This window comes from Narcine bancroftii, chromosome 4 (assembly GCF_036971445.1).
Source record: "Narcine bancroftii isolate sNarBan1 chromosome 4, sNarBan1.hap1, whole genome shotgun sequence".
Taxonomy (NCBI): domain Eukaryota; kingdom Metazoa; phylum Chordata; class Chondrichthyes; order Torpediniformes; family Narcinidae; genus Narcine; species Narcine bancroftii.
Window position 1 is genome coordinate 204382979 of NC_091472.1, and position 288358 is coordinate 204671336.

The 288358-nt window shown below is 43.4% G+C and overlaps 5 protein-coding genes and 1 pseudogene across 8 annotated transcripts; 4 read left to right on the top strand and 2 right to left on the bottom strand.

Annotated features, from left to right (window-relative positions):
- The first annotated feature begins 1833 nt into the window (after positions 1-1833).
- Positions 1834-150126, top strand: septin5a (septin 5a). 2 transcript variants are annotated; one of them, XM_069933709.1, is made up of 11 exons: positions 1834-1958; positions 114751-114847; positions 123191-123277; positions 131087-131210; positions 136126-136260; positions 142296-142413; positions 144483-144584; positions 145849-145945; positions 148103-148238; positions 149135-149237; positions 149744-150126. In XM_069933709.1, exons 2-11 carry the CDS (start codon positions 114838-114840, stop codon positions 149798-149800), a joined length of 969 nt encoding a protein of 322 aa, XP_069789810.1. In that variant the 5' UTR covers positions 1834-1958; positions 114751-114837; the 3' UTR covers positions 149801-150126. The 2 variants fall into 2 exon arrangements, with proteins under 2 accessions (XP_069789810.1, XP_069789809.1); XM_069933708.1 differs by lacking the exon at positions 1834-1958 and adding an exon at positions 103967-104527.
- On the top strand, positions 52096-52830 carry LOC138762427 (amyloid-beta A4 precursor protein-binding family A member 1 pseudogene; annotated as a pseudogene).
- A 3634-nt stretch (positions 150127-153760) lies between the features above and the next one.
- Positions 153761-179137, top strand: gp1bb (glycoprotein Ib platelet subunit beta). 3 transcript variants are annotated; one of them, XM_069933712.1, is made up of 3 exons: positions 153761-153964; positions 165160-165587; positions 176983-179137. In XM_069933712.1, coding segments are annotated over exons 1-3 (618 nt in total). In that variant the 5' UTR covers positions 153761-153775; the 3' UTR covers positions 176984-179137. The 3 variants fall into 3 exon arrangements, with proteins under 3 accessions (XP_069789813.1, XP_069789812.1, XP_069789814.1); XM_069933711.1 differs by lacking the exon at positions 176983-179137 and having other exon boundaries at positions 165160-166677; XM_069933713.1 differs by lacking the exons at positions 153761-153964; positions 176983-179137 and adding an exon at positions 164337-164435 and having other exon boundaries at positions 165160-166677.
- A 5071-nt stretch (positions 179138-184208) lies between these two features.
- Positions 184209-186398, bottom strand: LOC138761493 (immunoglobulin lambda-1 light chain-like). Its single transcript, XM_069933714.1, has 3 exons — positions 186265-186398; positions 185804-186133; positions 184209-184758 (listed from the first exon to the last, which is right to left on the bottom strand). The coding sequence occupies exons 1-3, from the start codon at positions 186311-186313 to the stop codon at positions 184436-184438; spliced, it is 702 nt and encodes a 233-aa protein (XP_069789815.1). The 5' UTR covers positions 186314-186398; the 3' UTR covers positions 184209-184435.
- Positions 186399-191868: 5470 nt separating this feature from the next.
- LOC138761491 (uncharacterized) lies at positions 191869-200314 on the top strand. Its single transcript, XM_069933710.1, has 2 exons — positions 191869-195551; positions 196098-200314. Exon 2 carries the CDS (start codon positions 197580-197582, stop codon positions 198861-198863), a length of 1284 nt encoding a protein of 427 aa, XP_069789811.1. The 5' UTR covers positions 191869-195551; positions 196098-197579; the 3' UTR covers positions 198864-200314.
- A 28472-nt stretch (positions 200315-228786) lies between these two features.
- LOC138761494 (immunoglobulin lambda-1 light chain-like) lies at positions 228787-233251 on the bottom strand. Its single transcript, XM_069933716.1, has 3 exons — positions 233147-233251; positions 232718-233065; positions 228787-229320 (listed from the first exon to the last, which is right to left on the bottom strand). Exons 1-3 carry the CDS (start codon positions 233193-233195, stop codon positions 228998-229000), a joined length of 720 nt encoding a protein of 239 aa, XP_069789817.1. The 5' UTR covers positions 233196-233251; the 3' UTR covers positions 228787-228997.
- Positions 233252-288358: the final 55107 nt, after the last annotated feature.

Below are 288358 nucleotides of genomic sequence, written 5' to 3' on the forward strand. Positions count from 1 at the left end.
CCCCTCCTCCCCACCCCCCCCCTCCTCCCCACCCCCCCCTCCTCCCCACCCCCCCTCCTCCCCACCCCCCCCTCCTCCCCACCCCCCCCCTCCTCCCCACCATTTAGTTCAGGCACCTGCTCACATCTTGTTCAGGGATCACGCCCTTTCTGTGTCTATCCGGGTTCTCTCCCCATGCAAAAGCGCTGCTGGTTTCCAACCCCTTCTCATGGCAGCAGATGGACATTTTGCCCCATTTTCTCCATCTTAGATTCTGGGTTTTAAAATCGCTGAGTCAAAGGTGGCGACGAAATCTGGACCTTACACAAATGGGAAAAGAAGAATCTGGACCGAGCTCTGGTGGGAACAAAGATTAAGATCAGAAAACCAGGAAGCCAATAACTAATGTGAACGAAAGACCATCTCAGCCTTAATAATTTGGTCATGAAATAGAGGTCACATTTTTTTTTACAAAAGGAGAGAATAAAGATTTGAATGGTTTTAAGTGACGAATAACCCATCTTAAAAGCGGCAACGCATTCAGAAAGCCGTTTGAAATCGGTTTTAGACTGAGCAGAGTTAACGCCTCTAGTTTTCTCTATCTGATTGGCATTCGGAGAGGTTTTCCTCGCTGTAACCACGAGTAGATTTACCTCTGGTGTTTTTTTAGTGTGTATCTGATTTCTGGGCTCAGTTGGACACTTCCTCAGTTTTTTTTGGATTGGAGAATGTAAACATTTGAATGGATCCCAGTCCATAAAAGTAAACAGGTCCCCTCCCCTGGCTCGCCTGGGTTGATCGTGGATGCTGCCGGAACGGCAAACTAGGCACCGGGGTCCAGCCTCTTTTTCTCCACCCTCCCCTCCTCCTCGGGGCTCCAGGCCCCTCCCCACCCTTCTCTTCGGGGTTCCCCCCCCATCGGGGCTCCCATCTCCCCCCACCCCACCCATCGGGTCTCCCATCTCCCCCCACCCCACCCATCGGGTCTCCCATCTTCCTCCACCCCCATCGGGGCTCCCATCTTCCTCCCCCCCCCCCATCGGGTCTCCCATCTTCCTCCACCCCCATCGGGGCTCCCATCTTCCTCCACCCCCATCGGGGCTCCCATCTTCTACCCCCCCCCATCGGGGCTCCCATCTTCTCCCCCCCCATCGGGGCTCCCATCTTCTCCCCCCCCCATCGGGGCTCCCATCTTCTACCCCCCCCCATCGGGGCTCCCATCTTCTCCCCCCCCCATCGGGGCTCCCATCTTCTACCCCCCCCATCGGGTCTCCCATCTTCCTCCACCCCCATCGGGGCTCCCATCTTCCTCCCCCGCCCCCCTCCATCGGGGCTCCCATCTTCCTCCCCCCCCCCCATCGGGGCTCCTCCATCTTCCCTCCCCCCCAACCCATCGGGGCTCCCATCTTCCCTTCCCCCTCCATCTTCCCTTCACCCCCCCCCCATCTTCCCTTCCCCCCCCCCCCATCGGGCTCCCATCTCCCTCCCCAATCGGGGCTCCCGGCTCCCGGCTCCCCTCCACTCCCTTCTAATTGCCGCGCTGCCCCCGTGATCCGCTCCTTGTTTATCCCCTTGGTTCATTCCCAGCCCGATCGCGCAGCCGATTGGTCCGTGGCGCCCCGTTCCGCCTCTCCGATTGGGCCTCCTCTTCTCCGACTACCACTGCACCTTGATTGACGCCGCTCGGTGCGCCGATTGGCTCCCAGGTGCCGCTCCGCGCCGGCGATTGGCCGTGCGAGGGGGAGGGAACGCGGCGGTCGTCAGCTTGCGGCGGATTGGCTGTCCCCACCGCCGGCCCGCCGGTGATTCGCGCCCTCCTCCCGGCGGCCCGCCCGCCATTGGCTGTCCGCTGCGCTGGGTACCAGTTTCACCGTGTCAGTAGTAATCCTGCCTCTCTCGGTGAAATCCGGCGTCGGAGGGATTTAAATCCGCCACCATGGTCAGCAACGTCAGATTTAAAAGCCGAACGTTGAAATCGGGTAAGTTCCATTTAATTCCCGCAACGACAACGAAAATAATAGCCCGGCGGTCTCTTCTGTTGCCGAATGAGCCTTTCCATTCACTGCCTCCCTCCTCCTCCTTTCTCTGCCCGCTGCCGATGGGCGTCGCTGGGATATTGAAACCTTCAACGACCGGCGCCGCTCTCCTCCCGATGCGCTCGCTGCGGCTATCCAGTGGAGAAGGAGGTGAGTCTCAGACTGCCCGAACCGGCCCCCTCTCTCCGCCTCACCCTCGCCTTCTAGTCCCCTTTCGAGGGGAAGCCGGGATCCTTGGCATAGCCGTCATCGCCGCCCCCCCACCTCTCCCCCCACCTCTCCTCCCCCCTCCTCCTCTCCTCCCCCCACCTCTCTTTCTCCCTCCCCCCCCCCCCCCGGTCCGTTTTAAAGAAAATCTTTATGCAGAGATTTGCAAACCAAATGATTGCAGCCCCGAATGGGAAATGCCCACCTCTGCTGGGGCGAGCTGTGCGATGCCAGAAATCTGGCCGCAGTCCCTTCGGAATTAATCCTGCAGCGAGAGGGGATATTGTTCTGCGAATGGGGCTTCACTACTACCGCGGGCAGAAAGCATATTCGGGGTCGATGTCGCGCTCGCTCTCTCTTCACTCCGCCCCAATAATGAGCCCACGGACACTGCCTGTCTTCCTCATCCACTCTTTCAGGTCCACCTTTTTAATTCTTGATACTTTGCATGGGCTTCACCCACCAATGGGACGTGGGCGAGGGGAGGCTGAACGTGAACGGGGAGGGAAACCCCGGCACCTCCTCTCTTTTTTTTTGTCGACGGGAACTGGAGGTGGCAGATTGAACGGAGGTTTTTTGGGGGTCCCCTGTCGGTCGACGGAATGGCTGGGGACAGGTCATTGCCATGCGGACGTAGCAAGCGGGTCACAGTCCGTCAGGACGAGGGCTGGCAGGTTCAACAGGACGGGGAGAAATCCGAGGGTGGGCTGGGGTGGGGGCACTGCAGCCACGACTTGAATGGAAGCCAGTGGCCCAAGTGCTGATCCGTGAGGTAAGTATTACTGGGGTCGGTTGCTCGGTATGGACAGGCCCTCCCATGACTCTGATTGCATTGCTTTTGTTCAACAAAAGGTGGGGGCGGGGGTAAGAAACGTGTGAATAAGACAAAACGCTAGAACCGTATTTAAAACGTTATCAGATGAATGTCAGTGATGCTCCAGAAGGATTCATAAGGTGCATTTTGAAATAATTTAGCAGAGAGAGCAATAACAGGGATCTCCCAGCAATCCCAGTGGCCACCTATTTCAAATCCCCGCCCTATTCCCACTGCCAATGTGTCTGCCCATGGTCTCATGCACTGCCACGCTAAGACCACATTGGAGGAACGGCGACTTGTATTCCGTCGATCGCACCTTCCAACCAGTTGGCATTAACATCAACTTCTCCGGTTGACATTAGCACCCCACCATCTATCCCTCCGACTCCTCTAACTCTCTCGCTCTCTTTCCTTTTCTCATTTCTCTAGATCTGCACTTATCCCCCTTATCAGTGAACACCTCTCCTCTTCTGCCCTATCTATGTTCTCACGTTGTTGTCTTTTGGCCTGTGCCTCCTTTATCCTTCTCCCCAGCCTTTTAATTCAGGTGCCTGCTTGCTTTTCACTTGTATCTTGAAGAAGGGCTCAACCCTGAAACGTTGGTTGTATATCCTTACCTCCTATGGACACTGCCAGTTGTGTTCCTCCAGCGTTGCTACAGGTGTTCTGTGATTAGTAAGGGATTGCTTAAGGTGGGATGTGGGTGGGAAGAAAATTTTTGAGAACCACTGTTTTCATTGTCCCTCATTGACTCGTTATGTGCACGGTTTCAGAACTCCAAAGGAAATGGGCCAATGACAATTTTTCTCCAGCAAAATATTTCAGTAACAATTGGGTCTCGAGCAGTGATTTTAAGCAATCCCTTACTAATCACAGAGCACCTATGGCAGAGGAATTACTTAAAGTGGGATGTGAATGGAAAGGGAAAACTTTGAAAACCACCGATTTAATACATGGTTAAAAATTTGTCAGCAATATCTATATCTTCAGGAAGGGAAGTAGAACTTTTCTGGTGAACCAGAGGCCTGCTCGATTAATGCTTATTTAACCATAGGGCATGAGATTGCTGATGTGGCTAACATTTATTGGCCTTGAAATTGCCCCTGAACTGTGTAGAATAATTGCCATTTTGAAGTTAATCTGAACTCACAAACAGGCCAGAATAGAGAAGGATGACAACTTCCCCCACCCCACCACCATCTTAAAGATGTTTTGAGGACAAAATGTGTTTTACAAATAATCCCAGTTTAACTTCCTCGGCAGTTTTGATAGATTTGAAGTTGTGTCTGCAAATCTCTCGCCCAAGTCTGCAGATATTGATGCAGAAGCTTTTTATGTGATTTTAGTTGAGAAGTCAAAGTAAGAGGGTGTGATATCACACCTCTTCAATGCTGGCTGAATTGGTGATATGAAAAACAATGAAATAAAAAGTATTAATAAATTAGAAATTGTCTGGTTTATTTCTTCATCTGTAGAGGGTAGCACAGTTAGTGTAGGGTTCGAACAACACTATTACAGCGCCAACTACCGGGGTTCAAATCTGGCGCGGGCTGTGAGGAGTTTGTATGTTGTCCCCGTGTCCGCATGGGTTTTCCCCGCGGGCTCTGGTTTCCTCCCACCCTTCAGAGACCTACGTGGTTTGGAGGTATTTGGACAGCATAGGCTTGTGGGCCGGAAGGGTCTGTTACCACTGTAGAGCTCGTCGAAAGAATCAACGACTTGTTGATCTAAACCAAGGCTTTTATTAGCAAAAGACAGGAGCTCTTCACAGGTGGCCGACCAGTCCGGAATGATCCGACCTGGCTAGGGACACAACCTTTAAGGCCCAGACAGTAGGCGTGGCTAAGCTCTCAGCCAATCGCTGTAAGCACAGTCTAGATACTGTAACTAAATACACTATACACATTGGTGATAGATCTGTACTATCACAACCACAAGATATAGGAGCTGAAGTAGGCTCATCGGCCCATTGAGTCTGCTCCACCATTCTCATCCACTCAGCCCCACTCCCCGGCCTTCTCCCTGTAACCCTTGATGTCCTGACTAATCAAACACCTGTCAATCTCTGCCTTAAATGCACCCATCGGCCTCCCTTCCACAGTCGCCTGTGGCAACAGGTTCCACAGACTCATGACCCTCTGACTAAAGACATTTTTCCACATTTCTGTTTCAAATCAACGTCCTTTTATCCTGAAATTATGTCCTTTTGTCCTCTAATCCTCTACCATCGGAAACATCCTTGCCACATCTATTCTGTCCAGGTCTTTCACCATTCAAATTTCTCTGAGGTCCCCCCTCATCCTTCTTACTCCAACAAGTACAGTCCAAGAGCTGACAATTGATCCTCATATACTAACTCTTTCATTCCTGGTATCATTCTAATAATCCTTCTCTGAACCCTCTCCAACGCCAGCACATCTTTTCCCAAATATGGCACCCAAAACAGTACGCAGCATTTCAAGTATGACCATATAACCATTTACATCACAGAAACAGGCCAGTTTGGCCCTACATGCCGAAGATCTCCTCCCACCTCGTCCCACTGACCCGCATTTGGCCCATAACCCTCCATACCTCTCCTATCCATATACCTATGCAACCTTTCCTTGAATGTTAACTTCGATCTCACTTCTACCACCACTGCTGGAAGTTCATTCCATATCCACACCACCCTCTGCATGAAGAAATTCCCCCTCATGTTTTCCCTAAACTTTTCCCCTTTTACTCTCAATCCATGTCCTCTTGTTTGAATCTCCCCCACTTCTCAGTGGAAAAAGCCATAGAACCATAACCATATAACCATTTACAGAGCGGAAACAGGCCATGTTGGCCTTTTGAGTCCGCACCGGTTCACTGATTTTATGCGCCCTCTTCAGGCATTGGTCCCAGTAGATCTTCATTCAATAACGATGGGTGAATTCAATGCAGGTGGAATCAGATAATAGCAAAACTATGAGCAAACAGATTGGCTGTCTGTGTACCAAAAATAGTAAAACTTGACGAAACTGGATTTATTAAGAAAAGACGAACAATGGACAATATCTGTAAGTTCATTAACTTAATCGTTTAAAGTCTTTATCATCAGCAGTCTCCACCATCAATATCCTGGGGTCATCAATGACTAGAAGCTCGACTAGACCCACAGTAACACATAGTTACTAAAATCCAAAGCACTCATCTCCTGATTTCTCAAGCATTTTAACATCACCTACAGGTGTAAGACCATGATGGAATTCTTTCCACTCATCTGGATGAATGCAGTTTCAACTGCACTCAAGAAACTCAGTCTCCAGGACAAGGCAATCCATTTGACTGGCACTCTATCCCTTGCTTTAAACTTTCATTCCCTCTTCCTCTGGCATGCCTAGGTTGCAGAATGTACCATCTATTAAGTTCACTACAGTTGTGAGCCAAGGTTAGTCCAATACTACCATCCAAATGCATGGGCTCTTCAACAAAGGACAAAAATCAGTGAGTGCATGTCCATCAATATCAAGCTTCCCTCATACACCATCTTGATCCGATCCATATTGACTCTAACTGTCCCCATTATAATTTTGAATACCTCTATCAAATCACCCCTCAACCTTCTATGCTCCAGGGAATAAAGTCCCAGCCTATTCAACCTTTCCCTGTAACTCAAACCCTGAAACCCCGGTCACATTCTTGTAAACCTCTTCTGCACACTCTCTATACTGTTTATATCTTTCCTGTAATTTGGCCACCAAAACTGCAATATGTCTAAATATGCTGTATGTCTAAATTTAAATGTAAATATCCAACATTGATTTCAATAGCATTCATCTTTGGAGGGTTAACAGGGAAAATTATATATGTGAATTTCCAAAAGAAAACTGAAAGAAAGCAGATAATAGATTAATAAGATCAAAACACATGGAGACTGTCGGCATAGCAGAATGAATGTTTTGTTGCCTTCAAAACAGTAAGGAGAGAATATGGAAAAATTGTCAAAGGAGAATCAGAATTTATTGTCATGAATAAGTCGTAACATTTGTTGCTTTGCAGAAACATCACAGAGAAAATATTAATATAAACCACCTTACAAATAAATATAAATAGCACATGAAAAGTCAAAGTGAGGCAGTGTCTTTGGTTCATTGATGGTTCAGGAATCTAATGGCAGCAGGGAAGAAACTGTCCTTGTGCCGCTGAGTGCTCATCTTTAGGCTCCTGTTCCGTTTTCCCTGATGGTAGCAGAGTGAAGAGGGCGTGGCCTGGGTGGTGGAGTCTTTGAGGATAGAGGCTGATTTTTTAGAAAATCTGTGTAGACATCCTCGACAGAGTGAAATCTGGTGCCCGTGATGTTGCAGGCCCAGTTACCAACCCTCTGGAGATTTTTCTTGACCTGAGAGTTGACACCTCCGTACCAGGCAGTGATGCAACCAGCCAGAATGCTCTTCATGGTCCACCTGTAGGAAAGATCATTATAGAACCACAGTCAATTATGAATTAAGTTTTAAAAAAAAAACCTTGGATCAAAAACACAATTTGGTGTGGGTACAAATTGAAATGGGTAAAATAGGAGAGAATAATTCCGAACATATTTTGTATAAATGGCATGAAGAACTGTTGAAAGGGAATTTTCCAATACACCAATTTTGAAACATATACTTAAAAGTATCCATGTAGAAAGTGGAATGAAGAATTACCAAATAGCCAAAATGCTATTAAAGCAAAATCCCATAATTTCTTTTACAGATAATAATTCATTTTTTTTTAATATTTGGTATAACTGTGGAATAAAAAGGATAAAGGATTGTTTTTTGGGTTCTCTTTTTTTTACTTTTGACCAATTGAATGACAAGTATAATATACCATATAATACCAGTTTTCCCTATTATCAACTGAAATCATATTTAACAAGAAAGTTAGGATTGAATTTTAGATTACCTGAACAAAATCAATTTGAATATTTAATAACTGAAACGTTTATTAAAAGATTTATTACTAATATGTACATAAAATTGCCGGAGACTATGCAGAAAAAATATTTATTAAAATCTAAACTGAGATGGGAAAGAGATTTAAATATACAAATCCAGGAAGAAGTAGGGTCAAAACAATAATATGAAAGTGTAACCAACACAATTAATGTCGGATATCAAATGGTACAATTTAATTTTTTTACATCAATTATATTTTATTCCACATAAATTACATGGACTTAATTCAAATGGCTCTGATCAATGTTTTAGATGTAATAAAGAGGTAGGAACCTTTTTTCATGCAGTTTGGCAATTTGAAAAAGCAGAAAAACTTTGGGAAGATACGAATATTTTACTAGGACAAATTATGAAGATATAAGATCCGAAAGACCCAAAAATATTTTTGTTGGGGGATATTCATGATTTGAAGTTAGATATTTTTCGGAAGGAGTTTTTAAGTAGCAGTAGCAAAGAAATGTATGGAGGTAACATGGAAATTAGACAATGATGTGGAGTTGAATAGAATGCAAATGGAATTATAAAATTGTAACAGTTAGAGAACATAGCATATAATTTACAGAATCAACCAGAAAAAAATTTATAAGATTTAGAAACATTATATTGGTAAGAGTTCATCTACGGCGTCCACAACTCACCCTAGTAAATTTAGAGGTTTAAGATTATACTTGTAAATTTGAAATTTCATTAATCACTGAATGATATACAAAAAATTCAGGTCAGCTTTTTTTTCCTAAGGGAGGGGGGGAGAAAATATAAAATTCTTTTTGCATCATTTTATTACTTTGTATGGTTATGGATAATTTTGTCATTGATAAAATTAAACAAAAACACAATTGGGAATGTTGCAAAATCTGGATGGACTTCCTTCAAAAAAGACAGAAATGAATGATGAGGAGAATCACATCAGTAATTACAAGAATCCAGCTTTTCCATTGTTCAAAATGAAGATTCATTTTGATCCCCTCACAGTTCACTTTTCCAAACAATTTCATTTTATCAACGAATCTAGTAAAATGTCCATCCTGCCATTTCATCCAATGTCATTCATGAAATTGGGATTCTTGTAGCAACCCTTAATGTTCTGACCGGAAAAAAGATCCATGAATTCCCTCTCTGTTTTCTCTCCTCTGACCAACCGATTATCTATGCTTTTTTTTTGAGAATCATGAACATGTCACAAAATTCATTGTTTTGCATCACTGTCACAGTACAAACATTTCCATAATCCACATTTCAAAATAAATTAAAATAGAGCACAAAAAGCAAAAAAGACCAAGTGGGATAATGTCTTTGGTTCATTGATCATTCAGGAATCTGGTCGCAGCGGGGAAGAAACTGTCCTTGTACCGCTGAAAGCTCGTCTTCAGGCTCCTGTACCTTTTCCCCAATTGTAGCAGAGTGAAGAGGGCATGGCCTGGGTGGTGGGGTCTTTGAGGATAGAGGCTGCTTTTTTAAGACACCACCTTTTCTAGATGTCTTTGATGGAGTGAAGCCTGGTGCCTGTGATGCCACAGGCTGAGTTAACAAGCCTCGAGAGATTTATCTTGTCTTGGGCATAGGCACCTCCATATCAGGCAGTGATGCAACCAGCCAGAATACTCTCCAAAGTACACCTGTAGAAGTTTTGAGAGTCTTCCATACTGAAGCTCCTCATAATGTATATCCGCTGCGAGCCTTCTTTGTAATTGCATCGACTTGGAGGCTCCAGGACAGATCCTCAGAGATGTTGACACCCAGGAATTTGAAGTTCTTGACCCTCTCCACTACTGAGCCCTCGAAGAGGACTGGGTCGTGTTCCCCTGACTTCCTCCTGAAGTCCCCAATCAATCTCATTGGTTTAGCTAACGCTGCTGTGACACCATTCAATGAGCTGATCTATCTCCCTCCTGTTCGCTTCCTCATTGTTGTCTGTGATTCTGCCAACAACTGTCATCGGCATACTTGCAGATAGCATTGGAATTGTGCCTAGCCACACAGTGATGGGTGTAGAGTGAGTACAGCAGTTGGCTAAGCATGCATCCTTGGGGTGTGTCTGTATTGATCGTCAGGGTGGAGGAGATGCTGTTTCCAATTCATATTGACTCTGGTTTTCCAATGAAGTCAAGTTGCGGGGGTGGGGGGGGGGGAGTGCAGAGTCCTAGTATTTGGAGCTTGTTGAGCAGCACTGAGGGAACGATGGTGTTGAATGCTGAACTGTAGGCTATGAAGAGCAGCTGGATGAGCCAGAGCTGAGCGGAGAGCAAATAGAGAGGGTGCAGAGAAGATTTACTAAAATGTTGCCTGGATTGCAGTATCTCGAATACGGAGAAGATTGAGTAGACTGGGACTCTATTCATTGGAGCGTAGAAGGTTGAGAGGGGATTTGATAGAGGTATATAAAATTATGAGGGGGATAGATAATGTAGATGTGAATAGGCTCTTTCCCCTGAGGGTAGGTGAGATTGGAACAAGGGGTCATAAGTTAAGGGTTGGGGGACAAAGTTAGGAAGTAACATGAGGGGGAGCTTCTTCACTCAGAGAGTGGTGGCTGAGTGGAATGATCTTCCAGAAGAGGTGGTTGCAGCAGGGTCAATTTTGTCATTTAAGTGAAGGTTAGATGAGTGCATGGATGTGAGGGGGTTGGAGGGTTATGGACAGAGAGCAGGTAGGTGGGACTAGTGGAGTTTCGGTGCAGACTAGAGGGGCCGAGATGGCCTGTTTCCGTACTGTAATTATTATATGGTTATTGTTATATGATATTGCATTTGCTGTGAAGTGATTGTGATTGTGAGTGAATTGAAGTGGGTCCAGATCTTTACTTGGGAACGAGTTCATTCTGGACATGACCAACATCTAAAAGTATTTAATCAGATGTGAGTGATACTGGGCGATAGCATTTGAGGCAGCTCACACTATTCTAGGGCACCAGGATGATTGAAACTGCATTCTCTACATCTTCTATCTTCACAGCATATTATATCCTCAATTAAACCTGATTTTCTTTGTCAAATGTGTGTTTCTTTCTCAAAGTGTTAGATTTGAATGATTTTAACTAGGGCATGGATTGCAAAGGGTTAAGCAGAGTGTTGATTTGTGCAAGAAGTTAATTGGCAGGGACCAATAAAAGGAGGGGTAGCTGAAGGAGTGGCCCTGTGTGTAAGTGGCTCACTGAAGGAGAGGGACCCTGAAGCTTTGGCTTGTGATGCTTCGGCGAGCAAAGGCTAAGGAGGGATACTTGCGCTACTGGGGGGTGGTCGCTGTCAGAATGGTCTCGGCGAGAGCAGGGAAGAGGCAAAACTTATAAAAGGTGTTACAGGTAAATTTATTGAGTAATATCAGACAATAGCATTGGCAGTATGCATCTAGGGTTAGTGTTGTGCTTGGAGTGCCAGATGTGGGGACCCTGGGAGACCACCAACCTCCCACAGGACTACATCTGCACCAGGTACGTTGAGAGGTGGCTCCTTATGGACCTAGAGCTGCAGCTTGATGACCTTTGGTTCATTGGGGAAAGTGAGGAGGTGATTGATGGCACCCGTAGAGAGTGACAGTCCCCCTCAGATATTGGTTTGTTGCTTTAGATACTGTTGGAGAGGTTGACCTGACAGTGGAAGACCACAGCAAACGGGATCCTGGCACTGCATCCGCTGCCATAGTCATGAGAGAAAGGGAGAATGCAGTGGTCATAGGGAATTCCATGGCGAGAACAGACAAGAGATTCTGTGAGCATGATCGGGTGTGTTGTCTCTCTGGTGCTGTGTACAGGATGCCTCCGATCGGGCCCAGAGGGGAGAGGGCAAGCAGCGAGAGGTCTTGGTACAGTTGAATGCGTGGCTAAGAGAATGGTGCAGGGGACCATTGGGATCTATTTTTGGGGAGGTATGACCTATACAAAAAGGATGGGATACATCTGAACTCAAAAGGTCCCAATATCCTGGTGGGGATGTTTAATATAGCTGTTGAGGAGTGTTTAAAGTAAATTGGCAGGGGGAAGGAAACTAGGGTGTTGGGTCGAGAAAGAGGAATAAAAGTCAAAGATATTGTGTAGCAAAGATGACAAAAAGGACGGGTAAGTTAAAAAGACGGGATAATTTGCTGTAAAATAGAAATACAGTGAAATCGGTAACAGATACTGGTCTAAAGGAACTGTATTTAAATACATGGAGCATTAGGAATAAAGTAGATGACCTTGTTGTACAGCTACAGATTGAAAGATATGACATTGTGGTCATATGATGGATGTGATTAAGAGCTGAATGTCCAAGGGTATTCAATGTATAGAAATGATAGGCAGGTAGGTAGACTACCAGCGGGCATAGAGAACTCAAAACAGTCAACCAGTTTACCTACCTCGGCTGCACCATTTCATCTGATGCAAGGATCGACAACGAGATAGACAACAGACTCGCCAAGGCAAATAGCGCCTTTGGAAGACTACACAAAAGAGTCTGGAAAAACAACCAACTGAAAAACCTCACAAAGATTAGCGTATACAGAGCCGTTGTCATACCCACACTCCTGTTCGGCTCTGAATCATGGGTCCTCTACCGGCATCACCTACGGCTCCTAAAATGCTTCCATCAGCACTGTCTCCGCTCCATCCTCAACATTCATTGGAATGACTTCATCACCAACATCGAAGTAGTCGAGCTGGCAGAGTCCGCAAGCATCGAATCCACGCTGCTGAAGACCCAACTGCGCTGGTGGGTCACGTCTCCAGGAGGACCATCGCCTTCCCAAGATCGTGTTATATGGCGAGCTCTCCACTGGCCACCGAGACAGAGGTGCACCAAAGAAGAGGTACAAGGACTGCTTAAAGAAATCTCTTGATGGGAGGAGTCACGTGATGGAGTAGTGGCTGGACGGTGAACTCCAGCCTTCTCCAGAGAAGTCGGAAAAAAGAAAGGAAAACACAAAGGCACAAAAATAATAATTAAAGTAAAGTGAGTATAAAGGTGGAAAGAAGATGGCGACGAAAAAAGAAAAATCGAAACCAACGGTAAGAAGAGAGGAAGAGAAGACAACGGAAGAAGAAGGAGAAGGCCTTACCTGTTCGAAGAGGCCCGCAGTGGAGAGAGAAACCCGCTCCCTCAGGTCGGTAGAAAGAGGACTACAAAAATGGCTCGCTGAGCCGAGTAAAAGTGCGCAACCGCGCATGCGCGACTCCTCGCGCATGTGCGATGCGCATGCAAAAAAACACACCGACGGGAGGGGTGACCAGCTGGGGAGTCGATCTCCACAGCCGGTAATGACAGCTGCAGAACACCTGCAGCAAGAGGAGAACATAGAAGACAACGAAAACAAGAAAGAAGAGAAGAAAAGGACAACAAAGAAACAACAGATGGCCAACCCAGAGGAAGAAGAAGAGGAAGAGGAAGAGTACAGTGAGAATGAAGAAGGGAAAAGCAAGACAAAGGATATACTTTCTCTTATTAAAGAATACACGGAGTCATTTAAAGAATGGCAAGCGCAAGAATTTAATGATTTAAGAAGAATAAACAATACAGAAGAGAAAATGAATAAAATAGATATGACCTTATCAGAAATGGGAAAAAGAATGGACAAGGTGGAAGAACGAGAAGCAGCAGTAGAAATGGAGGTAGAGGACTTAAAAAAGAAATTAGAGGAATCTAATAAAAAAGTTAAGGAGACACAAGAACTGTTAGCTCAGAAAATAGACATAATGGAAAATTATAACAGAAGAAATAACATAAAGATAGTGGGCCTTAAGGAAGATGAAGAAGGCAAGAATATGAGAGAGTTTATAAAAGATTGGATCCCTAGGATCCTAGGATGTCCAGAACTACAGCAAAAATGGAAATAGAAAGGGCACATAGAGCATTGGCCTTTAAACCACAACCACAACAAAAGCCAAGATCTATTTAAGTAAAATTCTTAAGATATACTACAAGAGAAAAGGTACTGGAGAAAACAATGGAAAAAGTAAGAGAGGGCAACAAGCTACTGGAGTACAAAGGGCAAAAAATCTTCATTTATCCAGATATAAGTTTTGAACTCCTGAAGAAGAGAAAGGAGCTCAAAACAGCAAAGGCGATTTTATGGAAGAAAGGGTATAAATTTATACTAAAGCATCCAGCGGTATTGAAAATATTTATTCCAGGACAGCAAAACAGACTATTCTCGGATCCAGAGGAAGCACAAAAATTTGCAGAACAATTACAAAATAGACTGAGAGATGAAGACGTGTAACGAGAGTACAAAAGACTGCGAACTAAAAAGACACATAAGTTTTGAACTCCTGAAGAAGAGGAAGGAGTTCAATACATCGAAAACGATCTTATGGAAAAAAACTATTCTCGGATCCAGAAGAAGCAAGGAAATTTGCAGAACAACTACAAAACAAACAGAGAGATGAAGACATGTAATAAGAGTAAAAATGACCACGATTTATATGTATGTGGGTAAAGAGGTATATGTGTGTATATGTATAATGTGCATACATGAATGTATCCGTATTTAGAGGAAAATATAGATAGTATAGACAAGAATTAATAAGGGAAGGAAATGGAATAGAGGGAATAAGGAGGGAATTAAAAGAGTGACCTTTGTTACATATGAAAAGTGAAATCTTTTCTTGGGGGGCTGGGGGGGAGGAGTTACGGTCACTGCAAAATCAGCTGACGCTTGCGAGTGAATTCGCAAATCCAAATGGAGAGGGGAGATGTGGTTGTCCGACAAAGGAAAAAGGACAACTCAGGAGGGGAAGGGGGGATTGGGGCTAAAGAAGTTTTAAATAGGAGAATAAGGAAAATGTTTGATGTTTTAGGAATGTTGTCTTATAAAGGGTTCAAAACAAGAAAACAGAAATGGATAAGAAGGAAAGGTAATGATGGAGAAACGGAAAGGGAAGATAAACAAAGTATGAAATGGCTACGCTGAACTATATGACTTTAAATATTAATGGAATACATAACCAAATTAAAAGGAAGAAACTGCTAAATTTACTGAAAAAAGAAAAAATTGATATAGCATTTGTGCAAGAAACACATTTAACTGAATTGGAGCACAAGAAATTAAAGACACGTAACAGCAGCATCGTATAATTCAAAAGCAAGAGGAGTAGCTATATTAATTAGTAAAAATGTGCCATTTAAAATAGAAGAGGAAATAATAGATCCAGCAGGGAGATATGTAATGATAAAATGTCAGATATATTCGGAGTTTTGGAATCTACTCAATGTATATTCACCTAACGAAGAAGATCAAAAGTTTATGCAAGATATCTTTTTGAAGATAGCAGATACCCAGGGGAATATATTAATAGGAGGGGATTTCAACCTGAATTTGGATTCAAATATGGACAAAACTGGGAAAAAAATTAACAGAAAGAACAAAGTAACCAAATTTATAATTAAATCGATGGAAGAAATGCAACTTTTGGATATATGGAGGAAACAACACCCAAAGGAAAAGGAATATTCATATTACTCGGCTAGACATAAAACATACTCAAGAATAGACCTATTTTTGTTATCAGCTCGTATGCAAGATAGAGTAAAAAAAAACAGAATATAAAGCTAGAATACTATCGGACCATTCACCCTTAATATTGACAGTAAAGTTAGAGGACATCCCTCCAAGAATGTATAGATGGAGATTAAACCCCATGTTACTTAAAAGGCAGGATTTTAGAGAATTTATTGAAAAACAAATTAAAATGTATTTTGAAATAAATACGAAATCAGTGAAAGATAAGTTTATACTATGGGATGCAATGAAAGCATTCATTAGAGGGCAAATAATAAGTTATGTAACCAAGATGAAGAAGGACTATAATCAGGAAACAGAGCAGTTGGAAAGGGAAATAGTAAATATAGAAAAAGAATTAGCAATGAAGGAAGATACAACTAAAAGAAGAGAATTGGCGGATTAAAAAATAAAATATGAAACACTACAAACATATAAGGTGGAGAAGAATATAATGAAGACAAAACAGAAATATTATGAACTGGGTGAAAAAACACACAAAATCCTAGCATGGCAGCTTAAAACAGAACAAGCTAAGAAAATGGTATTGGCATCAAGGAAAAAAGACAAACAAATTACATATAATCCAAAAGAAATTAAGGAAAACTTTAGAGAATTCTATGAACAATTATACCGAACTGAAAACGAAGGGAAAGAAGGGAAAATAGATGAATTTCTAACTAAAATTGAACTACCAAAACTACAAATAGAGGAACAAAATAAATTAACAGAGCCATTTGGAATAGTAGAAATACAAGAGATAATAAAAAAATTACCAAATAATAAGACACCAGGAGAGGATGGATTCGCAATAGAATTCTATAAAACATTTAAAGACTTATTAATTCCGCCCCTCCTGGAAGTAATCAACCAGATTGATAAAACACAAAGCTTACCAGATTCATGTAAAACAGCAATAATTACAGTAATACTAAAGCAAGGGAAAGATCCACTCACACCAGCGTCATATAGACCAATATCTTTACTTAACACAGATTATAAGATAATAGCTAAACTATTAGCAAACAGATTAGCAGAGTATGTACCGAAAATGGTAAGTCTAGACCAAACTGGATTTATCAAAAAAAGACGCACAACAGACAATATTTGTAAATTTATTAACTTAATTCATGCAGTAGAAGGGAATAAAGCACCAACAGTAGCAGTTGCTTTAGACACAGAGAAGGCCTTTGACAGAGTAGAATGGAATTATTTGTTCAATGTATTGCAAAAATTCAGTTTACTGGAGAAGTATATTAATTGGATTAAAGCATTATATAAGGGACCATTAGCGAAAGTGACAGTAAATGGACATGTATCAAAGCAATTTAACTTAAGCAGGTCAACACGGCAGGGATGCCCACTATCACCTTTATTGTTTGCGTTAGCTATAGAACCACTAGCAGAATTGATAAGAACAGAAAATAATATAAAAGGGATAAAAATAAAAGACAAGGAATATAAAATCAGTTTATTTGCGGATGATGTTATAGTATACTTAACAGAACCAGAACTATCAATAAAAGAATTATATAAGAAATTGAAGGAATATGGAGAAGTGTCGGGTTACAAGATCAACGTAAATAAAAGTGAAGCAATGCCTATGAATAATGCGGATTTCTCAAAATTTAAGAAGGAATCACCATTTAGATGGCAAATGCAAGCAATAAGATACCTAGGTGTACAAATAAACAAAAATCTCGGCCAACTATATAAACTCAATTATTATCTACTAATGAAAAAATTACAGGACGATTTAGAGGATTAGAAAGATTTACCACGAACACTGATAGGAAGGATAAACTGTATTAAAATGAACATTTTTCCAAGGATATTATACTTATTTCAGGCATTGCCAATACAACTGACAGAGAAATTCTTCAAGGAGTTAAAGAAAATAATAAGGAAATTTTTATGGAAAGGGGGGAAACCGAGGATAGCACTAGATAAATTAACAGAATGGTATAAACAAGGAGGCTTACAACTGCCAAACTTTAAAAATTATTATAGAGCCGCACAATTAAGATACCTATCAGATTTTTATCAAACAAGGGAAAAGCCAGATTGGACTAGATTAGAATTAGATAAAATAGGGGAAAAGATACCTGAACACATATTATATAAATGGGATGAAAAATTGGTACAACATAGAAGTTCTCCAGTATTACATCATCTACTCAATATTTGGAAGAAGATTCATGTAGAAAGAAATAAAACAAATTATCAATTACCAAAACTAATATTGACGCAAAACAAGTTACTCCCTTTTACAATAGATAACCTTTCCTTTAGAGAATGGGAGAAAAAAGGGATTAAAAGAATAGAAAATTGTTTTTCAGGAAATAGATTCTTATCCTTTGAACAAATGAAAGATAAATACAATATAACTCAAGATACAGTGCTGGCATATTACCAATTGAGATCCTACTTGAAGGATAAATTAGGAAGCAGTTTGAGTTTGCCAGAGGGAAGTAACTTTGAATATGTGATTACAGATGCAATGATAATCAAAAGATTTATAACAAATATGTATATTAAACTGCAAGAAAAGGAGAATGAGGAAACAAATGGTAAAACTAAACAAAAATGGGAACAAGATTTAAATATAAAGATAAAAAAGGAAACATGGGAGAAGTTATGCTCTGGAACGATGAGAAATACAATAAATATGAGGTTACGTATGATACAATATAACTGGATACACAGGCTATACATTACACCTCAAAAGTTAAATAAATGGGACCAACACTATCTGATAGATGTTTTCGATGTAAAAAAGAAATGGGAACAACAATTCATGCAATCTGGACATGTGAGAAAGTAGAAAAATTTTGGGAAGATCTAAATCAGATATAAAATAACAGAAAACAATATACCAAAGAATCCAGAGATCTTCCTCCTAAGTAACATAAAAAACAAAGAATTTGGAATTGATTTGGAGGATGCACAAAAAAGATTTGTTAAGATAGCTCTAGCCGTAGCAAAAAAATGTATTATGTCAACCTGGAAATTGGAAGATAATTTGAAAATACAACAATGGTATATAGAAATGAATAAATGTATTCCATTAGAAAAAATAACATATAGTTTAAGAAATAATATTGAAATATTCGAACAAATATGGGAGCCTTACGTTAAACATAATAGCGAAAACCTACCGGGGACAATCACTACCTAAGTTAACGGAAGGAAAAGGAAATGAAAAGAATGGACTCAGTGGAATTTCTGGTGTATTTTTATTGAATGACAACATTGTCTGACTGGTTTAATGTATCCTAGATTTTATACCTTAAATGGACAGGAGGGGGGAGGTAGGGAGGGTGGGATGGGAGGAGGGAGTGGGGGGGAGAAAATGGCACTGTATATGTGTGAAAAGAAAAAAGTGTGTATCATGGTTAATGTGATTTATGGTGTGAAAAATAAAAAATTTAAAAAAAAAGAAATCTCTTGGTGCCTGCCACATTCACCACCGCCAGTGGGCTGATATCGCCTCCAACCATGCATCTTGGCGCCTCACAATTCAACGGGCAGCAACCTCCTTTGAAGAAGACCGCAGAGCCCACCTCACTGACAAAAGACAAAGGAGGAAAAACCCAACACCCAACCCCAACCAACCAATTTTCCCTTGCAACAGCTGCAACCGTGCCTGCCTGTCCTGCATCGGACTTGTCAGTCACCAACGAGCCTGCAGCAGGCGTGGAGCTACCCCTCCATAAATCTTTGTCCGCGAAGCCAAGCCAAAGAGAAGAGGTAGAGGGGTGTGGAGTGGCCCTGATGGTCTACAATGATGTTAAATCGCTAGGGTCAAAGGTGCAGAATCCTTATGTGTTGAGGTAAGAAATGGGAAGGGTGAAAGGGCCCTATTGGCAGTTATATACAGGCCCCCAAACAGCAGCTGGGAAGTGGACCACAAGTTACAGCTGGAATTAGTAAAAATGTGTAGGAAGGAAAATAATGATGGGGGATTTTAACATGAAAGGGGTTTGGGGAAGTCAGGAAAGTTCTGGATCTCAGGAGAGAGAGTTTGTAGAATGACCACGGGATGGCTTTGTGGAGCAGCTTGTCGATGAGCCCACCAGGGGATCAGTGGGCTTAGACTGGGTAATGTGTAATGAGCTGGAGGTGATGAGGGAACTCTTGTTGGAACCCTTGGGGAGTAGTGATCACAACATAATTGAGTTCAGTTTCAAATTTGAAAAGGAAAAGCTGACATCAGGCATGTTGATATTTCAGTGGGACAAAGGGAATTACAGTGGGACAAGAGAGGAATGGGCGCAGGTTGACTGGAAAAATCAGCTCAATGGGGGGATGGCAGAGCAGAATTGGTGGATATTTCTATCAGAAATAAGGAAAGTGAAGGAGAGAAATATTCCAAGAAAAAAGGAAATGATCAATGAAAAATGGCACAAACATGGGAAACAAGAGAGGTTATGGCTAAAATAAAAGCAAAAGGGAGGGCAGACAAGGAAGCAAAAATTAATAGAAGAACGGGGGACATGGAAAATTCTAAAAACGTAGAGAGAGAGAGAGAAAGAGAGAGACAAAGTCATAAGGAAAGAAAAGACTGATCATGAAACGAGGTTCAATAACATACAAAAGGAAGAGTAGGAAAGAGACGGGTAGATATAGGGCTGATTGAAAATGATGCTGGAGAAATTTTAATGAGGAACAGAAATGGCAGAGGAACTAAATGGATATTTTGCGTCAGTCTTCACTGAGGAAGATAACAGCCATATACCTGATAGTCAAAGGTCTCAGGGAATAGAATTAAGTACAGACAGGATTACTAGAGAGATAGAGCTTAATAAGATGAATGTAGATACGTCTCCCAGACTGGATGAGGTGCACCCATGGGTTTTGAAGGAGATGGCTTTTGAAATCATTTTCCAGAAATCAATAAACTCTGGCATGGTTCCGGAGGACTGGAAGGTTGCAAATGTAGTTCCTCTGTTTAAGAAAGGAGGGAGGAGAAAAAGAAATTGTAGGCCTATTAGTCTAATGTCAATTATTGGAGTCAATCCTCAAGGACGAGGTTATTTTATACCTTGAGGTGCTTGGCATGACAGGTCCAAGCCAGCATGGGTTCATGAAGGGAAGATCCTGCCTGACCAAACTATTGGGATTTTTTAGGAAATCTCAGATAGGATGGACAAGGGAGAGGCTGTGGATGTTGTGCATTTGGATTTTCAAAAGGCCTTCAATAAGGTGCCGCATAAGAGGCTGGTTAATAAGATGAGAGCCCATGGAATTACCAGAAATATATTAGATTAGGGGGAGCATTGGCTGACAGGCAGGAAGCAAAGGGTGGGAATAAAGTGATTCTATTCTGGTGGGTGAGTTGCTGGTTACTAGTGGTGTCTGCAGGGTCGGTGTTGGGGCTGCTTTTTTTACAATGTATATTGATGGTTTAGGTTATGGAGTGAATGGTTTTGTGGCTACGTTTGTAGATGACACCAAGATGGATGGTGGAGTAGGAAGTGTTGAAGAAACCAAAAGGTTACAGAGAGACTTGGACAGTTTAGGAGAGTGGGTGAAGAAATGGCAGATGAGATACATTGTTGAGAAATGTACGGGTGTACATTTTGGAAGAGGAAATAAACAGGCAGATTATTATTTAGTTGGCAGAGATGATTCAAAATTCGGAAGTGCAAGGGGACTTGGGGGTCCTCGTGCAGGATACCTTAAAGAAGTGGTTTTCAAACTCCTCCCCTACACTTGTATGCCACCTGAAGCCATAAGTACTCTGTTCTTTGCTGGGGCCTTCTTTCTGTGAGGGGCCACTGGACAAAGTGGTGACTTCTCCTTACTTTGTCTCCTTACGGTAGACAAAGTTAAAGCATTCCATGTACGTTACATTCTAAACGTAGTATTACGTGACAATAATTGAACCGTTACCTTTTTGTATAACTGACAACATGGACTAGTGAGATGAATCAACAAAAGCAGATTCACAAAAGGAAGACTCCAGGTACTAGGACAAGCAACATTAAACGCAGGAAAACTTTGTGGATGGTAGCTAGTTACACAAGAATTCCTTTATTAATTCATAGGATGTTGACATGAAGAGCAGAGTCAAACTTCAAATACCATTTAAATTCCATTTTCCTTATAAAATCACTTTATTGAGCCACTGTGGCCACTCTGGGGAAGGTACCTCCACAGTTCTGTGGCATAGAATGTTCCAGAACATTGACCCAAATGACAATGGATTTCAGAATCGGGGTGGAGCACTTGCAGGAGTAGATTTGGTAGGAGTTTGCAGAAGGTTTAGAAATGGGCGCAGTGTAGTTTGGACATGGTACACACTGTGGGTTACGGTGTTGGGGTGACAGAGGAAGGGAACGTCTCGGGTCCAGGTGCACATTCTGGATGATGTTAAATTTCATCAGTGCATAATCGGTGCATTGGAGAGTAAGGAGGTGATTCACTTGAGTTAATTCTCAGCTTCTGACCTGCTCTTGTAGCCATAGTATTTATGTGGCTGTTCAAGTACATCTCTCTACAATGGTGGGGAACTCGGGCCAGCCCTCCAAATGTCATTGGATGGTATCTGGCCCCTCTCTTGTCAGCAATGGTTATTGACTGACACATTCCCGACCAAGGACTCGGGCGTGAAGTGTTGACCGCCTTTTGCTTCCTGTGGATGCTGCATACAGCTCTTTTGTGTATGGGGCGTGTTCTTGACATGAGCCACTTGTCAGCCCACATATGAATGCTCCCAGTGTTTAAGCACCTTGGTAAACTGGAAGTTATGAATGAAACTGAACGTCACAAGATCAAGAGGCTGAATCCTAGGATGAAGCAACTTGCAATGTTGGGTGGGCAGAGTATTTTCCAGAGGGCAATGGTGTCTTGGTCTGAGAGCTTGATCTTCAACTGCTGCCACCATCTGTCTTTGTGCTAGATTTAACAATGGAGTTTCCTCATGATTCCCATTCATTGTAATTTTACTAAAATTCCCCTGTTGCCACTGTCAATCAAATGCCACTTTGTTCACATTAGGACCAAGGCTGTAATGAGTTCTAAAAACCCTCCGAAATGCTGGAGGAACTCAGCTGGTCTTTCAGTGCCTATAGGAATCCAAGATGCATTGGCAACAGTTTGGACCTGACCCCCTTCTTCAAGAAATAAGCAGAATGAGTCAAGAGCAGGAATTCTCAGAATAGAGACGGTCCTGGCTGGGGGAGGAATCCAAACCAACACAAGGGGATAGGTGAGAATTGTCTGTGTGAAAGGAGACAGGGGGGAAAGGGGGAGAGACAGAGACAGAGATGGGGAAGAAGGGAGGGGGGGTTGTTTTAATGAAAGTCGGAGTTTTAATGCCATCTGTTGGGAGTGTGCCAAGACTAAAGACTAGGTGTTGCTCCTCCAATTTGCAGGAGGTCTCAGTCTGGCATTGCATGAGACCATGAACAGGCATGCCAGCAAGGGAATGGGTCGGGGAAGTGAAGTCGGTGGCCGCTGGGAGACCCCTGCTATTGCGGTGGACGGCAACGAAGTGCTCATCAAAATGAGGTTCCAAGCTGAGTGATCCAGATGAAATTGATTTCACCATCGAAGAAACCTTCTGTTACTTAGATAGTAGGTTGATAGATGTGGTTGATACCTGAGCAATGTTTCAAATGCTTGGGTAGGTGCCAGTATTGTAACGATCCTGGAAGAGTTTGGCTCGAGAAATGTGTAGCTCTGGGACACATCAGCATGGGGTTACAGTCTTTGATCTCTCCAGCTGTTCTTTGATGTTACATCATGCGAATCTGATTCAGCTGAGTAAAATTTTCGATGGTGTTTGGTTGGGATGGACAATTCCCTGGCCTGGGATAGACCATTCGCAGACATTTGAAATGATTAAGGCCCAATTTGTGGAGCTGAGGATGGATCTGCCAACCACCATTATATGATGGGCCATTGTCACATTGAACTCAAAGGCAGCAAACCAGAAAAAGACTCTTATTTTTTGGTTTGAATATTTCTACACCATATCAATTTGGTATCGTCCTTTAAGATGGCCACTGAATATTTAAAGAAGTATCTAAAAATAATTATTGTACCCAGAGGAGGAGCAGAATGATATTCCACCCAAGTGATTTAATAGTGTATGTATAATGAATGCATTTTTAAAATAAATAAGAAAGAGCTTTGCCAAATATCTGTTCCCCATGAAGGATGAAGCAATATATCAGTTCTTTCAGGCCACAATATGTAAACAGATTCTTTCTAAAAATTGAATGATCATGAACAACATTCGTGACCTGATAGCAAGCAGTAGAGGGGAGCAAACTAGCCTTGCTTTATTTCACCTTGCATGTTGTTGAAAAAGAGATTTTGTAAAAGTCAGACAAGGAAGCACTCTCTTAATTACATGGAACTGTATGGACACTGAGGTTGAAGTAAAAACACACAAAGCTGGAGAAACTCGGCAGGTCAAACAGTGTCCTTTATATCACAAAGGTAAAAACGAATGCCTGGGGGTCGAAAGGGGGTTGATAAATGCTTGGGGGGGGGGCGCGGTCGATTGAACAAATCTGGTGGCTATGGAAAATGCCAGAAGGTGTCCGAGCAAAATGGTGGGTTGGGGAGAGTAGTGGTTGTCAAAGGCAGGAGGTGATAGGGAGGGAGGGAGGGAGGGAGGGGACAGTAGCAATCAAGAGGAGAAAGGATGGTTAGGTGAAGGAGGGATGGTTAGGTGAAAGAGGGATGAGAACCGGGAAGGTGGGGGGGAGGGGAGGGGAGGAGGAAGAAGAGAGCAGGTTAGCAAAAACCAGAAAAGTTGATGTTTGTGCCGTGTGGCTGGAGAGTGTCCAGACAGAAAATGAGGCCTTGTTCCTCTGATTTGCAGGAGGTCTGGGTGGGACAGTGTGCAAGGCCATGGACAGACGTGGGAGTGTGACGGACTGAAATGGATGGCTACTGGGAGGTCTCTGTTATTGTGGTGGGAGGAATGAAGGTGCTCAGTGAAGTGATCTCCCAGTCTGCGCCCGTGTCTCCCATGTAGAGAAGGCCATAGAGGGAGCACTGGATGCAGTAAATCAATCTTGCAGATACACAAGTGAAGTGTTGCTTTACTTGAAAGGACTGTTTGGAGCCCCAGACTATGGTGAGGGAGGAGCTGTGGGTGTAAGTGTTGCACCTCCTCCGACCATGGGGTGGGGGGTGGGGGGTTTGTGATTGGTGGGGAGGGATGATTCAAATTTGAATTCACATGTACCAAGATTCCATAATAGTAGTTGGTTTGCAGCCGAGCAGATAAACATCCCGAACACAGTTCAACTAGGAAGACAGTACAAAAGTTCAGTTAGTATAGCAAAGGCAATGTAATTTCACGTGTGAGGTTTGATACTGGCAGGAAAGAAATTGCTCTAGAATAAACAAATAAATCTTAAAGCATTTAAGAGAGCTCGAAGGTGAAGACCTTGGCAAGTAGGATTAAGGAGAACTTAATCTCCTTAGATCTCCTTAAATCTTTAATGCTTTGACTGCTTTTCCAAGGCAATGGGAGTTGAAGATGGATTTGGGTGGCACGGTGGGCCTAGCGGTTCATGCACCACCGTTGCAGCGCTAGCGACCAGGAGCAGGGTTCAAATCCCATGCTGTCTGTAGTTTCCTCCAACCATTCGAAACGTACTGGGGATGTAGGTTAATTGGGGGTAAATTGGGCAGCACGGACTCGTGTGCTGAAATGGCTCATTACCATGCTGAATGTTTAAAATTAAAGTTTAAAAAAAAATGAATGAATGGAGGGGACAGTGGGGGTCTTGTGATAGCCTGGGTCTCTGCAGTCTCTTGTGGTCTTGGATGGAACAGTTCCTGCCTGTGATAGTACAGATCTATCACCAATGTATATAGTGTATATAGTTACAGTATCTAGACTGTGCTTACAGCGATTGGCTGAGAGCTAAGCCACGCCTACTGTCTGGGCCTTAAAGGGTTATGTCCCTAGCCAGGTCGGATCATTCCTGACTGGTCGGCCACCTGTGAAGAGCTCCTGTCTTTTGCTAATAAAAGCCTTGGTTTGGATCAACAAGTCTTTGATTCTTACGATGAGCTCTACACTGCACAAGCAGTGATGGACCCCAACAGGAGGGGCAGCACGGTTGGCTTAGCAGTAGGCATATTGCCTTGACAGCACCAGCAATCAGGACTGAGATTTGAATCCTGCGCTGTCTGTAAGGAGTTTCCATGCTCTCTCTGTGTCTGTGTGGGTTTTCCTCCAGCTTCCTCCCACCTTTTGAAGTGTGTAGGTTGTATGTCTAAATTAAATTAAAACTAAATTGGATGTGGCAGGATTGATTCTCTAGTCATTGACACCTGTCCACTGCCTGGAGCCTTTCCTGGTTAGCATGGTGCTGTGCATATTTTCTCCAGGTTGTCATTTTCCTTTTGGGTATATGTCATGTTCTTCTTCTCTAGGTCAGTTTGCCTACCTTGCTACTGAGTGTACAGTTGGGGATGGGTCAAGCCATGACATTACAGTTTGTGCTAGAACATTCCTTTGCAGTGAATGGCCCATCTTCCATATGTTGGGTGGTTCCACTTTGGCAGAATGACCATGCATCATCAAAAATACTGAGCTTAAAGGAGGAAATTAAGCAGTGATCACGGTGAACAAAGTGAAACACAGATGTCTGCGGACACAGCAAATGCTGGAGGAACTCGGCCGATCTCGCAGCATCCATAGGCAGCGGAGATGAGCAACCTAAAGCATTTAAGAGAGCTCGTAGGGAAAGACCTTGGCAAGTAGGATTAAGGAGAACCACAAGGTGTCTATGTAATGAGATGAAGGTGGGGCAGCTTAAACATAGAGGAGGCAACAAATGCTTGGGGGTCAAAAGGGGGTTGATAAACACTAGGGGGGGGTCGATTGAACCTTTGGGGTCAAAAACAAGGGCGTACCTATGGAAAATAGCACCTACGACAGGGGTGGCCAGCCTCTCATGAGAGCTGGCCATGTTGGCTGCCATATTGCGTTTGGCTTAGGGCTTTTTAATAAGATGAGAGCAAACGGGAGGACGAGGAAGGGTGGGCGGAGCGGAGAAGAAAGGAGTGTTCTTTGTATGTCAGGGAGGTGGGGGTGGGTGGCAGCTCTGGCCAGTGGGGGGAGGGGGGAGATTCCATGCCTGGAGGCTGATGAAGGAACATGAAGGGGTGAATGGTCTAAAATGTTTGGGCAGTGGGGGGTGGGGTGGGGTGGGGCCTGCTGTAAATGATCCCTGGTGGAATCTGGAGGGGATTGATGGGAATGCAGGGAGAATAAAATGGGTTTGTATAAACAGGTGCCTGATAGTAGGGCCCTTTCAAACTGCTATGAAAAATGTGGTTAACTGGGCAATTTGCTCAGTTTGTGCCCCAGTACGCGCCGGTTAGAAAGAGTCTGACCCGGTCAACCCTGTTGGAATCCAACCAGGAACCCATTTAAACTTACCCAGGTCACATCCACAGGCAATTTGAAAATAGCTGACCCGCTTATTCCGGGGTCGGCCGCGCTTATGTGGGTGCGTCACTGGGCAGCCATCATCCAGACATCCGGTGGTGCTTCCAATGAGTAAGTGACACATCATTGTGGTAGTGAGATTCCACCTTAAAGTGATACCCCCAGCACCTTTGCCCCAGTAATTGCACCCGAGTCCCAGAGGGGTGACCCAGGTGCTGCAGTTTAAAAGGGGCCAGTGAGTGTGGTCATCATGTGACTAATGGGCCCATGTCTGTGTTCTGTGATGTATGTTTTTCCACAACCTTGGTCACTTGTAAGGAACATTGTTGAATGCAGAGAGCAAGAGAAATAAGAAAACTAATGATAAATGAGTGAAACACGAAAGTCCGCAGATGCTGTGATTGTAGTAAAAACACACCAAAATACTGGAGAAACTCAGCCGGTCTTTCAACGTCCATAGGAGACAAAGACCTACTGCCAGTGTTTCAGGGTGTGGACAAATGTTGGCAGGCGTCTGAACAAAATGGTGGGAGGGAGGAGCACAGTCCCAAAGGCAGGAGGTAACAGGTGGAAAGGGAGGGAGAGAAAACCAGCAAGCAGGGAGAGGGGGCATGGCTCTGTGAATAGAGTGGTGGGGGGGTGGAGGGCCAAGGGAAAGAGTGACAACAAATTGCATCTTCTCAAAGCAGTGGGGACATCAAGAGGGAAATGAACACCATTACTGGTGATTGTGCTGGGGATATTTAATTGTGAAAGTGGAGGTTGTAAATTGCAGGGCTGACTGAATATGCTCCTTGGCATCAACATGGAGTGCACAAAAAAGCAATTATTATCAAGCAGACTTTGTAAAAGAAAGCTGAATAACTAGTTCCTTAGCAAAAGGATCAAAGATACATTTAAGCGAAGATGATAAATCTCGTATTGAAATGTTATGGCACCCATCTCTTCAAGGCTAATGCAGGTGCAACCCACGCTAATGTCTGATTGGTTCCAGGCATAGAAACAGTCAGTGGCAGGTCTCTAAAGGCATGAGTTTGAACTCCGAGAAGGTCACAGTGAAGTGCTGTTCAACTCTAATGCAGGGAAGCTGCGATGAGCACTGGCTCGTGCTGATGGATCAGCAAGACGAAATTTCATGCAATGTGAAATGCCAGGATTGTTCATGGTCACAGAATCACCAGTCACACCTATGCCTGCATCTCTGGTGTTCCTCAGAGATTTGTGCTTGGACCCTTCCTATTTCCCCGCTCACGTGCTGTCTCGTGGCAGGTTCATCCAAAAACATAGTGGCGTTCCCACCTTGCATGTAGTTAACACCAAACGCCACCACATGGCCGTTACTCGACTGTCCCGCTCTCTCTAAATTAGTGATTCTCGACCTTTATCTTTCCACTCACATCCCACTTTAAGTAATCTGTGTGCCATCTGTGCTCTGTGATTAGTGAGGGTATGTAGGTGGGAAGGGAAGGATGAGAATCGCTGCTCTAGACCTGATTGTTACTGAAATATTTTGCTGGAGAAAAGTTGTCATTGCCCCATTTCCTTTGGAGTAATGAAACCGTGCACATAACGAGTCAATGAGGGACGATTAAAACAGTGGCTTTCAAACTTTTTCTTTCCAGTTCCATCCCACCTTAAAAAATCCCTTACTAATCACAGAGCACCGATAGCTTACTTAAAGTGGGATGTGAGAAGGGAAAAAAAAGGTTAAGAACCACTGCTCTAAATTGTCAGATTTTCTTCATCATCCAGTTTGGTTGGAGTAGAAATTTCCTCCACTAAACATCAAACCTCCCATACCTGAACCACGGACGTCATGTCTCTCCCTCACAATTGGCAGATGGGATCGGACCTCTTGGGATCAGTGTTTCTGGCCTTCTATCTGCCTGTCTCTGAGACCAGCCTCTCCATCTCTGCAGCTTCCCCCATTCATCAGCTTTGGAAGCCATCGTCCCTACTTCTATTGGAGTTGGCGATCCCTGCCATGCCTCTTTCCCACTGCCTCCAAGCTCACTGTTCAACAAAATACTGCCACCAACTTTCCATCTTGCATCATCCCTTTTGCTGCTTGACTTGCAAATGCCTCAACTTTAAAATTCATTGCCTTAAAATCCTTTCAAGGTTTTGCTCTTTCACCCTCTGTGATCCCCAGCAATAAAACACAAAAGTCTGTAGACACCGTGGTAGAAGTAAAAACACAAAACTGGAGAAACCCAGCAGGACAAACTGTGTCCTTTATGTAGCAAAAGTTAAGATACTTAACCGACGTTTCGGGCTTCAGCCCTTCATCAAGGTATGAGAAAATGCCGGCAGGCATCTGACTTTAAAAGAAAAGGTGTGGGAGGAGGAGCACGGTCCCAAAGACAAGAGGTAATAGGTGGAGAAGGGAGGGAGGGCACAGCAGTGAACAGGTGGAGGAGGGATGACCAGATGAATAGAGGGGGAAGGGGAGGTGAATAGAAGGGGAAGGGGAGGTGAATAGAGGGGGAAGGGGAGGTGAATAGAGGGGGAAGGGGAGGTGAATAGAGGGGGAAGGGGAGGTGAATAGAAGGGGAAGGGGAGGTGAATAGAGGGGGAAGGGGAGGTGAATAGAGGTGGAGGGGGGAGGTGGAGAGGGGGGAGAGGGAGGGAGGTGGAGAGGGGGGGAGGTGGAGGGGGGAGGTGGAGAGGGGGGGAGATGGAGGGGGGAGGTGGAGAGGGGGGGAGGTGGAGAGGGGGGGAGGTGGAGAGGGGGGGAGGTGGAGAGGGGGAGGAGGTGGAGAGGGGGAGGAGGTGGAGAGAGGGGAGGTGGAGAGGGGGGAAGGGGAGGTGGAGAGGGGGGAAGGGGAGGTGGAGGGGGGAAGGGGAGGTGGAGAGGGGGGAAGGGGTGATGGAGAGGGGGAAGGGGAGTTGGAGAGGGGGGAAGGGGAGTTGGAGAGGGGGGAAGGGGAGGTGGAGAGGGGGGAAGGGGAGGTGGAGAGGGGGAAGGGGAGGTGGAGAGGGGGGATGGGGAGGTGGAGAGGGGGGAAGGGGAGGTGGAGAGGGGGGGAAGGGGAGGTGGAGAGGGGGGAAGGGGAGGTGGAGAGGGGGGAAGGGGAGGTGGAGAGGGGGAAGGGGAGGTGGAGAGGGGGGATGGGGAGGTGGAGTGGGGGGAAGGGGAGGTGGAGACGGGGGGAAGGGGAGGTGGAGAGGGGGGAAGGGGAGGTGGAGAGGGGGGAAGGGGAGGTGGAGAGGGGGAAGGGGAGGTGGAGAGGGGGAAGGGGAGGTGGAGAGGGGGGAAGGGGAGGTGGAGAGGGGGGGAAGGGGAGGTGGAGAGGGGGGAAGGGGAGGTGGAGAGGGGGGAAGGGGAGGTGGAGAGGGGGAAGGGGAGGTGGAGAGGGGGGAAGGGGAGAGGGGGGAAGGGGAGAGGGGTGGGAGGGGAGAGGGGTGGGGGGTAGAGGGGTGGGAGGTGGAGGGGGAGGGGGGGAAGGGGAAGGGGAGAGGGGTGGGAGGTGGAGGGGGAGAGGGGTGGGAGGTGGAGGGGGAGAGGGGTGGGAGGTGGAGTGAAGGGGAAGGGGGGTGGAGTGAGGGGGAAGGGGGGTGGAGTGAGGGAGAAGAGGGTGGAGTGAGGGGGAAGGGGGTGGAGTGAGGTGGAGAGGGGGGAAGGGGGTGGAGTGAGGGGGAAGGGGGGGAAGGAGAGCAGATTAGCAGAAACCAGTTAGTGCCATCCAGCTGAAGAGTGGCAGATGGAAAATCAGGTATTGTTCCTTCAATCTACGGGAGGTCTCGGTGGGTGAGTACGTGGGGCCAAGGGCAGACATGTGAGAATGGGAATGGGATGGAGAACTGAAACGATTGGCCACTGGGAGATCCCTGGCCCTGATGTGGACAGAGCGAAGGGGTTCAGCAAAGTGATCTCCCAGTCTCTCCGGTCGAATCTCCTCCAAGGCAGCCGAAATCCTCAATGTTCAGGTTTCTTGTACTCAATTTCACCAGCCTTTTGCAACCTCTAAGATTTTCCTCTGAAATCTCTCTGCCATGTAACTTCATTCCTCAGTCAAACCTATCCCTTCAGCAAAGTCCTTGGTCCTGTACGTTAACTGTTGAAGCAGTGATTGGTGCATTTTATTGGTTTGATAACCCTCCTGGGCACCTGCCTTGTGACGAGCTACTGGGTTGAGTGATGAATCCTGTTAGGTTTGATTAATGGTCAAGCAGTGTTATTTGATTCATTTTGGGTTTTGGAAGCCATACAATTTCCTCCATCCCCCAGCTTTTATTTGTCTTTTTTCCCTTATCTGATTTAATTAAATGAGACAAGAAGAGATTATTGCTGTTGCACAATAGATCTGACTGCTGGAAGAAACTATTCTGTTTTGTGCTGAAGGTGCCCATCTCTATACAACGTAGGAGATCATTGAGCTCATCAAATCAATTCCATTCCTTTCTAATTTTCCATGTAGCTTGTACTTCCCACATTCCCACCAGCCTCTGCAGAGCCCGTCTCTTAAGCACAGGCTAGGGGCAACTTCCGCTGAGCGATTAACTTGCCGACCTGCACATTTCTGGGACGCGGGAGGGAACTGGAGCATCTGGGCAGAGAGAGGACTTACAATCTCCACCCAGCCAGCACCGGAGGTTGGTGGAACAAGGCTCGGTGTTACCATCCTGGGCGGAGTCCTCGGAAATGGTGGCTGCTGAGATGACACTGCCTCTCCTGGTGCAGGATGGTTGAGATGAGCAGATGTTGGTCTCATTTCTACTTGTCCTCATGAATGTTAATTGTGCCCGGGGTCATCCAGTGCAAGAAAACCACCTTACCAGTTGCCCAACTAGTGGATCACCTGTCTCAGTTCCCATGTCCTGGGTTCAGACCTGACCTTAGCCACTGCCCCTGGAGTGTTTGCACGCTCTCTACTGTGGCCTTCAATTTCCTTCTGCATCCAAAAAGAGGCACTGTTTGGTGGGTTATGCAAAGCCTGTAAATTCCTCTTTGAACATGGGTGGGTGGGTGGGAGAAATGAATTGGATTGATGGGAATGTAGGGAGCATAGGATGAGATCAATGTAAATGGGTGCTTGATGGTTGACGGTCTGTATGAGCCAAAGGGCCTGTGTCCATGACTAGTTCAGATGTATAAATATCAGCTTATTCGCATCAACATTGGAGTATTGTTCACCACAGTGTGTCCGTATAGATCAGTGGTTTTCAAACTTTTTCTTGCCACTCACTTCCCACTTTAAGTATCCCCGAGGCCATCGACGCTCCGTGATCAGTAAGGGATTTCTTAAGGTGGGATGTGGGTGGCAAGAAAAAGTTTGAAAACCCCTGTTTTAATTGTCCCTAATTGACCCGTTATGTGCCCAGTTTCATAACTCCAAAGGAAATGGGCCAATGACAATTTTTCTCCAGCTAAATATTTCAGTAACAATTGGGTCAAGAGCAGTGGTTCCCAACCTTCCCTTCCCATCCACATCCCACCTTAAGCAATCCCTTACTAATCACAGAGCACTGATGGCACAGGGATTACTTAAAGTGGGATGTGAGTGCGAAGAGAAAGGTTGAGAACCACTGATGTAGAGAGCATCAGTATTGACTTAAATAGCTGAGCCTGTTTTGCTGCCTGTCACAAGCAGTCCCCAGTGTAACTGTAGTTTAGTCAAGTGACATCAAAGCTTTGCCACCCATTTTCTCCAGTGTACCCATTTTGCTTTGTGGTATTTTTCTCTCCGAGTCTTTAATCAGATAAGAGACATGGTGTCAAAATGAAGGACGATTAAGTTATTTTTGGTTGAAATGGATTTGGACTGAATTCCATTTACTTTCTAAATGAGATTGAAGATTACTTATCAGAAGTGGGTAATGGAAACTGAATCATTTCAGGCCATTCTAAGAGAATGATATTTAAAAATTGAGAAAATCTGAGACCAAGAATAAAAACCAACATTCCTTGATATTAGCAGGTGGCTTCAAAAATCGTATGTTGATGCTCACTGTATTAATTCCTGAAAAGGATTTTCAATGTTAAATTGCATCCTCAGCCAAAACATTAATTTTCCGTTATCTATTCCTTAAGGAACAGCAGAAAGTATCTCGCAGAACAATGGCAACCAATTTGAAATTTTGAGTCATTTAGCTATGAGCTTGCGTGATTTAAACACGAAAAGCTCTTTGTCCAATTGGTTCTCGGGTAAAAGCTCAGGTGGTGTTTACAAACTGAAAGAAGAAAATAGACAATTAACCTTCTGGATTACAAATCAGGGGACAATTCAACTGTCGTAATCTTCTTGGCTAACCTACCTTCTCCTTGACTTATCTCTATGATGGCCCACTCTTTCCATTGGGAGTCTTGGCGTCTATTTTTATTCTTTCGATTCAAGATCTTCAGGATTTCTTTTATTGTCATGTAATAATATAGAAGATGTAACATTACACAACATTCCCCTTTTGGCCTTTGTAAGGCAGAGTCACCATTAAGCATTACAGAGAGAGAACGGGAAGCAAAAGAGAGGCCCTTCAATTTCTAATTTACAGAGTTGACAGTTTCGCCTACCGGCGCTCCCACGGCCGCACACGTGCCAGTTCTATTGGCAACCCGAGCTTCAGATCCAAATCTCCGAGGTGATCAGGAAGCCTTAGGCACCCAGGGGGCCCTCAGGAGCCCTTCCTGCCCTCAGTGCCCTCTTGAATGACTGAGGAATGCTGAGGTTAGCGTAATCCACCCTTCCTGTTGCCCGACTTAAGTCAGCAAAACAAAATTGGTAATCTTTTCGTTTGGTTTGATCGCTGGTTGTGGGCTACACTGGACGAATTGTGCTTATTTTGAAAACTAGCATGGGTCTGAGCATGTAACAAAACTTGCATGAATATTCTCTCCAGGTGGGCTGAAAGGTGGCAGATGGAGTTTAATGTAGATAAGTGTGAGGTGCTTCATTTTGGGAGAAATAACCAAAATAGGACGTATGCAGTGAAGGGGAGGGCATTAAGAAATGTTGAGGAACAGAGAGATCTTGGAATAATGTTTCAGTATTCCTTGGTGGATTCCCATGTAGATAAGCTGGTGAAGAAGACTTTGGGTATGCTGGCCTTTATAAATCATAGCATCAAATATAAGAGCTGGGAGTGATGTTGAGACTGTTTAAGGCATTGGTGAGGCCAAGTTTGGAATATTGTGTGCAGTTCTGCTCTCCAAATTATAGGAAGGATATAAATAAGATTGAGAGGGTGCAAAGAAGGTTTACGAAAATGTTGCCTGGATTGCAGTATCTTGAATACGGAGAAAGATTGAATAGATGGGTCTTTATTCATTGGAGAAGATTGAGAGGGGATTTGATAGAGGTATTTAAAATTATGAAGGGAATCTTTCCCCTGAGGGTAAGGGAGATTGGAACAAGGGGTCATAAGTTAAGGGTTGGGGGCAAAACTTTAGGAGTAATATAAGAGGATGCTTCTTCACTCAGAGAGTGGTGGCTGAATGGAATGATCTTCCGGAAGAGGTAGTTGCGGCAGGGCCAATTCTGTCATTTAAGAGGAGGTTAGATGAGTACCTGGATGTGAGGGGGTTGGAAGGTTATGGGCAGGGAGCAGGTAGGTGGAACTATTGGAGTTTCACATAAATTGGTGAGGACTAGAAGGGCCGATTATGGCCTGTTTCTGTACAGTAAAATGTTATATGGTTATTCCATCAATGCCTCCTGGATTCCATCTCTCTAAAGCAAGAGCAGTTGGTTTATCTAAATACGTGCAGTCTGATTGGAGATAACAAACTCGCATCAGACAAGATTTTACACAATTTGACAGTAAGACTTGGAACATCTTAGAGAATGTAAAATGAAACAATACCTGTAACTTCAGACCACCCTGTAGATACTGCTTGAATCCTGTAGTGCATGTTATTCCACAACCTTTTGGTTGATTAAAATTTAATGGAAGAGTTTGTTGCAGTTTGACTATGAAGTGAGATTTTGTTTTGGAGCTGTACTCAACCTGTAAATTAGAAATTATGTGCTTATATAATCATTCAGTTTTGCGTGAACCCTGTTGTAATGTTTGCTTTATTACTCATTCCTTGTGTGTCCCACAAGATCAATACCTTGTGAGTCAACCAAATTTGCCCTATTCTGTTGCCAGTGAGTTAATCTTTTGGTTTGGTTAAGGTGAATGTTCAGATAACTTTATAAAATTTTTAATTATTAAAAAAACTCACTAGGAACAGAATACCTCAATTGATCAACCAAATCCATCACTCGATATAATATGATCCTGTCTGAACAAATCTCTATTGAAATCACCTTTGAATGCACCACTACGCAGCGTGGCAAGAGACTACTGAGCTGCCACTATTGCAGCTGCTCCCATCCTTTTTTTTGGCGCAGCTCCCATCAGACTCTGTTCACAGTTTACAGGCCCACTTCCCTGTAAGGTGTCCTCCTTTTGGAATGGCCACACTACTTGAAGTAGTCGTTTAGGTGGTTTCTACTGTACTTCTCGCCTATTGACTCCATAAAAAAAATGTATGATTTCAGTCCATGGACAGCCACCCCTCCCCCCCCCACCCCGCTTAAATGTGCTGTGGCTGCACAATTTTACGAAAATGTTCCATATAAGTGGTGATACACAGAAGCTGGTGGGTAGTGGAAAAAGCTGCCAGTGGATATGGTAGAGCAGGGTATAATTCTTTCTTTGGCTTGGCTTCGCGGACGAAGATTTATGGAGGGGTATGTCCACGTCTGCTGCAGGCTTGTTGGTGACTGACAAGTCCGATGCGGGACAGGCAGGCACGGTTGCAGCAGTTGCAAGTGAAAATTGGTTGGTTGGGGTTGGGTGTTGGGTTTTTCCTCCTTTGTCTTTTGTCAGTGAGGTGGGTTCTGCGGTCTTCTTCAAAGGAGGTTGTGCTCGCCTAACTGTGAGGCGTCAAGATGCACGGTTGGAGGCGATATCAGCCCACTGGTGGTGGTGAATGTGGCAGGCACCAAGAGATTTCTTGAAGCAGACCTTGTACAATGTTTAAAAAGACATTTTCTACTGTAGGCACTGTGGCTAGGAGGGTTTAGGACAGTGGTTCTCAACCTTTTTCTTTCCACACACACCCCACTTTCAGTAATCCCTGTGCCATCAGTGGTCTGTATTAGTAAGGGATTACTTAAGGTGGGTGGAAAGAAAAAGTTTGAAAACCCCTGTTTTCATCCTCCCTAATTGACTCGTTATGTGCACGGTTTCATGTCTCCAAAGGAAATTACAATTTTTCTCCAGCCAATTATTTCAGTAACATTTGGGTCTAGAGCAGTGATTCTCAACCTTCCCTTCCCACCCACATCCCACCTTAACCAGTCCCTTACTAATCACAGAGCACCGATGGCAGAGGGATTACTTAAAGTGGGATGTGAATGGAAAGGAAAAGGTTGAGAATCACTGGTCTAGACCAGATTGTTACTGAAATATTTGGCTGGAGAAAAATTGTCATTGGCCCATTCCCTTTGGAGTTATGAAACCATGCACATAACGAGTTAATTAGGTACGATTAAAACAGTGGATTTTCCCAGCCACATCCCACCTTAAGCAATCCCTTACTAATCACAGGGCACCTATGGTGTAGGGAATACTTAAAGTGGGATGTGAGTGGAAAGAAAAAGGTTGAGAACCACTGGTCTAGACCAGATTGTTACTGAAATATTTGGCTGGAGAAAAATTGTCATTGGCCCATTCCCTTTGGAGTTATGAAACCATGCACATAATGAGTTAATTAGGTACGATTAAAACAGTGGATTTTCCCAGCCACATCCCACCTTAAGCAATCCCTTACTAATCACAGGGCACCTATGGTGTAGGGAATACTTAAAGTGGGATGTGAGTGGAAAGAAAAAGGTGGGGAACCATTGGTTTAGGGAGAATGTGTGCCATACGCAAGCAAATAGACTAACTCAGGATGGTGCCTTGGTTGGCATGGACCAGTGGCATAACTCACTGGCTCTATCATTTTCCATGTGGTTCCTGAACTACATGGATGCTGAGCAAGTGAGTACAGTGTAACTCCAATATATGGGCACCATCCCTGCAGAAATTTGGTAGTACTGGACCAACAGTTCCTCCGGGCTTTGGACATTTGTCTTATGAACACCCTAACTCCTTTTATTTCACTTTTTAACAAATTATACAGTAGCCTCTAATGCATTTCCCAGTGAATCTGGATGCCTGGATTTGCTCTCTCTTAAACCTCCATTCAGTGTCCAGACTAATGGGGGAATTCAGATATTGAACCATCAGGATTTCAGAATGATTGGAACCCGATGATCAGAATCTGAGTGTAATTATTCTGCTGGAGACAACATTGGTTTCCTTTCTGCCGATTCTGTTGCAACCTGTGTGCCTGATGGAATTACCAGGAGGATGGTAAAGGGGCTTCTTCGTAATGAGCATTTTGTGCCAATTAGAAAAGCAAGCAGTAGAAAGGTTCCATGATTGTCACGTGATGCTACATTTAGAATGTAATGTGCTTTGACTTCTGTCTACTACGAGGCAGACAGAGCATCGCCTCTTTGCCCAGCACCCCTCACAGAAACCCACAGCACCTGGTGTTCTTTGGGCTGTCTCCCCTCCAAGTACTGACCAGGCCCGAGCCTGCTTAGCTTCCTCGCAATTAGACAATCCCAGGTGTATTCAGGCTATTGGGTGCTGTAGGGCAAGGTTGAAGAGCAGGAATTATTATAAACAAGATGGTAGAGTAGAAAGTGATCTATTAGAGGCCAAGAATGGCAATGAATTGCATATTGGGATGGTGTCTGCAATACCTCTGATGGATTGAGATTGCATCACTGAATACCATTGACTCTGAAGTCTCCAGCTCTGCAAGGTTGCTTAGCAACACCGCTTTCATCAGCAAGTTACCTGGATATTCAGATTTGGCAACTGGACCAGAAAAGATCATTGATAATCACAGGAGTACAGTTCCTCCCTTCTCATTATCTCTAGTCCCTCATGGCGTTCAAGCCCTCAAAGAGGAGCGGACTTTTGCTCCTTTAACCCAGTGCCCATTTCTCTTGTGAACGCGGAACCAGTCTGTCGGGTCAGTAGCAGAGCACCGAGCACCGTCACGCTGAGCACTGGTGCACCTCAGAGCTGTGTGCTCGGCCCACTCCTGTTCACACTACTGACCCATGCCAGGTCCAGCTCCAACGGTGTCATCGAGTTTGCAGATGACACAATAGCCGTTGGCCTCATCACCAACAAGGATGTCGCACTACAGCGAAGAGGTGGAGAATCTCCTGAAATGGTGCGAGAGTAACAACCTGAGTCTCGACGTGGACAAGATGAAGATGATCATGGACTTCAGGAGAACCAGGAATGACCACCCTCTACTACACATCAACCACTCAGGGGTGGAGAGAGTGGAGAGCACCATGTCCCTTGGAGTTCACTTAACTAGTGACCTATCGTGGACACTCAACATCTCCTCAATTGTCTGGAAGGCGCAACAGCAACTGCACTTCCTGAGAAGACTGAAGCGGGGCAGGCAACCGGCCACCATTATGTCAATCTTCTATAGGAGCTCCATGGAGAGTGTCCTGGCTGGCTGCATCACAGTATGGGTTCTTCCCCTCCCTCCCCCTCACCTGGGGATAATTGTCTGAAGAGGACTTGCAAAATTGAGGACCCCTTCTACCCTGCACACAGCATCTTTCAGCTGCTCCCGTTGGGGAAAGAGATACAGGAGGATCAGAGCCAGCACCACCAGGCTGAGGACCAGCTTCTTCCTAGCGAGAATGCTGAACGACCCAAGGAACTACTCACACAAACCAGCTGAGACTCTCATATGTACAAAGCAATGTTTATTTATTTATTTGTTTGTACATATGAATACTTCAGGGGCCATGTGGTGGAGCTTTATCCTATTCTCTGTTATCAGCCCACTTAGTCAGCCCCAGCCATCCTACACCAACTCATCTGACATGAATGCCATTTCATTCTCCCCAAATTCTCATTAACCCCAAATTATTCCACCTACCTTCCCATCCTTTGATGTGGGCGAGCTACAAGGGTCACAGAGGGAATGTGGCCAGTCCACCCGGGCAGCACCAGGGGGGTCAGGATTGAACCAAGGTTGCTGAAACTGTGAGGCTGAACCATGGGGCAGCCCATTCTCACTTGAGAATGTCCACTTGGCCATCAAGGTCATAGGGCCATAGGAGTGGCAGAGAGGATCACTGAAGTGAGTGTGCTAGATCATAGCGCAGCACATTTAGTTCAATGCCTTTACAGTGCCGGCGAATGGGACCATCCCACGCCATCTGCAAGGAGTTTGTACATTCTCCCTGTGACTGTGTGGGTTTCCTCTGGGGGCTCCCGTTTCCTCCCACCATTTGAAATGTACTGAAGGTTGTAGGTCATTTGGATGTAATTGGGTGGCATGGGCTCGTGGGGCAAAAGGTCCTGTTACCGTGCTGTAAGTAAAATTTAATTTTAAAATATGTTGGCTTGGAACATTTAACATGTTGTTTTATATATGTGATGGACAGAGGGTAGGGGGCATGTGCAATGAATGTTCCAGGCCTGAGCCCATAGTTAAGATATGAGCGACAAAGGGCAGTTGCCTCAACAGAAAGGTGGGAGGGAGGGGGTGGAGTGGGCAGGCGGAGGGGGTGGGCAGGTAAGACGTCATCTGTGATCACAGGTGGGAGGGTAGGAGTGGGAAAAGAAACAGCCAAGGTGAGGGGGAGGGGTTAGCTCACTGGGCAGAAGGAAGGGGCCTGCGGGCCACACGGGGTGACACCATCGGAGGGGGTGAGACCGAAATGACTGACTATAAAATGTTTGTGCAGTGTTTCAGCAGAAATTTATTACATTTTATAAAAATATCCCTTTAGTTAGCGATAACAACCAAAACATTTTCCATCAGCCCAGCTTCCATGTATCAATATTCCTACAAGGCTAAAACTCGAAGCTCATTTCTTTTTTGAACCTTCCACTGCGCTCCAGTCAGAGCTGTCATTATTCCCCAATGACAACGACGCTTCGGATCACGTGGTTTTGTCTGCAGGCGCTACCAGCACACGCTGTTGTTTTCGTTGCTGCCGGTGTTCTTATAGTCGCTGCTTTTGTCAAATGTTCCGGTGTTTTAGCTACAATATTGTAGTCATTAGTATTTGTGAACTATCAGTAACTTTTTTTGAGAATGAAGTAGTATGATATTGTAATTTAAAGGTGTAATTTTAATTTTGCTGCTTGTTTATCTCACTATTATTGCCATTACATTCCAATATTTGCGGGAATTACGATTTACCAATAACATTAGTACAAAAAACATTACTCAGGATTCTGTACGATCTGGTACAGGAGGATGTCCATAGGGGAGGGGGAAGAAAACACCACGAGTTACCGCACTGGGTGACACCAACCCTAGTGACCAGTGACATTGGAACCCATCTCTCTGGGGGTGGTGGGGGGGTGGGGTGGGGTTAAGAGGCCGCCTTGTGCACTGGCTGCTGTGTGGGGAGTGGGAATCAAAGACTTGGGACGGGAGATGGCACCGTCAAAAAAGCTGGAAATCTGTAAACAAAGTTGCAGAAAGAGAGTTTCTGATCGGTGGCCTTTCACAAAAATTAAGAGGGTGTAGGTTTTAAGTCGAGTGACCAGAGGTGAAAACAAATACAGGTGGGCGGGGATGCAAAGAGAGAGAGAAAATCGGTGATGGAAGCGGCAAAAGGGAGTGAAGTGGCTGGAGGAGGATGCCTAGTTCATGGACTCAAGCTTCCTCCTGGCTTTATTCTCACTGAAGCCTCCAGTGAACATCCCCTCCTCCCCTCTCCTCAGTATGTTCTCCTGCAGTGGTGCCGGCTGCTGTCGGCGTCACCGTTCGATGCCAAGGATATCCTGTTGGATTTGGAAGTGACTGCGAGGAGCCAAGTGAGCGCTGCATCTGGACGCGCCTGCAGCTGCCCGCTCGTTCAGCTTCTGCTTGGCCCACTTCTTGTTGCCTTGGTCCCGAAACCTTGTCGCTCGGGAAGGCCAAGCCTCTGCTGCAACGTGGGGCAGCCCTGCCGACGGCGCTGAATGGGCAATCACGCTATGCTTTCCCCCAGATTGAATCATGCCGCTGGCGAGACGCTGCGGGCTCCTCGACTGTTCCTGGAGCCCGGGTCACACGGGGCGGGGTGCGGCGCCTCGCAGTTGCTGATGCTCCGTGTTCTGCTCCATACCGAGAGGGTCTCCTTCCACCATGACCACTTTAATTTCAAGAATAAACTTAGTTCACAATAACAAACAGATACAAGAGGAAATAATACAAAATCAAAATCAAGATTCCTCTTTACTGTCAAGTAATAATATAAAAAATGTAATATTACATGGAATTTCCTTTTCCCTACCATAGGCAAACCAGGGTCATCATTAGCTTTGCCTGCCACCCTTACAGTACCGCGAGAAGGAAGCAAAAGGAAACCCCTTCACACTGGCTAACCTGTAAATTAGTCCTTCAGTGAACCGGTTAAAGAAGGCATTTTTGCCGTTCACATCGGACCACTGTTAACCAGTTCTCCGCGTCCTTTCACACTCACCACCAGGCATCCCGGGGAGAGGGGCGCACATCCTCCACCGGGGATGTCCGACTGACACACCCGCTAATTATGATCTTTATTTAAACAAAATGAACTATGTCTGATGATAAGATAATTAAGCATTATGCACAGTGTGAGCCCTTCAGCCCCTGTTGTGCCAACCCTTTATAAAATTATAAAAGACCGTGGGAAAGTGGTATAAAACACGCAGCTGCACAATTTATAAAGATCATGGGAAAGTCGGGGATGAAATACATGCATCGAGCGATGGCGGGCCTGCCCTCCCAGAATTCTGTGTGGCAGAGAAAGGGCTGTATCCACAGCACTCATGGAGGGGGTTTCTCTGCCGCACGGAATTCTGGGAGGGCAGGTCCGCCATTGCTTGATGTGTGTATTTCATCCCCGACTTTCCCCACAGTCTTTATAAATTTGCGGCTGCGCTTTTGTTGTGCCGCTACCACATTCGCACAGTCCTTTATAAATTGTTTTACGCTGTGCTCTACATAAAGCTTTATTACGTTGTAATTATACTGTTTTGTTTAAATACAAGATCATAAAACATTGATCAGGATTTAGCAAATTGAATACAAAGTTTAATGCTTCATTTTAATCTTTTGTTTCCTGCACTCGTGCTAAAATGTCATCAACGCGTCACTGAATGTCCCTTTCACACTGGGCTAACAGGCACGCAGGTGTCTGACGACCCCGGGGACAATTCACCCTACTTAGACAGTCCATCCCTGGCGTGATTTGATCCCTGTGTGGCAATTAAGGGAACGTCCACACTGGAACTTTAACCTGTATATTGACCGTTAATTACTAGGACGAGGTGCCATTGTGAAAGGGGCTAGAGTCATTGAATGTCCGTGTATTTGCCTCCAGCTGTCCCGCAGCCGTACAGACTCCTGATCGATCCATTGGTAACCCGAGCTCCAGATCCAAACCTCCAACACGCTTCATTCCTAAGGCCCTTCTTGCCCTCGGCACCCTCTTGAATCCCTGCTCCGGTAACTGGTAAATGGTTCCCGTGAGCTCTCTGCACGTGTGGGTCCTTCGATCGCAAGGAACCCTCAACCTGCAGCCGCTGAGACCCTCGCTGGTCCGCCGCCGCGGCGGTCACCGTCCTGTTGGATAATTGCCAAGGATTCTCCTTCTTGACGGGACCTTGGGGGGGGGGGGGGGGGTTCTTCCCATATCTGGTGCCCAGTGTCTGCAACTCCTTGACGTCAGCTATCCAGCACGGGACTGCTATCTTGGGCTCAGACCCCGCGGTTTCAGGACACTGTTGGCTTCTTTAACAGGGTGTTGAAAGCCTGCACGTTATTGTCGGCATTCGGATGGGTGGTGGGGCACTACGGAGCTCCCCTCTAAGCTGGGTCCTCACCAGTGGCAGGGCTGCCATTGTTTCTACTTGTTTGTTATTGTGCATGTATTAACCATTCAGTAACTCCCTTGCTTCTTAAGTAGACCCCTTGGATTTCCTTACCCTCTCCAACCCACCGGTATCAGCCCCTCAGTGCCAGGTAGCGGAAGGATCTGACACCGTGGTCCTTCCCCATGAGGCCCTCGTGTTGGCTGTGCTGAGGCTCTCTGTACTCCTGCAGCCTGGAATGTGCCATTCCCTCTCAAGCACCTCGGTGCTTCGGAAGACCAACAGGTGTCGGGCAGACCACAGGGCGTCTATCATTGTTGATGATCTTCCAGCAGCTCTGGGCAAAAAAAAACGCACCGAAATGCTAGAGGAACTTGGCCGGTCTTTTCAGCGTCCATAGGAGACAGAGATATGTTGCCGACGTTTTGGGCTTCAAGGAATAAGCAGAGTGAGACAGAAGCAGGAAATCTCCGAATTCAGACAATGCTGGTTGGGGGAGGAATCCAGACCAACCAAAGCCGTTAATTGGATACATAAGGGACGAGGTAAGAATGTGTCATGTTTGTGTGAAAGGGGATGGGAAAAAAGGAGAAACAGAGCTGGGGGAAGAATTGAGGGTGGTTTTAACAAAAGTCAGTGAAGTCGATATTAATGCCATTCAGTGGGAAGATGAGGTGCTGTCCCTCCCATTTGCGGACAGTGCGTTAGACCATGGACAGACATGTCAGCAAGGGAATGGGATGGGGAATGGAAATGGGTGGTCACTGGAAGATCCACGTAATGGGATGGGGGTCTGAAATGGGGGGGTCACTGGGAGATCCACGTAATAGGATGGGGAATAGAAATGAGGGGTCACTGGGAGATCCACATAATGGGATGGGCAATTGAAATGGGGGGTCACTGGGATATCCACTAATGGGATGCGGAATTGAAATGGGTGGTCACTGGGAGATCCGCATAATGGGATGAGGGATTGAAATGATTCATCACTGGGAGATCCACATAGTAGGATGGGGAATTGAAAGGGGTGGTCACTGAGAGATCTGCATAATATGATGGGGAATTGAAATGGGTTGTCACTGGGAGGTCCACATAATGGGATGGGGAATTGAAATGGGAGATCCATGTAGGGGGATGGGAAATTGAAATTTGGGGTCACTGGGAGATCCATGTAGGGGGATGTGGAATTGAAATGGGGGTCACTGGGAGATCTACGTAGGGGGATGGGGAATTGAAATGGGGGGGTCAATGGGAGATACATATAGGGTGATGGGGAATTGAAATGGGGGGGGGTCAGTGGGAGATCTATGCTATTGGTCTGGATTCCACCCCCAGCCCAGCATTGTCTGAATTCTGGAACTTTCTGAGATTTCTTGGTTCTGGCTCCTTTTGCCTATTCTTTGAAGGGCTCAGGCCTGAAATGTCAGCGACATGCATTGGGGGTGATACTTCTGTCATACAGGATGGATCTGATTGGGAGAGCACCTCTCACTGCCAGCCAGGCCAAGTCCTGGTGGTTGTTAGTAAGTTTTAGTGATGAGGCTTTCCTGCGGAATACCTGGACAGTCTGCACAGGGAACTATTCCATTAAGTTGTTGTCTCTCAGTATCTGCAGGATGTTCCATCCTTCACAATGCCTGGGACAGGTAGAATCTCAGCACATAGTGGAGCTCAGTTCCAGGCACAGCCTGATATGACTGGACACGAAGGTGGTCCCTGGAATGAGGGCCACATTGGGTATGCCCTTGCCCCCATCGCCAAGCGGCTTGTATGTAACCACCTGCTGGACCTGTTCCACTCTGGGTATCTCGGTGAACCAGAAGGCAGCTTGGGTGATTGCCAGGACGGAGGCATAGGTGTATGGGGTCTCCTTTTGGTTGAGGAAGCAAAGTGGTTGATTTGCCTGAATTTTACATGGGGCTCCCATTGTCCTCGGGCTGCCTCACATCTCGCCTCTGGGCCCAGGACCAGGCCCAGACCCAGGCCTCCTCTGCGAACCGGCCTGCTGAATGTGCTGAGTGGGGTGGGGTGTTGCTGATACGCGGCACCCCTGACCCTTTTCATCTGCTTCCAGCCCACCTGTCGTGGATTGCAGGCCCACCACGCTATCCATGCACGTTGAACGGTGGGCCCAACCCGAACAGGAAGGTACAGGTGGTCACAGCGAACTGGCGTATGGGAGGTGGGCATCTGGCTCCTGGGCTCAGCCTTGATGAGGTTTTGCAGGTGGGTCATGTCAAGTAAAGCACTGCAGCTGCTGCTGTTCACGCTAGCACTTGCGCATTAGCCAAGCTAAACATTTGCCCCTCACCATTTGCGGTGAGGGCCTCAGTACTCCAAACCATCATGTGTGCACTACCAGCACTTGCACACGTACAAAGGAATAAAGCCCAGCCAGCCAACAGACCGTGGGACGGGTCGCCAATGACTAAAGCTCCGGCTGAATCATTCAGGTCTCCAACTCCTTGGCTTTGCCTGAATTTGGGGCTCGTACGCCTATGGGCAGAGGCAAAGGGGATGGACCACTCCTCTGCTGAGTTCAGCACTATTGAGAGCACCTCACACCTGATGACTGGATTCTTTCCAGTTGCTGAACGGGTGCGCCCAATTTCTCGTGGACCTTCGCTCTCCGCACCAACCAATTACACGGCTCAGCCCTTCTGAACCAGAGCACCTTCAGTTAGTTGGATCTAATTGTAAAGGGACAGTGGACCTACTATCACCATTTGTACCTGTACACCAATATTGAGTGCATGTCTAATTGCCTGTTGGCTTGTGTACACCTCCTCCCCTAGCCTTTTCAGGTGACTGCCTGCTTTTTGCTCATACCTTCACGCAGGGCTGAGTCCAAAAACGTTGGTTACCTGTATATTTCTTTACCTCCTATGGATGCTGCAAGACCAGCTGAATTAAAATTAGACGGCACGGTAACAGGCCATTTCACCCCACGAGTCCATGCTGCCCAATTGCACCCCATTAACCTACACCCCTGGTACGTTTTGAATGGTGGGAGGAAACTGGAGACCCTGGGGAAAACCCACACGGACACGGGGAGATCGTACAGAGTCCTTACAGAGAGTGAAGGATTAGAATTCCCGTCCCCCTGTGCTGCCCCAAGCATTTGTGCTTTTACTACAATCACAGCATCCGCAGACTTTCGTGTTTCACCCCAATATTATTTTATTCTCCCATAATCCACCTCTCTGCCCTTGGTTTCTATCACAATTTGGACAATGGGGGGGGGGGTGGGAATTCACACAGTGACAGGGGGAACATGTAAACCACGCATAATCAACACTCCATGCTGGTATTCACTGCAGCTTTATTAGCAGAGCCCCTGCGTTGACCGTGTTCAACTCCTCAACCAAGGTGAGAAAGAAGATCAGTAAGTCTGCTCTGACCATCAATCACCCATTTACATTAACCTGACATCATTCTTATTATTTGTTCATTCTCTCTCATCTATCCCCAGATTCCATAACTCACCTGCACACCTGGGTAGTTCTTGGGGCATGCTGGGTACACCCACGTGGTCACCGAGAGAGCACACCAACTCCACACAGATGGCACTGGAGGTCAGGATTGAATGCACACTGGCTCTGCTGTCATTGAATGCCTTTCAGTTCTGTTCACTGACGGGATTGATCCTATGCTTCTCCAGAGCTTCCAAGCCCTTGCAAAAAAAAAAGAGCAGGCTGGCCTGTTGGCCGACTGCGACCGTCCATCAAATTGTGTCACTGCCTGTGCAACTCCCTAAGGTTGTGAAAGGCACCAGTAAATGGATCTGTGACATGAAACTAATGGGTCAGCAAGACACAAGAGCAAACCAATCAGGATAGATTTCAATGGGATGGAATTGAAAAGCTGGAGCTTTGGTGAGATCTAATTGGTGATCCTGGCCATGACTTGTTTTAAAAAACGGAGAAAAGCATTTACAAAAGACTTACAAGAAATGTGAGTTTGTAACGATCAGCAATGGGTAGGTCTTTTAACTGGAAAAGGGTGATATAATTTAGGGCAGTGGTTCTCCACCTTTCCCTTCCCACTCACATCCCACTTGAAGTAATCCCTCTGCCATCAGGGCTCTGTGATTAGTAAGGGATTACTTCAGGTGGGATGTGGGTGGGAAGGCAAGGTTGAGAACCACTGCTCAAGACCCAAATGTTACTGAAATATTTTGCTTGAGAAAAGTTGTCATGGCCCACTTCCTTTGGAGTTATGAAGCTGTGCACATAACGAGTCAATTAGGGATGATTAAAATTGGTTTTCAAACTTTTTTTTCCCACCCACATCCCTTACTAATCACAGAGCACCGATGGCGGAGGGATTACTGAAAGTGGGATGTGAGTGGAAAAAAAAATGGTTGAGAACCACCGATATTGGGCTTTAAATGGTGAAGAACTTTGATCGATCAGACTCTATTTCCAGTTGCGGGGGAAGTGAGCCGCAGTTACCATTGATATGAAACAGGAGAAAATTCTTTGGTGTGAGAGAGGGGCTCGTGCGTAGACCCTCAGCTGCCGATTTTAACAGATCAGCATTGGTGAATTTAATGGGGAGAGAAATCAAAAATCAAAAACTGATTCTTCCACGAGACGGGGTGGGTGAACACTAGGACAGAATATAAACTAGTTGGACTGGATGGCCTATTCTGCCTTCATCATTTCAAACCATTGTCACGGTTTCCATTTTCCATTGGATCGCCTCTTCTGGATTTTGCATCAATTCCGAGATAGAAAAAAGGTTTAATAATCCTGGTGTTTAGCCCAATATACCCCGGCGATATACCTAAAGATCGGCTGAGTTGCTCCAGCATTTCAGTGAGCAATACAGGGAGGTAGCTTGATTTAATTAAAGGTAATGTGGGTGGGGTTGGGGGGGGGGGTGGGGTGTTGGTCGCCCTATCTCTGTCCAAAGTATTTGGCTCTCTGACTGGAGAATTGTGTGCACACAGGTAAAGCCAGGCAGTTTCTTGGTTTCCAAATGGACTGAGTCACCCAGCAGTGAAACGAGGAGGAACCTGGCTTGCAGCAATGCAACATGGGTGAGGCTTGGGGCACACCAAAGGGTAAAGTGTGGTTCAGGACCTCTGCGGAGGAGTCCATGTCTAAAGAGAGAGTGTTTGACACAAACTGCGTGCTGAAAGCAGGAGGTGACTGCTTGAAGCTGCTGACAAACCTGTTTCACCCGAGAGGAGGGTGCGGAGAAGATTGTGTTGGAGTTCCTTGCTTTGGGGCCTATTTAATAATGTGCCTAAAACAATTGGTTCATGCTGTGTGGAAACAAGAAAGTCTGCAGACGCTGTGATTGTAGTTAATACACAAACGTGCTGGAAAAGCCCAGCAGGTCCCGCAGCACCTGCCTGCTTTTGACTCATACCTTGACGAAAGGCTCTGGCTCAAAATGCTGGACATAAATCTTTACCTCCTATGGACGCTGTGAGACCTGTTGAGTTCCTCCAGCAGTTTTGTCTGTCAGTTCAATTTGGTTTTTTTTCTGTTAAAATTTCATCTGATTTTGCTGTTGGAAATTACTTTGGGATTTCATCACTGCAAATACTATCTGCTTAATGATCAGTGTATGAGGTAGCTGGTAATGAGTTAATTGCCGTACACATTGAACAATGATTTATACACCAAAATTCTTCCTTGCTCCAACTGAACAGGTACTTGCTGTCGTGTTGGGAAGAGTATCTGGTTTGGTGGGTTCACTGAGAGATGACTCTGGACATGAGAGTTACCATCACATGTGACTTTTATTAACACATAGGAAACAAACAGGGGAGAGTGTTAAACGGTACTTGATCACTATTTCACTTAAGCAACAACATTCATCTTGGACTTTGGCTGGACTCTGGCAACAGTAAACCTGCTCACATGCTATAAACAGGGACTCTTACATGCACACCCAGTTCCCTGTACCAGCAGGGTGTGGCTCCCTGCAAGTATTGATTTATCGCAATACTACGCACACCTTGCCCGCGATGCTTCCAGCAATGTCCACAGTAGCGACCTGATGTGGAGCGATGTCCGGGGCTTGGATACGAGTCAGAGAGAGAGAATGTGCTGTGCTTTGATGCTAAATATAGTGTGCTTCTAGCCAATAATGACCCTAGGTGATTTTAAATGAGCCAGGTGATGTGACTTCTGAATAAGTTTCAAATGGGGAGGATACGTGACCATCCACACACATTAGAGTGGGTGTGGGTTTTCCCCTGGCCAGATTCCCCCCCCCCCACAAAACTCTTTCCACAGCACGTAAATGGCAGAGGTTGGGGTCCCATCTATGCTGGCACGGTTCACCCCAACATGCAGCTGTTGGTACGAAAAATGAGGGGTTGTGTCTCCAGCCCTTGTCTCCGCCCTACAGTCCTGGGTGGGTGCTCCCTGCTGGATGTACTCTAGCCCTACCAGGGGGGTGATGGTGTCCCGCATGGTCTTCCCATTAGCCAATGCCATAGGGGGCAGGACCACTTGCCTCAAATCAGTGTGCGCGGTAGTGACCAGGTATCCCATGATCGTGTTGGTCACTCTGGTGTTCTCTAAAAAGTTTCAATTGCGGGCTCCCTTGTAAATGCCATGTGCCCACTCCCTAATGACCCTGTGTGATAGTACAGATTCTATCACCAATGTGTATATGTACATATGTACAGATGGCAGTGTAGGATGACTGTGATTGGCTGAGTGTGTAGCCAGACCTAATGACAGGTCTTAAAGAATTGCTTCTAGCCAGACCAGGTCATTCTGGACTGGTCGACCTACTTGTGATATGCTCCAGTCTTTTAGTTAATAAAAGCCTTGGTTTGGATCAACAAGTCTTTGGTTCTTTTGACCCTCATTACACCCTGGTGCCCTCACTGACTGTGCTCCACTTTGGCCAGCCCTGTAAATCCCATTCAAAATGGGTAGGGTACCGGACCCTCACAGCATTCACTACCCGATCTCACAAGGTATTGCCATCTCAAACCCCTTCCTGCAGTGTCCGTAGGGCATGGTTGACACACTGCTGGTCAGACAGGCTCCCCAGAGTGCTCGCTTTTGGTGAGAGAGGCTCACAATTAGAGCCATGAGGCCAGATGCTCGCCCAGCTGCTGGCGGGTTACTGCTCATCCATTTGGGTCAGCTCCTTGGGTGAGAAATCCTGCGTCTCCGTCGTCTCGGCACATCCCCCTGCGCCTCATCATCCTCACCCCCTCACCTCTGAGGCGGACTTGAGACTGCCTGGTGACGGGCTGAGCAGGCAAGGGTTTGGGTACTCCCTCGTTGGGAGTCTGGGACAGTGTGACTATGGGTCGAGTCTACAGGCACGTAAAGGGGAGAGCTTGTGTGATGGGACCCAGGCTCCTTGTCCACTCCTTCCTCATCACAGCTCATCCATACATCCCCATCCCCAGACATGCATTCAGCTTGACGCTGCTCCGGACCTGGGCTCAGGTTTTGAGCAGGTCTGGCTGCCAGCCAGACTAGCGGGCTGCCTGCGCCTGCTGCATTTACATCAGCCTTCAGAGATCTCAGTACATCTGGCCTCGAGGCCCTTCTGGGGAGCCTGTACAGCAACGCTGCTGGAGGATCTTTATCTCCTTGTCCTTTTCGTCACACATGTACTGTATCTGGCCGGTAATCCTGATCTGGCATCTCAGGAAGGATGCAAACAGCCAGACAGCACCCCTTTGACTCCCTTAGCCGTGGGGAATCCCAACTTCTTAAGGAGGGAGACCACATGGTGTCCCATTTTCTCCCCACTGGTTAGAACAGTGCACTGGTTTACCGTGGTTTAACTGGCCAAGCTCCCAAATCCCTTCCTCTCATCGGTCCAGCCAGGAATCCTTGGTGCCTGCACTGGCTGTCTTGCCCCTGTTCCAGAACAACCCTCCCCATGTCTGCGTCCAGCCAAGACCCTCGAGACCCTGCCCGCGGTGCCAATTGTTGACACCTGTTGTTAAGGGCCAAAATGGGGTTACTTACTTTGTTAGGCAGCAGTCTGTGGGCTGTGCCTGGCTGCATTGGTTCTTGTGCGCACGCGCTAGTGTTCAGTTGATTCACGCATGGTGGGTTTCGCGTAGCGGGGCTGGATGACGCATAAGTGTAGGGCGTGTTTTAAGGCAGTTAATGTGGACGACGAGGGTGAGTGGGGTTCAAATCTTTTTTGTTGACCGTTTATACATGGAATGCTTCTACAGACCTTATCGTTTCCTAGAGCGTTAAAGAAGGTCATTCCAATAGTCGTTCCAATTACGGCAATGATAATAATGCTACTTTATTACAGAGTGCTACAAGTCTTTTGTGTCTTAATGAATAAACAATTTAAAAGCTGATCTGCATTTTGTGGAGAAATAAATTGAAACGCATGACAAAGAAGACCCTGCCTAGCCTCCAAGTGGATAGTAGTCACTACATTTCAGTCAACAAAAAAATATTGTTGGAGCAGAAAATGCAAAATTATCCCTCTTTGGTTTTACTAAGTAATACTGAATTCAATATGGGGGCCATCTTGTAAATTCTGACTCTCCGTCGTCTTGGCACATCTCCTTGCACCCTCCTCATCCTCACCCGATCCTCTCTGTGGCGGTACGAGTATCGGCCCAAAGCTTCTAATCCTAGACAAGAAGGACCTATAGGCATATTGGTGGAGCCATTTCTTGAAAGCCGGTGATATTATTGATGGATGATGCAGTGGAATCTCGCTTGCCTACAACAGCACATCACAGCCATCAGAAGTGGTGGACTTGCGTCTGTGTACTTCTGTGTATTTGTGGCAACTTTGGATCTGCTGCCGCCTGCCCATCGGGGCCTGTTGATTTGACTTGTGTCGTGCGTGCCTGCTGCTCGAGTTTGATGGACGATAGCATGCGGACTCGTAAAATGCCTGCCGTTGGCGGCAATGTAACGAAGACCAAAGCCTTCTCACTGGGAAGCAAGCGGGCAGAAGAAGAGGAGGTGGCTTTGGCTGATGGGAATGAAGACTCTGTGAAAGCACCACTGAGGACATTGACTGGATTTAAAGTCGACGACTTGGGAAAGGCCGGTGGCGAGTCACAAAATGACGGCAAAGAGAATGAAAATGCCAAGGATGTGCAATTCAAACATGTTTGTGAACAAAATCGAGAGGCCAAGAAGAAATTTTCCTTTCCTACATTTGAGGAAGCACTGGGACCCCGTGAGTCAGAGGATCCCCTCAATGGAATAATATTTGCAGCAAGTTGCCTTGGATCAGCCCAGTTATTCTCTAATGAAAATCCAGCGACCAATACATGAATGTTACAAGCACAGGACAGTGGAGTGAATAAAGACACCTGAAGGAGAGTCACAACCAATGACTGTAGTAGGTCTGCTTGTTTCAATGCAACAAATTGAAGTACTGAAAGCAGAAGTGCAGGAAGCCCTGCTGGATCACCGCCTGCAGACCAGTTGATACATTGCAGGCGTTGGAACTACAATAGTTTTCGTGGCATGGCGAGGACCACCACATAAGGCCCCAGACCAAGAGATGGGGAACACTGTGGCAGGAAAGCGACATTGAGTTCTACAATGGAGATCTTGTACGTTTTTCCAAAATGGAGAACTAGGTCCATATTGAAAAGGTGGAAGGCGAGATCCTTGGCCTTGTGATAGTGAAATCAGGCTCTATCCTTCCCACTGTAGTGATCATGGTGGGCCTGCAGAACGGTCAGGAGAGTTGAACATTGGGGAACAGATTATATCTGAATTACACCAAGTTAGTTGGCCTGCCACTCGCTACTTGTCAGGGCATAATTTAGGGCTTAAAACATCAATGCAAAACTCATTATTTTGCGCTGTCCTCTAGTCACCATCAATTGACCAGACATAAAACTTCAGCTAGAATTTAGCATTCAGGATGGCATCTTCTATAGCCTCATGAGAGGTGGAATTCGAGTTGGATGCAGAATCATCAAAATAAATGGGCCAAGTGTTGTAGCAATTCCACGAGAAGATTGAGGGAAGACTATCAAATGTCACTGGTGAGATTCACATGAAGATTATGCCAGTTGCAACGTACATATTCCTGAACAAGTCCCCTTTTGTCTAGTTAGTATCAAGAATGGGGCTGGTTTTCTGAACAGACCCATCCACAAAATTTACCTTTTTACAGGAGATTGAGGAAGTTTGACAAGTACACACTGACTTTATTTGATTGTAGTCAATGTGCTGGTAACCTCTGGCCTAAAGAAAAAAGAGAGAAGATCTTTATAGTATTTGAATGTTACATCTTTGATTATTATTTATAATTGATTGTATAATGGTGTAATTATTATTGGAGACATTATATCTCATTATAATAATTAGTATTAGGGGTTGGTATTGTAAGGGCCAAAAGGGGATTACTTGTTAAGCAGTGCCAGGGTCCGTGAGCTATGTGCAGCAATGTTGATTCTTGTGCGCATGCACTAGTGTTTGGTTGATGGATGCACGGAGGGTTTGCGTACTGGGGCTGGCTGATGCTGGGGCGTACGCTGTAATAAAACAAACAGCAGAAACAACAGCACCAAATAAGCATACAACAGTTTCCTTATTCAGCCTTGATAATGCTAGCAAGAGTGAGGGGTACCAAGAAAGAATTCAGTGACCTGTTCTCTACACTGAGCCCCTCTCAAAGCATACAGTGTGTTCATTCCACTTATATACATCTTTTTGGCAGGGGTCTGCGTGAGACCCCACAAGTTTCACACGTCTGGTGATTTTGTGTTCACAATAACAGGTCTCCCTGTGGTGTCTGCAAACAGCTGGGAAAGGCATCAGAGTGTCTTCATGCTTACTTTACCTTTGCTTACATTCTAGTGGTATTACTTACCATCTCACTACAGTGCAGAGAAGGTCACGTTGGTTACATTCCCACCATGTTACAAGTCCACTTTATTCTCCGATCCACTCATGAACCTTTTGTTAAACTTATTTTTTTCACATTCCCTCCTTTTATCACTCCACGATAACTTATTTGGTTGTTATTCTCCAGCCCACTCCCTGTTCGTAACTAATTATATGACCTGTAATTGGCAGACCCCAGCAAAACATTTAACTTGGATTTCGAGCTTGGTTTATCACGTCTTGCTGAAACAACACTTCTACATTTTTATCCGCTGCCCAGGATGTGCGTCCAAGTCCAGCTCAGGCTAACATTGTCAATGGCTTTGTTGTTCTGGGCTTGTGTATGAAACAGTTAGAGCAACTTAAATCCTAAACGGCATGAACCTGCAACAGAAAGCCTTCTCTCATTCAGCAAAGCTAGCAAGGTCACTGGAAGAGCATTTGGTTCCTGACAGGAATGAAGAAAATATCACTTTCGACTGACATTCAAGAAGAACTCTTATCATTTGCTTTGCCTGCGTTCATTGTAGATCACGTACTGAAAAGATCTGATTCAGCATTGCTGATTTCACATTAGGTGCAACTTTGGAAAATACCGCTGATGAATATTTTTGTTCTTCGTTTTGGGGATCTTGACACCACTGGCAAGAACGGCATTTATAGCCCATCCCTTCGTGTCCTTGAGAATGACATGATAATCTGCTGCCTTGAATTTCTGAATTGTTCTGAGTGAAAAAAATCCCATTGTGCTAAAAGGGAGGTCCAGAATTAAGTACCACAATCAATGATCATTTTGTGGCGGTACGCCATTAGGCAGGCGAACCAGCCCCGCTTATCATGCATATGGCGGGGCAGCCAGCCAAAATGGCGCCATTGGTGGTTTCCTTCTGATCTCGGCACTGGGCTCAGAAGCCTGCGCTTGGCGACCCACGTGATGCCCCGGTGACGTCGGGGCCCCCCAGCATAGTTCTCGGCCAGGTCCGGGCTGGGAGTATAAGACCAGCCAGGCAGTCTGCAATAAATCAGTTTTGTTCACTGAACTCAACCTGTCTGGTTGTGCGATCCTTCAGCTAGCAGAGTAGCCGCCACTACAATTTTGCATTTTATCAACTTACTTCCACACGAAGCTCCTGCTCCCAATTCCAGAACCATTCTCCCCTTTCCCAGCTATTTGAGGTAGATCAATAATAACAAGACAGCACTTTTAGCTGTGTACGCGAGGCAATTCGATAAAATCCATCAGCGTACAGTTAAACCAATGGTTCGCAACTGTTTTCTTTCCACTCACATCCCACTTTAAGTAATCCCTGTGCCATCAGTGCTCTGTGATTAGGTGGGATGTGAATGGGAAGGGAAAGTTGAGAATCACTGCTCTAGACCCAATTGTTACTGAAATATTTTGATGGAGAAAAATTGTCATTGGGCCATTTCCTTTGGAGTTATGAAACCGTGCACCAATGGCACAGAGATTACTTAAAATGGGATGTGAATGGAAAGAAAAAGGTTGAGAACCATTGACTTAAATGGTCCTGTACCGGAGGTCACTTAATTGCTTTACCAGGATTATTTTTCTGACAGGTAATATATTCCTGCGCCTTTCTTTGAGCCTCTTTTCTCAGATTAGGGCACCACCACGTTTGAAATGCCACTCCTACTATTCGCTCCTACCATTCCCTCCTTACCCAAATGTGTCATTGCATGCATATAATTGCAGTACAGGTCAAAATGCATCAGGTACACAAACGTGTCCAGCAGGGGAGGTCCATAGTTCGGTTTCTGGATCTCTGGCGCACCCGCACTGTTTCCAAATGAGCAGGGGTGCCTCCCTCCCCCCCCCAGAAGTTTTGCTACCTCCCCCAAATCAGGCAAGACCGTTCTATTGACGAACAGTTTATCGCTTCCTGAATAAACGGTGAAGGGAGCATTTCTACCAGCAGCTTTTTGCCCTTGCATCTGCGTAAGCACTCCCAAAAGATACAGACGTAGGCCTCGCATTCTACATTTGCAAGGTGGGACAGATGGGAGAGAGACGTCAGCAGGTTGGCAACAAAAGTAGCGTTTCTAACAGGTGACCCCGAGGATGTCAAAAACTGCCAATGTTCCCTTGGCTCCAAAATCATGTGCTACCCCGTGAGTCTGTATAAATATTAATCGACATTCCCTTCTAGTAAGGGGAAAGAATTCAGATTTCTGCGCAGACAGTGGATGGTGGAAGGCAGCTGCCTCTATTCATCTGTATTTTGGACAATGGCATAACCCGAATCTGTATCACCAACAGACCAAGTCATAGCTCCGTCAATAGGATTGTCTTTTAAATCTTTTCACACTAAGATTATGCTGCAAACAGTAATGATCTGGTTCTTCATCTGGTGGCGGGGTTAAAGAGGCTGCCGGGCTCACAGTCATGCAGCTGTGAAAGGTTCGCTGAGACGTGCTCGTGGCCTTAGAATGGCATGTGTGATCTGTTTTTTGGCACCACCAGCCGACTCACTTCTCCTTCCCAGAAAAGCTGACCAGTGTCTTCTGGTGGCACTGGTTCAGGTATATGCATCCCTGCTTCATAATCAAAACGAATCTTCTCTGCCTGCTGGTGAGGCTATTTCAGTACTGCGTCTCCTTGCCCAATTGCTGCACGGTAAAATATAGTGTCCTTGACATTGTACTGTCAGCAATTAAATTAAAATCTTCCTCAAATTGGGCGAACGTCTGATATTGATAGCCTTCTTTCTCCGACATTTGGAAGTCCATTGGCTTTTTGATGTGCTCCAAATCATCTGGTCCCTCTTTTAATGGCACCGCCTCACCAGAGATGTTTCCTGTGCCTTTCTCCTGGACCTGTTCTACATCTTCTGGAGGAGGGTATGGAAGGGGGTCAGCTGCCAAATGCTGCATCTTGAGCTCCCTGCACTTTAGCTTTTCCCTTTTCCGAACTAACTCGGCGAGGAGCCGTTGCTCTTTCTAAATCATGCTGTGGCTGCTACCAGGATTTCAGCTCCTCTTTCAGAGCACAGTTTTTCTCCTCTGATTCTTGTTGTTCTGTGTTTCTTTTTTTTTTTGCTGTACATGTTAGTACCTGAGACTGCAAGTGTAAACACTGAAGGAGTGGAACACCATTTCTGTTTTTTTTGAGAATTTTATTTAATATTTCATACCTGCAGTAACTACAATTATTACAATACTACAGATATCAAAAAAGAACAAATTGATTACATGCATGATGGTTTTCAGCATGCCCCAAAAACCCTCCCTCCCAACCAACCTCCCCCTCAAAAAAACAATATACTAACTGAAAAAATGACAAGTTTATAGGTATAAGAAGAAAAAAAAAGAGAAAGAAAATAAACCTTTGGATTGCAGAGAGAGATGTCATGCAGTACAACTCATCAGTTCTAACATAGGCAGACAGAGGAGAATTCTGCAGGATTAGAGGGGTAAGAAAGATATCATCACTACAAATTTAATCCATAATTTAAGTGTACAGGTGTCAAATTTGTAAAAACACAGAGTATTTATTTCCTAAATTATAAGTGATTTTTTTTCCCCAAAGGAATACAACATTGCCGCCTTGGCAATGTTAAAGATGTATCGATTTCCAAGTAATTGCAGTACATTTTCTTGCTACCACTAATGCTAATTTAACAAATTGGAACACCATTTCCTGACCGTCACTTTAATATCTAGTAGTTGTGTGTGTGTGTGTGTTTTATTCCTGTAACATTTTCCCATGCTCTTTTATAAATTGTGCATATTTGTTTTATTCCCGGAACATTTTCCCACATTCTTCTACAAATTGTGTGTTAATAAAAGCTACGTGATTGCAAACCCTTGTGTCCAGACCCACCAAATCGGATTCACACAGGCGGTGTTGACATTCGCACACTATGTGCCCAGTAAAGACCCCTGCACTGCTCGCTGTGTATCTAAGAATATTTTCTGGACCCAACATCATGACATTATCTTCCCTTGCCGTTTTGACCTGGCTACACGGTTCTCGCATTTTAGTCTGGTCCCACATCAATATGCTCCACATCTGATATGACCTAACTTGGCGGATCGAAGCCAGGTAAGTCTAGGACCCTCCCCCCCCCATCCACTTTCGATGCTTTCACACAGCGCTCAAAAGGCAGATAATACCTGGCTTTCAAGTGCTGTGTATAAAGGGTAAGAGAGAATTGGAGGAGCAAATGTGTAGAGAGATAGCAAACCGATGTAAGAAACAGAAAGTTGTGATAGAAGAAGATTTTAGCTTTCCACATATTGATTGAGAATCCCATACTGCAAAAGGGCTGGATGGCTTGGAGTTTGTCAAATGTGTTCAGATGGGAAGTTTGTGTGGGATCAAGAATGAAGGGAGCGGTAGGGAATGGGTGGCCTGCATCAGGAGAAGTATGGGAAAGGCTTGCATTGCACTTACAAATGAGAGAACAAGTTTAATCAATCGCATCAAATAATCATGCAAAGACAGAAAAGGTTTGTAGAAAAGACTCAAAGTAATGGAAAACTGAAATAAAGGCAGAAAATGTTGGACGTACACAGCAGAACAGGTGGTAACTGTAGTGGTGAAGGGGAACATCGTTCCCTGCCCAATGATCCTTTTGGAGCATTGCAGGAAATCTTGACCACTTTGCCCTGGGAACCACCACTGCTGGACGTTCCTGCTGCTGGGAAACACCCCTCCTCCCACCAACTCCCCTGCTCCCCACCCTCTCAGTAGGTCTCTTCTTCATTGTCATCTTCATGTCCGTCCTTACATGTCATAAAACCACTGGATCTTGTTCTCTCCACCTGAGGGTTTGATTCTGTACCCTCCAACTGCTGGAAGCAGGACTCCACCCCATGCCATCTCCCAGCCAGGGGAATCCTGGCCCCAAATAAGGTCTTAATCATGTGTATCCCTCTGCATTCCCTCTCCCCATCTTGAGCCACAGGCCCCAGCACAGCATAGCAACTAGATTTCAGATTTATTGTCAGAGTATATACATACAAACCTGAGATTCCTTTTCCTGCGGGCAGAATTACCACTTATTGGTAGTGCAAAAACTGTACATAACGTAGACATGTAAACAAATAAACAAATGTAAACAAACAGACTGTGTAACACAGAGAGGGAAAAAAAATCATTGATGTGCACAAGTCAAGAGTCTTAAATGAATGAGTCCCTGATTGAATTTGTTGTTGAGGAGTTTGATGGGGGAAGGGGAGCAGCTGTTCCTGAACCTGGTAGTACGAGTCTTGTGGCACCAATACCTCTCTTCCGATGGCAGCAGCGATCTTGAACAGATCTTTAATAATTGCTGCATCGTTCCATGTAGATGTTCTCAATGATGGGGAGGATTTTGCCTGTGATGTCCTGGGCTGTGTCCACTACCTTTTACAAGGCTTTACCCTCAGGGGTATTAGTGCCCCCATACCAGACCATGATGCAACCGGTCAGCACGGTTTACACCACACCTCTGTAGAAATGTGTCAGGGTTTCTGGTGTCTTACCAAACCTCTGCAAACTCCCAAGGAAGTAGAAGTGCTGACGTGCCTTCTTCACGATGCCATGGGTGTGTTAGGTCCAGGAAATATCCTCCGATATAGTGACTCCCAAGAACCTAAATGTGCTCTTATCCCTCTGGCTTTCCTTTCCTGAAGTCAACAATCAGCTCCTTAGTTTTGGTGACATTGAGTGCGAGGTTGTTGTTGGTGCACCATTTAGCCAAGTGTTCAATCCCCATCCTTTCTTCAACCTACTACCGTGGTATCGTCAGTAAATTTGTAGATGGCAGTGTTGTACTGAGCCACACAGCCATAGGTGTAAACACAGTAACAGCACACCAGAAATCCATGGTTTCTTAACCACAGTCCTTTTTCCAACCCTGTCCTGCTCACAGGCCGAATCAGTGTATCTTAGCTCCAGACACTCAATCCAGCCTCTAGCTGGCCACAGGATCAAATGTTTTTAAGGAAGCAAATGTTTAACGGCAGCTTGTGGCGAGATGGTCACTGGGGACCCACTGCAGCACTCCACTATCAAACCCTTTCGGGAATGTCACCAGGGTCGGCGCCAGAGTGACTGTTAGCAGGTTAGGGGGGTGTGGGGGCGCACTCTTTTGTTGTAAAACTCATTCAGTGACAGGGGGAGGGGGGAGAGTGCTGGTGGTAGCCTACCTGCTGGACGGATGTGAATCTCCTCTGAACGTCTGATGTAAAAGTGCTGCCTTTATTGCTTAGAGAGTCATTAACATGTGTCACGCTGGACGCTAGTGACACTTGACACATGCTAATGATGTGGACGGGTCTGACGGCGAGTCACGGAGGGGCCATACCTGCAAATGATCCCCCACCCCTTGGCGCTGACCATGAAGGTCACAGCAGGACACAGCATAGAAACAGGCCCTTCAGCCCTCTGTATCTGTGCTGGCCCAACCACCACGGGCAATAATCTTATATTAATCCTTCTTCATTGTCAATTGGAGTTCCAGGTCCAAACCTCTGACATAATCAGTTTCCTGAGGCCCTTCAGAGTGCCTCTTGCCCTCAGCCCCCTCTCAAACCCCGGTTCTGCTACCTGGCTCCCGTGTACCCGTCTCCAACAGCCTGCAATCCGTGAGGGTTCCCCGGCCACCGCAAGTTGCCCGCAGCCTTTGTGGATCACTCAACTCCTCACTGGTTTGCTTCTGTGGTCACCATGTATTCATTCTACCATGTATATATATGTTGAGATTGCAAGCCTGATATTGTGATAACAAGAATGCATTGTCTGTGTGGAGGAGTCAATTTGATGCAAGAATGATCCGGTCTTTGGTTGGACTGGTTTGATCAGTGTCGATTGTTGTGTTAACCTAATGAATGTGTGCATATTTAATGGTTTTAATGGGCATGGATTTCATGTTTCGGTTTCATGGGAGTGTATGTGTGTAGGGAGCGTCTGGGTGGATTTAGTTGTTGTGGATGTGGACAGTTTTTTAAAGGGCTTGGATGACTGGTTTATGGAAAGCGACAATTTAGACATATGGCATGGTAACAGGCAGGGGTGCAGGAGCTCACAGGAGCACCGCTCCAGCATCTCAGGGGGGGGTGCAGGAGCTCACAGGAGCACCGCTCCAGCATCTCAGGGGGCAGCTCTAAAATCTTGGCGGGTTGTTCCAGGCACCTTGGGGGGGGGGCCGCTCCAGGCACCTCATGGGGGCTGGTCCAGCACCTCAGGGGGGCTGTTTCAGGCACCTCGGGAGAGGGGACTGCTCCAGGCACCTCAGGGGGCTGCTCTGGCACCTCCTTGTTGCCATTTTTGGTGAGCTCCTGCAATCTAAAATATTAGCACTGCACCCCTGGTAACAGCCATGTTGGACCACAAGCCCATGCTGCCCAATTTACACCCCATTAACCTTCAGCTCTGATACGTTTTGAATGGTGGGAAGAAACCGGAGCCCCCAGGGAAAACCCACGCAGGCACGGGGAAAACATGCAAACTCCTGACAGACAATGTGAGATTTGAACCTGGTGCTGTAAAGATGTTGCGCTAACTACCTCGCCCACTGTGGCACCCCATTTAAATCAGCTACAGGGTACGGTAGATGCCAGGTAAGTTTATTTGCCGGTTACTTGAGATTGCATGTTGTGAGATGGCGAACTAACCACTAGGAGGGGGCAATTTTAAACTTCCACATTTTTTATCTACTGTATTTAATTTCTACAATTTCTTTATTGCCATTTGCTTGAGTCTGCCGATTGCTTGCATTCCGGAAAATGGGGATTTTATGGCATTTCTGGAATTGGTGATGATAGAAAGCTAGATGGCAGTGTGAGCGATCATCCTGGTCGCAGTGTACGTTCCAGCCCAGGGGAATGTCAGGCTGCCACTGAAGGGGATGAGCGCTGTGATTAGCAGCCATGAGGCAGCACATCCTGATTCTTTCCAGATCGTTGTAGGAGACCAATCAGGCCAAGTTTCTGAAAAACTACCATCAACATGTCGCATGCGAGACCAGGGGAGCCAACACACTCAACCACTGCTCCACCACCATGATGAACGCCTACCGAGCCATACTGTGACTGCACTTTGGCAAGTCTAATCAACTGGTTATGCTTCTACTCTCGGCGTGCAGGCAGAGACTGACGACCACAGCACCAGTAGTGAAGACGGTCAAAATATGGTCAAGGGGGGGTGAGGGAAGTAAGAAATAGGAGCAGGAGTCAGCCATTTGGCCCATCAAGCCTGCTCCGCCATTCAATAAGATCACGGCTGATCTGATCATTGACTCAATTCCACCCACCTGCTTTTTCCCCATATCCCTTAATTCCTTTTTTATGTAAAAATCTATCTCACTGAACCTTAAATATGTTTAATGAAGTTGCCCCAACCACTTTCCTGGGCAGAGATTCACTCCTCTCTGGGAAAAATAGGTTTTCCTCATCTCCATTTTAAATCTACTCCCCTGAATTTTGAGGCTGTGTCCCCTAGTTCTGGTCTCAAGTACAATTTTCCCGCCTCAATCTTCTTTCTCCTTTTCATAATTTTATGTTTCTATAAGATCTCCTCTCATTCTTCTGAATTTGAGTGAATGTAATCCCAGACGATTTAGACTCTCCTCATAGGTCAACCCCCTCATCTCCGGGATCAACCTGGTGAACCTCCTCTGGACTGCCTCCAAGGCCAGTATATCCTTCCTCGTCAAGAGACCAGAACTGCACACAGTTTTCCAAGTGCGGCCTCACCAGGGCCTTGTACAGTTGCAGTATGACCTCCCTGCTCTTGAATTCAATTCCTCTAGAGATGAAGGCCAACATTCCATTTACTTTCTTAATAACCTGTTTTACCTGCGACCCAACTTTTTGTGATTCATACACAACCCTCCCAAGTCCTTCTGCACTACAACAAGCTGCAGTATTTCACCATTTAAATAATAATCTGCTCTTCTATTTTCCCTACCAAAGTGGATGACCTCACATTGTACTCCATATGCCAGACCTTTGCCCACTTACCTAACTTAACTATATCCCTCTGCAGCCTCTCCACATCCTCTGTACAGTTTGCTTTTCCACTCAATTTAGTATCATCTGCAAACTTGGCAACATGACACTCTGTCCCCTCTTTCAGTGGACTGGACCCTATTCAAGAACTCTTCCTTAGACTTGAATGAATGTGCAGCAGGTGTCACCGACTTCATCGAGACCTGCACGGACGTGTGTGTTCCCAAGCGCACATCCCAGGTATTCTCCAACCCGAAGACTTGGAAGAATCAGAATATTCACAACCTGCCAAGGGTGAGCTCAAAGGCATTTAAGGCCGCAGATCCAGATCTCAACAAGAAGTTCCGGTACGACCTGTGGAAGGCCATCTCTAAGCAAAGTGGCAATTCCGGAAGAAGCTAGAGACAGAGGCAGATGCACGCCAGATATGAAGCCTACGAAGCAAGGGCGAACACCATAGATGTCACCAAGATGCCTCATTACCCAATGGGTTGAACACCTTCTATGTCCACTTTGAGAAGGAGAGTTCAATGAGAATCCCTGCAAAGGCTGAGGACCCTGAGCTATCTGTCTCTAAGGCTAACGACAGTACATCATTTCAAGAGAATGAACCCTCACAAGGTATCGGAAGACCTGTACTACAAATCTGTGCCACCCGACTAGCTGGAGTGTTTTCGGACTTTTCCAACCTCATTGCTACAGTCAGAGGTTCCCACCTGCTACAAAAGGGGATAATCTTACCCAGTGCCCAAGAAAAGTAGGCCTGAGCTTCTCCATCAACTATCGCCCAGTAGCACTAACCTCTACTGAGAGGCTGGTCACGTCCAGAATTAACACGTCCCTAAGTAAGGGATTGGACCTACTGCCGTTCACCTATTGTTACGATTGCTCCATAGCAGACGCAATATTGCTGGCTCTCTAGTCAGCTCTGGATCATGTCGAAAACAGCTGCTCTTCATAGTCTACAGCTTGGCCTTAAACACCATTATTCCCTCAGTGCTCGTCAACAAGCTCCAAACTCTGGACTTCTGTACCCCCCTCTGCGACTGGATCCTTGACTTCCTCATCGGAAGAACCATAGTCAGTACCAATTGGAATCAACGTCTCCTCCTCACTGATTATCAACGCAAGGATGTGTGCTTAGCCCATTGCTCTGCTCACTCTACGCCCGTGACTGTGTGGGCACGCACATTTCCAATGCTATTGACAAATTGGTGGATGACACCACAGTTCTTGGCAGAATCACAGATGGCAATGAGGAAGCGAACAGGGAGGGAGATAGATCAGCACGTTGAGTGGTGTCACATCAATAACCTTGCACTCAACGTCAGCAAAACCAAGGTGATGATTGTGAACTTCAGCAGGAAGTCAGGGGAACACAACCCAGACATCATTGAGGGCTCAGTATGGAGAGGGCCAAGATCCTCAAATTCCTGGGTGTCAACATCTCCGAGGATCTGTCCTGGAGCCTCCATGTTGATGCAATCACAAAGAAGACTCGCCAGCCGCTATACATTGTGAGCTGTCTGAGGAAGTTCGGTACGTCAACAAAGACTCTCAAAAACTTCTACAGGTGTACCGTGGAGAGCATTCTGGCTGATTGCTTCACTGTCTGGCATGGAGGCACAAAATCTCAGGACAAAAATAAACTTCAGAGGGTTGTGAATTCGGCCTACGACATCACAGGTACCAGACTTCATTCCATCAAGGAACATCTACATGAGGCCATGACGTAAAAAACCAGCTTCTATCCTCAAGGACCCCCACCACCCAGCCCATGCCCTCTTCACTCTGCTACCATCAGGGGAAAGGGTACAGGTGCCTATAGACGAGCACTCAGTGGCACAATCTGCCACCAGATTCCTGAATGATCAATGAACCATAGACCTGACTTTTGACTTTTTGTGCACTATTTTTATTTATTTTTGTAAGGTGGTTTATAGAAATGTTTGCACTGTGACACTGCCACAAACAATTAATTTCGTGACTTGTTCTCGACAATAAATTCTGAGCTACAAGGAGAACAGAGTAGATAAATAGCCAGACAGGGCAGGGTGTCCCATGTGCCCTTTTCTGCACATAGAAGTATAGTCCCACCTGTATTCACTGGCATAGATTCACTTATTTGACATAGGAGGAATGTTTGTTGGCTCTTGGAGTACTGAAGGACATGGGAGGACCTCATTGAGGCATTTCAAATGCTGTAAGGCTGGAAAGAGTAGATGTGGCAAGGATGTTTCCCATGGAAGGGAATTCTAGGACAAGAGGGCATAACTTCAGGATCAAAGGGTATCAATTTAACACAGAGATGCGGAAATATTTCTTTAGCAAGAGTGTGGTGGAAGTAAGGCCGTCAAGCGTATTTAAAAAAATTTTTTTTTGTTTTTCACATTATGAACCATACTGACCAAAATACATACAGACATTTTTCTCTTGAATATATAGTGTCATTTTCTCCCCTTTTTCCCCCTCCCTTCCCTCCCTCCCTCACCCCCTTCCCCATTTATTTGAAGTTCAATCTATAAGATACATTAAACCCGTTAAACAATATTGTCACTTAATAAAAATAAACAAGAAATTTTACTGAGTCAGTTCTTTTCGTTATCTTCTTCTTCTGTCATTTTAGGTGGTGGAAGTCCATGGTAGGATTTCTCTATTGTATTTCATGTATGGTTCCCATATTTGTTTGAATATTGTGATGTTATTTCTATGTTAAATACGCCGTCAAGCGTATTTAAGGCAGAGATTGGCAGGTACTTGATGAGTCGGGGCATCAAGGGTTACGGGGAGAAGGCTGGGGAGCGGGGCTGAGTGGGAGAATGGATCAACCCCTGATTAGAATGGTGGAGCAGACTCGATGGGCCGATGGGGGCTCTTCTATCTTGTGAACTGAGTAAAATAATTCTTCAAACTTTGGGCAAGAAGGCGAGAACCTCCAGCTGGGATATATAAGGGGTTGGCGCTGTGAATTGTAGTGATAATCTTTTGCATCCAAAGCATTTATTGCTCTGGTTTGGAAATAGGGGCCTAAAGATTGTATCATCCAGTTCTTTTATCATCAGGAGTTGCATATGACAACTGTTGATTTTATTAGCCATCATCTTTGAGTGAAATTCCAGCAGAAGCATTATTGAAGCAGACACTTCTGTGTGGGGGGTCCGTGCTGGTTTGCTGGCCATCTCCCAATGTCTGACACAGAACCAAAGATCTGCTTATTAAAGCAATATCCATTTCTGTCCCTCCCAATGTAAACTGAAGGTCAAATCTCCACCATGTCTAGAGCAGCCATTCTCAACCTTCTTTTTGGCTGTGGCCCCCAAAGTTTATGGGAGCAGAGGGGTTGGTTGGCGTGAGGGAAAAGGGGTGGGCTGCTGTGGGGCAGAGAGGAGAGGGGTCAGCTGCCGCAGGTTGTGGAGAGCGTGATTGGTGGTGGGAGGGAGAATGACAGCTGGTGGGGGAAGACTAGTTTGCGTGATGCACCACTTACCGCGTCATCGCGTGGATGGGATCTCCCTTAAATCGCCGGGATGGCGATTTATTGGGGCTATACCCCCCTCAGCTTAAAATGTGCTGGAGGCCCCTTTACCTCACTAATTGCACCTGGGCCCCAGGAGGGCTACCTGGTGCTGCAGCTTAAAAGCACCTAGTGGGGATGTCACACTTCTTCAAAGAGGATTTGAGCATGAACCTCTTCCCCAGTGATTCTTGTGATCTCGTCCAACGACAGAGCTCAGGTGTCCATCTCGAGAGCCATTTATCCCCCCAAAATAAACTTTATTCACAATAAATTATTTACAAAACAAGACAACTGTTCAAATTCTTTTCTCATCCTGATGCCTTTCCCTCAATGTGCATCATTGCATATGTTCTCTCTTTAGCACTGTGTTACTTGGTGTTACTCCCCTGTCTGTGGTTTGTGGGACTTCTCCTCAGTCTCAGCCCTGGGAGGGCTCTGGATGCTGGCTGTGCCAAGTCTCAGTGCATCCCTCAGCACGTCCTACTGCAGCCTGGAATGTGCCAGTCAGCAGAATTCCCTCCCCGACATCTCCGTGCGCTGGGAGACCAACGGGATGCCTGTCCCTGCGTGCGTCCTCGGTAACGGCCGGTGAATCAGAGTCCCCTGCCACACTGCTGCTGGAGATGAGCCACACACTTAGCAAACACATTTGTTTTAAAGAACTGGGTGGCCCTGCTTGAGATGGTGAGATAAATTAATTCAACACCTTTCAAAAAGATATTGGATCACTGTTTAAAAAAATAATTCTAGGCCCTTGGGCTGACTCTTTTAATGAGGGGCCAGAACAAGATTGGCCAAAAGGCCTCCTTGCTTCTGTGCTGTACAATTCCATACCATCACAGGTGAGGCCTGGTGACTTGGCAGTCCCCGGAGTGGCAGTGTCTGGGATGAATGCCCATCTCCAAATATTAGTGCAGCCAGTGGTCATCCCAGCCCATGCACTCAGCTGATCAGCAGCAGGGGAAACTTGTTTGCTCGAAGAAGGCCTGTCTGCTCGTGAGCTCAGTCATTGCGGTGTCCTCTGGCGCCAGGGACCAGTGCACTTGCAAGGGGTTGTGCCTGCATGGAATCACTGCCAGACTACTAATGGACGCTTGAACAAATAGGCTCACAGGAACTTTTAAGTCCAGCTTTCAAAGGGAAGGAAGCAAAGAGCTTTGTTTGCAGCAGGGAATGTATTGATTTGTCAACAGAGGAAAACTGAAGGGAAAGAGACTAACACTGATCATGAAAACACGTTTAAACCATTCAAAATGCACCGGGGGCGGGGGGGTGGGGGGGTGTATTTAATGGGGTGTAAATTGGGTGGCATGGACATGTGGGCTGAAATATCCTGTTACCATACCTTATAAATTTAAAAAGCTGATGGGTTGGAGTCGTCAAACTCCGCTTCCTGGTGGTGCTAGTGTCTCATCAGGTGAAAACAGTGAGGGTAATTAATCCTTTATTCAACACTCTACTCTCACTATTGCATCTCCTGGCAGAGAAGGTGTCTTTCTCCGTGTGCAGCTGGGTTCTGCGTTTCTACAAATGTTGGAGGGCGCGCCCGTCTGTGGGTGTTGTGCCTGCCATGTGCTTGTAGGGCAGCAGGCTTGTGGGAGGTGATGGGGTCTGAGGACTGGGGTGTTTTCTGGGGATGGGGTGACAACAGGCCCTTTCAAGCTGCCATGTAAAAACGGGGTTAACCGGGGAAATTTGCCCGCTTCGCTCCCCAGTTACACCGCAATTAGAAAGGGTCTGACCAGGTCAACCTTGTCGGAACTCAACTGGGTGTCTGACTGACCTCAGTCTGTTAAACTTACCTAGATTGCATCCAAAGCCGATTAGAACAGGAAAATGGCCGACCTACTTATTCCGGTGACGTCTGCGCTTGTGTGTGTGTGTCACCGGGCAGCCAGCATCCGAACATCTGGCAGTACTTCCGGTGAGTACGTGACGCATCATTGCGGGGGCAGGATCCCCCTTACATCGCCGGGTTGGCATTGTAATGGGTTGATAACCCTGGAATTTAAAAGGAACTTCCAGCACCTTTGCCCCCGTAATCGCACCCAGGTCCCAGGAGGGTGACCCAGGTGGTGCAGTTTAAAAGGGACTAATGTATGCATGGTAGTGATGTGGTGGGCCTGGGAATACGAGGTTGGTGGGCAACACGTGGTGTGAGGGGTGATGCAGAACAGGATTAAAGGGGTGTGTTGATGCAGAACGTGGGGGTGTGGTGCAGTGTGGGAAAGGTGATGGGGTAAAATGGTAGGTCAGGGTGGTGAGAGGTGCGGACGGTGGACAAAGCTTGTGGGGTTTGGCGGTGTGGTTGGGGAGGTGGCAGAGTGGGGCTCACGACGAGAGTGGCGAGGTGAAACGACGCGTTGTGCGGGTGTCTGCAGGATTCACTGTGAAGGCGAGAGGGCAGCGTGTGTGTGTGTATTTATCACTCACGCACCGTTTCACGAGATTTCCCACCACTTCCCTGTGGTGCGACTCATCGTGATTGGTAATGACTGCCCTCAACTACGACTACAGATTACGCTCAGGGTAATGTCTGGAAATCAGAATCTTTATGCTACGTGCAAACAGGCCCTTTGGCCCAGCGAGTCCATTCAAACCTCCTTTTCTCCCCACTCCCCTACAAACTAAGGCCAGTTAACCAAGCTATCAGCATTTCCTTGAGATGTGTATTACATGGTGCTGAAGAAAGTAGACCTATGCTCTGTAAAGAAGAATGTATTGATCTTGAGGGGCAGGATAGAGTAGACATTGCAATGTTTCCACTTGTAGGAATGGTATTCGTTACAAGATTAAGGGACGGTCATTTAAGATGGAACTTATTGCAGGACACAGAATGGTGTGTGCACTTGTATGTTAATTTTTCTTGGTGTATGAATGTAGAGCTTGTCGAAAGAATCAAAGACTTGTTGATCCAAACCAAGGCTTTTATTAGCAAAAGACAGGAGCTCTTCACAGGTGGCCGACCAGTCCGGAATGATCCGACATGGCTAGGGACACAACCCTTTAAGGCCCAGACAGTAGGCGTGGCTTAGCTCTCAGCCAATTGCTGTAAGCACAGTCTAGATACTGTAACTATATACACTATATACATTGGTGATAGATCTGTACTATCACAATGAGTTTCTGTCTGTGTGTTCATGATTGTGTATCTGATTGTATGCCTGCCTGTGTACGTGCCTCTGTTTGCGTGTACCTGTATAGAGGTACACACACATGCGTGTGCATTTGAGTGCCTGTACATGTGCTTTTCCTTGTTCAGTTCAGCTGACTGTAAGTTTAGTCTCGTGTACGAGTATTAAGTTGCTCGTGCACGAGGATTAAGCAATTCATTCTTGGTAAAATTGCACCGCTTATGAAATTCGATGGAAGATTTCCTGTTGTAATCCATGTTAATCCTGACCTACTTGCAAATTCTGTCTAGTCACAGAATGTCATTATTTGCATATTGTGTGTTCCTACATACCTCAACCTAATATAGAATTCGAAGCTCTGCACAGTTTTCATAAAAAATAAGAGGAGGAGTTGGCCATCCGGCCCGTTGAGCTTGCTCTGCCATTCAATGGCTGACCTGATCAAGGGGTCATCACCTACCTGCCTTTTTCCCTTAATTCTCTTATGATGCAAACTTATCCCACCTTGTCTTAAATATATTTACTGAGGGGGCCTCCACTGCTTCAATGAGCAGCAAATTCCACAGATTCACCACCCTCTGGCAAAAGCAGTTCCTCCTCATCTCCATCCTAAATCTACGACCGTGAATCTTGAGGCCTTGTCCCCTAGATCTAGTCTCCCCCACCAATGGAAACTACTTACCTACTTATTTGTGCCTTTCATAATTTTATTTTAACTCTTCTAAATTCCACTGAGTACAGTCCCAAACAGCTCAATCTCTCCCAATAGGCCAACCCCCTCATCTCTGGAATCAACCTGGTGAACCTCCTCTGCACCGCCTCCAAAGCCAGTCCATCCTTCCTCAAGTTTGGGTGACACGGTTGGCGTAGGAATTAGTGCACTGCCTTTACATCGAGCGGGACCAGGGTTCATATCCCATGCGGTCTGTAAGCAGTTTGTGCATTCTCTCTCTGTGTGGGTGGGTCTTCCCTGGGGACTCCGGTTTCCTCCCACCATTCGAAATATACTGGGGGTTGTAGGCTGGTGGGGTGTAAATTGGGTGGCACGGGCTCATGGGCTGAAATGGCCTGATACCGCGCTGCATGTCTAAATTTAAAAATCTAAGTAAGGAGACCAGAACTGCATGCAGTACTCCAGATGTGGCCCCACCAGCACCTTGCAGCATAACTTGCCTGCTCTCAAATTCAATCCCTCCAGCAGTGAAGGCCAACATTCCATCTGCCTTCCTGATATTCTGCTGCACCTGCAAACCAACCTTTTGTGATTCATGCACAAGCCCTCCCAAGCCCTTCTGCACGGCAGCACGCTGTAATTGCTTGCCATTTAAATAATAATCTGATTTTCCATTTTTCCTTCCAAAGTGGATAACATCACATTGACCAACATTGTGCCCTCTCACTTAACCTATCTGTATCTCTCTGCAGACTCTCCATATCCTCAGCAGAATTTGCTTTTCCACATAATTTAGTATCATTATCAAACTTAGATATACTTCAGCCTGTCCCCTCTTCCAGACCGTTCATTGAGAAATGTCTCAGTCTAAAAACAACATGTTCTTCCTTTTCCTGTTATTTAGAGAAAAGATGGGACCACTTAGGACACTGATCAAATACCTTCCAAAGATCGCAGGCAGGGCTGGCATTACCACCAGGCGAACTAGGCAGCTGCCTAGGATGCAGATCTCGGAGGGGCCCAGTCAGGGTGGCCAGATGTCCGGTGTGTAACCAGACCAGGTGCCCAGGGTGAGGGCCTCAGGAATGGCTAGCGTTAGCGCCCTCCTCCACATGCAGCTGAGCTGCCCGAGGGATGGACTGACGAGCTGGTGGAGTGCCCAGAAACCATCGGCGCCCGGCTCCTGCAGTACGGTGCGCATCGAACGTCCTATCAGGTATTATACATGATGTCAGTATCTCCCTCACCCCCAGCCCAGTCAACACCCCTCTCTTATTCTCTCTCTCTCTCTCTCTCTCTCTCTCTCTCTCTCTCATGGGCAGCTCTTTCTCTATCACTTGGCTAAGCAGTTACTGAAATACTGATTTAAAGCCTTCCTCTATTCTTCACTAACAGAGGCACCAATCAGAAAAAGTCTGGCTTCTCAGGGAAAGTCATGGCATGGGTGAGAAGGGAAAGCCATGTCAACCAGTGAAGGTGCTTAGCATTGTTCCGTGTTCTCTGGAAGGTCCACCTTGTGGCTGAGGCAAAGGAAAGAACTGCTGGAGGAGCTCACTGGGTCAGACTGCATCCGCGGAGGTCAACATTTAGAGTCAAGATGCTGCTCTGAGTTTCTCTATACTAGGGGCGGCCAGACCTTTTTGAGGTTGTGGGCCACAGACAGAAAAATATGAAGGAGTCACGGACCAAACAATATTAAGCCCAGCCGTTTTCAACCAGTTACACTGTGAGGAAACTGGCATTTTTGCCATCGAAAGTTCATTTTTTCCCAAAATAACTACAGACACCACTGAACAGTTTAACCATTAGCATTACGGTAGTTTATTGATGTGCTCACATTTTACAGTCAGCATTTCTGTATCCACTGCACTTCACGCTTTGGACTCTGGCTATTTTTAACCTCATGATTTATACTCTGGATTGGGTCCATGGGTAAACCTTCACAGTGCAAATCCCAGTACAAACCAGCTGAGAGTTGGGTATAAAACTGGTCGCGGAAAACTGGGGCACAGGGTGCTTGTTGGTAGTCCTGGAAAACCAGGAGATGGAGTTCAAAGGGTTGAATTTGATTTAAATGGAAACAATAAAAGTCTCATTCAAAAGGGGTGGAAAATAAATGACTGGATGCAAAGTAAGAACAGGAGAAAAGATCAAGAAAGGGACAAAGCCGTCTCCAACATCCTCCACAGCTCTCAGTGTATACAGATCTTGGCCCAAGTATCCACCTGAATGATTATGATGCAATGTGTAAATCTGTAGATAGACTATTAAAGATGGGCTGTTAAAGTTAACAGATTCCTTGCAAATCAAACAAACACACTTTCCCATGACTTCTGTGAAAATGTATTCATTTTCCCCCTGTGTCTGAAATTTTCGGTACTCCCTTGCCATTTTCCGACTTTTCGTTTCTGCCGTGTTTAATCAACTGAAGTAAATGTTTATCTTTTAACTGAGGTAAACATTTTCACCAATGAGTCAGTCTAGTAGTTGTTCAAAATGGCAGCAACCTCTAGTGTTGAAACTAAGAAGTACAATGTACATTCAGTCCAATTTACTATTGGAGACGATGCTCTCATGGTCCAAAATTAGCCTGGAGGCTGCAGTTTGGTCATCCCTGCTCTATACTCTAAAGATTTCACTTTCCAACCTTTGTAATCTTATCCTTTGGCTGGATGTTGGAGAATATAAAAACAGTGTTTTGTGGGGAGATGGTATGGGTTGGTACTCAAAATGGTGCTCTGTGTGCGCGCACACGCATGTGTGTGTGTGTGTGTGTGTGTGTGTGTAATTGTATGTGTGTGTTTTGTGTTGGAGTGAGTGTGTGTGTAATTGTGTGTATGTATTTTGTGTTGGAGTGTGTATGTATTTTGTGTTGTAGTGTGTGTGTGTTTTATGTTGGAGTGTGTGTGCTTTGTGTTGGAGTGTGTATGTGTTTTGTGTTAGAGTGTGTGTGTGTAATTGTGTGTGTGTTTTGTGTTGGAGTTTGTGTGTGTATGTGTTTTGTGTTGGAGTGTGTGTGTGTTTTGTGTTGGTGTGTGTGTTATTGTGTGTGTTATTGTGTGTGTGTGTGTAATTGTGTGTGTGTTTGTAAATGTTTTGTATTGGAGTGCATGTGTGTGAGATTATTTGTGTTCTGAGTGTGCTGCATGAGTGTGTGTCTGTGTGTGTATGTTTATGGAACATACTCAACCCTCCCGACCCTGTAACTCTCTATTTTCCTTCCATCCATGTGTCTAAGAGTCTCTTAAATGCCCCTAATGTTACAGCACCATCCCCAGCAAGTCATTCCAAGTACACACAACTCTGTGTAAAAACTTACCTCTCATGTCTCCCCTAAACTTTCTTCCCTTCATTTTGTACATATGTCCTCTGGTGTTTGCTATTCCTGCCCTGGAAAGCAGGTGTTGGCTGTCCGCCATATCTATGTCTCTTGTTATGTCTTTGTGTTACTTGGGAGGCTTTTAAAATAACTTAGAGATGCAAGATTCAAATAACAAAAGAGACTTTACTTACTGCTGCCTTCCACTATCTCAGGAAATTACTCACACATACACACACATACCCCCAGTGGTGCACTATTTATTACAGCGAGAAGGGTGTATTCTTATGCGGTTACAAAATAGTTCACATCCCTCCTTCTCATGATGAATAAAAATTTAGTGTTCTTTATCACTTTCTTTCCAGTGCAACATGTATCTGAACTGTACACTAGTTTATTTACACAACTATTTTTAAATAGTTCTTATCGATATTGCACTGGTGGCAGTATGTTGCTTCGCCATCTTGTGGATTTGGTTACAACCGTTGGGCTCTGTGTTGCTGGTCCACGTGGAGGTGATGTAGCTTGTTGTGCTTCACCTGACAACTGCTGAGTGGATGTTTCCGTATTGGTGGTTGTGGTCTCTTCACTTGATACCTCGCTTGATATTGGTGTTGTAGGTTTTGCTGGTGTTAAAGCTTTCTGCTTCATCACATCTGGTGTTGGCCGGATGTGAATTCTGTTCCTCCTCAGCTGATTTCCAGAGTCTGTCTCAACATGTATGATCTTGGTGTCTCAGCTTCTCTGATGGTCCATGTTTTCAACTTTGGCTCTTGAATATGCATATGCTGCCCTCTGAAGAATTCTGGCAATGTTTGTGCATGTTTGTTGTAATGCTGGAGTCCTTCTTCTTGTGTGTCAGCCAGTCTTCTTCTGGTTTCTTCCTGGTCTTCTGGAGGGTGTATTTTGCTTGGCAGAGTTGTTTTATATCTCCTGCCATTTAGAAGTTCTGCCGGAGACGTCATGTCAGCCCTTAAAGGTGTTGTTCTTAATGATAGAAGAGCTAGGTCTGGGTCTTCTTTTGTTTCATGACACTGAACTAATGTGTTTCACATTTTGCATTTGTCTTTCAATGAACTCCTGACCTTTGGGGTGGTATCGAGATGATGTAGTGATAACAAACCCATACTCTGCAGCCAGTTTTCTGAATTTTTGTAACGTGAACTGTGTTCCATTGTCACATATTACTTGCTCGGGTATTCCTTGTTCAGCAAGGAGTGCTCTCATTTCTGATCCTTTCAGGTCTTTCACTCTTTTTGATGAATAGAAACTTAAAGTAGTAACAGTCTACTATTAAATACCATTCTTGATTCTTGGGATTTCATTTGTGTCCTTGTGGCTTCGAAGGCTCTGGCTGTGTCTATATCTTTGTCCAGCTTCAAGCTATCCTTTCCTATAAGAGACTTTTCCACTTTGGGATAGGCATTGCCCCATATTAGTTGATCAACTAATCTTTCCTCCATATCCTTAAATCTGCATTTTGCAGCAACAATATTTAGACACATGAGGAAGTCATCATCAGTCTCTTGCGATAAGCCTTGAAATTCATAGTGTTTAATTCTATGATTAGAACTGGGTTCAAGGTCAGAAGCAAACTTTGCAAATATCTGCTTTCTCCACTTCTGTAAACTGCCAGCTATTAAATGTCAAGGCCTCGCTCCCCTGTCCAGAGAAGTATATAACTGACCTTCTCCTCTGCTGTTGCATTTTTTAAATAACTTCTGCTGAAACTTTTTAAATGATTCAACAATGTCTTCAGCCTCCCCGTCCATCACAGGGTGAACTGCTGTTGCCCTAGCCATTTTTTTTGCAATGTTTTTTGTCTTCTTACCCTTTGTATTTCAATGACTTACAATCAATTGCATGGCTTTATTCTTGTTCTCTGCCACCATGTTATATCTCTGTGTTACTGGGGAAGCCTCTTAAATAACTTAGAGATGCAAGATTCAAATAAGGGAAGAGACTTTACTTACTGATGCCTTCCACCATCTCAGGAAACTGCTCACACATATACATAAACATACGCCCCACAGTGGTGCTGGAATGAGAAGAGTGTATTCTTGCGTGGCTACAAAATAGTTCACATTATCCTGATTATATAACCCCTCTCATCGTTTTGTAGACCTCTATTAAGTTTCTTCTCATCTTCCTATGCTCCAAAGAGAAAAGTCCCAGCTCTATCCTTGCCTCATAAAACTTGTTTCCCAATCCAGGCAACATCCTGGTAAATCTCATCTGCCCCCTCTCCATAGTTTTCATATCCTTCCTATAATGAGGTGACCAGAACTAAACACAATACTCCAAGCGTGGTCTCACCAGAGATTTGTAGAGTTGCAACATGACCTCTCTGCTATTGAACTCCATCCCACTATTAATGAAGCCCAGCATCCCATAGGCCTTCTTAACTATTCTATCAACCTGCGCGGTGACCTTGAGGGGTGTATGTACTCAGGCTTCAATTTGTCCTTCCAAAATGTATCACCTCATACTTATCCAGATTGAACACCATCTGCCATTTTTCTGCCCAACTCCGTATCCTGTCTAAATTCTTTTGTAATCTACAACAACCTTCAGCACCATCCACAACTCCTCTAACCTTTGTGTCATACACAAACCTACTGACCCCTCTGTCCGCCTCTTCATCCAGGTCATTTATAAAGATCACAAAGAGAAGGGGGTCCCAGAACAGATCCACTAGTCAGCAACCTACAGGCAGATACTTCCCTTCCACTACTACTCTCTGTTTTCTTCCTGCAAGCCAATTTTTTATCCACGTGTGTGTGTGTGTGTGTGTGTGTGTGTGTGTGTGTGTGTGTGTGTGTGTGTGTGTGTGTGTGTGTGTGTGTGTATGATTGTGTGAGTGTGTGAGTGTGTGTGGGTTTTGTGTATATATCTGTGTGTGTGTGTGTGTGTGATTGTGTGAGTGTGTGTGGGTTTTGTGTATATATCTGTGTGTGTGTATGTGTGTAAGTCTGTGCGAGAGTGTGTGTGTATGTATGTTTGTCTTTGTGTGTGTTTATGTGTGTGTTTGTCTTTGTCTATGTGTGTATCTGTGTGTGCTTGTGTTTTGTGTATGTGTTTGTGTGTGAGTGAACGTGTGCATGTTTGTTTTGTATATGTTTGTGTGTGTGTATTTATGTGTGTGTGTGTGTGTGTGTGTGTGTGTGTGTGTGTGTGTGTGTGTGTGTGTGTGTGTGTGTGTGAAGAAGAGAGAGAGAGAGAGATCTCAGATCAGAATGTGAATGTTGCATCTGTATTGCCCAGTTGACTGAGGATCATCACTCCTCCAGAAGACTGAAGGAAGCATTCCTGCCAGTTTTTTCTATGTGTTTTGTGGGGTTCTGGCTCTCTGACACTCAGACCTCCCTCTGACGTGGATCACATTGCACAGGATTTCCACGGCCCCTGGACTGAACTGCAGAGCTCTTCCTCCCTTTCCTGTGGTCAGTCTGCTCTCCTACATGGCAGCCATGGTGTTGGCTGCTGTTGTTCAGCTGCTGCAGGGGGAGCTGGTGTCCCTCTGCTGCACAGTGTTGACAGCTGCGCAAATTTGTACACGTCCACAGATCCCATTGGCATGTTTGTTATACGGTCCATGTCTGTCAATGGCCTCGTGCATTGCCAGGCAGAGAGCTCCCACCAATTGGAGGAAAATGAATTTAAAAACTACAATCCCATTTAAAGCCTGTTTTGGGCAATTTCACCATTTCTTTGATGGAGACTTGGTTGCCACTAATGCTCAACCCAATGACACTGTAATGGACCAGAAATAAGTTCAATCTAATTTCTGGCAAACATCTCTTGTGCAAACCCCACTTCCCCCACACCCCAACCGCACCGTTAACAGTGAACTTTTATATCCCTCGAGCCTGGCCGCAGCTTGTTTTGCACCTTCTCTGGTGAAAATAACTGTCACGTAAAGGCGTGGCCTAATTACAATTATTTAATGACTCCTTGGAATAAATTTTGGTGATGTCACCTGGTGCTGTTTCACTCTGGGAACCCATAATGCCTTCACATCAATGTCAATGGTTTCCATAGATTAAACCTTCATCTTTCCTGACAGACGCAATGGAACAATTGAATGACATTTCCATTTCAAAAAGTGGTGATTTTTTTTGCTTGAGGTTTCTGGGTGAATCTGGTATATTAGGTGGAATATGTCAGTCTAACCTGGGCTATCTAAATATTTGGCTGCAAAATTCCTTTCTTAGTCTTGATGTTGATGAGACTGCATTCACCCTTGAAGGTTTTATTTTGTGGGATCAAGACTTATTTTGAGTTGGACACAACTCCTTTGCAGTGCTGCGGGAGTCGGAGGGCCTGGTTGTCAGATCTGCCTTTATAACCATATCCTTGTCAACCCTATCAGTTGGACCAAGAGAAATAGGGGAAGAAGAGCTGAGGAATCCTTGTGGCCAATATTTGGCCCCAACCAAGGAACTGAACAGTGAAAGGAGCTGCTGCTGCCCTCATAGCTCGAGTGACCCGGGTTTGGTCCTGACCCCGGGTGCTGTCGGTGTGGAGTTCCCTGTGACCGGGTGGGCTTTCTCCAATATCCCGTGGGTTGGTAGGTCAATGGACCGCTGTAAATTGACCCAAATGTGCGGGTGAGTGATAGGGTGCTGTGTGGAACTGATAATTGATGTGGGTCTGGGTGACCAGAGGCCCGTTCCCCTGCTGAGTGACTCCACAACACACTGCAAACAATCTGCTCACCACCGGATTACTGTCTGAACAGAGAAATACATCAGAAGTCTCTCTTTTAAAACTTTCCCCTCTCACAGTAAACCTATACACCCGCTATTTTTTGACTCCCCAACCTGGGGAAAAAGACTGTGACCATTCACCTTATCAATGCCCCACGTCACAGACACTCAACATAGCAAGAACAGCTTCTTCCCCTCCACCATCAGATTTCTCAATGATCAATGGACTCTTTCTCGCTTTTTCTCGTTTTTTTTGCACCAGTTATTTAGTTTTTAAAAATCTTGTATTTACAGAATTGTGCTTTTTATTTTGCTCCTTTCTCTGCACGAGGCTGTTGCCTCGAGACGACAAATTTCGTGGCACGTGTTCATGACCAGAAACCTGATTTTGATTCCGAGTTTCTATGAATAAGATAGAAGCAGAAAAGTAAATGAAACTAGAACTAGGGGACATAGCCTAAGGATTTAAAGGACAAGACATGCAGTATAGAGGGAGGAAGTGAATCTGTGGAATCCCCTCCTCAAAGAAGTGCTAGAGAGACTGTCGTGAAATTTATCTAAGATACCATTTAGATAGATTTATGAATAATTGAGGAATTATTGCCAATTCTGGGGAAAAGTCAAGTTAAGTTATTGTCATCTGATTGTACAAGTACAACCTGATGAAACAGCGTTCTCTGGTCCACAGTGCAAAACATGCAGACAGCCCATACAGGACACACAGGCAGCCCATACAGGACAAGTATTAAATCTACACAGGCTTGGGGTGAAAAGGACAGGGTTTAAGAACTGACATAGTGTCAGAGAAATGGTAGTGAAGACGACCAAATGAATTGAAAATGTGGCAGAAGTTCTAGCCTGGGCAGTGTGGATGGGGCAGTGACTTAGGTGTCTACACCGAGACACAGCAAGCACTGGAGATAACAAGATAATGGTCCTGTGGATTGACCTCTGATCCATTTCTCTGCAACAACCGTACCCACACTGTGATGCAGCCAGCCAGGACACTCTCAATAGAGCTCCTGAAGAAGGTTGATACAGTGGTGGCCAGTAGCTTTGCCCACTTTAGTTTCCTCAGGAAATGTAGTCGCTGTTGTGCCTTCCTGCAAGTGAGGAGATGTTGAGTGTCCATGATAGGTCACTGGTTAAGTGAACTCCAAGAAACTTGGTGCTCTCCGCTCTCTCTGAACTAGTGGAGGGAGGTCATTCCTGGTCCTCCTGAAGTCCAAGGTCATCTTCTTCGTTTTGACAACATCAAGACTCAGGTCGTTTCTCTCACACCATTTCACACTGGTGTGACTCATCATTGTTGCTGATGAGGCCAACGGCTGTTGTGTCATCTGCAAACTACAACACCATTGGAGCTGGACCTGGTGATGCAGTCGTGAGTCAGTAGTGTGAACAGGAGCAGGCCGAGCACACAGCCCTGAGGTGTGCAAATGCTTGGTGTGATTGCGCTTGACGTTCTGTTACCAACCTGGACAGACTGTGGTCTGCCCGTTAGCAAGTCCAGGATCCCAGTTACAGAGAGGGGTGTTGAGTCCCAGTGACGACAACTTCTCCCCCAGCTTCTCAGGAATGATCGTACTCAAGGCAATGAATAGCAGCTGTTCTCAGTGATTAATACGATCAGAGGTTTAAGGCGGTTTAAGTGGAGCTGAGCCCGTGGGTCTTTTTGGTGGAGCAGGACTGAAGCACTGAATGATGCACAACTCCGCCAATTTTCTGCGTTGCTTCATTTGTTTACATTTTATTTTTACTCTGGTTGTTCTAAAGAATAAATTTGATGAATTTATTCTTCTGAAAATGTTTTAATGGATGGTAGGCATTTTTGAGTTCAGAGGCCTTCCAGATGGCTTGAAGGACATTTATTTGAATTATTATCTTCCAAGCAAAACATCTTCCTGTCTATCCCTCTGTCATTAAGATAGGGATAATAAGCCCCGTCTCTCTGAGAATCTGGCGGTAGGCCCACTAAAGTGCAGAGTACAATTGTCCTTGTGCTGCGTCTCAATCCAGAAATCCACTCTCCTCCCAGTGCTCTCCCCAGAGGACCATCTCCCAGAAGGTGGTGATGGCACCACCTGGTGGCCAGGGACACCCACTGAAGCTGCTGAATCCGTTCATGAGCCAGCAAAGGCAACATGATAAACATCCCCCTGCCTTGGACGCTCTCTAACCCATTACACCACCCAAGAGGTTACCATACCATAGCTCTAGAATAACGTTATTATTAGGAATATGACTAAGTGCTGCAGGTCCTGCTGTCTGCCCTGATTCAGTGACATTAGTAAGGCTACATCTGTGGTGGGTGGTGGTCCGTGGATTGCTCGCTAATACACAGGTAATTTGAAGATTACTAAATTCAGAACCAGATTTTATCATCATGAACGTGGCACAAAATCCATTGTTTTGCGGTCGCGTCACAGGTATAAATAAATGACATCAAAAAAAATTAGTGCAAAGAAGATAAAGTGAGGCAGTGCCTTTGGTTCATTGTCCATTTACCGATGCAGAGGGTGATGTTGGCCTCATGTACCTCCTTCCTGATGGTAGCAGTGGGAAGGGGGTGGTCACTGAGGACAAAGGCTGCTTCCTTAAGACGCCACCTCTTGTGGACATCCTCGGTGGAGTGAAGTCTGGTGCCCCAGGCGTGCAGGGCTAATTTTTTTTTTCAAGGTGCAGGAGCTCACCAAAAATGGACAAGGAGGTCTCGCGAGACCTGACCTTGGTGGCCGCCAAGGTGTTTGTGTATTTGGGATCGTTGTATAATTTAATAATATGACAAGGTATCGCACTCACTAATTATAAAATGTAATCATCAACAAGTAAAGAATAGTATTTTACCAATTTAAAACTAATGACCTACTTACCAAATGTCACCAATGAGAAGTTTCACAATCACTTCCACAAAGGAATATGTTTTCGGGGTCTGAATCAACTCTTCAGATCTGTGGTACCACAGCAATGAAGTAAGTAGCAGTCGCCTCAGGATTCCACTGAACTAGAAGAGTCCGTGTAGTTTAACAAACAGAAGTGCTGATGCATGGTTTATGAGAAGTCTTGAGCGGTCTGTTGTTATTCTCAAGTCAGTGTGACTGAAGCCCTTCTCACACTCAGCAGAACTAATAGGAATGGCTTGTGAACAGCTCGGGCATAAATCTTGTGGGGTGTGGTGTCCACGGACTCCACATAATCTCGGAAGGCATTTATTACAGAGGAAGAAGGAAGCTTAAACCTCTTACAGAGAGAAGGCATTGCAGCTTCTCCATCATTAGGCAGCATTTCCAGCAGGGCAGCAGCCTTCATCAAGGACTCACATTTCATTTCGCAGGGACTCAAACATACTTGGAGGTTCAGAAGTTTGAGAAGCTCTCAAGGATGTTGTGGACATACAAATTATTGATAAGACGTGTAAGGAAATGTAGATAATTAATTGTTGCTTGTAAAGGTAATTTCCCCAAACTTCCCCTTTTCAATGGGCCTCTTCAGTTTCTATTTTGCAAATTCGTTGTATTTGGCCTATTTTGCAAATTCATTCTTCTAGATGAGAGGCACATATTCAGCAAGTTCCTTTTGATTTAGAGGTAAACAGAATGCAATTTGTCCACAAATGATGGAACGTGATTAATTCTCTCACCGAAACACCGACCGCAAGTTTTAATCTGTGGTTAAGACAGTGCCACGCTATCGCATCATGGTAACTGTAGCAACACCAGATTTGACACCAAGCATCACGCTCGGTTCCCATCACTAGCAAATGCTCTAAGGGTCTGTTTCAAGTAAGAGTCATCAAACCCATGGTAAATGAGACAATTCAATCAATGCTTAGCAATAGTTGCAACTTTCTGATCTGGCAGCTCAATTAGATCTAAAAATATTACACGGGCATCACCTTCATTCTCACGTTCACATTTCAAATAAACTATTAGGGCCATCTTAATGCTTAGGCTTGTTGTTTCATCAATGAGTATAGAAATGTTGCCATTTATCTGCTTGATAGGCTGGGGTAGCGACAGCTTCCGCAATTGAAAGCGAGCCACCAGTCGGGTGAGTTTCAGTTTCAACCGCCTTTATTCGAATGCCTGTGCGTGCTTTTAAGGGCCGGCACAACCACCATCCCGCGTCGGCGTTGACATCACCAAGCTGCCAAAAAGTGCGTTCTGTGGCCGAGGCCACAACGCAATCCCGAGACCCAATGGTGTCTTCTTAACGTGGCCGGTTCGCCTGCACCGCCACACTGGCAAAATTTTTTTCCATATTAAATGGCTATGTGATTAATTATCTCTGTGGCACTAGTGCGGGAATGCAGTCCAATTCCAATGTCAAGAGCATTTTTGTTTGGAAGTTCCAATAAGCCAAAGTGATTGGAGCATCCTCTAAATAATACACAGAATGAAACATTAAACAAGTTGGCTTTAGATGGTGTGTAATATTCCAAGGGCATCTTCACCAGCTGTATTTTTAACATGTAGAGCAACAGTGTGAGCTTTTGATAGTTTGTGAACAACATCTTATTTTCCTGAGAGACTTAAGCGTATACTTCCATCAGCTCTATAAGAGGACACTTGGTACATCTGCCATTCTATTGGATGCCCTCAAACCCTTCGAAGTGAAAAGTATCTGATTGCTTATGTTTGCACATACTTTACACCAGTGGTTCTCAACCTTTTTCTTTCCACCCACATCCCACTTTAAGTATTCCCTATGCCATCGGTGCTCTGTGATTAGTAAGGGATTGCTTAAGGTGGGATATGGGTGGGAAGGAAATGTTTGAAAACCACTGTTTTAATCAACCCTAATTGACTTGTCATGTGCACAGTTTCATAGCTCCAAAGGAAATGGGCCAATGACAATTTTTCTCCAGCAAAATATTTCAGTAACAATTGGGTCTAAAGCAGTGGTTCTCAACCTTCCCTTCCCACCTTAAGCAATCCCTTACTAATCATAGAGCACCAATGGCATAGGGAATACTTAAAGTGGGATGTGACTGGAAAGAAAAGGGTTGAGAACCACGGCCTTACACCCAAGTTTATCATCCTTGAAGTCTAACCAGGGATACGTTTCTTTCTCATTTCTTCTGTCCAAACAGCTTTGCAGGGATAGAAGCCTGACTTCGAAGCACCATTACTTTCAGAGCTACATTTAGACCTGGTTAAAGAATTTGGACTAGAGGCAAGCGAGACACAGCTGTTGTCACTTTTACCATTCTCACTATCAGTATCTCTCTTGTTACACTCCTCAGCTTCTTTACAGAAGAAAGAAATTAACATTCTTTGCTGAGAAGCTGTAGCGTTGTTAATGAGAAAAAAAAACCTCTGTATTAGCAAGTAATCCATGGACGAACATCCACCACAGATGTAGCCTTACTAATATCACTGAATCAGGGCAGACAGCAGGCCCCACAGCATTTAGTCGTGTTCTTAAGCTGTATAAAAATCTACAAAAATTAAGCAAATAAATTTTTTGCACTAAATCGGAACCAAGTAATCGTGTGGAAAAAGAACGTCCAATGAACTATTGCTGTCCTGGCCCCAGCTCTTAAATTTGGTGTCTCACTTGCTCTAATTCATTTTACTGTCTTTTATTTTTTTGTTGTTTTCCTCTCGAGTTTCTTCTGTGACAAGCCCAGAGGATCCCAAAACCCAGCAGCAATAGAAATTCACTAAGACAAATCGTTACTTAAACACAAGTTGCTTTTCATTATCTTTAAACATTTAAACAGGATCAGACTTTAACTTATTGTTATTAACCTAACTTAACCCCCTTCTAATTCTAAGCGCACGTGTATTTAATGTGTATGTAAGTTCAGAAAAGCCTTTGTTTCACAGTCCAATCTCACTTCTTACTCCTCCAAGTTCACCGGCATCAGGCAATTCTTATACTGTGCACAGAATTTAACATTCATGAAGTTCACCAGGCTTTGATGCTTGAAAGGTAAATGGTTACCACTCAGGAAGGTTCTTGTTGATTTTCAGAGGGAGATTTGTTGCTCGTTGGACACGCACAACTGATTCCTTTCTGATCAGCCACTTCAGTGTCTTGCCAAAGAAACTTGCCTCATCAGGGTTTTCCAGATGATAACCTCTTTTTTTCAGGTCACCACAGAGTTCCTTTTTGTTTCACTTATTTCAGGTGAAACGTTAGGCAGCCAGTCCTCACCTCTTGTGTGGACCACAAGGGCTTTGACCAGTCTGAACTAAGCAAAATGGGGTTTTTCCACAAGCTTGCCAGCTTGTCCTGTTCCAGTCCCAGCTCCTGCTGCTGAAATGTAGAAATTAATTCTCTCTCTCTCTCTCTCTCTCTCTCTCTCTCTCTCTCTCTCTCTCTCTCTCTCCTCTCAGAGACAACCACGACCCTCTTAGAACAGCCAACTGCACTCAGACAGACTGCGACTCCGGACCTAATCTTCCAAGTCAGTTCATCTGTTGCTTTCCAAAACAATGATCTGTTACTCCACAGCATTTCCAATTAACACTTACTTGTGAGGTCCTTATTGGCATTCTTCAAAGTTTTTGCAAAGGCACTTGAAGCCTTTGCTGTCTGGCTTGAGCCAAGCTCTTGCATTTTAAATGAGGTCTGTTTGGAAGTGTTTGTATGTCTGTGTGACTGACAGTAAAAACCCCACAATCTATCTCCTCCTAAAGCATATCTACACATAATATAAAATATAACATAGCCTGTCACACTCCCCTGCTTCCGATCATATGCTTTCATCGGCCAAAGTCTTTCCTTTTGTCCTTCTTTCTTTTCCACCAAATTTTCACCTCCAACGTCCTTCTTTTTGAGAAATTCTCTGGATCCCATTGTCCAGAGGGTGGATCTTTGCTGCCACTTTGTCCCCTTTGGAAATATCATTTCACTGCTGGTCATTTGAGACTCAGAGGAGCTGCAATTCATGTGAAGACATGGCGCCAAACTCCCCGTAGAACGTGACTGTAGTCGATGAAGAGCAGACGTAATTTTAATTTGCTGTTTTCAGTGTGATCAGGAGCTAAGTTGAGAGCCAGTGATATTGCTGTGGAGCAATTGTAACAATAGGCGAATTGCAATGGATCCAGTGCTTTACTTAAGTACATGTTAATTCTGGCCATGACCAAGCTCTCAAAGCATTTCATCAGTGTTGGCGCCAGAATGAATGTTAGAGGGGGGCATTAGCATGTTAGAGGGGGGCATTAGTGTGTTGGGGGGACCGTGCAATGGGGGCGGCTGCTGTTATCATCATCCACCCCCCCAATATAGGTGCCGAGAGCCCTGCCTTTACGGCATCAAGCATCATTAACCACTAGTGATGCTTGGCGCATGCTAATGACACAGCCTGGGGCGAGTGGAAAGTTGCGAGGGTTCGTCAAGCTAGACGCTGGTGATTCTTGATGCATGCTAGTGACGCAGGAGGGGGTGGGGCCGGGTCTGATGGCGAGCGATGGTCATGAGCATATTGGTGGGGGGGAATTACGGTAGGTGTTAGTGCTACTGGGCGATAGTCAGTGAGGCAACTCACTCTGCTCTTTCTGGGCACCGGGAATGATCGATGGCCTTTTGAAGCAAGGGAGAAGTTCCAACTGTAGCAGTGGGAGGTTAAAAATGTTCCTGAACCCTCCGACCTGTTGGTCCTTTCAGGACCTTTCCACGTACACCCATCAGGGCCTGACGCCTTGCGTGGAAAAGCCCTCTTGAATTATGTTCTGATGTCAGCCTCAGAGACAGATACCATAGGGTAATCATTACCCTGCCTTAGATCTTTACCTGCTGCACCACCCAAGGAATTTTACACCATAGCTTCTGATATGATATTATTTCTGCTGAGTAGTTTGAAAGATTTTTGTTTTGGCAATATCAGCTCCAGCTTGTAAAGACTACTACAGTAAATTCAGAACCAGAATAAGAATTTTATTCTCATTAACATGTCATGAAATTTGTTGTTTTGCAACAGCGTGACAGGTGCTCTAAATTATTTTTAAAAGAAATAAATAAATTAGTGGAAAGAAGAGAAAGTTAGGTTGTGCCCATGGTTCATTCTCCATTCAGACATCTGATGATGGAGGGGAAGAAGCTATCCTTGTGTCGCTGAGTTCTCGTCTTTAGGCTCCTGTACCTTTTCCCCCGATGGTAGCAGAGTGAAGAGGGCATGGCCTGGGTGGTGGTGGGTCCTTGAGGATAGAGGCTGCTTTCTTAAGACACCACCACTTGTAGACGTCCTGCATGGAGTGAAGACTGGTGCCCATGGTGCTGCTGGCCTAGTTCACAACCCTCTGTAGTCTTTTCCTGTCCTGAGCCTTGACACCTCCATACCAGACAGTGATGCAACCGGTCAGAATGCTCTCCATGGTCCACCTGTAGAAATTTGCAAGAGCCTTTGGTATCATCCCCAATCTACTCAAACTCCTCATGAAGTATAATTGCTGGCGAGCCTTCTGCGTGATTGCATTCCATATAGTTGAAAAGATTTTGCTTTATGGAGATGCATAAAGCAAGTGACCACATTGTTTAGGAACAACAACATTTCTCTGCGTAGAGTCACCAGGTGACAGTTCTTTAAGACTCCAGAAACATGACCTTTGGGCTCCTAAGTCTTCTCCTCCTTCCAAAAGGCGATGTGGTCCATTACAGCGCCAGTGACCGTGGTTCAAATCCGCCGGTCTCTGTGAGGAGTTTGTGCATTCTCCCCGTGGGTTTCCTCCTGGTGCTCCGGTGTTCTCTCACCCTTCCCCCCCCCCAAAAGATACCTGGGCGCAGAGGTGTGATTGGGTGACACGGCTCGTGGCTGCTGTATCTGTTAAATTAAATTAAAATTACTTGGTCTCTGTGAATTACCCCTAGAGTGTCAAATCTGGGGGTGGGGTGGGGGTGAGTAATCAGAATGTGGGAAGAATAAACAGTCGGATTAATGTGGTCATTGGTTAGCATGTCCTCAATGGGCTGAAGGGCCTGTTTCCACGTCATATCTCCCTGTGACTCCATGACTCTAAAGCAGCTTGAGATACTTGTAAGATACTATGGTAACCATGCATTTATTATTGTTTTCTTCCTTGTTACATTTCACACTGGGATGGAGCGTTTCAGTTAAGACTGGTTGGGCTAAGTTTGTTTCCCTTGCAGTAGAGGAGTCATATGGGAAACATGTTGGACCGAGACAAAATTACCAGTGGGTAGTGAGAAATCTTCCTCAACAACAGAGGTGCCTATATCCAGAGGTCATTGATTTAAGGTGAAGAGCAAAAGGTTTGGAGTAAATCTGAGGGCAATCCTTGATGGATTCCTGAGCGCAGTTGCAATCTTGGGCACGCTGCTTTGAAGGTGGCGGGGGGGAGGGTGCAGTACTTGTCACGGTCGTATACTTACCTCCATCGGGAGGAGGAGAGGGAGAGCATCAGGATCACCCCGTGTGGCGGTGAACCAATGGAGGAGTTTAGCTGGGTGGTGTTTGGGGAGTTGAAGAATACAATGTTGTGTCCAGTGAATGATAAAACAAAGTCGACCACGGTGTGCTGAAAGAAATGGGTGAGTGAATTCTTTATTTGTTTGTAAGCTGTGGTCAGTCAGTGCCATTACAAGTGGTGACCCCATGAGTGCACAGTATTTTCTCATTTAAAATGGATAGTGATGAAAATAAACCCCTTACAGGAGCGATTGGGGAGATCAAACTGAAGATTCCTCCCCTTTTTATTAATAATGCACCAACATGATTCACGATCCTCGTAGCGCATTTCTCTGCCCTCATTGTGATGACTCAGAAGATGAAATATGGTTTACTGATGGAGCGTATTCCAGAACAGATTGCCTGTGAAGTGGAGGATGTCTGAGTGGATGCGGATGGTAATCTCCCATACGACAGGCTTGGCGGCTACTCTGCGGTGCACTCAGCCATCTAGGGAGACTCGTATTGGCCTATCACTGGCTGGTGACAGCCCAAGCGAGAGGCCACTGTCACAGATCTGGAGGTGGTGGCACAGACTAGCTGGGGAAGATCCTGTCAAAGGAGAATTTTGGAAACAGAGGTTCCATCAATGTTTATCTCATCATGTTCAAGAGCATTTGGTGAGTGTCTTTCGAATGTCCTCCCTCGATCAGTTAGCGGATCATGCCGACCTCATTCTGCCCATGACGGTCCCAACATGAGTGACCTCTGGCCAAATGTTTGAAGAGGAGAATTATTCATGGCTGAAAGAACACGCAACATATTGGAATGTCTGCGTCCCTCAGTGGTTGGAGGGAACCACTGAAATCTCTGCACCGGAATCGACAAGGCTGGTAAAGCTGACCCGGTTTCAATTGACTGGTTGAAGCCGGTGTATATCGACAGTCCACGTTCTGCACCAGAGCCAGAGTCAGGGGTTGAGTCGCACTGCAGCCAACCAGACCGTGCGTTGTCTGCCTTGCACTGTCGTACGAGGTTGGGCTGAACCATCGGCCCTCCGGATCGTGACATGGTGGGACAGCTCCAATCAGTCACCTCCTTGCATGGCTCGGGTGGGAGGGGGCTGACGTGATCAGCACTTACCTTGGTTAGAGGGAGGAGGGGAGGGAGAGCGTCAGGATCACCCCATGTGGCGGTGAGCCAATGAGAAGGTCAGAGGAATTTGGCTTGGTGGGGTTTGGGGAATTGAAAGTGCAGTATTGTGTCTAGTGAATGATAACAGAAAGCCAACTTCATGGTGTGCTGGAAGAAACACATGTGTGTTCTTTGATTGTAAGCTGTGGTGAACCAGTGCCGTTACAATCTCTTATGAACAAAGGGGTGAGCACTGAACTGCCAAGGCACAGAGGGTGATAAAAACACAGGGACTCAGCTGGGCTCGTCGGAGATAAAGATAGGCTCCCGACAATTCGGGCCTCAAGGTGTGAATGAGAAAAGGGACAGATGTCTGTCTTCAAGGGCTGGAGGGAAAGGGAAGAATGGGAGGGAGAGGAGTCCAGACCATCAGACAAAAGGTGCTAATCAGAGAGGTGAGAACTGATTTTGGCTCTGTGAGAAAGGAAACTGGGTCAGAATGGGCAGAGTGGGCTGAAGGGCTTCTTTATGGTACTTTCTCACTGAGTATCTCTGCCTTTCCTTTGGCCTTCTGGTTCTCTGCATTCCTTTTCCTTTGTTTCTTTTTTGTCTTTTCCCCCTGTTCCTGCCATAGCCTCCTCCTTTCTCAGTCTTTTCTCTTCCTCCTTATTCTTTTTCTCTCTGGTCCTTCTTGAGCTCACCAGCTGGTGACGTTCTCTTTGTCTCCAACCTTGTACAATATCAGAGTTTGGCAGCGGCTTCATCTCATTCTGAAATGAATGCCACGGGGGCCCTACACCAACATGCTGGACAGCCTGTATTTATAGTAACAGGATGCCTGTCAAAGCTTCCCAGTTGCAGCAAGTCTGGGACCAGAGCCCAGCCTGGGAGGTGGACTTTCTCTGGTGTAGCTAGACTGGTGGGAGAAGACGTCACCAGAGCTGAGAGGCTGGAAGTTTCACGCTGCTCTATGAATGAACAATTAGCTCCTTTATCATAAAGTTTTCAGTTCAAACTTGTTGTTTTGCTCAGGGTGTTAGCTTCTGAGTGCAGGTTCGATGTGGGAATATGAGCTCTAATGATCTGAGAGAACCAGGGTGAACTTAAAGGAACAACTGCAGCTGCTGGGAATTTGAAATGAAAACAGAAGATCCTGGAGATACCCAGAAGGACAGGCAGCATCTGCAGAAAAATAAATAGTGCACGTTTCGGTTCCAGAACCCTTTGAAGTTACGTTTCCTGCTTTTGTCTGATCGGTGAGGCCATCGACTTTCAAGGTGATGGCCAGAGATGACTTCTCTCTAAATGCCCCACTAAGCAGTGTGACCTGTGTTGAATGTGACTAATTTGATGGATCGCGTTCAAGAGCCTTGTTGCAGCTATACAAGACCTTGGTTACATCCCACTTATGTTCATTCCTGGCCGCCTCGAGTCTTTTCCGTGTCTCTAAACTGAATTATGCTCACACCTAGTTCCAATTTCCAGCCTTTTCCCCATATCCCTCGATACTCTCACTAATGAGATACTTGTCCATTTCCTGTTTAAATACTCCCCATGATCTGGCCTCCACCACTTTGTGCGGCAGTGAGTTCCACAGATCCATACCCTCTGACTAAAGAAGTTCTTCTTCCTCCTCTCTGTTTTAATTGGATAACTTCTAATTTTAATACTGTAACCCCTTGTCCTTGATTCACCCACCAAAGGAAACATCTTATCTACATTCACTTTGTCAAAACCTTTCAATATTCGAAATGTCTCTATGAGATCCCCCCCTCACTCCAATGAATACAACCCAAGAGCTGTCAAACGGCCCCCATACGCCAGCCCCTGTATTGCAGGAATCATCCTGGTAAATCTCCTCTGCACCCTCTCCAACAACATCATATCCTTTCTAAGATAGGGGGCCCAAAACTGTACACATTTCTCCAAATGGGGTCTCCCCAGGGCCCCATAGAGCCTCCTCGACATCTCTTTACTCTTATACACTATTCCTCTTGAAATGAATGCCAGCATAGCATTCGGCTTCTTCACTACCGATCCCACCTAGATTTTAGGTTTCCCTGCAAGAGGACACCCAGGTCCCTTTGCACCTCTGAGGTTTGAATTTTCTCCCCATCCAGATAGTCCTCTGCCCGTTGGTTTCCACTGTCAAAATGTAGAACCGAACACTTCTCAATGTTGTATCTCATCTGCCATATTTTTGCCCAGTCCCTTAATCTGTCTATGTCCTTCTGCAACTTTTCGGTTTCTATAACAGTTCCTGCTCCGCCACCTATCTTAGTGTCATCTGCAAATTTGGCCACAAAACCATTCACTCCACAATCCAAATCGTTAATATAAATTACAAGGATGGGGCCTGGATTGGAGAGCATACCTCATGAGGATAGGTTGGGTGGACTTGGCCATTTTCTCCTTGGAGCGACAGAGGGTGAGGGGGTGGCCTGATGGAGGTGTACAAGATGATGAGAGGCATTGACCCTATGGATGGCCAGAGGCTCTTTTCCCCAGGGCTGAAGTGGCTAACACGAGGGGCCATAGATTTAAGGTGTTTGGGAGTAAGTATGGGGGGCCGGTGGGGGGGGGGGGGCGGAATGTGAGAGCCAAGTTTTTCACACAGAGAGCAGAGGGAATGATGCACTGCTGGCAATGCTGATGGAGGCAGGTACAAGAGGATAAGAGGCTATTAGGTGTGTGGAACTGAGATAAATGGAGGGTGACGCAGTAGGAAAATTCCAGACAGTTGTTCGAGTAGGTTATTAGGTCGGCTCATCCCTGTGGACCTGTAGCAGGCTGTCTATACACTGTGTTCACACATGTTGCTGCTGTTGTTCTTCTTTTCCTCCTTCTCTTTCTCTTATATGTTTTATTCTTTATCTTTGGACGGAGGGGGGAATTGTTTCCACTCTGGTTCTGTGGCAGCTGCGGAGGTGAGTGTGAGAACCCCAGATCAGGGCCAAGTTCCAGGACTTGTTTCGAGCAAGTCCAACCTGATGAAACAGCGTTCTCTGGTCACCGGGGCAAAACACACAGACACACAAACAGACATAACGCGCATCCAGGCAAACAATGCACGTGCAGTAGTCGAAGGTACAAATACATAAATATTGTTCCATGGATATGAGAGTCTCGGACGGTCAGTGTGAGCAGTTCCTTTGGTCGTTCAGTGTTCTCGCTGCCCGTGGGAAGAAGCTGTTCCCCAGCCTGGTGGTGCTGGCTCTGATCCTCCTGTATCTCTTCCCCGAAGGGAGCAGCTGAAAAATGCTGTGTGCGGGGTGGAAGGGGTCCTCAATGATTTTGCGTACCCTCTTCAGACAACAATCCAGGTAGATCACATCAATGGGGGTGGTGGGGAGAGACTCCAGTGAGTGATATTCTCTGCAAACAAAAGTTACATGAAAAATACTCCAGCCATTCACATCAGGGACGGACACAAAATGCTGGTCTTCCTCACACTGACCCGAGGGAGAGGATAAAAAGAGCCTCTGACGTCTAATTCATCGTTCCACATTTGGGCTACAGCAAAGCTCAGTTCGGCCCCAGTAATAGTGGCCTCTGTCCTTTGCCATCTTAAACCTGGTTGAATTATTTTTATATTTTATCAAATAATCCAAATTTCTTTCGCAAATATGTTGTCTGTGATCTTCGCTGGGTAACTCTCCAATGCAAAATGTGCCTGAAGCAAGGTGGGGGTCTCATACTGTGAGTGCAACTGTTCATTAATTTTCAAGCTAATGCATTTCTTTTCAGAGAAATGTTTTGGCAGTTTGAGAGTGATTCCAGATACTTGGAGGGGCCTGCCTCAAAAACAACCCATCCATCTTTGTGGAAATGCCGTAAAACTAAGGTGTAGCCATCACATCAAACAATCAACAACCTTAACAGCTCTGGAGACTCAAGATTCCTTTTCCAAGTGCCCTGTCCAGTCTAGTTTAGAATTTTGGAAATACAGTAAAACGGACAGACTGCTATCAGCTCCACGCAGGCTTTGAACGGCTCATTGAAGGAGCCGACCGTAGTTTTATTTTAAATCCCACGACCCAGGATGGCGACGTCTCTGACTGCAGCAGCCATGAGGGGTCGCAGACTCCAGGGAAGCAGAGGACTGGAGCAGGTCAAAAGGAAACGGGATGCCACCCTCCACCCCTGTCTGAGAAGGAGAAGCAGAGGAGAGGACCCACAGGGTAGTGACCACAGCAGCGGACCAGTGAGGGGGGCTCTGTGGCTGAAAGACCCACGCATATGGCGGGCTGCTGCTGACTCGAGCCATGGAACTCACAGGGGCTGCAGGCTGCTGGAAACTGCGGTCAGGGGAATTGTGCTGGGCTGCGGACTGCTGGAGACTGGCTTGAATCTGGCTGAAGGGGGTTTGGAACCAGGTGCCAAAGGCAAAGGCACTGAAGGATCGGATCTGGAACTCAGGTTGCCAATGGCTTGGACAGTGTAGCTGCGGAGACTGTTGTGGTGAATCCATGAACACTCGGTGACTCTGGGGGGAATTCTCCTTTGCTTCTCTTTCTCTGACTGTAAGAGGGGCTTCATGCAATTTCTGCTGATGGTGAATCTGTCTGCCTTACAGCAGGTGAAAGGCAGATTCATGTAATATGACCCTGTGTTATTACAAAGACAATTAACTGAATCTTGAAAACCACTGATATCTGTAATTCAAGCAAATGGCAAAAAAAATGAAGGCAAATAAATTTAAAAAATGAATAAAATATTAAGTGAAAATATGTAAGTTTAAAATTATAAAAATAAATGTTTTCTGAAGTAACACATAAACCTTAGGTGAGGATGGGAGCAAATATCCAGCCAGCAGAGCGCCTTGATCGGGCTTTGCTCATAGCAGCTATTTGAATAAAGTTGTGTGAAACAGTAATGGCGTCACCCAGGATGAAGAGCTGGTTGATGCCGCTCGCCATTGGGGCGACTCTCTTAAAGTGTCTCCTATCCCTGCTTATTAAGAGTCGTCCCAGTCAGAAGCTCCATCTGTAAACTTGGGGGGGGGGGGGTTAATTATCTATAATGTTATTGTTTGTCGTTTGGGCAGCTCATTGGAGGGGGAGGAATCTGCAGATGTAGCAACAGTTAAAATTTTCATAGAATGTGACTGAAAATAAAGTAAAAAGTTTCAAGGTTTATATATTCATGGAAGTGAAGTTCAGTGGAAGTACAGTGTAGTATTTTTGTCTTTTAAACTGTTTATTCTTTTTTTAAAATTTTTTATTTTTCACATTATAAACCATATTGACTAAGATGCATACAGACATCTTTCTTCTTAAATATATACAGTGTCGTTTTCTCCCCCTTTTTCACCCCTCCCTTCCCTCCCTCCCTCACTCCCTTTCCCATTTATTTAAAGTTCAATCTATAAGATACATTAAACCCGTTAAACAATGTTGTCACTTAATAAAAATAAACAAGAAATTTTACTGAGTCAGTTCTTTTCATTATCTTCTCCTTCTGTCATTTTAGGTGGTGGAAGTCCACGGTAGGATTTCTCTATTGTGTTTCATGTACGGCTCCCATATTTGTTCAAATATTGTAATATTATTTCTTAAATTATATGTTATTTTTTCTAATGGAATACACTTATTCATTTCTATATACCATTGTTGTATTCTCAAGTTATCTTCTAATTTCCAGGTTGACATAATACATTTTTTTGCTACAGCTAGGGCTATCATAGCAAATCTTTTTTGTGCTCCATCCAAATCGAGTCCAAATTCTTTGTTTTTTATATTACTTAGGAGGAAGATCTCTGGGTTTTTTGGTATATTGCTTTTTGTGATTTTATTTAATATCTGGTTTAGATCTTCCCAAAATTTTTTCACTTTCTCACATGTCCAAATTGCATGAATTGTTGTTCCCATTTCCTTTTTACAGTGAAAACATCCGTCTGATACAGTTGGGTCCCATTTATTTAACTTTTGAGGTGTGATATATAAGCTGTGTATCCAGTTATATTGTATCATACGTAACCTCGTGTTTATTGTATTTCTCATAGTTCCGGAGCATAGCTTCTCCCATGTTTCATTCTTTATCTTTATGTTTAGATCTTGTTCCCATTTTTGTTTAGTTTTACCATTAGTTTCCTCGTTCTCCTTTTCTTGCAGTTTGATGTACATGTTTGTTACAAATTTTTTGATTATCATTGTGTCTATAATCACATATTCAATATTGCTTTCTTCTGGTAACCTCAGACTGTTTCCCAATTTGTCCTTCAAGTAGGTTTTCAGTTGGTAGTATGCAAACATTGTATCATGAGTTATATTATATTTATCCTTCATTTGTTCAAAGGATAATAATTTATTTCCCGAAAAACAATTTTCTATTCTTTTGATCCCTTTTCTCTCCCATTCTCTAAAGGAAAGGTTATCTATTGTAAAAGAGATTAGCTGATTTTGTGTCATTATTAGTTTTGGTAGTTGGTAATTTGTTTTATTCCTTTCTACATGAATCTTCTTCCAAATGTTGAGCAGATGATGCAATACCGGTGAATTCCTACATTGTACCAATTTTTCATCCCATTTATATAGTATATGTTCAGGTATCTTCTCCCCTATTTTATCTAGTTCTAATCTGGTCCAATCTGGTTTTTCCCTTGTTTGATAAAAATCTGATAGGTATCTTAATTGTGTGGCTCTATAATAATTTTTAAAGTTTGGAAGTTGTCAGCCTCCTTGTTTGTACCATTCTGTTAATTTATCTAGTGCTATCCTTGGTTTCCCCCCTTTCCATAAAAATTTCCTTATTATTTTCTTTAACTCCTTGAAGAATTTCTCTGTTAGGCGTATTGGTAATGACTGAAATAGGTATTGTATCCTTGGGAAAATGTTCATTTTAATACAGTTTATCCTTCCTATTAGTGTTAGTGGTAAGTCTTTCCAATGCTCTAAGTCGTCTTGTAATTTTTTCATTAATGGATGGTAATTGAGTTTATATAGATGGCCGAGGTTTTTATTTATTTGTATACCTAGGTATCACACTGCCTTTGTTTGCCATCTAAATGGCGATTCTTTCTTAAACTTTGAGAAATCGCATTATTCATTGGCATTGCTTCACTTTTATTTGCGTTGATCTTGTACCCCGACACTTCTCCATATTCTTTCAATTTCCTATGTAATTCTTTTATTGATATTTCTGGTTATGTTAAGTATATTATAACGTCATCTGCAAATAGACTGATTTTATATTCCTTCTCTTTTATTTTTATCCCTTTTATTTTATTTTCTGTTCTTATCAGTTCTGCTAGTGGTTCTATAGCTAACGCAAACAGTGAGGGAGATAGTGGACATCCCTGCCTTGTTGATCTGCTTAAGTTAAATTGTTTTGATATATATCCATTTACTGTCACTTTCGCCAATGGCCCCTTATGTAATGCTTTAATCCAATTAATATATTTCTCTGGTAAGCTGAATTTTTGTAGTACTTTGAATAAATAATTCCATTCTACTCTGTCAAAGGCCTTCTTTGCGTCTAAAGCAACCGCTACTGTTGGAGTTTTATTTCCTTGTACTGCATGAATTAAGTTAATAAATTTACAGATATTGTCTGTTGTTCATCTTTTTTTAATAAATCCAGTTTGGTCTAGATTTACTATTTTTGGTACATAGTCGGTTAACCTGTTTGCTAATAGTTTAGCTATTATCTTATAATCTGTGTTAAGTAAAGATATTGGTCTATATGACGCTGGTGCAAGTGGGTCTTTCCCTGTCTTTGGTATTACTGTAATTATTGCTGTTTTGCATGAATCTGGTATGCTTTGTGCTTTATCAATCTGGTTAATTACTTCCAGAAGGGGAGGGATTAGTAAGTCTTTAAATGTTTTATAGAATTCTATTGGGAATCCATCCTCTCCTGGTGTTTCATTGTTCGGTAGTTTTTTTTATTATCTCCTGTAATTCTTCTATTTCAAATGGTTTTATTAATTTATTTTGCTCCTCTGTTTGTAATTTCAGTAGTTCAATTTTAGTTAGAAATTCATCTATTTTGTCTTCTTTCCCTTCGTTTTCAGTTTGATATAGTTGCTCGTAGAATTCCCTGAAGTTTTCATTGATCTCTGTTGGATTATATGTAATTTGCTTGTCCTTTTTCCTTAATGCCAATACTATTCTCTAGTTTGTTCTGTCTTAAGTTGCCACGCTAGAATTTTGTGCGTTTTTTCTCCTAGTTCATAATATTTCTGTTTTGTCTTCATTATGTTCTTCTCCACCTTATATGTTTGTAGTGTTTCATATTTTATTTTTTTTATCTGCCAATTCTCTTCTTTTAGTTGTATCTTCCTTTATTGCTAATTCTTTTTCTATATTTGTTATTTCCCTTTCCAACTGTTCTGTTTCCCGATTGTAGTCCTTCTTCATCTTAGTTACATAACTTATTATTTGCCCTCTGATGAACACTTTCATTGCATCCCATAGTATAAACTTATCTTTCACTGATTCCGTATTTATTTCAAAGTACATTTTAATTTGTCGTTCAATGAATTCTCTAAAATCCTGTCTTTTAAGTAGCATGGAGTTTAATCTCCATCTATACATTCTTGATGGGATGTCCTCTAGCTCTATTGCCAATAATAGGGGTGAGTGGTCTGATAATAGTCTAGCTTTATATTCCGTTTTCCCATCGCTCCCTTGAATGTGGGCTGATAACAGGAATAGGTCTGTTCATGTTTCATTCTTTATCTTTATGTTTAGATCTTGTTCCCATTTTTTGTGTTTAGATCTTGTTCCCATTTTTGTTTAGTTTTACCATTAGTTTCCTCGTTCTCCATTTCTTGCAGTTTGATGTACATGTTTGTTACAAATTTTTTGATTATCATTGCGTCTGTAATCACATATTCAAAATTGCTTCCTTCTGGTAACCTCAGACTGTTTCCCAATTGAGGTGTGAAACATCACACCTCAAAACATATTCATGTTTTTTGTCTGCCCGAATAATATGAATATTCCTTTTCCTTTGGGTGTTGTTTCCTCCATATATCCAAAAGTTGCATTTCTTGCATCGATTTAATTATAAATTTGGTTACTTTGTTCTTTCTGTTAGTTTTTTTTCCAGTTTTATCCATGTTTAAATCCAAATTAAGGTTAAAATCCCCTCCTATTAGTATGTTCCCTTGCGTGTCTGCTATCTTCAAAAATATATCTTGCATAAATTTTTGATCTTCTTCATTAGGTAAATATACATTGAGTAAATTCCAAAATTCTGAATATATCTGACATTTTATCATTACGTATCTCCCTGCTGGATCTATTATTTCCTCTTCTATTTTGATTGGTACATTTTTATTGATTAATATAGCTACTCCTCTGGCTTTTGAATTATATGATGCTGCTGTTACATGTCCTATCCAATCTCTCTTTAATTTCTTGTGTTCCACTTTAGTTAAGTGTGTTTCTTGTACGAATTTTTTCTTTTTTCAGTAAATTTAACAGTTTCTTCCTTTTGATTTGGTTATGTATTCCATTAATATTTAAAGTCATATAGTTCAACATAGCCATTTCATATTTTGTTTATCTTTCCTTTCCGTTTCATCATTACCACCTTCCCTTCTTATCCATTTCTGCTTTCTTTTTTTGAACACATTATAAGTAAACATTTCTAAAACATTAAATATTTCCACTATTCTCATATCTAAAATTCCTTTAACTCCAATAGCCCCTCCCCTTCCTGAGTTGCCCTTTGTCCCTTGTCGGGCAACCACATCTCCCCTCTCCATTTGGATTTGTGAATTCACTTGCAAGCGTCAACTGATTTCGCAGTGACTGTAATTCTTCCCCACCCAGTCCCCCCCATAAAAGATTTTAATCTTCATATATAACAAAGGTCACTCTCTTAATTCCCTCCTTACTTCCTTTCTTCCCTTTCTTTCCCTTCTTAGATACATACACACATATACATACATATATATATATATATATATATATATACCTACATACACACATACATATAGTCTGCTGTCATTTTTGTTCTTGTTACATCTCTTCATCTCTCTGTCTGTTTTGTAGTTGTTCTGCAAATTTTCGTGCTTCTTCCAGATCCAAGAATAGTCTGTTTTGCTGTCCCAGAATAACTATTTAAAGTACTGCTGGGTATTTTAACATAAATTTATAACCTTTTTTCCATAGTGTCGTTTTTGCTGCATTAAACTCCTTCCTCTTCTTCAGGAGTTCAAAACTTATATTACAGTGGTTTTTTTGTCTTCTCTTATTTTCTTCATTGCCTTCTCCAATATATTTTCTCTTGTTGTATATCTTAGGAATTTTACTAGAATGGATCTTGGTTTTTGTTGTGGTTGTGGTTTAGGGGCTAATGTTCTGTGTGCCCTTTCTATTTCCATTTCTTCCTGTAATTCTGGTCTTCCTAGAACCCTGGGGATCCATTCTTTTATAAATTATTTCATATTTTTGCCTTCTTCATCTTCCTTAAGGCCCACTATCTTTATATTGTTTCTTCTATTATAATTTTCCATTATACTTTTTTTTAATCAGATTCTTCTAATTTCTTTTTTAAGTCATCTACTTCCATTTCTATGGCTGTTTCTCGTTCTTCCACCTTGTCTACTCTTTTTCCTATTTCTGTCATGATCATCTCTAATCTATTCACTTTTTCTTCTGTACTTTTTACTCTTCTTTTTATTTCACTGAATTCTTGTGACTGCCATTCTTTTACTGATTCCATATATTCTTTAAAAAGATATATATCCATGTACTTGCCCTTCCCTTCATCTTCCATTTCTGTGTTCTTCCTCCTCTTTTTCTGAGTCCACTCCAGGATCTGTGCCCTTTACCTCTGTCTCTTCTGGTTTTCCTGCTGGGTTGTTTGTTTTATTTTATTGGGTATTTTTGGTCTTCTTATTTTTATTAGAAGTGTCTTGATGTTGGTCTTCTTCCTCTGGGTTGGTCATCTGTTGTTTCTTTGATTTCTTATTTTTACTCTCTTCTTTCTTGCTCTCATTATTTTCTGTTTTCCCCTTGCTGTTGTGTTGTAGTTGTCAGTTTCAGCTGTGGAGATCGACTCCTCAGCTGGTCCCCCCTCCTGTCAGTGTTATTTTTGTCTTGCGCATTGCGCATGCGCGAGGAGTCGCGCATGCGTGTTTGCGCACTTTTGTTTTGCTCCATGAGCCATTTTTGTAGTCCCGAGTTTGGGGCTTCAACTGACCTCAGGGAGCGGGCTTCTCTCTCCACGGCGGGCCTCCTTGTACAGGTAAGGCCTTCACCTTCTTCTTCCGACGTCTTTCCTTCTTCTTTTCTTCCCGTTGTTTTTGGCTTTTCTTTCTTCGCTGCCATTTTCTCCACACTTTTACTTTCACTTTGTTTTGGTTTTTATGTTTGTGCCTTTGGTTTTTCTCTATCTTTTTTTAACTTTTCTGGAGAGGGCTGGAGTTCCCCGACCAGCTACTACTCCATCACGTGACTCCTCTAAGCTGTTTATTCTTAATGCAGGTATATTATTTAGGCATTGTAAGTGTAAGTCTCAAGCTACGTGAAAACACACTTATCCAGCATCTACCAATCCCCGTAGGTGCCGGATACCAGGGGTTTTATTGGAATAGTCATTATTTGTTACACAGGGAGGAAATGTGTAGAAGGAGGATACTGCTTGATATCTCCATAATTCCTTAACCCCATCCACGCATTTATACATCGAGTATTGATTATTTCAACGATCACCTGGTCTGTTTCTCATTCTTGTCTTCAACCTTTGCTCACTCCCAACTCTCCTACCATATCCAAAGGTCTACTGAGCTCTGACCCCCCCCCCCCTTGCCTCTGAGCTTCATTCTAAGATCCAGCGACCTGTTGGGAGAATGAGTGGGTTCGAGTGGTATTGGGTGCACATGGGTGCCTGATGGTTAGGGAAGACTTGGTGGATCAAAGGCACTATTTCTGTACGAAAGTTCCCTCTGACTCGTAGAATCATGTAGCAGCACACTACAGAGACCGGACCTTTGGCTCATCCAGTCCATGCCGAACTATTAGTTCCCTCCATACCCCTCGCATCCACTTCCCTATTTCAAAATGTCAAAATCAAGCCTGCATTCACAACTTCAGTTGAAGACTCGGTCCACACTCTCACCACCCTCTGCATGAAGTTCAGATTCAGATTTCCGATTTATTGTCAGAGTACATACATGGCATCACATACCACCCTGAGATTCTTTTTCCTGCTGGCGCGGTAGAATTACCACTAATTGGTAGTGCAAAAAAACTGTACACAGCATAAACATGTAAACAAACAAAGAACTGTAAACAGTAAAGCACAAAATTCTGTGGTTGAAGTACAAACACAAAATGCTGGAGAAGGTCAGTAGGTCCAACAGTGTCCTTCATGTAGCAAAAGGCTTGAGCCCTTCATCAAAGTGAGAGAAAATGCCGGTGAGCATCAGATTAAAAGAGTGGGAGGGGGAAGGGGGGGTGGTGGCAGGACAGGAGACGATAGGTGGAGAAGGGAGGGAGGGGACAGCAGCACTGAGGGGGAGGGGGGAGTTTGACGGAAACAGGTAGAGAGAAAGGCAATATGGCTATGGAATCAAGTCTAGGTGAGTACGTGGATGTAGAGCTTGAGGTGGACAGATGAGGAGCAGTGTGAAAGAATCCCACAGAAATCCCTTAAGAGAGCAAAGGAGAACTTCTTCAAGGCAGGCATCCCTCGAAGAGCTTTCTCAGAGCTGTTGTAGTGGTCAGAAGTAAAACACAAAATTCTGTGGTCACCGTGGGTGAAGTAAAAACACAAAATGCTGGAGAAACCCGGCAGATAGCGAATGTCAACAAACTGTGCAATACATAGAGAACAAAAAGAAAATCAATAAAGTGCACAGGTCTGAGTCCTTAAATGTGTCCCTGATTCAAGTCAAGTCACGTTTATTTCTCATTCATACAATAACCATTGCAGAGTACCATGAAAATGAGATAGCATTTCTCCAGACTGGTTATTTACATGGCTAAATTACATCAGAAACTTTTTATAAATAACATATCACATAAATATCATGTAACACATGCCAGCCCTGTGTACCCTTGGAGTTCAGAAGCCTCATTGCTTGGGGTAGAAAACTGTCTTGCAATCTGGTCGTGAGGGCCCGAACGCTACGGTACCTCTTCCCGGATGGCAGGAGGGAGAAGAGATTGCGGAGTGATGTGTGGAGTCCTTCACAATGTTTATGGCTTTCTGCAAACAACGGCCATTATAAATGTCCATCATGGCAGGGAGAGAGACCCCAATAATCCCCTCAGCAGTCTTCACTGTCCGCCACAGGGACTTGCGTTCTGGGGATGCTGCCGTTCCCGAACCAGGCAGTGATGCAGTTACATAGCGTGCTCGAACAAGAAACAGTTTGTGTGTCCGTCTGTGAGGCCACCATTTTGTTCATGGGCTCGGAGGGGTTCCTATTGCCCAGGCCTTGTATATTCAGGATGCGGACGGTGCTCTTGTGCTAGCTGAGTTCCAGGGAATTAAGGAGGAAATGCCAGAATTGTTCTCCTTGGGAGGATTTTCCACAAAGGACCTTGTTTTTGCTGTGGTAGCAGCATCCAGGGCGCTGATGACATGCCAGAACTTGGTGTCCTCCAAGACAATGCCTCTGATCTGGAACTGTGACTCGGCCAGTTGAAACCAATTCCTGGGCTGATTTGCCCAGTAGCGCTGCAAGTGCATGCCCACAGCATTGGTCACAGCTGTTGCGACTGTAGCAGTAGCAGCGCCCTGCATTAAGTTGCATTCGAGGTGGGTTCCAAAGATGTTGGAACCATCGGGGTCACTCCTGTGGCGTCTGCTAATGGCAGAGCAGCTGAAATGAGAGACATCCCCACAGCACGAGGTGAATCAGTAAATGAACTTTATTTGAATCTCTTGTGCTGCCTTTAGGGGATGACCCATTTCCTGTCTGGGGTGCGCTAGTCTATAGGAGTGACATCAGCACGTTGCGGAGTCACTGCCTGCCCAACAATGTGCAACCAGGAAATGGTGACATCTCTCAGGCAATGTGTGTCACCAATCGTGGGCTTCTCCTGAGAAGGGATGGGGGGGGGCCCAAGCTGTCTTGTACCAAGTGACTTGGGTGGCGATTCGGCCTGTCTAACCCCATGGTCACTTGGCCTGCTATATTAACATTTATTTTTTTTGCCATGTCTGAACTACCTGTTTTAATATGGGGCTATTCATTTCTCTTGGTATTAATTTAGTGACCCACTGATATATAGCTCTCCTGCTATCTTTTCTCCCACTGTGTGTTGTCCAATTTGTGCCCAGGAAGGGGATAGACACTTCCCTCGTAGAGTGAAGCGATAAACCTTGACTGGGCCATCCAATAGTATTTTTTGAAGTCTGGTAATTTCAGACCTCCCAGTTTGTAACCCTGTCAAATTTTCCATGGGGATCCCAGCCACCTGACCATTCCACAAGTACTTAAAGAAGCTCAGGGGAATGGGATGGGCAAGGACTGAAATAAATATTTTAGTCTTGGCATCACTTTCATTTTAACACAATTAACCCTCCCCACCAAAGTTACGGGCAGGGTTTTCCATCTATCCAAATCATCCTCAATCTTGCAGAGCAAAGGGAGATAAACGAGTTTATGTAAATTACTCAAATCTTTATCTACTTATATTGAATGCCCTTCTGCAGCCATTTAAATTGGCTCCCTTGTTGGTTCTGTCTATAATCTCCCTTTGTCAAGAGCATGATTTCAGTCTTATCCACATTTATCTTGTACCCAGAGATCTTGCCATGATATTCCAGTGTGGTCCTCAGCCTGGCCAATGATCCCTCCAGGTTGGTCAAATGTATTAGCACATCATCAGTAAATAAATGGAGTTTGTGCTCCTTCTAGCCCACCTTGAACCCTTTTATTTCTGCATCCCATCAGATGGCTTCTGCCAGCGGTTCAATAGCTAATATAAACAACACTGGGGACAATGGACCTACCCAGTGGGAACTCCGGAAACATCTGCCAGCATCTATCAGCTGCTCCCATCAGGAAAGACACACAGGGGTATCAGAGCCAAGAATCACCAGGCTTCCCCTCACGGGCAGTGAGAATGCTGGACGACTGAATGAACCGCTCACACGATCCCTCCGAGGCTCTGCTATCGACATGTGCTGGATGTATATCATTTGTCTGATTGGGTGTGATGTCTGGGTGTGTGTCTGCGTGTTTTTGCATCGAGAATGCTGTTTCGTCGGGTTGCACTTGTACAATGGGATGATAATAAACTTGAACTGTAACCTCCCTGCCCCTCCCCCCCCCCCACTGAAATGAGTACAATTTATTCCCACGAACTCATTCCTAATTACCTCATCACTAGTGGTCCCTAAGTTGTCAACAATACCTGTCATTCAAACAATGTCATTCATCTGCGGTAAAGCATGCGGAGTGCCCTGGATATCGATTAATAGGAAGGTATCTTTCCTTTGTTGCCTCCAGTGAAGGGATATTCTTTCATGCTTCGCGTAAATGGATGAAAATTGGAATGACTCCCTCCTCCCTTCCCCACCCCCTCCATCCTGTGGCAATATTGAAGTGGAAGGGGGCAGTGAAAAGATTAATACACTTGAGGTTGCTTGGTGCTTGAAGAAGCTGGGTTAACTCTGTGTCAAGCTCGGCTGAACGATTGGGTTAAAGCCCCTGCCCCGGGACTACGGGCAGATGAGAAGGGTCGGGAGTGGGGGAGGGATTGCTTCTCTCACAAGCTTTCTCTTGGAGCGACCGTTCTGTTCACGACTCGATCGGATGAAGTTGTGATAATGGAGAGTCTTAATCTTTGCGCCCTGAGTTTTCTGATTTCGGACTGGCCGAGGCACGTTTCCAAACCCTTGGTGTTCAGATTTAAGGAAGTCTGTTTGGATAAAGTCTGTGGCTGTCACCCCACCCCCGCTCCTGATGAAGCACATAGCAGGAAATTCCAGGTCTCTTTTTCCTTAGTCCAGCCTTCACCCTGCTGCAGTTCACTTACGATTAGCACAGGGGTGCTTCAGCAGGGTAATGTGGGGGAGGGGGAGGTCACTCTGGGAGCCAGGAGAAATCTGAAGCCCGTCATGGATGCCATCATCATCCAGAAGCGACTGGTGGAGCGACTCCTCTCTCCCCGGGCAAGATGGGAACGGTGCCACCGGGCACAGCTGCAGGTACTGTGATAGAAGGGGGCTGGTCCGCTGGCAGCTCAGGGGCAGCGCCAAAGAAAGGGAAGGTGCTCACAGAGGGGTTGGGAGTGGCTGTGGAAAGGCTCCACTTGTGCTCTCTCCCCGAATAATCTCAGTGACTCACCCAGTGGGAATGAGCCACATTTGCTTTTGCTTGACGACATATCTTATTGATTACGGAACATGTTTATTTAATGCTAGCCGCTGTTACTGAGAATCCTAGTGTATCCTGATTCAGTGACACTGGGTGTTGGTACTGAGAATCCCAGTGGGTCCTGAGTCAGTGACACTGGGTGTTGGTACTGAGAATCCCAGTGGGCCCTGAATCAGTGACACTGGGTGTTGGTACTGAGAATCCCAGTGGGCCCTGAATCAGTGACACTGGCTGTTGGTACTGAGAATCCCAGTGGGCCCTGAATCAGTGACACTGGGTGTTGGTACTGAGAATCCCGGTGGGTCCTGAGTCAATGACACTGGGTGTTGGAACTGAGAATCCCAGTGGGCCCTGAATCAGTGACACTGGGTGCTGGAACTGAGAATCCCAGTGGGCCCTGAATCAGTGACACTGGGTGTTGGTACTGAGAATCCCAGTGGGCCCTGAATCAGTGACACTGGCTGTTGGTACTGAGAATCCCAGTGGGACCTGAATCAGTGACACTGGGTGTTGGTACTGAGAATCCCAGTGGACCCTGAATCAGTGATACTGGGTGTCATCATTTAGTGACACCGTGTTTTCACATTTGATCCTGTGAGCCTTTTCCTTCAGTGGATCTGGACGGCCTTACTGAGGGATTGCTGCAACACCAACCTGTGGCTTTTCGTCTCATTCCAGAGTGCTTGTGTGCACTTGTGCCTGCTTCTTGAAACTATTGGTACTGAGAATCCCACTATTGCTTCAATTGTACCATCTGGAATACAGGACAATGTTTGTGTCTGTCTAAGTGTTTTCCCTTCCCTCGAAATGCTCACCCACAAACAATGAGGGCTTCACCCCAAACCTTGCTTATGTATCTTCATCTCACACTGCATGATGTGCTGAGTTTCTCCAGCACTTTAGTGTAAACCACCAACCAACATCAAGGCAGTTCGGCTGATGAGAAATTGCAGATTCCTGCGAAAAGCTTTCCATTGCAATTTATCTTTTGCTCTGCATCCACATCAGCTGCAGGATTGAATCTGAGTGGTGTGTGGATTCACTAGTGAGCCGCCACTGTTCACTACCATCCTCAGATTGGCGGCCCCCTTGATGGACCCGGCTGTAAGCTGCGGAATCCTCTCATTCTATACGGCTAGTGCTCTGCCCCTCCCTTTCCATAAGATGCTCATTTTACTGCTGGTACACATGCTGCAACACAGACCCAGTGAACCAGCTTTAACCTTGACATTGGCTTCCCTCTGTGCAGGCTTTAAACATTCTCCCTGTCACTACACATGGTTTCCCGACGTTCTCTGGTTTCCATAAGACATAGGAGCAGACATCGGTCATTCAGCCCCGTCATTTAACCATGGGCTGAACCCTTTTTCCACTCAGCCCCACTCCCCGGCCTTCTCCCCATAACCTTTGATACCCTGGCTAATCAATAACCTATAGATCTCTGCCTTAAATACACCTGGTCTCTACAACCACCTGTGGTGACAAATTCCACAGATTTACCACCCTCTGGCTAATGAAATCCCTTCGTAACTCTCTACTAAGTGGATACCCTTTGTTACAGAGTCCAGAGGACCCCAAAAACCAGCAGCAATAGATATTCACCACAACACAGGGTTACTTAAACAAAAGTAGTTTTTAATTATATTTGAACAAGAAAACAGAATTAAACTTTTAACTTATTACTTAACCTACTTACTTAACCTACCTAACCTATTTAATCCCCCCTCTAATACTAAGCGCAGGTGTGTGTAATGTGTATATAAGTTTAGAAAAGTTCTTTGTATCACAGTCCAATCTCACTGGTTGCAGGCATTTCTTGTACTGTGCACAGAAGTTAGCATTAACAAAGTTCACCAGGCTTTGGTGCTTAACGGGCAAATGGTTACCACTCAAGAGGGTTCTTGCTGATTTTCAGAGGGAAATTCGTTTTCCAGGACATCCACAACTGATTCCTTCTCAATTAGTCTTGCTGACAAAACCTGCCCCCTTCAGGGTTCTCCAGATGATCCTCTTTCTTTCAGGTCACCTTTCAAACAACTCATCTTCTCCTTTCACCAGGCAGTCGTCTAAAAGTTTGCCAGCTTGTCCCTCTGGAACCGATTTCTCTGTCTCTCCTTCTGTCTCAGCTCCCTCCCTCTCTGAGAGCAACACTGTTCTCCCTCTGCCTGCAAAGATCACGTGTTCTCCCAGGCAGCTCGCTGCTGTATGTTCCTACTTTGTTGCTTTCTGCAAAATAGCACTCTGCAAAAGTCCTCCAAAAATTCTGTGTTTTGAAATGTTTGTGTGCAACCTGCTCTAACAATTCCTCCCAACCTCTAAATACCCTGTCACGCTATGACAAGTGGATGAGGAGCTCATTCTCATTTTTGGAATAACCATGGAAGGAGAGTACGCTCACTCGAGCTTTGAATTTATCTTTATAATTCATCATAATTATTATTAATTAATGGTGTCGCACATCCTCCTGGCAAACCGGCCCCGCTTGTATTGCCATGTGGCGGGGCAGCCATAGGGCAATAGCGTCATCAGAGGTTTCATTCCTGAAGTTGTGCCCTCTTGTCCTCGACTCTCCCAGCATGAGAAACAACTTTTCTACATCTACTCTGTCCACGCCTTTCAACACTTGAAATGTTTCAATGAGATGCTCCCTTATTCTCCTAAATCCTGACGAGTACAGGTCAAGAGCTGGCAAACACTCCTCATATGATGACCCTTTCATTCCTGCAATCATCCTTATGAACCTTGTCTGAACCGTCAGCACTTATTTTCTTAAATGAGGAGCCCAAAACTGCTCTCAATACTCCAAGTGAAATCTCACCAGTGATTTATAAAGCCTCAACATCACATCCCTGCTCTTATATTTTATTCCTCTCACACCCCAAAGACGTGGTAGGTCAATTGGCCACTCGTGTAGGTAAATGGGGTGAGTTGATAGTAGAATAAACAATGGTCAGTGCTGATTAATGGGTCTGAATGGCTGTTTCTATCTTTATGAGTTTATGACCTCATAATCTACCCCTTTGGCCTAATTTTTGATAATTTACACTAATCTGCAACTCATGACATCTTGCATGGTGATACAGATTTCAGATTTATTGTCGGAGTACATACATGACATGACATACAACCCTAAGATTCCTTTTTCCTGCGGGTCAGGCACTTATTAGTCGTGCAAAAAAAACTACACAATGTACACATGTAAACAAATGTAAACAACTGACTGTGCAATACAGGGAGAAGAAAAAAAAAATCAATCAATGAAGTGCCCAAGTAAGAGTCCTTGAATGAGTCCCTGATTGAGTTTGTTGTTAAGGAGTCTGGTGGTGTGAGTCTTGTGGTGCCGAGACCTCTCTCCCGATGGCATGAGCAAGAACAGACCGTGTGCTTGGTGGTGTAGATCCTTGGCGATGGCTGCTGTTGTCTGACAGCAGCGCTCCCTGTAGATGTTCTCGATGGTGGGGAGGGGTTTGCCTGTGATGCCCTGGGATGTGTCTACTGGCAGGGCTTAACGCTCAGGAGTATTCGTGTCCCCATACCAGACCAAGATGCAGCCAGTCAGCACACTTTCCACTACGATTCTTTAGAAATTTGCAAGGTTTTCTGGTGTCATACCAAACCTCCGCACACTCCTGAGGAAGTAGAAGCACTGAGGGGCTTTCTTCACGATACCATTAGTGTGTTGGATGCAGGAAAGATCCTCTGACATTGTGACTCCCAAGAACTTAAATGTGCTCTCTCTCTCCACCTCTGATCCCCCAATGATCACTGGATTGTACCCCCCTGGCTTTCCCTTCCTGGTCCTTCAGTAATGTACTTCATTAGCGTCAGCTGTTGCAAAAAGTGTGGAGAAAGAAAGATTAGATCCAATTGGAACAGAAGACATCTGATGAGAAAGGATGGTTTGGCAGCAACACCATGATGAGGCTCAGACCAGTGGCTGCACATCTTGGCAGAGCATGACATGGACTCTAGCCCACCTGGAAACAATCAGTGCTGCCCCCTCCACTAGCATCAACTCCCAAGAATTTTGGAGCAAATTTCCAGTATCCATGGCTACAGAACACATTTGTTCTGGTGTAGGGTACACCCTACACCAGATTGATGGGAGTTGATTCAACTGTAACTTTTAAAGGCTTGCCGTTTGCCATGGATACTGCCTGACCTGCTGGGTTTCCTCCAGCATTTTGTATGAGACTGCTGAACGTACTCATGAGAATTTTGCAGGTCTCTGAAAATAGGAAATGCTTTTGTGCAGAAAAGGGCAGCCATTCTCAATGGTGGCCCTACAGCTCCCCCTGGAGGGGGGGAGGGGGCACATTTAAGTAAAAGCTTTGTTCTCTTTTCACCTTGTGTAACATAAATATTTTTGTCACCCTTGGACAAGGCATAGTGTCCATTTAGCCTCCCAATCGAGGTCACATGAAGCCACAGATTGCAGATGGTGGATGATTTTTACAAGCAGATTCTACAGATTGGAATTTAAAACTAAAAGCGCTGGGCAGATGAATCTGCTGGTCAGTGGTCAGGGTTACCCATCCAATGTGGACACTGCAACTGAAGAAGGCAATGGGAAACCACTTCAGTATTTTCCCCCTTGTATAATCATGTGCTCAATGTCGACTACGGCCTCAGCTCAAAGACGGGGAAGGGGAAGAGGTAACAACTACAATTCAGAGGGTGGATGGACAGTCGTGATTGGCCCTCGCTGAACTGCAGGGCCCCTGAATAAGGAGAGAAGTACAGAAGAAACCAAACTGCTTCACAGGGAAGGGGTTCCTATTAACTTTGAGCAGAGTCGTAAGGGGGAGTCATAGCCAAAATAAAGAGGATGGCGGGAGTAGAGTAATTAAGGGTTGTGGAGAAAACTCAGGTAGGTGGGGCTGAGTCTGTGATGATGTAATGGGTGTGTATTATACTGACTGCTTCTCATGTATGGAGATGCTTGCTATTGGCTATGGCTGTAGAAATACTCCACCCTGCTGGTAGAAGATGGAGATGCTTTCCCACTGGCCAGTAGAGTGGTGGCTGAGAGTCTGTTAATAAAAGCCCAGTATTAGTATAACACTTCTCTGGTCTATGTCTATGGCACATCAGAGTCCATTGCAGATCAGCTATGATCTTATTGAATGGCAGAGCAGGTTCAAGGGGCCAGATGGATGACTCCTGCTTCTCATTCTTATGTTCTTGTGTTCAGTGAGATTGGATAACTAATTCTTCTAAACCAGTGGTTCTCAACTTTTTTCTTCCCACCCACATCCCACTTTAATCCCTATGCCATCGGTGCTCTGTGATTAGTAAGGGATTGCTTAAGATGGGATGTGGGTGGGAAGAAAAAGTTTGAAACCCACTGTTTTAATCGTCCCTCATTGACTCGTTATGTGCATGGTTTCAGAACTCCAAGGGAAATGGGCCAATGACAATTTTTATCAAGCCAAATATTTCAGTAACAATCGGGTCTAGAGCCATTCACATCCCACCTTAAGTAATTCAACCACCCCCCCCCCCACCATCAATGTGATCTACCGGGATCATTGTCTGAAAAGAGCACACAAAATCAACTGAGGACCCCTCCCACCCTGCGCAGAACACCTTTCAACTGCTCCAGTCGGGGAAGAAATACAGGAGGATCAGAGCCAGCACCACCAGGCTGAGGAACAGCTTCTTCCCACGGGCAGTGAGAATGACCAAAGGAACTGCTCACAATAATCAACAATATTTATTTTTATAGATATAATACTTGTCCTGCCTGTGCATTGTTTGCTTCTATGTGTGTTATATCTGGTTGTGTATCTGCTTGTTTTGCGCTGAGGACCGGAGAACGCTGTTTCGTCGGGTTGTGCAATCAGATGACAATAAACCTGACTTGACCTACTCCCCGTGTCTGCATGGGTTTTCCCCAGGTCCTCTGGTTTTCTCCCACCATTTGAGATGTACCGAGGGTGTAGGTTAATTGGGTGTAAATTGGGTGGCACAGACTCGCGGGCCAAAATGGCCTGTTACCGTGCTATATGCCTAAAAAAAGATGTTTTTAATTTAGTTATTATTTAGTCGATGTCCTGAATGACTCTGTACTCCAAGTAATGAGACACTGCGTGGTGTGAACATCACCACAGTGGGAAATACAACTTCAATCATAGTCCAAGGTTTTAGCAAAGAGAAGTTTTGGGTTGTGCATTTATTTATTTCATAGTTGAGAAGCTTTCAAACCAGCAGTGTTATTGGGCAATAATATATAATGCCTCTCTCTAAGTGGGAAATTGGCTTTCTGAAATACCATTTCATTACTCGATGCCCCTTTTCCCACATAGACCCCCAAATTGCTGGCCTTATCCTGAGCCAGTGACCTTGGGACATCATTACTCACAGATCCTCAAAAAGCCACGTTGATCCTCTTTATGAGAGCTCATTGTAGTGGGAGGTCCTTTATGGAGAAGCAGATCAAGTTTTGCTCCCCTCAGCCACAATAACTTTAGCAAGTAGCGAAGCAATGCTCAGACCTGGCCAGCGGTCAAACTTTACTGTAGATGTTTCAGGAAAGTGAGGGGAAAGGGTTGAGGAAGAGGGGAAGGATGGCAGGAGAGTGAAAGAGAGGGAAGGGGCAAAGAAGTTGGTTTGTCGTGCATGTCTCTCTATTTGACTGCACATTTCGTGCAAGATGCTGCCTCCTTTCCCTCACGATTTCCCCAGTCTACAAAGCTGCCCGCCATCAAAGACCATGTACTGGATAGGGTCCCAAATGGAACAAGTAACACCCAACAGGATCCTGTTGTCAGCGATAAACATTGCTGTTAGTTGCCTCAATAAACAATGATCCTCCTTATGGGAACTTCGGAGAGCTGCTACGAGGTAATCCGATGCACAAGGCAAGAGACCCATCCAGAACAAAGTGAAAACATGAAAGAACACAAGAAATAGGAGCAGGAGTTGGCCATCCGGCCCGTCGAGCCTGCTCCACCATTCAATAAGATCATAGCTGATCCGATCATTAACTCAACTCCACCCACCTGTCTTTGCCCCATATCCTTTAATTCCTTTTTTATGTAAAATTCTATCTCACTGAACCTTAAATACGTTTAATGAAGTACCCTCAACCACTTGCCTGGGCAGAGAATTCCACAGATTCACTCCTCTCTGGGAAAAACAATTTTTCCTCATCTTCAGTCTACTCCCCTGAATCTTGAGGCCGTGTTCCCTAGTTCCTGTCTCACCTACCATTTTCCTGCCTCTGTCTTATCTCCCTTTCATAATTTCATCAGCTCCTACCCCCCACCCCACCATTTTTTGAATTCTGAGACTTTCAGAGATTTCCTGCTTCTGGCTCATTCTGCTTATTCCTTGAAGAAGGACTCAGGCCCAAAATGTTGGCAACATATCTTTGTCTCCTACGGATGCTGAAAAGATCGGCTGAGTTCCTCCAGCATTTCTGTGCGTTTTTAACTTCATCCAGAACAAATCCTGTCCATGAGGTTTTTTTCATTCCTGTCCACAGCGATATCCATCCAATCATAAAATATAGGAGCAGAAATAGGACATTCAGCCTATCAAGTGTGCCCCGTTATTTAATCATGAGCTGATCCATTTTCCCTTATCTCCACTGCCCAGCCTTCTTCCCATAACCTTTGATGCCCTGGCTAATCTAGAACCCACCAATCTCTGCCTTAAATCCACCTGATGGACCCAGCCCACAACCGCCTGTGGCAATGGATTCCACAGATTCACCACCCACTGGCTAAAGAAATTCCTCCGCCTCTCTGCTCTAAGCGGACACCCTCCAATCCTGAAGTTATGCCCTCTTGTCCTGGACTCTCCCACCATGGGAAACAACCTACATCTACTCGGCTCACACCTTTCAATATCCAAAATGTTTAGATGAGATTCCTCCCCCCCCCACCTCATTCTTCTAATTGCAACAAATACCAACCGAGAGCTGTCAAACGCTCCTCATATGACAGCGCTTTCTTTCCCAGAGTCATCCTTGTGAACCTCGTCTGAACCCTCTCCAACATCAGCACATCTTGTCAGGGCTGAAGTCTCTGGGGCATGACTTTAAACTGCAAGTGGGTGCTAATAACCCTTTGGTCCCAATGAAGCGAGACCCCATCATTCTTCCTTCAAATAGCATTAGCAGAAAGAAAGCGTCCATTGCGTTTGTGGAAGGAGGCTAATTAACAAAATGATTTCTACATCCACTGTGACAATCCCTCAAAGTCGTCCATGGTGCATGAGGTGCTACGGGACATAATTTGATCTCTTGCTCCCTATCTAAATTTGCACGTTGCTTCCCCTGTCCTTGGCTTCTATCACATGCAGCAAGAGGACTGGTGGAAGGAAGTACTGTTTCCTGCTGTCGTCACCATCTCATTGATAATTGTATGCAATTCACTTATCTGGCATTCCCGTTTATGCCTGCTGATGCCTCGTCATTTCAGTTAGTTGTTGAGCTGCACTAGCTGAGCATATACGGGAAACTGTACTGTGGGAGTCTATTCTTTAAACAACCAGGCTCTGACTTGAAACTGAAATGTGCGACTTGTTTTTTTTTAGTGTCTGGAACCAACACCCCCACAACAGAGTATCTTCATCAGAAGTTTTTCATCAAACAAAGCTGACCAGCGTTAAAGAGGACCTGAACCTGTCCTTATCCTCAGTGTAACTTCTCCTTTCAGCCACTTTTCAAAAGACCGTGAATCTGAAAAGTCGCCCCTCTTCTGATGCTGGCTGGCCTGCTGAGCATTTCCACTGTTCTGCGATTCCACTGGCCTTTGTGTCATTTCCTTCACCACTGCCCCACCACTAGCTTCCTTGCTGCCAATGCCCTCACAGTCCATCCATGGGCTCCAGGGCACCCTTTGATTTTTTTCTCTTTCAAGTCAAGTTTATTGTCACCTGGTTACAACCTGATGAAACAGTGTGCTCCAGTCCTCGGGGTGAAACACATAGGCGCCCAACTGGTCGTACAGACAAACTGCAGGGCAATTATTCATATGTACAAATTATTAAATGTTGTTTTGTGTCTGTGAGAGTCTCGGATGGTTAGTGTGGGCAATCAGCACTCACCTGGCTGATAATGGATCACCCCTCCATTTCACCCTTGTAGCAACACTCTCTCAATATTGGAAAGCAATATTATATTGATGGAAAGCTGAGGGAAGTTGTCACAGGAGGATGGACCATTGAAGGCTGATTTTTTTTAAAATTCCTCCAAACTTCCAAATGGGACTGACGCCTCACAGCATTGTTAACCATTGCACACCAACCACCCCATTATGGCTAAGGTCAAAATTTAATTTCAGGAAGCTTTGAAATGGCCATTGCAGAAGGGTGTTTGTGATAGACTACGCCCTTCTGATGTTAGGGCAGGGAAGCAGTCTGTGCACTCTGGTTGCCGGCTACCATCTCTGGTCAATGACCTTGTGTTTGAGGCGCGCGTCTAGACCAGAAACGAGTTGGGGCCATCAAAACCTCGTCTCTTCCTCTTCAAAAAGGATGAATGAAAAATTTGTATTCTCAACCAGAACATGGCCGCTGCTGAAACCAAGTTTCTGAGTGCAAACATTATGGATGCTGCAGAGCTTTGTGGGATGGGGACTGTTCTGTCAGTGTAGCGACGGACAATCTTCTGGGAGATTGGAGTGCACTTTGAGCAATCTCTGCCTGAGTGCTGACCGCTGACAACACAAAATCTTTATTTGCAGGTTATTGTTTGCTGTCAATTGCATTAATTTACCAGCTAGCAACTCACTGCACCTAGTGCAAGGAGAAGACGTTCATTGGATAAGTTCAAGAGGAAGTTAGATAAGGTTCTTGTGGACAGGGGAATTAAGGGTTATGGGGAGAAGGCAGGGACAGGGTACTGATATTGGAAGATCAGCCATGATCTAAATGAATGTCAGTGCTGGCTCGATGGGCCAAATGGCCTACTCAAGCACCTATTGTCTACTGTCTATCTGTGAACAGTGCGTGTTTCTTTGCAACAGAGCAGGAAGAATTCATTCTTAGTCCCCAAGTGTCACTGCTTTGAGCTTTGCTAAAGCCAGTGTTTTATTTGTTACAGGATGTGGAAAAGGAATATGTGGGATTCGCCACACTGCCCAACCAGGTCCATCGCAAATCAGTGAAGAAAGGCTTTGACTTCACGCTAATGGTAGCAGGTAGGGTTTCCACCTGCTAACACCGCTTGAAAATAATAATGAGCAGTTCACCAGGGTGAAACTACATCATGACAAAGGTTCATTTGTTTGATCTGGGTGTCTGTCTGGTGTATGGTGTGCTGACTCTTATCCGACCAGGGATTGACTTCGATAGCCGTGAGGTAATGTTGCAGCTCCACAAAATTCTGGTAAGACCACACTTGGTGTATTGCATTCAGTTCTGGTTGTGGATACTTTGCAGAGGGTATAGACCAATGGTTCTCAACCTTTTTCTTTCCACTCACATCCCACTTTAAGAATCCCCCTGCTATTGGTGCTCTGTGATTAGTAAGGGATTGGTTAAGGTGGGATGTGGGTGGGAAGGGAAGGTTGAGAATCACTACTCTAGACCCAATTGTTACTGAAATATTTTGCTGGAGAAAAATGTTTGTTGGCCCATTTCCTTTGGAGTTATGAAATGGTGCAAATAATAAGTCAGTGAGGGACAATTAAAACAGTGGTTTTCAAACTTTTTCTTTCTGCCCACTTTAAGCAATCCCTTACTAATCACAGAGCACTGATGGCACAGGGATTACTTAAAGTGGGATGTGAGTGGAAAGAGAAAGGTTGAGAACCACCGGAGAAGAGATTTACCAGAATGTTGCCTGGACTGGAGAACATGAGAACAAGGTTAACGGAACCAGGAGTGACAAAGCATCTGAGGTGCCATTAGAGGTATACAAGATTATTTATTTAAATGGGAAAACCCCGGGGAAAACCCACTCAGACACAGGGAGAACGTACAAACTCCCTACAGACGGTGTGGGATTCGAACCCCAGCCCCTGTCGCTGGCACTGTAACGGTGTTCTGCTAACTGCTACGCCAACCACTACGCCAATGCCAACTGTGCTGTCAAATGAGGAGTTTAGATAGAGCAGACAGCCAGCTCCTTTTCCCTGAGGCGACAATAGCAAATACCAGAGTGTTTAAAGTGAATGGAGGTAGTTTAGGGCAGATATCAGCCGCAAGTTGTTATCTCATGCAGAAAGTGGTTGGCACCTGGAACACTTTGCCCGAGAGTGGGGGTGGGGTGGTGAAGTCTGATTCAATACACAAAAATAAAGGGTTATGGGTGTGAGGCTGAGAAAATTAGCTTGTTCTGGTTTACATGGGTTGGCCCAACATTCTGGGCTGAAGGGCCTGTAATGTTCTGTGTTCTATGTTGTTGCTTGAGCATTTGAAGATGGTCTTGAGAATAATGGTTCTGATGGATATCTGTGGCCTTGTATTCTGTTAGAACAAAAGCTAGGGATAAGGCCCAAATGAGAATAAAAGACCTCCACCAATCAACTCTCATCTTTCCTCTAGTCTGTCTTCCTCTCCATCTTGAATTAACGTCTTTTGTCTGTGGTTCTGTACTCCTCCCCTTGCCCCTTCTTCCCTTCACCCCAGCCATTTAACTCATACCTCGAAGAGGGGCTCAGGCCCGAAACGTCGGTCGTGTATCTTTACCCTGTATGGATGGAGACCTGCTCTGAGTTCCTTCAGCGTTTTCTGTGTGTTTAATTCGGGCCTGTTTGTCCTGCTGCTTGGGTCTGTCTGGAATTCTGTTTGTGCACGCTCTAGCATGGAGGCACAGGTGGCACTGGGCTGAACCGCTGAACTCTGGGCAGTCCTATAACGTGCTGCACTGAGAGGCTAGATATAGTTTGCCTTCCCCCGGCAAGCACAAGCCCTTTCATTTGAATGTAACCGACCTTCCCTAAAGAGGTAAGTGAAAGTAAATGGTTTGGTTTACTTCATTTGAATGAATTTTTAATTGATTTACATGTGGTAAATATGATTTTAAAATAATTTACTTTCATAACCTCCATAATTTTAGTTTTATTTCATGAACTAAGTACATTTTTTCTTTAGTTAAACACCTTGGGTTAGGGGATAGGGTTTTGAATCATATTATACATGAAAACAAAATTTTGAATTATGGTTGCACTCTATGCATTGTATATTTTGGGGAGTTATGTAATTTGTCATGAATATTATGCATTCCATCAATGTTTTGTGTGTGTGTGTGTGTGTGTGTGTGTGTGTGTGTGTGTGTGTGTGTGTGTGTGTGTGTGTGTGTACTTATTTGTGAAAATCAATAAAAAGATTTAAAATAAAGAAAAATAAGTTATTCTTTAATTTTTTTTAGGGCTACAGCACGGTAACAGGCCCCTTCCTGTCCACAAGACCACATCTCTCAATTACACGCACATGACCAATTGACCAATTAACCCCAGTACACTTTTGGCATGTGCGAGGAAACCGGATCACCACGCACGCATGGAGAGAGCGTACAGGCTCCTTACAGACAAGCAGCGGACTCAAACCAGTCTCTGGTGCTTTAATAGCCCTGAGCTAACTGCTACACTAACCAAACCGCCCTTTAGTTTCCCATCAAAAAATGTTTAATTACTTAATTGTTTTTTTCAAATATTTCTGAATGTTGTCAGGGTCATTTTGCAACTGCACACAAGAGTCTTTCAGGAGCCGAGTACGGGCTTAGATCACTCCAGCTGAGGTCCTGTCCCAGATCGTGACCCACGAGGCAGAGGAGGCTGTGGAGCTGGCGGGATAATGGGAGCTGTGCAGCCGGCAGGAAGCAATGCCTGCACGGGCATCCCTTGAGGGATATGCTCTGGCTGCGGCAGGATCCAGCTCAGTAATTCATTCTCAGGATAGCCTCAGGACACTGCTTCACAGGGCCTTACCTGGTGAGAGGTTTGTGGATTATACTTCATCTATATCAGTGGTCTTCAAACTTTTTCTTTCCACTCATGCCATCGGTGCTCTGTGATCAATAAGGGATCACTTAAGGTGGGGTGTGGGTGGGAAGGGAAGGTTGAGAATCACTGCTCCAGACCCAATCATTACTGCAATATTTTGCTGGAGAAAAGTTGTCATCGGCCCATTTCCTTTGGAGTTCTGAAACTGTGCACATAACGAGTCAATGAGGGACAATTAAAACAGTGCCTTTCAACCTTTTTCTATACGCTCACATATCACCTTAAAGGTAAAAATTCCATTATTGTCATGCAATACTACATTTAGAATGTAACACGCATCAAGTTAACCATGAGGAAGACAGAGAGACCTCACTTCGTCCAGCACCTCTCACAGAAATGAGGTCACCCACCCCTAGTTTCCAAGGCCAGTGCTCTAACCACTGAGATCTCGGAGCCTTGAATCACAGAGCCCTTGTGGCCTAGGGATTACTTAAGGTGATATGTGAGTGGAAGGAAAAAGTTTGAAAACCACTGATCTACATCCCTATCGGACCAGCACTCAATAAATTTTGTTTCAGGGAGAAAGACTCCGGCTTTGTAGCTAAAACCGCCTCATGCTTGAAATCCTCAAAACTTTCCTCAAGTGTCGCAATATTTGGAGCTGGTCTAGAGCTTTACAATGATTCAGTGTGATTCCCCCACTTTTGCGCACGGAGTGTCCAGATGTGAGCCTCAGAATCCCATCAGTTTGTGAATTACTCTTTCAGTCTATCCTGCCACCTTCCAGGATCGATGCCCATAAACCTCAGGGACCATCAGTTTATGCACACTCTTCAGAGCTGGGCCATTAAGTTTGATTCAATTTCTTCATCTCTTTGCCAACATGTATCCCTGCACACACGCCTGTAATAAATTCCATCTGCCACTTTTCGCTCCATGCTTTTGCAGTTGATTGTTTCTCAAACCACCATCTGGTATTATCAGCAAATGTTAAAATCTTTCTCAGTGTGGTTTCTGTTCAGAAAAGTGATAGTGTTAGCCTGCAGTCTGATAAAATATGATTGACGAAGACATGGAATTTCCTGTCAATTAGTATTTTTTCTCCCAGCCTGACAATAACTCCCTTCCCTCCCAACTCTTATCAGAGAGCTCCCCTTCTGAGCTCTCTGTCCTCTCCCCCATCACTTCCCAGCTTTTTTCTCTTCTACCCTCCCACCTGTATCTACCTATTATCTCTCACCCATTAGATCAGTGGTTCTCAACCTTTTTTATTCCACTCACATCCCACTTTAAGTAATCCCTAGTTCATTGGGGCTCTGTGATTAGTAAGGGATTGCTTAAGGTGGGATGTGGGTGGGAAGGGAAGGTTGAGAATTGCTGCTCCAGACCCAATTGTTACTGAAATATTTTGTTTGAGAAAAATGGTCATTGGAGTCCTGAAACCGGCCACATAACGAGTCCATTAGGGACGATTAAAACAGTGGTTCTCAAATTTTTTCTTCCCACCCACATCCCACCTTAAGCAATTCCTTACTAATCACAGAGCACCGATGGCAGAAGGATTACTTAAAATGGGATGTGAGTGGAAGGAAAGAGGTTGACAACTGCTGAGCTAGCCTGTCCTCCTCCCACTTTCCCTTCCTCCCTTGGGAGTGGTGGTTAGTGTAGTGGTTAGCACGGCACTGTTACAGCGCCAGTGATGCAGGTTCAAATCCAGCGCTGTCTGTAGGGAGTTTTTATGTTCTCCACGTGTCTGCGTGGCTTTCTTCCAGTTTCCTTCAAAACGTATGGAGTTGTAGCTTAATTGGGGTGCAGTTGGGGGGCACGGGTTTAAATGGCCGGAATCGACTTTTCTACCGTGTTGTAATTAAAAATGTATATTTTAAAATATCCCCTCCTCCTCCTCTTCCCCCCCACCTCACCCTTCTTATTGACCTGTTTTTCCAGATTCCCGACCAAGGACTCAGGCCTGAAATGATAATTGCCTTTCTTCTTATGGATGTTGTGTGACCTGCTGAGTTTCTCCAGCACTTTTGTGTTTTATAATAACCCTCCTGTTCCACGCCATTCACATTTGTCAACCTGCCACGTATGTTATCTTTTGTCTGCAAACACTGCATTTCATTCACCAACTCTCCCATCTCGACATCAAGGAAATCGCCCAAGACTTCAGATTTCAGAACCACATCTGGCTTAAACTAACTTGGATATATGCAATCCCAGTTCCTGCCACTGTTAAGGTTGTACAATTTTGCACCTTTCCTTATTCTTGCTGTCAAGATGAATCAGTTCATACCTTGTCACTTTCTAAAAAGTCAGATGATCAAAGTTCTGCAGGTATAATGTGGACAATATATTGACTGGTTACATCATGATCTGGTTTGGTAACTTGAGTGCCCAGGAATACAGAAGGCTGAAGACAGTAGCAAACCTGACGAAGATCATGGTTACAATTTCCCATCCATTAGAGACATTTATGTGAGGCACTGCTTCACGAAGGCAGCCGACATCAAAAAGAATTCCCAACAATCTAGTCACAACCTCTTCTGGCTGCTACCTTCAGACAGAAAGTGCAGAAGCCTGGAGTCCAGCACCTCAAGATTCAAGAACAGTTTTCATCCAGGATCTGTCCTGGAGCCTCCATGTCGATGCAATCATGAAGAAGGCTCGCCAGTGGCTATACTTTGTGAGGTGTTTGAGGAGATTTGGTACATCACCGAAGACTCTTGAAAACTTCTACAGGTGGTACCGTGGAGAGTATTCCGGCTGGTTGCATCACTGCCTGGTTCGGAGGTGTCAACGCTCAGGGCAAGAATAAACTCCAGAGGGTTGTTAACTCAGTGCGCAGACACCAGACTTCACTCATCGAGGACATCTACATGAGCCGGTGTCCTAAAAAAATCAGCCTCTATCCTCAAAGACTCCACCACCCAGGCCATGCCCTCTTCACTCTGCTTCCATTGGGGAAAAGGTACAGGAGCCTGAAGATGAGGACTCAGCGGCACAAGGACAGCTTCTTCCCCTCTGCCATCACATTCCTGAATAATCAATGAACCAAAGATACTGCCTTAATATGATTTTTCGTGAACTATTTTTATTTATTGTTGTCAGGTGGATTATATGAGTATTTGCTCAGTGACACTGCCACAAAACAACAAATTTCGTGACTTGTTCATGAAATTTCTGATTCGGATCCTGATTCCAACAGATACCAGGCTCTTGAACCTTCCTGTACTACCCTAAACCTTGCCATAAACTAGTCTGGGACCACCAAAAGATCTACTTACACCAGCCATTCTCCACTTTTTTTTTGGGCTATGATCCCCTTAGGACTGCTCAAAGTGTATGGGCTCCCTTCCCCATGAAGAAGTCATTTTGTTGCTTTCTTCCATACCTCTCTACTTCTGACGACATAAAAATCATCAAAAAAAATTAGGATTTCAGTCCGTGGCTCCCACTTCTTAAATGTGCTCCCCCCCACATTCTCCCCACCCAGTGGGACCCACAGGCCCCCCTTGGAGAATGGCTGATTTCATCATTCAGGTGCCCTACTATTTGGCGTGGATGATCACGTCTCTCTACCCATCACAGTCGCTGACCCTCCAAACTATTGTTGTTGCCTCCCCTGTTCTCCTTCAGTGAAGGCTCCATCTTTGAGCTGAGACCATCGTTGATGTTGAGTTTGTGATTATAGGAGAGAAAAATACTGAAGTGGTTTCCCATTCCCTTCTTCAGTTACAGTGTCCACACTGGTCAGGTAACCCTGACCACTGACCAGCAGATTCATCCAATTTGTAGAATCTGCTTGTAAAAACAATCCACCATCTGCGATCCATGGCTTCACGTGAGCCTGACTGGGAGGCAAAACAGGTTCTACATCTTGCCCAAGGTTGACCTGTTGTTACGTCATAGACTAGCAGCAATAGAAATTAACCAAAACAATGGTATCTTCAAAACACTATTTTTATTAATAGCTATTAATAATATAAAATCTTACTTAACTCTAAATTTATACCCCAACTATCCACAAATGTGTGTGTGTGTGTGTGTGTGTGTGTGAGGGGGGGGGGTGCAGATCCCAGACCATTACAGCTCAGGCACGATTCTGAAGAGATGATTCCAATTCAAAGTTCAGTCTTAAACATCTTGTGTTGAAACTTGGAATCTTTAAATTGATGTTCAGAAGTATTTGAGACACCTATTCATCAGACTTCTCAAAACTCATGAATCCTTCTTGAATTGCTTGCAGAGAAATGTTTCTTCATACAAACTATTTCACAATTTACCTCTCTTGCGTAGAGGTTATGAAACTTGTGATTTCTGCAATGCTTTCACAAACCCAGCAAAATAACCATCAAAATGGTTATGAACTAACTGCAATAATGACCTTGCTTTCTTTTACCCAGATATGAATCAACAGTGACCATTAAAATAGCCACAGCAGCATTGCTCTCTTGCTCTCTTGACAAAGAGAAACAGTCAAAGTGGCCATCCTTCCTGAAGCCACTCCAATTCTTGTTCAGATAATTCTGGTTCATGATACTAAGATGCTGCTTCAAGTGCCTTTAATCACATCACTGCTTTGCCCACTACCGGCTCAGTTAGTTTCATTTTCCCAAAAAGCTGAGTCAACAAGCAGATGGTCTTCTGTTTAAACAGGTGTCTTTTTGAGTCATTGTCTCTGGCTTTCAATGAAGAGCAATGACACTAGTTTTATAGCTCGGAACTGAACAATGATTGGCTTCTTCATCTCCAACTTGACGGAGCCTTTAGTCTGCTTCAAAATGGTGTTCTCTGTCTGTATCTTTCCCGTTTCCAAACCCACAGAGTAACTTTACTAAAAATATATATATCATAAGATAAGATAACCTTTATTATCATTACACATGTAACCAAATTGAGTGTCCATTTGATGTACATCAAACAAATAAAATATAAAATCAATAACACAATAAACAATTCAATATTCAATGTTTGGCAGTATTCAGTTCTGGAGTAAAAACTGTTTTAAGTCTGTTTATCCGTAATTTAATGGACCTAAAACGTCTACCGGAGGGGAAGAGTTCAAACAGAGTGGGAAGGGTCTTTCAGGATCTTGGCTGCTCGACTGAGGCAGCGAGATCTGTGGAAGTCCTCCAAAGAGGGCAGTGAGCAGCCGATAATCTGGGGGCCCCTCCTGTCTGCTGCTGAGCAACTGGCAAACCATGTCGGAGTGCAGTGGGCCAGCACGCAGGTTAGTTTGATAACCTAAAAATTAATAATAGTGTAAGTCTGTAACACTTGCAGGCTATTGGGCGGAAGGAATGCCTCACACCTCCTTTTGCTGAGCACCGACACCGAAAGCCTGAAATGAGATTTTTTTTCTTACCGTGAATATTTATCATTTTACTTTTGATATGTTGGCATATTGTGGTCATTTCATGTATTCCATTGGAGTTGGTGTGCCTTACCATGTAATGATGGTGAATTTCTGAGTTTCTTCAAGACAGATGGGTATGTCATAGGAATTCAAGATTTACTGCGCGTTAAGATTTGCTTAAGTAATTTTGCTCTCCGTGCGCACATGGTCTGATATAGTTGTTGCTTTCTCCACAGGAGAGTCAGGGCTGGGGAAATCTACTTTGGTCAAGAGCCTCTTCCTTACAGATCTTTACAAAGATAGGAAGCTTCTCAATGCTGAAGGTAAGAGCTGAGGGGGTTTGATGTGGACGTTAACATAGTTAATGGGCTCAGGACAAGTGAAGTTCAATTCTTCTCTGCATTGTGGACTAATTACCGGGAGATTGGGAACCTCATTCTTGGTGTGAGATCTGTCTTGTTGCCACCGTCTTGTTGCCTTCCACCGTGAGGTGATGCTGGGTAGTAGTACTATCTTTACAGGTTTTAACACATAAAGAACATCAATTTTTCATTCAATTTTCACACTTACCTTCCAAAGTGACCATTCACACACAACAACCTGTGTATGGATATCACTGCGTGCTTAGACAAAGATGTGTAGGTGCGGTACTTATGTAGGCTGAACATGAATCAATGTCACTCGTGACCCATGACGTACGTGCGACGCATGGCATCACTGCATTGACGTCGTCAGTGACATCATTCACCTGCATCTGAAAAAGCCCAAAGGCAGAAGAGCAAAATGGCTCTAGATCCACCGATCCTGTCAATGATTCACATAGTGGTTGACTGTTGCTGGTCAGTAAATGTCACCTTGCTTCACATTTAAATCACCCACGTGCAATGTCGCGAGTTGAACCCATCATAGCATATCATTCTGTACATTGCATTCATTAGACCAGTGGTTCTCAACCTTTTTCTTAACAACCACTTTAAGTAATCCTTGTGCCATCGGGGCTCTGTGATTAGTAAGGGATTGCTTAAGGTGGGATGTGGGTGGGAAGGGAAGGTTTAGAATCACTGCTCTAGACCCAACTGTTACTGAAATATTTGACTTGAGAAAAATTGTCCTTGGCCCATTTCCTTCAGAGTTATGAAACCGTGCACATAACGAGTCAATGAGGGACGATTAAAACTGGTTTTCAAACTTTTTCTCTCCACCCACATCCCACCTTAAGCAATCCCTTACTAATCACAGGGCACCACCGATGGCATAGGGATTACTTAAAGTGGGATGTGAGTGGAAAGAGAAAGGTTGAGAACCACTACATTAGACCATTGTTGTGGACTGCCTCTTGTTCAGTTTAGACTGCAGGCAATCTGGAAAAATGTATAGGGGGTAAGGCTTTCTTGGTTGATGTCAGGTCATGTTTTGACACTATCTAGAAAAGACAGAATGAATTAGAATTATTGATATGTAAGGATGATATAAATAAGTATATTTTGGAAATGTATAAATTACTTCAAAAAGCAGATCCCAAGTTAGGAATTCATAAATCAAGATTTATTTAAATACATGAATAGATGAAAATGACTGGATGCAACTATGTAAAGAAAATATGACAAAAATTATTAACGTGAGGTATAAACTGGTTCAATATAATTATTTACATCAATTATACTTAACCCTTCAAAAATTAAAAAAGTTGAACCAAACATTATCAGATTTATGTTTTAGATGTGATCAGGAAGTTTTTGCATTCTACTTGGAAGTCTCCTAAAGTAAAACCTTTTTGGTTTGAGGTAAAGAATTTTTGGAGAGAATATTAGGCGTAAAACTCCCACAGGATCCAATGTTCTTTTTGTTGGAAAATATTAAAGTGGTTTATACCTAAATTAAGATTAACTATGTATCAAATTGAATTTTTAAGATTGGTTTTAACTGTTTCTAGGAAATGCATAGCCATTACTTGGAAATCAGATACGGATTTAAGGATGGAGAGATGGCATGCTGAATTGTGTTCTTGTATTCCACTTGAGAAAATAACTTATAATCTACATGATAAATATCATTTTTTTTTAAAATATGGAGCCCATGCAGTCAATGGCTCTCTGCACTGAGGAGATAGCTAAAAAATTCCAGGGACAAAGATAAGACATGTCCCGTCCCCCCACTGGAATCAAAATGGACAAAATAATTTCTTCTGGAATGTAGTGAGCTCTCTGATGGAATGTAAGGAAACCTGTAGTCACTGCGGTTGAAGTTAAACAAAACGCTGGCGATGCTCAGTCAGTCAAACAGTAAAAATACCTAGCCAACATTTCGGGCTTGAGCCCTTTACATCAGGCTATGGAGAGACGTGAGTCTGGGAGTGTGGCAGCTGGAATTACCATTAACAACACCTGATTTTCCATCTGGCTACTCTCCAGCCAGATGGCATTGACATCGACTTTTCTGCTTTCTCCTAAACGTGCTCGCCTTTTCTTTCCCCTCTCCCTTTCCTGTCTTTCCAGTTCTTCCACCCACCCGGCCATCCCCCCTCCCCCTCATTTCTGCTGTCTCCTCCCTCCTTTCTCCACATCATCTGCCTTTGTCACCCCCCTCCCCCCCCACTCTTTCATTTGGATACATGCCAACATTTTCCCACACCTTGATGAAGGGCTCAAGCCCGAGATGTGGGTGATGTATCTTTACCTTTGCTTCATATACACTGTTTGACCTGCTGAATTTCTCCAGCACTTTGTGTTTTTAACTGATGGAATCTAAGTTGAGAAACGGTGCACTAATAAAGGCAGAAAATGCTGAAAACTTTCAGTAGGTTGGGCAGCATCTGTGAGAAGAGAAACAGAGTTAACATTTCAAGTCAAAGAGGTTTCATCAGGACGGTTCCACAGAATCCGTTTAATTTTCTTAATATCTCCAAAGATCTCTACAAACAATTATGCCCAATGATAAACTGATTGTAGTGCCAGTTGATGAAGTAGACAAAGACGATGCGGTCAAACAATATTCATTGCTTTAATTAGCAGAAACTTCTGGTACAATAATGAAAGACAATGGGTGAATACACAGTTATACCCAAGGGGAGTGTCTTTAACGGCAGAGATAATGCACAACCAATGTTAGTACAGCAAGGCTTGCCAGATGGGAGACAGGCAGCTTAGCAGAGATTCACCACACTGAGTTAGGATGGAACCTCGTGAATGGATAGATTCAGGTATTGGAGTCAGGATTTGAGAGGGTGCTATGGGCGAGAAGGGCTCCCCAAAGGCCTAGGGGCTGAAGGATCCTCGCATGTGTCAGAGTCAGGTCACCAATGAATCGAACAAGAGTCTGTGTGCCTGCAGGACCAGTGGAGTCCAATCCCATGGACATACTTTTGCTTCTCTTCCTTTCGTAGTGTATGAGGCGCTGGATGATACTAATTGTAGTGTAAGGGGCGCTGGGTGATACTAATGGCAGGCCCTTTTATGCTTTTTTACATTCGACATGAGATTTTATTTCTGTTATGAAGTGTTTCCCTACCTTCCAGAAGTAGCCGTCCACACAGAAATGACCAAACCTCCAAATAATCCGTATCACACCGCTGTTTAGACAGAATGTCTGAAGTGCGGTATTTAAGGAGGCCGGATGTCCTATTCATTAGCCCTTTGTTCATGGATCACCTGCAGTTCAGTTTAGATCCCAGGCAATCCGTGGAAATAAATACGGGGTAAAATGATGGATATAGAATGAGTCTTTATTCCTGTTCCGATCTTTTATACACAGAATGTGTTTTGGAAAATTGGGAATAATTTTCTGAAATGCAGCAGTTGTGTGAAAAAAAATTTGTCTGTCTGACAGCAGGCAGAAGTTAAAATATATCAAGTATGTTACATTTTAATGTAATATTACATGACAATAAAATGAACCTTCAATGTTGAATAATCTAAGTGGTTGAGAACCACTTTCTCACGTCTCACTTTTAAGTATTCCCTGTGCCATCAGGAATTGCTTAAGGTGGGATGTGGGTGAGAAGAAAAGGTCAAGAATCACTGCTCTAGACCCAATTGTTACTGAAATATTTTGCTGGAGAAAAATTGTCATTGCCCCATTTCCTTTGAAGTTTTGAAAGTGTGCACATAACAGACAAGACAATTAGGGACGATTAAAACAGTGGTTTTCAAACTTTTTCTTTCCACTCAAACACCACTTTAAGTATTCCCTATGCCATCAGTGCTCTGTGATTAGTAAAGGATTGTTTAAGGTGGGATGTGAGTGGGAAGATAAAGTTTGAAACCCACTGTTTTAATCATCCTTCATTGGCTCGTTATGTGCCCAGTTTCATAACTCCAAAGGAAATGGGCCAATGACAATTTTTCTCAAGCAAAATATTTCAGTAGCAATTGGGACTAGAGCAGTGATTCTCAATCTTCCCTTCCCATTCACATATACCTTAAGCAATCCTTTACTAATCACAGAGCACCGATGGCAGAGGGATTACTTAAAGTGGAATGTGAGTGGAAAGAAAAAGGTTGTGAACCACTGACCTAAGTGTACTGCTTCTCATCCAACAGCCAGCATTATCTGACTGTTCAGTTGAGTGAACTTTGCCATGAACTGGAGCTGAGGGTACCAGTGACTGAGAAGCTGGCATTTTCATGAGTTTTGATTTCCACAACTAATTGCAACCCTGCAAGTTAAACGGCAGAAATATGCACAGTATGCAGTGGTGTGCACACTCTATCTATTGATATAGAGATTTCCAAACTCTATGAGATTTTCTTTTCATGCCAATAATCTTCACTTCATGGGTGTAATTGGGAGGCACAGGCTCGTGGGCCAAAATAGCCTGTTCCTGTGCTGTGTGTCTAAATTTAAAATATATGAGTCAATGTAAATGGCAACAACAAACCAATTAAGATTCAAGATTCTTTTACTGTCATGTAATATTACATTAAATTCCATTTGGTTCAGCGTAATGCAGATAAAGATTCGCCCTCAGCGGAAATTGCCCAGTGCCTCTTAGAGTCAGAGAAAGAGAAGCAAAAGAGAGTCCCTCCAGAGTCACCGAGTGTCCGTGGATTCGTCTCCAGTGCTCCCAGCCGGACTCTACAGCCGCACAAACTTCAATGCAAACCATCGGCCGCCGGAACTCCAGATCCAAACTTCCAACACGATCAGGAAGCCTTCAGCACCCTCTCGCGTCCCGGTTCCGCTGCCTGCACACCTTCAGCCAGTCCCCAGCAGTCCGCAGCCTGGGGTGAGTCCGTTGGCCGCTGGTCTCCAGCAGCCAGCGTGGGTTTTCCCCACTCGAGTCACTGACAGCGCTCCCACCACCTGAGGGTTCTTCATCCTCAGAGCCCCTGGCTGGTCTGCCGCCATGGTCGCTGCTCTATTGAGTTATGGCTGATGTTGCACCGCCATTTTGTTTAGAATCAGACATCAATGGTTCTTCATAATCATCTAATGCAATAATTCTAAACTTTTCAATGACAGACCATCTCGACTATTCATTTTTTATGCACTAGACATCAGCAATAGAAATGAGTCCAGACAGGTATATTTAAAATAATATTTTAATTAATAATTAACAATAATGTAACACCTTATCTAATTTAGCTAAACCTATCTACTTAACCCCCAACTATACGCTGATATACTTATGTCACTAAAGCTCAGGCACTATTCTTGAAAGGCAGTTCAAAGTTCAATGTTGACACACAGGCTTGAAATTGATGCAAAGATGTTCATGAAGTAGGTGGGAGACACTGGGGTAACAGACTTTATTAACTCACAAAATCCTTGTTGTGGTGCTTCCAGACAAATGTCCCTTTCAGACAAGTGGCAATCAAAACTCCCCTTTTATTGGTGTAGGGGACACAAAACGAGTGATTTTCACAGAGCTTCCAGAAACCCTTCTGTGGGTCAGCTGAATTGCAATGTTTCTTCTGTTTCCAGAACCCTTTCATGCGTCAGCCGTGCAAAATGACCTTGTCTATCACCACCCGAGGACACCACAGCACAATATTACTTCCAAGAACCGTTTCTCATTTGCTGTCTCCTTAAAAATGGCCCTTGAGCAAACAGTGCACTGTGTCTTCAACATGTTGGTCACATGGTCTCCACACCTTTTCCTCCAGGTGTTCCCTCTCTCTTCAGAAGTATCCAGTTTGAGTACTCGCTGTCCTACTCTGTCAGCCCACAGCAAGTCTCCCAAACTTGCAGCTTGATTTGTTCTCTTAAAGTGACACTCCCACTCAAATGAAAATGAACTGAAAATGGGAATATGTTCCAGCTCCACTAACCTCTAAACCAGCCATTGAGTTCTCAGTGCCTTAATGGAGTCTACTTCCTGCTTGATAGTTGAAGCTGGTTCATCTCTGGTCACTGACTCCAACCTTACACCAAGCCTTACCCATCTGCCTTGCTGGCTCAGCTCATGATCAGACAGTTCTGTGAGAGGAGCTGTTTGCCTGAGGTCTCTAGCCCAAGAGGCTTCTTCTCCATCTTGAATTCTTCACACTGCAGTCTGTCTTCTCCTGGCTTCTTCTTGGAACTAACTGTAAACAATTTTTGATTTTACGTGGTCCCTTTAAAAGTAATTTTCTAGTTGATTCTGTTCTTTACAAACTGGCTGCATTATCTATTGTTTATAGAACACTGAATCTGGGCTTCCTGCCAATGGTTCCTTGCTTCTGCAAATCAAAGAGCTTTTAACTCTCTTTCAAAGTTACAGGTGCCTGTGGTCAGACAGACATGCTCTAGCTGCACAATTCCAGAGATGTTCTCATAGAAGCTTCCAGAATTTTCTAACAGACTTTCTTTAAATCTTTCTTCTAATCAAATTCACAATTTCATAAAAAAAACTTTGAATAAAATTGTAGATGACACTTTCCTGCTTCTAATATTTCCCAATCTCAAAACATGCCTCCTTCTAAGAGAAATGAGCCTCGATAATCCGAATTGCATCATTCATCCAAATAAATCAAACTTCGCAAGCTGCAAATAACTTTAATTTTCTGTTGATAAAAGCGAATAAACATTTTCATAGCTTCACCTTTCATAACGATGATTAAAACAAAGCATATTGTAAATGATAATGAAACTCAACTTCAAACAAATATAAATGAATAAAAATGATAATAAATGATTAATAATGAATAATAATGATGATGAATTATAATGATAAATTCAAAGAAAAGTTTCTCGTGTGAGTGTACTCTCCTTCCATGGTTATTCCAAAAATGAGAATGAGAGTTCCTCATCCACTCGTCATAGTGTGACAGTGTATTTAGAGGTGGTTTAGGAGGAATTGTTAGAGCAGGTTGCACACACATATTTTAAAACACAGGATTTTTGCAGGACTTTTGCAGAGTGCTATTTTGCAAAAGACCAACAAAGCAGCAACATACAGCAGCTTGCTGCCTGGGAGAGCATGTGATCTTTGCAGGCAGAGGGAGAATAGAGCTTTTCTCAGAGAGGGAGGGAGCTGAGACAGAAGGAGAGACAGAGAAATTGGTTCCAGAGGGACAAGCTGGCAAACTTTGGAAGACTGCCTGGTCAAAGGAGAAGACAGCTGTCTGAAAGGTGAGCTGAAAAAAAGAGGATCATCTTGAGAACCCTGAAGGGGGCAAGTTTCATCAGCAAGACTGATTGGAAAGGAATCAGGTGCGGATGTCCTGGAACAAAAGGAATCTCTCTCAGAAAACCAACCAGAACCCTCCTGAGTGCCAACTATTTGCCCGTTAAGCACCAAAGCCTGGTGACCTTTATTAATGCTAACTTCTGTACACAGTTCAAGAATTGCCTGCAACCAATGAGGTTGGACTTGATCCAAAGAACTTTTCTAAGCTTATATACACATTACACACACCTGTGCTTAGTATTCGAGGGGGATTAAGTAGGTTAAGTAAGTTGATAGTAATAAGTTAAAGTTTAATTCTGTTTTCTTGTTCAAATATAATTAAAGTGACCCTGCGTTGTGGTGAATATCTATTGCTGCTGGTTTTTAGGGTCCTCTGGACTCCTTAGCAATAGTAACTATGGTAACTCAACAAAAACAACAATTTCTTAAAGGGAAAGTCATAAAACAACCATAAATCATAAAGACAAGGTCTTAACCTCTACATACTTTGCTCATTATAGACCATTTCCTTTTTAATTCACAGAGAGGATCAACCAAACGGTGGAGATTATGAAACACACAGTGGATATTGAAGAGAAAGGTGTCAAACTAAAGCTGACGATTGTTGATACGCCTGGATTTGGGGATGCGGTAAACAACATACAAAGGTAACTTCAGGCAATGCCAATGGTGAACTTCACTCAATATTCTGGGAAGGGAGAAATCTGTTGGCCAAGGAACGGATGATAGAACATTTCCAAACCCAGATTGGTGGCTTTGTTCTTCCAACAGGGATATTATAGAGCCAAATTAGGTTAAGGTCATGAATCTTTTGGGGACCAATTGTGTGAACTTTGATCAAAATATAAACATGTTTCTGACAAATAACTAATGCGAGGTCAACTTTGCAAAGCGGGCGCTCCGTTACACGAGAAGACCCATTGTAACCTACAACTGGGTCTTTATTCTAGACAGCCCATACACAGATGGGAACAAGCCTTTTTATATGGTTTACCTTCCCATTCTACAGTCTGTTCATGATTATTCACATGACCTATAATCTGCCGACTTCAGCAAAACGTCTACCATGTGTTTCAAGAACAGCGTGGCCTTGGTTTTCATTTCTTGCAGCTGTGCTACCAAAAGAAAACAATGTCTTTAACAGACTAGTATTTTCCCATAAAAATATTTGTTTTAACCCTTTTCTTGCTGCTGAAATTTATAGAAAGAAGCAAATAAAGAAAATCTTTACAATCTGTGCGATAACCTTTCAATTGAATAGTGCATTAGGTACAACCAGCTGAATCACCAACTTTTGTAAGGAAGTATTAGACCATAAAAGCTCTCGTATCTGGAATTCAGCAACTGGCAAATAAAATTAGGAAAATAAATTTTAAAAATTAAAATAAAATATTAAGCAAAAATATGTATGTTTAACACTGTAAAGGTAAATGTTCTCTGAAGTAACACATCGCCCTTTGGTGAAGATGGGAGCAAATATTCAGCCAGCGGATCGCCTTGGCTGTAGCAGATGTGTGAATATAGTCATGTGAAACAGCGATGGCGAAACAAGAGCTGGTGAATGCTGGTCGCCGTTGGGGGTGACTCTCTTAAAGTGTCTCCAGCTTAGTAAGAGTCGCCCCGGTCAGAGGATCCATCGGTAAACTTGGGGGTGGGATGGTGTTAATTATTTATAATGTCTTTTGGAGACTCCGTGGAGGGGGAAGAACCTGCAGATGCAGTGACGGTTAAATGTTTTCATAGAGTGTGACTGAAAATAAAGTAAATGCTTTACAGTTTGAGTTTGTTCAGTGTAAATACAGTGTAGTAATTTTGTCTTTTAAACGGTTTATTCTTAATATGGGGTGCATTAGTTCGGCTTTGTAAAAGTACTTCTCAAGCAACCAGAAACTACACTTATCCGGCATCTACCAATCCCATAGGTGCCGGATACCAGGGATTTTACTATATATTGGATTCAGTGCTCCCTGCAGTCAGAGAACAAGAAGCAAAAGAGAGTGTGTCCCGTTCCCCCCCCCCCCACACCACCAGAGTTACTGAATGTCCATGGATTCGTCTCCAGCGCTCCCGCAGCCTCCGCAGACACTCGGAGTCCAGTCTGAACCATCGGCAACTCCAGATCCGAACCTCTGGCGCGATCAGAACCCTCGGCACCCTCTCGCATCCCGGTTCCAGTATCTGGTACCCCTTTAGCCAGTCCCGAGCCAGTCTGCAGCAGTCCGCAGCCTGGTGCGAGTCTTGCCACCGCAGTCTCCAGCAGCCCGCAGCCTGTGTGGGTTCCTCATCTCCAGTCACTAACAGCTCTTCAGCCTTAAATCCCCTCGCTGGTCCGTCGCTGTGATCACCGTTCCGTGAGTCATCACCTCTGCTTCTCCTTCTCAAATGGGGGGGGAAGGGGCACTGGTCTCCCAGTTTTCTGGTGGGTGCCCCACTTCCTCCTTTTATGGAGCCGATGGCAGTTGGGCCCCGCCCAGTTTCCGGTCCCCGCTCTCCAGCAATGCCACCATTTACTCAGAAAATCAGGTTCAAGTTCATTGCCATCTAATTCTACATATGCATATAGAACCCAAAGAAACACTGTGTCTCCAGATCATAGTGCACACACATACAATCATGCAGTAAATCCTGCACACAAACGACATAGATGCATAGGGTTCAAAATAAATAAAATAAAAATAATTTATGGGTGTCTAGGATTGATCAACAGTCTCACCACCTGCAGGAAGAAGCTGTTTCCCAGCCTGGCAGTCCTGGTTTTTATACCCTTGTACCTCTTAAAATTAAATTTAGATTTTTAAATTATATATTTAGAGATCAGCATGGTAACAGACTATTTTGGCCCATGGGTCCGTGCTGCCCAATTTACACCCCATTAACCTGCATTCCTGGTACGTTTTGAATGACGGGAGGAAACCGGAGCTCCCGGGGAAAACCCACGCAGACACGGGGAGAACGTACAAACTCCTTACAGTCAGGGTGGGATTCAAACCCCGGTCCTGATCGCTGGCACTGTCACAGCGTTGCACTAACTGCTACGCCCACCATGCTGTTCCTTGAAGATAGCTCTTCAAGCACCCAGCTTTTTATTTCTCCTTGAGATCTATGAATGCTTTAGATGTGCTGATGAACTTATGGACCCCCTGAGCGCTGATGAGTTAAATCAGGCCTCGATACTTAAAGTCAGGACTTTTACAAAAAAAAACACGAGGGACTGCAGATGCAGGACTCTGGAGCACAAATCAATCTGCTAAAGAAGTGGTTCTCAACCTTTTTCTTCCCACTCATATCCCACTTTAACTAACCCTTCTGCTATCGGTGCTCTGTGATTAGTAAGGGATTGCTTAAGGTGAGATGTGGGTGGAAAGGGAAGGCTGAAAATCACTGCTCTAGACCCAATTGTTACTGAAATATTTTTGCTGGAGAAAAATTGTCATTGGCCCATTTCCTTTGGAGATACGAAACCGTGCACATAACGAGTCAATGAGGGATGATTAAAACAGTGATTTTCAAACTTTATCTTCCCACCCACATCTCACCTTACTAATTACTGAGCACCGATGGCGTAGGGATTACTTTAGATGGTATGTGAGTGGAAAAGAAAAGTTTGAAAACCACTGTGCTAGAGAAACTTAGTGAGTCAACGCTCCTGGTTGGAGCTCTTCAACGAGTCACCAGTCCATGAAGGTTTCTGATTAGGGGTTCTGATCTGAAACAATGCTCCTCGACCTGCTGCCTTCCTCCTGCAGCTTACCTTTTTATTTCACCAGGAAGGCACCTTGCAGATATAGATCAGTGACCTTTATTCAGAATGGTCAGGGGAATTTAAAAGAAATGTCCAGATTACGTCAGCACCCCAACCTTTTTGTCTTGTGTGCAGGGAATCACGTACTGAATCGCGGATCAACCTTCTGTTCCCTGGCAGTTCTGTGGAAGTGGCGGCTGTTTTTAGTTTCCTCTTTGCAATGTGATGCAAACGCTTACTTCTATTTCAGTAAAGGAGCTTTACTCAGTTGTCAGGAGCAGCTCGGGATGTATGGTCAAAATAAGATTAACGAAAGTGTCAATGTGCCTCCATTTAACTTTAGTGCATTGTGGAGGCTTGCCCTGTTGAATGTAGCCGTTCATTATGAATAAGTTTAAAATCAGAGCATTCTTATGATCCTGGGCAGCAAGGACATTCAGCAGATTTCCTGCGCAATACTTGCATTAAAGGGAGGTTTCCCATTTAAACTGCCCCACTCTAAAAAAATTGGTCGTGTGCTCCAGTGAGTGGCTGTCGAGGGTTTGACTGCAAGGAAATTGTCCGACCCCATTTCTATTGAGCACTGAGACACATGGACACTGGCTTCACTGGCAGGGTTGTGGAGTTACTTTAATTTAATTTAATTTTAAATTTAGATGTACCTGACTTTGTGTACAGTTCCATTTTGGTGATCTGTTTAATAGCAGGAATTCTAGTGATAATTCCATCCCCTTTCCCTTTTTCAAAATTGTGCTGTAGATTTTAATATTTAAACTAACCTGGCCTAAAAATTCTTCTTTTTCAAGTTTAATGAGTGAATAAAATGAAAAATAAATTTAGCAGGTCCTTCTGGTCCATGAGGCCTTGCCACCCAATAACCCTACCACCCCTGCATTGCTTTGAATGGTGGGAGGAAACCAGAGCACCCGGAGGAAACTCACACAGACACGGGTGGGTCTTCATCCAGCAAAAGTCCTCCTTTTGAGGTGCATCATTGTTGAAGTCCGAACTGCAGTACAAGGCAAATAATGCTTAAAAAAGATGTTTGCATATTTCAATTCGTAAGTCAACCGGTCTCCATTGGTACTCACGTGGCACAGAGAGCCGCAAAGGCTCATTAATGCTGCAAGTATTTCTCCAAGACTGAACTGCAGGACTTCTAATCGACATGAATGAAGACAAATTGAAATTTCATGACCTCTTGGACAGGAGCCCAATGTGCCAGCTTGCATTCACTGTGGGATATAATCAGGTAACCGTAACTCTGCCCAGAGCAGAGAGCATCCAAATGAATTCCAGACCAAAGAGCTGGAGAGAGCCAGGAATGATAGCATAATGATTGAGAGAGATTGATGCATGCTAGGGGCTTGGCAGAGATGAAGAGTGCTAAGTTGGATAATCACATCCAGCTAAACAACCCCAGTGGACCTGCTTAAGTTTCGTAGTTTTGTCTCCAGATCAGAGACCGTGAAAATAGCAGGCCACGGCGGTTGGTCAACAAGAACCATAGAACTCTACAGCACAGAAACAAGCTCCTTCTGCCTTTCTAGTCTGTGTTAAACTATTATTCTGCTTAGTCCCACTGACCTACACCCAGATCACATTCCTCCCATCCATGTACCTGTCCAAATTCCAAAGAACCCAGGAGAAGCAGGGTCATCACCCTAAATGTCCCCATGCTTCCAGAACTTCTGAACACTGTCCCTCGTGGGCCAAGAGGAAACCTTACCAGCTCCATGTCTGCATGGCTGGGTGTTGTGAGAACATGTTCCATTTAAAAGAGATTCTCTTTGACCTCATTCTCTTTTCCTTTGAGGCAGCTGGAAGCCCATAGCTGACTACATTGACCAACAATTTGAGCAGTATTTCCGAGATGAGAGTGGACTGAACCGGAAGAACATTCAGGATAACCGTGTCCACTGCTGCCTGTATTTTATCTCTCCCTATGGTCACGGGTAAGATGGCTGGAGGGTACTGATTTTCTGTTGCAAAACCACTGAGGCAGATACTGGGTTTAATAATGCTCTGGGATGGTGAAGGCAGCGGTGAGAAGAGTGATCGGCGCCTTTGCTAGCGATGAAACTGATTAGGGAGGCAATGAGTTTCTGGACTGTATTCAGAGTTTCTTTCTACACTAGAAATAATCAGGGAGCAAAGCAAGTAAGGTTTCACATCATGAAGTGAGCCACATTACTTAACAGTTCAATAGTGCGTAAGCATTTACCAATAAACATCAAAGTATAATTGAATTCAAGGCAGCGTTTGGAAATGAATATTGTGAAATAGCTACCATAGATTTTGATAAGGAAGATGCAACAAAATGTCCACGGAAAACTGGACAAATCTGTCGATGAGTAAAAATGCAGTCCAAAAAAAGAGAATATTGAGCTTGGAAGGAATCTAGCAAATAATTACACTGGACAACTATTTTTTTTTAAAGATTTGCTTCCTGAAAACATTGGGGATTGTGATAGATGACTTCAAGTTGAATGCAAAGATAATTTCAGATTTGCTGTATCATGTAGGAAACTGGGGAAACATTAAATTATCTTTAATTGAATTTGGCAGGTTTACTCACCTAACGATGCTGACACTTTGCATGAGTTCAACTGACCTAAAAATGTTTTGCCGCTGATTTTCGTTTGTACTCAGCATCTGATGCCTCTCAGTGTCAGTGTCCAACAATGTAGTCAGGCGGCATTGATGGATTCCAGTTGCCGTGATACCACTTTTCCATGGTCGCAATGTTTTGGTGAAACCTTTCACCGTTGTCCATCACTGATGGCACCAAGACCAGCAGGGAAGGAGTCCAAGTGCAAATGGAGAAAATGAATTTTCAATGTCATGTTGCGGTTCATGGTTTTGTATGTTTGAAATAGACTTAAAGTATTTTCAGGAAACCACCAAAATAGGTTCTATCTAAAAAGAAATGGTACGTGATATAAAAAGTTTTTTGGTGATTTTAATGCCCAAATCCATAAAATACACCCAGAGTGTTCAGGAAGTAAAATCTTCATTATCCAGAACAAAATCTGGATTTCCAAGGGTTATTAAAAAAAGATAGGATTTTAGCATGTTACGAGGGGTTGGCTTAGATTTCAATGTATTAAATGGAATTTATGAGATCGAGAGGGAGAAAAGTTTTCAGCTGGGGGAGGGGAAGGGTGTGGATTTAGCACCATGGGTGTGTGGTCTAAAGATTAAAGGCAAGTCATTCAGAAATGAAGTTTGGAAAAATCTACTTAATAAACTTAGTTGTTTTCCTGAGACATTTATAAAAGGAATAAAAGCATTGTATAATGAACCAAAGGCGAAAGTAGTAGTAAATGGTCAGATGTCAGGTTTGATTAGATTAGGAAGATCTTCCAGGCAGGGTTGCCCATTTTCATCATTTTTATTTGTATTGGCAATAGAACCATTAGCCGAAATGATTGGAGGGGTTGAGAATAGGAGACAAGTTCATAAAATTATTCTTTTTGCTGATGATGTTATACCTTTTTTCAGACATATTGTCAAATAAAGAATTATTTATTGTAAATGGAAGTTGATTTTGTTTTAAAGTCAATTGAGCCAACTGATAATTCCTTATACGTCTTTCCACATGTATTCCATTCCATATTCAAAGCAAATGTTTTAAAATTAGTCCTTCTTTTCTACCTTTAAAAATGTCATAGTTCCATTTATACAATATTTGGTCTGGACTTTATTCACCTATATTTTTCATCTCAATATCTACCCAAGATGACTAAATAAACCTGAATTTTTACTGATAGACCAAATGAAAGATTAACAGAATATGGATTAGTTTCAGGATATAAGGTTAATGTGGATAAAAGTGAAATGATGCCGATGGTTAATGCAGATTACACACAATGTAAAAAGTTAGTAAAATTTAAATGGCAAAGTGAGGGAGTTAAATATTTGGGGATAATAGTAAGTAAGCAATTGAATAATTTGTATAAATTGAATTATTTATCACTTTTAAAAAGATTGGAGGAAGATTTTAAAAGATGGAAGGAATGACCAGTAACGTTAATGGGACAAGTGAATTGTGTTAAAATGAATATTTTTCCCAGAATTCAATACTTATTTCAAACATTACCAATTCAGGTGCCTGAAATGTTTTTTAGATGGTTAAATAAGAATATTAGAGAATTTTGATTGGAGAGGAAAATCGGCAAGGATAAGTATGGAAAAGTTGACATGGAAAAAAGAGCAATGAGGTTTGAGATTACCAAATTTTAAAAGTTATTATAAGGCAGCTCAATTGAGATTTTTGTCTTCTTGGTATCAAAGGGAAGAAAAAACATCTTGGGTAGATATTGAGATGAATAATATAGGTGAATAAAGTCCAGTCCAAATATTGTATAAATGGAACTATGACATTTTTAAAGGTAGAAAAGAAGGACTAATTTTAAAACATTTGCTTTGAATATGGAATGGAATACATGTGGAAAGACGTATAAGGAATTATCAGTTGGCTCAATTGACTTTAAAACAAAATCAACTTCCATTTACAATAAATAATTCTTTATTGACAATATCTCTGAAAAAAGGTATACAGAACATACAAGATCGTTTTAGAGGTTCAATTTTTATGACATTTGATCAATTAAAGGAGAAATATTGAATATTACAAAATAGAGATACACGATCCTTTATCCGGACATCTAATATTCGTAAGCTCCAAAAACTGGCATTTTTTTCCTGGTACAGCGGAGGGAGAGAGAGAGAGACAGAGACAGCAGTGCAGCTCGGGTGGACGGGAAGAGAGAGATGGCAGCATGACTCGGGTGGGCGAGGAGGGAGAGAGATGGCAGCGTGACCCAGGTGGGCTGGGGGGAGAGAGACGCCAACATGACTGGAAAGGGGTGGATACAGCAGCACAATTCGGGTGGGTTTAAATCTGGGGCAACTGGCTTATGTTCTGAAATCCAGAAAAATCCGAAATTCAGAACACACCGTCTCCCAAATGTTCCAGATAAAGGATTGTGTACCTGTACATTATTTGCATATTATCAATTATGATCATATTTGAAGGAAAAAATAGGAATGGACTTCCGGAGCATAGTCAATTTGAATATGTTATAACAGAGACCTTTATTATTCGAAGATTTATAACTATTATGTATAATAAATTACAAGAAATAAAGGAAAAGAAAGATGTGAATAAAACTAAAGTGAAGTGGGAATAGGATTTAAATAAACAAATTCAAAAAGAAATAGAAATAGTGTAATTAATTCAATCGAAGCTAGATATCAAATGGTTCAATATAACTTTTTACATCAAAAATATTACTAAACCCTATAAGTTAAATAAATTTAGTCTAAATTTCTCTACTCAATGTTTTGAGGTTTGGTTGTGTGAAAAGGTAAAAGATTTCTGGAAAGAATTATGTGTTAAGTTAGAGAAGATATTAAAAGTGAAGGTTAAATTAGATCAAAGAATTTTTTTGTTGGGTAATATTTCCGATGAAGATGTTAAACTGGGATTAGATAAACATAAAAAGGGATTTTTGAGTCTAGCAACAGCAAGAAAGTGTGAGCTAAAATGTGGAAACTGGAAAATAATGTCAAATTAGAAGAATGGTTTAATGAAATAAAATATTGTCTCCCATTAGAAAAAATTACAATAATATGAGAGATTATGATAAATTTTGTCAAATGTGGGAGCCTTATATGAGATTTATGAATATGGACTAATCCAGACTTTTAATCCAATTTCCCCCCCCCCCAAAAAAATGGTACTTTCATCAAAAAATATATTATGGTGTTATTAATGTGGTTATAATTACTTCGATGAATGTGTTCTTTCTTTTCTTTCTTTTCTTTTTTTTCTATCTTTTTCTATCGTAGGGGTTAGGGATGGCAGGAGGTGGGGGGTGAAAATTGAAAATTATTTAATATTTATCATGTAATGATATTGCAAGTTAATTTGAAATGTATGAAAGATGCTAATAAATAAAATTTTAAAAAAAAACAGTTGAGGTTAATGGCTTTGTTAAATGCATGTGGAAAAGATAGGTTTATGGACTTAGATCATAGACTACTTTTGATGTCAGTGAATGGAGAACAAAAAGCCGCCCTCCTGTCCCTAAGGTCTTGTGGTCGGGAAATGCATGGAGCCATTGTTACTTTAGGGATTGATCCTTATTCACGAAGGATTTGCATTTAATTGGAATGCCAAGGACTGTGTGTTTGCAGCTTTCTACTGAATTGGGAGTGAAGGAGTATGGTTGTTGCTTGGGACAACCTTGGCAGAGAAATGAATGGTCCTTACAGGAGCTGGAAGAAATTGACAAAAAGAAGTTAAATTTGCACCCAATCTGAGGCGCCTGCAAGCTCACACCAAGACACAAGAGAAACTTGTGCGTGAACTACTCTTTGCAGACGATGCCGCTTTAGTTGCCCATTCAGAGCCAGCTCTTCAGCGCTTGACGTCCTGCTTTGCGGAAACTGCCAAAATGTTTGGCCTGGAAGTCAGCCTGAAGAAAACTGAGGTCCTCCATCAGCCAGCTCCCCACCATGATTACCAGCCCCCCCACATCTCCATCGGGCACACAAAACTCAAAACGGTCAACCAGTTTACCTATCTCGGCTGCACCATTTCATCAGATGCAAGGATCGACAATGAGATAGACAACAGACTCGCCAAGGCAAATAGCGCCTTTGGAAGACTACACAAAAGAGTCTGGAAAAACAACCAACTGAAAAACCTCACAAAGATAAGCGTATACAGAGCCGTTGTCATACCCACACTCCTGTTCGGCTCCGAATCATGGGTCCTCTACCGGCACCACCTACGGCTCCTAGAACGCTTCCACCAGCGTTGTCTCCGCTCCATCCTCAACATCCATTGGAGCGCTTACATCTCTAACGTCGAAGTACTCGAGATGGCAGAGGTCGACAGCATCGAGTCCACGCTGCTGAAGATCCAGCTGCGCTGGATGGGTCACGTCTCCAGAATGGAGGACCATCGCCTTCCCAAGATCGTGTTATATGGCGAGCTCTCCACTGGCCACCGTGACAGAGGTGCACCAAAGAAAAGGTACAAGGACTGCCTAAAGAAATCTCTTGGTGCCTGCCGCATTGACCACCGCCAGTGGGCTGATATCGCCTCAAACCGTGCATCTTGGCGCCTCACAGTTTGGCGGGCAGCAACCTCCTTTGAAGAAGACCGCAGAGCCTACCTCACTGACAAAAGGCAAAGGAGGAAAAACCCAACACTCAACCCCAACCCACCAATTTTCCCCTGCAACCGCTGCAATCGTGTCTGCCTGTCCCGCATCGGACTTGTCAGCCACAAACGAGCCTGCAGCTGACGTGGACTTTTTACCCCCTCCATAAATCTTCGTCCGCGAAGCCAAGCATAAGAAATAGATGTTTATGGCATTTAAAAGAACAGCTTAGCTCCTTGGGCATGATGGCATCAGGCTTTCACTGAACTTTCTGCATTTGGTTTCTTTCTCCTTTTTACCTCTATTTTGCCTAGCTAAAGGGCTTGAGATTTAGGGACGCTTCTTCTAGGTGCGGACATATCGGCCACACCGTTGGGTATGGAGGAGGGCTGGTGCACTGCAAATAATTTATTCTGCTTTTATCTTTGGAGGAGAGGTTATAAGGCTTGGATATTGGATGGTGCAAATGTCACTTGACAATGGCTGTCTCTGGTCCAGAGGCAATTGGGTCTGGTTGTTGCTTGGGACAACCTTGGCAGAGAAATGAATGGTCCTTACAGGAGCTGGAAGAAATTGCCAAAAAGAAGTTAAATTTGCACCCCTTTATAGATGTTTATGGCATTTAAAAGAACAGCTTAGCTTCTTGAAACAATGAAATCCCTTGCACTGGGGTGTGATGACATAAACTTTGGCCCATGATTAGTATTCAAGATCGGATTTGTCTTATTCTTGTGATGTTTGGTCTGTTCATGCTGAGGGGAGAGAAAATCTTCCCACTGTGGATGTAATTTATTCCATCTGTTTGGGTACAGGTTGCGGCCACTGGACACAGAGTTTATGAAGGCGTTACATCAAAAAGTGAATATTGTACCAGTGATTGCAAAAGCAGATTCACTCACTCCCATTGAGGTGAAGAAGCTCAAAGAGAGGGTGAGAAAAGTCATTGATTGTACAATTCTAAAATTCTTTTATTGTCATGTAATAAAACAGAAAATGTAATATTGTGAGGCACGGGTGATATAGCAGTTAGCGTAATGCCGTTACAGCACCAGCAACTGGGTTCGAATACCGTGCTGTCTGTAAGGAGTGTCTGCATGGGTTTTCTCTGGGGGCTCTGGTTGCCTCCCACCCTTCGAAGCATACTGGAGGTTGTAGGTTAATTGAGTGTAATTGGGTGGCACGGGCTCGTGGGTGAAAGGGCCTGTATGTCTGCAAAATTTCCTTCAGTCTGCCGTAAAGCAAAGAGTCACCATTATTATTGTCCAATGCCCCTTATGGTAAGAGAAATAGAAGCTAAAGAGAGTCTTTTCAGAGCCATTGGGTGTCTGTGCATTCACCTCCAGTGCTCCCGCAGCGTCCGCAACCATGCAGACCCCTGTTCTATCCATTGGCAACTCAAGCCAAAACAGAATGCAAAATTCATCTCCCACAGTCAAAAACAGATTCTCAATATTCCTGTTGCTATTAATATCCCAGGAAGGAAGAAAAATCATGATCAATAAGCTCTGGCAACAATGGAGCACATTGTTAATCATTCCCAGGTTAAAATCGTCATCTGGCTCAGACTTTCATTACACTTACAGCGCTGGCCTTCACACAATGTGGAAAATGTCCCAGAGGTCTCTTGTTCACAAAAAGCAAAACAGATCCAACCTGGCTAAAACAATGACAGGTGCTCCTCAACTGACCATGGGGCTACATCCTGGCAAAGCTATCGTAAGTGTGGAAAAAAATCATCTGTCGAAAAAATTATTAGTGTACACAGTTGAAAGCAGACTGGGCATGAAGAATGTTTGGAGCACTGAGACTGCAGTTGAGAGATTCTCGCCCATGTGCTAGAATTATGTGATTAAAATTAGAATTTTTTTTAGTCCTCCTGGCCAGTGAAGTTTTCCCTGAATGAATAATAACTTTATAATATTTTTGGGATCCTTGCAATCTGAATCAATATACAGCTATTATTATGTATTCATAATGGATTAGATTAGTGATGGGATTAGATTAGTTTAAGGGTGTAGGGATTTAGCTTTTAGTTTACTTCTTTTTAGTTTTTAGTTTTTTTCTTTCCTTTCTTTTTATATATTCTTAGAATATATCTGTTAACACTGTAATATTATGATTTATTATCGTTTGTCATTACTATCGGAACCTCGAAAAATTGTACGTCGGACTGGTCCTGTAATTGGTTCTCTGTCATCTTCAGAGGTAATCATCAGCCATGACATCAAGCAGCACATACACCCAGCCCCATACTCTTCCTGTCGTACGGCTATTATTTTAAAATCTCCCATCCTTGCTGTGTCTTGGTGTGGATGACTCAGCCACTGCCCCATCCACACTGCCCAGGCTAACAGTTCTGCCACATTTTCAATTCATTTGGTCATCTTCACTACCATTTCTCTGACACTATGTTAGTCCCTAAACCCTGTCCTTTTCACTCCAAGCCTGGACTTGCATTCGGTGTCAGGGTTACCAATTATCACAAAAAGACAGGAACTGCTGGAAACACTCAGGTCAGGCTACTTCTGATCCAGTTTTGATTTTTCCCAATTCATCTGCTTCAGATGAACAAGAGCCTATCACTCTTGTTCTATCTTCCTCTACTTACTTCCATCTTCTCCATGCTCCCTAGCCTCTTCAGAAACAGCCATCCTGATCGTTATTTTGTCCGATGTCTCGTCGTCTTGGTTCACACTCGTCCCTTTTAAATTTAAATTAATTTCTTTTTAAAATTCACAGCATGGTATAAAGCCGATTTAAACTTGTGGCGCCCAATTTCACCCAAATTAATCTTCAACCCATACGTTTGGATGATAGGATGAAACCAGAGTACCCGGAGGAAACCCATGCCAACATGGGGGTGAGCGCACAATCTCCTTACAGACAGCGCCGGCCGCTGTAACAGGGTTGGGCTAACTGCTACGCCAACCATGCCACTGTCTCTTGTTCGATTTCCTAATAACTGGAGCTCTATTATGGTCCTTCCTGTTCCACTGTAGATCAGAGATGAAATTGAACAGTATGGAATTAAAATATATCAATTTCCAGAGTGTGATTCCGACGAAGATGACGAGTTTAAAAAGCAAGATAAAGAACTAAAGGTAAGGTGGAATTCTATGGACGTGAGATTCAAGGAAGTTGTCAGAAGAAGCAATCTGTCTAGAAACAATGAAGGCTTGGGTTGGAGCAGCAGACACTGTGGAGGGGAAATTTGGTGCTAAATACAACTGCAGCTAAGATAATCCCATGTTTGATCACTGCCCTGATGGATTGATAACATCCTTCACCCTGAACAATTTCTATTTCTCTATTAACTGAAGCTCTGACATGTTCCTCAGTGATTCAGATCCAGACAGTGGATCCTCCCCAATCTAACTTCCTGGATCTCAATCCCAACCTGGTCTCAGGATGCAAACTAATCGCAGGGACCAACACTCTAAGAAAGGTCCTTCATGTCATCTGTGGATAAACATTGTAATTAATGCTGATTTTTGATTGTTATCGGGAGATGTAATGTTCTGTGATGAGGACTATAATTACACGGGGCAACATTTTTTTTCAAAAGATTTGCCTCCTGAAAAAAAACATTGGGGATTATGATCAACAGCTTCAAACTAAGTACAAAGGATAATTTCAGATTTGTTGTATCACATAGGAAGTTGGAGAAACATTAAATTAACTTGTATTGAATTTACCATGTTTAATTGCTTAATGATGCTGAAACGTTGCGTGAGTTCAACAGACCTAAAAATGTCTTGCCGCTGATTTTCATTTGTACTCAGCATCTGATGCCTCTCATGATAGTACCCAACAATAGTTGGCTGGCACTGATACTACTTTTCCGTGGTCGCAGTGTCCCTGGCGAAACCTTTCACCATGTTCATCGCTGAATGCACCAAGATCAGCAGGGAAGACGTTCGAGTGCGAATGCAAAAAATGAATTTTCAGCGACATGTTGGATGTCATGGTTTTTAAATGCTTGAAGTAGACTTAAAATATGACAGGAAATCACGAAAAATGCGTTATATCTGAAAAAAACGGTATGTGATAGGAACATTTTAAGGCGATTTTTGTGGCCAGAAGCCCGACATGCATAAAAATACACCCAAAAGTGTTCAGGAAGCAAAATCTTTGTTGTCCAGTGCCTTTAAACCCAGCAACATCTTCCTTTATTTTCACACTGTCCCAAAAGATTCCATAAGTGGGTGTATTAGAATGCATCAGTGGAGAAAGGCATTTTTTAAACAGATGCTGATCTTGAATGATGAAATATCCCCTGTTTGTGAGCTGTTCCACTGCCTTTATTTCCCCTTTCATTTCCAACAGACCTGTTTAATTCAATTTCCTACATCTGACTGATTACAGGAGAGTATTCCATTTGCAGTCATCGGCAGCAACACGGTGGTGGAGGCTCGAGGTCAAAGGGTCCGTGGGCGATTGTATCCTTGGGGCATTGTAGAAGGTAAGTCGGCACTGGGAGAGGATGGGGAGCCAGCTTAACTAGCCCTGCACCAAAGTGGCCAGGATGTTGCAAACACAATATTAACTGTTCGAATAATGAACAAAAATATAGATATCAAAATAGCTCAGTGTGGAAAGGTAAAATAAAGAGCGTAAGAACACTCCCTGATACAGTAAAACCCCTGGTATCCAGCACCCATGGGGATTGGTAGATGCCGGATAAATGTATTTTCCAGTTGCTTGAGACTTACTCTTATACCTGCATTATGAAAAAAGTTTAAAAGACAAAAATACTACTCTGTACTTACACTTGCATGAATATATAAACCTTAAAGCATTTAACTACTTTTAGTTACTTTCTTTGAAAACATTTAACTGTTGCTGGATCTGCAGGTTCCTCCCCTTCTATGGAGCTGCCCCAAAGGTGAATAAAAATATTAAATAAATAAAAATATGACAGATAATTACACCCCCCCCCCCCAAATTTACAGATGAAGCCTCTGACCGGGGAAACTCTAAGCAGGGATAAGCAGGGATAAGGAGACACTTTAAGAGAGTCACCCCAACAGCAAGTGGGATCAACCAGCTCTTCATCCTGAGCAACGCTATTGCTGCTTCACACAATTTTATTCAAACAGCTGCTAAGGCCAAGGCCATATTTGTTCCCATCTTCACCAAAGGTTTATGTGCTACTTCAGAGAACATTTACTTCTATAATTTTAAACACATATTTTTACCCATTATCCATCTGTTTATTTATTTTCCTCACTATTTTCTTTTTGCTTAAATTCCGGATACCAGGAGTTTTACTGACATATTGAGATATACATTATCCTACATGAATCCTCACTGAGCTGAGACAGCTGTCTGGATGGTATCCGTCTTTATGCAAATTTGCTTGGGAAAGAAACCAATTAGCCTCTATCTGTGCTACTTTATGGGCAATAATGAGCCTTATGAATGAAAATACATTTGTACTATTAATAATGCTCCCATTATTAAATAGCTCGTGGATACACCAGACAGAGATGAATGTTAGTATTGGCCAGTTGAGTGGGTTACTAAAGGGTTGATTTGTTTATAGGACCATTCCACTGCAGCAACCATGCCAGTTAAAGTAGAAGCAGGAGTCGGCTTCTTTGACTTCTCTTGCTTGTTGTACTATTCAGTAAGATCATTTCAAAAGCATAAATAGTGATGTTTTGGCGTTTCCTTGAAGCTTCCAGAGAATTAGAAGTGTCCTATTTATACGATATGAAATTAATGTAATTGCACCATAAAACATGGACATGCAGAGTGCTAAGAAGTCCATCTCGGTTTCACTTTCCAAAACAAGAGGCAATTTATAGAGAAGATTAATACCTAACGAATGGTGTATTTCTTGATGGCGATTTTTCTGAGTCATAATTGGGATTGTGCAGCACCTACGTCCTGGCTCTGAATAGTTTTCAACGCATCCTTGGCTTCATGCATCCCTTTCAGGGTATTGCTTTGCCAGTGTGAATGCAGCTCTGTAACTTGGGTTCACACACAGTGTTGGGAGTCCTGTGAGTGTGCATGTGCCCTCCTTGTCCCTGGTATGGAGAGAGAGCCCACAAAGCTAAAGTGTTAAAGTCGACCCGCGCTATAATAAAACAAGCAGCAGAACCAAAGAGCGAACAATCACTTCTTTATCGTCTTACGCTAGCGGGAGTGAGGGGTACAAAGTTAGAGTAAACAATGTAACTCGTTCTCTGCACGGAACCTCACTCAAACTACTCAGCACTCTTGCTCAGCTTATATGGTCTATATAAGATGGTTGCTTACATGCAATTTTTATTAACTTTGGAAAGTTAATGATTTTGCTACTTCAGACCTTCTGTGATTTTCTGATACGCCACATACTCCCATCCATTCTACTCGTGCCATGCTCTGCAGCTGTGAACTGCTTTAAGCTACTAAAGAATGAACTCTTCGTTGGCCCACACACCACAGCGGAAGCCACCTTCCCATAATTTTTCACAACAGGGTCATTGCAGTGATGCCAACTGCTTGCATGTTACATTATTGCAGGTCCTCCCGTTCCTTCTCAAGAGCGTAAGAATGGAAAACTTCTCATTTGCCTGGGACTTGCAGCCAACCATTTTTTGTTGGGGGGGGGGGATTCTTTTACCTACAGTGGAGAACCAGGCACACTGTGACTTTGTGAAACTGCGGAATATGCTGATCCGAACACACATGCAGGACCTGAAGGATGTGACCTGGGACACTCACTATGAGAACTTCAGAGCGAGATGCATCCAAGAGATGACCAGGTTTGTGCCCTCCCTCTGTTGCTTCTGCGCTCCCGTCGGGAACTGGATCCGCCAGGAAATGGGGCTTTGTCCTATCGAACGGGTGTTGCTGCCGGCACCCCGATCTGTCTCCCTTTCGAAGGACGGATGCACTTGCTCAAGAGAGCGAGAGCGCACGGTGAAGATTTGCCAAATTGGTTCCTGCTTTCTGTCTTGAAGTAAAATAAATGTAAATATCACCCTGCTGACACTGTATCTGTGCATTGGCCTCAGTTCAGACAGTTCACTAACTGCAATTCCCTTTCCAAGAAAAGCACCGTGAGTTAAAAGGGCTTGCTGCAGTTTTCTATGTACGTATTGGACAGGGCAGTTTGAAAACGAAGGTTATCTGCATCCAATTTTATCTATTAAATTAATTATATCTAATTGTATGTTGTATTGATGAGATACCATGAATGGTGAATCCGCCATAGGGTTGTCTGAACTCATGCCTTGAAAAAAAGAAAAAGCATTCAGTTCTTCAACAAAAATAACTTTTTTTTAACCACCGATAATTTCCAAGGAAGTTCATATCAATTTGTCCATTTCTTTGAATCTTCCCTCACTCTTTTTGTGGAAGGTTCAGAAACCCTTTGCAAGAATTACTCGTGTAAAGCTTCTGGTTTTTGCTGATAAAGGATGAATAAGCGGCCCTGAGGTTTCTCGTGTGTCCCCTCATGTAGTACCAGGGTGGAATCATGGGGGACCAACCAGCACCAATCACCCTAGCATGAAACTCTTGGCATTAGCTCATTGGGAGCTTCACGTTGATGTCCAGTCTCGGGTTGAAAGCGTGGAGTTCCAAGAGCAAAGTTTCTTTTGCCAGCAGGCATTCTGAAATCGCAAAACCTTGAGCGTTTTCTTGCTTTCCTACACAGCAAATTGACCCAGGACAGCCGGGCGGAGAGTCCTCTCCCCATCCTCCCAGTGCCAACTCCAGATGCAGAGACAGAGAAACTGATCAAAATGAAAGATGAAGAGGTGAGTGTCCGGGATGTAAGGCGGTTGAGTCGGAGGTGTGAGGTCCAGGTCCTGAGGCTGAATGGACTGTGTCACGACAGAGCCTGTTAGCGTTGCCCATCTGTAAAAGTGGGGCTCATTCAGAAATGATCCAGTGTTTGGACTTGTTTGCTGTCACTTGCTCAATTATTCTCAAGGGAAATGACAGTGCATGAACCTTGAAGGGCAAGTACAGATTCACCAAGAATCAAGATTCGACTTCTTGTCTTGGTAATAAAACTATGCCCTATTACGTGAAATTTCTTTTTCCTGCTGCAAGGCAGACAGATTCGCCACCGGCAGGAATCGCCTAGGCACCTCTTACAGCCAGAGAAAGAGAACCAAAAGAGGGACACTCAACCTGTATTTGAATATGGATGTGGACACCGGTTTCAGTTGCATGAGTCTCGAACCAGTGGTCAGTGGGGTAGAAAGCATGTTGCTTATGTGCCCATTAGAACTCAGTAACTGCACCTTCCTTTCTGCAGCTCCGACGCATGCAGGAAATGTTGCAACGAATGCAGCAGCAAATGCAAGACCAGTGAATAAAGGGCTGAAAATGAGCAAAGAACAGCCTCGCCTCTTCAGCCAAATCCGACGGGAATGAGGAAGGTGACACAGGGCACGGAGCAAGCCCCTGGGGGAAATGCACTGTACAGAATGTGCCACATATTTCCTGTTATACTCTAGAAACAACTCAAGGGTCACGGACTACTCTGTATAGTGCCACCATATAATTTACATATCCTGCTTGTTTGTTTGGGTTTGTATTTAACATCTTGTCAGTACAATATAAGAACATTGAAAGGCATATCTGCATCGGAATGCTTGTATGGAAAATACTCTTTACTAATAAATGTTTTCAAATGGGTCTGATTTCGATCAGTGGGCTTTTTTAGAGGCACATATTGGACCCTCCATAATGTTAGGGACAAAGACACATTTTTCCCTTATTTGCCTCTGTGCACCACCGTTTTAAATTTGTAATCAAACAATTCACATGTGATTAATGTGCATATTCCAGATTTTATTCAAGGTTATTTGGATACATTTTGGTTTGACCATGTAGAAATTACACCACTTTTTATACATAGTCTCCACATTTAAGGGCATTGTAATGTTTGTGATTAATCAGGTATGTTTAATTACTTCATTGGTGCAGGGATAAGAGAGCTAGGTTTGCTTCTAAACTTTTGGAGTCTGATAGTTGCTATTTTTCAACACAAGGACCAGAATTGTACCAGTGAAAGTCAAAGAAGTCATTATGAAGTTGGAAAACAAGAATAAAACAGTAAGAGACATCGCCCAAACCTTAGGATTACTAACATCAAGAGTTTGAAACATCATTAAGCAGAAAGAGTGTAATTGTGAGCTCAGTAATTGCAAAAGGACTGGTATTTCAAGGAAGAGTCCACTGCTCATCATAATGAAGAAAAAATCCCCAACACATTGTCCGACAGATCAGACACACTCTTCATTCAGCAGGCAGGAATGGAGGTGTTGATGATTACTGTCTGCAGAAGACTTCATGAACTGTAATACAGGGGCTACACTGCAAGATACAAACCACGAGTTACCCACAGAAACAGGACGGCCAGATTACAGTCTACCAAGAAGTATTTAAAAGAGCCTGCAGAATATTGGAAAAAGGTTTTGTGGACAGATGAGACCAAGGTTAACCTGGAGCAGAGTGAGAGCAAAGTGTGGAGGCGTAAAGGAACTGCCCAAGATACCATCTCATCTGTGAAACGTGATGGGGGTGTTATGGCCTGGGCCACAGGTACTAGTGCACTTATCTTCATTGATAATGTAACTGCTGGTGGCTGGAGCAAAATGAATTCTGAGGTGTATAGAAGCATTTTATCTGCTCAAGTTCAAGCAAATGCCTCAAAACTCATTGGTCGGCACCTCATCCTACAGCAAAACAATGATTCCAAACATAAAGCAACAAAGGAGTTTTTCAAAGCTAAAGACTCTTAAATGGCCAAGTCATCCACCTGATCTAAATCCAATTGAGCGCGTGTTCCATCTGCTGAAGAGAAAACATAAGGGGACAATCCCCTGAAACGAGCAGAAACTGAAGACGGCTGCAGGAGAGGCCTGGAAGAGCATCACTGGAGATGATACTCAGCACCTAGTGATGTTTATAAATCACAGACTTCAAGCAGTCACTGCCTGCAAGGGATATGCACCAAAGTACTAAACTTGACTAGTCTACAACCCATTGCTATGTCTCGAATATTACGGTCCCCTCAAATGAGGGACCTATGTTTAAAAAGTGCTGTAATTTCCACATGGTCAGATCATACGCAACTAACCTTGAATTAAATCTGGAATGTGCACTTTAATCACACGTTTAATTACATATTTCAAACTGTGAAGCCCAGGAGAAAATAAAGGTGAGAAAGTGTCTTTGTCACAAACATTATGAAAGGCCCTGTATGCAGGTCATTGAATAATTTTGTACACATCGATATCTGAGTTTTCTACAAAGCCCAGAGAAAAGAAAAAAAGAATAGTTTGCATTTTCCTCTGAGATCTGCCCTGTGTCCTGCAGAGACTGGTGAAACCCTTGGATAATCTGGAACAAAGCTTTGATATGCTTCGACCATCATAGGTCTATGAGAAATTGGAGCAGGGCAAGGCCTCTTGTCATGATTCATCAAGATCCTGGCTGTCCTTTTGTCTCACTGCCGTTTTCCAGCACCATCCCTTGGTTCCTTTAATGGCCAGAAATCTACCGATCTCTGGTCAAGGAACAAAGATCAGGCGAATGAAATCCAAACCAAACCTCATTCTGGTAATTTGCCTTTCATTTTTATTCTTTACGTTTATACAAGGCTTCTCCCAGAAAGGTTTCCTCTCACTGTCAAATGTACAATTCTCTGCTCTTTTTTGCAACCTCTGATGACCCCTGTGGGATATTCAGACAAACCAAATTTGTGCTTCAAAAGGCACTCACTTATCCTTGGTGATAGATGAAAATAAATATAATAAGTTAATGATAACGTTAACATTTACGGTGCTTCCAGCATTCAATCCAATTGGCTTTAATAGAGCAGGATTTTAGAAGCAGAGTTCAATGTGCATTCACTACTACATCGCACCTGCAGTAAGAGTCAAAATTCTATCCAAATATCACTAAACATTTACATTCACTTTCCTCTGAGTAGATGGTTTAAAGTGACGATTTGTACCTTTTCCCAAATGCCTTGGACAAAGTGCAACACATAAATTTTTTTTTAAATACAGCATGGTTACAGGCCAATTTGGCCCACGAGTCCATGCCACCCAATTTATACCCCATTAACCTACAACTCCCGGTGTATTTTGAATGGTGGATATTCACACAAATCCCACCATGCTTTTGGTGATTGCGAGGAGCCAACCCAAGTTCGGTGACCACGGTGGCAGACCAGCAGCTGAAGGGCTCACACAGGCCGTGGGCTGCCAGCGACTTGAGGTCAAAAAGACTCGCAGCAGGCTGTGGGCTGCGGGAGACTGGCTCAGATGAACCAGGAATATGAGGGCAAGAAGGGGCCCTGTGCACTGAAGACTTTCTCATTGTGTCGGAGGTTTGGACCTGGGCTCGAGGTTTGAACTGAACTGGAGTCCTGTGCGGCTTTAGAGGCTGTAGGTGCACTGGGGGTGAATCCACGGACACTCGGTAAATCTGAGGTGACTCTCTAAATCTTTGCCTGCCTTATTGTAGAAGAAAGGCAATTTTGTGTAATATTACATTTCTGTTTTAGAACATAAGAAATAGGAGCAGGAGTCGGCCATCCGGCCCGTCGAGCCTGCTCCGCCATTCAATGAGATCATGGTTGATCTGATCGTTGACTCAACTCCACCTACCTGCCTTTTCCCCCATATCTCTTAATTCCTTTTTTTTAATGTAAAAATCGATCTCACTGAACCTTAAATACGTTTAATGAATTTGCCTCAACTGCTTCCCTGAGCAGAGAATTCCACAGATTAACTCCACTTTGGGAAAAACAGTTTTTCCTAATCTCTGTCTTGAATCTACATGACCATAAATAGTGTCTGATCTGAACTCACGTTAATTAGCTTTGTATTCCCTGGAAAATAAAAAAAAGTCCAGGGTAATTTTGATAGGGTTTTGCAATTTTTGAATGGAATTAATTGAAGAACCTATTTGTTGAGGGGCTCCAGGATGTAAAGCATTTTAATATATTTCTGGAAATACTGCTGGACCATCCTGACTAAATTACTGTCTTGCAGTTCCAAACACTGAATAGCTCAAACGTTGTTTTGCTTATCGATATATTCCACTGCAAGGGCCTCACAAAAGTGTATATGCTGCATTTGTTATGAAGTGGGGTTCAGAATTTGTATCCCCAGTGATAATGTGTTGTTAAAATTCAATTCTTATTCCAATAATTTACATGTTTTCAGCACAGCAATGAAAACAACAATTGCTGACGAGTTTTGCAAAGGCTTAAAATCTATTAGAAACACTTGCCTGTCACACCAAGCTCCAGGAGGGTGACAAAGATAAAATGGATGGGCAAAACTGCCAACTCATCTACGATGCTGCTTTCATTGTCCGTACTGTTACATCTAGCAATGTTGAGAAGCTGCTTCGAACTAAGGGCCAAGACTATGCACCAAGTACGTTGTTGTTTTTGCTTCAAGCCAGATATGTGATTGGCAGTTTCAATAGGAAGACAGATTTAAGACAGAGAAAGGTAAGGGAAAATGCAATCTTAATTTTATGGAACTTTATTCTTTGCTTTTAATAGGAACTTTTCAGATGGACAGAAAATATGTTAGAATTCTTGACAGTACAAAAATATATATCAAAAATAGCTTTTGTGCTTATCAGCATGGGAAGCAAGTTCAAAGGATAACCGCTGCTGGACTAATATAAAATGGGGAAGTCTTTTAACATTCCCTATTTGAAATTAGAGGTAAACGAGTAAAAGAATTTTAATTTTGAACACTATTTTATTTAATCTTTGATACCTGAATTGTATTGCATTTTGGGATTTAGAAATACTCTTGCAATTGTTATGACCCCAAAACCCAACAGCAATAGAAATTTACCAAGACAAATGGTTACTTCAACAAGAGGTGCTTATAATTATCTTTAAACATGAAAACAGGATCAAACTCTAACTTATTACTATTAACTTAACCTAACTTAACCCCCTCCTAATTCTAAGCACACGTGTACATAATATGTGTGTGTAAGTTTAGAAAAGTTCTTTGATTCACAGTCTCACTTCTCACTCCTCCAGGTTCACTGGTTGCAGGCAATTCTTATACTGTGCACAGAATTTAACAGTTATGAATTTCACCAGGCTTTGGTGCTTGAAAGGTAAATAGTTACCACTCAGGAAGATTCTTGTCAGTTTTCAGAGAGAGATTTGCTGTTTGCTGGACACAAACTGATCCCTTCTATTCAGCCACGTCAATGTCCTGCCGAAGAAACTTGCCCCATCGGGGTTTTCCAGATGGTAGCCTATTTCTTTCTGGTCACCACAGAGTTCCTTTTCTGTTTCCCTTATTTCAAGTGAAAAATTATACAGTCAGTCCTCTCCTCTTTCATGAACCACAAGGGCTTTGAACAGGCTGAACTAAGAACTCACAACCCGTCTTCAAGATGGGTTTTTTTAAACAAGCTTTCCAGCTTGTCCTGTTCCAGTCCCAGCTGCTGCTGCTGAACTGTAGAAGTCAACTCTCTCTCTCTCTCTCTCTCTCTCTCTCTCTCTCTCTCTCTCTCTCTCTCTCTCTCTCTCTCTCTCTCTCTCTCTCTCTCTCTCTCTCAGAGACAACCACGACCCTCTTAGAACAGCCAACTGCACTCAGACAGATTGTGACTCTGGACCCAATCTTCCAAGTTCGTTCATCTGTTGCTTTCCAAAACAATGATCCGTTACTCCACAGCATGTCCAATTAACACCTACTTGTGAAGTCCTTACAGGCATTCTTCAAAGTTTTTGCAAAAGTGCCCGGAGCCTGGACTGTCTGGCTTGAGCCAAACTCTTGCATTTTAAATGAGGTCTGTTTGGAAGTGTTTGTATTTGTTTGTGATCTACACAAAAAAACCTGCCACAATTTATCTCCTTTAAAACATATCTATAGACAATATAAAATATAACATAATCTGTCACACAATCATATTAAAAAGATTCCAGGCAGAATATAAGATTTATGATTCATAAAATATAAAATACACGCAAAGTAAGGTTGATTAAAATTGTCCCTTCATTTAATCCCTGCTTTAAAAAAAATCGGCAGGGATTAAATGAAACACTGGCACAATCTTCTAGAGCTCCAAAAATGCTATGCCTTTAGAAAAATTAATCGTGATTATGTCCACAGGAGGGATAGACAGAATGGAAAAGGAGTGGAGTAGCTCTGTTGGTTAGGGAAAAAGTGAATGCCATAGAAAGGAAGGACATCAGTGTTGAGGATGTGGAATCCATATGGGTAGAGCTGCGAAACACAAAGGTGCAGAAGTTGCTAGTGGGAGTAGTGTACAGGCCGCCTAACAGTAGCAGTGAGGTTAGTGAAGGAGTCATGAAGGAAAATGGTAATGCGTGCAACAAAGGGACAGCAGTTGTAATGGGTGACTTTAATCTACATGTAGATTGGATGAACCAAATTGGTAAGGGTAAGGTTGAACAAGATTTCTTAGAATGTATGTGGGATTGTTTTCTAAATCAGCATGTTGAGGAACCGACGAGGGAATGAGCCATTCTAGACTGGGTATTGAGTAATGGAGAAGGATTAATTAGCAATCTTGTTGTGAGGAACCCCTTGGGCAAGAGTGACCACAATATAGTGGAATTCTTCATTAGGATGGAATGTGACAGAGTTGATATGGATACAAAGGTTTTGAACTTGAAGAGGGTTAACTTTGATGTTATGAGATGTGAATTGGCTAAAATAGATTGGCAAATGGTGCTTAAAGGACTAACGGTAGAAATGCAATGGCAATCATTTAAGGATAGCTTGGAGCAAGTGCAGAAAATGTACATCCCAGTTTGTATGAAGAATAAATCGAGGAGGGTAGTGCATCCATGGCTAACAAGGGAGATCTGAGAGAGTGTCAAATCCAAAGAAGGAGCTTACAAATTAGCCAAAAAGAATAATATCCCTGATGATTGGAAGAAATTCAGAGTTCTGCAGAGAAGGACAAAAGGATTAATTAAGAAAGGTAAAAGGGATTATGAGAGGAAGCTGGCAGGGACATAAAAAATAACTGTAAAAGCTTTTATAGATATGTTGAGAAAGAAGTTAGTTAAGACAAATGTGGGTCCGTTGCAGACAGAAACGGGTAAGTTGATCATGGGGAACAAGGGTATGGCAGACTGTTTGAATTACTATTTTAGTTCTGTCTTCACCAAGGAAGACATAACTAATCTACAGGAAATTATTGAGGATTGGAAATCTATTGTGATGGAGGGACTAGAGGAGAAGTTGTATTAGTTAAATTACAGGGATTAAAGGCAGATAAATCCCCGGGGCCCGGATAGTCTGCATCCGAGATTGCTGAAGGAAGTAGCCCAGGAAATAGTGAATGCGTTGGATACTGGATTAGTTCCTGAGGATTGGAGGGTGGCCAACGTAACCCCACTCTTTAAGAAGGGAGGGAGAGAGAAATCGGGAAACTACAGACCAGTTAGCCTGAAATCGGTAGTAGGGAAGGTGCTAGAATCAGTTATTAAAGATGAAATTGCAGTACATTTGGAAAGTAGTGGTATCATCGCACAGAGTCAGCATGGTTTTGTGAAGGGGAAATCATGTCTGATGAATCTATAGAGTTTTTTGAGGATGTAACCAGTAGAGTGGATAGGGGAGAACCAGTGGATGTGGTATATCTGGACTTTAGTAAGGTGTTTGATAAGGTTACACACAGAAGACTAGCGTATAAACTTAAAGAGTATGGTATAGGAGGTATGGATAGAGAATTGGTTGAGGGACAGGAAGCAAAGAGTAGGAATAAATGGATTATTTTCAGAATGGCAGCCAGTGATTAGTGGGGTACTGCAGGGCTCAGTGCTGGGTCCGCAGTTGTTTACGATATATATCAACGACTTAGATGTGGGAATAGATCTCGAAATTTGCAGACGATATGAAATTGGGTGTCAGGGTTAGCATTGTGGAGGATGCTAGGAGAGTGCAGGGTGATTTGGTCAAGTTAGGTGAGTGGGCCAGGACGTGGCAGATGCAATATAATGTGGATAAATGCGAGGTTATCCACTTTAGAGGTAAGAACAGGAAAGAGGACTATTATCTATTCTCACTGAACAGATTCTGCTTCACGCAGAACGGCGCGGCGTAAGGCTGTGCCCAGCAGCTAAACATTGTCCCTCAGCATCCCCTTTTTAACAGGAAATTTACTTTCTCAAAGGAGAGTGGCAACCCGCTCCCCCAGAGGTGCACTTGATGGATCTAACCTCTCATCCCAACTAATGGGTGGTCCCAACAAAGACAGGGTATTGGCCAACATGCCAAACCCATCGCCTTTGGAAGTCCATTCCGGAATCAAGAACTGCTCAGGGCTCACCTCTTTCTTTTGGTGAAACATCTTGAGACCAATCCTGCTCACAGCGCCAATTGTCCTGGGTAAAGTTGTACCTCTCACTTTGTTCGTTTTAGATTGGTCACAGTGTTTGAGCTACCGAAAGAAAACAGACACACACACTGAGAGCACTTCAGTTTATACATATCTTTATTACTAAATCTAAAGCTGATTTCAAACTACAATATGCAAGCCGTTCCCAATTATACTTATCAATGCCTGGACTGGTCCCATCTGCCGAAGTGAGGCAATGACCGCACACTTGTAGTAGGTTGTCGGGGTGCCAGTAGCAGTTTCTCCACCTCCCCCGACCGGGACATTGGTTGGACTCTAGAAGTTCTTCTTGTTGAGAGATGTTTCCACGCCTCAGAGAGTCTCAAACTTCAGCAGTGGGACCATATTGTGAGAGATGGGAAAACCGATCTAAAATTATGAACATGAAGGAAACTAAAATTCAGTACAAACAGGATGAGCTTGGGAATGGATGCAGGAAAGCAGAGTCAGCACGATTAACATAAGAATCTTCTAGTCGCTGTGACCAGATCAATGAGCCACCATAAGACTAAGATAAGGAGTGGTAAGGAACAATACAATGTAGGAAGTTGAGGTAGTCTGGATCAGATAAGGGTCTCCTAGCCCTAGACAGAAGTACCAAGTTCTACATATCTAATTAGTTAACCTTACACAGGTTTACAAAGTTATACATATTAAATTAGTCAACCCTAGACAGGATGAGCCAACTCTGCATACCAAGAGACTGTAGCTCCGAGAATCAGGAAGGTGTGAATAAGGACAATAACATGAAGGGACACCGACAGGATACCCCCTGGTCCTCCAAGTATACTGAAACTGCACGTAGGCAGGAAGGATTGCCTATGCCAAACCCATCCAGGGGGCAGAAGAATGTAAGGGGGAGGGTATTCTGATACTGAAATTTACTGTATAAAAGTTGGGTGAGTCCCAGTGTATGTGTGTATTCCCAGGGTAAGGGGAAGCACCCAACTTTGCATTGTTGTAATAAATGTTCTTTGTTCTCAATATTTGTCTCGAGCAATTTCTTTAAAGGTAATTCTGTTTCTAACAAAAGCTTATATTACCCAAAAATTGTTTACTCATAGCTTATCTCTTTGAATAAATGATTTAATTATCTTCAAGGTCTCCTGACAGTCTGCAACCAACAAAGGACAACTGCATCTCTGAGCCTCATGGTGGAAATTAGATAATGTCTACTGATTCATATGCATCCTGGGCCTCATAAGTGTAAATTAGATTATGTCTTCTGATTCAACTGGATCCCTAGACCCCATGGTGGAATTTAGATTGTCTTCTGATGCAACTGCATCCCTTCTTGCATAAGCTGGTCTAAACCCTCCATTACACTTGGTATGGCCATTCACTGCAACAGAACTCCCACCAGCCATCTTGGACCTCACCGTGCTGCTGAATCTAGAAGGGGAGTAGAGAGGGTGGGTCCGGACCTGTGAACCACCCCTACTCACCTAAATCCATTCTGTGGAGTGGGGTATCCTCATATGAAACCCCACCAACGTGGCCTGAAATGGCCTGTTACTGTGTTGTATGTCTAAATTAAAGATTGAAAATTAAAAGGTTGGCTACCCCTGCTTTAGGTCATGCACCGACTGAGTTGAGTCAGAATCCTGGAGGATCCTTGCCACATCATAACAGGAACATTTTCATCACTTTGTGGCATGGACAATACATGGCAGTTCCATCAGTGATGTCCACACCACATTAATGATGGCAAAGACTTCTGAAGTAAACCATTACCATCTGAGAAGGTGCTTGAGATCTCCCTGGATCAGAAAGGATGCTATAAATCAGTGGTTTTCAAACTGCCCCCCAAGCTCACATTCCACCTTAAGTATTCCCTCTGCCATCAGTACTCTGTGATTAGTAAGGGATTGCATAAGATGAGATGTGGGTGGGAAGAAAAAGTTTGAAAACCACTGTTTTAATCGTCCCTAATGCACTCGTTATGTGCATGTTTCAGAACTCCAAAGGAAATGGGCCAAATGACAATATTTCTCAAGCAAAATATTTCAGTGACAATCGGGTCTAGAACAATGGTTCTCAACCTTCCCTTCCCACTCACATCCCACCTCAAGCAATCCCTTACTACTCACAGAGCACCATGGCATAAGGATTGCTTAAGGTGGAATGTGAGTTTAGGGGGGCAGTTTGAAAACCACAGCTGTAAATGAAAGGCTTTTTCTCTTCAAAGGCCAGGGATGAATTATGAGGTCAGAAGGATAAAAATTAAAGGCTCAGGTTCAGTTCTTAATTATTTTGGAGAAGCAGAATTTGATGATTACGGAGAGTGTTTCTCTCCCTCCACCTCCAAAACTGGTTGAGATGTAAGCAGAAAGCTGTTGAGTGTGTGTCAAAAATTATTTGTGTGGAATCATTTGTCTGGAAAGAGTCATAATATTGCTGAGCTTTTTTTCTCTTTTTAAAATATTTTTATTAATTTTAATAACAATAAATTCGTATAGTACAATTATGGAGTGTGCCACAGAAAAAAGATTTTAAAAACCCTGATCATACAAATGAATTCCACAGCACAGCCAGAATAAAGAAAGGACATAATAAATTTAAATTTTGCAAAACCCCTAAACCCCGGTTATATCTAAAATATAGTAATCAATGAAAATAAGAGAAAAAAATCTTTAATCAAAACCCCTTCCATTTGACAAGGCTATAAAAAGAACCCCTAGCTGGTGGGTATCGAGCGACGATCACTTGGAACCCGACAACACAACATCGAGGTTTAGAACAGTCTTCAAACTTTAGATTGGGGCCCCATGTCTTTGAAATAAAATGACTACGTGAATCTTTGATGACGCACGCCAGTTTTTTTTTCTAACCTTAAACAAGACGCAATGTTGTGGCGGCTTACCCACGCGGCAAGCAACCCGACTCCGCAGCCAGCCGCATTCACAAGGGACTCTCAGTGCGGGGCAAAGCTTCGGCAACACTGCTCAACCCAGCGGGTTTCTTTCGCTTGACCCAGCCACAATATCATTGAACCGCCGGATGTGTGTGTGGAAGGGTTCAATGATATTAAGTCTGGTTTAAGCTTAGAAATGGAGTGCAATCTTTCCATTTGATCCATGGCTGGCTCTCAATGAAGTCAAAGATGAAATTTGGCTTCGAGATAAGTCGATCATCATCAGATAAACAGAGCATTTTTTACACAAATATTAAAGAACTGAAAGAATGAAAAACATTCAGAACAAAGTGCCCCTTCTGACCAGCTCATTTAATTTATATTTTATGGAAGATGAAAGGTTGACTTGCATTGTTGGATACTGTCCAAACTGGTCAAAGTGAGGATCTGCTCAGTGAGTTCAAAGACCCTCCGCCCTTTTGTGCATTTTCCCGTCTGGTCAGAGCAAGGGATGCAATGCCGTGAGATCGTTTTGTCTGCCCAAAAAAACCTTGAATTTGACAAACTTGGGTTGTTGTCCCTGAATCCCTGGAGCATCAGAGGCTGATAGAAGTTTATAAAATCTTGGGAGGCATTGACAAGGTCGGCAGTCAGAATGTGTTCCCATTCGATCAGATGCACAGGAGGGGACGTGGGGGTGAATTTGTAGACACAGCAGTGGTCAGTTCCTGGAACTGGATACCAGGCGTAGTGGTGGGAGAGGGGAGAGAGGAAGGTGGATGGGCAAGGGTGTGTATCATGTCCAAGCAGCCGCGTTTGACTTTTTTATATATAACATGGTTGGCGCAGAGAGCCGGTTCCTGCGCTGTGCTCTGTGTTCAGTCTCCCAACCGATCAACTGAAAATTGCCACCATTGCCGAGAACTCGATTGGGGTTACTGCTTTCGTGCGGTTTCACACATGCACTGGGTGGGGCTGTAAACAAATGAGCTGTTTACGGCCACCTCGGCCCTTTATCAACTGCAGCAGTGTCCTCTCCCTGCTCCACGGTGACGCCTGAACGCGCTCAGACAAAACTGGAAGGAATCAGAGTTTTGGAATTATTTCGTTCGAAGGCCTTACATCTCGTTTTTTTTTAATTTCATTTTTCTAAAAAAAGCTGCTTCACTAGGACGTGAGACGAAGGTAATTAGGAAGTTTCATGAATTAAGTTCGTTCACGAATAATGCTTGGTCCAGGTTTATGGGCAATTCTATTCCGTTTACGTTGCGGTCTTTCACTGTTTGTTCCGAGTGGTCCGTCGGGATTTGCTGGGAGCTTCGTCCGTTGATGTTACGAAATCGATTTTTAAAGATTGATCATCGATTTCGGGACAATTGAGCGCCGAGTTTGGGGAAATGGTAAAGTCTGTCGGACACCATCGAGCCCCGAAGGAACGAATGTGGGGATCCGCCGGAATCCAGTCGCTCGACGCAGCGCAAACTCCCCGTGCGTTCACATCAACCCCGGGGGCGGGCGGGCGGGTGGGGGGTGGGGAGTGGAGAGAGTCCCAACGCGGCGTAAAGGGTCGAAAAGAGCAGATGAATGCAATATGCAAGCAGCTGCAGACTGGCTGTCAGGGGCCATTCTACCCACTATGAAACGATCTTTGTTCGGGTTTGGTATATACTTGTCCTGCATGCGTGCTGTCTGCTGTCCGGCTGCATGTTGTTGTCCCGTGGAGCGGAGAACGCAGTTTCGTCGGGTTGTACATGTGCCATCGGGTGCCAATAAAGGTGACTAACTGAAAACAAGAACGGTGCATTTCTCTTGTGTGCGTTGGCCAGTGGAATCAGGTAAAAACCACAAACGCTGGAGAAACTCAAACAGCAAGGCCCAGGGACATTTCCAGTTTGAGCCATTCATCCCTTGATGCCCGAATCGTTGGTTATGTATCTTTGCAGGCCTAATTTCTCCAGCCTTTTGCTTTACTTCAGTCACTGCCACTGCAGACTTTCGTGTTTCACGCCTGAAATATGATAGGTCATTATGTTTCTCCCGTGCTGTAGCACTTTGGGTCACATATATGCCGTCATGTGCTGAGCGCAGTGCCCAAGTAATGCTTCACCTCTCTTCTTTTTCGTGCGCCCACCCCTCTTCTCCAGGTGGCGACTGATAAGGAAGCAGCTGGGTTCTTGTTAGCAGAGTCCGGCTGCCTGACAGGGTGGTGGGAGCAGATGCAGCAGTGAAATCCGCCTGAGAAGGAAGGGTCAGTGAGGAAATCGCAGGGGCTCACGGTGCGTTGGCAAACTTTAAAAAAGAAGGCACGGTTACGCTCGGCCGATTCGTTTCTTTCCACCCTGAATCGTTGTGATTCCGTTTGCTTCTAGCATCGTAAAGATCAATATCTTTCACCTCAGCCTCCAATTCACGGTGTATCTATGGCAAAAGCTCTCCCCTTTCTCGGATTCTCTGACTCCATCTGGAGAAACAAGCTCTCTGCAGATTGTTTCTTCAAACCTCCCAACTCCCACAGCCTTGAGGGCACCTCAGAACATTGTGGCTCCCGTAAGGATTCCATTCCTTTCTCTCTAACCCTTCACCTCCGTCCCACCTGCTCCAAGGACAGGTCTTCCATTCCAGATTATCCAAAATGCCCCCCTTCTTCAAACGATGCGGTTTCCCATCTTCTGCCATCTCTTCAATTTCCCACACATCTTCTCTGACCCTCTTTGCCCCGAGACCCACCAAGGTGAGGATTCCCCATGACCTCACCAGCCAACCCACCAGCTTCTGCTGCCAATATGATCCCACCTCCGTACACATCTTACCCTCCCCTTCCCCTCTCTGCTTGCTTGCAGGCACTGCTCCCTCCCGGACTCCCCTTTCCGCTAATAGCCCCCCTCAGGATCTACTGCTGTGACCACAAGAAATGCTACTCTTGTACCCCATCCCCTCCATCACCACCATTCGGGACCCTGAACAGCCTCCCAGGTGAAGCCACGCTTCACGTGAATTTGCAGGGGTCATCTACTGCATCTGGTGCTCCCATTGTGACCTCCTCTCTGTCTGAGAGGCTGCATGCAGTCAGGGAGATTGTTTAGTTGAGCACCTCTGTAGCAATAACTGGGTCCTCCCAGTGGCCAACCATTGTACTTCCACACTCCATTCCCACACTGACATGTTCACTGCCTAATTGAGACTACCCATAAATTAGAAGAAAAACGCCTAATACTCCCATCTGGCCACTCTGCAGCCATATGGTATTAATATCGACATTTCCAGTTTCCATTGCACCCCTCCCCTGAGTCCCTCTCTTTCCCCACCCCTATGTCTTCTTTCTTCCCTCTCCCCACCCCTTCCCTTCCCTCTCCTTTCAGAGAGCAACACTCTCCCACATCATTTCTCAGCCTGTTTTACACTCCACTCCACCCACCCACCCATGACCTGCACTTCTCTCCCTGCCCCTTCCTCCCTCTTCTACTCTCCACCACCTCCCTCCCCCCATTCCTCCTTTTTAGTCAGATGCCCACCAACTCATTCCTTAAGGTTTCAGGCCTGAAACATTAGTTCCCCTTTGATGCTGCTGGGTTTGTCCAGGACCTTGGTGTACTGCATTGCAGGGTTTCCTGTTTAACTCCATAAGGTGGCAGCATCCAGGTTCCATCCTTCCTTTCCTCGAGAAAGAAGGAGCAATACCAATGGGTGTGTGCACAGGGATTACAATTCATGGCATATGGTAAGTCCATGCTGTTAGATAGAAGCTGTTCTATAAACAGCAGGATTTGGAATAAAGGACTTGGATTTTAAGTGCAACCCTCCATGTCTAACTGATTGGCAGACCATCAAGAGCGCTTTTGAAATGTAGGGGGAGGGAGCAGGAAGTGAATGTCAGATTGTGTACGTCTATCTCCCACCAACAGCAATGGTTTGTCCGTTTCAACACAAAACACAGTTGGCTCCTCAGCCCCTCGCACCATTCAAATGGATCATGACTCCAAAGGAAATGGGCCAATGACAATTTTTCTCAAGCAAAATATTTCAGTAAAAATCGGGTCTAGAGCAGTGGTTCTCAACCTTTTTCTCTCCATTCTCATCCCACTGTAAGTAATCCCTCTGCCGTTCGGTGATCTGTGATTAGTAAGGGGTATGTGAGTGGGAAGGGAAGGTTGAGAATCACTGCTCTAGACCCGACTGTTACTGAAATGTTTTGCTTGAGAAAATTGTCATTGGCCCATTTCCTTTGGAGAAATGAAACCGTGCACATAATGAGTCAATCAAGTACAATTAAAACAGTTGTTTTCAAACTTTTTCTTCCCACCCACATCCCATCTCAAGCAATCCTTTCATTATCACAGAATACCGATGGCACAAGTGTTACTTAAAATGGGATGTGAGGACATCCCCGCCTCCCAATCCGCCGCACCGCCCTAACTCCCACTCTCTCTCCTGCCTCTTCCCAGGTTATAACAATGGCGAGACGCCAAGGGTTGTTCCTTGTCCTTCTTTCCATGCTTCCGGCGGCGGTGTTCCAGTGTCCAGAAAGGTGCAGATGCTCGGGGACCATGGTAGACTGCAGCGGCCAGGAGTTGACTGCCAGCACGATTCCCCGGCGTTTCCCGCCCGCCACCCGCCAAATCCAACTGAGCCACAACAAACTCTCCACCATCCCCAACGGGCTCTTCGACTCGCTGCGTGACCTCGAGTCCGTGACCTTGGACAATAACCCGTGGGCATGCGACTGTAATATTCAATACTTGAGATCGTGGCTTCTCAAGCAGGACGATAAGTCCCAATACAAACACCTAAACTGTTCCTCGCCCGCGGCGCTGCAGGACAGACGGATCTTGTATCTCACCGAGGACGAGGTTATCTCCACCTGCGATGGCTGGTACTGTAACTTTTTTCTAATATGTCAGACCTTACTTTTTGTCTTAATCGTTATCCAGGGTATTGTTGTGATATTCATTGTGATGTATCTCCGGAGATTTGAGGCTATTTCGCAAGAGGCGATTCGACCAGCCAAGTAAAGTCAGGCTCATGTGCAACTCTCTGAATTGAACACACGGAAGTTCTTCCTGGTATCTCTCTCTCTCTCTCTCTCTCCTCCCCCCCCCCCCCCTCTCTCTCCCTCCCTCCCCCCCTCTCTCTCTCTCTCTCTCTCCCTCTCTATGCTCGTGTTTTAAATACGTCGATGGGGAATTACAGCAAGGTTGTTCCGTTGATCACTTCCCCGGAAATTTCAAGCAGTTGCCAGCGTTCATGATGCAGGTGTGAAAAGCTGAAATCCACACTCTCGAGTTGCCATCGGGTACTTTAATGTTACTACGTCGGTGAACGTCTTACTGCAGGTGAAAGACTTTAAAATTCAAGTTTCAAATAACTCGACGGTTAAGGAAGAGTTGGGACTTCGTTTAGTTCGACGAATCCAAAGTGCATCGAGCTTTAGACAAGAAATCACGCCTGATGGATCTGAGAAAGATCTCAAGAATTAAGCTTCATTGTCGGAATGAAATTCCTTTGCGAAGAAACTAACATCGTGTGTCTTCTAAAGTTATCTAAAGCAGGATCAGTATTGAGATATCTTTATGTTAATCTCTCGAAATGAACAATAATAATCCGAAGCAACGATTCTTTCCTGTTGTGCTTAACCCAACAAAAATAAAAGGAAATTCACCGGAGACCTGCGTCTGTCTGTGGGGAGAAGCGGAGTTAAGGATTCAGGTCAATGGCAGTTGAGATGAACGTGCTCTCCCGCTTTGGCTGCTCGGGTGCAACCCAGCTTTTGCGGTTTTACTTCAGACATCCAACATCTGCATTTGTACCGAAATCATGACGTTGATTCTGTTGTTCAATATCAATAAAACCTCGTCATTTGGAAATGGAGACATTGTTCAATTATTGGGAACTATTGTAATTGCAGTGGGAAGACATTGATTAAAATACTTTAAAATCAATTAAATAAATTAAAATTGACTAAAGATCTAACGGTTTGCTGTGATTATTATGACTGGTTCGTGATAAAGCCAACCCCACTGCAGATAAAATTCACCTCACATAAAAACGAATCTCGATCAATACGATAGACCAGGGGTTCTCAACCTTTTTCTCTCCACTCACGTCCCACTTTAAGTCATCCTTCCGCCATCAGTGCTCTGTGATTAGTAAGGGATTGCTTAAGGTGGGATGTGGGTGGGAAGGGAAGGCTGAGAGCCACTGCTCTATTTCAGTTGTTACTGAAATATTTTGCATGAGAAAAATTGTCATTGGCCCATTTCCTTTGGAGTTCTGAAACCGGGCACATAACGAGTCAATGAGGGACGATGAAAACAGGTTTTTCAAACTTTTTCTTTCCACTCACATCCCACCTTAAGCAATCCTTTACTAATCCCAGAACACCTGTGCCATAGGGATTACTTAAAATGGGATGTGAGTGGAAATAAAATTTGAAAATAACATTAGAGGAAATTGCATCTTTTCCATTAAAATTAATAACTTTGGCAATTTTGGTGTCCAAATCCCCTGTCATGTTCTTGAACACATTATTCAAGGATTCTGTTATGTTAAACAGATCTGACTTTGGAAGATTAACATGTAGATGTTTCACTAATGCAATAATATCAAATGAATTGACACAGTTACAAAAGTTAAGGGCACTCATTTAAAACTAAACTGACTTTTTGCAGGTAGCAGAGAATCTCTGGGAATCTTTACCCCATAGCATCGAGGTGACCTTTGGAGATTTTTAAAGTGCATTTGTGAACAATTGGACATGTGTGTAGAACTGGCAGGGATGACGAGCTGAGGCCTGGAACAATCAGCCATGATCATTTCTCACTGTGGTGCAAGTGCTGCTGTTTCGTATGCCCAGAGTGCTCTCGATGTTAAACATACTTGTGAAATGCACTGTTGAAAGCAAATATTCAGCAATTTACTCTTCCTATCAATGTAGAGCTTTATATACGTTTCTTCCTCCTGAGTGATGAAGGAGATAGATATGGCCCAACATTCAGTCATTCTTCCTTTGCTGTTATGCTGCGTGATGCAACACCTTTCGAGTCCCGCGCTGTCTGTAAGGAGTTTGTGTTTTCCCTGTGTCTGCATGGGGTTTCTCCAGGGGCACCAGTTTCCTCCCACTCCTCAAAACGTAGTGGGGGTGTAGGTTAATGGGGTGTAAATTGGGCATCATGGACTAATGAATCGAAATGGCCTGTTACCATGCAGTATGTTTAAATTTAACATTTAAATGATTGGGTGATAGTATTTCTGGGTGGAGAAAGGATGAAAGTAACAATTCAGTGCAGAGTTTATTGACCTCTACAATGCAACAACACCAAAATAAATATGTCAAATCACCTGTTTTTTCAACACATCCACGTCAGATTATAATTCCTCACGCCAGGTCTTTATGCAGCTCCCCCTCTCAGTCTTTGCATACCTCATCTTTTCGCCTATCCAGCCATCGCCATGATTCATTTTCCGATATCAACTGATTGTTTACATGCTGCTAAACCACTAGTTCTCAACCTTGTTCTTCCCACTCACATTCCACCTTAGGTAATCCCTCTGCCATCGGTGCTCTGTGATTAGTAAGGGATTGCTTAAGGTGGGATGTGGGTGGGAAGGGAAGGTTAAAAATCATTGCTCTAGACCCAATTCTTACTGAAATATTTTGCTTGAGAACATTTGTCATTGGCCCATTTCCTTTGGAGTTATGAAACCGTGCACATAACAAGTCAATTAGGGATGATTAAAACAGAGGTTTTCAAACTTTGTCTTTCTACCTACATATCACCTTAAGTAATCACAGAGCACCTATGGCATCGGGAATATTTAAGGTGGTCTGTGAGTGGAAAAACAAAAGTTTGAAACTCATTGTTTTAATCATATCTCATTGACTTGTTATGTGCATGGTTTTATATCTCCAAAGGAAATGGGCTAATGACAATTTTTCTCAAGCAAAATATTTCAGTAACAATTGGGTCCAGAGCAACGGTTCTCAACCTTCACTTCCCACCCATATCCCACCTTAAGCAATCACAGAGCACTGATGGCATAAGTATTGCTTGAAGTGGGATGTGAGTGGAAAGAAAAAGGTTGAGAACCACTGCAGTGTTATGAGTGGAGTGGACAGTGGCGAACCAGTAGATAATATGTATGTGGCTCTCAAAGAGCCTTTGATAATGTCCTGCACATGAGACTTGTGTGCAAAATCTGAGCATGCAGTTTTGCAGGTAATGTGTTAACGTGGATAGGGAATGGGTTGGCAGGCAGGAAACAAGTGCGGTAATACAGGTAAATGGGTCCTTTCAGATACGCAAATCAGAGAGTAGATTCATTGCTCGAACCCCAGCTATTTATAAAATAGATTAACAATCCAGATGAAGACATTTAATATAATGCCCCCAGGTTTGTAGATGACACTATGCTGGGTAGCAGTGCAAGCTACTATGAGGAAGATTCCAAGAGACTGCAGGGTGATTTGGAACCGATCAGGAAATGGGCAGATGCCGTATAGGGCGATGCGAAAGTAAAACGTTGCACCTGAAATCAGGGGTCGTCCTGACGACGAAGTCGCAATCCCGCTGCCATCTTCCTGCTGGCTCCAGCGCCATCTTGTGTTAGTTATTTGCAAAGCCTGAGTGCTCCTCCACAGGGTCCATCTGCCCAGTTCGAAGCCTGTCAGCTCTGTAGAGGCTTTAAACGACCTGTAACAGGAGCCGAAAATTTTTAAATATCCAAATTAAATTTAAAGCCTTAAATGATCATTTGTTATTAAAATATTGAGATTTGTTTTTAACAGTGTCCACAGTTCCACCCCATTCAGTTATATCCCACTTCCTGGCATTCCACCGAATGGCATTAATATTGACGTCTCTGGCTTTCATTAAAATTCTATGCGCCCCCCTCTCCCCCCCCCCCCACCATTTCCCATTGTTGCCTCGTTATAGGAAGGATGTGGAGGCTATGGAAAGGGTGCAGAGGAGATTTACTAGGATGTGGCCTGGATTGAAGGGCATGTCATATGAGGCAAGGTTGGCAAAGCTGGGACTTTTCTCTGTGGAGCGTAGAAGGATGAGAGGGGACTTGATCGAGGTCTACAAAATTATGAGAGGCATAGATAGGTTGGACATCCAATACCTGTTCCCTAGGGTGGGAATAACAACCACTAGAGGACACATGTATAAGATTAAGGGGGGGAAGTAATGGGGAGACATCAGGGGTATCTTTTTTTCACAGACAGTTGTTGAGGCCTTGCCTGCAATGGAGGTAGAGGCTGAAACATTAGGGGCCTTTAAAAAACTATTGGATCGGCACATGGACGAAAGGGAAGTGGAGGGATTATAGGGTAGGGAGGATTTAGCACTTTTATACAGTTCAGCACAACATGGAGGGCTAAAGGGCCTGTGCAATGCTGTAATGTTTTAATGTTTAATGTTTTTCTCCATTGCCTGTCTCATTTCACACAGACATGATAAATTCCACCTTGCCCCTTATAACATCCAATGAACACCTCTTGTTGATCTGGATTCCTCCCCCATTGTTTGAATTCTGAGCCTTTCTGATATATCCTGCCTCTGCCTTTTCTATTTTTTTTCCCCCGAAGAAAGGCCCAGGCCCGAAATGTTGGCGATACATTTTTGTCAAAATGGTCCTAGTTGCTGAATAGAGCTGCTGAGCTCGTCCAACATTTCGATGTTTTTACCAGAATCATAGCATCTGCAGCCTGTCATGTTTCTGCCATATTCCATGTCCTGTCTCCTGTCGAGTTCAACAATGGAGCTAGATATTTGAGAGTTCACAAGCTTTTTCACAGTGGAGTTGCACAATAAGCGGTTTTCAGAATTGTAGTTGGAATGTTTTTGCAATGTTAAGATGATATTTTCAGAAGAAACAAACTCTTTCTGATATGTTATTGAACATAAATGTTTCTGAATGAAAGTGAGGTTTAGAGATTTTGAAATGCTTTGATAATGTTGACAGCCTGCAAATCAGAGAGAGAGAGAGAGAGGGAGAAAGAGAGAAAGTGTTGTTCTTTTTCAAATGCTTTCAGTCAGTTCAATTATATTCTGTTCGTAATATTGCCCTATTGCAGCGCACAATGCTCAACCACACACTAGGGGCACACAGTCCGCCAGCGAGGCAACCAGGCCAGTGAGCTTTTTTAAAACAAAAAAGATACTTTTATTCACAATAGATTATTTACAAAAAAGAAAACCTTTCAAAAGTTTTACACCCATAATGTTGGTCATATCTGCACATTCCCATCAATGTACACAGTTACATTTGGGAGAGTGGGGGGTGAAGGGGGTGGAGTGGCATTGCTCATTAGGGAACATATCCCAGCAGTGCTCATGCAAGATGAAGCAGAGAGCTTGTCTACTGAGGATATGTAGGTGGAGCTGAGGAATGGGAAGGTATGACCACACTCATGGGGTTGGATTATAGACCACCCAATAGTCAGCGAGATTTGGAGGAGCAAATCTGGAGAGAGAGAGAGAGAGAGAGAGAGCAGACAGCTGCAGGAAACATAAGGCTGTGATAACCATTAACCATATAACATTTTACAGTACAGAAACAGGCCATATCGGCCCTTCTAGTCCGCACCGATTTATGTGAAACTCCAATAGTTCCACCTACCCACTCCCTTGCCCATAACCCTCCAACCCCCTCACATCCATGTACTCATCTAACCTCTTCTTAACTGACAGAATTGACCCTGCCACAACTACCTCTTCCGGAAGGTCATTCCACTCAGCCATCACTCGCTGAGTGAAGAAGCATCCTCTTATATTACTCCTAAAGTTTTGCCCCATAACCCTTTACTTATGACCCTTTGTTCCAATCTCCCCTACTCTCAGGGGAAAGAGCCTATTCACATCTACTCTATCTATTCCCTTCATAATTTTAAATACCTCTATCAAATCCCCTCTCAACCTTCTACTCTCCAATGAATAAAGTTCCAGTCTACTCAATCTTTCTCCATATTCAAGATACTGCAGACCAGGCAACATTTTTGTAAACCATCTTTGCACCCTCTCAACCTTATTTATATCCTTCTTATAATTTGGATACCAGAACTGCACACAATACTCCAAACTTGGCCTCACCAATGCCTTAAACAGTCTCAACATCACCTCCCAGCTCCTATATTCTATGCTATGATTTATAAAGGCCAGCATAAGAAAAGCCTTTTTCACCACCCTATCTACATGGGAATCCACCTTCAAGGAATGTTGAACCGTTATTCCAAGATCCCTCTGTTCCTCTGAATTCCTCAATGCCTTCTCCTTCACTGCATACGTCCTATTTTGATATTAGGAGATTTTAACTTTCCACGTATTGACTGGGACTCCCAAACTGTAAAAGGATGGAATTGGAGTTTTGTCAAATATGTTCAGGAAAGTTTCTAAATCAATATATAGAAAAACCAACAAGAGAGAGTTCGATACTGGATCTCCTATTAGGGAATGAGATGGGGCAGGTGACAGAATTATGTATTGTGGAACATTTTGGGTCCAGTGATTATAATGCCATTAGTTTCAAGTTAATTATTGAGAAGGATAGGCCTGGACCTCAGGTTGAGATTCTAAATTGGAGAAAGGCTAATAAAGGAAATGAGAACGATCTAGACTCATGGACTGGGAATAAGTTGTTTTTGGGCAAGGATATGTGAGTTAAGTGGAGGACCTTCAAAGGTGAAATTTTGAGAGAACAGATTTTGTTTGTTGCTGTTAGGATTAAAGGCAAAGTGACCAGGCAGAGGGAACCTTGGTTTTCAAGAGATATTGGTGATCTGGTTCGCAAGAAGAGGGATGTGTATAACAGGTAAAGGCAACATGGGGTACTAGAGGTATGTAAAAAATGCAAGAAAAACTACAAGAAAGAAATCAGGAAGGCTAAAAGAAAATGGGAGTTTGCTTTGGCAGACAATATGAAGGGAAATCCTAAGGGTTTCAGGTATATTGAGCAAAAGGATAGTAAGGAAACAAAATTGGTCCCTTTGAAGATCAAAGAGGTTGGCTTTGTACGGAGCCAAAAGAGATGGGGGAGATCTTAAATGATTTTTTTTCCTCATAAGTATTCACTCAGGAAAATGACACAGAGTCATGGGAAATAAGGAAAACAACGGTGAGGTCATAGAACCTATACAGATTAAAGAGGAGGAAGTGCTTGCTGTGTTAAAGCAAATAAAGGTGGATAAATGCCCAGGGCCTGACAAGATATTCCCTCGGACCTTGAGGGAGGCTCATGTAGAAATTGAAGGGGCTCTGGCAGAAATATTTAAAATGTCCTTAGCCACAGTTGTAGTGCCTGAGTTGCAGCTCATGTTCTGTTCTTTAAAAAAGGCTCCAAAATTAACCCTGGAAATTATGGGCCAGTGAGCCTGATGTCAGTATTAGGTAAGGAGTCCTAAGAAATTGGATATACAAGTATTTAGATAGCCAGGGATTCATGATGCAGTAGTAAACTAGATTCGACAATGGCTAGATGGGAGAAGCCAGAGAGTGGTAGTTGACGATTGCCACTCAGTGATTAGTGGTGTGCCTCAGGGATTGGATCTGGGACCATTGTTGTTTGAAATCTAAATAAATGGTCTGGATGGTAATGTGGTAAATTGTATCAGCAAGCTTGCTGATGACAGAAAGATTGGAGGCGTTCTGAACAGTGAATGATTTCAAAGCTTGCTGAGGGATCTGGAGCAGGTGTAAATATTAGCTGAAAAATAGCAGATGGAATTTAATGCAGACAAGTATGAGCTATTATATTTTGGAAGGGCAAACCAAGAAAGGACCTACATGATAAATGGTAGGGCACTGAGGAGTGTGGTAGAACAGAGGGGCCTGGAATACAAATACATAATTCCCTGAAAGTGGTGTCACAGGTGGATAGGGTTGTAAAGAAGACTTTTGGCACATTGGCCTTCATAAATCAAAGTATTAAGTATAGGAATGGGATCCAATGGTAAAGATGTAATAGATATTAGTGAGGCCAAATTTGGAGTATTGTGTACAGTTTTGGTCAGCATACTACAGGAAAGATATCAATAAGATAGAAAGAGTGAACAGACAATTTACTAGGATGTTCCTGGACTCCAGGAACTGAGTTATAAGGAAATGTTATACAGGTTAGGATTTTATTCCCTGGAGCGTAGAAGAATGAGGGGAGATTTGGTAGAGGTATTTAAAATTGTGAGAGGGGTAGACAGAGTAAATGTAGGTAGGATTTTTCCACTGAGGGTAGGTGAGATACAAACCCTTGGGTTTGAAAGGGGTAAAGTTTAGGGGGAACATGAGAGGGAACATGAGAGTGGTGGGAGTGGTGAATGCTGGCTCATTTTTAATATTTAAGAGGAATTGCACAGGAAGGATCTGACTGGATGGACTTCTCTCACCACTGGTCAGGCCAGCAGGCCAGGTCCTGGTACTTATTTATGTGGTGTTCCAATTTCCCTTCATTTCCACATGGCTGATTGTGGGGTAACTCGACACTAATTTCGGCACCAACTTTTTCCACATCATTACTGCGACTAAACTCAGAAGTCCAACTAAGAATTTTAATTACATACATATATGTCGCGATAAAGGGTCCCGACCGGAAACGGAAGCATCAACGAACTATTTCTTTCCATGGATGCTGCCTGCATCGACCCATCCCTTCACCTTCTCACTCTTTGCGAGCGTGCTTTATTGTATGTTTGGATACACGTTTATGTGACAAGAGTTTGCCAGTAAGCTTCCTTCACCCTGTTAGCATTTTGTCCTCAAACACACACAGCAATGCTGGAGGATCTCAGCCGGTCCATAGGAGGTAAAAATATACTCTTGAGGTTTAGGGCCTGATTCCTTCTTCAACAAACAGGAACAAGCAAAGAACAGGAAGGCATCAGAATAAAGACTGAAGTCTGGCAGGGGGAAGGAGTCCAGACCCACAATGGGTGTTATTTGGATCTGATAAGAGAGGCAAAAATTGATTTTGGCTCTGTGAAAGGAGACAGAGGGAACAGGGAAGAGAGAGAGACCATTGAGGGAAAGGTCTAGGTGAGACCATCTTACAAGCCTTCCAACTCCCACAGCTACCTCAACTACACCTCTTCACACCCTACCCCCTGTAAGGGTTCTATTCCCTTCTCTTAATTCCTCCACCACCATTCTATCTTCTCCCAGGACAAGGACATCCGTGCCAGATCACCTGAGATGTCCTACTTCTTCAAACAATGTGGTTTTCCCTCTACCACCATCAACTCGGCCCTCACTCGCATGCCCTCCATTATCTGCACATCTGCCCTGGTCCCCTCCATTCTCATGCATAACAAGGGGAGGGTTCTCCTTGTTCTCTCCTACTGCCTCACCAGCTTCAGTGTCCAACACATCCTCCTCCTCCACCGTTTCTGCCACCTACTATGTGATCCCACCACTAGACACATATTCTCCTCTCCACCTCTCTCTGCCTTTTACAGGGACTGCTCCCTCTGTGACTCCCTTGTCCACTCCTCCCTCACTACCAATCTCCCCTTGATCTCCCCTCTGTGACCACATGAGATGCTCCACATACCCACACCTCCTCCCTCACCACCATTTGGAGTCCCAAACAGTCCTTCCAAGTGAAGCAACATTTCACTGGTGAATTTGCAGGGGTCATCTATTGCATCTGGTGCTCCCATTGTGGTCTCTACATCAGAGAGAATGGGCACAGACTGGGAGATCACTTTGTTGAGCACCTCAGCAATAGCATGGATTTGCCAGTGTCCATCCATTTCAATTCCCCATCCCATTCCCTTCCTGATATGACTGCCCATGGTCTCATACTGCCAGACTAAGATCACTTGCAAATTGGAATTTCATTTTAGGTTTAACATCCTTAATATCACTCAATAAAATAACATTGGATCCTGTGGGGAATAATCTACAATATCGGAAGATGCCAGCATTGTATAATATGGACTCCGGTTCATTCAGTGTCCTGGTCAGACTATTTTATTCTGCAGAATTGTAAGCTATCTGCACAATGCCTCACAAAGATGCTCTCTCTATAAAGGCTGTCAAAGACTGACCTCGTGTTTCATGACTTGCCTTTGTTCAGTTTACATTTGGCCCAATCAAAAGTTTACACAATACATTCTTACCCTATGTAGTTACTACTATGTACAAATTCTATTGCTACATAAGATTGACAGCCTCTTATCAGACCTGCACCTTGATTGGTTCAGAATAGATTCCTATAGTTAGACATCCTGCTAATTAGTCCCTTTGAATTGCCTTGCCTACCTTAGTAGAATGGTGTAAAACCTAGCTACACTATCACTAACTGTTAACCCTTTCCTTCCTCAATGTTATCCCAATTTTTGACCTTACCACAACCAAAACGTTGACATTTTCCAGGATACTGAGCTCTCGAATGATAGAAACCAGCAGTAAAGCACAAGAAGAAATGTCAACAAACAGAGCGGGGGGCGGGGGGGAAGCTCTGAAAGGGCATCTGCAGAAATTAATATAACGAAAGTATGGTGGTAACTTTGATTGTGTGTGTCTGGAGGTTGAAGGAATTCAATGCACTAAAGGCATTATCCTATAAAATCTTGGAAGTGTTTATATTCTGAATTAATGAACACCGTGGAAAGTTTGTACGCATGAGTTTTATTCCTGTGATTATTTTCAAGGAGTTTGTAAGGACCGCGGGAAAACCTGTACTGACAATAACCACACCAGCAGTGCAAGTATAAGATAGCTTTAATAAACTAATATGTACACTAAGAGGTCTTGTCTCTCTGCAAAACGAACCTGGAAGGCTAGACTGTAGCTCTGGACTGCTTTATATACAAGGTCACTGGGATGATCCCTGGTGACCTAGTGGTGTAATTACATATCACCACATTCACCCCCACTTAAAAAATTCTTATTCCCCGCAGCCCCCCCCCCCCCACCACCACCATCCTCTTTCCCTTATTTATAAGTCCAAAATTTTTCGTGGCTTCCGTTGTCTTCTGGACCTCCTCGATAGTGGTATAGGGGTGGGGAGTGCGGTCTGCCTTTCTTGATGGAGGTGTGAGAATGGGAAATACTAGATGGCCATGTGGCCATGTGGGCTGGGGATCTTCTTGTATGGGATTAGGTCCTGCCATCAAGCCTACGGTGGTGATATTTTTTGGGGCGGGTGTACCCAAGGTCTTGATTGGGTGGGTGGTATAGTCCTCTGGGGTGACTTGATGGACGACTGTTCTAGTGACTGCTGCTGTGCTCCTTGTTGATCTGTAGACATTTGTGTTTCTTCCGCGTCGTTCACAGATCCAACCGGCACAAGATCCCTGGTGGCCACCGAGTCTTCTCTTCCATCTAGGAATGTGACGAAGGCGTACTGAGGGTTCGCATGCCTCAACACCACTTGATCCACCAGCGGGTCCGCTTTGTGGAGTCTGCAGTGCTTCCGGAAGGGAACAGGTCCCGGTGTCATCATCCATTTAGGCAGCACTGTGACTGTTGTGGTTTTCCTTGTGAAAGAAAAGATACGGTCACGTGGGGTCATGTTAGTGGCAGTACACAACAAAGAATGTATAGAGTGTAGAGATCTGGCAATGCTATCTAGTAACAGGCAGGTCTTTTGCTTTTAAGGTCAAGAGGACCGTTTTCCAGATAGTGGCATTTTCCCTTTTGACTTGTCCATTCCCCCTGGGATTGTAACTTGTAATGCGGGTGGTAGCAATCCCTCACTTGTGCAGGTACTGCTGTACTTCTGCGCTCATGAATGCAGCACCCCTGTCTGTGTGTATGTAGTTCGGGTACCCAAATATGCTAAAGATGGGTTGGAGGCATTTTATAACAGTGGCTGCTGATACATCAGAACACGGGATTGCGAAGAGGAAACGGGAATATTCATCTATAAAGTTTAGGAAATAGACATTTCTATTATTGGACGGGAGCAGGCCTTTAAAATCGAGGCTGAGGCGCTCAAATGGTTTGTTAGCTTTTATCAGGGTGGCTTTGTCTGGCCAGTAAAATTGTGGTTTGCATTCAGCACAGATGGGGCAGCTCTTGTTCACTGACCTCACTTCCTCTACCGAAAATGGGAGGTTTTGGGTTTTAATGAAGTGAAACAGTCTAGCGACCCCCGGTGGCCCAGCTCATTGTGCTGGGACGTGTGGTTAAGGATGGCACAAATGCCTCTGGATAGCACATCCGGGGGGTTGTTGAGTCTCCTGGGGTGGTATAGAATGTCATAGTTAAATATAGACAATTCTATCCGCCAGCGCAGGATTTTGTCGTTCTTAATTCTCCCCCTGTTCTGGTTATTGAACATAAAAGCCACAGACCGTTGGTCCATGACGAGAGTGAAGTGTTTGCACACCAGATAATGTCACCAGGGCCTTACTGCTTCCACAATGGCCAGGGCCTCCTTCTCTACTGCTGAGTGTCTTACCTCTGACCCCTGTAGGGTTCGCGAGAAAAAGGCCACTGGTCGTCCGTCGTGGTTTAGGGTGGCTGCCAGAGCCACATCGGATGCATCCAAAGTGGGATCAACTCATCTATGGACCACATGGTAATGCTCTGGTGGCTGCTGGGCACAGTGGGAAAACTGAGGCTTTTATAAGTGGGCGGGCCCTGACGGCATAGTTGTGGACCCATTGGGCGTAGTAAGTGAACAGTCCCAAACACCTTTTTAGTCTTTTCAGCGTGTGTGGCATTGGGAGGTCTAGGAGAGGGCACATAGGGCTGGGGCTGGGCTGATTTCCCCATTCTGCACTATGTAGCCCAAGATTGGGAACTTCCTGGCACTAAAGACGCATTTGTCCCTTTTGTATGTTAGGTTCCTTTCCTCGGCTGCCTGGAAGAAGTGTTTTAAATTTGTGTCATGATCCTCCTGAGTGTGGCCACAGATTATCACGTTGTCTAAGTAGGGGAACACTGCTTTCAGTTGGAACTCATCTACTATTCAGTCCATTTCTCTCTGAAACAGGGACACTCCATTGGTGACAACGAAGGGGAGTCGCAGAAATTGATACAGCCTGCCGTCTGCCTCAAATGCCATATAAAAGCGATCACTGTTTCTAATAGGCAGTTGGTGGTATGCTGCCTTCAGGTCTATGGTGGAGAACAGCTTATACTGCGCAATGTTGTTGACCATCTCTGCTATGCATGGTAGAGGGTAGGCATCTAGTTATGTAAATTTGTTGATTGTCTGGCTGTAATCCACTACCATGTGGTTTTTCTCCTGACTTTACTACAACCACCTGGGCTCTCCAGGGGCTGGTGCTCTGCTCTATGATGCCCTCCTGTAGCAGCCTGCGGACCTCTGTCCTAATGAAGGCTCTGTCCCTTGGGCTGTACCTCCTGCTCTTTGTGGCTATTGGTATGCATTCTGGGGTGAGGTGTGTTAACAGCGGAGGGGGTTCTATGTTCTGGACAGACAGGCTGCAGTGTTGTTTCTTCGTAAGGCATAGTGGGGGGGGGGGGGGGGGGGGAGGTGAGGCCCATTGTCCACTATTGTAATGCTTTCTAACTGGCACTGAAAATCTAGCCCCAATAGTACCGGGGCACAGAGATGAAGGAGTACTAATAATTTGAACCCTTTGTATTTTGTGCCCTGGATTTCTAGAGTAACCCTACAAAACTGTTTTACCTCAGCCGCAAGGCTGCTGGCTACTAACAGGATCTGGTGCTCACTCGGGGATGTGAGGAGAGCAAGGCGGTTGACTAACCCCTGGTCAATAAAACTTTCAGTGCTTCCACTACCTATTAAGCAATTTACCCTCACATCATTAATTTTGATGCACACAGTGGATCAGATAAATTGTGTGGACTCGCCTGATTCATGCATAGGGAAGCAAATCTGGCGTGTCCTTCGAGTCCTTCCATCCGATAGTACTCAGTGTCATATTCATCTCCTGAAGACTGTGTCCTCTGCTCTGTAGCATTTGTCCAAGATGGCTGGCTGCACATGGCATTCTTCTTCTGTTTGTCTGTGGAGAAAGAAGAGCTTTCCCGCCTCTCATTAGCATGCAAATGGGCCTTGGGGCTTCTGCAGACTTTTGCATAATGCCCACGTTTTCCACAGTTGGAACAGATATTTTCTTTGGCAGGGCAGAGGGCTCTGAGGTGCTTTCTTTGTCCACAGAAAAAGCACTTGGGACCCTCAAGGTGCTGCTGCTGCTGTGAATTCCTGTGAGGCAGCATATTTTTCTTTTCGTGGGGCAAGAGAGTCCAGCAGTGTGACGCTTGTCCCAGCCCCAGGGTCCTGTGAGTACTCCTCCAATTCTTTCCTGGTGCTTTCTAAAGCTTCTGCAATAATCTCTGTCTCATCTAGCCCCACCATTCCTTTCTCCAGCAATCGATGACTCATCTCAGTGGACAGTATGCCAGCAACAATTCTGTCCCTAATAAGGTCCTCCGCATACTCCTGAGTTGATACTGCTTTAAAGTTGCAGCTTCTCGCCAGGTCTTTCAGAGAGTATAAGTCTCTGGCAGACTCCCCTACTTGTTGTGACTTGGTCATGAGTCTGTACCGGGAGTTCGCTATCCCCCTTACTGTAATGCCTCTGTAAAATGCTCATTGCCTCTTGGTAGGTCCTGGCATCCTGTATAAAGGAGTAAGGGTGGTCTCCCAGCTGCACTAACAGCAACATTAATAGCTCTTTATCCAATGCCTCAGCACCCTCCACATAATTCAGAAAGCATCTTTGCCAGTGGCCGAAGTGCATGCCGGCTCCGTGATTTCTGGGGCCGAGCTCCAGCCTGTCTGGTCACAGCACATGGCTAAGCCACAGTCTCTGGTCCCTTAGGTGTAGCAAGGGTAGACCCTGGGGTACTGGGAGCTACTGGTAGAGCCTCTGTGGGGTTTGTGTCTGCTGGAGGAGTTACCTGGGTGTTTGGGGTTGTTGGCTGAGTCTCTGGCTTTGGGACACTTGCAGCAGCCTTAGGGAGAATCCCAGTGGTAGTGTCAGGATTCCGTGGTACTGGAGAAACTGCTGCTGGGGGAATGACAGTAGCAGTGTCTGCTTTCTCTGGCTCTGGAGTGGTTTGGAATTCTGCACATACATGGCGATCAGGAGCATGACTTGTGGAGATCCTTCCACCTGCGCTTGTAGTGGCTCCTTTCTGATTGGACTGGGGTTTAGGGTCAGCGGTGCCTGTACCGGCGAACCCATGGGCAGGCAGGGCTCTTGGCCGTTTCCTTACCTGCCCTATAGTACTTCTGTGGTCTTCCCCATATTCCACCATGATTCCAGTACAGCAGTCCCTCGCCATCTCTGTCCTCGGATGCACGTGTGTGCTAGTCGTCCCCGGATTCCATTCCTCAGGAAGAGTCTCCAGGTTGTCGGGAATGCGCGTTGGAGCAGAAGCAGCTTTCATCCTAGTAGCTATCATATTAGTTTATTAAATTGTACTGACAATAACCACACCAGCCATGCGAGTATAAGACAGGTTTAAAAAACTAATATGTACACTAAGAGGTCTTGTCTCTCTGCAAGACCAAACTGGAAGGCTAGACTGTGGCTCTGGACTGCTTTATATACAAGGACACCGGGGTGACCCCTGGTGACCTAATGGTGTAATGACATATCACCACAAAACCATTCTGAAAACAACGGCCCTCCGTTTAGCAGAGCACTCGCAAGATCGACTTCCGCTGAACATCCTTCCTCAAATGTGGCCACACTCGCCAAAGCGGAGCGCAGCGCCACAGAAATCCCCCCTGTGCGTATGACTCTGATCGGCGTCTTACAGGACAGGAAGCCGAACTCAGGCGGAGTTCATTCTTTTAAAATCATTTTTATGGAGGTTTACCCGAAAAAAAGCAGTAAATCAATTGCAATGAGATTTACAACTCATTACATATGGTACAGTAGCAATGCGACTCAATTCTAAATCCAATAAATGGTAACACTTACAATATTGTAAGAGATAAGTCAGAACAAAAATGAAACGAAATCAAGCCCACGGCGATCACGGTTACAATTCATGTTGAGAGTCGTGTAAATCTGAACAAGCGACCTCAGGGGTTCCAAACAAGCCCGCCCAGTGACATTCATCACCGCACCTGATCAGTCCGATGATGGAAGTGAGCTAGAAATGGGCCCCACGTCTTACCGAAAGAAATCTTCATTTTCGTGACATTTGTGCCTAATTTTCTCTAGATTTAAAAAGGACATAATATCTAATATCCATTGATTATGTGCAGGTGGGAACTCGTCTTTCCATTTTAACAAGATTGTTCTTTTTACTAATAAAATGGGGAATGGTATAACCTGTCTTTGGATAGAAGATAAATAATATTTTAAAAATTTAAATAAAAAAAATTAAAATGAAAAAAAAAAAATCTTTAGAAAAACCAAACAGGACAATTACCGGACATAGATCTGAAGTGATCCCAAATAGGGTTGAAAAAGTTCTAAAAATGTCGGTCCAATTTTATTATTGCAAGTTAGGGCAAGCCCAAAACACGTGTAGCAAAGAGGCATCGAATATTTCACCTTTGTCAGAAAGTGAATTCATATCAGAATAAATTTGAGCAGGTTTGACTTTGGAGAAATGGACACGATGTGGCACTTTGAATCGAAAATACTCTGCCCAGCGCAAAATCATGAACCGTAAATCAGGCCCCATAACTGAAGTCCCTTCTTCCTCTGAGGAAGAGATATTCCGATCATTCTCCCATTCACCTTTAATTCCACTTCAATAGATTGCTTTCACATTCATTAGTTTATAAAGCAGATATCATGCCTTCATGAGATTTCAACTCATAAATTGTTTCTGGACTGCGTTTTGTCGGACAAACCAATAAGTGTAAAACCATTTTGCCACATTTAAAAAAAAAATCATCAGATGCCCTTCTCTGGAAGAATTTGTTGTCGAATTAAATGATTCTTTAATTAAGTTATGACATTTATGGTGAAAAATTTAAAAATCGTTTCTCTTCAGAGAACAATTGAACACTACAACACAGAAACAGGCCCTTCTGCCCTTTCAGACTGCACCCAGTGCTTAGCCCTCCCATTCACGTACCTGTCCAAATTCTTCTTAACTGGTAAAATTGAGCCCGCATTCACTGCTTCAGCTAGCGGCTGGTTCCATACCCCTACCACTCTCTGCGTGAAAAAGTTTCCCCTACACTTTTCCCCTTTCACCTTTAACCCATGTCCTCTGGTTTGTATCTCACATACCCTCAGTGGGGAAAAAGCTGATCTATATTTATCCTGTTTATTCCCCTCATAATTTTGTTTACCTCTGTCCATATTTATGAAAATTTTTACTCTTCGTGGTTAATTATTTCTTAACTTGCTTAACGTGTTTTAGGCACCTGGGAAGCTGCCACAAGATTTTCATGTCATCCGTACATGGTGCTAATGTACATGACAACCAACTCTTCAGTCATTCAATCTTTAGACCATTCATTCAATCTATTGTCCAGTACATGTTATATGCCTCTCTGCCCAATGGATGCGGACGTTTTCGAGTCTGATGATGGGCCCTTTTCCTGGACAGCCCGAGAAAGGATTGGATTAAAGCCGTTGGAGCTGGGAGACAACTCACCCCCACCCCAACCTCCCGTCCCGTCCCCTCATCACACGCCAAATATTTGCTACTTTAGTAGGACGCAAGAGACAGTCAGCAAAAAGTTTGCAGTGGTTCAGTGATTCTCCTGCCTCTCTGGACAAACTAATCTGTGTACTTCACCCGAATCGGTGGCATTATTATTTTAAATAAATAGAGAGAGAAAATCCTGGAAAACCGCAGCAGATCAGCGGACAGTTGAAACATTTCGGGTGCATTTGCAACTTCCTTTTCAGTGGGAGAGATGAAGCAAGACCGGGTGTGTCCTTTTATCCCTGTTGATCAATGTCGGCGTTTTAAAATTTTATTTCTGATATCCAAAATTGCTCTTTTATTTACCAGTTTTATCCGATTCCATTCAAGACATTCGCCTGCGCACCAACGCGCGTGTCACTGCATTGATACATGGTCTCGTCTTCCATAATCAGATACAAATTTTCTCATTCAGGAGACCCCACTCCCTTCCAGAGCCTGTGGATCAGTGGTTCCCAATTATTTTCTTCCCGCTCACATCCCACTGTAAGTAATCCCTGTGCCATCAGTGCTCTGTGATGAGTAAGGGATTGCTTAAGGTGCGATGCGGATGGGAAGGGAAGGTTGAGAATCACTGCTCTAAACCCAATTTTTACTGAAATATTTTGTTTGAAAAAAATTGTCAATTGACCCATTTCCTTTGGAGGTATGAAACCGTGTACATAACGAGCCAATTAAGGACGATTAAAACAGGGGTTTTCAAACTTTTCCTTCCTACCCACATCCCACCTTAAGCAATCCCTTACTAATCACAAAACACCGATGGCAGAGGGAATACTTAAGCTGGAATGTGAGCTGGGTGGGGGGCAGTTTGAAAACCACTGGTGTAGAATGTCACAATAATTACAAAATTGAACAACTATATCCGATTTGGGAAATCGCCATTGATTGAAACAGAGGCATCTGCCAGAAAAGACGGGCAAATTCTGAGATAATGCAAAATGCAGTTTATTACTTGGTGTAATTGATCAAATCGCATCTAACCTTCGATGCATCTTGGAAGTCGTAGAACGCTAGTGAGCGGAATCAAGTAAGCAAAATACACAATCTTGCTGATTTTATGGCTTTCGTTACAAAAATCACCAAACTGAAATTGCAAAATTTAAAAAAAAACAGTCACATGCTGACAAATATAACAGATCAGTAAAGGATCGTTGACTCAGATACAGCTCGATTTCGCGATGTTTGTCTTCATCGGATTTGCCAGGGTCTCATGTTTAACCACACAAGAGTAAAGTTCGTGCGAGTTCCAGTCTGAGGCTGACAGAGTCAGATAACTGCTCGCACTGAACGTGTTGTCTGTCTCCTGTTGGACCGGGCTGGTCGCAGCGCCGTTCCTTACCTCACTGCCGTCCACGGTCCACTCAATGTCCAAGGCGCCCGGAATAAACCCGCTCACCAAACACACTAGGGTGGCCGTGTCCTTCGTTGCGATCTCGACGGCTGAAGGTCGGAGGACGGACACCACGGGGGGCTGTGACACTGAAAAATAGAAACAAGTGTGTTTGAACATCCATTCGATCTTAGTCGCTTTGAAATTCGGAGAGGGACAAATTGTAGTTGTCGGCCCTTTGTCTCCTCGAGCCGATTTCGGCTTTTAGGAAGATCCTGATTGATCTTCTATTTCAGGAGAACTTTCCCGCACTGAGACAATATTCTTCAATTCCTTGAATACTCCAAATCTCTCTCGAATGAGAATCCAGAGACAATTCCAAAATTTCTCTCTACCCCAGTGGGCCTGCTTATATTTTGAAAATATTTTGCTTGAGAAAAATGATAATTGGCCCATTTCGTGTGTATAACGAGTCAATTAGGGACGATTAAAACAGTGGCTCTCAAACTTTTTATTTCCACACACATCCCACCTTAAGCAATCTCATACTAATCACAGAGCACCGATAGCAGAGGGATTACTTACAGTGGGATGTGAGTGGAAAGGGAAAAGGTTGAGAACCACTTTCCCTTTTGTTGAAAATATTTATCGGCCGTCAACAGCCAACTTCTTTTTTTGAGACTGCGAGCTGTCAAGTGACGTGTCATCTACCCTGTCAACCCTATTAAAAATATTGCATGTTCCTCGGAAATCATTTTAAGGTACAGTCAACTTAATATCCCCAGTTTAATGGCCGGGCAATTCATCCCACGGAGCCCTCGCCCATTCCAACCTGATTCCCCGATGAAGCAAAGTGTAAAAAAAATGCTGTGATGTTCCCGGTCCTTTAACACAGAAGATTAAAAATCTGCAGCCCAGTGCAATCCCTTCGGCCCACAGTGCTCTGCCTTCTTTAAGAAGTGCCAGAAAATCCCCTGACGTCCATTTTTCTCAGAATAGTCTCTTAAAAGATTTTTAACATCCGCAGATATTAATATTTTTAATACGTCCAATGATGGTTTTTTTTCTGAAATCGTCAGATGAAAGAGATACAATTGATATCAAAATGCTTTACGCAATGAATAATGCCTTGTTGAAATGAATGGAAAACGCTTAAATGAAACGATTAATTTAGATTGAATATAATTGACTTACTGCCCAAATTCAGCTTCGTTCCTTTACCAAAGGTGCGCGCTGCAAAACAATAATAATCAATAGCGTCTTCGGGTTGCGCTCCGGTTATAGTTAAATGCATTTTGTTACTCGATCCGTCCACTGAACCATCAAATCGATCTGGAATCTCCGAAGGTCTGCCGTTGCTCTCGGACCAGACAAGCCGTGGAACACCGCCGGGCCTCTGCCAGTACCAGCTGCAGTACCAATCGCTTATGCTGCCGCCTGACATGGTACAGCTGATCTTGATGGTTTCCCCCGGAGAGGCGGAGATGGAGTTTGGTTGGGTCAAAGTAGCATCCGCGTCTGTGCCTGGCGGAAAATAAAAATCAATTTCAGACCATGGAATTCGGTGCGACCACGGAAACTGACTTCTGACGAGACGCACACAAGTCAGTTAACCCGATCACTGCGCAAGCCCACACGTATTATACAGTACTTACCATGGAGACAAAGGACCAGTCCGAAGAGAACTCCAACCCACGACCTCATGGTGGGAAGGTTGCCCGAAGAATCGAGTCAGAATGGTTCTGAACTGCAACTTCTTCCACTCGCTCTTAAACGCGTTTTAAGACGGTCCGAACCTGCCAGTATATTTATGCTGTCATTCATGCAAATATGTTCTCATGTAGTCACGCCTCCTGGTCTTGTGACAAGTGGTATCCGCACCTCAGACACACTTTACAGTGGAAAAACAATATGTCACAGCGTCATCCTGGTGTAAATGGAGGAAACTCGAGAACCACAATGGTTGTCGCTGTGAGAAAATGGGCATTCCAAGTTCTACAATTCTAAAGTTTTGTCGAGAGGGAATTCATGGAGAATAAAGAGATCCAAAAGTCCAGAAGAATCAATAAACCGTGGCTTGATTTTGTAAGATTCTATAATATTTAAAAGGAGAAGGGGGGGGGGGGTATAAATGGGAAAGGTTTCCGCCGATTCTCAAGTCTTCTCCCGCCATCAATTGGACCGTGTACCTCAACTCCAATTGCACTGGACAACCAAGATTTTGCTTCCTGAACACTTCTGGGCATATTATAGGGATGTGGGGCTGTTGATCACGAAAATCGCCTGAAAGGTTTGCTCTCTTTTAGATACAAGCTATTATTGTGATTTCCTGTCATATTTCTAACATGCGCCGTTGAAAAATTCATTTCCTGCATTCGCCCTTGGACTTCGTCCCTCCTGACCTTGGTGGAGTCCGCGACGAACATTGCGACCATGGGAAAAGCGGTATTAGGGCGACTGCAATTCATCCAATGCTGGCCCACTGTTGTTGGACACTGACACGAAAATCGGCGGCAAAACATTTTTTAGGTCAGTTGAATTCACGCAATGTGTCCGCATCACGATACCATTATACAGCTACACTCAGTCAAAGTTAATTTAATATTTGTCCAACCTCCTACGCGATACTGCAATCTAAAATCATCTTACGTGTTCGTAATCCTATTTTTTTTTTACCCCAAACGTTATGAAAAACAATGTTGTGCAATGTTATTCGTCTTAGCGTAGGATGCAAGGCCGAAATGAAGGAAGTCATTTTTAAATGATGTAATCCATTATAGCGCAGAAAGAGAGATGGAGCCCCCTCAACAGCGACTGATCGACCAGCCCTCTCCCGACTCACCGTCGATGATTTACCCTCAAATTCTGATAGGATTCGTTTTCGACAACCTGATTGGGTCTGTTTTCACCATCTTTCTCTGCGTTCCGAAATCATTAAGCCTCGGCTGTGCTTTCTCAATCTTTTTTTAATTGGTTTTAACATAGACAAACTATATGGGTATATGTGGTAATAATAAAGTAAATTAATATCGAGTTACAAGAATCAAGTAACAATGAACAAGGTAACACAGAACCTATGTTATTAAATGGAAAATAGTAAACGAGAAAGAAAAACAGTTTCCTACACTAAGAATCAAACTCATCCCCCACCGCCCACCATGAGGGCTGCTGGGTCGTAAAAAATCAGAGATAATTAATCTATAATTTTTGAAAGGAATTGAGAAAAGGACCACAAAGAGAAGGAAAGTTGAGATCCATTGCAGTAGCGGAACGCGTACATATTTTTTCACTCTAGAGACAGACATGCCATCACATGCAACATCCATTGAGTAGGAGTGGGAGGGACAAAATCTTTCCATCCCTGCAACATGGCGCTTCTAGTGATGAGGGAAACAAAAGCCAAGACACGGGGTTGTGACAAAATCAGTATTAAGTCCATTGGCCCCACTCACTCTCCAAAGACAGCAACAGGAGTCAATTGAAGAGACAAGGATATAGCCAAAACATATGCGACAATGCGCCTTCCTCGGTTATGTATTTATCACATCGAGAGGTAATATTAGGATAAAATTTAGCTAACTGAACCATGTGCTCGATGGACGACTTTAAATTGAATTCATGAATGTCTTGCGCAGAGAAGATGAGTGAACACGTTTCAAAATAGTTTCAATGTAGTTTCGGCAAATGGTTGTTGACAGTCTGGTTTCAATATTTTCTTAATACCACCCAGGGAACTATCCCTAGATCTTGAGAACCGTTCATAAAGGGCAGAAGGGAATCTTTCGTGATTGGGTTTAAAACTGTATACATCCCAAATAAGTTTAAACATTTAAATCCTGGGGAAGCTTCAACGTTAAAGAATTTAAGAAGGTCCTAATCTGGAAAAAAAAGTGACGTTTAGGTATTTTAAATTTAACAGATAATTGTTGAAAAGCAAGCACGTTTTAGATCTAGAAAAGATTGGATACCCAAGCTCAGTCATTGAGTGTAACCGATATCTTGGACCGAAGGTTAAAAAGACGTTACGGAGAATAGGGCTAATCAATAAAGACCTACGGACACCAAAATGTTTTCTGAATTGAAGGCAAATTCTCAAAACGTGCCTGACTACAGAATTATCAGTTAACTTGGAAGCCACAAAAGGCAAGCATCGAAAGGAGAGGCTACCGTTTAGTAGACTAGGTCTAGGTCAAGACTCTAGGTCAAGTCATCTTGACATTACAAATAGTAATGCATCTAACATTCGTTTCCAGGTAATAAGATATAAATTAGTTCATGCCAAACCTCCATTTATTTTAGCACTTTGAAGGAATTTCTTTTTGAGGAAGGGGCGCTTGTTTTTCCAAACAAAAGAGAATCTAATTATTTTTTTTAAAGGTATTTAGGAACAAAAACCAGTTAAGCTTGAAAAATATTTAAGAATTATCTTCAGCTGTGCTTTTAAAAAAACGTATTTGAATACATGCCACCCATTCCCCTTTCTTTCTCCGTGCCTGGACCCGTCACGATTTTGCACCAGACACCAATCGCGCCCGCCCCAAGTGATATCGCCCAAACTCGGCATCCTTGGAATGAGAACGGATGGAATACAACGGGGAGGAGGGAGTTGCAGATTCATTATACATAGGAGGGGCATTAATCTTCATTGAAATTCATCATCACACGGCGATATTTCTGCTCTAGAATCTTCAAATGCCCTGAGGAATTTCATTAATACATTTGATTCATTCTTAAACGCACACACAGATGTGCACCAATCAAAATATAATTAATATTCAGAGCCATACTGAATAGAATTGGGTCATATGTTTGTTCGGACTGTGGGGACGGGCGGAAGAGTTGGTGCTCAGTCCCCAGCGAATTTGATGATCCAATGCACCTGCCATTCAGTGCAGTGGTTACAGCGTGTTGCAATTAATTCATTGTCGCCACCCACCCATTCTCCAAAGAACAATGTTAAAGGTTGGGCATTTTGATAAGGTGCTTTAATGACGACAATCTTTAACTTATTTCAAATTATTTTCAATCGTGTGCGTTAAATATCTCCACTGATATTAAAAAATAAAGGCCCGCCGCGGAGTTCAGGCTGAGCTTTCCGATCTTTAATCGCTACTTGAATTCCTCTCTGCCTCGCCGGCGAGTGGTGTCGCAGACCAGATCTGCCTCGCCGGGGAGTGGTGTCATTGACCAGATCTGCCTCGTTGGGGAGTGAGGTCACTGACCAGATCTGCCTCGCCGGGGAGTGGTGTCACTGACCAGATCTGCCTCGTTGGGGAGTGAGGTCATTGACCAGATCTGCCTCGTTGGGGAGTGAGGTCACTGACCAGATCTGCCTCGCCGGGGAGTGGTGTCACTGACCAGATCTGCCTCGTTGGGGAGTGAGGTCATTGACCAGATCTGCCTCGTTGGGGAGTGAGGTCACTGACCAGATCTGCCTCGCCGGGGAGTGGTGTCACTGACCAGATCTGCCTCGGCGGGGAGTGGTGTCACTGACCAGATCTGCCTCGCCGGGGAGTGGTGTCACTGACCAGATCTGCCTCGCCGGGGAGTGGTGTCACTGACCAGATCTGCCTCGCCGGGGAGTGGTGTCACTGACCAGATCTGCCTCGCCGGGGAGTGGTGTCACTGACCAGATCTGCCTCGCCGGGGAGTGGTGTCACTGACCAGATCTGCCTCGCCGGGGAGTGGTGTCACTGACCAGATCTGCCTCGCCAGCGAGTGGTGTCACCGACCAGATCTGCCTCGCCGGGGAGTGGTGTCACTGACCAGATCTGCCTCGTTGGGGAGTGAGGTCATTGACCAGATCTGCCTCATTGGGCAGTGAGGTCACTGACCAGATCTGCCTCGCCGGGGAGTGGTGTCACTGACCAGATCTGCCTCGCCGGGGAGTGGTGTCACTGACCAGATCTGCCTCGTCGGGGAGTGGTGTCACTGACCAGATCTGCCTCGCCGGGGAGTGGTGTCACTGACCAGATCTGCCTCGCCGGGGAGTGGTGTCACTGACCAGATCTGCCTCGCCGGGGAGTGGTGTCACTGACCAGATCTGCCTCGCCGGGGAGTGGTGTCACTGACCAGATCTGCCTCGTTGGGGAGTGAGGTCATTGACCAGATCTGCCTCGTTGGGGAGTGAGGTCACTGACCAGATCTGCCTCGCCGGGGAGTGGTGTCACTGACCAGATCTGCCTCGTTGGGGAGTGAGGTCATTGACCAGATCTGCCTCGTTGGGGAGTGAGGTCACTGACCAGATCTGCCTCGCCGGGGAGTGGTGTCACTGACCAGATCTGCCTCGGCGGGGAGTGGTGTCACTGACCAGATCTGCCTCGCCGGGGAGTGGTGTCACTGACCAGATCTGCCTCGCCGGGGAGTGGTGTCACTGACCAGATCTGCCTCGCCGGGGAGTGGTGTCACTGACCAGATCTGCCTCGCCGGGGAGTGGTGTCACTGACCAGATCTGCCTCGCCGGGGAGTGGTGTCACTGACCAGATCTGCCTCGCCGGGGAGTGGTGTCACTGACCAGATCTGCCTCGCCAGCGAGTGGTGTCACCGACCAGATCTGCCTCGCCGGGGAGTGGTGTCACTGACCAGATCTGCCTCGTTGGGGAGTGAGGTCATTGACCAGATCTGCCTCATTGGGCAGTGAGGTCACTGACCAGATCTGCCTCGCCGGGGAGTGGTGTCACTGACCAGATCTGCCTCGCCGGGGAGTGGTGTCACTGACCAGATCTGCCTCGTCGGGGAGTGGTGTCACTGACCAGATCTGCCTCGCCGGGGAGTGGTGTCACTGACCAGATCTGCCTCGCCGGGGAGTGGTGTCACTGACCAGATCTGCCTCGCCGGGGAGTGGTGTCACTGACCAGATCTGCCTCGCCGGGGAGTGGTGTCACTGACCAGATCTGCCTCGCCAGCGAGTGGTGTCACCGACCAGATCTGCATCGCCGGGGAGTGGTGTCACCGACCAGATCTGCCTCTCCGGGGAGTGGTTCACTGACCAGATCTGCCTCGCCAGCGAGTGGTGTCACCGACCAGATCTGCCTCGTTGGGGAGTGAGGTCACTGACCAGATCTGCCTCGCCGGGGAGTGGTGTCACTGACCAGATCTGCCTCGTTGGGGAGTGAGGTCACTGACCAGATCTGCCTCGTTGGGGAGTGGGGTCACTGACCAGATCTGCCTCGTTGGGGAGTGGGGTCACTGACCAGATCTGCCTCGCCGGGGAGTGGTGTCACTGACCAGATCTGCCTCGTTGGGGAGTGAGGTCACTGACCAGATCTGCCTCGTTGGGGAGTGGGGTCACTGACCAGATCTGCCTCATTGGGGAGTGGGGTCACTGACCAGATCTTCCCAGTTGGGGGGAAAAAAAGAATCATGGCTGATCTTTGTTCTAGACAGTGGATATCGAGGGCCACGTGGTTCAGTGATTTTGTTTAAATTTCGAGAGACAGAGCGAGAACAGACCTCTTCGGTCTCCGAGTCCATGACGCCCAATTTACCCCAACTGACCTACAAACCCCGGTACGTTTCGGGGGGAGGGGTAGGAAGAAATCGGAGCCCCCGGGGAAACCCCAGGCAGACACCTGGTTAGGCCTCCTGGGACCCGGATGAGATTACCGGGGCAAAGCACCTTTTAAATTGCAGAGGGATTGACCCATTACATCGCCAAGCCAGCGATTTAAGGGGAAACCCGCCCCCGCAATGACGCGACACGTAATCACCGGAAGTACTGCCGGATGTTCGGATGGTGGCTGCCCGGTGACGCACGCACGCAAACACTGACATCCCTGGAATAAGCAGCCCGGCCATTTTCCTGTTCAGATCGCCTGTGCACGCGACCTAGGTGGGGTTCTGACTACCTCTGAGGTTGGTCAGGATCCCTGTTGGGTTCCGACAGGGTTGACCCACCCCCCACCTTTGACAAGGCAGTGTGGCAGCGCACATTGATACGCAGGCAAACTGGCCCCAGGTGTCAGGGCCGTGATGGCGGGGCAGTTGCGTTCAGATGGCACCATCGGTTTTGGGAGCTGCCTCGTGGCCTGAGCCACAGCGCGCGCTTTTCGGCAGCGTGGTGAGATCAATGACGACATGGGGCGGGGCTTGCGCCTGACCTGAAAGGCGCGCGCAGACATTTGAATAAAAGCCGTTGAAACGGAAACGCACCCCGTCCCGCTACGTTGGTGACCCCGATGAGTCCAGACGGTTTTGGCCTCTCGATCATGGACACGGCAACAGTCCAACGGCCGCCCCCCGCCCGCCCACATGGTTCAGGCAGATAACCTCAGACTCAACGATGTTTTACCACGTGGTCAGCGCCCTCGACTAGGAAACGGCTACCAGAGTGGACGACCTGATCCACGAACCACCCGAAGAGGGTAAATGCCCCCAGTTCCTCAGCACGTTTGGCCTGTCCAGATGGCAGCGCACCGCCAGGCTCATGCACCTGATTGGCTTAGGAGACAGATCGCGTCTGCCCTCATGGAGGAGATGCTTGTTCGAGCAGGCATTCCTAGAGCAGATACCAGATGATATCCAGCTTCTATTGGCCGATTAAGACTTCTATGACCCACGCAAGATCGCAGCACAAGCAGGCATCCTATGACTCACAAAGTCGGAAAATGAGGCTGCCATGAGTTAGGTGACCTGCCCCGGACCCAGCACCAGCACTGGGGAGCCCAGACATGCAAGTGCAGGCACCTCGGCTCTTTCCATGGAAACAACCAGGCCAGCCGCCATTGATAGCTGCGACGGCTGGCCACACCAGACCGTTACCCCAACCCCCACATCCAGGACTTTACCACCAACCTGCACGACGTGAGGGTCTTTTCAAAGGACTACCATCAGATCCCATACACCCCGATGACATCGGCAAGACAGCCATCATCACCCTGTTCGGCCTGTTTGAATTCCTGCAATTGCCCTTCGGCCTCAAGAATGTGGCGTAAACATTCCAGCGACTGATGGACACAGTGGGCAAGAATTGGAACTTTGCATTCATGTATCTCGACGACATCCTCATCACCAGCCAAGATCATGATGAGCGCAAAGGCCCACCTCCGCACACTGTTTGCCTGCCTGGCAGAACTCGGCCTTGCTGTCAATGTGGCCAAATGCCAGTTCGGCAAGGATTCCGTGAAATTCTTGAGCCACACCATCACGGCAGACAGAGCCGCCCCATCGGCAGAGAAGGTCGAAGCAATCTGCCACTTCTCCCAACCCGACAGCCTCAAAGGCCTGCAGGAATTCACAGAAATGGTTAACTTTTATAATCGACTCATCCCAGGGACAGCCCGCATCATACGACCACCAAAAACTAGACCCTAGCGTGGATGGAGGAGGCCGAAATGGCTTTCATCGCTACAAACGACGCCCTGGCAAGTCCCACCCTACTGGCACACCCATGGTCCCACGCCTACACCACCCTCTCTGTGGACGCAGACGCATACTGGAGCAATCGGTGGAAGGTCAGTGGAGACCCGCGACATTCTTCAGCCAGCACCTGCCCCCCCACCGAACTCAAATATAACACCTTTACCTGGCAATCAGACACTTCTGGTACTTCTTGGAGGTGGGCCTTTCACGGACTTCAAAGACCACATGCCCCTAACCGAAGCCCTAGCCATGCTAAGGACCACTGGTCAGCCCGCCAGCAAAGACATCTCTGACTTCACTATGAACATCCGGCACTTAGCGGGCAAAGAGAATGTCATGGCGAACGCTCTCTCATGACCCATGATCCACACATTAGCCCCCGGCCTTGATTATGCTCAACTCTCACAGGCGCAAAAGGAGGATTAGCGAGATGCAGGCATTCCACACTGCCATCACCAGCCTCTGCCTCGAAGACCTCAAGCGGTCAGACAGCTCTGACATGCAGCTATGCGACATCTCCACTGGCACACTGCATCCGGTTTGTGCCACAACAGTGGAGGCAGCAAGCTTTCAAAATGGTCCATGACCTGGCACACCTGTCTATCAAAACCTCGATGTGCATAGTGGTGGACCAATTTGTGTGGCATGGCTTCAAGAAGTAGGTTGCTCAGATGGCAGACAACTGCACCCAATGCCAGACCTCCAAAGTCCACTTCCATGTAAAGACCCCGGTGCAGCATTTCAACCCCCCCCCCCGGTGAAGTGTTTTGAGCACATCCACATAGACATTGTGGGCCCCCTGCCGATGTCCAGGAATGCTTGTTACCTGCTTACGGTGGTTGACCGCATGACGAGGTGGCCAGAAGCTATTCCCCTCAAAGTCACTTCTGAGTCCTGCACCAGGATGGTGCTTGCCCATTGGATCACGAGGTTCGGAGTTCCAGCACACATGAGCAGCGACAGCGGCGCCCAGTTTACATCTGCCCTCGAGACACAACTCGCCACCCTCCTGGGAATAAACCTGCATCATACCACCCCCAGCCCAATGGGCTCTGGAGCACTTCCACTGCCACCTCAAATTAGGTGTGGCTAGATGGTCCAACCTGGACGGATGAGCTCCCTGGGTCCTGTTGGGTATCAGGATGGCCCCCAAGGAGGATCTGCAACCATCCTCCACGGAACTGGTTTACGGTTGTAAGGTAAAAACATCATGAGATGGGACTGGAGAAGGAGTCACCCAGTACTAAGGAGTAACAGAATGCAGATGTGACCTTGTACACTCAAGATAAGCTTTGCACTAACAAGAATGATGTGCAGCAGACTAACAGAGACGGGTAGCAACAGTTTATTCATTGGACAATGTAATGGTATGATAATTTACTAAGTACGTATCCTGAGGTATAAAAAAAACACCACTTGCTGATAACGGCAGAATGCGCCTTCTCCAACTAACACTGTTAGTTGCAAGTGTTACAATCCGGTAATAAAGAACAAAGAACCTTGATTTCGACTCAGTCTGGTGTCTGACTCACTCATTCATGAACAAAGCAGACCTAACAATTTGGTGACCCCGACGTGATGGGTGAGTGGACACTGGACGACGGTTTCTGTTTTTCTTGACAATCATCTCAGCCGGCTGATAAAAAGGTCCAGAGAAGCCTGTTTTAACAAAATTCTCTCTTTTAAAATCTTTATGATTATCAGTAAGAACTGGAGATCGGACAAATTAGACGACCATAATTGAAGGTCGTCACCTGCCGGGATTGTATCACGTAAGTGGTTAAAGAGAGAAGAAAAGTCCTTAAGGTGGTTGAATGACATTTGATAAGTGCTTCGCCGACAAACAACTAGAGTTTAAAAAGTCTTTATTGTGTCGTTGCAAAGTCCAATAGAGTGAGAAGGTGGTCTATGAACAATTGGGGACCTGAGTTTTCTGTCCTAAACTGGTTATTAAGAGGAGAAATCTCCCACCTGAAGGTTGGGCTTTGAAAGAAAACGAAGGTTCAGGCTTATTGGTCTCAATTGTATAAAAAGACTCACTTATAAATGTCCGGTAGGTATGATAATGTTTGTACACTTGAAAACTTAAGAATTTATTTCCCCAATTTGCCGTGGTGGAATACCACAGCGGACATTAGAGACCTTGAGACGACAAAAAGAGTACTCAGGGACGCCTGCCTGGTGAACAAGGACGACGACGAAAGGCTGCAAAAGCTGTGTCCGGATCAGGTAGGAGATATCAATGAAAAAGTTGACAGAATCTTAAGAGACACCCGGTTTATTCGAAGTATTTTTGATAAGTTAAATGAGGGTATTCCCAGCATCACCAAGGAGATAAAGTTACGTAAATTCATAGATTGGTACAGGGAAACTGGACAAAAATATAGCCCAAAAAATTTGGTTTCCTAGTTGTAATTTAACTTTCAGACCTCTTTGGGAAAACAGAGAGTGGAAGACGAGCAATCAGAGTATACAGGACAGTCTGAGGTCCACTGGAGGACCAGACTTAGAGACTGTTTCACTAAAAATTTTTTTTGTCATCTGGCCTGCAAAGAGACATTTTTTAAAAGCGATTTTCGTTAACATAGATCCCCTAAACGGACAAGAACCTAAATTAAAAGAGGCATTAGGAAGCGACCCTGCAGCAATGGCTGCACAATTGTCTGCTAAGACCTTTGACCGAGTTATTAGGGAAATTAATCAGGAGTTAGGGAAGCGAAATATCAGTAATGTGGCATTGGAGAAACAAAAAATTCTCTGAAAATGTGTAGATCGCTGGAGGAAGATGGGGTGGTTACCCGGGAGCGCTGAGATGTTCCTGACAGGTGAGGGAAACAAAATTCTAAAGCGTAGGGTCTTAGATAAGCTGGAAGAAACAAAACACAGAAGGGAAAGGAAAATTGCCTGTTTCCAGTTTCCAGCCACGAAGTGTCCGGGTTTGCTCTCTCCCTCCCTCCTTTCACCCTCCCCCCTCTCTCTTCTCTCCCCCTCTCTCTCTTCTCCCCCCCTCCTCTCTCACCCACTCCCCCTCCCAATCCCAATCTGTGGCGGTGCTGCCCTGAAATCCCCAGGTGGGGCAGGGCAGAGAAATACAATTTGGTTTTAATTTTGTGCCCACAATTCCAGCTCCGCATCAAATGGGATCCTGTTTTATCCTCTCTCCCTCCCTCTTTCCCGCACCCCCACCATTGTGGGATCAGGGCAGACATTGTGGGCTGACGTGTAGCTCACTCGAGGTGGGAGGGAAGGAAGGAGTGATGGTTCCCAGTGGTGGGAGACCCAATCTGATCCAGACCAGTGATCACAAGATGAGAACCTTTTAAAGGTGTAACCATGAAACGAAAGTGTTAATCTGAAGACTTTTCTCCCAGTGGGGCCAGTGCAAGGCATTTTCTCTCTCTATCTCTCGTGCTCTGTGTATCTGCCTCTCTATCTCTTTCTCTAGCTATGCTCTCGCTCTCTCTCTCTCTCTCTCTCTCTCTCTCATAGTCTCTGGATGTGTGATGTCATGTATGTACTCTGACAATAAATCATTTATAAGTGAGTCTTATACAATTATACAAACAGGACATAGAAAGGAAAATCTTTAATCGAGAGTGCACAAAAAAAGATGAGAGACAAGGAGATGCAGTACCGCGATGTCCTAGCTATATTCGAAGAATTTGGTCTCCCTGATAACCCACCTATTATGGCCCCTGTAGAAATAGCTTGTAGACCCCCGCCCTATGCATATGTGGAGTCACAAGGTACCCCTGACACCCCAGACGGGACCCAGGAGTCACGTCCCTTGTATCCAGATATTGAAACACTGGGACATGACAGGAACATTGGGAATAGGGACATGTCAGACAAGGTACAGGCCCCTTTACTAAAAATAGAAGGGGGAGTAATAGATGTCGAGACCCCCGCGGGATCCAAGAAAATAGAAAAAGACTTAGAGACGCAGAAAAGGAACATGAAAAAGGTTCAGGATAACGTTAAAAACTTAAACAAAGATGTGATTGTGCTGGGGCAGACCAGCAAGGAACAAAAAGAATTAATGGTAGATGTATTGAAAGAAATGGAAAAGATAACTCCAACACTGTCAGCAGAACTCCAAGCTGGAGGAACAGTAATAGGAATAAAGGACGAAAAGTGTAGTACAGATGAGGAAACGAGATATGACCCACCATGGGAGAAAAGTAGCATTAAAGAACTCAGGAGGGAGAAGAGTAGACATGCCCGCCTGGACATAGTTAGGACAAAAGAGAAAGACGTGAAGCCACTAGACTCTAACCGAAAAAATTATCTTAGAGACGAGCGTGAACGATATACCTTTGACTCTGAGACATCAGAACCTGACGGGGACAGTGACAGTAGTGACGAAGAGGTGTCTGAACAGGGTGGAATAAATACATGTATTCCAAGAGTAAAAAAGGAACAGAAATCCCCAAAATTGAGATATCAATGCCCATTGCTGATCACGGGGCAGGGAAATCAAAAATATGTACCCTGGTCACGAATGGACTTAGAGAGTCTAATGAAAAAACTTCCTCCATTGAGTAATGGGGCTGGTTCATGGATCTCTTGTTTTGAGCGAGAAACTTGTCAAGAACAATTAGCACTCGCAGATGTCAGAACTATCATGATAAAAATAAAGGCAGAAGGGGCCCTGAAGCAAATAGAGAGAATCCTTAGAAGTAGTAAATTGGGGGATGAAATAGAATTTGACCCACTTCGAAATAGATTTTGGGAAGCACTTAGAGAAACATTCCCTACACCCTATAGTTTGGACGCCTTGGGTACCCTCCAACTAAAAGAAGGGAAGACAGAAATGATACATTGTCCATTTATCTTTGTGGGTAAGGAGGGAATAGCTGCTATGGTTGTCATGACAGAAGAACAAATGGAGTAGTTCTGCTTAGGAGTAGAAAGTGTGCCACATGTAACCTTGGGAATTGCCAAAGATCACCACACCTGACAGTTGGGTCCGATGGTGAAGGAAGCGATGGGGTGTGAATACAGGCAGACAGAAATCCTGGGATATTCCACTTCGGAGGGAGGGAAATTTATCAGACTGAATATTGAAGCATGGGACCGGGTAATGAATGAGAAAGTAGAAAGAGACCGACCCATAAAAGGAGAAAATATTGATCACGGGGACTCAGACAAATATCTTTCTGATCTGAGTCCACAAATGTGGACAATGCCGAGGGCCCTATGGGCATTCCTGTTGGTGGGTTGCCAAACAAGCCAACAGAGTAGTTCGGATCCATGCGGGGCCAAAGTTATTCTGAAGATAGATAAAGACAAGGATAGCACCTTCCAGTTCGATCTATGCTGCACTTCTATCTCTAATAACACAGGGCAGATGGGTCACTCACTAAGGGGCTGACAAAACTTAAGCATTGGCGAAGGAATTAAAAGCCCAATCTGGAGTCTCTAAACCTGTTTTGTCCTGGTTACATGGAGTGTTTGGGAAATGGGGCACAATGTTGGGACAACTTTTCCTAGGATTGTTCATTTCTGTATCCATTTTTATCACTTGTGGCTGTTGTTGTATTCCATGCATTCGAATGCTGGTCACGAGGACCATTGAGAGAGCCTTTGCCAACCGCGATGATCTGCCTCCGAAATATCAAGCTCTACAAGCTACGGAGCGGGACTTTCTCACGTCACAGGAGGCGTCAAATATTGCTGAGATCGATCCGGAGTCTGATGGAGAATGTGACGAGGAGGAGGGATTATAAAATAGATTGTAGCACGAATGTTAACTTTTATCTTAACTAATTACTAATGCTTAGAAGGGATAGCTAGTTATTTGCTTGGGGGAAAACGGGGAGAAAACTTGTAAACGGGCAATGGGATCGGGGAAACGGATGGGGCGTATACGCTAAAGAGGGTTGGGGGGAGCCCTCGCCCACCAGCCAAAAAAACTCCATGAACAGAACCCGTATAGAGCTTGGCAATAGTAGGCGAACTAATGTAACGTGGTGGTAGCGTAGTCAGGGCAAGATTGTCCTCTAAAGAGGACAAAGGAGGGATTGTAAGGTAAAAACATCATGAGATGGGACTGGAGAAGGAGTCGCCCAGTACTAAGGAGTAACAGAATGCAGATGTGACCTTGTACACTCAAGATAAGCTTTGCACTAACAAGAATGATGTGCAGCAGACTAACAGAGAAGGGTAGCAACAGTTTATTCATTGGACAATGTAATGGTATGATAATTTACTAAGTACGTATCCTGAGGTATAAAAAAAACACCACTTGCTGATAACGGCAGAATGCGCCTTCTCCAACTAACACTGTTAGTTGCAAGTGTTACAATCCGGTAATAAAGAACAAAGAACCTTGATTTCGACTCAGTCTGGTGTCTGACTCACTCATTCATGAACAAAGCAGACCTAACACGGTCCACCCCTTTCCCTACAGGTAAGTTTCTCTGCCCGGGCACAGACTCAGAAACAGGTCAATGGACACTATTAATGGACTTGCGTTGGCCCCCCCCCCCCCCCACCACAGCATCCAGCCAGATTGATTCCCTAAGGATTTAGACACGACAGACTTTGTGTGTGTTTGACGAGGCCCACACCCAGCCCCACTCCAATGTCCCTACAAAGGACCTTACAAAGCCCTGAAATGAGCAGGCAAGACATTCACCCTAGACACTGGGGGCAGAGAAGAACTGTTGACGGCAGACAGGCTGAAAGCGGCACACTTAGACCCAGGCCAACCAGTGGTTACGGCTCAGTCCAAAAGACGTGGATGGCTGTCCAATGCGGCGAGACACTGGGGGTGGGGGTTGTGTGGCAGTGCACATTGATATGCAGATGAACCGGCCCCACGTTTCACGGCCGCTATAGCGGGGCAGCTGCTTTAAGATGGTGCCGTCGGGTGTGGGGAGTGCCTCATGGCCTCAGCAACAGCCCGCACTTTTCGGCAGTGTGGTGACGTCAATGTCGACGCGGGGTGGGGCTTGTGGCTGCCCTTGGAGGTGCACACGGACATTCAAATAGTCAGTTGGAACTGAAACTCACACGGACATGTGGTTTTCTTTCAATTACAGTTTGAAAGGGCCTATGGCGAGATTGTACCAAATCCTTACAGAGTTTGAACCTGGGTCGCCGGCAAGGTCACGGCGTTGCACTAACCCTTATGCTAACCGTGCCGCCAAGGAGATGATGGGTAGATTCCACTCTGGTTGCATGACTGTTCAGCCTGGCTGCACAGATAGTGAGCATTTAATTTTTGAAGAACTTAAGAGAGAGAGAGAGAAAGACATTTTCTTCAATAAGGAGACAAGCATGTCTGAAGCAAACAATTACATGGATCAATGCCTTTCTTAATGGAGATGATTCCCACCTCGCTCCAACCCTTGCATCCATTCTGGAGGACGCTTCTGCCCATCTGTCTCTTCAGTTACATCAAAGTATCTATTTCTTTTCAATGAGAAATGAAATGTGTGCTGTGTCATCAGTCTTATAACAACCATTTTTCATATTTTTAAAATCCCAGGGAAGACCCCTCACTTAGCTGCTCTAAATAAAGGCAATCAGATGTATCTTGAAAAGGTGGGCGTGGCAAGATGGCGTAGAGACTAGATGTGTAATCCCTGCCCTCTCTGGTCAGACTTTTAAGTGCCCGTTTTTTAACCCTTTAATTTTAAAACTTTAATTTTCAGTTTGATATTTTGGTGAGCCATTATGGCTGCTAATGCAAAAAAAACTAAGCCTCGGTTACAAAAGAAAATACAGATTTGAAGTGCAGCGTAAACAACTTGGAACAGCCTCGGATCCATTTTCAGCGATCCCCAAGCTTCAACGATCTTCAACAGCTACTCACCAGTCTCAAGATAGCGCTGGTTTGACCCGTTCTGCGGAGGAAGGATGGGCTCCCGAGAAGTCGGGCATGAGCCTGGAGGCTTGTTACAACGAACACCCCCATTGGAAGAGACGGGAGCATGGAAGAAGAGGATTGTGACGGCAGATACGCAATCTACAGTGACTGTTGGCTTGGATGGCATCGTTAATTATGGAGAACTCTGTAATTTTATGAAAAAATGGTCTGCGGGTGGACAGCAGTGACGACCCCCTGACTTCCTCTTACTTTACTCTCCCACTGCACAAGAAATGGAAGAAGAGCTGGAAGAAAGTGAGTTACAACTTATGAAATCGGATCCTGCATTTCAAACTGCACCTCGGCCTGTTTACATGATGTTTGAAGGTATTGCTTCTTATTTGGATGTTATTACTGGTCAATTGAACCAGCTGGTTCAAATGAATACTGATATAATTTCAGACCTAACTGTGGTTAAGACAGAAGTTAAAGAAAATAGGGAAAACTTTGAAAAATTTGAAGCTTCTTTTTTTGAATGTAAACAACAGGTACAATCTAATACAGAAACAATAGTAAAGGTTGAAAAATCAGTTAAAGATTTAGGAGCCTGGGAAAAAGAGTTAACCAAAAAAAAATGGACTATTTGGAAAATCAAAGCAGAAGAAATAATGTGAAAATTGTGGGTTTGCCAGAAGGTATAGAAGGTCAAGATCCTGTCAAATTTTAAAAAAATTGGATTCCCCAGATTTTGGGGGAAGAGTCTTTTCCTGATGGATTGGTATTGGAAAGAGCACATAGAGCTTTAAGAAGACCACCCCTACCTGGTTAATCTCCAAGAGCTGTGTTAGTTCGTTGTTTGAATTGTTTGGACAATTCTTCGATGCAGTTCAAAATGCAAGACAAAGGCAAGCTCCAATGATAGTTCAGAATAGTAGAGTTTTCTTCTACCCTGATTTGAGTCAAGATATCATCAGATGCGGACGTGGATTGAATCCAGTTAAAGATGTTTTATGGCATAAAGGTTACAATTTTGCTTTTAGTTATCCTGCTGTGTTGAAAGTGTTTTATGAAAACTATCATTCTCAATTCTTTGAGAGTGAGCATGAAGCAAAGGTTTTTGCTAATGTCAGAGGACAAAGAAGAAGTTCACCATAATCTCCTAAAATAAAATCTGATGGGCTTGGAAATGGGCAAAATGGCAGAAGTGGAAAGAACGAGAATGAAAAGAGTTCACCATCTGGACTGGAATCTCAAGGCTGAATTTTTTTGTAATATGTTAATATTTTTGATTGGCTGACTGGGGAGGAGGGGATTGCACTAACTTCTTTGTTAGTCATCAGTCACTAGTGGGTAATCCATACCCAGTTTTTTTTAGGGAGTTACTACCGTTTGGTAGTTTTTTTTGTTGTTTTTCTTTTATTAACGAAAATTATTTTTATTTGGAGGGCCTATATATTTTAATTTGAGGATCCGAAATAAAAAAATATTCTCTTTTTTTTTCTTTTTTATTAATTTTGTGCTTATTTTTTATATTTAGCAATTGTATTAGATATGTTGTATTTGAAATTTTCTACCTTTAATGTTCAGGGATTAAACAACCTGATCAAGCATAAGTGAGTTTTGGCTTACATTAAAAAGATGAAGATTGATATTGCTTTTTTACAGGAGACACATTTGAATGAAAAAGAAAGTATGAAATTGAAGAGGGACTGGATTGGACATGTTTTTTCTTCCTCATTTAACTCCAAAGCTAAGGGAGTAGCAATTTTGATACATAAAAAATTATCTTTTGAATTACAATCAATGGAGATGAATGCAGGACGTATTCTTAAGTTGAATTGTAAGATTTTTAATGAATTTTGGACTTTACTTAACATTTATGCACTGAATGTGGATGATGAAGCATTTATTTCGGATGCATTTCTGCTTCTGGGACAAGCTAATGAAAATGTTCTGGTTGGAGGAGATTTTAACTGTGTTTTGGAACCTTTATTAGATAAATCTCCAAAAAATGTTAAAAAATCTAAAATGGCAATTCAAATTCGAGCTTTGATGAAAGATTTTAATCTAATGGACATTTAGCGACGTCTTAACCCAACAGAGAAGGATTTCACTTTTTATTCATTTAGACATGAATCTTTTTCTAGAATTGATTTTTTTTTTAGTATTGGCTCATTTACAGGGGAAAATACTGCAAACAGAATATAAAAGTAGGGTAATTTCAGATCACTCTGTTGTATTTTACTTATGAGAGTTCTGAAAAAGTTCATGCAGCTTCTCATTGGAGATTCAATACGATGTTATTAAAAAAACAGGAATTGAATTTTTTTAAAAACAAATTAATCTCCTTTTGGAAGAAAATGTTAACTCTGTTCAGAGTAAATTTATATTGTGGGATGCTATGAAAGCTTACGTGAGAGGTCAAATAATTAGTTATACCTCTAAAGTTAAAAAGAATTATCTGACCAAGAGCCTTGAATTAGAGAAACAGATTGATGAATTAGAAAAGGAATTTCAGAGAGATGTGACAGAAAATCAGAAGATAGAGTTGTCTAGATTGAAATTGAAATACAATATGTTGCAATCTTATCAATTTGAATGCTTGATTAATAGATCTAAACAATGGTATTATGAATGGGATGAGAAAGCACATAAGGTACTTGCATGGCAGTTAAAGAAAGAACAGGTATCAAGGGTTATTAATGCAGTCAGACGAAATTCGACTGTTACTTATAAACCTCGTGAGATTAATTATGAGTTTCATTCATTTTATAAGAAATTATATACTTCTGAGGAAAAACAGGAGAGCGGATCGATTGACTCCTTTTTATCAGTGTTGAAATTACCGGTACTAGGAGAAGAAGACATATTGGAGCTGGAGGCTCCTTTTACTGATCTAGAAATTAAATCGGCTATGTTGGAAATGCCGAATGGAAAATCACCTGGTGATGACGGGTTTTCAGTTGAATTTTATAAGGTATTTTATGATGATTTATCTACAGCAGGGGTGTCAAACTCAAATTCACAGAGGGCCAAAATTAAAAACTTGGACTAAGTCGTGGGCCAAACTAAATATTTATTGAAAATTTTCAACAACATCTGCATGTTTTCTCTTCTTTCAACATATGTAATGTTAAACTTTTTCTTATTAAAATAAATGTTTAATAATAGTTTTGGTTAAACTCTTTCCAGAAGAAGCATTAACAAATGAGAAATAAAATATTCAATAAATAATATTTCTCTATAGCCTTTAAGCTCCTTTTAAATGTTTTTTTTTTCACAAGCCAATAAGTAAAAAAAAAAGCAACTTGCTTCAATGACAAACAGGTTTGTCTTTTAAAATGATGAACATATAGTCTGCCTCCCACCTGTCTTGAAAGGTCCTGTTTTCTGTCTTTCATTTGGCCATTTTTCGTAAAGGGTTTATTACATGTGAGTTAGGCGACAGGTCGCAGATGCTAATGAAAGTAAAGAGAGGAGGTGGGGGCAATTAGCGGGCTGACAGGCCGGCACCAACGCATTTGCAAAGCATTCTAGGATTTGTAGTATTAGCTGTGCATGCGCTATACTGGCACAGTGGCCAGCGGGCCAGCTCTAATACGTATTTGATATGATCTTGTGGGCCAAATATAATTATATCACGGGGCAAATTTGGCCCGCGGGCCTGAGTTTGACATGTGTGATCTACAGTGTTTGGAGATGTGTTACGACAGATTAATCAACATTATGATCTACCTGAATCATGCGCTAGTGCCTTAATTACTGTAATTCCTAAGAAGGATAGAGATCCGTTAAAGGTGTCTTCATGTAGACCAATTTCTTTGTTGAATGTAGACTATAAAATAATAGCTAAAGTATTAGCGAATTGATTGGCTAAATTTTTACCTAAGTTGATACATGTTGATCAAACAGGTTTCATAAAGAATAGGTATGCTTCAGATAATATTTTTCGAGTGATTAGTTTGATTAATAAATATCGACAGTGCCCTGACCATCCGATGGTGATATCTCTTGATGCAGAAAAGGCTTTTGATAGAGTTGAGTGGAACTTTTTATTTTAAGTCTTAGAGAAATTTAAGTTTGGTCCTTCTTTTATTGGTTGGATTAAAGCTTTATACAATAAACCAATAGCCAGGGTATTGACAAATGGTCAGATCTTGGAACCTTTTAAATTAACTTGTTCAAGTTGACAAGGTTGTCCTTTGTCTCCAGCTTTGTTTGCGTTAGTAATTGAACCTTTAGCACAGTTGATTGCGACAAAATGCACAGATACAAGGTATGAGAGATTTAGATGAGGAGTATAAAATTAATCTATTTGCTGATGATGTACTGGTGTATTTAACAAACCCAGCTCAGTCATTTTTACACTTGAAAGAGTGTTTAACACATTCTTTATATCCAGATCTTTGTCTGGATATAAAGTTAACTGGGAAAAAAGTGAAATTTTAGCGATAGGTGAAGGAGATTAGGTACTGTTATTAATTTGAAGTGGACTGATCGAATTAAATATTTGGGTATAAATGTGGATGTTGATTATCAATCTTTATATAAATTAAATTATGTACCGTTAATGAAAAAGATCAAAGCTGATTTGATTAAGTGGAAGGATCTTCCTATAAATTTAATTGGAAGAATAAATACAATGAAAATGAATATCTTTCCACATATACAATATTTGTTTCAGTCAATTCCGTGTTTACTTAAGAATTTTTTTTGAGATTTAAATAAAATTGTTAGGGATTTTTTATGGAAGGGTAAATTTCCAAGAGTAGCTTTGAATAAGTTAACCTGGAAATATGCATTAGGGGGATTACGTTTACCACATTTTCAAAATTATTATGAGGCAGCTCAATTTAAATTTATTAGTTCATTAATGGATTTGGAATGGCCCCCTAGTTGGGCTAAAATTGAGATGGGAAATATTTCTGAATTTGAAATACATCAATTTTTGTTTCGGTGGAATTTCAATTTATTACAACAATTTATTACAACAGTGCCTATACGAAAACATTTAATGAAGTTATGGATGAGGAAAAATAGAACGATAGGTTCTAAGGGTAAATTATTGACTTCAACACCATTATATAATAATCAACTTATTCCTTTTTCAATGTATAATCAATGTTTATTACATTGGAAATCTAAAGGTATAAAAAACTTGGGGGATTGTTTTAAAGAAGGTGAATTTTTATTCTTTTATCAAATGAGGGAAGATTTTGGTATTAATGAGAATTTTTTTTGTTTATTATCAACTTTGATCCTTAGTAAAACAAATATTTGGTAGAGATATGATTTTACATAAATTGACTAAATTTGAATCTTGTAATTGCACCAAAGAAGGGATATATTTCATTGATGTACCAAATATTACAGGAAAGTATGGAAAAAAAGGGAAGGGATAGATATAAGATTAAATGGGAAAAGGATATTAATCTTACTTTTTCCGAGGATGACTGGTTAGATATTTGTCATGATCGTGTTAATGGATTGATAAATGTTCGTTATGCAATGGTTAATTACAATTTTTTACATCAATTGTATTTAACACCTGAAAAGTTTTTAAAAATATGGTTTAGTGAATCAGACTCTTGTTTTAGATGTGGTAATTTGGTTGGAACTATTTTTTTCATGCTGTTTGGTTATGTGTACATATACAATCTTTTTGGAAAGCAATTCAATTGTTTTTGGAACATTTGTATAAGATCAAAATATTTCTGGATCTGACAATATTTTTGTTGGGTGAGTTGAAGCCTTTGAAAGATTTGGGATTAGACAAATTTCAGATTGCTTTTGTGTATTTAACTTTATCTGTAGCAAAAAAAATGTATAGCAAGTGCATGGAAAAATGCTCATGTGATTGATATTAATAGATGGAATAATGAGATGAAAACTGGTTTGGTAATGGAAAAAAATCACATGTTTTACATGATAATTATTCTTTTTCTTAATAAGTGGTCTTTATATTCAGAATATTTACATTTAGATTTACTTTGATAAGATTTTAGTAAATATATTTTCAGTTTTTTTTTCTTTGGCTCTCCTAAAGAGAGTAGTCTGAGAGGAGGAGGGGGGGTGTTTCTTCTTTCTTTTTCTTTTTTATATATAATTTTTTTTTGTTCATATTATGTACTTTTTTTTACTGTATGTAATAACCTTGTTGGACGAGTAAATTAAGTTATTAAAAAAATGTATCTTGAAATAAGTTTAACACTAATAAAGTAGCAAATGAAAACTGTAGTAAACAGGATAAGATATAATCAGGTTATTCCTTTGGAGGTGTGTGGAGAAAACATGGGAAAAGGATACGTGCTCATGAGCTCAGCTCAGGGTGGCACCAAGCCTGCTGGTCAATAGAACGGCGGCGGATGGCAGGGGATTAGGGTGGGGACAAAAGGAAATGATTGCCAAAATTTCACTAACTGCTCAGCCTCACACTCCATGATACTTGAACACTGACACAAGCTCTGACAATGGGCGAGTTGAAAGAGGACTGCGGCAGAACTCATTTTGGTCATCTCTATGGTGATACTAAAGGCACTGACCATTTTGGCACAGATGTATCCTATCAGTAATTTTATCTTGGAACGTTGTTCTTTTCCAAGGCAGCTCAATGCACATGGAAATAAATATTGCAGGGACATCAATCAGGACAACAAGCAGCAAATCTCTTCACGAAACCAAATCTACACTTGCAATTTTCTCCCACATGTATGAAAACCATGATTGATGTGCCATAGACATGGACCAGACAAGTGTTCTACTAATACTGGGCTTTTATTAACAGACTAGAACCACCACTAAACTGGCCAGTGGGAAAGCATCTCCATCTGTAATATCAGTAGGGTGGAGTATCTCTACAGCCATAGCCAATAGCAAGCAGTCAGTATAATACACCCTTCCCCCCCCCCCCCCATTACATCATCGCAATGATACATTGAAGTTAATTTAGTATAAAGCCCTGAAAGCAATGTAGAATTTACAAAACAATATTAATCATTCTGGAAATTAATTGCTGCAGTTTCTGTTAAAAAAACATACTCATTTCAATCCAGTTCTGTTTGAAAGAGAGCAGTTTTTAAAACTGCAGATGCTGTAAATCTGAAATTAAAAAAAGAAAAAGCTGGAAATAGGCAGCAGTATCTGTCAGATGAGAAACAAAATGAATTTGGCAGGTGAACACTTTATAAAGGAATACTAAACAGCAAATTGTTTTTGCATCAATGGGGTTTGTTAGTTTAATTTTGATGACTACATGGGTTTTTGAGTTCAGCTGATTCACCCAACCAGAATCATTCAGCAGGCAAGTTGGAGATGAAAAAAAAACTCATATTGGGCTGTTATACAACTTTCAGTGATGTGTTTATATGTAACTATCTGCCATCAACTTTCAAGTTTCCAGTCTGGGTTGTGAAGGCACACTGCAGATTATGGCATAATAAGATCTTCTACAAGCCCATCAGCATACAGTTTCCATGCTGACTAGCAAACACCAATCTATACTAATCCAATTTACTAGGTTATATGCATTTGGTACTTCAATTCAAGGCTCATCTGGATGATTTGTAACAAGTATGAGAGAAACTGGCCCCTAACCCAGAACAAATTAATCCCTCTGTCTATGGGTAAGAAGATCCTGGACACCTGGTGCCAGAATGCGATCAGGTATATTAAGGAATGCTATGAGAAGGACTTATGTTATTCGAGCAATTCAAAATCAAATTTGACTCATCAAACAAGACCTTCTTGTGCTAGGTCCATCTATGGCCCTGCCACTGTGTAGTGACATGGAGGCTCTTAATTCGAAGGAGGATCACACTTAACTTCATTTTGGCTATGTATCTCTTGTACCAATATGAGAGCCAGAAGCTTGGTCACCATAAAGTGAGGCAAAGATGGGAGTCAGATTTGGGAACAACAATTCCTGAGTGATGCTGGTCCGACCTCTGCCGGGCAGCATGAAGCCAGTTATTATTGCCAGATATAGGCTGGTGCAATACAACTTTTTGCACCAGCGATAGCTCACACTGCATAATTGCATAAGGTCAAGCCAGAAATCTCAGATTTGTGTTTTAGATGTGGCGTAGAGACAAACTTTTGTGCATTCAACGTGGCTATGCACCAAGATGAGACCCTTCTGGGTAGAATTAGGGGACATTTTGGGAAAAATCACAGAGGTGGAGTATCTGCAGGATCCAGCGCTGTTCCTGCTGGGCGATATTATGGATGTGAGTCCGAGATTGTCCAAACACAAAATTCAATTCATGAAGGTTGCCTTGGTAGTGGCCAGGAAATGCATAATGGAAATCTGACTACCAGCTAAACACAGCAAGATGGAACACGGAGATACAGAGCTGTGTTCCCCTGGAGAAAATTATAACTTAAGAGGGAGACTTGACACATTCATTGAGGTGTGGCGGCCATACCTGTGACACGTCGGCATGCAGGTGTGGTGTGATCAACGTTCCCAGGGCCTTTCTCACTAGGAATAACACAAGCCCTGAAATACTGAGAACGTGGAGACAACTTGGAAATCCTGCTGGCTCCCTCCCCTCTCCCTTTTTTTTTCTCTCATTGTTATATTTAATCATTGATTTTTATGCTTTTACCTGGGTTGAAGTGGGAGGGAGGGTGAAGAATGGTGGGGGTGGGGGGGAGGCGGGAAGGGGGGAAGATTTCAAATGAAAAGAATATCAGTCAAATCCATTTGGCATGATGATGTTGGAAAGTTAGGCAAAGTATTCAGACATTTCTAATTTGGAAGTATCTAAAAAATGTGGCTTAAGTATATTATATTTATTAGATAATTGTTCAAAAGACATTAAAGCTACCATTTACAAAAAAAATTCTGAAAAAAGAAATGATTCCTTTAACTTTGCAAAAAGAGAAATGTTGCGAGATAAAATAAAATGCTTTAAAACCAAAGAACTTCTGAAATTGAAACCAAAGCCATAATGTGTGTTTAAGTACTGGATTGAAGTGTAAAAGGAATAGTAAAGAGTCTACTGAATACCTCTGCTCGGAATTCAATTCCAGAACTACCAAATACGGGTGTTCAAATTTATCAGAATATAGTAGATTCAGGAAATATAGCGGATGGTAACTGCCCAGTTATAGATCAGGTAAAGCCTTACCACCATCTTTCTTTAATTTCTGCAGATGGAATTTACTCTATCTGGCATTCTTTTTATTCCAAATGTAAGATATTTTAGAATCAATGTTATCAAAAAAGGATTTTGGAATAAAAACTTGGACTGCTTGGACAAAAGTTTAGGTAGCATTTCAATAGCATTAATACGACCTATTAAAGATAAAGCCAAGAGAGGCCATTTAGAAAGAGATTGTTTCACATAAACTATCAAAGAAAGAAAGTTAAATTTATATCGATCTTTAAATGTTTTGGTGATTTTTAACCCCAGGATAGGTAAAATGGTCTTTAACCACTCTATAAAGTGTGCATGTTTATTGGGAGTAATTCGCTCTTATAAAGATTCAATTTATATCCAGAGAAGCGACCAATATTTGTCAAGTTTATATTGCGTGGCTAATTTTATTTAACCGTTGGAGAATTTTAGATGGTGTTCGTATTTCCACCACCCGACAGGTCCGCGAGGAGCCAGAAAACTGGAGTCAGAAACCTGAGGCAAGTATAAAGGACACTTTTCACGTGTAATTTATCCGCGGCTGCTCCCCGGATGAAGAAAATACCAGATCTACCTGCAAGTCATTGCAGCTGTTGTGCCCGAGACTCGAGCGGAGAACGAGCCGAGTCGTTGGTCCAAGGACAACAGTTAGGTCCAGGACTGTCACTTAGCGGTCGGGATCCGGGATTGCACCAATAGCCTCTGCCACGTGGTGAAATGGTCAGGAATCGACGATATCGATCCTCTTCTCTGAGAGTCCGGTTTTTTTTCCATTTTCGTTATCCTTGCACTAATTCCAAGGTGATGTCATTAGGAAATACTCTTGGAGTTTCCCATATCGTCACGTCAAGTCTGATACCCTGTTTAATCCATGATATCAAAAGTCAAGGAGTTTCTCGTCGCTTCCCATGCCATCCACGCCAATTGAATTGAATGAATGGGCGGTCCGGTTGTGGGAGTGGTTACAGCGCCAGTGATCGGGACAGGGGCTCGAATCCCGCCCTATGTGTAAGGAGTTTGCACGTTCTCCCCGTGTCTGCGCGGGGTTTCTCCGGGAGCTTCGGTTTTCTCCCACCGTTCGAAACGTACCAATGTGAATTGGGTGTAAATTGGGCGGCCATGGCGTCACGTTAACAATCTGTGTAAATATGGTGACAAATGAAGGTATTGCAACAGTAACATTAGCGTGATCTTATCAGTAATTGAGTATTCGTCCAATCTCAGCGATTAATTAATATTATTTCATACGTGATAGAATACTGCCATCTATCGCTGCCCAACGGCACGGAAACCAGAATGAACTCCGGCAACAATTCGGATTTATCTGGGAGATATACATTTCTTGAATTAATACCAAGAAACGTGCATCTCCCAACGAAACATGTCGTGACGTTGCCGGTCAAGATTTACCATTGACTTCCGAACTTCCTGGAGTCGGGCAGTAGAGCGGGACACTGCCGAATTCCCCAGCAGTGACGCCGAGGAATGCGCCCGGGTGAAGCTGAACTGGGCAGAATCATCGAGTCCATACCCAAGGCCTTCCACGCGTACGCGAAGAAGGATGACGAGACGGGGTGGGGCCGAAAAGGGATTAAAAGGGGGATCAAAGTAAAGACTTTGCATTCATGTGGTCACTGGGAAGCGGGACCTTGGTTAAGGCGTGGTCAGTTCGTTTGCAGATGACACGAAGTTTAGAGGTGTTATGGATGATGTGAAAGGTTGCCATAGGTTACAACTGGATACAGACAGGGTGCGTAGTTGGAGAGGGAAGAAGTAACAGATGGAGTTCAATTCGAATTAGCGTGAAGTGATGCGCTTTGGAAGATCAAATTTGAAGGCGGATTACGTGGTTATTAACAGCGTGGGGGACCAGAGGGGTCCAAGTCCATCCACCCCTCGAGGTTGCCACACATATGGTGCAGTCGCCTTCGGTCGTCGGGGGTTGTGTTCAAGATTCCTAAAGTTATATTTTATAAAACCCGAGTTAAATCATCATTTCAATATTGCGTTCACTTCTGGACACCTCATTACAGTTTAATACACAAATGTTTGGAGAAACTCAGCAGGTCACACAGCGTCCAAAGCATGTAGCAGTGGTTCTCAACCTTTTTCTTTCCACTCACATACCCTAAGTGCTCTGTGATTAGTAAGGGTTGCTTAAGGTGATATGTGAGTGGGAAGAAAACGTTTGAAAACCACTTTAATTGTACCCAATTGACTCGTTATGTGAATGTTTTCATATCTCCAAAGGAAAAGGGTCAATGACAATTTTTCTCCAGCAAGATATTTCAGTAACAATTGGGTCTGGAGCAGTGATTTTAAGCAATCCCTTACTAATCACAGAGCACCGATGGCAGAGGGATTACTTAAAGTGGGACGTGAGTGGAAAGAAAAAGGTTGAGAACCACTGATGTAGAGATATATAAGCAACATTTCGGACCTGAGCTCTTGGTCAAGGTAACAGGAAAGACGTAGAAGCTTAAAAGAGGTTGCTGAGATTTGCCAGGATGTTGGCTGGACTGGCGAACCTTATGAAACAAGGTTGACAGAGCTGGGTTTTTGTTCTTTGCGCTAAGAAGGATGAGAGCAGAATTTATAGAAATATTTAAGATTAGGACGGGTATAGAGAGAGCGGACAGCCAGCTTGTTCTTCCCAGAGAAATAGTAATAAATACCAGAGGACATCAGTTTGAGGTGAGTGGAGGACATTTTGGGGGAGATACCAGAGAGTGGTGGATGCCTGGAATAAATTGCCCGAGGTGGTTGTGGAGGCTGGTACAAAAGGTACATATAAAAGATTCTGAGCTACACAGGGACATGGGTGTCAGAAAATAAGAGAGTTAAGGGTGTGAGGGAAGAAGGATTAAATTGTTGAGGGGTGTGTGTATACTGAGTGTTCCATATCGCTGGCCTGGCAGCCCTCTCGAGGCAGCGTCTTGGATAGATGCTTGCAGTCAACGGCGGGTCAGTGGCCGCGATAGGCTTCGCTAAGTTTGGCACTTTTTTTCGCCTTCTGTATTAAGTTTCCATGAGTTTCCAAACGAGACTGATGCAATCAGTAAGTACACGCCAAATCTCCGCTCTTTTGGAAGGTACAAGCGCAGGCGTGCCTTCTTCGTGGTTGCTTTAATGTATTGGGTCCACGTGAGATCCTCTGATAAATGGACCTCAGGAAATTGAAGGTACTCACCCTCTCTACCGCGATCCCATCAATACGATAAGCGAAAAATCTCTTCCACAATAAGCTCTTTAGTCTTGTCCAGAGGTGGCCAAAATGCGGCTCGTGATACACGTGTAATGTACAGCTCTCGAAAATGTTGGCTTGAGAAGGTACCAGGGCTCCCCAAGCCGCCCCGGATACTCCAGGACCCTGAAGCCAGACCAGGGTGTCCCTTGACGGTCAAGGCCCGGGCTTCGTGACAAGAAGGAGAGGGCAGCGGAGGAATGGCCCCGAGAGAGGAGCGGAGCGAGCAGCGCACGCCGGAGTCGGGTTCTCCCCGCTGGGGCAGAGCAACACCAGAGCAGAGGGTGAAGCTGAGGGTCCTCCGTAGGGAGCGGCCGCAGATGTCCGGAAGCCGGGTCTGGGCCAGGAGAGTTCCGATGAGGCCTGGCCTTTCCCAGAGGTGGGGGTGTCTGTCTGAGACACGCACTCTTGCAGGGGGAAGCGATGTGAAGGAAACGGGGAGGAGAGGCAGGAGAGGGTCCCCATGAAGACGCCAAGCCAGGACAGAGCTGAACCTGGCAGCAGCTGTGAAGGTCCTATCAGTGGCCTCAACAATTTAATCCTTCCCTCCCTCATTTGCTGGCCCCACCAGATGGAGAGTCAGCACCAGGCAGCGCAGAGGTCAGATCGCTTCAACCTCCGCTCCCAGCAGCCACTCCTCCCATCCCGCCAGCGACTGGGAAGAGAGGAGCGGGGGTGGGATGAGAAGGAGCAGAGCTGTGTGCCCCCTGGCCTCGCCCTGCCGCAGGAGGAAACTTTGCACCGGTTCGCTTCCCGGTTCCAGAGTACTTGGAGGCACTTGTCAGGATAGGACAAACCGGCATTGGGTTCCTGAAGGCAATCTTTGAGGAAGTGACCAGCAGACTGGATCAGCGACGTGCAGAGGATCTTGTGTATTTGGATTTTCAAAATGCATTTTACAAGGGTCATGAGGCTACTTAATAAGTTGAGAGCCCATCTTCTATCAAGAAACATACTAGCGCGGGGCTGATTGGCAGGAAGCAGAGAGGGGGAATACATGGATCAGATTGGCTGCAAGTTGCTAGCGGTGTTCCGCAGGGGTCGCTGTTAGGGGCACTCAGTTTTATTTTGTATATTAAATGATTTATGGGATGAATGGCGAAATTTGCTGACGATGCAAAGGGAGGTGAGGAAACATGAATGCGCCAGGAGGATTTAGACAGATGAGGAGAGATGTAGCAAATGAAGTATAATGTCGGAAACTGTCGTCATGTTCGAAAAAATAAAGAAGCAGACTGATTCTTCTAATGGGGATAAAATTATAAATGCCCAAATGCAAAGGGACATGGGGGTCCTCATATAGGATAGCTGAATGTAAACTTGCATGTGGAGGAAAATGCAATGTGGCATTCATTTCAAGGGAGACACAATGTAAGAGCAGGGATTTGATGTTGAGGCTTTATAAGGCACTAGTTAGACTTCACCTGGTGTACTGTGAACAGTTTTGAGCTCCTCGTTTAAGAAAGCATGTGCTGATGTTGGAAACCGTTCAAAGGAGGTTCACGAGGATAATTCCAGGAATGAAGGTGTTAACATAAGAGGAGCATTTGACGTCTTTTGGCCTGTATTGGTTTGAATTTAGGAGAATGAGGGGGCGGGATTTCATTGAACTATATCAAATGCTGAAAGGCGTGGACAGAGAAGATGTAGAAAGTTTGTTTACATGGTGCGAGATCTAGGACAAGAGGGCACAACTTCAGGATTAAAGGACATCACCTTTGAACCGTAATGTGTTGGATTTTCTTCAGCCGGAGGGTGGTAATTGCCACGGCCGGTTGTGGAGGCCAGGTCAATGGTTGCATTTAAGGGAGAGATGTGTTCTTGTTTGGCCAAGGTATTAAAGGTTATGGGGAGAAGGCCAGGCAATGGGGCTGTGGGAAAATGATGAAATAGTCCCTCTGTCTTATTGTCCTAAGGGTGCTGCAGAGAGCCTATCTATTTCAGAATGTTTCTCAGCACTTAAGGGGACAGAAATGGGTCCAATGGCAGAGTCAGTTCCAATACTCCAAGATGGCAATTTCTGATGGGTGCTCACTATTGCAACAATGGTATCACAACACTTGGCCATGCCAAGATGATGAGCGCTGCAAAGCTAGATTCAACAGGGACTCATGAAACTTTTCCTGTGGCCACTTCCCTTGGTCTCCACAACCGAAGTGAAGAACCATGAAGGAATTCCATAGTAGGTCCAGTCATGGGTTGATACTTGCCGTTTGGAGAACTTATAGTCATAAATTCAGTATAAAATGGACATAATAAATGATGGAACTCGGATCGCAGTATTTAAACCATGGATTCCGATCAACAACCAGCAACATCCATCAGGAAAGATGGTTGCTGAATTGTTTCAATCACTTATTCTCACTTTGCTCTCAGTACAAATATCACTATTCTCTTTCCTTGGCTCCCATCGATGGGGATCGAAACTCGAGACTAGAATCCAAACGTGGCCAGAAAACATTTCCATCTGAAAGAGCAGAATTATTATCCAACACAGGTTCTTGTCGCCACATTGGGCTCAGTCATAGAGATGGCCCAGCCTGGCATAGCGGTTAGAGCCACGCTTTTCACAGCACCAGCAAACAGGACTTGGGAGTGGTGAGATGGCGTAGGAAGAAGATGTGTAATTCCACCTCTCCCCAGTTGAACTATCTAAAGCCCGAATTGAAAAGTCAGAAAAGTTTTTTTTTAAAGTTTCTGAAGACAGAAGATAGAAAATGGCTACAAATGTGAAGAAGGCAAAGGCTCAATTACAAAAGAAATGACCTTATAAAAGTGCTGAAGAATTGAGGCCTACTCACCAGGCAGAAGCCACGGAATCGATTGGCTCTGCTCCTAAAGCCCAACGAACTCCTGGACGGATGAGTATAATGCTGGCGCCCAACCTGCAACCGGAAGATGGTGCCAGCATTGATACCTGCCCAGCTAACTCTAAAATGCATGCCCGAGCAAGGCAGCCAAGTGGCGTCTCACGACACTAGTGTGCGGCTCCACTACTGTGCCTGGCAGCTCAGCGATGCACAGTGGTGTGTCAGAAGATGCACCTTTGCGATCGACAGCGATGCTGGGCATGCACAGAAGTGCACATGTGCGCGAATTGCTGGGAAAGGTCTGGATGGGGGGGGGTGGGGGGGTGGGGGGGGGAACCTGAATAGCACTGAGCTGAGGAAGCCAACCTGACGTTGGCGGGGATCCAAACCCGCAGTCAAATGGCCTGAACAGCAGTAAGTACAGGTGAAGCAGAAGCAGAAAGCCCTGTACTGTTAGGGATACAAGAACATGAGGAATTAACTACACTAACTATAGTTAAAGAAGGTAGGCCTCAGGAGGTGGAATGGGGGAATCAGGAATTGGAGATGATTTTACTGTTTTAGAAGACATTGCTCAACAAATGGAAAATATCTCATCATAGATGATTTCTCAGATGAATCAGGGATTTATGGACATGAAAGTCAGAATGAATAATATCTGTGAAGAAATGTCGTCTGTAAAAAAAAAAAAAAAAAAGGATGTCTGTGGTCAAGGACGATGTTAATAAATGTTTGAAAGTGGTGGATACAGTACAGGATAGTTTTAAACAAATTGAAGAAGTGTTTCATGAATGTAGAGACCAAGTGGAACAGAATAGAGAAAAAATGGAGAAAGTGGAAGATTCATTTGTTGGATGGGAAATTCAGAAGAGAGAATTGTGGAAAAAGATTGACTCTCTGGAAAACCAAGGTTGACATAATAGTTTGAAAATTGTAGGACTTCCGGAAGATATTGAAGGCTCAGATCTGATGATATTTTTTTTTAAAATGGATCCCAGATGTGCTGGATGTTGAATTTTTCCCAAATGGTCTGGAATTGAACAGAGCACACAGGGCATTGAGTAAAAAACCTTACCTGGGTCAGCCACCTTGAGCTGTTTCAATGCTTGAGATATCAGGATAGAGAGATGATTTTGTGGATAGCTGTCCAGAAAGCTCGTAAAGATCAAGCTCTAATGATGGTTCAGGTTAGTAAGATATTTTTCTATGCTGACCTGAGTCAGCAGATAATTAAGAGGCATAAGGAATTTAATTCGGCTAAAGAGGTGTTGTGGAGAAAAGGGTACAAGTTTACTGTCTTGAAATTTTTTATGGGAATTATCAATCTCAGTTTTTTGAGAATGATCATGATGCATTTAATTTTTGCAAATTCTTTGCTAGACGTGCGGGGATCTGATCGACCACAATCAGCTAAGAGGAGAGTATCTAACAAGAGGAATGGGAATGGGAATGGAAAGAAGGGGGAATTGATGCAAAACCTGCTTGATATCGAGGATCCAGAACAATCTTTGGGATTGGAATCAGTTGGAATAATGAGATTATTAACTGTGGAGATGTTTGGCGAGGGGGGGGGGGCAGTGGATGACTCTGATACTTTAGAAAGTCATCTGCCACTAGTGGGGTTATCTACACCCAGTTCATTGGGGAGGTACTACATTGGTGTAGTTTTGGGAAGAATTTTTTTGTATTATTTTTGAAGGTTTTTTTTGTATTTTTATGAAAGGGAAGATTTTTTTTATTGTTTAAGCAAGAGGAGGATTTTTTTTTACAATTGTTGACTGTGAGTTCTGAGGAGTTTTTTAGTAAAGTATGACTAATTTCAATTTTGCGACTTTTAATGTGCAGGGTCTTAATAACTCCATTAAGTGTAAGTGTGTGTCAGCTTATATTAAAAAGATGAAGGTTGATATTGCTTTTTTACATTTAACTGAGAAAATGAAAAGAGATTGGATAGGTCATGTAGTTGCCTCTTCTGTTAATTCCAAGGTGCGAGGAGTGGCGATTTTGGTTCAAAAGAAGATACCGTTTGAATTGAAAACATTTTCTGAAACAGCTGATAGAGTTTTAACAGTGAATTGTAAGATTTTTGCAGAACCATGGACGTTATTGAATGCCTATGCACCCAATGTAGATGATGCATGATTTATTACTGAGACTTTCTTAACATTAAACCAGGCTAATGAAAATATTTTAATTGGAGGAGATTTTAATTGTGTTTTGGATCCATTATTGGATAAATCTCCAAAAAAGTATAAAGAAATCTAAGATGGAAATGATTGTGTGTATTTTGATTGATATGGTTCACAGTGTGTAAAATTTAAAAAAAAATTTAAAAAAGAAATCTAAGATGGCTGTTCAGTTGACGTCTTTGATGAAGGATTTGAATTTGGTGGAAATCTGGAGAAGGTTAAATCCAACAGAGAAAGACTTCTTTTTATTCATCTTTTATTCATGATTTTTTTCTAGAATAGATTTGTTTTTAGAATCGACACACCTTCAAGCTCGAATTGTTCAGGCTGAATACAAGAGTAGGATGATCATTCTATGCTATTTATATCTGGTGTCAGTTCTGAAGTTATGCAGTCAACTTACCGATGGAGATTTAATGCAACGTTATTGAAAAACCTGAGTTCATTAACTATATTAAAGAACAAATTGCTTCTTTTCTAAGTATAAATACTAATTTGCAGTGCAGAGTAATTTTATTTTGTGGGATGTTTTGAAAGCATATTTACAGGATCAAATTATTAGTAATTCACAAAAGTTAAGAAACAATATTTGGCAGAAAGTTTGACGTTGAAGAAACAGATTACTGATTTGGAAAAGGACTTCCAAAAATATACTACTGAAGATTTTTAAAAAAGCAGCATTGACTAAGTTTTTAAATTTTTAAAAATTTTTCACACTATGAACCATATTAACCAAAATACACACAAACATTTCCCTCTCGAATATACACAGTGTCATTTTCTCCCCTTTTCCCCCCTCCCTTCCCTCCCTCCTTCATCCCCCTTCCCCACTCACTCAACGTTCAACATATATGATACATTAAACCCATTAAACAATGTCATCACACAATGAAAATAAACAAGAAAATTGTGTCATCTACTTTTACATACTGGGTCAGTTCATTTCGTCTTCTTCTCCTTCTGTCATTTTAGGTGGTGGAGGTCTGCGGTAGGACTTCTCTGTTGTGTTCCATGTATGGTTCCCAAATTTGTTCGAATACTGTGATGTTATTTCTTAAATTATATGTTATTTTTTCCAATGGAATACATTTATTAATTTCTATGTACCATTGCTGTATTTTCAGGCTATCTTCTGATTTCCAGGTTGACATAATACATTTTTTTGCAACAGCTAAGGCTATCATAATAAATATTTTTTTGTGCTCCATCCAAATTGAGTCCAAGTTCTTTACTTTTTATATTACTTAGAAGAAGGATCTCTGGAATTTTTGGCATGTTGCTTTTTGTGATTTTATTTAATACCTAATTTAGATCTTCCCAAAACTTTTCCACTTTCTCACATGCCCAAATTACATGTACTGTTGTTCCTGTTTCCTTCTTACAGCGAAAACATCTATCTGATTCTGTTGGGTCCCATTTATTTAACTTTTGGGGCATGATATTGTGTAACCAATGATATTGTATCATGTGTAACCTCATGTTTATTGTATTTCTCATAGTTCATCTCTATTTCTCATAGTTTCTCATAGGGAAAATAGCTTTTCCCATTTTTCATTTTTTATCTTTATGTTTAGATCTTGTTCCCACATTTGTTTGGGTTTACAGCTTATTTCATCATTCTCTTTCTCTTGCAGCTGGATGTACATGTTTGTTATAAATCTTTTAATTATCATTTGTCTGTAATCACATATTCAAAGCTGCTTCCTTCTGGTAACCTCAGCCTGCTTCCCAATTTGTCCTTCAAGTATGCAAACATTGTACCATGAGTTATACCATATTTGTACTTCATTTGTTCAAAAGATAATAAATTATTTCCCAAAAAACAACTTTCTATTCTTTTGATCCCTTTTCTCTCCCATTCTCTAAAGGAAAGGTTATCTATTGTGAAAGGGATTAGTTGATTTTGCGTCAATAATAATTTTGGTAATTTGTTTTTCTCCTTTCTACGTGAATCTTCTTCCAAATGTTGAGCAGATGGTGCAGTACTGGTGAAATTCTATGTGCACCAGTTTTTCATCCCACTTATAAAGTATATATTCTGGTACCTTCTCCCCTATTTTATCTAGCTCTAACCAGGTCCAATCTGGTTTTTCCCTTGTTTGATAAAAATCTGATAGGAATCTTAATTGTGCTGCTCTATAATAATTCTTAGTTTGGTAGCTGTAAGCCTCCTTGTTTGTACCATTTTGTTAATTTATCTAGTGCTATCCTCGGTTTCCCCCCCTTTCCATAAAAATTTCCTTATTATTTTCTTTAGCTCCTTGAAGAATTTCTCTGTTAGATGAATTGGCAATGATTGGAATAGGTATTGTATCCTTAGGAAGATATTAATTTTAATGCAATTTACCCTTTTTATCAGTGAGCATTGACTAAGTTGAAATTTCATTATAATACATTGCAAACATATCAATTTGAGTGGTTAATTCAAAGGTCTAAACAGCTTTGCTATGAATTAGCGATCAAGCCTATATAAGGTATTAGCTTGGCAGTTGAAGACTGAACAAGTTTTGAGGACTATTAATGCTGTTAAAAAGAATTCAATAGTTATGTATAAACCTCAAGAAATTAATGATCAATTTCATTAATTTTATCAAAACCGATATACCTCTGAAGGGGTTCAAGATAATGGTTCTACTGAATCCTTTTTATCTGCTTTGGATTTGCCAGTTTTAGATGAAGTGAAAGAGTTGGAGTCTCCATTTACAGATTTTGAAATTAAGGAAGCTATACAGGCTATGCCAAATGGGAACTCTCCTGGAGAAGATGGGTTTTCTGTGGAGTATTATAAGGTGTTTTATGAAGATTTGTCTCCTGTATTTATGGAAGTGCTTCAACAAATAACAGATGAACAATCACTACCAGATTCTTTTTCAAGAGCGATAATTACAGTAATTCCAAATAAAGTCAGAGGTCCGCTGAAGGTAGCTTCATATCAACCAATTTCTTTAATTAATATAGATTATAAAATCTTCTTTGGCTTGGCTTCGCGGACGAAGATTTATGGAGGGGGTAAAAAGTCCACGTCAGCTGCAGGCTCGTTTGTGGCTGACAAGTCCGATGCGGGACAGGCAGACACGATTGCAGCGGTTGCAAGGGAAAATTGGTTGGTTGGGGTTGGGTGTTGGGTTTTTCCTCCTTTGCCTTTTGTCAGTGAGGTGGGCTCTGCGGTCTTCTTCAAAGGAGGTTGCTGCCCGCTAAACTGTGAGGCGCCAAGAGGCACGGTTTGAGGCGTTATCAGCCCACTGGCGGTGGTCAATGTGGCAGGCACCAAGAGATTTCTTTAGGCAGTCCTTGTACCTTTTCTTTGGTGCACCTCTGTCACGGTGGCCAGTGGAGAGCTCGCCATATAACACGATCTTGGGAAGGCGATGGTCCTCCATTCTGGAGACGTGACCCATCCAGCGCAGCTGGAACTTCAGCAGCGTGGACTCGATGCTGTCGACCTCTGCCATCTCGAGTACTTCGACGTTAGGGGTGTAAGCGCTCCAATGGATGTTGAGGATGGAGCGGAGACAACGCTGGTGGAAGCGTTCTAGGAGCCGTAGGTGGTGCCGGTAGAGGACCCATGATTCGGAGCCGAACAGGAGTGTGGGTATGACAACGGCTCTGTATACGCTTATCTTTGTGAGGTTTTTCAGTTGGTTGTTTTTCCAGACTCTTTTGTGTAGTCTTCCAAAGGCGCTATTTGCCTTGGCGAGTCTGTTGTCTATCTCATTGTCGATCCTTGCATCTGATGAAATGGTGCAGCTGAGATAGGTAAACTGGTTGACCGTTTTGAGTTTTGTGTGCCCGATGGAGATGTGGGGGGGCTGGTAGTCATGGTGGGGAGCTGGCTGATGGAGGACCTCAGTTTTCTTCAGGCTGACTTCCAGGCCAAACATTTTGGCAGTTTCCGCAAAGCAGGACGTCAAGCGCTGAAGAGCTGGCTCTGAATGGGCAACTAAAGCGGCATCGTCTGCAAAGAGTAGTTCATGGACAAGTTTCTCTTGTGTCTTGGTGTGAGCTTGCAGGCGCCTCAGATTGAAGAGACTGCCATCCGTGCGGTACCGGATGTAAACAGCGTCTTCATTGTTGGGGTCTTTCATGGCTTGGTTCAGCATCATGCTGAAGAAGATTGAAAAGAGGGTTGGTGCGAGAACACAGCCTTGCTTCACGCCATTGTTAATGGAGAAGGGTTCAGAGAGCTCATTGCTGTATCTGACCCGACCTTGTTGGTTTTCGTGCAGTTGGATAATTATGTTGAGGAACTTTGGGGGACATCCGATGCGCTCTAGTATTTGCCAAAGCCCTTTCCTGCTCACGGTGTCGAAGGCTTTGGTGAGGTCAACAAAGGTGATGTAGAGTCCTTTGTTTTGTTCTCTGCACTTTTCTTGGAGCTGTCTGAGGGCAAAGACCATGTCAGTGGTTCCTCTGTTTGCGCGAAAGCCGCACTGTGATTCTGGGAGAATATTCTCGGCGACACTAGGTATTATTCTATTTAGTAGAATCCTAGCGAAGATTTTGCCTGCAATGGAGAGCAACGTGATTCCCCTGTAGTTTGAGCAGTCTGATTTCTCGCCTTTGTTTTTGTACAGGGTGATGATGGTGGCATCACGAAGATCCTGAGGCAGTTTACCTTGGTCCCAACAAAGCTTGAAAAACTCATGCAGTTTGGCATGCAGAGTTTTGCCGCCAGCCTTCCAGACTTCTGGGGGGGATTCCATCCATACCTGCTGCTTTGCCACTTTTCAGATTATAAAATAATTTTATAGATTATAAAATAATAGCTACAATATTGGCGAATAGACTTGCTAAGCATTTCTCTTATTTAGTACACACTGACCAAGCAGGTTTTATTAAGAATAAGTATGCTTCGGATAATATTCTTAGATTGATTACTTTGATCAATGCATCAAAGCAGCAGCCAAACCAACTAATGATCATTGCACTTGATGTGGAAAAAGCATTTGATAGGGTTGAATGGAAGTTTTTATTTAAAGTTTAAGAAAAATTTAATTTTGGATCCTTCTTTACTGGTTCTTCTATACAAATCCAGTTGCTAGGGTGGTGATGAATGGCCAAACTTCTTTGTCATTTAAACTATCATGTTCAACATGTCAAGGTTGTCCATTATCACCAGACCTAATATAAAATATTAATATTAAAGGGATAAAAATTGCAGAAGATGAATATAAGATCAATTTATTTGCTGATGATGTATTGATATATTTAACACATCCAGAACAATCTTTGAAACATTTGCAAAACAGTCTGGAGTAATATGGAGTATTGTCTGGATATAAAGTAAATTGGGATAAGAGTGAAATATTACCAATATCAGGTGATGATTATAATGAGTGTAAAAGATTACAAAATTGTGATGGTCTGATAAAATTAAATATTTAGGCGTAATTGTAGATGCAGATTATAAATCTTTAAACAAATTAAATTATGTACATTACTGAAGAAAATTAAAGTGGATTTGAATAAATGAAAAGATCTCCCATTAACAGGCCAGGTAAAGATTAATCTCTTTCTACCTATTCAATATCTTTTTCAATCGATTCCATTTTCACTTCCAAAAGTATTTTTTCAGGATTTGAATATGGCAGTAAGGAAATTTTTGTGGAAAGGAAAGTTAGAGCTCGGGTAGCATTACAGAAACTGACTTGGAAATATGCCTTAGGAGGACTTCAACTGCCTCATTTTCAAAATTATTATGAGGCTGTGCAATTAAAATTTGTTAATAGGATGTTAGATACTACACAACCTCCTAGTTGGGCTAAAATTGGGTTAGCTTGTATTTCTGAGTTTCAAGTTCATCAATTTATAATTAAAGTATTCTTTCTTTGGCTTGGCTTCGCAGACGAAGATTTATGGAGGGGTATGTCCACATCTGCTGCAGGCTCATTGGTGACTGACAAGTCTGATGTGGGACAGGCAGGCACGGTTGCAAGGGAAAATTGGTTGGTTGGGGTTGGGGTTGGGTTTTTCCTCCTTTATCTTTTGTCAGTGAGGTGGGCTCTGCGGTCTTCTTCAAAGGAGGTTGCTGCCCACCAAACTGTGAGACGGTTGGAGGCAATATCAGCCCACTGGCAGTGGTCAATGTGGCAGACACCAAGAGATTTCTTTCAGCAGTCCTTGTACCTCTTCTTTGGTGCACCTCTGTCTCAGTGGCCAGTGGAGAGCTCGCCATAGAACACAATCTTGGGAAGGTGATGGTCCTCCATTCTGGAGACATGACCCACCCAGTGCAGTTGTGTCTTCAGCAGCATGGATTCGATGCTTGGGGACTCTGCCAGCTTGAGTATTTCGATGTTGGTGATGAAGTCATTCCAATGAATGTTGAGGATGGAGCGGAGACAATGCTGATGGAAGTGTTCTAGGAGCCGTAGATGATGCTGGTAGAGGACCCATGATTCAGAGCCGAACAGGAGTGTGGGTATGACAATGGCTCTGTACACGCTGATCTTTGTGTGTTTCTTCAGGTGGTTGTTCTTCCAGACTCTTTTGTGTAGTCTTCCAAAGGCGCTATTTGCCTTGGCGAGTCTATTGTCTATCTCTTTGTCTATTACTGGGATATGATATGCCTGTTTTAAAACATTTATTAGGGATTTCGACTAAAAGGAATTTTATTATCAGTTTGCGGGGTAAGATTTCACCCCAAACTCCATTATATCAAAATAAGGTTATTTCTTTCTCAATTAATAATATGTATTTAAAGACCTGGGACTCTGAGGGTATAAAGGTGATTGAGAATTGTTTTGAAGAAGGACAGTTTCTTTCTTTTAATCGACTTAGGGAAAAATTTGGAAAACCACTTAATTCTTTATTTGTGTATTATCAAGTTCGAGGTTTGGTAAGGGATAATTTTGGAAGAGAAATGAAACTACATGAATTAACAAAGTTTGAATTTTTGATTTCACAAACACTAAAAAAGGGTTTTATTTCTGATATGTATGCTTTGTTACAAGATAGTATGAATAAACCAAACAAATAAATCTAGAAATAAATGGGAGGAAGGTTTATCTTATGATATACCTCAGGAGGATTGGGAAGTTATGTGTCAATTTGGGGTGACTAAATTACAAAATGTAAGATATAGTTTCAGATAGCTTTTGTTCATTTAGCATTGGCGGTAGCGCGGAAATGTATTGCAATTACTTGGAAGGATAATATAGAAGTGAATATAGCTCGCTGGCATTATCATAATGAGTTGAGTGAGGTCTTGCATTTATATGGAGAAAATAACATATAATTTGCATGATAATTATTCTTTTTTTTGTCCAGACGTGGTCACCCTATTTGGAATGTATGGGTTGAGAAATATCATAAATCTTTTTAATTATAAGTTTGTCAGATCACACAGTCTATGTATGTAATTCATTGATATATGGGTTATTTTTTCTGCTCCACTTGCGGGGCTTACTGAGGGTGGTGGGGGGGGGGGCGGAATGGTTTTGTTTTTTAGTTTATTTTGCTATTTTTTAATGTATTATTTCTTTTATATTTTGAAAATCTTAAATAAATATTTATAAAAAGAAAGAGCAGAGTGGCTCTGATCATCCAACACAGGTTCTTGTCGCCACATCGGGCTCAGTCAGTCAGAGGGGCGGCCCGGCCTGGCGTCGCGGTGAGAGCCACGCCTTTTACAGCCCCCCCCCCCCCCCCCCCCACCCGGTGCTGAACGTTCAGGTGGACTTTCAGATCCAGAGAATTAAATCGGGGGAACTGATGACATTGGGATCCCCATTCACTGTTTTTTTTTTAAATCTTTCCCAATACATCCTAGTACGTCGACATCAGACATATAACAACATTAAAGGGGCTGAATTGATCTCCAGGGAATCTATTCCTGCAGGCCAATCAGAGATTGATATCTAATTCCATACATCCTGCCAGGGTTGGTGTAGCGGGTGGCGCAATGTTTTCACAACACCTTTTCTCCAGGGGCTCCGATTTCCTCCCACCCTTCAAAACGTGTGGGTTAATGGGTGTAAATTGGGCGACACGGATTCGTGGTCCGAAATGATCTGTTGCCGTGCTTTGTCTAATTTTAAAAATATATTTCACAGTTTTATTTTTGACAGCTGTATCTTTACCTACAGAACTTATTTTGCAAACATATTTTGACTTAAATTCTGTGAAGGACTTTATGTAAAGATGGGACGTTGGAAGAATCATGAAATCCACACCACATGGGCCAGAGCTCGATGTATCGATTTTAATATATCACAGCAAACATTATTTCCTTTTAAATTTAGTTCACCGTAATAGGTCTTTTACGGAAAAAAAAACCCCAAAACGATTGCAGTAAACGCTGTTAAACCAGGTACAAACTTAAATGAACACAACAGGAATAAAGCTTTGCAACTTAATTCAAAATACCCACTTAAAGTGATATATTTTATTAAAGCAGCAATGCAGTAGTTTCCACCGAACAAAGCTGATGAACTTTAACTGAAAATCTATACAGATTTTCTTTACAAGAAACCAAAGCCAGATAGAATTGGACGTATCTCTGCATTGCATTTTTGGAAAATTCAGTTATCGTTTTCTCTCTGCCGCATGTTTCTAGATTTTCCAATTTCAACCTTCCTTTATTTTGGAATACGGACTCTCCTCCTGCATCGCTCCATAGTGAAGACACTTCTTGCCTGCCTCCTGCCATCTTCCCTTTCCCACCTTCTCCCTTCCCCAATTTCCCCCATTTGCACGGCCTTCGCTCCCCCTGCCCCCTTTCCTAGCCTCCCCCACCTTTGCCTGGCGTTCATCCTCCCCTCCTTCCCTGGACTCTCCCCCTGCCAACTGTTTTATAATTAATATATTCGCCAAAATTTCCGTGATATACGTTGGTTGTCTCGTTCTCGATTCGCCCACGTTTGAAGCAGAATTTTCCCATCCGCTGTGCACCCATGTTTCATCATTTTAAAGCCGGGTGATAAATCTTTTCAGTTTCTGAAAAGAGGCTCCACTCTGGTCACATGAGAGGTGATTATTCCATTCCACGCGGGGGTAAACTTCTATCGGGTTGATACAATTATGAGAGGTATTCGTGACGTGCGCTGAAGTTGAGGGGGGAGGGAGGGGTGGATTGGCGGGAGGAAATGGGATGTGCGCGGCATTTATTTTTATGCAGAATAGTAGCTGCCTCGAACAGGCTGCCACGAGTTGAGCTGGAATCCCGTTCGTGCTTGGGAGGCTCTTGGGTGGACACGTCAACATGCAGGAAAGAGGGGAACACCTCACAGTGCAAATTGTGTGAACTGGGCCGATGGGTTTGTTTCTGAACGACAGTTCTCTGCTTTGTGCATTTCCTTCAGCCGTTGGCTGGGGGAAAATATTCCCTCAAATCCCCATAAGTCGCGCAGAGTTGTGCAATTGCCCAGAACTCTCTGAAAACGCATGGCACCGTCTTGCGATTAAAGTGATCCATTAATCCATACCTGTTTTGAGTACTGATTGTGTAAATATCATGCCTCAATTTTACATTGAATGGAAAACATTTGGAGTCATTTGGGCGGCTTTGAAAGGAAAAATAATGTAATACCATAATTACACTTCAATTCTGAACCTCAGGGATCTGTAGGTTTTATTTCTAAAAGTTGCTCGCCCAAAGAAATGGAAAACACTGCCAGCGAAGATAAAATCATCTGTTTTATTGTCATGCACTTTTTTATAACGTTGTCTGGCTATTGCCCGTCTACACTGTGAGATGTGGCTCTCGGGTGCGAGACAACACCATGTCCATCTGGTGGGTCATGAAAGAACACGGGTACAATCGAATACGTGATATCTACATATGGGATTATAAAAGAAAAATAACGATTCGCTACATTTACTTCAAGCTTCAGATACAGCTTGGTTTCGTGAGGCTTGCCTCAAACGGGATTGCCCGAGCCTCGTGTTTGACCACGCAGGAGTAAAGTTCGTGCGAGTTCCAGTCTGAGGCTGCCAGCGTCAGGTAACTGCTGGCACTGAACGTGTTGTCCGTCTCCTGCTGCACCCGGCTGGTCTCGACCCCAATCTTTCTCGTCTTGCCGTCCACAGTCCACTTGATGCCCACGGCGCCCGGATTGAACCCGGTCACCAAACATACCAAGGTGGCCGTGTTCTTGGTCTCGATTTCCTCCGCTGAAGATCGGAAGACCGACACGGCAGGGGGTTGCTGAGCTGAAGATAAAAACGGACATAAATGCAAGAAAATTCATTAACAGACGCCACGAACCCTTCGAATCTACCGATGTCCACTGGTTTTATAATTAGAGTGAATTTATAAAACTCGTTGTGTCCAGCTGACCGCAGTTAATATAAGTTATACTGTGAGACGGTTCTTGGTTCTGGAAAATATACAACCTAAGAATAAATTATTGGATATGGAAATGGACAAAAGAGACAAGGAAATAAATACAACTCTGACTGAGAGAGAATAAATACAACTCTGACTGAGAGAAAATAAATACAACTCTGACTGAGAGAAAATAAATACAACTCTGACTGAGAGAAAATAAATACAACTCTGACTGAGAGAGAATAAATACAACTCTGACTGAGAGAAAATAAATACAACTCTGACTGAGAGAAAATAAATACAACTCTGACTGAGAGAGAATAAATACAACTCTGACTGAGAGAGAATAAATACAACTCTGACTGAGAGAGAATAAATACAACTCTGACTGAGAGAGAATAAATACAACTCTGACTGAGAGAGAATAAATACAACTCTGACTGAGAGAGAATAAATACAACTCTGACTGAGAGAGAATAAATAAAACTCTGACTGAGAGAGAATAAATACAACTCTGACTGAGAGAGAATAAATACAACTCTAACTGAGAGAATAAATACAACTCTGAGAGAGAATAAATACAACTCTGAGAGAGAATAAATACAATTCTGAGAGAGAATAAATACAACTCTGAGAGAGAATAAATACAACTCTGAGAGAGAATAAATACAACTCTGACTGAGAGAGAATAAATACAACTCTGACTGAGAGAGAATAAATACAACTCTGACTGAGAGAGAATAAATACAACTCTGACTGAGAGAGAATAAATACAACTCTAACTGAGAGAGAATAAATACAACTCTGACTGAGAGAGAATAAATACAACTCTGAGAGAGAATAAATACAACTCTAACTGAGAGAGAATAAATACAACTCTAACTGAGAGAGAATAAATACAACTGACTGAGAGAGAATAAATACAACTCTGACTGAGAGAGAATAAATACAACTCTGAGAGAGAATAAATACAACTCTGACTGAGAGAGAATAAATACAACTCTGACTGAGAGAGAATAAATACAACTCTGACTGAGAGAGAATAAATACAACTCTGACTGAGAGAGAATAAATACAACTCTGACTGAGAGAGAATAAATACAACTCTGACTGAGAGAGAATAAATACAACTCTGACTGAGAGAGAATAAATACAACTCTAACTGAGAGAGAATAAATACAACTCTGACTGAGAGAGAATAAATACAACTCTGACTGAGAGAGAATAAATACAACTCTGAGAGAGAATAAATACAACTCTGACTGAGAGAGAATAAATACAACTCTGACTGAGAGAGAATAAATACAACTCTGACTGAGAGAGAATAAATACAACTCTGACTGAGAGAGAATAAATACAACTCTGACTGAGAGAGAATAAATACAACTCTGACTGAGAGAGAATAAATACAACTCTGACTGAGAGAGAATAAATACAACTCTGACTGAGAGAGAATAAATACAACTCTGACTGAGAGAGAATAAATACAACTCTAACTGAGAGAGACTGCATCACATTTTGTGATTGACAATGGCCCCGAAAGATTTTGTTTTGGTTTGAGTCCAATTCTCTGAATGAGATTTAAAATGTTACGAAGGATTCTTCCAGGACTCATCCAACGTCCTTCGTGGACGAGGAGGTCAGAAAAATTAAAGATAAAACTAAATGATTCTTTCCGTCAAATTTAAAATGAAATACTGCAATGTTTAGCTCTGCCCTCGATTCCGTGTCTGCACTACCGTGGACAAAAGTCGCAACGTTATATTTGACTGTTATTGAAGTTTCCGGACACAGTGCAGCTGGTGGAGAGGAAGGCGGCCTAAAACCGCTCTGAACGCAAATCCAGGATTGGATTGGAAATTCATGCGAACCTGACGTGAGGAACGCTCTTTCGCCGGGAGGTTCTTGATAATAAATGTAAACTTGAAAGTTTGAATGCGGGCCATTCTTGTTTCTAATCTCGGCTCTGACAAACTGCGAGGGATTTAATAAATGCCACCGGCCTTTTAAAGGGAACTGAAGTAACGTTTTTAAATCCGTTGGTATTTTCCCTGCGGTAACTATCGTTCGCGAGGTCGCTGCGACTGGATGTGAACCAGTCAGACTCTCCGAAGCACAGCACCACATGAAGAGAATTCGCACGACTTCGCTCGTTTTATATATTTTTTTCCAAATTAAGTCTCCATTTCTAATCGTCTATCCACTTCCTGTCAATGATGACCATTTGAACTGAAGCACGAAGGTCTGTAGACCCCGTGGGGGCAGTGAAACACAACGCTGGAGAAACTCAGCAGGTCAAACAGTGTCCTTTATGTGGAGATCCGCACTCTCAATGACTCGAAGGAACGCTCGGCTTTAACACACATTAGATTGCCCCTGGCCCGACTCCATGTGCTCGAATGAATGGAAGGGAGGGGCAAGGGAGGTCGACATTTATGGCCAGGTCACAGGCGATCGAGTCACCAGAGGGCGGACCAGCCACTCGTACACAGAGCAGTATATACAGATCAGCACATCGAGCAAAGATTAAAATACATCACTGACGTTTCCGGCTTGAGCCCTTCATCAAGGGATGAACTGTCGGTGATGTATTTTTATCTTTTCTATATAAAGGACATTGTTTGACCTGTTGAGTTTCTCCAGCCTTGTGTTGTTTTTCTTTTACAATGATCGCCTCTTAGACTTGGGACTCTCCCTATTCTCAGAATTAAATAAAATCGCTTAATCTTCCCAAGGCCCCATCAAGCAATGGCAACAGCTCATAAAACTCATGGAACCAAGCAAGACGCCCAACCTCAACCATCTCAAGCGGAACCAGCCGCACCAGAACCCCGAGACAGAGATCGTCAGTCTGGGGAAAGTGGAATCATGGCACGGAGAGGCTTGAGAGATCATTCAAGTGTTTAAAACCCCCTCGGTCACTTCTTTGAGGGGTGCTGGATTCTCCGATAACCAGGGAGGCTCGGTTAGGTGACAGCAAGTGCCTCCGTGGGTCGAAGGGAGGGGACGATCGTAGAGACTTTGGGCTCCGTGCGTTCAGGTTTTGAGGCTGAAAGCAAACCCCGAGTTTGCAATGGAGAAACGGGGATCGTGAGCAAACAAAGAATTGCACTCGGCAGGTCGCCAGCGTTGAACTGGCCAGTCACCCTCTCGGATTGATAAAGGGTGCCTTCCGACCTTTACCACCCACGGGTGCTGTCGGACCGGCTGAATGCCTTCAGCCATCCTTTGTTTGGCGACGTTTGACACACGTTTTTGCATCGTGAATAATTGACTTACTGCCCAGATTCAATTTGGTTCCTCTCCCGAAGGTGAACGCATCACTGCTACTGCGGGTCGCACCGCAGTAATAATCGGCCGCGTCCTCCCGCTGAACGTTGGCGATGGTTAAATGCATCTTGTTCTCGGATTCCTCCACGGTGCCGGTGAATCGGTCTGGAATTCCCGGCCCTCGGGTAGAGCTTTCGTACCATACAAAGACAGGGGCGCTGCCGGGTTTCTGCTGGTACCAGCTCGTGTACAAGCTACTGAGCTTGTCACCGGACAGGGTGCAGGTGATCTTGACGGTGTTTCCTGGAGACGTGGAGATGGACGTCGGCTGGGTCAAAATTCTCTCCGAGTTTGTCACTAGTGAATAAAAACAAATCAGTTTTCAGAAGGAGGAAAACAATGAGCGCGACCCAAATCCCCGTAACATTAACGACTTACCTTGGAAAAGGATTGCCAAGGCGGCAAGAACGCGGATCCATTCAGCCATGTTCAACGCGATGGAGGACTGTTCCGCGACTGAAGTCCGGTGCCGAGGTCTCTCCACATCCCTCCTTAAAAAGTCTTCAGCGACCCAACGTCATTCATGATTAATTCTTCATGCAAATCTCTAACCACGTGACATCGAATCCTTGGTGGGGCGTCAACCGATGTTTCACAGCTCCAGCAGTTGGGAGAAGACGGCAGGAAACGGAGCGGAAACCCCCGAGAGACCCAGGGATGGGAATCGCTGTTAATTCCTCAGAATAAGAGGGGTCGGTTGCCGCGTGGGATGTGTTATTTGAAGAAACTGCATAAACATTGCACTCAATGCCTTGGGTCAGTGGTCCTCAACCCTTTTCTTTCCACTCACATCCCACTTTAAGTAATCCCTCTACCGTCGGTGCTCTGTGATTAGTCAGGGGTTGCTTAAGGTGGGATGTGGGTGGGAAGAAAAGGGTTGAGAACCACTGTTTTCATCGTCATTAATTGGCTCTTGTGCATATCTCCAAAGGAAATGGGCCAGTGATAATTTTTCTCAGTGATAATTTTTCTCAAGCAAAATATTTCAGTAACAATTGGGTCCAGAGCAGTGATTCTCAACCCCTCCCCATTCATATCCCATCTTAAGCAATCCCTTGCTAATCACAGAGATCCGATGGCAGAGGGATTACTTAAAGTGGGATGTGGGTGGGAAGGGCAAATGGAGAACCACTGCTTGGAAAGCCCTTTTAACTAAGTGGAGATAGTTTGAATATTCTTCAATCATTAGCTTGTCTACTGGAGATCTAACTATTTAATTACCCCATTAAAAGTCATGGGAGAGTCCGTACATACGTGTGTGTGTGAGAGAGAGTATTGTTAATTCAACCGTCGAGTTGGAGACCACGGGAAAAGCAGTAAACATCACTGCGTTGGAGCAGAAATGTGAACAGGTAACGCCCGAGGCGAATATAAAACAGGAGCCAAGCGAAAGGAGCCGGCAAATTATGTTAAGACTTGGGAAAATCGAGATGGGGGCGGGGGTGTATTTAAGGCGAACTTTCAGAAGACACAAACTAGGCAAATGTAAAAGGAAATGTACCTGAAAGTTTGTGAGGTTGCATTAAAGATGGGGAAAAAACCTATTATTTGGCAAATTCAGCGGATGGTCAGGAAATTGGAGGGAATGCGTGTATTGTTCATAAAAAAAGTTTCATGGATGTGGAAATATTGAATTATCAGCCAAGACCTGTTTCAGATGTAAAACATGATAGCCAGTATTTCTAAAGACTTTTGAACGACTTACAGAGTCATTTTTACAAAGGCCTGTGGAATAAAAATGAGGCGGAGCCAGTTTCAAACGAGCATTTAGCACCGTTCTTCATCAGAGAGAATCCAAAGGACATCGCAGGGCGAACCGCACACCGAGCACGGGAAGTGAGGGAGGAATTCGGGAAAGTGACAAGGGACAGGGCGATGTTACTGAGTCGGTTGTTGGATCTGCAGGTGAAGTCTCCATGGTATATAGGACTTATTCAGAGGTCTTGATTCATCCCGACGTAGTACTGAGTACTAACTGTTCGAAATTACGGGGAAAAATCCCATACTTTTTCATTCCAAGGGGTGGGGGAGATTCAAGTTAGTGGACCGAAGGGCGGCTGGTTTAACGCCTTCACAGAGAATTGTCAGAAACTATTAATAAAAAAAAACGGTAGCGTCTGTACTGTGCAACAATTCAAAGTAATCTCGAGAAACTAATATTGTGAAAGGGAAATCGCGTCTCACCAGTGTAATGAAGCGCTGGCGTGTGGTTGATAACTGGTAACCATTTGATAAAGAGCTACAGCAAAGGTTTTGGCTGATAATCAACAGTCATGCTGTTTGTGGTAACATTGGTGGGTAGGACATTGCCTGGCTAACAAGAAGCAGGGAATAGGCATAATGTTCATTTCTTAGCCGAAAGTAAGGGAGAGGTGCAGCTGGGATCGCAACATGTTATGATGTCGAAGTGCGACTCGGAAATAACGGCCAAGTATAAGGCGGTGAAATGTGCTAAAGCCGCAAAGATAAGCAGGAATAGACAAGGACAGGGGTATTCAAGAGCACAAAAGAAGGCTACAGTGGATGTAGATCTTTTATGTGAGATGGCAAATGGAATATATTGTGGAAAGACGTTTGTCCATTTTGACAGAATCCAATAGGTCAATGTTTGCAGGGCTTTCAGATGTGGAGCCAATCTCGGCGCCCTTCTCCGTCATGTGGCGGTACAATTCACCAGGACAGCTAAAGGAACGTTGTCTTTGAAGGATCGGAGAAGTGAATGCAAAGGAAATTAATTTACAGAGGGATTTGATGCGCCTCGTCCGCAGTGCCGTGCAGAGTATCGGGATGCAAATCTCTTTGGAGCAGTTCAGAAAACATTTGCCGATAGAGACCTGTTGGCTTGGGGAGACATTTTAGGAGTTGAAAAAGATTGACTGGCGGTTTGATCGAAATATCAAAGATCGGGCGAAGTCTTGAGAAGGTGGTGGGGTGGATCCTTGTGGGAGAATGTAGAACTAAAGGTCATGGCTTTTTAAATACTGCTTATTTAAAACCGAGACGAAGGAGAAAAAAAGCACTTAGAAAGTATCAAGTCTTCGCAACAGTTTCTCAAGCGGTAATGGAATTATTGGCGCGTCCCTCTCAGCATGTACTGTTGATATTGAGCAGAATGGGGGCCAGTTAACGACCACGCCCGACACTGCATGGTTTTCAATGTCACTGAGCGTCTAGAAGATTGAATAAAGGGTTACATTAAATAAATAAGCGGTCACCCTTTTAAAATGGAACAATACAGTTCATATTAAACTTCCTTGACCAAGGACCAAGGTCGCAATGGAGGTGTGGGGGGTGGTTGGATGGGAGAAGTTACCTTATCTTATGCTCCCTCCCAAACCTGCAACCTCAACGCCAATGAATGCAGACATTCGACTGAATTGACGGGAATTGTATACCGTGTCGCACTGTGATTTGCAGTTCCCATCTAAGTAAAACTAAATCTGAAATTAAAACCCGAGATTGGGAACGGTGCATCCAGCAACGTGCTGGGGGAACTCAGTGGGTCGCAGCATCTATTGGAAGGAAAGCGTAGCCAACGTTTCGGGCCTGGGCTCTCCGTCGGGTAGCTGTGGTTTGTCGTAAGATATAATTTACATTGAAGAAGGTGGAATTCAATACAAAGAACAATGAGTGGTTTAATTTTTGTGGGGGGTGGGGAGGCTCGTGTTTCTGAAGATACAACGTGGAATATTCCGGTTTGCGTGGACATAAAAGATCTGGCGCTTTAAACAGATACTTTTACCTGTAACTCACTGCCAGTGAAGGGGATGAAGTTCCATTAATTCCGTTTCAGAACGGAATGGGATGGCTGAGTCGGGAAAATAAACCAGGGTTTTGGAAAAAGAGCTGAGGTTTGTTCTCAGATGTGGACATGAGCCCTAACCCTAACCCTAATATGTCAACCACATGGCTTGTGAGTTGGGGAATGGGAAAATGTGAAGTTATCCACTTTGGCAGTAAAAACTGAGAAAAATAAAACGTGGTCAGAAAATATTCCTCAAAAATCCCTGGATGTTCTTTTACGAGTCATTGGATGTTCATATCCAGAGGCAACAGGAACAGACAAGTGGTTCATTGGATTTTAAGCAATTTAAGCGCAGGAGAGCGGGGAATGTTTGCGAGGATGTGGCCGGGACTAGGGGGCCTGAGCTATCTGGAGAGGTTGGTGAGGCTGGAGAGGTTCCTTACATCGAGGGAGGTTGAAGGGTGATCTGATAAAAGTTTGCAATTTCGTGAGAGGACGAGATCGGGCGAATGCAGAGAGCCTTTTGCCCAGAGTATGGGAACCGGTAACCAGAGGACGTAGGTTTAAGGCGAGGGGAAGAGAATTAATAGAACGGTGAAGGTAACTGGGAGGTTGACATCCAGTCCAGGGAAATTGGGAGTCAATGAAAAAATGGGTGGGGTAAGGAATATGTGGGGAAATCGCGGATGTAGGTGGGGAGGGATTGGACCGGGAAGAGAAGATGGAGTCACGGTCAGATGAAACTCGTTCTGTAGGGCAAGAGTTTCTAGTTCAGGATATTTGAAAAGTTATTGAAGCCATTTCTGGGACAATCCACAGAGGGTAGTGGATGTATGGGGCGGGCTGCTGGAGGAGCTTGTTGAGACAGGTGCTTTTGTGATGTTTGAGAATAGAAAACGGACGGATACCTGGATAGGATGGATTGAAAGGGACATGCAAAAAGCAGGCAGGCGCGATTAGCAGGGGTGGAACATCTTGGGCAAATCGGCCGAAGGAGCTGTTTCCACGCTGCGAGACTCCATGACTCTCTAACAGGAACCACGGTCTCAAAATTAGGACAGGAGATTTTGGAGTGAAATGAGAAGAAATTCCTTCACTCATGGCATGGTGAATCCTCTATGGATGCTGGTATATAGTGCGTTATGGGCCCACAAGAAGCGTGTGGCAGCAATCCGTGTTTAAACTGTTTTGTGTGTTTGTGTGGGTGTGTACGGTATATAATATATATGTATATTTATCTGTCTACAATATACATACTGTGTGTCACACAAATATATACAGATGCACATAGACTCATATACACACCCATAAACACAAATGAAGACACACACCTACACCACACGCATGTACCCACACATATGCATACACATGCAAACATCACACACACACATACATACAGACACACATACATATACACAAACACACTGTTACGAGCCCAGAGGACCTCAAAACCCAGCAGCAATAGATATTCACCAAGACAAATGGATACTTTAAAAAAGTTGTTTTTAATTATCTTTAAACATGAAAATAGAATCAAACTTTTAACTTACCTAAACTAACTTAACCCTCTTCTAATTCTAAGTGCACGTGTATGTGATGTGTGTATGTAAGTTCAAAAAAGTACCTTGGTCCAATCTCACTTTTCATTCCTCCAAGTTCACTGGTCGCAGGCAATTCTTATACTGTGCACAGAATTTAACATTTATAAAGTTCACCAAGCATTGGAGCTTGAAAGGTAAATGGTTACCACTCAGGAAGGCTCTTCTCAGTTTTGAGAGAGAGATTTGTTTTTCCAGGACATCCACAACTGATATACTTCCATCAGTCACCTCAGTGTCTTGCTGACCTAACTTGCCCCATCAGGGTTCTCCAGATGAAACCTCTTTCTTTCAGGTCACCACAAAATTCCTTTTTGTTTCACTTATTCTAAGTGAAACAATAGACAGCCAGTCCTCTCCTCTTGCATGAACCACAAAGGCTTTGACCAGGCCATCTTCCAAATTGGGGCATTCTACAAGCTTGCCAGCTTGTCCTGTTCCAGTCCCAGCTGTTGTCTGCTGGCTGTAACACTGTACAAGTGATCTCTGTGTGTGTCTCTCTCTTTGACAGAAAGCCTGTTTGACTTTCGCTGCTTGCAAAAGCATATGAACCTCTTATAATTGCAAGCTCTCTTCCAGACAGCAGCAGCTCTGACATGTTCTTTCATCTATTGCCTTTTGTAAACAACCATCCATTAGTGAAGTCTCTTGAGCACTCTTCAAAGTTCTTGCAAAGGGTCTGAGACCCTGATATATCTCACATAGGGCAGAGCTCCAGTATTTCAAATAAGATCTGTTTTAAAGTGTTTGTATGTAACCTACTCTAACAAACCTTTCCCAATATATCTCGCAAAAACTTATCTATATACTCTGAAACAACACACATACACATTCACACACATACATAAGCATACATGCACCCACACACATACAGACACACACACACACACACACACAAATATAATGAACTGCATTATCAGCTATGCAATTTATTGACTTCAGTAGCTTGTTATTTTTGTAATTTAAAGAGATAAATTAATTTGAATGCATTTGGAATCCCATTGGGAAAAGGCAGGACCTCTAGGATTGCACTATAACCATTTAACAATTTACACTACGGAAACAGGCCATATTGGCCCTTCTAGTCCACACCGATTTATGTGAAACTCCACTAGTTCCACTTACCCACTCACTTGCCCACAACCCCCCCAACCAGCTCACATCCATGTTCTCAAATCTAACCTCCTCTTAAATGACAGAATTGACCCTGCCGCAACTACTTCTTCTGGTAGATAATTCCACTCAGCCACCACTCTCTGAGTGAAGAAGCATCCTCTTATATTACTCCTAAAATTTTGCCCCCTAACCCTTAACATGACCCCTTGTTTCAATCTCCTCTACCCTCAGGGGAAAGAGCCTATTCTCATCTACTCTATCTGTTCCCTTCATAATTTTAAATACCTCTATCAAATCCCCTCTCAACCTTCTACGCTCCAATGAATAGAGTTCCAGTCTACTCAATCTTTCTCCGTATTCAAGATACTGCAATCCAGGCAACATTTTTGTAAACCTTTTTTGCACCCTCTCTACCTTATTTATATCCTTCCTATAATTTGGAGACCAGAACTGCACATAATACTCCAATTCTGGCCTCACCAATTCCTTAAACAGTCTCAACATTACCTCCCAGCTCCTATATTCTATGCTATGATTTATAAAGGCCAGCATACCAAAAGCCTTCTTCCTATCTACATGGGAATCTAACTTCAAGGAACACTGAACTGTTATTCCAAGATCCCTCTGTTCCTTTGCATTCCTCAATGCCCTCCCCTTCACTGCATACATCCTATTTTGGTTATTTCTCCCAAAATGAAGCACCTCACAGTTATCTACATTAAACTCTGTCTGCCACCTTTCAGGCCTCCTTTCCAAACAGTCCAAATCCTTCTGTAGTCCATGTAAACCCTCCTCACTATCCACAACTCCCTCTATTTTTGTATCGTCCGCATATTTACTCACGCAATTTACCACTCCATCATCCAAATCATTAATATAAATGATGAACAACAAAGGACCCAACACTGATCCCTGAGGCACACCGCTCGTCACCGCCCTCCATCCTGACAGACAGTTGTCCACCATGACTCTCTGGTTCCTATCTTCTAGCAACCACTGAACCCATCTACCTATCTCTCTATTGATCCCTAGAGATTGAACCTTATTCACTAACCTTCCATAAGGAACCTTATCAAAAGCCTTACTAAGATCCAAATAGACCACATCAACTTCTTTACTTTCATCAACCTTTTTGGTCACCTCTTCAAAAAATTCAACAAGATTCATCAAACACCACTTTCCCCTCACAAACCCATGTTGGGTGTCCCTGATCAATCCCTGCATATCCAGATATTTATACATATTATCCCTAAGAATTCTTTCCATTAGTTTCCCCACCACCAATGTCAAACTTACTGGTCTATAGTTGCTTGGCCTACACCTTGCACCCTTTTTAAACAGAGGAACCACGTTTGCAACCCGTCAATCCCGCGGATCCACACCCTCCTTCAGTGACCATTGAAAAATCACTGTCAGAGCCTCTGCTATTTCCTCCCTGACCTCCCTTCAGGTCCTGGGAAAAATCTCATCAGGACCAGGAGACTTATCTACCTTTATACACCCCAGAAGTTCTAAAGTCCCATCTTTACTAATCCCTATCCTTTCCATAACTAACACTTTTGCTTCACTTATCCTACACAATTCAATATCCCTTTCTTTCATGAACACTGATGAGAAGAATGTATTCAATATCTCTCCCATCTCACACATACCTCCATTCTCTGTGCCATGTGCTGGTGAGGGTTGATCTTGAAGGAAAGTGTAGATGAGTTACCCAGCGGGCCCAGGTTGAATGGACTAATTTTATTGGACCATTGGGATTTCTCTCTGGTCAGAGGTGGCCTTCAGTAGGCACTGGAGGGGACAAATATCCCAGTGGGGCAATTTGCCGGAGTTGATCAGGAGATTCTGGCAGGGGTTGGGACCTAGAGTAGTAGTGTCAGATGGGAAAGCTGAAAGAAAGTTAGAGGAGACCAAGGACGGTGGCCAGGCAGGGGCAGGACAGGATGCGTGGGGAAATCTACGTTGCATCCATATTAATGCAAGAAGCCTCAAGAGAAAGTGGGTGATCGTAACATGGAGTTCGAATTGTGGTGAAACCACTATTGCATGTAAAATGACATGACTCTTCTAGTTGACCCTGTTCTCACTGGCCGGCTCTTGACTCTTTCTCTTTCTCCCCTATAAAGGCTGTCGTGTCACAAGCCTGCCCCCAGTTTGAGTCTGGGTCAGTGTGAGCCAACAGCACAAGGGATCCTGTCCATCTCTTGTGAATAAAGGTCTTCAGTTGCCAATAACTTCAGTCTTTGTGTAATTGATCATGTGTGACGAATGTTATGGCCATTATAAAAATACTGAGGGGGGCTGAGGGGTGGTCCAATTGAGCTACTGAAAATCATGAGGGGCATGAACAAAGTGAACAGTCACAGTTTTTTTCTGAAGGACAGAAGTTTAAGGTGCGAAGGGAGGGGCACCTATTTCACAGAGTGTAGAGGATATGTGGAACGAGGTGGTAGAGGCAGCTATTTGGGCACGTACACCGATAGGAAGGTGTGGTGCGCTGAGGTAGCAGTAAGCAAGCAAAAACTCAAAAGACTGTACAACAGGCTATATTGCAGTAAAAGTTTGAACGGAGTTCAAGCCTTACTGGCTCCCATGTGACTGGCTCAGGAGTGGCCCCTCAGGTCTATATTCAGGCAGACTGATTGACAGCCGTCCAGGTGGAATCAGCCCTTCGGTGGTCTTCCTGCAGATACAGAGGTCGCCCCTTGCACCACAGAAAGGTTCAGAGGATGAGGGTCAGAGATCGGCACTACGGGCGATTTGGACTGAAGGCCCTGCTTTCGTGCTGTGTTACTTCATGAATGTCAAAGTCAAAGGGCAGAAAGAAGCAAAGACACAAAGTGAGAACATCTTTAGAAAACATGCTCCCGGCCATCGGTGCCGAAAGCGACCCACGTGGACGCAGCCTCCGCCGCACCTCGGCCGTGCAAACGTCGCACGCACATTGGCTGAGCTCCATTGCGCGTGACGGAATGAACCAATCACAACCACTGGATCAGATCGAAGTGCTGGACCCGCTCCAGAGAGAGTTCCGAGAAGTTAGCAAGGATTTTAAAAACTCGTCCAGGGTGGGAAAAAAGTTGATTATGAGGTAGAATGGGCCGATAGTGCAGAGACAGAAAGGCATTTCACTTCATGCCCAGAATTAAAGCGGGAAAAGCAACAAATGCAGTGTAATCCGGATTTGAGTACGTCTTTAATATTTCCACCACCTTTTCTGCAACATTTGTATTTATGTCGTTTAATTTCTAGAAGTTGCCCAGGTTAAGTATGTGTTTGGGATTATTCTGTTCGGCGAGCCTGTAATAATTTTCACTCCATTTGAATGGGTCAGTGTGGAACTCGGAGCAACAAGGAGCAACTCGGAGCAGCCAGTGTAAGTGGCAAAGCACACCCCACGTTTTATCAGTAAACGGCTGCTCCGCTGCGAAAAGGAAATCCCAACGACAGGATGCTTTGCCCCAAGACCCGTGCTCCAGAACTGGCCGCGACTCTCCTGATCCCCCGTCAGTACGGTGCAACACTGCTCCCTACCAGTCACCGCCAGGCATTGCAATGGTAGCCTCTGCTCCAGAACTGGCCGCGACTCTCCTGATCCCCCGTCAGTACGGTGCAACACTGCTCCCTACCAGTCACCGCCAGGCATTGCAATGGTAGCCTCTGCTCCAGAACTGGCCGCGACTCTCCTGATCCCCCCCGTCAGTACGGTGCAACACTGCTCCCTACCGGTCACCGCCAGGCATTGCAATGGTAGCCTCTGACCAAGACCCGTGCTCCAGAACTGGTCGCGACTCTCCTGATCCCCCCATCAGTACGGTACAACACTGCTCTCTACCGGTCACCGCCGGGCGTTGCACCAATTGCTTCTGCCCGACTTGGTCTCCGATGTGATATTTCGATGAGCAAACAACGTCTCCCCGAGTCCGGCAGTGAAATGGACAGTCAACTTTTCGGGTCGAAAACTTCTTTTTCCGAAACGAAGGTATCTTCTCCTACCCATCTTCGTCTCGAGAAAGGACCCTGACCCTTTAACGTGAAGTGTCTGTCTGCGGAGTCTCACCAGCTTCGCTTTGTCAAGGTTCCAGCGTCTGCAATTTCTTGTGTGTCCCTGAGATTTCTATTACCCTCTCTCCCCCTGCGCGTTGTTTATACGGGTTTGTATGAACTCTCTCTTGAACAATGTATGACCATGAAATGCCATTAAAAATGTCTCTGATGACAAGACAGCGAATTAAGTTTAATCAAGACCCAGATGGTTAAAAGTTGTTCCCCATCCACCCATCCCCACCAAAACTTGTCTAGTCAACAATTGCCACGTGTGTTTACAGACATATGGTGCATCCCATCACATGAAGGATATGTCCAAATCTGGTAGCACAGTCTAGGTTTTAAATCAATATCAATGTCATCGTTTCAGGTTTAAAAGTTTCTGACCTCTGTAATAAATGGCAATCATTTCATACATGATCCACGGATGCCCTCCGCTGGCAGGTACCCATACTGCGGAGAGACCTGAACTTGGGGCTGTCCCAGCTGCTGGTCTCCCAACAGTTTGCATTTACTCCCCATGAATGCCAACATTTCTCCTGCAGAAACGTGAACAAGCTTCGCCGGTCATTTACTAACTGCGTGCAATTCTAGCAAAGAAAATGCTGGAGATTGTCGCATCTGCGGATCTCGTGGGGTCTCCATAGGAATTGGGGGTCGTTTGTTGTTACGGGAGTTAGGGAAGAGATTGAAAAGCAGGGTGGTCATCTCAGGATTACTCCCGGTGTCACGAATTAGGGAAGGTCAGAACAGGAAGATAGCGCAGGCGAGATGGGGCAGGGAGCAGGTTTTCAAGACTGGATCATCGGGTGACGTGTACACCTGGGACAGGCTGCACCTGAACTGGGGTGGGGTGGGGGGGGGGGGAACCAATATCCTGGCAGAAAGATTTGCTAATGCTCTTGGGAGGAGGAGGGTTAAACTAGATTTGCAGGTGTGGGAATCAATGTGAAGAGGCGGTGGAAGGTAGTTAACCCAGATATAGAGACAGCTGGTGGGGAGTTTGTGTGGAAGTACAAGCAGCTTTGGTGGGTTGCAAAGCAACAGGGATACAGAGACAACAAGACAACAAAAGTAACAAATGCAGGGCTAAAGTTCAGTATTTATATGCACACAGGATAAGAATTACAGTGCACGACTCTGTGCTAGCTACAATATCATACCGGTCAATCTATGGCTGCACTATGAGTCGTGGCTAAAGGATGGTGTCATTGGGATCTGAATGTCCAAAGATACACAGTATATCTGAAGGACAGGCAGGTAAGCAGAGTGGGTGGCATGGCTCCGTTGATAAGTAATCAAATTAAATCATTATTAAGTGATAACATAGGATCAGAAGTTGTAGAATCACTGTGGCCCAAGTTAAGAAATGGCAAGGATACAGTGTATTTCTATACAGACCTCCAAAGAGTTGCCGGGACATGGACAACAAATTACAACAGCAAATAGAAAAGGCATGTCTGAAGGGCAATGTTATGGGGGTCATGGGGTACTTTAACCTGCAAGTAGATTGGGAAATCCAGATTGGGATCTCAAGAGGGAGTATTTGTGGAATGCCTGTGAGATGGCGTGCTGCTGGGCCCACCAGGCTATTCTGGATTCAGTACTGTGCAATGAACCAGAGTTGAAAAAGTAAGTGAATCCTTCAGATTCAAAATTATAAAGGGGACAGATAGAGTCAATGTGGATAGGCTTTACCCACTGAGTGTGGGGGAGATTCAGACAAGAGGGCATGGATTGAGAGTAAAGGGAGAAAAGTCTAGGGGAAACATCAGGGGGGAATTTCTTCATGCAGAGGGTGGTGGGGAAATAGAATCAACTTTCAGCAGTGGTGGTAGAATCAAGATCGATGTTAATATTCAAGGAAAGGTTGGATAGGTATATGGACGGGAGAGGTGTGGAGGGTTATTGGCCAAATGCGGGTCAGTGGGACGAGGTGGGTGAAGATGTTCGGCATGGACTAGTAAGGTCAATTTGGCCTGTTTCTGTGCTGTAAATGTTTATATGGTAGTGATCATAATATGACTGACTTCTTCCTGCAGCTTGATATGGAGAAACTAAACTTAGAGGTCCAAAACCAGTGGAACAAAGGGGCCCACAGAGGTATGAGAGAGGAACTGGAAAACCACGTGAGCACGGAGGATGGCTGGAGTTTCTGTGAGAAATAAGGAGCGACCAGGGCATGCATATTCCAAACAATAAATATTTGAATGGAAAAATTGACAACTGTGGCCAACAAGAGTCATCAAAGCCAAAATAAAGGGCAAACAAGGAAGCAAATGCTAATGGGAAGATAGTGGATTGGGAAGCTTTTAAAAGTGTACAGAAGGCAACTAAGAAGGATATGAGGAAGGAAAAGATGAACTTTAAAATCAAAAAGGACACTAAAAAATTTTAATTATATTCAGAGCAAAAATTATATTGGGGGAAAATGAGATGGGACAGGAAGCGAAAGAGTATTTTGCATCAGTCGTCATGGTGGTAAAATATTAGCAGTATACTGGTCTTTCAAGAGGGTCAGGGAAGAGAGGTGAGTTCAGCTACAATCAACAGTGAGAAGGTTCTTGGGAAGCTGAAGGGTCGAAGGGTAGATAACTCTCCCAGACCAGATGGAATGCACCCTCCAGTTCTGAAAGCTATAGAGATTGTGGAGGCACTAGCAACGATCTTCCAAGAATCAATGGTTTCTGGCATAGATGCAGAGGACTGGAAAATTGCTACTTAAAAAGGGAGGGAGGCTGCAGAAAGGACATTGTGGTTGGGAAGTTGTTGGAGATCATGCTTAAGGATGTGGTTACAGAGGATCTGGAGGTGCGTGTCAAGAGAGGCCAAAGTCAGCATGGATTCCTTCAGGAAAAATCTTCCCCGATAAACCAACTGCATTTTTGAGGAAACCACAAGTCAGCTTGACGAAGGATATGCAATTGATGTTGTATATTTGGACTTTCAAAAAGCCTTTGAAAATGTGTTTCACAAAATGAGAGCCCATGAAATTACAGGCATGGATAGAGCATTGGATGATTGGCAGGAAGCAATCCTATTCTGGTTGGCTACCGGTTACCAGGGGTGTTCCGCAGTGGTCGGGGTTGGGGTCGCTTCCTTTTACATTGTATGTCAATGTGGCATCTCTCCTCCATGAACTTCACCAGTAATGTCTACTGCCCCAGAAATGCTGCCACTATATTAAAGGATCAGAGCTACCCCGGACAGTCTCTCTTCCCCCACCCCCCACCTTGCCCTCCTGTTGGCCAGAAGGTGCATGAACCTCCAGATACAAGGGCAGTTCCTTTCCTGCTGTTGTCAGCCTCATTGGTTACATGTTACCCCCTTGCACTGTTTTATCTATTCCCTGCAATTTGTCCTGGTAACACTGCACCTCAGCATTTCACTCAATCCCGGCGCACGAGACAATAAACAATTCAACCCATCAATCAAGAGGGAACTGCAGACCAATGTTTTCACAAATGAAGTGACCAGAGCGGGTGTGGCCATGCAGAGGATCAGTGTTTTGAAAGAGCCCTCCACAAACAGTATTAAAAAGATGGTTTGAAAGCTCAAAAATCAGAATTTCATTGTCAAAAATGGGTAAGACTAGTTCAACACAACCAAAGCAACTGAAAACAAAAACTGAAGAAGCAACAGCTCAACCAGGAACCTGATGAAGGGCCTTTGGACTGGCTGAACCCGGAAGACCTGGGTGAGGGGGGGGTTGTGGTCTGCCCAAGATCTAGCCAACATCCCGAATAAGGTGGAAACTTTGTGCACTCATTACAAGTGTTTAATCAGCGATAAGACATATCGGAAATTAAAGAAATCGAGGAAGATTTAATGGGACGAGTGGCGCAAGTGGAGACTGAGTCGGACAAAACAAAATGACTGGCTGAAGGCCCTAGAAGAAAAAGCAAAAACATGGGACACAAACAGAAAAGGCCGATCAACTGTATGGAAAATTTCAGCAGACATAACAGTCATTGGACTGAGAGAAGGAATTGAGGGGAAAGATCCAGTGAGCTTCTTTGAAACATGGATCCCACAAATGCCTGGGCCAAACAAGTTAAATGCAAGGCTACAAATTGAAAGGGCTCATAGGGCCCTCAGACCCAGAAGATCAGCAACCACGAACAGTCCTGGTAAGATTTTTAAGTAACTGGGAGTGGGATGCAATCTTGGGAGCTGTGTACGAATATTTAAAAAAAAAACAATGGCCCATTAGTGGTTGACGATATTTTCTCACGACTTTAGCCCTGCCTTGGTCAAACAAAGAAAAGAATTTGATGCAATAAAGAGACAACTGTGAACCAAAAACATAAAATATTCAATGATTTAACCAGCGACATTGAGGGTCGATGTCTCAGAAGATAATCGATGAATTTTCAAGAATAAAGAGGAAGTGAAAGAGTTTTTTATGAAAGTTGTGAAGAGATTTGAGGTGCTAGATAAGAAGATCAAAAAGACTTTAGGAGCGGGACTATGTGAAGGGTACATAATTTCTCTACTTAATAAGAATGAGCTGTTTTGTTGTTACTGTTAATAGAAAAATCACGTCATATATATGGAGAGCTCTGGAAAGAAAGGAAGGTGGTGAGGAAAGTGGCAGGGTGGGGACCTCGATTCAAGAGGGAAAATGGTGTTGGGAGAGAAGTGGTTTTAAAAGATGGCACTGAGGGACATTCGGAACATTCAGCGGGCTTTCTTCATAGGCTTCTGGGCTCTATTGTCTTCATCTCCATCAGAGTTAAGAGTGTGTGTGTGTGTGTGTGTGTGTGTGTGTGTGTGTGTGTGTGTGTGTGTGTGTGTGTGTGTGTGTGTGTGTGTGTGCTTCTTAAAGGGGAAATATTTATGTTTCTTAAAAGGGAAATGTTTCTCAAAAAGGAAATGTTACAGTATTTTAAAAATTGGAAAGATATTATTGTTATGAAATATTTGTTTGAAAATTGTATGGATAAAACAATTAATATTAGTCTTAATATTAATGGGTTAAATGGGGGAGTGGTGAAGAGTAAAAGGGTCTTGGCATAACTAAAGAAATTAAAAGCAGATATAATCTTTTTGCAGGAAATGCATCTTACCAAATTGGAACATGATAAATTAAAAAGACAAAGGCAAGAGGGGTAGTGATTCTAATTAATAAAAATACCCCAGTATTAATAGAAGATATAATAATTGGCCAGCCCAGAAGATATGTAATGGCACATTGTAAAATTTTTGGAGAAGCATGGATATTTATGAATATTTATGTCCCAAATTATGATGATGAAACCTTTATGAAGACTATCTTCTTAAAAACTCCATAGGTAAGACAAAATATATTGATTGGAAGAGATTTTAATTTGACCCAATACTAAGTAAATCTGCAAGAACAGTAATGAGGGTGGAAGTGGCAAAGACCACAATCTTGTTTTTGAAGGATTTAAGCCTTATCGATATATGGAAGCAATTAAATCCCTCAGAGAGAGATAGAGATGCTGTCTTGAAGCATTAATTATTGTAATCAATTTAGTAATATTATCAGCTGAATACCTATTCTTGATAAATCCTGCTTGATCCACATGTACTAATTTCAGTAAGAAATGAGCCAGCCTGTTTGCTAATACCTTTATTACAATCTTGTAATCCGCATTCAATAAAAATATTGGTCTATGTGAAGTTACTTTTAATGCGTCTCTATCCTTCTTTAGAATAACTGTTACTAATGCCCCTGAAAACTACTCTGGAAATAAACCTGTATCAGTTGCTTGTTTAAGTACATCTGTATATACAGGAAGTAACCATCATAAAATTCTTTATAAAATTCCTTTGTAAATCTGTCTTCCCCAAGTGATTTTCGACTCGGCATACATTATAATGCCTCATTAAGTTTCAAATCAGTAAATGGACCATCCAATTCCCTAATATCCTCTTCATCTAGAAAAAGTAAATTTAAATTAGCCAAAAAAGATTCAATCTGCTCCATGTCAGAAGTCCCTTCAGATGTATATAAATCTCAATAAAATGTACGAAATATCATGTGGTTTGTGAGTTATCTCTGAATTTCTCCTAATTGCATTGATTTTTTTTAAACTTTATTTATTCATTCAAAAAACAAATAGTATATGACATATACATTAACCATAAACATGAATGTTATTTTTTATATATAGAAAAAAGAAGAAAAAAAAAGAAAAGAACCCCCACTTCACCCAACTCTCCTAAGGAGAGCCATAAAGAAAAAATATTAAAGAAAAATTAAATATACATATTAAGATCTAATCAATGTAAATTGAAATGTAAATATTCTGAATATAACCACTTATTAATAAAAAAATTATAATTATCATGCAAAACATACATAATTTTTCCCATTATTAAACAATATCTCATCTCATTATGCCATCTATTAATATCAATCATATTTGTATCTTTCCATTTACTAGCAATACATTTTTTCGCTACAGATAAAGCTAAATATACAAAAGCAAGCTGAAACTTAACTAATCCCAAGCCTTTCAGAGGTTGCAAACTACCCAATAAAAATACTGTTGGATCTAAAAGTATTTTAATCTTATACAGGTATTCTAAAAACAATTGAATTTTCTTCCAAAATGATTGTATATGTCTTCTTCTTTGGCTTGGCTTCGCGGACGAAGATTTATGGAGGGGGTAAATGTCCACGTCAGCTGGAGGCTCGTTTGTGGCTGACAAGTCTGATGTGGGACAGGCAGACACGGTTGCAGCGGTTGCAGGGGAAAATTGGTTGGTTGGAGTTGGGTGTTGGGTTTTTCCTCCTTTGTCTTTTGTCAGTGAGGTGGGCTCTGCGGTCTTCTTCAAAGGAGGTTGCTGCCCGCCAAACTGTGAGGCACCAAGATGCATGGTTTGAGGCGATATCAGCCCACTGGCGGTGGTCAATGTGGCAGGCACCAAGAGATTTCTTTAGGCAGTCCTTGTACCTTTTCTTTGGTGCACCTCTGTCACGGTGGCCAGTGGAGAGCTTGCCATATAACACGATCTTGGGAAGGCGATGGTCCTCCATTCTGGAGACGTGACCCACCTAGCGCAGCTGGATCTTCAGCAGCGTGGACTCGATGCTGTCGGCCTCTGCCAAACAGCATGAAAAAAAGTTCCAACTGTATTACCACATCTAAAACACAAATCTGATTCATGAAAACCATACTTTTTAAATTTCATGTGTTAAGTATAATTGATGTAAAACATTAAAGTTAATCATTGCATAATGTGCATTTATCAATCTAGTTACACTATCATAACAAATATCTAACCAATCATCCTCGGAAAAAATAAAACCAATATCTGCTTCCCATTTACTTTTAGATCTATCCATACCATCCTGTAATATTTGATACATAGATGAAATATAACTCTTCTCTGGTACCTTCATAAGAAAAATCTCAAATTTAGTCATTTCAGGTAAAATCATATCTCTACCAAACATACGTTTTACCAAAGATCAAATTTGATAATAGTGAAACAAAGAGTTCTTATCAATACCAAAACTATCCCTTATCTCATTAAAAGATAAAAATTTACCCTCTTTAAAACAATCTCACAAATTTTTCACACCTTTAAATCTCCAATGCAATAAACTTCGATTATGTATTGAAAAAGAAATAAGTTGATTATTGTACAATGGAGTCAAAGCTGATAATTTACCCCTAGAGCCTGTCATTTTATTTTTCTTTATCCATAACTTCATTAAATGTTTTAGTATAGGCACATTATATTGTTGTAACAAATTTATATTCCATCAAAACAAAAATTGATGTATTTCAAATTCAGAAATATTTGCCATCTCAATTTTGGCCCAACTTGGAGGCCATACCAAATCCATCAATGAACTAATAAATTTAAGTTGGGCTGCTTCATAATAATTTTGAAAATGTGGTAAATGTAATCCCCCTAACTTATATTTCCAAGTTAATTTATTCAAAGCTACCCTAAAAAATTTACCTCTCCATAAAAACTCCCTAACCATTTTATTCAAATCTCAAAAAAAATATTATCAAGTAAATACGGAATAGATTGAAACAAATATTGTATACGCGGAAAAATATTAATCTTAATAGTATTTATCCTACCCAATAAATTAATAGGTAAATCTTTCCATTTAGGGTTAGGGTTAGTCAAATCAGTTTTACATTTTTTATTAATGGAACATAATTTAATTTATATAAAGAGTGATAATTAACATTCAAAATTATACCCAAATATTTAATTCGATCAGTCCATTTCAAATTAATAATATTCTTATAAACTGAATAATCTCCTTCACTTACCGGTAATATTTCACTTTTTTCTCAATTAACTTTATATCCAGAAAGACATCCATATTGTATTAAACACTCCTTCAAGTGCAAAAGTGACTGAGCTGGGTTTGTTAAATACACCAATACATCATCACCAAATAAATTAATTTTATACTCCTCGTCTAAAACTTTCATACCTTGTATCTGTATATTTTGTCTTATCAGCTGTGCTAAAGGTTCAGTCACTAATGCAAACAAAGTTGGTGACAAAGGACAACCTTAACGAGTTGATTGAGTCAATTTAAAAGGTTCCGAAATCAAAGCATTCATCAATACCCTAGCTACCGGTTTACTATATAGAGCCCTAATCCAACCAATAAAGAAAGGACCAAACTTAAATTTCTCCAAAATTTTAAACAAAAAATTCTATTCGACTCTATCAAATGCTTTTTCTGCATCTAAAGCTATCACCATTGGGTGATCTGATATTTGTCAAAATCTATTAAACTAATCATGCACAAAATATTATCCGAAGCATATCTATTCTTTATAAAACCTGTTTGATCCATATGAATCAACTTAGGTAAAAATTTAGCCAACCTATTCACTAATATTTTAGCTATTATTTTATAATCTACATTTAACAATGAAATTGGTCTATATGAAGATACTTTCAAAGGATCTCTATCTTTTTTTGGGATTACTGTGATTAAAGCACTAGAACAAGACTCAGGTAATTCATAATGTTCTCCAACTTGACGTAATGCCCAAACACTGTAGATAAATCATCATAAAATATTTTATAAAATTCAACCAAAAATCCATCATCACCAGGTGATTTACCGTTCGGTATTTCCATCATAGCCATTTTAATTTCCGAATCAGTAAATGGTTCTTCTAACTCCTGTATATCAGCATCCTCTAATATCGGTAAATTCAACTGTGATAAAAAAAAGATCAATCGATCCAGTTTCTTGTTTTCCTTCAGATGTAAATAACTTTTTATAAAATGAACAAAATTCATCATTAATCTCACGAGGTTTATAAGTAATAAAAGAAATCCGTCTAACAGCATTAATAGTCCTCGAAATCTGTTCTTTCTTCAATTGCCACGCCAATACCTTATGCACTTTCTCTCCCCATTCATAATGCCATTGTTTAGTCCTATTAATCACACATTCGAACTGAAAAGATTACAAAGTATTATATTCCAATTTCAACCTAGATAATTCTATTTTCTGATCTTCTGTAGCATCTTTCTGGAATTCCTTTTCTAACTCATCAATCTGTTTCTCTAATTCAAGACTCTGATTTAATCGATTCTTTTTTGTCTTAGAAGTATAACTAATTATTTGTCCTCTCAAATAAGCTTTCATAGCATCCCATAATACAAACTTACTTTGAACAGAATTAGAATTTTCTTTCAAAAAAATTAATTTGTTTTTTCAAAAAATCAATAAATTCCATATTTTTTAACAACATTGTATTAAACCTCCAACGATAGGCCACTTGGATTTTCTCAGAAGTTGCATATGTAAAATATAACAAAGAATGATCTGAAATCACCCTACTTTTATATTCCGCTTGTTGTATTTTCCCTTGTAAATGTGCCGATACTAAAAAGAAGTCAATCCTTGAAAACGATTCATGTCAAGATGAATAAAAGGAGAAATCTTTCTCTGTCGGATTAAGACGTCTCCAAATATCTACTAAATTAAGATCTTTCATCAATGCTTGAACCTTGAATCTTAGATTTCTTAACTTTCTTCGGAGATTTATCTAATAAAGGTTCCAAAACACGATTAAAATCACCACCAACTAAAATATTATAATTAGCCTGACCCAAACATAAAAATGCATCTGAAATAAATATTTCATCATCTACATTTGGGGCATAAATATTAAGTCCAAAATTCACTAAAAATCTTACAATTCTATTTAAGAATACATCCTGCCTTTTCCTCCATTGATTGTAATTCAAAAGATAAATTTTTATGTATCAAGATTGCTTAACCTTTAGCCCTAGAATTAAATGAAGAAGAATATACATGCCCAACCCAGTCCCTCTTTAATTTCATACTTTCCTTCACATTCAAATGTGTTTCTTGTAAAAAAGCAATATCAATTTTCATTTTCTTAATATGCGCCAAGACTTGCTTACGCTTAATCGGACTATTTAATCCTTGAACATTAAAAGTAGCAAACCTCAACTTCGACATATCTACTATTATTACTAAATACCAATAATATCAATGTATAAGGCCCTCCAATAGGAAAGAAAATCACAAATTAAAAGCTAACTAAAATGAAAATAAAATAAAACAAAATAAAAAAGAAACCCCCCCCAAAAAACTAACAAAAGGTAGTAATCCCCTAAGCAAAAATTGGGTGTGGGTCACCCACCATTGGCTGATGACTAATAAAGAACTTGGAGCAAATCTCTCCCTCCCCAGCCAAACAATCAATAACATCAAAATATCATAATAACAAAAAAAAAGTAAGAAAAAGAAAATTCTTCTTTTCATCCAAGAGATTCCAATCTCGAAGATCCCATTTCAGAAGAAGTTGGACTCTTTCCATTCCCGTTTTTTCAATTTCTGCCATTTCTTCTGTTTCCAGAACAACCAGATTTTTCTTTAGTAGACAATGGTGGACTACATCTTTGTCCTCTTATATCTGGCAATGTATCAGCAAAAATCATTGCTTCACGATCATTCTCAAAAAAACAAAATTGATAGTCTCCATAAAACACCTTCAACACTGCAGGGTAGCGAAAAGTAGACTTATAACCTTTACGCCACAAAGCTTCTTTAACTGGATTAAATCGACGTCAAATGACCTCTTGACTCAAATCAGGGTAGAAAAAACTCTGCTATTCTGAATCAATAATGGAGTTTGTCATTGTCTCACATTTTGCACTGCTAGTTGGAGTATTGCTTCTCTGTCCAAATAATTCAAACATCGAATTGTTACCGGTCTCAGTGGTTGACCAGCTGAGGGTGTTTTTCTTAGAGCTCTATGGGCTCTTTCCAGTACCAATCCTCCAGAAAAAAATTCTTGCCCTAATACTTGTGGGATCCAGTCTTTAAAGAAATGAAGAGGATCTTGTCCTTCTATACCTTCTGGCAAACCAACGATTTTCACATTATTCCTCTGCTTTGATTCTCGAAGTAGTCTATTTTCTTCTCTGGCTCCTTCTCATGTTCTCCCAATTCTATGACTGATTTTTCAACCTTCAACACTTTTTGTGTTAGAAGCCACTTGCTGTTTACAGTCCAAAAAAGCAGTCTGAAAATTTTTTAATTCTTCATAAGATGCATCCACACGTGCTTTAACTATATTCAATTCTGAACTTAACATTTGAACCATCTCATTCATTAGAGGTTGAATGACTGCATTTAATTGCATACACTGTAAGTCAGAAAAGCTCAGCCCTGCTCTCTCTGATGTAGTGACAGAACAAGGTAACTGCAGCTCCTGCTGCAACTCAACAGAAGGCATTTTAAAAGTTTTACTGCGGGTCTGGACTCCCAGTGTCAGCACTCCGACTTCCTCAGGGGGTCGCCGCTGGTCTCCCCCCGCATCTCATTGTTTTTTCTCAAAATCGTGAAGAAAAGCGATATCTTCAGATTGAAATGCTTTCTGATGCATTTCGAACAATGGAGTTGTCTTCCTGCGTGCTCCCTCCATTGAAATCAAAAGGCTTTCCAAATCAGAATCCACTTCTTGGGAACACATACCTTTTTCCAGAGAACGGGTAATTCCAGCGCCATCCTTCACTTGGTGAGTAATAGACATTTTTTTTCCAGCTCCCACAGGCAGTCTTTGAAGTTTAGACACTGAAGAGATTAAGCCTGAGGCTGTATCAAGTAATCTAGGCCCCAAATCTTCAACACTTCGAAAATTTAACTTCTTTTGCACTTGAGGTTTAATCTTTTTACCATTAATGGCCATAATAGTTCCTTAATACTTTAAACTAAAATTTTAAAAGTTTAAACTTGAAAACAAAGGGTTAAAAAATGGGTGCTTAAAAGTCTGGCCAGAGAGGTCGAGATTACATGTCTAGACTCTACACCATCTTGCCACGGCCCCCCTCCTAATTGAATTGATATTTCCAGATACTTGTTCAGTCTTAGATAGAGAGAGAGAGAGAGAGAGAGAGAGAGAGAGAGAGAGAGAGAGAGAGAGAGAGAGAGAGAGAGAGACTACTCCTTTTACTCAAGGGTACACAATTTATATACAAGGATTGATTTATTTTTAATGTCTACCCATTTAAAAAGTCGAGTGATTAAAAAGAGTATACATAGTGAGGCTTCTATCAGACCACACACCACTAACATTAACTATCAATTCTACATAACTTAAAAGAACAAACTTCTACAAATTTATAAAGAGAGAGATAGAAACAAACCAGCCATCTATTAATACTAGTTTTTGATATGGGACACACTCAAAGCATATTTGAAGGGACTAAATATATCCTATACAAAGAATATTAAGAGCTAATATATGGCAGAAGTAAATAGTCTGGAGAAAGATATTATAGAATTAGAAAAAAAATCAATGAACTGGACTGCAAGAAGAATACAGTTGACTGGTGAATATAAAGCCAAGATATAACACAATACAAACATATACAACGTAAAAAAGCTATATTAAAAACTAAACATACTATGTGCTAGATGAACAGCATAGAAGGTTTTCTCTTGGCAGATTAAAGTAGAGAAGTCATCAAGAATAAAAACAGAGACAGACATTCCAATATATAAACAAAAGGAGATCAATGACATTTTTTGACAATATTACACAAAATTGTACAAATCAGGATCATTAGGAGCCAAGAATGAAATGGAAGAATTTTTGTCCATTGTTGAACTTCCACAACTAGCAGAGAGAGAAATGATAGAATGAGGCACTCCCTTTACAGGAGAAGAAATTGAAAAACTCTGGGCACCCTACTGGCTAATAAATCACTGGGGTAGAATGAATTCCCACCTGAATTTTACAGACAATTCAAAGTATTATTAATGCCTCTGTTAATGGATGTCCTGGACCAAGCTGTGGAAACACAGACCCTCCTGGAGTCATTCTCAACCTCAGTTATGACACTGTTACCAAAAAAGAATATGGACCCACAAAAACTTTGTCATACAGACCAATATTCTGTTAAATGCTGATTTTAATATACTAGCAAAAGTGTTGGCTAATAGATTAGGATAATATCTACCAAAACTGATACATACAGACCAGGTAGGATTTGTTAAAGGAAGACATTCCTCAAATAGTCCAGGATTATTATTTATATTTAATACACATTCGAATGTATTACAAGTCTCTCTGGATGCAGAAAAAAGTATTTGACTGTTTGGAACGGTCCTTTCTATTTAAAACATTGGAAACATTTGGCATAGACAGAACATTTATAAACTGGATAAAAATTTTATACCATAAACCGCAAGCCAAAATTATAACAAATAATCAGAGATCAACAGTGTTCACCTTGAGCAGATTGAGCAGACAGAGATGCCCTCTGTCCCCAGCACAATTTATTTTAGAGATTGAACTTCTGGCGGAGATAATAAGAGGGGATCTAGATATAAGGGGCTTCAAAGTTGGACAAAGAGAATATAAAATTAGTCTATTTGCCGACAATGTGCAAATCTATTGGACCTGGCTAAATCTTTGGAAAATATTACAAGGAATATGTGAAAAATATGGAATATCAGGTTATAAAATAAATATGGACAAAAGCAAGATAATGCCATTGAGTATGAAAGATATCAGAAAGGGAAGTAAATTTGAATGGAAGATGGATGTAATAAAATATCTTGGAATAGCAACTGACAACAACTTACAAAATCTGTATAAACTAAATTAAGTTCCTCTTTTGGTGAAGATAGAAAGGAACCTGTAGAAATGGAGAGATTTACTGATTAGTGGGAAGGGTTTTCAATTGCCTATTCTATTACTTACAAACTTCTTTAAACTACTAAACAATCATATTTGACAGCTTCTATGGAATAATAAGATACTGATAAATCTGACATAGGACTACGGACTGGCAGGACTTAAACTTCAAGGTTTAAAAAAATACTTCCTAGCTGCACTGGCTAGATTTCCTGCAGCCTTTTTTATGAAAGACAGACACCCATCTTGGATTCAGATGGGAATGTATTCAATGAAGGAGTGGGGAAGCAAAGGATTTTATCTATAAATGGAGTGTCAAATCCATAGAAATAAAAGACAGGTAATCCCATACTAATGCACATGATCAGAACATGGCAAGAAATTAATGAATATATAGGAAAAAAAGTACCACTGTGTAACCATGTTTTACTAGCTATGAACATAGGCAATTTGTGGTATGACAAAGCTGTAAGATGTATTAAAAACTGATACATGGAAGGAACTCTTATATCCTTTGAACAATTAAAATGCAAATATGGAGTGGCCAATGGGACCTTCTTCTGTTTGCTCCAGTTTAGATCATCCTTGAGAGAATGATGGGGTCCAATGTTGACCCCACTGGAAATTAGTGAAATGGAACGAGTGGTCTGGATGGGGAATACATCCAAATTTATAATAAAAATGTACTAAGCTCTCTAGAGTGAAAGTGCAACCCCAGGATCAAGGGAAAGATGGGAGTCGGATTTGGGTGTGGTGATTTCAGAAAGAAGCTGATCAGATTGGTATAAAGACAGTATGACATCAATTACATAGATCAAAAGCAGAAATATCAGAGATGTGTTTCAGATGTGCAACTGAGACAGGAACTTTTCTACATGTTATGTGGCCGTGCGTGAAGGTGAAGCCATTTTGGGAAGAAATCACTGAAAAATTAACCAGGATAATGGGAGAGGCCTTCATGGGCAACATGGAGCTGTATCTATTCATGGAATAATTTCATGGAAATAAGCTTCAAATTGACTGAATATCAAACTCATTTATAAAAATAGCACTGGCGGTAGCAAAAAAAGTATCACTATCACTTGGATGTCTGACGAAATGAAAACCTATGGAAAAAAAATCACATATAACTTAATAAATATGACACTTTTGTAAAGATTTGGCAGCAACACCTGAATCACAGAGGGGCCCAGATACAGTAACAGAAGGAACATAAATATTGATTTTATATATACACACACACTAATGTGATTACCCCAATTGTATTCTATATATTTAAAAGATATATATGCTCAGAAGGTGTGCAAATTCTTATGTATGGAAGGGGGTGGTGGTGGGGGGGGGGGGTGGGGAGGGAAAGGAAGGGAACATTTTAATTTTGTTGTTTGTTGGTAGGTAAAAGTTTAATATATTGTGTTAGTGGAGATTTTATTATGCATATTTTTGGGGAAATAAAATCAAAATTAAAATATTTTAAAAAGTACAAACAATGTAACCAGTCAATGACGCTGGTTCTTGGCCAAAATGACAAAGGCACAAAGATGAGTCTGCCCTGAATTTCACTCCGTATTCCGTAGAAAGGAGCAATGGGGTAAGGCACGGTAGGAGTTTAAACCCTTCTCTTTTCAGTCAGTATGGTCTTAAAATGGTCTTTTACATGTGACAGAGTATGTAGAGGTGTTTGGGAGATAAATTGAGGGAGGTTTGTTGGAGCAGGTCACACACAAACACTTTAAAACACAGAATTTTTGCAAGAGCTTTTGCAGAGTGCTATTTGCAAAAAGCAACAAATGTATCAACATGCAGCAGCAGCTTTATCTGGAAAAGGACAGTTTGCTGTCTGGAAGAGCATGTGATCTCTCAGAGTGGGAGGGAGTGAGAGAGAGGAGAGCCGCAGACTTCGGTTCCAGAGGGACAAGCTGGCAAGCTTTGGAAAATGGCCTGGTCAAAGGAGAGGACTGGCTGTTTGGTGTTTCCCTTGTAATAGAGGAAACAGAAAGCAACTCTCTGCTGACCTGAAACAAGGAGGTTAGCATCTGGAGAACCCTGAAAGGGGGGGTGGGGGGGGAGTTTTGTCAGCAAGACTAAAGTGGCTGATTAAAAAAGGAATCAGTTGTGGATGTCCTGGAACCAAAAAATTATCTCTCTGAAAACCAACAAGAACCCTCCTGAGTGGTAACCATTTACCTGTTAAGCACAAAAAGCAAGATCGTGTTATATGGCGAGCTCTCCACTGGCCACCGAGACAGAGGTGCACCAAAGAAGAGGTACAAGTACTGCTTAAAGAAATCTCTTGGTACCTGCCACATTGACCACCGCCAGTGGGCTGATATCGCCTCCAACCCAGCATCTTGGCGCCTCACAGTTCGGCGGGCAGCAACCTCCTTTGAAGAAGACCGCAGAGCCCACCTCACTGACAAAAGACAAAGGAGGAAAAACCCAACACCAACCCCAACCAACCAATTTTCCCTTGCAACCGCTGGTGCCTGCTTGTCCCACATCGGAACTTGTCAGTCACCAACGAGCCTGCAGCAGACGTGGACATACCCCTCCATAAATCTTCGTCCGTGAAGCCAAGCCAAAGAAAAGAACAAAAGCCTGTTGGACTTTATTAATGTTAACTTCTGGGCACAGTACAAGAATTGCCTGCAACCAGTGAGATTGGATTGTGAACCAATGAACTTTTTTGCACATTACACACACCTGCGCTTAGAATTAGAAGTCAATAGATATAAGTTCAAGTTTGATTTTGTTTTCACGTTCAAAGCTAATTAAAAGCAACTTTTGTTTAAGTTACCTTTTGTCGTGGTGCATATCTATTGCTGCTGGGTTTTGGGGTCCTCTGGACATACAAAACATGGTCAACGCTCGCGCGTTGATTTTTCTCTTCGTCAATAGCCTTGCCCAGCAGTAGCCTGTTGTTTCGTGCCAAGTATTTTCCAAGAGCCATGCTTTTTTGGAGCCGGCGAAATTTCACCTGCCCACAACCTGCAGCAATGAAGCATCAGTGAGCGCGGACAGAGAGTTCTCGCCAGGCTTTTCCGCTGAGAAGCGGCGGCTACGCTCGCTTTGGATTCTGCGAGGCGTCAACTATTCTGAGAGGTGCCCTGCGAGCAGCGTGTGGTCTCTGCAAAGTGCACCCACATCCGTCCGAAGCATTGCCTTAAGTCGAGTCGTTCCTGCAAACCTTCGCTGATTCAACTCCTCGAGCAGTGTCCCGTAAACATGAATATCGTTGCATTGATAGCGACACATGTGCCTTTGTTCTGCGCCGCTTGGTTCTCGGTTGGCGTGATTCGAGTTGACCAGACCCCAAATCATCTTACTGTGCCTGAAGGTGGGACGGCGAACCTGACCTGTACCTTTGGTGCTGGTGCAATTCAAGACTTTGCCATCAACTGGCTTCATCGACCAAGCAGGTCGACAAATTGGAGCTACATACTTTACATGAACGACTCGACTAAACTCCTTTCCATCAGGGCGGAATGTCGAAGGGACCAGAACCCACTCAGGTGCCAGTTGTCAATGAGTCATCTCCAGCCAGCCGATAGCGGCATTTATCTCTGCGAACTCCAGGTTCTGGATCCGCCTCTCACCGACCATTTCACGGGGAACGGAAGCACAGTGACGGTAACAGGTAGGGGTTGTAATTCAGTTTCCAGTTGAGAAGGACATTTTGTAATGTTATTAAAATTCTGGTTTGTATCCAGGATGATGATAAACGCATGACTGGCGGTAGGGCTTCAGACTCTTGGATCATTGGGAACTCTTGGGGATGGTGCAACCTGTACCATAAGGATGGGTCCCATCTGAACCCAAAGGCGACCAATATGCTGGCAGGCAAGTTTAATGGAGATGATCGGGAGGGATTACACTAATTTGGAAGAGGGTGGGAACCAGAGGGCAAGCGGGAAAACAGCAGTGAAGTGAAGATAGGGTGCAGCAAGGTTGACAGGCAGGTGACGAGACAGTATGTTCAAAATCTGGTCTAAAGGTATTCTACTAAAATACCCGCAGCATTAGAAACAAGGTGAATGATCTTGCAGTGTAGTATCTCGTGTAGATAGGGTGGTGAAGAAGGCTTTTGGTCTGGTGGCCTTTATAAATCATAGCATGGAATTTAGAAGCTGGTTCAAGGCATTTGTGAGGCCAAGTATGGAATATTGTGTGTAGTTCTGGTCTCCAAATTAGAGGAAGGATATCAATAAGGTAGAGAGGGTGCAGAGAAGATTTACTAAAATGTTGTCTTGTTTGCAGTATCTAAAATACAGAGAAAGATTGAGTAGATGCTTCATTGGAGCATGGAAGGTTTTTTTAAACTTTATTTATTCATTCAAAAAACAAATAATATATGATATATATACGACAATTAACCATAAACATAAAAAAGAGAAAAGAAAAGAACCCCCCCCCCTCAGCCAACTCTCCTAAGGAGAGCCATAAAGAAAGAAAAAAAAAGAAAAATTAAATATACATATTAAGATCTAATCAATGTAAATTGAAATGTAAATATTCTGAATACAACGAGCACTTATTAATAAAAAATTATAATTATCACGTGAAACATACATGATTTTTTCCATTATTAAATAATATCTCATCTCATTATGCCATCTATTAATATCAATCATATTTGTATCTTTCTACGTACTAGCAATACATTTTTTCGCTACGGATAAAGCCAAATATACAAAAGCAAGCTGAAACTTATCTAATCCAAAGCCTTTCAAAAGTTGCAAACTACCCAATAAAAATACTGTTGGATCTAAAACTATTTTAATCTTATACAGATATTCTAAAAACGATTGAATTTTCTTCCAAAATGATTGTATATGTATACATGACCAAACGGCATGAAAAAAAGTTCCAACCGTATCACCACATCTAAAACACAAACCTGATTGATGAAAACCATACTTTTTTAATTTTTCAGGTGTTAAATATAATTGATGAAAAAAAATTATAGTTAATCATTGCATAATGGGCATTTATCAATCTAGTTACATTATCATAACAAATGTTTATCCAATCATCTTCGGAAAAAAATAAAACCAGTATCCGCTTCCCATTTACTTTTAGATCTATCCCAACCCTTTTTATCCATACCATCCTGTAATATTTGATACATAGATGAAATATAACCCTTCTCTGGTACCTTCATAAGAAAAGTCTCAAATTTAGTCATTTCAGGTAAAATCATATCTCTACCAAACATACATTTTACCAAAGATCGAATTTGATAATATAGAAACAAAGAATTCTTATCAATACCAAAACCTTCCCTCATCTGATTAAAAGATAAAAATCTACCCTCTTTAAAACAATCTCACAAATTTTTCACACCTTTAAATCTCCAATGCAATAAACTTCGATTATGTATTGAAAAAGAAATAAGTTGATTATTATACAATGGAGTCAAAGCCGATAATTTACCCCTAGAGCCTGTCATTTTATTTTTCTTTATCCATAACTTCATTAAATGTTTTAGTATAGGCACATTATATTATTGTAACAAATTTATATTCCATCTAAACAAAAATTGATGTATTTCAAATTCAGAAATATTTGCCATCTCAATTTTAGCCCAACTAGGGGGCCGTACCAAATCCATCAATGAACTAATAAATTTAAGTTGTGCTGCTTCAAAATAATTTTGAAAATGTGGTAAACGTAATCCCCCTAACTCATATTTCCAAGTTAATTTATTCAAAGACATTCTCAAAAATTTACTTCTCCATAAAAACTCCCTAACCATTTTATTCAGATCTCAAAAAATATATATTATCAAGTAAATACGGAATAGATTGAAACAAATATTGTATACGCGGAAAGATATTCATCTTAATTGTATTTATCCTACCCATTAAATTAATAGGTAAATCTATCCATTTGATCAAATCAGTTTTAATTTTTTTCATTAACAGAACATAATTTAATTTAAAGATTGATAATTAACATTCAAAATTATACCCAAATATTTAATTCGATCAGTCCATTTCAAATTAATGATATTCTTATAAACTGAATAATCTCCTTCACTTACCGGTAGTATTTCACTTTTTTCTCAATTAACTTTATATCCAGAAAGACATCCATATTGTATTAAACACTCCTTCAAATGGAAAAGTGACTGAGCTGGGTTTATTAAATACACCAATGCATCATCAGCAAATAAATTAATTTTATACTCCTCATCTAAAACTTTCATACCTTGCATCTGTGTATTTTGTCTTATCAATTGTGCTAACAATTGACACAAACAAAGCCGAGGATAAAGGACAACCTTGTCAAGTTGATCGAGATAGTTTAAAGGGTTCTGAAATCAAAACATTCATCAATGCTCGAGCTACCGGTTTACTATATAGAGCCCTAATCCATCCAATAAAAAAGGACAAAACTTGAATTTCTCCAAAACTTTAAACAAAAAGTTCCATTCAACTCTATCAAATGCCTTTTCTGCATCAAGAGATATCACCATCGGGTGATCTGAAGGTTGTTGAAATCTATTAATCAAACTAACCACGCACAAAATGTTATCTGAAGCATATCTATTCTTTATAAAACCTGTTTGATGCATATGAATCAACTTAGGTTAAAATTTTGCCAATCTATTCGATAATATTTTAGCTATTATTTTATAATCTACATTTAACAACGAAATTGGTCTATATGAAGATACTTTCAAAGGATTCTATCTTTTTTTGGGATTACCGTGATTAAAGCACTAGAACAAGACTCAGGTAATTCATAATGTTCTCCAACTTGACGTAATACATCCCCAAACACTGTAGATAAATCATCATTAAAAAAATTTATAAAATTCAACTGAAAATCCATCATCACCAGGAGATTTACCGTTCAGCATTTCCAGCATAGCCATTTTAATTTCTGAATCAGTAAATGGTTCCTCTAACTCCTGTATATCTCCATCCTCTAATATCGGTAAATTCAACTGTGATTAAAAAAAGATCAATCGATCCAGTTTCTTGTTTTCCTTGAGATGTATATAACTTTTTATAAAATGAGTAAAATTCATCATTAATCTCACGAGGTTTATAAGGGAATTCCGTCTAACAGCATTAAATAGTCCTCGAAATCTGTTCTTTCTTTAATTGCCATGCCAGTATATGTGCTTTCTCTCCCTATTCATAATACCTTTGCTTTGTCCTATTAATCAAACATTCAAATTGATAAGATTGCAAAGTATTATATTCCAATTTCAACTTAGATAATTCTATTTTCTGATCTTCTGTAGCATCTTTCTGAAATTCCTTTTCTAACTCATAAATCTGTTTCTCTAATTCAAGACTGATTTAATCGATTCTTCTTTATTTTAGAAGTATAACTAATTATTTGTCCTCTCAAATAGGCTTTCATAACATCCCATAATACAAACTTACTTTGAACAGAATTAGAATTTTCTTTCAAAAAAATATTAATTTGTTTTTTCAAAAAATCAATAAATTCCATATTTTTTTACAACATTGTATTAAACCTCCAACGATAGGCCACTTCGATTTTCTCAGAAGTTGCATTTGTAAAATATAACAAAGAATGATCTGAAATCACCCTACTTTTATATTCCACTTGTATTTTCCCTTGTAAATGTGCCGATACTAAAAAAAAAAGTAAATCCTTGAAAACGATTCATGTCAAGATGAATAAAAAGAGAAATCTTTCTCTGTCAGATTAAGAAGTCTCCAAATATCTACTAAATTAAGATCTTTCATGAACGCTTGAACCTGAACTGCCATCTTGGATTTCTTAACTTTCTTCGGAGCTTTATCTATTAAAGGTTCCAAAACACAATTAAAATAACCACCAACTAAAATATTATCATTAGCCTGACCCAAACATAAAAATGCATCTGAAATAAATATTTCATCATCTGCATTTGAGGCATAAATATTAAGTAAAGTCCAAAATTCACTAAAATCTTACAATTCAATTTAAGAATACATCCTGCCTTTTCCTCCGTTGATTGTAATTCAAAAGATAAATTTTTATGTATCAAGATTGCTAAACCTTTAGCCCTAGAATTAAATGAAGAAGAATATACATGCCCAACCCAGTCCCTCTTTAATTTCATACTTTCCTTCACATTCAAATGTGTTTCTTGTAAAAAAGCAACATCAATTTTCATTTTCTTAATATATGCCAACACTCGCTTATGCTTAATTGGACTGTTTAATCCTCGAACATTAAAAGTAGCAAACCTCAACTTTGACATATCTACTATTGTTACTAAATACCAATAATATCTTTATATGAAAACTCAAATCAACATATATAGGCCCTCCAATAGGAAAGAAAAATCACAAATTAAAAATTAACTAAAATGAAAATAAAATATAATAATAAAGAAAAAAAAGAAAATCCCCCTCAAAAAAAACTACCAAAAGGTAGTAATCCCCTAATCAAAAATTGGGTGTGGGTCACCCACCAGTGGCTGATGACTAGTACAGAACTTAGAGCAAATCTCTCCCTCCCTAGCCAAACAATCAATAACATCAAAATATCATCATAACAAAAAAAATAGAGTAAGAAAAAAAAATTCTTCTTTTCATCCAAGAGATTCCAATCTCGAAGATCCCATTTCAGAAGGAGGTAGACTCTTTCCATTCCCATTTTTCCCATTTCTGCCATTTCTTCCGTTTCCAGAACAACCAGATTTTTCTTTAGGAGATAATGGTGGACTACGTCTTTGTCCTCTTATATCTGGCAATGAATCAGCAAAAATCATTGCTTCACAATCATTCTCAAAAAACCAAAATTGATAGTCTCCATAAAACACCTTCAACACTGCAGGGTAGCAAAAAGTAGACTTATAACCTGTACGCCACAAAGCTTCTTTAACTGGATTAAATCGATGTCGACGTTGAATGACCTCTTGACTCAAATCAGGGTAAAAGAAAATTCTGCTATTCTGAATCAATAATGGAGTTTGTCATTGTCTCGCATTTTGCACCGCCAGTCGAAGTATTGTTTCTCTGTCCAAATAATTCAAACATCGAATTATTACTGGTCTTGGTGGTTGACCAGTTGAGGGTGTTCTTCTTAAAGCTCTATGGGCTCTTTCCAGTACCAATCCCCCAGAGAAAAATTCTTGACTTAATACTTGCAGGATCCAGTCTTTAAAGAAACAAAGAGGATTTTGTCCTTCTATACCTTCTGGCAAACCAACAATTTTCACATTATTCCTTCTGCTTTGATTCTCCAAGTAATCTATTTTCCTCTCTAGCTCCTTCTCACGTTCTCCCAATTCTATGACTGATTTTTCAACCTTCAACACTTTTTCTGTGTTAGAAACCACTTGTTTACAGTCCAAAAAAGCAGTCTGAATTTTTTTTAAATTCTTCATAAGATGAACCCACATATGTCTTAACCATATTTAATTCTGAACTTATACCAGCATTCATTTGAGCCATTTCATTCATTTGAGATGTCAAAGGTTTAATAACAGCTTGAACAATATCATTTAATTGCATACACTGTAGGTCAGAAAAGCTCAGCCCTGCTCTCTCTGATGTAGTGACAGAACAAGTTCCTGCTGCAACTCAACAGAAGGCATTTTAAAAGTTTTACTGCGGGTCTGGACTCCCAGTGACGGCACCCAGACTTCCTCAGGGGGTCGCCACTTGTCTGCCCCCGCATCTTGTTGTTTTTTCATGAAATCACGAAGAAAAGCAATTTCTTCAGATTGAAGGGCTTCCTGATGCATTTCCAACAATGGAGTCGTCTTCCTGTGTGCTCCCTCTGTTGAAATCGAAAGGCTTTCCAAATCAGGGTCCACTTCTTGGGAACACGCACCTTCTTCCAGAGAACGAGTAATTCCAGTGCCATCCTTCACTTAGTGAGTAATAGACTTTTTTTTTCAACTCCCACAGGCAGTCTTTGAGGTTTGAACACTGAAGAGATTAAGCCTGAGGCTGTATCAAGTAATCTAGGCCCCAAATCTTCAGCACTTCGAAAATGTAACTTCTGCACTTGAGGTTTAATCTTTTTACCATTAGTGGCCATAATAATTCCTTGATACTTTAAACTAAAATTTAAAAAGTTTAAACTTGAAAACAAAGAGTTAAAAAACAGGTACTTAAAAGTCTGACCAGAGAGGTCGAGATTACACGTCTAGACTCTACGCCATCTTGCCACACCCCCGAGCATGGAAGGTTGAGAGGGGATTTGATAGAAGTATTTAAAATTATGAGGGATAGATAGAGTAGATGTGAATAGGCTCTTCCCCTTGAGGGTAGATGAGATTGGAACGAGGGGTCATGTTAAGTGTTGGGGGCAAAACTTTAGAAGTAACATGAGAGGGAGTTTCTTCACTCAGAGAGTGGTGGTGGAGTGGAATGCAGCAGGGTCAATTTTGTCATTTAAGAGGAGGTTGGATGAGTGCATGGATGAGAGGGGATTGGAAGATTATGGATGGGGAGTGGGTAGATGGGACTAGAAGAGATCACTTAAATCAGTGTGGACTAGAGGAGCCAAAATGGCCTATTTTCATACTGTAATTGTAATATGGTTACAGATTGGAGGGTTTGATGTTGATGCCATTTCTGAATCCTGGCTAAAGGTTGGATGTGATTAAGAGCTGAACATCCAAGGATACACGGTGTATCACGAGATAGGCAGGGAGGTAAAGGAGGAGGTGTGACTCTGCTGGTAAGCAACAATATTAAATCATTGGAAAGAAGGGACATAGGATTAGGAAAAGAGAGAACCTTTATGGGTTGAGTTAGGGAACAGTAAAGAGGAAAGAACCCTAATGGCCATTATACTATAGGCCTCTCAACAGCAGCCAGGATGTAGATTACAAAATACAACTGGAAGTAGATAAGACTTGTCAGAAGGACAGTGTTATGATAATCATGGAGGATTTTAGCATGAAAGTAGACTGGGAAGGTCAGGTCATTACGGGATCCCAGGAGGGAGAGTTTGTGGAATGGCCTTCGGATGGCTTTTTGGAGCAGTTTGTAAATGAGCCCACCAGGGGATGGGCTGTTTTGGATTGGGTGCTGCATAATGAAACAGAAATGGACAAGGAGGTGGCCAATGAAATACAATGTTGGAAAATGTACGGTCATGCACTTCGGTAGAAGAAATAGATGGGCAGACTATTATTTAGATGGGGATAAAATTTGGAGGTGCAAAGGGACAAGGGAGTCCTCATGCAGGATACCCTAAAGGTTGACCTCCAGGTTGAATTGGCAGTGAAGAAAGTGAATGCAACATTGGCATTCATTTCCAGAGGGAAAGCATCCAAGAGCAGGATGGAATTGTTGAAACTCTATAGGGTATTGGTGAGACCTCACCTGGAGCACAGTGTGCAGTTTTGGGCACCATGTTTGAGAAAAGATATGCTGGCCTTGGAGAGGGTTTAGAGAAGGATTATTAGAATGATACCAGGAAAGAAAGCGTTGGTATATGGGGAATGATTGTCGGCTCTTGGACTGTACTTGTTGGAGTAAGAAGGATGAGAGGGGACCTCAGAGGTACTTGAATGGTGAAAGGCCTGGACAGAGTAGATGTGGCAAGGAGTTGCCCACAATAGGGGAGTCAAGAACAAGTGGATAAAAGGACATCAATAAAATTCAGAAGGTATTGAGTCTGTGGAACCTGTTGCCACAGGCAGCTGTGGAAGGGAGGTCGTTGGGTGCATTTAAGGCCGAGATTGATGGGTGTTTGATGAGTCAGGACATCAAGGGTTACGGGGAGAAAAAAAACATAATAATCATCATTCTTTTTTTCCTAAAATGTGGGAACCTTATTTAAAATATATGGGCTTGAATATATATTAGCTGTTTTAAATATATTTTACAGAGGCACTCACTTTTATATGTAAGAGACTCCGTTATTATTATGTAGAAGTGGGGTAGTATGGATTTTTTTGCAGTGGGGTGGTTCGGTGGGGGGAGGGTTAGAATACTCATTTATCATATTGTACTTTATATATTAATGAAGAAATGTAAAGGGATTTATATATATATATTCATGTATTTTGTATATTATAAATAGTTTTCCAAAAAAATCAATAACATCGCCTGCAGCTCCCAGTTACATTAGGCCATCGTTTTTTAAACATCTCTCAGCTTTTTTTATAAAATGTTTTGTACTTTAAGTGGAAAACCTTTGCGCTGAGAAGATCAATTCGGACTAAAACCAACCAACGACTGGATAATCTCGCCGCGAGAGGGATTTAACGTTAAATACATTTCGGTTGAAGTCGGTAGTTTGCTTTCGTTTTTATTATTTGCATGTTTCTTTTCGAGGGTCTCATTCCCAGAGAGAGAAATTTGCGTGGCTTTACCTACTGGTGTTTCCATTAGTTATGATCGTCTTTGCAATAAGCTGTTGGAAAGTGAAACGTGAGTATTCCTTCCCCACAGATATGAAGTGCATGCGCCTATTTCCATCTGTAAGTAGCACTTATGCTAGTAAATTAATGTGATAGTGGGTTTTAAGGTCGAATAAACAGCGTTACTGGGCAATTTAACACAGTGACAGTGAATGCCTGGAGCTTGTTTGGTCCAAACGATCTGTGTTGGAATGAGCTCACGTTACTGGCAGAATTTAACTCGCTGGGAAGATGTTAAAATTGCAAAGAAAATGTCCCCTTACTTTAAGACTTCCGCCACCTTCGCTGATCCCCCAAACTTAACCATTTTCCTTCTTTACACAAAACCCTGTCATATTATTATCATTGTTGTTCTCTGAACATCAGGCTGTGAAATACTCCCTTCGCATTGCACAAGGCTAGATATGGTCGCCTCTGGTCTCTTTCCTCAACGTTTCCTACAACGGTCAGGACCTACCTCTGCATTTTATACATGATTTCCAACTCAGTGGTTCTAACCGTTTTCTTTGCACTCACATCCCACTTTAAGTAATCCCTATGCAATCAGTGCTCTGTGATTAATAAGGGATTGCTTAAAATGGGACGTGGGTGGGAAGAAAAAGTTTGAAAACCACTGTTTTAATCGTCCATAATTGACTCATTATGTGCACAGTTTCATAATTCCAAAGGAAATGAGCCAAAGAAAAATATTTCAGTAACAGTTGGGTCTTGAGGACTGATGGCACGGGGATTACTTAAAGTGGTACGTGAACGCAAAGAAAAAGATTGGGAACAACTGGATTACATAATTCAATTCAATTCATAGCATGTATAGCTTGTAATACAGAATATAAACCATAATTATTAGACAACATATCTTGCTCAAAACCTCAGATCCTGATGTTAAAAAGAAAATTATAAGATAAAATTAAGAATCCCATATCGGGTCCATAAACATTCATCCGATTCTACTATGTAATCATTATTCATTGTCGACTCTTGCCTGGTTTACTCTAGAAATAAAAAAAGAACCCTCCCCCCCCCCCCCACTAATCCAACCCCTCCCACTGAACACGGCTCACCTGCATGTACTAAGTAGATATGAATCAAATCGCGACTCTTGGACGTCAGAGCATTCACGCAGCTAAATCTTCGAGTTGTAATGGTAATCCACGAATGGGGCCCACATCTTGTCGAATGCAACCTTGACATCCTTAAAGCTCCCTCTCATTTGCTCCAAATGTAAGTAAGGCATAATATCATGAAACCATTGGATATGAGTGGGTGAAGAATTATCTTCCCATTTCATCAGAATTGCTTGACTGGCTACCAATGAGGTAAAAACAAGGATTCTTTCTAGGGTTGGTGTAACCTCTTCCTGAGAGACACCAAAGAAAGCTATTAAGGGGCATTTGATCTTAAGAATCACTGATAAAATTTGCTCCCAAAATGTATTTACTTTGGGGCATTCTCAAAACATATGAATCAGTGAAGCCTCAAAGAGTTTACATTTACACTATTTTCTTCTAGATTTCCAGGATTTTCTTCTTCTGGTTACCCAGTTCATACTCGTTTCATCCAATTACATTCAGAATGAATATCATTGCAATACTGTTCCGTTCATTGTACTGTAGTTTGAGGGGGGAGGGGATAATAAATTGTCCCCAATACAGTAATGATTGGTGGGGTGAGGAGGGGGAGCAGGATCTCTACCCAATATGGAATTCCCTTTAGGTGAAAACGTTAAGCAAACACCTTAAAGCACCATCATTTTCCCTCTGTTACGTGCTTTATCTCCCCTTATTTGCCAAAATAATGTGTTTCGAGGGTCCATGGCCCTCTGTAAATCTACTGATAATATCCGAGAAAGGGAGAAATATGTATTCCGTGGAGTTGTGGGTAATCAATCTCATGGTTTTCAACACCCAGGTAGAAATGAGCTGATCAGTGTTGTGTGCAATTTATATTCCTCACATTGAATTATAGCTGTAAATCTCTGGTTATTTTCCCTGTGTGCTCGGCTTGTGGTAGATACGACAGAGTAACCTTCCCAATATATGGGTTGAATTGGTCCCTGTGTCATGATATATGGTGTTAGAGTCCATAGAATTCTATGCTGCATTTACCATGATACTATTTCTTAGTTACAGATAATAAATAAGCATTTCAGTCCATGTTGCAGCCTCAGATGGAGTTATAGGTAATAAAAATATAATATGTGGCCTTCTCTACATCGGAGAGACTGGGCGCAGACTGGGAGATCGCTTCGCTGAGCACTTACGCTCCATTCGCAGAGGGCCTCCCAGTAGCCAGCTAATTTAGTTCCATGTCCCACTCCCATGTCTGTCCATGGCCTCGTGTACTATCTCACCAAGACCACTGCAAATTGGAGGAGCAACGCTTGATTTTACATTTGGCCATTCTCCAGCTGGATGGCATTAATATCAATTTTTACTGGTTTCTGCTAACTTGCTTCCTCTTCTCCCTCCCCCCCTTCCCTCCCCTTTTCCAGTTCTCCTCCCTCCCTTCCCCCTCCGTTCACCCAGCCATCCCTCCTCTCTTTGATCGCAGTTCTCCCCTTCCTCCCTTCTCCACCTATCACCTCCTGCCTTCGGGTCTGCACCTCCCCCCTACCCTTTTATTCGGGCACCTGCCAACATTTTTCCATACCTAGATCAATCCCAAAACATCGGTTATCTATTTTTACCTTTGCTATATAAAGGACACTTTTCGACCAGCTGAGTTTCTCCTGCATTGCGTTTTTACTTCAGCCACTGTGTCTGCAGACTTTCGTGTTTCAATGCAGTTATATTTAACCCTGGCACCTGGATATGCTTTGCTATGGGTCCTGCAGACATTTCATCATCCAACCACCTTGGTTCAAAGCCATGATTATCGATGATGTCTGAACCGCATATATTGCTAAGACTCATCTAGTGTTATCAAAACATGAGAATACTTTCCTGAAAGGAATTCTGCTATATTCTGAGGATAAATGTAATTACATTTGCAGTCTTGGATTAAAACTTGAATATTTTGTAATTGCAGAAAAGCTGTTCATGGTTGATAGTTCCACCCATGGGACATCCCCGCAGGTATGGCTTCTACACTTTGTAAAATTTTCACACCATACACTGGTTCTCAACCTTTTTCTTTCCACTCACATCGCACTTTAAGTAATCCCTCTGCCATTGGTGCTCTGTGATTAGTAAGGGATTACTTAAGGTGGGATGCGGGTGGGAAGGAAAGGTTGAGAATCACTGCTCTAGACCTAATTGTTACAGAAATATTTTGCATGAGGAAAATTGTCATTGGCTCATTTTCTTTTGAGTATTGAAACCGTGTCATTTAGGGATAATTAAAACAGTGGTTTTCAAACTTTTTCTTCCCGCATCTCACCTTAAGCAATCCCTTACTCATCACAGAGCACCTATAGCAGAGGGAATACTTAAAGTGGGATGTGAGTGGAAAGAAAAAGGTTGAGAGCCATTGCCATATATTTTAGTGTATTATTAAAAGGAAAAGTTAAAATATAATTTGTATATTACAAAACAAATGCAAAGGAGTGGTTGGTTGTTAGATTCCTTGAAATGTTTTAATTGCTCTTAGACATATTTAGAAACCTGACATATTCGTTCAAAGAACTATCCTCTTGGAATCAAATCCACAATATTCACTTAGAACATTTGCTGTTGTGTCCACTAAGTCCCAAGGTTGGCGTTAACATTTGGTAAGAGGACAAACACATAGACTGGGGAAACTATATTGGTAGTATTAGTTGGGATAAACTATGCTGAGGAATCAACGAGGCAACAGAACATCTCCGACCTCATCTTGTGCAATGAGAAGTGAGTCATTGGCATTCTGCAAATGAGGTGGTGTTTAGGGAAAGGTGACGATAATAGAACAGAATTGTTAATGGTCATACATGGCATCATATACAACACTGAAATTCCTTTTCCTGTGGGTGCAGCAGAATTGCCACTTATTGGTAGTGCAAAAATAAACTGTACACAGCGTAAACATGTAAACGATCAAAAGAACTGTAAACAGATAATGAAACAAAGAAACTGCAGTACAAGGAGAGCAAAGAAAATCAATAACGTGCCCAAGTCAGAGTTCTTAAATGAGTCCCTGATTGAGTATGTTGTTGAGGAGTCTGATGGGGGAAGGGTAGCATCTGTTCCTGAATCTGCTGGTGCGAGTCTTGTCGTACCTACTCCTCTTTCCTGATGGTAGCAGCAAGAACAGATCATGTGCTCGGTGGTGTGGGTCCTTGATGATTGCTGCTGCTCTCCCAAGGCATTGTTTCCTGGTGGATGTACTCAACAGGCGGGAGGGTTTTGCCTGCGATGTTCGGGGCTGTGTCCGATACCTTTTGGAGGGCTTTACGCTCAGGGGTATTGGTGTCCCCATACCAGACCATGATGCAGCCAGTCAACACACTTTGCACCACATCTCTGAGGAAATTTGCCAAGGTTTCTGGTATCATACCAAACCTCTGCAAACTTCTAAGGAAGTAGAGGCACTGATGTGCTTTCTTCATGATGCCATTGGTTCACAGGAAAGTTCCTCTGAGATAGTGACTCCCAAGAACTTAAATGTGCTCACCTTCTCCACCTCTGATCCCCCAATGATCACTGGATTGTGTCCCTCTGGCTTTCCCTTCCTGAAGTTAACAATCAGCTCCTTAGTTTTGGTGACATTGAGTGCACAGTTGCTGTTGGTGCACTGTTCAGCCAAGTTTTCAATCTCCCCACTGTACGCTGACTCATCCCCATCCTTTATACAACCCACTACTGTGGGATCAACGGCAAATCTGTAGATGGTGTTATTGTTGTACCGAGCCACACAGTCGTAGGTGTAAAGTGAGTAGAGCAAGGGGGTAAGAACACAGCCCTGTGGTGTTCCAGTACTGATTTTATATAAAGAATGAAAATGGTTAACTTCGATTTGAAACCAAGGTATTAAATTGTTATGAGCCCAGAGGACCCATAAACCCAGCAGCAATAGATATTCACCAAGACAAATGGTTACTTAAAGAAAAGTTGTTTTTAATTATCTTTAAATATGAAAACTGAATCACACTTTAACTTAGCTTAACTAACCTAACTTAACCCCCTTCTAATTCTAAGTGTACGTGTGGGTAATGTGTGTGTAGGTTCAGAAAAGTTCTTTGGTGCACAGGCCAATCTCACTTCTCATTCCTCCAAGTTCACTGGTTGCAGGCAATTCTTATACTGTGCACAGAATTTAACATGTATGAAGTTCACCAGGCTTTGGTGCTTGAAAGGTAAATGGTTACCACTCAGGAAGGTTCTTGTTGGTTTTCAGAGAGATTTGTTGTACGATGAAATCCACAATGCATTCCTTTTTAATCAGCCACTCCAGTGTCTTGCTGACGAAATTTTCCCCTTCAGGCTTCTTCAGATGATAACCTTTTTCTCTCAGGTCACCACCGAGTTCCTTTTTGTTTCACTTATTCCAAGTGAAACATTAGATAGCCAGTCCTCTCCTCTTGCATGAATCACAAGGGCTTTGACCAGGGCGTCTACCAAACGGGGCTTTCCACAAGCTTGCCAGCTTGTCCTGTTGCAGTCCCAGCTGCTTTTGCTGGCTGTAACACTGTACAAGAAGTCTCTCTCTCTCTCTCACACACACTCTCTCTCTCTTTCTCTCAGAGAGAAAACCCGTTTGACTCTCTCTACTTGCAAAGCCACAGGACCCTTTTAGAACAGCAAGCTCTACTCCAGACAGAAGGTAGCTTCAACAAGATCTTTCATCTGTTGCCTTTTGTAAACAATAATCCATTAGTGAGCACTCTTCAAAGCTCTTGCAAAAGCTGAGGCCCCGATATGTCTAGCATGAGGAGAGCTCCAGTATTTTAAATAAGATCTGTTTTAAAGTGTTTGTATGTGACTTACTCTATGTGATATTATGGATCCTATCACCAATGTGTATATGTATATATTGTAGTATAGGATGGTTGTGATTGGCTGAGAACGTAGCCACACCTACTGACAGGTCTTAAAGGGTTGCTCCTAGCCAGACCCAGATCATTCTGGACTGGTCGACCTACATGTGATACGCTCCAGTCTTCTAGTTAATAAAAGCCTTGGTTTGGATCAACAAGCCTTTGATTCTTTCAACGTGCTCTACAATTTTATTAACGAGAAAGTTTTCAAGGGATGGAGCGTATGCTGTGACCAGAACACCTCAACATCGATCTACAGTTGGCCACAGCTCCGAATGACTTTAAGCACTGGGTGAGGTGTTTTGAAGCTTACCTACAACTCTCTGACCCTATCATGATGGAAGACGGCCATCGACTACTAGTATTGATGTCTATGGTGTCCCCGAGAGTCTATGAGAACATCCAGGATGCAGCCACTTATGCCACAGCCATGAAGGTGCTGAAAGGACTTTATGAGCGACCGGTAAACAGGGTCTATGCCCAGTACAAACTAACGACCAGGAGGAAACTGCCCGGTGAGTCCTGTAGAGCTTATCTCCAAGCACTAAGGGCACTGGGCAGAGCCTGTGCCTGCACAGACAGAACTTCTGCTGAGACCACTGATGATCTCATTCAGGATGCTTATGTGGCCGGGGTCCGATCAAATGAGGTGAGGCAGCAGCTGCTAGAGCACGGGAGAGAAAACCTAGAAGACGTGACCTGGATCGCAGAGACAATGGAGGCTTTGCTTACTCTCAGGGCTGGACCCCATGCTATGAAGTGAGTAGGATGCCCTCCTTCAACCCTACTACCCAACGGCCCACCGACGGCCTGTCGGCCGCCACTACACTGCCTGATGCGACTCCGAAGTGCTACTTCTGCGGGAGGGACAAGCACAGCAGGTCCTAGTGTCCAGCGAGGAGAACCATGTGCCAGAAGTGCCTTAAAAATGGCCACTTTGCTGTAGTCTGTTGCTCCAAAATGGCCACCATAAAATACAGTGCCTCATGTGAGGCCCAACCATCACCCTCCCTTTCAAACATCTCTTCTCCAGAGCTCTCATCCAATGAGAATGAGGGTCCCATTGCGCGGCAGTGCCTGACTTCACGGGGCAGGCGTCGAGCGCAGAAGGTACACTCCACCCTCACCACGATGATGTTGGCCTGCTTGGACCTCCCACACAGAGCAACAACCGCCCAGGCCCCGGCCCTGACTTCAGCGAACGCTGCCACCAACCTCAGAACTGCTGTCGCCGCTACCGTTGCCGCCACTGCCGACCAGGGACCCGCCGCCGCTGCTGCCACTACCGTCACCACCAATGCTGTCGACCAGGTACCTGCTGCTGCTGCCACCCCTACTGCCACCACCGACGCTGCCGACCTGGTACCCGCCACCGCTACTGCCAACGATTGACCGCCCCACCACCGACTGCAAGCAGCGGCCCCAGCACTTACCGTTGGCAGGCCGATGCCCCCAGCAGGCTACAGGCAGCAGCCCCAGCTACTCAATGCTGACAGCTCCAGCCTGACTGCATCAATGACACCACCATGCACTTCAAGCCCAAGGCAGCGTGACGTCATCACGCAAGACTTCACTGTTCCCAGCACAGGTTGCTGCATCAGTGACCCTGGACCAGGACTGCCCCCATCCCCTCACTAAAGCAATGGAACTGATTAAAGTGCATGGACACTATACTAATTGCATATTTGACTCAGGGTCAACCAAGAGTTTTATCCATCCAGACCTGGCCCACCGTTGTGGACTGGTCATTCCCCCCACTGACCAGAAGATTTCATTGGCGACCAGGTCGCACTCGACTGGGGTAAAGGGGTATTGTGTGGTGACCCTGGAAGTCCAGGGCATCACATTTACTGATTTTAAACTGTTAGTCCTCCCCCAACTGTGTGCTCCCATATCGCTGGGACTGGATTTTCAGTGCCAGTTCCAAACTGTTTCCCTGCACTATGGAGGGCCCCACTCTCTGTCTGTAACCATTCCACCCCAGAAGCCTCCTGCCAGTGACAGCCCAAGCCACCTGCCCCCATAACCCAGCACCCCATGTGTAACCTCTCCACCCTTCGGGTCACTCCTCCAGCACTCTTCGCAAACCTCACCCCTGGCTGGAAACCAGTGGCCACCAAAAGCCAGCAGTATAGTTATGAAGACAGGAAATTCATCACAAGCGAGGTGTACAGATTGCTGGACGAGGGCATTATCGAACCCAGCTCAAGTCCCTGGAGGGCCCAGGTGGTGGTGGTTAAAAACAGGGAGAAGCCATGGATGGTGGTTGTCTACAGCCAGACAGTCAACCGCTTCACGCTTCTGGATGTGTACCCCCTCCCACGGATCACGGATGTGGTGAATCAGATCGCCCAATACCATGTGTTCTTCATCATTGACTTACGTTTGGCCTATCACCTGCTCCCGATCCACCAAGAAGACCGACCTTTCACGGCCTTCAAAGCAAATGGGCGGCTGTATCAATTCCTCAGGGTAGTCTTTGGGGTCACGAATGGTGTCGCAGTTTTCCAGCGGGAAATGGACTGGTTGGTAGACCAGAATGGGCTAACCTACTTTCCCGTACCTGGACAATGTCACCATCTGCAGCCATGACACGCAGGGTCATGATGCCAACTTCGAGAAATTTTTTCAGACTACGATTCGGCTGATCTTAACCTACAATTTCGACAAGTGTGTCTTTTGGACCACTCGGCTCGCAATTGTAGGTTGCGTGGTGGAGAACGGGGTGGTAATGCCAGACCCTAACCATATGTGTCCCCTCATGGACTTGCCACCCCCCCCCCCACACCCAAAAGGCACTCAGACATTGCCTGGGTTTCTTTTCGTACTACGCCAATGGGTTCCACACTATGCCGACAAGGCACGGCCACTTATCAAGACCACCTCCTTCACCTTGTCAACCGCAGCCAGAGCGGCTTTCGACTGCATCAAATCGGACATCACCGCTGCAATGCTGCACCCCATCGATGAGTCCATTCCATTCTAAGTAGAGATCGATGCATCCAATTTTGCACTGGCGGCCACGTTGAACCAGGCCGGCCGGCCTGTAGTCTTCTCCAGGGCCCTGAGAGCTGACACTCTTCTGTCGAGAAGGAGGCCCAGGCCATAGTCAAAGCAGTATGTCATTGGAGACACTACCTCACTGGCAGGCTCTTTGGGCTGGTGACCAACCAACGTGTGGTTTTGTTCACGTTTAGTAGTACTCAGTGAGGTAAGATCAAGAACGACAAGATCATTAGGTGGAGAATTGAACTCTCCACCTTCAATTACGACATTTTGTACCGGCCTGGTAAGCTCACGACCCACCAGACGTGCTCTCCAGGGGGACTTGCGCCAACATACAACTGGACAGGCTGCAGAGACTCCATGAGGAGCTCTGTCATCCGGGGGTCACTAGGTTTGCGCACTTGGTTAAGACTTGCAACATGCCCTACACGGTCGAGGAGATTCGCTCCATGACCCGAGCCTGCCTGGTGTTCGCTGAGTACAAGCCCCACTTCTTCCGTGAACTTCAAGGGGCCCCTACCGTCGACCGACCGTAACACCTACATTTTTACAGTGATCGACGAGTATTCTCGCTTCTGGATCGCTGTGCCCTGCTTGGACATGACTGCCTCCTCAGTCATAGAGGCCTTGCACAGCATATTCGCCATTTTCAGGTACTCCAGTTACATCCACAGTGACCGGGGGTCCTCATTTATGAGCGCTGAGCTGTGGCAGTACTCTTGGAGCTTGGTATTGATTTGAGCAGGACCACCAGCTATAACCCACGCGGTAATGGGCAAGTTGAAAAAGAGAATGGCACTGTCTGGAAAGCAGTTACACTTGCCCTCCGGTCCAAAGGCCTCCCACTGCTCGCTAGCAGGACCTGCTCACTAGCACTCTACACTCCATCCACTTCCTCCTATGCACCGTGACTAATGCCACCCCCCATGAAAGGATGTTCTCTTTCCTGAGGAAATCTGAATCGGGAACAACCACGCCGGTGTGGCTCATGGTTCCCGGACCTGTCCTCCTGCAATGCCACATTTGGTACTCAAAGAATGACCCTTTGGTTGACCGAGTGACGCTGCTCCATGCGAACCCGCATTATGCATACACTGAGTACCTGGATGGGCGGGAGGATATGATCTCGGTAAGGGACCTAGCCCAAGCTGGATCGGACCCAGCATTGCTCCCAACCCAACCTCCTCCAAATCCTTCTCCCTTAGGTCACGTGCTTGAACAGAGGGATCAGCACCACCCCACCAACTCAGGCCAGCCTGTCGACAATGCCATTGGGGATGGTGGCCGCACCCAATGAGCCCACCAGTGACACAACTCCAGTGACCCCAATTTCAGCACCACGGCGGTCACGCCGGACGATCAGGGCCCCTGACCGTTACAGCCCCTAACCTCCTACCAGTCTCTTTCCCCCCCCCCCCACCCATTTTTTTTACAGCCCTCCATTCACCCCGGGGACAGTTCTCAAAGAAGGGGTGAATGTGGTAGTACAGATTCTATCACCAATGTGATTAGCTGAGAGCATAGCCACGCCTACTGGCAAGTCTTAAAGTGTTACTCCTAGCCAGACCCAGATAATTCTGGACTGGTCAACCTACAGGTGATACGCTTCAGACTTCTAGTTAATAAAAGCCTTGGTTTGGATCAACAAGCCTTTGATTCTTTTGATGTGCACTACACTCTAACAAACCTTTCCCAATTTATCTCCCAAAAACATGTCTAAAATACTCTGTCACAACATAAAGCAAGCTATCAAAATATGAGGTGTAATGTTTCTATGGTAAATTACATGAAAATATATGAGAGCGGGTAGAATTTAATTATATTGTCAAGGAGGAGGTTACAGAGTGCCAAGAGGGGGCATGACAAGTTGGGCCTTTCAACATGGTTTCCTTAAATGGAAATCATGTCTGACAAATTTTTTGATTAGTAGGATAGACAGGGGAGATGCAGTGGCAGTTCTGTATTTGGACTTTCAAAAGGCCTTTGACAAGGTGTAACACATGAAGCTGCTTCACAAGATAGAAGGATGGGTAGAGCATTGGCTGATGAGAGTGGGATAAAGGGATCCTATTCTGGTTGGCTACCAGTGATGTTTTGCAGGGGTCATTGCTGTGGCCGCTTCTTTTTACATTGTCTTTAAATGATTTGGATTATGGAATTGATAGCTTAGTGGCTAAATTTGTAGATGATATCAAAATAGATGGTAGGGCAGGCGGTGCTGAGGATACCAAAAGATTGAAGAGAGAATTGGGTAGATTAGAACAGGCAAAGAGATGGCCTGATGAAATACAATGTTGGAAAGTGTACAGTCATGCACTTAAGTAGAAGAAATAAACGGGTAAACTATCATTTAGATGCGGAGAAAATTCAAAATTTGGAGGTGCAAAGGGATTTGGGAATCCTCATACAGGATGCTGTGACAGATTATGTTATATTTTATATTGTATACAGATATGTATTAAAGGAGATTAGGTCACATACAAACACTTCAAAACAGATCTCATTTAAAATGCTGGAGCTCTGCTGAAGCCAGACAGTCCAGGCTCCGAATACCTTTGCAAAACTTTGAAGAATGCCTGTGGGGACTTCACGAATAGGTGTTAATTGGACATGATGTGGAGTAATGGATTATTGTTTTGGAAAGCAACAGATGAACAAACTCAGAAGATTAGGTTTGGTGCCACACTCTGAGTGCAGTTTGGTGTTCCTGGAGGGTCATGTGGTTTTCTCTGAGTGTGTGTATGTGTGTGTGTGAGAGAGAAAATTAAGTTCTACAGTTCAGCAGCAGCAGATGGGACTGGAACATGACAAGCTGGCAAGCTTGTGAAATAACCCCATTTTGAAGATGGGTTCTGAGTTCTTAGTTCAGCCTGATCAAAGCCTGATCAAAACAGAAAAGGAACTCTGTGGTGAGCTGCAAGAAAGAGGTTATCATCTGAAAAACCCTGAGGGGGCAAGTTTCTTCAACAAGACATAGAAACATAGAACATAGGAGCAGGAGTAGGTCATTCAGCCCTTCGAGCCTGCTCCGCCATTCAATGAGCTGATCTTAAAGTTCAGTACCCCATCCCCGCCTTCTCTCCATAACCCCTAATTCCCTTAAACTGAAGAAATATATCTAATTCCCTCTTAAATATATTCAATGAACCTGCCTCTATTGCTCTCTGTGGCAATGAATTCCACAGATTCACCACCCTCTGGGTATAGAAATTCTTCCTCATCTCAGTTCTAAATGGTTTGCCTATTATCCTCGAACCATGGACCCGGGTTCTGGACTCCTCCACCATTGGAAACATCCCTTCTACATCCATTCTGTCCAGTCCTGCCAGAATTTTATATGTCTCTATGAGATCCCCTCTCAATCTTCTAAACTCCAGCAAGTACAATCCCAAATTGTGCAATCTTTCCTCATAAGTTATTCCTGCCATTCCAGGTATCAGCCTGGTGAATCACCTTTGCACTCCCTCCATTGCAAGAACATCCTTCATCAGATAAGATGACCAAAACTGCACACAATACTCCAGGTGTAGTCTCACCAAGGCTCTGTACAGCTGCAGTAAGGTATCCTTATTGCTATACTCAAACCCTCTTGATATGAAAGCCAACATACCATTTGCCTTTTTAACCACCTCCTGTACCTGCATGCTTGCCTTCAGTAACTGGTGCACAAGAACCCCTAGGTCTCTCTGCACTTCCCCATCTCCCAATCTATTGCCATTCAAATAGTAATCTGCCCTCTGGTTTGTATTACCAAAGTGGATAACCTCACATTTATCCACATTGTAGTGCATTTGCCATGTGTCTGCCCAGTCCCCCAATTTATCAAAAAACACTGGAGCTTCCTGAACCCCTCTTCAGTGCACACAACCCCTCCTAGCTTAGTGTTGTCTGCAAATTTGGAGACATTACATCCAATCCCCTCATCTAGATCATTAATGTAAATTGTGAACAGCTGGGGTCCCAGTACAGATCCCTGTGGCACCCCACTGGTCACCCCCTGCCACTCAGAAAATGAGCCATTTATCCCAATTCTCTGTCTTCTACCTGCCAGCCAGTTCTCAATCCACATCAATACCTTGCCCCCAATCCCATGAGCCTTAATTTTGCATGCCAGTCGTTTATGTGGGACCTTATCGAAGGCCTTTTGGAAATCCAGGTACACCACATCCACTGGCTCTCCCCCATCTATTTTACCTATCACCATCTGAAAGAATTCCAATAGATTTGTCAAGCACGATTTACCTTTTGTAAATCCATGTTGACTCTGTCCGATCCCTTCTCTGCTAGTCATATGCTCTGCTATTACATCCTTAATAATGGATTCCATCATTTTGCCGACTACTGATGTAAGGCTCACCGGCCTATAGTTCCCCACTATTTCTCTACCCCCCTTTTTAAATAGTGGGGTAACATTAGCTACCCTTCAATCCATGGGTACTGATCCTGAGTCTATCGAATTCTGGAAAATAATTCTTAAAGCATCTGCTATCTGAATGGCCACTTCCTTGAGTACCCTTGGATGTAGATTATCAGGCCCTTGGGATTTATCTGCCTTCAATCCCATCAATTTCCCCAAGACCATGTCCTTAGAGATTCTGATTTCTTTCAGTTCCTCCCTTGCATTAGTCTCTATGTTTCCCAACATCCTTGGGAGGTTATTTGTATCCTCTCTTGTAAAAACAGAACTAAAGTAAGAATTTAATTGGTCTGCCATTTCCTTATTCTCCATTATATATTCCCCTGATTCCGACTGTAAAGGACCTACTCTGGATTTCACCAATCTTTTCCTCTTGACATATTTATAAAAGCTTTTGCAGTCGGTTTTTATATTTGCCACAAGCTTACTTTCGTAATTTATTTTTGCCCTCTTGATTAATCCCTTTGTCCTCCTTTGCTGCATCTTGAACTGTTCCCAGTCTTTGAATTTGGTACTTTTTTTGGCCAATTGATATACTCTCTCTTTGGACCTAATGCTGTCTCTATTTTCCCTTGTTATCCACGGTTGAGTCACCTTTTTTGGTTTATTTTTATGCCAAACTGTTATAAACGATTTCTGCAATTCTTCCATTAGATCTTTGAATACTTTACATTGTCTATCCACCGTCAACCACCCCCCCCCCAATAAACACCACCCAATCAATCTTACTCAAGTGAGAATTCGATCATATTGTGATCGCTCCTACCCAAAAGGGGCTAATCAATGATTGATGATTAGCCCCTTTTCATTGCATAATACCCAGTCTAAAATTGCCTGCTCCCAAGTTGGTTCCTCGACATATTGGTCTAGATAACCGTCCCGTAAACATTCAAGGAATTCCTCCTCTTCAGTATTTTTACTAATTTGGCTCATCCAATCTATATGTAAATTAAAGTCTCCCATGATGACAGCTGTTCCCTTATTGCACGCTTCTCTAATTTCTCTTTTTATGCCTTCCCTCACCTCTACATTACTACTTGGAGGCCTATATATTACCCCCACTAACGTTTTCTGCCCCTTGCTATTCCTCAGTTCTACCCATATAGATTCCGCATCTTCCGAGTTAATATCCTTCCTGTCAATCGTGTCGGTCCCTTCTCTCACCATCAATGCTTCCCCACCCCCTTTTCCTTCTTGCCGATCCCTCCTAAATATTGTATAGCCCGGGATGTTAAGTTCCCAGGCTTGCCCACCTTGCAGCCATGTTTCTGTAATCCCAATCAAATCGTATTTGTTTGTCTCAATTTCCACAGCCAATTCATCTACCTTGTTCCAAATGCTTCTTGCATTAAGATATAAAGCCTTCAGATTTGCTTTTTTTAACCCTCCTTGCTCTTTCTGATTTTTTTTACTTTCGCTGCCTAACCTAACTTTTCCTATTTTATCTTTCCTGTCCTTTGCCCTATCATACAGGTTCCCATCCCCTTGCCAAATTAGTTTAAACCGCATCCGACGGCTGTACCAAACCTAGCTGCCCAATATTTTGAACCCTTTTGGGTTTTGGTGTAACCCATCCTTCTTGTAAACGTCATGCCTTCCCCAAAAGAGATCCCAATGGTTCAAGCAGCCAAAACCCTGTCTTTTACACCAGCCCCTCAGCCACACATTCATTTGTCTTAACCTTCCATTTTTATCCTCAGTTGCACTTGGCACAGGTAGCAATCCAGAGATCACCACCCTGGCGGTCCTGTTTCTTAGCTTCTGTCCTAGCTCACTGTAATCCTTTTTCAGTACCTCCTCCCACTTTTTATCTATGTCATTGGTTCCCACATGTACCAAGTCATCAGGCTGCTCGCCCTCTCCCTTCAGAATACTCTGGACCCGATTTGAGATATCCCGTACCCTTGCACCAGGGAGGCAGCACACCATGCGGGTATACCTATCTGGCTCACAGAATCTCTTGTCTGTACCTCTGACAATGGAGTCCCCAATGACCACTGCATTCCTCCTTACCATTTGTACCACCGTAGCAGGCTCAGTGCCAGCGACCTGATCACTGAGGCCAGCTTCTGTCAGATCATCTCCCTCAACAGCATCCAACACAATATACCTGTTGCTGAGAGGAGTAGACACAGGTGTGCTCTCCATTTTCCAGACATTCTTCTTCCCTCCCCTGACAGTTACCCACTTACCTGACACATCTGGTCTCGGGGTAACTATCTCCCTGAAAGTTGGATCTATTAACTCCTCACTCTCCCTTACCAGCCGCAGGTCCTTAAGCCACTGAAGTGGCTGATCAGAAGGGATCAGTTTGGGTCAAATGAGCAACAAATCTCTCTCTGAAAACCGAAAAGAACCTTACTAAGCGGTAACCATTTACCTTTCAAGCATCAAAGGCTGTTGAACTTCATAAATGTTAAATTCTGTGCACAGTATAAGAATTGCCTGATACTGGTGAACTTGGAGGAGTGAGAAGTGAGATTGGACTGTGAAACAAAGAACTTTTTTTGAACTTATATACACATTACATACTTAGAATTAGAAGGGTGTTGTTAGGTTAAGTTAATAATAATAATAAGAAAGTTTGATCCTGTTTTTATGTTTAAAGAAAATTAAAAGTAACTTTTGTTTAAGTAACCATTTGTCTTGGTGAATTTCTATTGCTGCTGGGTTTTGGGGTCCTCTGGGCTCATAACAAGACCCTCCAGGTTGAGTTGTAGATGAAAAAGGTGAATGCCGTGTTGGCATTCATTTCTAGAGGAAGAGCAGGGATGTAATGTTGAGACTGCATTGGGCACTGGAGAGACCTCACTTGGAATACTGCGTACAGTTTTGGGTGCCTTATTTGAGAAAAGATGTGCTGGCATTGGAATGGGTTCAGAGAAGTTTTTCTGAACGACACCAGGAATGAAAGGGTTAGTGTAATAGAAACATTTTGAGTACAGGAGGGGGAACCTCGTAGAGATATTTCAAATGCTGAAAGACCTGGACAGAGTTGATGTGGCCAGGATGGTTCCCATGGGAGGGGATTCCAGGACAAGAGGACAAAACTTCAGGATAAAAGGGCATCAATTTAAAACAGAGATGCGGAAAAATCTTTTTAGTCCGAGGGTCATGAGTCTGTGGAACTTGAAGAAGTAAGGTCATTGGGTGTATTTAAGGCAGAGATTGACAGGTGTTTGATTAGTCAGGGCATCAAGGGTTATGGATAGAAGGCTGGGGAGTGGGGCTGAGTGGGTGGGCCAATTAGCTCATGATTAGAATGGCAGGGCAGACTCGATGGGCCAACGTCTGCTCATATGTCTTGGGATCTGAAAAGGTCAGTGGTTCTCGACCTTTTTCCTTCCACTCACATCCCACTGTAAGTAATCCCTCTGCCATAGGTGCTCTGTGATTAGTAAGGGATTGCTTAAGGTGGGATGTGGATGGAAAGAAAAAGTTTGAAACCCATTGTTTTAATTGTCCCTAATTGACTCATTATGTGCAGGTTTTCAGAACTCTATAAAGGAAATGGGCCAAGACAATTTTACTCAAGCAAAATATTTCAGTAACAACTGGGTCCAGAGCAGTGATCCTCAACCTTCCCTTCCCACTCACATCCCACCGTAAGCAATCCCTTACTAATCACAGACCACCGATGGCAGAGGGATTACTTACGGTGGGATGTGAGTGGAAGGAAAAGGCTGAGAACCACTGGTCTAGATTACATTATTTGCCGAAGGGTCTGCACAGAGGGACAATAGACCTTATTTTCGCGTGTGCTTCTTGTCACTGGTTCTCAATGTAATTAATTTGTGTTGTTGGGTTTTTTTTTCTGCAAGGGCATTTCAGGACCAGGGAGATTGACATGTGCACCCTTGATTCCGAAAATAAAGGTGGAAGAACTGCAAATTGCAAACTTTGAGGTATTTTATTCTGATCATCTGGTAACACAGATTACTAGTACTTCAGCAGATATATCTTAAAGTATGTCTCGAGTTGTTTGAATTGTTCACAACCACATCAAGATGCGCAGGCCTCACTGGGATAATAAGTAATGAAATATAATTATCCTTGTGAAGGTGGTGCAGTACTGCACAGGCGGAACTCCTGCCTCATGGATTCTGTTGCCCTGTGCTGTATGTGTGGACTTGTGTGTGGACTTGCACGTTCTCCCCATGACTGCTTGGAATTCCACCAACTGCCCCGATTTCCTCCCACATCCCAGGGATTAAGCCATCATTGTAAATTAAAACCAGTTTGTCAGTCAATGATGGGGAAGAGGGCAGAGGTGAGAATTGGAATATGAAAATAGGCGACAGAGAAATTAGTGGAGGAACTGTCAAGTTTATTGTCATCTGTTTGCACAAGTACAACCCAACAAAACAGCATTCTCCAGTCCTCAGTTCAAAGAATATCAAACACACAACCAGACATAACACACAAACAGACACACAATACATATGCAGGACAAGTATTTCATCTATATAAATAAATACTGCTTCAAAAATACAAGAGTCTCAGATGGTTAGTGGGAGCAGTTCCTTTGATCGTTCAATGTTCTCACTGCCTGTGGGAAGAAGCTGTTCCTCAGCCTGGTGGTGCTGGCTCTGATCCTCCTGTATCTCTTCCCCGAAGGGAGCTGCTGAAAGATGCTGTGTGCGGGGTGGGAGGGGTCCTCAATGATTTTCTGCGCCTTCTTCAGATAATGATCTCAGTAGATCACATCTATGTCGGGGGGGGGGGGGAGGGAGACTCCAGTGATCCTCTCTGCCATTCTTCTGGTCCTCTGGATTGACCTCTGATCTATTTCTCTGCAGCAACCATACCCACACTGTGAAGCAGCCAGCCAGGATGCTCTCGATAGTCGTCCTGTGGAAGGTTAACATAATGGTGGCTGGTGGCCTTGCCCAATTCAGTCTTCTCAGGAAGTGCAGCAACTGTTGTCTGTTCCTGGCAAGTGAGGAGATGTTGAGTGTCCATAATAGTCCACTAGAACCATAGAAAACTAAAGCACATAAAACATCCCATTCAGCCCTTCTTGTCTGTGCTGACACATCATTCGGCTAGTCTCACTGAGCTGCACACATTCCATAACCCTCCAGACCTCTCCTATCCATTCATCTATCCAATAAAACTAATGTGAGCCTGCATATACTACTGGTTAAGTGAACTCCAATGAACGTGGTGCTCTCCACTCTCTCCACTACAGTGTTGTTGC

Bases quoted from the DNA above. Each gene is read 5' to 3' on its own strand.
- LOC138761494 (XM_069933716.1), bottom strand. From the start codon at position 233,195: ATGGCTGAATGGATCCGCGTTCTTGCCGCCTTGGCAATCCTTTTCCAA. The intron at 233,066-233,146 runs GTAAGTCGTTAA...TTTATTCACTAG, and splicing joins CTTGGCAATCCTTTTCCAAG to TGACAAACTCGGAGAGAATT. The intron at 229,321-232,717 runs GTAAGTCAATTA...TTTTATCTTCAG, and splicing joins AACCAAATTGAATCTGGGCA to CTCAGCAACCCCCTGCCGTG.
- gp1bb (XM_069933711.1), top strand. From the start codon at position 153,776: ATGGATGGGCAAAACTGCCAACTCATCTACGATGCTGCTTTCATTGTC. The intron at 153,965-165,159 runs GTAAGGGAAAAT...GCCTCTTCCCAG, and splicing joins CAGATTTAAGACAGAGAAAG to GTTATAACAATGGCGAGACG.
- LOC138761491 (XM_069933710.1), top strand. From the start codon at position 197,580: ATGAGAGACAAGGAGATGCAGTACCGCGATGTCCTAGCTATATTCGAA.
- LOC138761493 (XM_069933714.1), bottom strand. From the start codon at position 186,313: ATGAGGTCGTGGGTTGGAGTTCTCTTCGGACTGGTCCTTTGTCTCCAT. The intron at 186,134-186,264 runs GTAAGTACTGTA...ATTTTCCGCCAG, and splicing joins ACTGGTCCTTTGTCTCCATG to GCACAGACGCGGATGCTACT. The intron at 184,759-185,803 runs GTAAGTCAATTA...TCTATTTTTCAG, and splicing joins AACGAAGCTGAATTTGGGCA to TGTCACAGCCCCCCGTGGTG.
- septin5a (XM_069933708.1), top strand. From the start codon at position 104,147: ATGGAGAGTCTTAATCTTTGCGCCCTGAGTTTTCTGATTTCGGACTGG. The intron at 123,278-131,086 runs GTAAGAGCTGAG...TTTAATTCACAG, and splicing joins GAAGCTTCTCAATGCTGAAG to AGAGGATCAACCAAACGGTG. The intron at 142,414-144,482 runs GTGAGAAAAGTC...GTTCCACTGTAG, and splicing joins TGAAGAAGCTCAAAGAGAGG to ATCAGAGATGAAATTGAACA.